General features: G+C 49.5%; 84 protein-coding genes across 84 annotated transcripts in view; 49 read left to right on the top strand and 35 right to left on the bottom strand.

Annotated features, from left to right (window-relative positions):
• Positions 1-181, top strand: part of Z519_12199 (uncharacterized protein) — a gene marked incomplete at both ends in the record, with an annotated part of 2,802 nt that extends 2,621 nt beyond the window's left edge. Inside the window, one exon of the mRNA XM_016769906.1 lies at positions 1-181. This exon is cut by the window's left edge and continues 2,621 nt beyond it. Coding sequence (XP_016613965.1) covers positions 1-181 — 181 coding nt within the window.
• A 1,506-nt stretch (positions 182-1,687) lies between these two features.
• Z519_12198 (uncharacterized protein) lies at positions 1,688-2,893 on the top strand (the record flags this gene model as incomplete). Its single annotated transcript, XM_016769905.1, has 1 exon — positions 1,688-2,893. The coding sequence occupies one exon, from the start codon at positions 1,688-1,690 to the stop codon at positions 2,891-2,893; it is 1,206 nt and encodes a 401-aa protein (XP_016613964.1).
• Positions 2,894-3,758: 865 nt separating this feature from the next.
• Positions 3,759-4,805, bottom strand: Z519_12197 (uncharacterized protein; the record flags this gene model as incomplete). The annotated part of the gene is made up of 1 exon (XM_016769904.1): positions 3,759-4,805. The coding sequence occupies one exon, from the start codon at positions 4,803-4,805 to the stop codon at positions 3,759-3,761; it is 1,047 nt and encodes a 348-aa protein (XP_016613963.1).
• A 1,176-nt stretch (positions 4,806-5,981) lies between these two features.
• Positions 5,982-7,173, top strand: Z519_12196 (uncharacterized protein; the record flags this gene model as incomplete). Its single annotated transcript, XM_016769903.1, has 2 exons — positions 5,982-6,801; positions 6,851-7,173. The coding sequence occupies 2 exons, from the start codon at positions 5,982-5,984 to the stop codon at positions 7,171-7,173; spliced, it is 1,143 nt and encodes a 380-aa protein (XP_016613962.1).
• A 303-nt stretch (positions 7,174-7,476) lies between these two features.
• On the top strand, positions 7,477-8,778 carry Z519_12195 (uncharacterized protein; the record flags this gene model as incomplete). The annotated part of the gene is made up of 1 exon (XM_016769902.1): positions 7,477-8,778. One exon carries the CDS (start codon positions 7,477-7,479, stop codon positions 8,776-8,778), a length of 1,302 nt encoding a protein of 433 aa, XP_016613961.1.
• Positions 8,779-10,288: 1,510 nt separating this feature from the next.
• On the bottom strand, positions 10,289-11,095 carry Z519_12194 (uncharacterized protein; the record flags this gene model as incomplete). Its single annotated transcript, XM_016769901.1, has 1 exon — positions 10,289-11,095. One exon carries the CDS (start codon positions 11,093-11,095, stop codon positions 10,289-10,291), a length of 807 nt encoding a protein of 268 aa, XP_016613960.1.
• A 1,337-nt stretch (positions 11,096-12,432) lies between these two features.
• Positions 12,433-14,526, top strand: Z519_12193 (uncharacterized protein; the record flags this gene model as incomplete). Its single annotated transcript, XM_016769900.1, has 1 exon — positions 12,433-14,526. The coding sequence occupies one exon, from the start codon at positions 12,433-12,435 to the stop codon at positions 14,524-14,526; it is 2,094 nt and encodes a 697-aa protein (XP_016613959.1).
• A 612-nt stretch (positions 14,527-15,138) lies between these two features.
• Positions 15,139-15,906, top strand: Z519_12192 (uncharacterized protein; the record flags this gene model as incomplete). The annotated part of the gene is made up of 1 exon (XM_016769899.1): positions 15,139-15,906. One exon carries the CDS (start codon positions 15,139-15,141, stop codon positions 15,904-15,906), a length of 768 nt encoding a protein of 255 aa, XP_016613958.1.
• Positions 15,907-16,505: 599 nt separating this feature from the next.
• Positions 16,506-17,247, bottom strand: Z519_12191 (uncharacterized protein; the record flags this gene model as incomplete). The annotated part of the gene is made up of 2 exons (XM_016769898.1): positions 16,506-17,039; positions 17,068-17,247. The coding sequence occupies 2 exons, from the start codon at positions 17,245-17,247 to the stop codon at positions 16,506-16,508; spliced, it is 714 nt and encodes a 237-aa protein (XP_016613957.1).
• A 20-nt stretch (positions 17,248-17,267) lies between these two features.
• Positions 17,268-18,015, bottom strand: Z519_12190 (uncharacterized protein; the record flags this gene model as incomplete). Its single annotated transcript, XM_016769897.1, has 3 exons — positions 17,268-17,452; positions 17,514-17,803; positions 17,855-18,015. The coding sequence occupies 3 exons, from the start codon at positions 18,013-18,015 to the stop codon at positions 17,268-17,270; spliced, it is 636 nt and encodes a 211-aa protein (XP_016613956.1).
• Positions 18,016-18,514: 499 nt separating this feature from the next.
• On the top strand, positions 18,515-19,496 carry Z519_12189 (uncharacterized protein; the record flags this gene model as incomplete). Its single annotated transcript, XM_016769896.1, has 2 exons — positions 18,515-18,639; positions 18,731-19,496. 2 exons carry the CDS (start codon positions 18,515-18,517, stop codon positions 19,494-19,496), a joined length of 891 nt encoding a protein of 296 aa, XP_016613955.1.
• Positions 19,497-20,006: 510 nt separating this feature from the next.
• Z519_12188 (chlorophyll synthesis pathway protein BchC) lies at positions 20,007-21,191 on the top strand (the record flags this gene model as incomplete). Its single annotated transcript, XM_016769895.1, has 2 exons — positions 20,007-20,074; positions 20,135-21,191. The coding sequence occupies 2 exons, from the start codon at positions 20,007-20,009 to the stop codon at positions 21,189-21,191; spliced, it is 1,125 nt and encodes a 374-aa protein (XP_016613954.1).
• A 780-nt stretch (positions 21,192-21,971) lies between these two features.
• On the top strand, positions 21,972-23,635 carry Z519_12187 (uncharacterized protein; the record flags this gene model as incomplete). Its single annotated transcript, XM_016769894.1, has 3 exons — positions 21,972-23,090; positions 23,147-23,282; positions 23,346-23,635. The coding sequence occupies 3 exons, from the start codon at positions 21,972-21,974 to the stop codon at positions 23,633-23,635; spliced, it is 1,545 nt and encodes a 514-aa protein (XP_016613953.1).
• Positions 23,636-24,937: 1,302 nt separating this feature from the next.
• Positions 24,938-25,456, top strand: Z519_12186 (uncharacterized protein; the record flags this gene model as incomplete). Its single annotated transcript, XM_016769893.1, has 1 exon — positions 24,938-25,456. One exon carries the CDS (start codon positions 24,938-24,940, stop codon positions 25,454-25,456), a length of 519 nt encoding a protein of 172 aa, XP_016613952.1.
• A 633-nt stretch (positions 25,457-26,089) lies between these two features.
• On the top strand, positions 26,090-27,250 carry Z519_12185 (uncharacterized protein; the record flags this gene model as incomplete). Its single annotated transcript, XM_016769892.1, has 4 exons — positions 26,090-26,163; positions 26,341-26,578; positions 26,638-27,010; positions 27,060-27,250. The coding sequence occupies 4 exons, from the start codon at positions 26,090-26,092 to the stop codon at positions 27,248-27,250; spliced, it is 876 nt and encodes a 291-aa protein (XP_016613951.1).
• Positions 27,251-28,044: 794 nt separating this feature from the next.
• Z519_12184 (uncharacterized protein) lies at positions 28,045-29,794 on the top strand (the record flags this gene model as incomplete). Its single annotated transcript, XM_016769891.1, has 2 exons — positions 28,045-28,208; positions 28,261-29,794. The coding sequence occupies 2 exons, from the start codon at positions 28,045-28,047 to the stop codon at positions 29,792-29,794; spliced, it is 1,698 nt and encodes a 565-aa protein (XP_016613950.1).
• Positions 29,795-30,496: 702 nt separating this feature from the next.
• Positions 30,497-31,510, top strand: Z519_12183 (uncharacterized protein; the record flags this gene model as incomplete). Its single annotated transcript, XM_016769890.1, has 1 exon — positions 30,497-31,510. One exon carries the CDS (start codon positions 30,497-30,499, stop codon positions 31,508-31,510), a length of 1,014 nt encoding a protein of 337 aa, XP_016613949.1.
• A 131-nt stretch (positions 31,511-31,641) lies between these two features.
• On the bottom strand, positions 31,642-33,642 carry Z519_12182 (uncharacterized protein; the record flags this gene model as incomplete). The annotated part of the gene is made up of 3 exons (XM_016769889.1): positions 31,642-31,993; positions 32,137-33,481; positions 33,540-33,642. The coding sequence occupies 3 exons, from the start codon at positions 33,640-33,642 to the stop codon at positions 31,642-31,644; spliced, it is 1,800 nt and encodes a 599-aa protein (XP_016613948.1).
• Positions 33,643-34,129: 487 nt separating this feature from the next.
• Positions 34,130-36,328, bottom strand: Z519_12181 (uncharacterized protein; the record flags this gene model as incomplete). Its single annotated transcript, XM_016769888.1, has 1 exon — positions 34,130-36,328. The coding sequence occupies one exon, from the start codon at positions 36,326-36,328 to the stop codon at positions 34,130-34,132; it is 2,199 nt and encodes a 732-aa protein (XP_016613947.1).
• Positions 36,329-69,780: 33,452 nt separating this feature from the next.
• Positions 69,781-72,429, top strand: Z519_12180 (uncharacterized protein; the record flags this gene model as incomplete). Its single annotated transcript, XM_016769887.1, has 1 exon — positions 69,781-72,429. One exon carries the CDS (start codon positions 69,781-69,783, stop codon positions 72,427-72,429), a length of 2,649 nt encoding a protein of 882 aa, XP_016613946.1.
• Positions 72,430-73,964: 1,535 nt separating this feature from the next.
• Z519_12179 (nitrite reductase [NAD(P)H], large subunit) lies at positions 73,965-77,425 on the top strand (the record flags this gene model as incomplete). The annotated part of the gene is made up of 2 exons (XM_016769886.1): positions 73,965-74,107; positions 74,191-77,425. 2 exons carry the CDS (start codon positions 73,965-73,967, stop codon positions 77,423-77,425), a joined length of 3,378 nt encoding a protein of 1,125 aa, XP_016613945.1.
• Positions 77,426-77,820: 395 nt separating this feature from the next.
• Z519_12178 (uncharacterized protein) lies at positions 77,821-79,269 on the top strand (the record flags this gene model as incomplete). The annotated part of the gene is made up of 2 exons (XM_016769885.1): positions 77,821-77,932; positions 78,038-79,269. The coding sequence occupies 2 exons, from the start codon at positions 77,821-77,823 to the stop codon at positions 79,267-79,269; spliced, it is 1,344 nt and encodes a 447-aa protein (XP_016613944.1).
• Positions 79,270-79,884: 615 nt separating this feature from the next.
• Positions 79,885-81,897, bottom strand: Z519_12177 (uncharacterized protein; the record flags this gene model as incomplete). Its single annotated transcript, XM_016769884.1, has 2 exons — positions 79,885-81,702; positions 81,841-81,897. The coding sequence occupies 2 exons, from the start codon at positions 81,895-81,897 to the stop codon at positions 79,885-79,887; spliced, it is 1,875 nt and encodes a 624-aa protein (XP_016613943.1).
• A 945-nt stretch (positions 81,898-82,842) lies between these two features.
• Z519_12176 (uncharacterized protein) lies at positions 82,843-84,114 on the top strand (the record flags this gene model as incomplete). Its single annotated transcript, XM_016769883.1, has 3 exons — positions 82,843-83,059; positions 83,136-83,238; positions 83,307-84,114. 3 exons carry the CDS (start codon positions 82,843-82,845, stop codon positions 84,112-84,114), a joined length of 1,128 nt encoding a protein of 375 aa, XP_016613942.1.
• Positions 84,115-85,860: 1,746 nt separating this feature from the next.
• Positions 85,861-89,896, bottom strand: Z519_12175 (uncharacterized protein; the record flags this gene model as incomplete). The annotated part of the gene is made up of 2 exons (XM_016769882.1): positions 85,861-89,824; positions 89,883-89,896. 2 exons carry the CDS (start codon positions 89,894-89,896, stop codon positions 85,861-85,863), a joined length of 3,978 nt encoding a protein of 1,325 aa, XP_016613941.1.
• Positions 89,897-91,579: 1,683 nt separating this feature from the next.
• Positions 91,580-93,156, bottom strand: Z519_12174 (uncharacterized protein; the record flags this gene model as incomplete). The annotated part of the gene is made up of 3 exons (XM_016769881.1): positions 91,580-91,746; positions 91,807-92,953; positions 93,019-93,156. The coding sequence occupies 3 exons, from the start codon at positions 93,154-93,156 to the stop codon at positions 91,580-91,582; spliced, it is 1,452 nt and encodes a 483-aa protein (XP_016613940.1).
• Positions 93,157-93,752: 596 nt separating this feature from the next.
• Positions 93,753-95,476, top strand: Z519_12173 (uncharacterized protein; the record flags this gene model as incomplete). The annotated part of the gene is made up of 4 exons (XM_016769880.1): positions 93,753-94,016; positions 94,082-94,401; positions 94,454-95,172; positions 95,241-95,476. 4 exons carry the CDS (start codon positions 93,753-93,755, stop codon positions 95,474-95,476), a joined length of 1,539 nt encoding a protein of 512 aa, XP_016613939.1.
• A 401-nt stretch (positions 95,477-95,877) lies between these two features.
• Z519_12172 (uncharacterized protein) lies at positions 95,878-96,619 on the bottom strand (the record flags this gene model as incomplete). Its single annotated transcript, XM_016769879.1, has 2 exons — positions 95,878-96,368; positions 96,433-96,619. 2 exons carry the CDS (start codon positions 96,617-96,619, stop codon positions 95,878-95,880), a joined length of 678 nt encoding a protein of 225 aa, XP_016613938.1.
• A 678-nt stretch (positions 96,620-97,297) lies between these two features.
• On the top strand, positions 97,298-98,258 carry Z519_12171 (uncharacterized protein; the record flags this gene model as incomplete). The annotated part of the gene is made up of 4 exons (XM_016769878.1): positions 97,298-97,314; positions 97,398-97,734; positions 97,799-98,024; positions 98,083-98,258. The coding sequence occupies 4 exons, from the start codon at positions 97,298-97,300 to the stop codon at positions 98,256-98,258; spliced, it is 756 nt and encodes a 251-aa protein (XP_016613937.1).
• Positions 98,259-99,135: 877 nt separating this feature from the next.
• On the top strand, positions 99,136-101,368 carry Z519_12170 (uncharacterized protein; the record flags this gene model as incomplete). The annotated part of the gene is made up of 4 exons (XM_016769877.1): positions 99,136-99,780; positions 99,835-99,996; positions 100,047-100,307; positions 100,364-101,368. 4 exons carry the CDS (start codon positions 99,136-99,138, stop codon positions 101,366-101,368), a joined length of 2,073 nt encoding a protein of 690 aa, XP_016613936.1.
• Positions 101,369-101,460: 92 nt separating this feature from the next.
• Z519_12169 (uncharacterized protein) lies at positions 101,461-102,715 on the bottom strand (the record flags this gene model as incomplete). The annotated part of the gene is made up of 3 exons (XM_016769876.1): positions 101,461-101,901; positions 101,997-102,081; positions 102,150-102,715. 3 exons carry the CDS (start codon positions 102,713-102,715, stop codon positions 101,461-101,463), a joined length of 1,092 nt encoding a protein of 363 aa, XP_016613935.1.
• A 750-nt stretch (positions 102,716-103,465) lies between these two features.
• Positions 103,466-106,205, bottom strand: Z519_12168 (uncharacterized protein; the record flags this gene model as incomplete). The annotated part of the gene is made up of 10 exons (XM_016769875.1): positions 103,466-103,620; positions 103,749-103,977; positions 104,062-104,312; positions 104,403-104,441; positions 104,527-104,595; positions 104,663-104,759; positions 104,840-105,016; positions 105,088-105,191; positions 105,246-105,266; positions 105,341-106,205. The coding sequence occupies 10 exons, from the start codon at positions 106,203-106,205 to the stop codon at positions 103,466-103,468; spliced, it is 2,007 nt and encodes a 668-aa protein (XP_016613934.1).
• A 577-nt stretch (positions 106,206-106,782) lies between these two features.
• On the top strand, positions 106,783-108,259 carry Z519_12167 (uncharacterized protein; the record flags this gene model as incomplete). The annotated part of the gene is made up of 2 exons (XM_016769874.1): positions 106,783-107,109; positions 107,165-108,259. The coding sequence occupies 2 exons, from the start codon at positions 106,783-106,785 to the stop codon at positions 108,257-108,259; spliced, it is 1,422 nt and encodes a 473-aa protein (XP_016613933.1).
• A 661-nt stretch (positions 108,260-108,920) lies between these two features.
• On the bottom strand, positions 108,921-109,853 carry Z519_12166 (uncharacterized protein; the record flags this gene model as incomplete). Its single annotated transcript, XM_016769873.1, has 1 exon — positions 108,921-109,853. One exon carries the CDS (start codon positions 109,851-109,853, stop codon positions 108,921-108,923), a length of 933 nt encoding a protein of 310 aa, XP_016613932.1.
• A 1,774-nt stretch (positions 109,854-111,627) lies between these two features.
• Z519_12165 (uncharacterized protein) lies at positions 111,628-112,491 on the top strand (the record flags this gene model as incomplete). The annotated part of the gene is made up of 3 exons (XM_016769872.1): positions 111,628-111,771; positions 111,880-112,302; positions 112,369-112,491. 3 exons carry the CDS (start codon positions 111,628-111,630, stop codon positions 112,489-112,491), a joined length of 690 nt encoding a protein of 229 aa, XP_016613931.1.
• A 2,315-nt stretch (positions 112,492-114,806) lies between these two features.
• On the top strand, positions 114,807-116,735 carry Z519_12164 (glutamine-tRNA ligase; the record flags this gene model as incomplete). The annotated part of the gene is made up of 1 exon (XM_016769871.1): positions 114,807-116,735. One exon carries the CDS (start codon positions 114,807-114,809, stop codon positions 116,733-116,735), a length of 1,929 nt encoding a protein of 642 aa, XP_016613930.1.
• A 740-nt stretch (positions 116,736-117,475) lies between these two features.
• Z519_12163 (uncharacterized protein) lies at positions 117,476-118,479 on the bottom strand (the record flags this gene model as incomplete). Its single annotated transcript, XM_016769870.1, has 2 exons — positions 117,476-118,327; positions 118,390-118,479. The coding sequence occupies 2 exons, from the start codon at positions 118,477-118,479 to the stop codon at positions 117,476-117,478; spliced, it is 942 nt and encodes a 313-aa protein (XP_016613929.1).
• Positions 118,480-119,142: 663 nt separating this feature from the next.
• On the top strand, positions 119,143-121,699 carry Z519_12162 (uncharacterized protein; the record flags this gene model as incomplete). The annotated part of the gene is made up of 2 exons (XM_016769869.1): positions 119,143-120,398; positions 120,445-121,699. The coding sequence occupies 2 exons, from the start codon at positions 119,143-119,145 to the stop codon at positions 121,697-121,699; spliced, it is 2,511 nt and encodes an 836-aa protein (XP_016613928.1).
• Positions 121,700-122,738: 1,039 nt separating this feature from the next.
• On the top strand, positions 122,739-123,575 carry Z519_12161 (uncharacterized protein; the record flags this gene model as incomplete). Its single annotated transcript, XM_016769868.1, has 2 exons — positions 122,739-123,080; positions 123,135-123,575. 2 exons carry the CDS (start codon positions 122,739-122,741, stop codon positions 123,573-123,575), a joined length of 783 nt encoding a protein of 260 aa, XP_016613927.1.
• Positions 123,576-123,727: 152 nt separating this feature from the next.
• On the bottom strand, positions 123,728-124,827 carry Z519_12160 (uncharacterized protein; the record flags this gene model as incomplete). Its single annotated transcript, XM_016769867.1, has 5 exons — positions 123,728-123,875; positions 123,975-124,119; positions 124,239-124,386; positions 124,496-124,656; positions 124,812-124,827. The coding sequence occupies 5 exons, from the start codon at positions 124,825-124,827 to the stop codon at positions 123,728-123,730; spliced, it is 618 nt and encodes a 205-aa protein (XP_016613926.1).
• A 1,488-nt stretch (positions 124,828-126,315) lies between these two features.
• Positions 126,316-127,225, top strand: Z519_12159 (uncharacterized protein; the record flags this gene model as incomplete). Its single annotated transcript, XM_016769866.1, has 2 exons — positions 126,316-126,544; positions 126,600-127,225. 2 exons carry the CDS (start codon positions 126,316-126,318, stop codon positions 127,223-127,225), a joined length of 855 nt encoding a protein of 284 aa, XP_016613925.1.
• A 3,713-nt stretch (positions 127,226-130,938) lies between these two features.
• Z519_12158 (uncharacterized protein) lies at positions 130,939-131,277 on the bottom strand (the record flags this gene model as incomplete). Its single annotated transcript, XM_016769865.1, has 1 exon — positions 130,939-131,277. The coding sequence occupies one exon, from the start codon at positions 131,275-131,277 to the stop codon at positions 130,939-130,941; it is 339 nt and encodes a 112-aa protein (XP_016613924.1).
• Positions 131,278-132,978: 1,701 nt separating this feature from the next.
• Z519_12157 (uncharacterized protein) lies at positions 132,979-133,251 on the top strand (the record flags this gene model as incomplete). Its single annotated transcript, XM_016769864.1, has 1 exon — positions 132,979-133,251. One exon carries the CDS (start codon positions 132,979-132,981, stop codon positions 133,249-133,251), a length of 273 nt encoding a protein of 90 aa, XP_016613923.1.
• A 330-nt stretch (positions 133,252-133,581) lies between these two features.
• Positions 133,582-134,721, bottom strand: Z519_12156 (uncharacterized protein; the record flags this gene model as incomplete). The annotated part of the gene is made up of 2 exons (XM_016769863.1): positions 133,582-134,418; positions 134,473-134,721. The coding sequence occupies 2 exons, from the start codon at positions 134,719-134,721 to the stop codon at positions 133,582-133,584; spliced, it is 1,086 nt and encodes a 361-aa protein (XP_016613922.1).
• Positions 134,722-137,026: 2,305 nt separating this feature from the next.
• On the top strand, positions 137,027-137,221 carry Z519_12155 (uncharacterized protein; the record flags this gene model as incomplete). The annotated part of the gene is made up of 1 exon (XM_016769862.1): positions 137,027-137,221. The coding sequence occupies one exon, from the start codon at positions 137,027-137,029 to the stop codon at positions 137,219-137,221; it is 195 nt and encodes a 64-aa protein (XP_016613921.1).
• Positions 137,222-138,384: 1,163 nt separating this feature from the next.
• On the top strand, positions 138,385-139,170 carry Z519_12154 (ribosome biogenesis protein NSA2; the record flags this gene model as incomplete). Its single annotated transcript, XM_016769861.1, has 1 exon — positions 138,385-139,170. One exon carries the CDS (start codon positions 138,385-138,387, stop codon positions 139,168-139,170), a length of 786 nt encoding a protein of 261 aa, XP_016613920.1.
• Positions 139,171-139,226: 56 nt separating this feature from the next.
• Z519_12153 (uncharacterized protein) lies at positions 139,227-140,991 on the bottom strand (the record flags this gene model as incomplete). Its single annotated transcript, XM_016769860.1, has 6 exons — positions 139,227-139,339; positions 139,429-139,856; positions 139,976-140,031; positions 140,242-140,337; positions 140,489-140,626; positions 140,878-140,991. The coding sequence occupies 6 exons, from the start codon at positions 140,989-140,991 to the stop codon at positions 139,227-139,229; spliced, it is 945 nt and encodes a 314-aa protein (XP_016613919.1).
• Positions 140,992-141,441: 450 nt separating this feature from the next.
• Positions 141,442-143,367, bottom strand: Z519_12152 (uncharacterized protein; the record flags this gene model as incomplete). Its single annotated transcript, XM_016769859.1, has 2 exons — positions 141,442-143,240; positions 143,292-143,367. The coding sequence occupies 2 exons, from the start codon at positions 143,365-143,367 to the stop codon at positions 141,442-141,444; spliced, it is 1,875 nt and encodes a 624-aa protein (XP_016613918.1).
• A 4,024-nt stretch (positions 143,368-147,391) lies between these two features.
• On the top strand, positions 147,392-149,619 carry Z519_12151 (uncharacterized protein; the record flags this gene model as incomplete). Its single annotated transcript, XM_016769858.1, has 2 exons — positions 147,392-148,610; positions 148,670-149,619. 2 exons carry the CDS (start codon positions 147,392-147,394, stop codon positions 149,617-149,619), a joined length of 2,169 nt encoding a protein of 722 aa, XP_016613917.1.
• A 1,784-nt stretch (positions 149,620-151,403) lies between these two features.
• Z519_12150 (uncharacterized protein) lies at positions 151,404-154,507 on the bottom strand (the record flags this gene model as incomplete). The annotated part of the gene is made up of 2 exons (XM_016769857.1): positions 151,404-151,534; positions 151,558-154,507. 2 exons carry the CDS (start codon positions 154,505-154,507, stop codon positions 151,404-151,406), a joined length of 3,081 nt encoding a protein of 1,026 aa, XP_016613916.1.
• A 1,242-nt stretch (positions 154,508-155,749) lies between these two features.
• On the top strand, positions 155,750-159,725 carry Z519_12149 (uncharacterized protein; the record flags this gene model as incomplete). Its single annotated transcript, XM_016769856.1, has 4 exons — positions 155,750-158,395; positions 158,447-158,707; positions 158,795-159,231; positions 159,284-159,725. 4 exons carry the CDS (start codon positions 155,750-155,752, stop codon positions 159,723-159,725), a joined length of 3,786 nt encoding a protein of 1,261 aa, XP_016613915.1.
• A 771-nt stretch (positions 159,726-160,496) lies between these two features.
• On the top strand, positions 160,497-161,579 carry Z519_12148 (uncharacterized protein; the record flags this gene model as incomplete). Its single annotated transcript, XM_016769855.1, has 1 exon — positions 160,497-161,579. One exon carries the CDS (start codon positions 160,497-160,499, stop codon positions 161,577-161,579), a length of 1,083 nt encoding a protein of 360 aa, XP_016613914.1.
• Positions 161,580-161,679: 100 nt separating this feature from the next.
• On the bottom strand, positions 161,680-162,624 carry Z519_12147 (uncharacterized protein; the record flags this gene model as incomplete). Its single annotated transcript, XM_016769854.1, has 1 exon — positions 161,680-162,624. The coding sequence occupies one exon, from the start codon at positions 162,622-162,624 to the stop codon at positions 161,680-161,682; it is 945 nt and encodes a 314-aa protein (XP_016613913.1).
• Positions 162,625-164,757: 2,133 nt separating this feature from the next.
• On the top strand, positions 164,758-166,328 carry Z519_12146 (uncharacterized protein; the record flags this gene model as incomplete). Its single annotated transcript, XM_016769853.1, has 7 exons — positions 164,758-164,964; positions 165,030-165,081; positions 165,173-165,258; positions 165,355-165,755; positions 165,820-166,032; positions 166,094-166,118; positions 166,212-166,328. The coding sequence occupies 7 exons, from the start codon at positions 164,758-164,760 to the stop codon at positions 166,326-166,328; spliced, it is 1,101 nt and encodes a 366-aa protein (XP_016613912.1).
• An 857-nt stretch (positions 166,329-167,185) lies between these two features.
• Positions 167,186-168,448, top strand: Z519_12145 (uncharacterized protein; the record flags this gene model as incomplete). The annotated part of the gene is made up of 3 exons (XM_016769852.1): positions 167,186-167,559; positions 167,628-168,087; positions 168,143-168,448. 3 exons carry the CDS (start codon positions 167,186-167,188, stop codon positions 168,446-168,448), a joined length of 1,140 nt encoding a protein of 379 aa, XP_016613911.1.
• Positions 168,449-169,621: 1,173 nt separating this feature from the next.
• Z519_12144 (uncharacterized protein) lies at positions 169,622-171,392 on the bottom strand (the record flags this gene model as incomplete). Its single annotated transcript, XM_016769851.1, has 3 exons — positions 169,622-170,780; positions 170,836-170,945; positions 171,006-171,392. 3 exons carry the CDS (start codon positions 171,390-171,392, stop codon positions 169,622-169,624), a joined length of 1,656 nt encoding a protein of 551 aa, XP_016613910.1.
• Positions 171,393-172,705: 1,313 nt separating this feature from the next.
• Z519_12143 (uncharacterized protein) lies at positions 172,706-173,138 on the bottom strand (the record flags this gene model as incomplete). Its single annotated transcript, XM_016769850.1, has 2 exons — positions 172,706-173,010; positions 173,075-173,138. The coding sequence occupies 2 exons, from the start codon at positions 173,136-173,138 to the stop codon at positions 172,706-172,708; spliced, it is 369 nt and encodes a 122-aa protein (XP_016613909.1).
• A 547-nt stretch (positions 173,139-173,685) lies between these two features.
• Z519_12142 (uncharacterized protein) lies at positions 173,686-174,277 on the top strand (the record flags this gene model as incomplete). The annotated part of the gene is made up of 2 exons (XM_016769849.1): positions 173,686-174,056; positions 174,109-174,277. The coding sequence occupies 2 exons, from the start codon at positions 173,686-173,688 to the stop codon at positions 174,275-174,277; spliced, it is 540 nt and encodes a 179-aa protein (XP_016613908.1).
• Positions 174,278-175,744: 1,467 nt separating this feature from the next.
• Z519_12141 (uncharacterized protein) lies at positions 175,745-176,599 on the bottom strand (the record flags this gene model as incomplete). Its single annotated transcript, XM_016769848.1, has 1 exon — positions 175,745-176,599. One exon carries the CDS (start codon positions 176,597-176,599, stop codon positions 175,745-175,747), a length of 855 nt encoding a protein of 284 aa, XP_016613907.1.
• Positions 176,600-198,063: 21,464 nt separating this feature from the next.
• Z519_12140 (uncharacterized protein) lies at positions 198,064-198,684 on the bottom strand (the record flags this gene model as incomplete). Its single annotated transcript, XM_016769847.1, has 1 exon — positions 198,064-198,684. One exon carries the CDS (start codon positions 198,682-198,684, stop codon positions 198,064-198,066), a length of 621 nt encoding a protein of 206 aa, XP_016613906.1.
• Positions 198,685-200,848: 2,164 nt separating this feature from the next.
• On the bottom strand, positions 200,849-201,906 carry Z519_12139 (uncharacterized protein; the record flags this gene model as incomplete). The annotated part of the gene is made up of 2 exons (XM_016769846.1): positions 200,849-201,307; positions 201,367-201,906. 2 exons carry the CDS (start codon positions 201,904-201,906, stop codon positions 200,849-200,851), a joined length of 999 nt encoding a protein of 332 aa, XP_016613905.1.
• A 239-nt stretch (positions 201,907-202,145) lies between these two features.
• On the bottom strand, positions 202,146-203,800 carry Z519_12138 (uncharacterized protein; the record flags this gene model as incomplete). The annotated part of the gene is made up of 2 exons (XM_016769845.1): positions 202,146-203,267; positions 203,342-203,800. 2 exons carry the CDS (start codon positions 203,798-203,800, stop codon positions 202,146-202,148), a joined length of 1,581 nt encoding a protein of 526 aa, XP_016613904.1.
• Positions 203,801-206,884: 3,084 nt separating this feature from the next.
• Positions 206,885-207,568, bottom strand: Z519_12137 (uncharacterized protein; the record flags this gene model as incomplete). The annotated part of the gene is made up of 2 exons (XM_016769844.1): positions 206,885-207,002; positions 207,072-207,568. The coding sequence occupies 2 exons, from the start codon at positions 207,566-207,568 to the stop codon at positions 206,885-206,887; spliced, it is 615 nt and encodes a 204-aa protein (XP_016613903.1).
• A 1,364-nt stretch (positions 207,569-208,932) lies between these two features.
• Positions 208,933-210,292, top strand: Z519_12136 (uncharacterized protein; the record flags this gene model as incomplete). Its single annotated transcript, XM_016769843.1, has 2 exons — positions 208,933-209,610; positions 209,663-210,292. The coding sequence occupies 2 exons, from the start codon at positions 208,933-208,935 to the stop codon at positions 210,290-210,292; spliced, it is 1,308 nt and encodes a 435-aa protein (XP_016613902.1).
• A 2,070-nt stretch (positions 210,293-212,362) lies between these two features.
• On the top strand, positions 212,363-213,007 carry Z519_12135 (uncharacterized protein; the record flags this gene model as incomplete). Its single annotated transcript, XM_016769842.1, has 1 exon — positions 212,363-213,007. One exon carries the CDS (start codon positions 212,363-212,365, stop codon positions 213,005-213,007), a length of 645 nt encoding a protein of 214 aa, XP_016613901.1.
• A 2,939-nt stretch (positions 213,008-215,946) lies between these two features.
• Z519_12134 (uncharacterized protein) lies at positions 215,947-216,780 on the top strand (the record flags this gene model as incomplete). Its single annotated transcript, XM_016769841.1, has 1 exon — positions 215,947-216,780. One exon carries the CDS (start codon positions 215,947-215,949, stop codon positions 216,778-216,780), a length of 834 nt encoding a protein of 277 aa, XP_016613900.1.
• A 507-nt stretch (positions 216,781-217,287) lies between these two features.
• Z519_12133 (uncharacterized protein) lies at positions 217,288-219,003 on the top strand (the record flags this gene model as incomplete). Its single annotated transcript, XM_016769840.1, has 1 exon — positions 217,288-219,003. The coding sequence occupies one exon, from the start codon at positions 217,288-217,290 to the stop codon at positions 219,001-219,003; it is 1,716 nt and encodes a 571-aa protein (XP_016613899.1).
• An 860-nt stretch (positions 219,004-219,863) lies between these two features.
• Z519_12132 (uncharacterized protein) lies at positions 219,864-221,605 on the bottom strand (the record flags this gene model as incomplete). Its single annotated transcript, XM_016769839.1, has 2 exons — positions 219,864-221,553; positions 221,589-221,605. 2 exons carry the CDS (start codon positions 221,603-221,605, stop codon positions 219,864-219,866), a joined length of 1,707 nt encoding a protein of 568 aa, XP_016613898.1.
• Positions 221,606-222,118: 513 nt separating this feature from the next.
• On the top strand, positions 222,119-229,828 carry Z519_12131 (uncharacterized protein; the record flags this gene model as incomplete). The annotated part of the gene is made up of 1 exon (XM_016769838.1): positions 222,119-229,828. The coding sequence occupies one exon, from the start codon at positions 222,119-222,121 to the stop codon at positions 229,826-229,828; it is 7,710 nt and encodes a 2,569-aa protein (XP_016613897.1).
• Positions 229,829-230,057: 229 nt separating this feature from the next.
• Positions 230,058-230,933, bottom strand: Z519_12130 (uncharacterized protein; the record flags this gene model as incomplete). The annotated part of the gene is made up of 1 exon (XM_016769837.1): positions 230,058-230,933. One exon carries the CDS (start codon positions 230,931-230,933, stop codon positions 230,058-230,060), a length of 876 nt encoding a protein of 291 aa, XP_016613896.1.
• A 685-nt stretch (positions 230,934-231,618) lies between these two features.
• On the top strand, positions 231,619-232,671 carry Z519_12129 (signal peptidase I; the record flags this gene model as incomplete). Its single annotated transcript, XM_016769836.1, has 1 exon — positions 231,619-232,671. The coding sequence occupies one exon, from the start codon at positions 231,619-231,621 to the stop codon at positions 232,669-232,671; it is 1,053 nt and encodes a 350-aa protein (XP_016613895.1).
• A 324-nt stretch (positions 232,672-232,995) lies between these two features.
• Z519_12128 (uncharacterized protein) lies at positions 232,996-233,649 on the bottom strand (the record flags this gene model as incomplete). Its single annotated transcript, XM_016769835.1, has 1 exon — positions 232,996-233,649. The coding sequence occupies one exon, from the start codon at positions 233,647-233,649 to the stop codon at positions 232,996-232,998; it is 654 nt and encodes a 217-aa protein (XP_016613894.1).
• A 343-nt stretch (positions 233,650-233,992) lies between these two features.
• Z519_12127 (uncharacterized protein) lies at positions 233,993-237,259 on the top strand (the record flags this gene model as incomplete). Its single annotated transcript, XM_016769834.1, has 1 exon — positions 233,993-237,259. One exon carries the CDS (start codon positions 233,993-233,995, stop codon positions 237,257-237,259), a length of 3,267 nt encoding a protein of 1,088 aa, XP_016613893.1.
• Positions 237,260-237,403: 144 nt separating this feature from the next.
• Z519_12126 (uncharacterized protein) lies at positions 237,404-238,465 on the bottom strand (the record flags this gene model as incomplete). The annotated part of the gene is made up of 1 exon (XM_016769833.1): positions 237,404-238,465. One exon carries the CDS (start codon positions 238,463-238,465, stop codon positions 237,404-237,406), a length of 1,062 nt encoding a protein of 353 aa, XP_016613892.1.
• A 513-nt stretch (positions 238,466-238,978) lies between these two features.
• On the top strand, positions 238,979-239,539 carry Z519_12125 (uncharacterized protein; the record flags this gene model as incomplete). The annotated part of the gene is made up of 1 exon (XM_016769832.1): positions 238,979-239,539. The coding sequence occupies one exon, from the start codon at positions 238,979-238,981 to the stop codon at positions 239,537-239,539; it is 561 nt and encodes a 186-aa protein (XP_016613891.1).
• Positions 239,540-240,011: 472 nt separating this feature from the next.
• Z519_12124 (tartrate dehydrogenase) lies at positions 240,012-241,279 on the top strand (the record flags this gene model as incomplete). Its single annotated transcript, XM_016769831.1, has 2 exons — positions 240,012-240,413; positions 240,563-241,279. The coding sequence occupies 2 exons, from the start codon at positions 240,012-240,014 to the stop codon at positions 241,277-241,279; spliced, it is 1,119 nt and encodes a 372-aa protein (XP_016613890.1).
• Positions 241,280-243,954: 2,675 nt separating this feature from the next.
• Z519_12123 (uncharacterized protein) lies at positions 243,955-244,590 on the bottom strand (the record flags this gene model as incomplete). The annotated part of the gene is made up of 1 exon (XM_016769830.1): positions 243,955-244,590. One exon carries the CDS (start codon positions 244,588-244,590, stop codon positions 243,955-243,957), a length of 636 nt encoding a protein of 211 aa, XP_016613889.1.
• Positions 244,591-244,880: 290 nt separating this feature from the next.
• Positions 244,881-245,432, top strand: Z519_12122 (uncharacterized protein; the record flags this gene model as incomplete). The annotated part of the gene is made up of 1 exon (XM_016769829.1): positions 244,881-245,432. The coding sequence occupies one exon, from the start codon at positions 244,881-244,883 to the stop codon at positions 245,430-245,432; it is 552 nt and encodes a 183-aa protein (XP_016613888.1).
• Positions 245,433-246,620: 1,188 nt separating this feature from the next.
• Positions 246,621-249,332, top strand: Z519_12121 (uncharacterized protein; the record flags this gene model as incomplete). Its single annotated transcript, XM_016769828.1, has 1 exon — positions 246,621-249,332. One exon carries the CDS (start codon positions 246,621-246,623, stop codon positions 249,330-249,332), a length of 2,712 nt encoding a protein of 903 aa, XP_016613887.1.
• A 799-nt stretch (positions 249,333-250,131) lies between these two features.
• Positions 250,132-251,346, top strand: Z519_12120 (uncharacterized protein; the record flags this gene model as incomplete). Its single annotated transcript, XM_016769827.1, has 1 exon — positions 250,132-251,346. One exon carries the CDS (start codon positions 250,132-250,134, stop codon positions 251,344-251,346), a length of 1,215 nt encoding a protein of 404 aa, XP_016613886.1.
• A 675-nt stretch (positions 251,347-252,021) lies between these two features.
• Z519_12119 (uncharacterized protein) lies at positions 252,022-253,468 on the top strand (the record flags this gene model as incomplete). The annotated part of the gene is made up of 10 exons (XM_016769826.1): positions 252,022-252,108; positions 252,184-252,252; positions 252,309-252,416; positions 252,496-252,576; positions 252,660-252,699; positions 252,763-252,833; positions 252,929-253,024; positions 253,091-253,097; positions 253,163-253,191; positions 253,265-253,468. The coding sequence occupies 10 exons, from the start codon at positions 252,022-252,024 to the stop codon at positions 253,466-253,468; spliced, it is 792 nt and encodes a 263-aa protein (XP_016613885.1).
• A 467-nt stretch (positions 253,469-253,935) lies between these two features.
• Positions 253,936-255,238, bottom strand: Z519_12118 (uncharacterized protein; the record flags this gene model as incomplete). Its single annotated transcript, XM_016769825.1, has 2 exons — positions 253,936-254,950; positions 255,003-255,238. The coding sequence occupies 2 exons, from the start codon at positions 255,236-255,238 to the stop codon at positions 253,936-253,938; spliced, it is 1,251 nt and encodes a 416-aa protein (XP_016613884.1).
• A 1,475-nt stretch (positions 255,239-256,713) lies between these two features.
• Z519_12117 (uncharacterized protein) lies at positions 256,714-257,736 on the bottom strand (the record flags this gene model as incomplete). The annotated part of the gene is made up of 1 exon (XM_016769824.1): positions 256,714-257,736. One exon carries the CDS (start codon positions 257,734-257,736, stop codon positions 256,714-256,716), a length of 1,023 nt encoding a protein of 340 aa, XP_016613883.1.
• Positions 257,737-259,060: 1,324 nt separating this feature from the next.
• Z519_12116 (uncharacterized protein) lies at positions 259,061-262,375 on the top strand (the record flags this gene model as incomplete). The annotated part of the gene is made up of 3 exons (XM_016769823.1): positions 259,061-259,257; positions 259,317-262,212; positions 262,289-262,375. 3 exons carry the CDS (start codon positions 259,061-259,063, stop codon positions 262,373-262,375), a joined length of 3,180 nt encoding a protein of 1,059 aa, XP_016613882.1.
• Positions 262,376-271,936: the final 9,561 nt, after the last annotated feature.

The following is a 271,936-nucleotide window of genomic DNA, read 5'->3' as shown; positions in this document are numbered from 1 at the left end:
GAGAGCGGCTGTGACCATACAGAGAAGATGGCGGTCGTATTGGGCACGAGCGGTCGACTCTCGCAAGTCGCAATTGCGAGAGGTTGCGGAGAGCTGTGCGAGAGTGGCACTCGAAAAGGCGACAGGGGCGAGAGAAGGTGAGAAGGCACAGGAAGAGGAAGACATCTGGTTGAGTTTGTAATGGAAGAAGCCGACGCAACGGTGTTTGCTCGCACGGGACTGGTTAGTTTGATGTCGAGTCGTACGAACCAAATCGAAGCCCAAAGTTTGCTGTTTGAAGGGCGCCCAGAAGAGGCAGCCGGCGGCTGAATCATTGTTACACCAGGCTCTGAGTCTAATGAGTGAGTCTACTGTAGGAGTTGAGCGGGAAATTCCAGGAAGTCAAATTATGCAAAAGGGATGATATGAATATCTGGGACAGTGGCTGTCGCGCCACCTGTGCTTGCGCTCAGTGGCCGGACGTGGCAGGGTTAATGTTGTTCCGGCCTCGGCGCTAAACCACTACGAGGTAATACTCGGTACATCAAACTTTACTTTCTCGTATTGCTCCCTGCGTCTGCTCTCCCTTACTGCTCACACCCTAGTTAGATCCCCAGGCCGCCAGCGCCCTCAAGCCCACTAGGCCGATCATCCACAGCCGACCACACACCCATCTCTTGCTCTTCTCTAGCCATTCTCTCAATTGACTTTGAGATCACGACCGTCATCACCCTCGACCCTGCAGCTACCCTCGTTTGCTGCTTCCAGCACGAGCCCCTAATACTTTGGTTCTCCTATCACGCCCGCCGAGCCACCTGTCCTCGAGCTCCTTGCTATATCTTGCTGCCAGTTCCGAAGATAGTGTAACTGGCTCATGAATGCATATTTGCCGAGACTCGGTCGGCCTCCGTCACCAAAGGAGACCTGCTACAGCTGTCAACGGGACCGAAAATATCAAATTGAACTAATGCTTGCGAGCTCCCGCATCATGGTTTGTCGTCTGATTCGCAAACCAATTTCTTCATCTCCTGTTCGTTAGGTTGACTCCTGGCACTCGCGGGAAGATTGCCAAAAGAACCAGAAGTTGAAAATGTGAAGGAAAAGCGGTCCTATGCCGCTAGTCATCATGGGCTGGGCTGGTCTACGAGTAGGTCAGATCCTTCGCGAGGTACTGGCGTCCATCTTTGTCGCGATACAGAAATCAAGCCGTCATCAAACTTTGGGGAACATACACGGTATGAACATCAGGCCTATCCCCCTCTTTCTCGTTTCCTCCACTTCGTCCAACTCATTGGAGTTTCCAACCATTGGGCTAGACACCTCTCAATGCCAATTGCCATTTTGTTGTAGGGTGATCATGCCTCTGTCGGCGTACGGGCATGTCGAAGCTTCTTTTACCATTCGCTTCCCGGAATTTGTGATCGTTTGCGGTTTGGCTGTTCAGTCCTTATTGGCATCATTCGGCGTACTCAAGTGTCGATTAGCATGTGCAATTGGCACGACTCCCCTCGCTCCTCGCGATTTGTACATAGTGATTGCTCGCCCTCGCTCTTCAAGCTCTTGTACATTCTCTATCGCATGGCCGGGCATGGCTACTCCCATATACAGGCTTCCACCAGAAGCCCTTCAGAAAATCCTTAGTTACTTTTCCCTAGCAACCATTGTCCAATTTGGTCTGACTTCCAGGCGCCACTATATAGCAGCAATCATGGCGGCGCACCACCTACAGCTCGCTGTCTTCTCTAGCCGCCTCTATGGCGTCATGGCGTTTATCTCCTCGCGACGATCAGGAGAAAGCCATCTTGGCGACACAAAACTAGAGGATTACTATGATTATGACGATGACGATAAAGACCCACGCTTCAATCAGCAGATAGTCGAGGCATCACTGCCACGGCCAATATTCCCCATGAGAAGAAGACCCTGTTCAAAAGCCATCGAGGACCGAATCCATGCCCTCGCGCTGCGACATGTGGGAAGGCTCATCCGCCTTCAAAACAGTATGGCCTGTTCAGTTCTATCGACACCCACCTTAGCCAACCTGCAGACTCTGACCCTCTACATGTACGACCTCATGTCACCCAATTTGACCAGCATCCTGGCCACCTTTTTCCCCAATCTCCAAGAACTCCATCTCGGCTTCTGTCATCCCTATATTCACGACAGTTGTCTGCCCCCAAAATATTGGACCCATCCAAACTTCCTCGAGCCGACCACCTTATGGGATGCCTTTGGCGGCATTGGCGTGGAGCACGCGGCCAATTTGCGCTTGGTGAGGTTGAAGAAGTTGACCTTGGAACGATCTGGCATCAACCGCACCCAGTTGCTGAAATGGATTCAGTGCAACCCAGACTTGACCGAGTTGAGGCTCCGACATGTAGCCGGAGTTGATGCCGAGTTTGTCCAGTGGCTAAGCACATATTACCATTCCGACATCAGTGACTACCGTGACCCGGATGCTGCAAGGCCGGCCGACTTAAAGGTCCTGGCTCTGGAGAACTGTGCCATGTTGTCCCTTCAATCGTTGGACGACATGAAATGGCTCGATCCGCTTTTCAATATACCTGGAAGAAGAGGCCAAGACCATGACAAGACTACTGCATTCCAAATCTTGTCTTTTCGAGAGTCGACGTCCGTCTTGGCCTCGCCTTTGATGCAGTATCTGACTATCATGCGTCCCAACATACGCCAAATCACTCTTCCCGATGGGCGGGTTCTTATTGAGCACACCAACGACGGTGCCAATGCTGCCGCATCCTCCGGGGTGATCTATGGCCCTCGAACCGAGTCCACAGACTTGGCCGCCGACACTGCCAAGGATGGCTCACCAGTCCCATATCTTCACTTCAGAGCCCCCGAGCCATTGACTCCTCCTCACGACGGAATTATCGAGCCAGATCCGAGACATATGTGAGCTTAGGTAATTCACCAGTTATGTCATTCTCTGTCTCTGCTCTCACTTGACCTCTTGTGATTGGTGTTGATAATGTTATTGACTGTATCTTGTAAAACTGCTGACAGGATCTTCCTTGATATTCCACCTTCTCTCTTCTCTTCAATTTCATTTTTCTCTTGACTAAGCCGCGGTTGAAAGTTGTGGGTCAAAAGCAACAAAATGGAGGAGAGGTAATGGGATCAGCCTTTCGGCATTACCACTGTCTTTTCAGGATTCTTGTTTTGCTTTGAATGTTATGACAAAATTTCGTATTCAGCCCATCCGGTGGCAATGAGCTCTGATGAAGAGGGGGAAAAGGGAAATGAGGAGCCATTTTTTGGGATCGGAGGCACATACGCACCCATGTACGTACGTACGCCCTTGAATTTCGGTTATCTCCTCTTCTTCTCAGACTACTTCGATTATTAGGCAGTTGCTAAGTCCGTACTATGTGTACAGGTGCAACTTCAAGTGGTCAGCACCCATCAGCAGTAGCGATACCTTCCTTGGGTACGCCACGCTGCTGACGGTGCTAAAAGTTTTGGACAAACTACTTAGTTGAATGCCAGCAAATGAGAAATTCCACTCTCCCTTTTCGCCGGTGTAGTGGTTTTGTACTCTCGGGCGCTCTTGCGAAGCACTTCGGGGGTTGTCAGAGCATCGCGTGGGGTACGTTTTACTGTAACGTTCTGCATGTACCTGTCCCATCACCCTCAGAAGTCAAGTGCCCAGGTACAAAGTCCATATCTACTGGCTACGGGACTTGACATGTATATGGGAGCTAAGTCTGTGCTTTTTGGTCACCTCATTCCAGGCTGATGCCATCGATACATATTTTATTCAATTAAACCTCCAGAACAAGTTTCTGACAACTGACCCCTCTCTTCAACACGTCCAACGCATCGTTCAGTCCGGCAAGCCCGCCAGGCATGACCCTCGCTTCAGGCGCCGGAGTGAAGGCGCCGTTCGCCAGTCGCGGGGCCAACCACTCCTGGATCACGAACTCAAAGTGCCGACCGCCAGCGCCGGAGCCTTCGGGGGCCATGACGAACTTGGTTTCGACGTTGGGGTGTGTGGGCGTGGCCTCGTTGACGGGGATGGCGCTGGCGAGCTTACCCTTTTCGTCCGCGGTACTGGACGCGGCGAGGACGTCCAGACACGGCTGGATGTCGCCGATGGCGCGGTACGCCGTCTTCAACGCCACGCCGTCCTCCTTGGCCGCGGCCAGGATGTCCGGCACCACGGTGGCCGAATGGTAGTCGAAGACTCGCTCAGCGCCGAGGGAGCGCAGATACCCGTGGTGTTTGGGGCTGCATGTCGCGTAGACGGTGAAGCCGAGCGCTTTGGCCGTCTGCACGGCGCACACGCCCACGGAGCTGGCCGCGCCCCAGACCAAAACGCCCTGCTTGTCCGAGGCGCTAAAGTGGGTGTCGTAGCGCAGCCCGATGCTGGTCCATCCGCTCCAGGCGGTGACAACGCCCATGGGCAGTGTGGCGGCGCCGACGAAGCTCAGCGTGTCCGGGATCACGCAGGCGTTCTCGACGGGGACGACGACTTTCTTCTGGAACCCGCCGTAGGGTGGTTCCCCTTGGTAAAAGAATGCTGGGGCAAAGGCCAACACACGGGTGCCGGGCTTGAACTGTGTCGCCGCAGAAGGCGGGATCGAAGACCCTAGAGCCTCAACGGTGCCGGCGATGTCAGAACCAATGATTGCCGGGTAGCCCTTGACGAAGGCTCCCATGTCTCGCATGTAGTAGTCGACCGGGTTCAACGCGATGGCGTTGACCGAAACGAGCAGTTCCTTGGGACCGGGCTGGGGCGTTTCGAGCGTTTGCAGAGTGAGCCGCTCGCCCTTGTGGAGGAGGACGGCGGCTTGGTGGCTGGCGGACATGGTGGCTGAAAGAGATATGATTACTCTATGCGTGTGTAGATGCAGTATATCTGTGTGCTGTAATTCAGTCTTCTAGTAGGAGATAGGACATTTGAACCCATTTTATATTCTATGCCACCCCCCCCTCCCCCCAAATGATGAGTCGCTGATTTACCTTACCTCACCTCGAGCTAGCTATCTCTCGTTTTCAGTCCCGGAAATGCTCGGTTCTGGCCCGATCACGCCACGGGTGTGTGCTTGCTAGATGCTGTGCTACCAATAAGAAGGCCAGAAGAAGTTCCAGTCGGCCTCCCGGTTCCAGAATCTCGATGTACTTTGTATCGAACTTGCTTGAAAAATAACACGAATCGAGGATCCCGCAGGGCAACAGAGACCACAGACAGCCAATGAAGCAGACTGAATTCGGTCCTGGCAGTCTGCTTACCTATACAAAACTCGCCGAAGCCAGGGGCGATGAAGGCGCAATGTTGCGCCGGATGGTCGTCGGCGACGGTCGAGAGAGCAGATTTATCTCCGAGAATTGTGCGTAAATCCGAGATCATGGAGATTGGGTTGTGGGATTGTGACAGGACTTGATCGACGCTACGTAAGATGTATAAAGGGATGGGGCGACTTATGAAAGTCCCGTACTCTTCTCTCTGGATTGGGACAGAGGCTGACGTAGAAGTTGATACTGAGGCTGATGCCCACAAAACCCTGTGTGAATCAATGTGACAAGTCACAAGGGGAATGTCCACACCCTCTCTACTGGGTAAAGGCAGGGTCATCGGCGTTATCACTGTTGAGAGTTCCTTTAGTTCTTGCAAGCGATAGGTCAAGCCGCCGCCGCCAAGCTGTTGATGTTTGTTGTAGCACCACCGGCACCAATGGCACGAGGCTGGCACAAGGCTATGTTACACAAGGCTGGCAAGGGGCAAGAAGGGGTCTTGGGGGCTGCAAGATGCCCCCTCTTCTCCGTCTTCCCCTTTCACCCTCCCGCACTTCGGATTCCTTCTCCTCCCCACGATTAAACCCCAGAAACCCGATCTTGATCATCATGAAATGCTGTCACCACGGCAGTGGCGACAAAATCTAGCTCAATAACTCCACACCCCTACCCAGTAGCGAATACTCTGCTTGTTCTGTACTGCTACACCTTCTCTCATCCTCTGCCATCACAGATACCTCTTATTCGCCATGGCTGACGGGACTAACCCCTCGACACGAAGGCGAAAAGCGACTTCGCCCGCCACTGACGTCCATCGACCTGAAATCCCACCTTCACCAGGCTCATCCATTTCTGAAGACTCTTCCACTTCCGCCACTGGGCGCTGGCTCCGAGGTCACCCGGATCACATGGAGCACTGGCTCAGAGGGCTCCCAGATCCTCTGGACGGGTACGCGTTCGACGACGAAGAGTCTCCGCACCGACCTCTATCTGTCGACAACTGTGATATCAACAGAGAGAAATATTCCTGGTATTGCACCTCGTCCTACTTGGATGCGTTAGCAGCCTCGCACAGCTTTACGACCTCGTCGCCGGCTGGACTTACATACTACGACGAAACATATTGCTGCGCAGTGCTTTTGAGACCTCGCACCAATCCCGATCTTCTTTTGTTCCACGCAGACGTGTGCGACAGCCTCGCGGACCAATCTGAATACACGATCATGATGAGTCTACACATCTTTGTCGCGCCATCGGCCGAGTACCAATATATGCTTGACAAGGAGCCCGAATTCAAGGGCCTCGCAGAATATTATGACCACCCTTGGATCAAGACAATGGCGTTCGACGGACCACCTCCACAGCCAGATCACACCTATGGATTTCACCCCTCCAAATTCACAAAATTCCAGCGGAGGAAACTCAACATGAATCTATCCGACGAATGCTACCACGTCGCAAAGCACGACCTCTGGTTCCCCTTCCTGACTAGCCACTGCAAATGCGGCAGGAGAGCGCGCGAAATAGGCGAGCGAGCTGCCCTCCATTCCATGACTGTCGCCATGCAAGGTATTGTTAAACTCTATCGGAGAGCGAATCGTGCCTGGGAGTTACACAGGACGATCCGCGGATTTTCCATCATCTACGATGAGAAGAGTGCCGTTATCTTTGGTCATTATGCCGAAATTGACGGCCAACGGACGTCCTTCTACCGGGACCGTCATCAAGAAAGTTGACCTCTCCGACGAGGCCGAGAAATGGACTTGTTGGCGGTTTGTGTTGAATGTTTGTCAAAATTATTCGTCGAGCTTTCTCCAGCAGCTTCAGGAGGTGATTGAAGAGCTGCCTGATCCCGCCGAAGCTGCAGAAGTCCGCCCTGGACCTGGCGGCGGCGGCGGGGATTCGACGGATGCGACGCCGAGTATTGAGATCTTGGACTAAAAGTTGGTTTCCTTTACAACGGTTTGTTACTTGTGTTTGCAAGCAGTAGTTTCTACGCCCCTTGGTTATTATGACGAACTGTGTCAAAATCGAGTATCATCAGGCGTCTCTTGACACCCTTTTAGCTCCCGAGTAATTACCCTTTACAGTATCTCACGGGCTCGGTCGCGTGTGTGCCTTGTCTCTGCGTCACGATCACGTGTTTTCGCGTTTCCCCATTGATGTGCCCCACCCATAATTGAACTATGTTGATGTCACCAGTGCCGGTTCCAATTGTGTCGGTGCTAGGTCAACCTCAAAAATATGGAGGAGGCTCTCTACGACGCTCTCACGCCTGTCCTCTGCATCCCCGTCCTCACTGCCGAGTTGTCTGTCCTACTTTCGAAACCAACCGCAGCCGCAGGGAGGCAGGAAGAACCCGAAAATCAACAAGAACAACTCTTGTCACATGCCGAAGCGTTCTGCAGTGCTCTAGGCCGAGATCACCCGCAGCACGAGGACGAAGAAGAGAGGGACAAGCTCGGAGGCTTGAGACAATGTACCTGGAAGAGGCTGGACAATGTCGGCGATGGTGATAACGAGCGGCACTCCGCAGTTCAAGTTGGAACGAGGAGCAAGAGGAACACGCAGGATGATCATAATGGTGATGATGATGATGATGATGATGATGATGATGATGATGATGATGATCACGGACACACACAAATTAGAGGGCTTTCCGTATCCCTTCTCTACGAGAAAGACGCGTTCCATTTCGTGATATACACGGCCTCTCCAAGATCTGGCCTCTCAAGGCGCAGTCGGATTGCTGCTGCCACAGATCAACGCTCCACAGAGTCAAGAGAAGAGCCTGCGATTGTCCTGTCAAAGTCGTCACCTGCCGCCCTGAAATCCTTTACCAAATACATCCTCGAGACCTTTGCGCTCACCGGTATCTATCCCTTTAACCCCTGGCCGAGTTTGATGCAGTCCGCACTTGAAAATTACCTGACAATAGTCTGCACTGGTCTCCCCATTGCCGGCGGCAGCGGCCTGCAAGCCCTTCAAGACCACTTCAGGAACATCATCGGCAAAATCGAACTCACCATCGGCATCTCCCATCCTATAGCCAAAGCTCTGAAAAAGGTGCAGGTCACCATTCCCGCTAGCGCATTCCTTGCATGGTACCAACCCGTCGAGCCCTCGGGAGGAGAAAGCCGTAGGCCAACGAATACATTCTTGGGATGGGTGGCTGATTTGGTCAAAGCTAAGTCGGGCCTTGGCCTACCTGTGTTCTTCGAGAACGACGGCTTGAGCACCCAACAACATGACCATTCCAAGAGTGACGATGACAACGAGGACAACGATTCGCCAAACGCCCTTGCTGCCTCGAGAGACCAGGATGGGTCTCTGACGATGAAGATATTACGGATATCAACTGAAGCATATGTCATGTCAGCTGCGGGCTTGAAATTCAAGTCCCGCGCCGTCCATGCCGCGGCGATGGCTAGCTCGGATGTGGGCAAAGATGGAGAAAACTGCGTCCGTCGTGCGAACAGAGATCTATTGCTGGCCATTATCGACACCGCGCGACACGACCAGCAGGGGTGGGCTGGTGTGACGTGACGTTACACGACATGAAGCGGCAGTGAGGATGATCAGCCAAGTGATAAGAGTTATATGCTTGTATGGTAGATTCAAAGCCGCGTCCATTTTCAGGATGCAACTTGGGATGGTGTGCTACAGCAAAGCAAGCGGGCAAGCAGGACAGGCGATAACGATGTTTATGAATGGAATGAAGGTTTATCATGTTGGCAAAGGATCAAATCCAAGACCCATGATCCAAGATCCAAGATGTCCTATTCTCTCGCCTCCTTTCTTTTCTCTTCCGCGGGACGAGACGAGACCAGAAAGTTCATGAGTTCTACCGGGATCCAAGGAAGGAAGGCAGAAAGCGAGGACATTGATGTCCTGGATGTCGCCAGTACATCAACATCCACCCAGTAGTATTCAGACATCCGGGTGCGCAGGTAGCCGGTTTCGGTGCCAGTAAAAAATATGCCAAGGCGCCAGGAATTATGGCTATAAACGTGGCTTATAGATTTAGCTAGTTCTAAAACACGTTTACAAGTACATCTTATTCTATACACCTAAGCTGTTAGCTAAATTTTCCGCCGAATTTAGAGGTTGGTCTCGCCGCTTTGAGAGGGCTTCTTCCTCCGATTTTTAAGATCACTCCCCTGGTCACATCTTATGTTAGCCTCCACCCTCCTTTTAGTCTTCTTGCATTCGTAGTCTTGAATATCGACCAACCTTCTTATACACTACGTAACCAGTATTTCTGCCATGGTCCACACAGAGAGAAAGAAAAAATATTTACTTTCGAAAGTGCTAAATGTTTCAAGGTTTTGAAAGCTTTTTCACCAACCGGGCGTTCTTTCGAGAACATCACAAGCCCACCAGGAACACGGAGACCTTAGACACACGTTAGCTGTTACGCTTCCATATTCCCGCGCCAACAAAAATTTCATCAACCCTCACCCTTCTGTAGGTAGTCGGCCACCACGGTTTAGAGACCGTGTGAGCTCAGGGTTGATTGTGGTAGCCGAGCACTATAATCTGACCATGCAGGAAAGAGTCCACGTGTTTGCTTGGACAAACAGGTGGTATGTCTAATTTCCAGCTTTATGCCTTTGCATTGCCAGATGGTTTCGATTGGTGTATACTGCATACCATCGCAGTTCGTTGCAGCTGACTGGAGTGACGGCGTCGTCGTAGCATCAGGGAATATATCCGATACATCCAGCAGATACATGTACTTTCCTGGTGAATTATTTTCTTGCGCTTTTACTCGTGCGGTCGAGCCTAACTATCTCCCATATCTTGAACTTTGTGAGATCGATTCTCGAGATCATAGCAAAAATAGTTGGTGGCTTTGGATCAGTAAGTATGTGACAATGAATAAATACAGCGTAGCACTGAAACCAATGATATGATTAAGCGGTAACGACAGTCAAGCTTTGGCTGGTGATGTTTCTCTCTCTTTCAGAGGTGATATAGGTGAGACTTCCTTCGTGAACGAGACCATTCTCTCCCAGATCAACCAAATCGATCTTCTCCGCCAAACAGAGTGCCATCAATTGTCAGGTTCATATGTGTAGAGTGGTTGATTGCCAATCTTGTCACCGTCGAATTCGATGAAGGTTTTCGTGTCAGTAACATCCGAATCCTGAATCTCAGGCGCAATCCCATCCCTGTAGGTCATAACCGAGATGGGGTTTCTACGACCCCATAGCACAGCGCCGGTGTCTCTCTCCAATTCAGGGGCAAACTCATGTCTCAGTCCCAGCACATGTCCCAGTTCATGCAGAAAGAATTTGTGCAGCTCGGGCTTCGTGTCGGCGTCAAAGCCTCGTTTGTACACATAGACTATGTTGAGATCCTTTTGATTGGGGAAATAGGCCTCCGCGACAACATCACCCAAATTTCCCCCGTATGCAAGGACAAAATTTGCATCTTCCAATTTGTCGACCCATTTGAACGTGACGCCTACCGATTTCCTATTCCACTCCTCGGCCGCCTCATTCAGCGCATTTGCAGCGTAGATTGCATCATCTTCACCTCCAGGATATCCATTCACATATGTTGCAAAGTTAACGGTGCTGTTCTTCTTCCAGCGAGTGACGGAGACGAACAATCCGACGAAGATTCGAAGGAGAGAAGAATCCGTATCAAGCTGAACGGGGACAGGTTTCTGCGTCGAGCATCCAAATGTTGTTCCCGGCTTCAAAGCACTTCCTTCTTTATGCCCTGACTTCATTGATTTTGCCTTTTTAGGATTGAGTATCGCTAAGGCTTCCCCTGCAGGACCTTCTGTGAAGCCACGGATCCTGTCCTTTCTGCCCTGTCTGGTTCCGGGCGTGAGTACTTTTGGTTCAGACATCTTGGGCCGGTGTGCAATAGTGTACCACACCAATCTCCAATGTTGGGATCTGGATTTGTTAGGCTGTAGGGGCAAAAAAAGATGAGAGGTTAGGTCAGGCTGGGTGAAAGGCCTGGGACAGCGGCAACCACCATTATGTGTTTGTGTCTGCTCAGCTTCACAGTAGGGCTGAGAGTTATTACGTGCTGCCATTGATTAAAACGCGAGAAGGTCGCGTGAGTCTCAGACGGCCACATGATGCGGTTACGAGCGACACCCGATTTTCGACCGCGAATGAGTCGACATCTTTCAGCTGCCAAGTTGTGCAGCCTTCAGCTGCCACGGCACTCACCTTCACCCATGTGATTTTTCTCCGGGAGGATCTGCAACTGACAAGGCTGGTCGGGGCGGGCCAAGGCTCTGCGCTTCCAGGGCGGAACGTTTTGGATCGGTCAAATTTTACTTCAATAGACTTGGGATAACCTAATGCCTACTTTCGAACTCGACTTCTCCCTTGAGTATATTTTGAATCGCTTCTCCACACACGAGGAATCCGAGACAATGCACACGATAAGCGGTGGACGTACAGCAAATCCCACGAAAGCTCCAACCATTCATTCTTACGTGGCTAAATCTTGTGGCGACATTTCAAGGCCCAGGGGAGCATCTCAATTAAGGTTAGAAGTCTGCTCAAAGCCCGAGTACATCTCCTCGCATTCACCGGACTATGGGTAAGTCGCACAAGTAAACTCAGCTGAACTTGGCAACCATGCTCAAATGCTCTGTTGAGGATTGAACTACTCCAGAGACTGCTCGCAATGGTGCATCAGCCATCACCAATCCATTTTCGGTGGCCGGGCCCTAGCATGGAGGCCACCACCTTCAAGCCAACTGTAGTACCTCCTCTACATCACAGCTCGACAAACACGATGTAGGGTACGGAAGAGCTAGAACTGCTTTTTGGAGGGTTGCCCCGGGCATTCTTCAGCCGCACTTTGACCGTCTCGTGTTCCCTGCCTGGGCAACATCGCAACTTACGAGCAACCCTCGGCGGATTTCGATACGCGAGTATCACGGTCCGATGGTTGTGGTGCTGATACCACCCAAATATAGGCAGCAGGACAAACATGATGGCTCTTGAACCGATTACGAGATTCGTCATGCCTTGAAGCCAGGAGAAGGTCTCTCGGCTCACGATCACGTTCCTGCCAGAAGCTTGAAGAAAATGGGGCATAAAAGCTGGTGATCCATCTTTTCATTCCATGATTGTCCATTTCGACCGGATTCTCCTCATATTATTAGTCCCCACAAGTGAGTATCATTTTACGTCTTTGCCTAACTATTATCCCTCCCCAAATATGAGCGTCCCTCCACTACCTCCGCAATTGCCTATGATACTGCCCTCCGGCCTGCCCCCAGATGTGGATACTGAGCAGCCCCAAAATGATCTACCACATATTCCACCATTCCACCATCCCCCTTTCCCTATCCCTCACCCTACGCTCCCCGGAGGACCCCCTTTCCCCATTCCTTTCCGGACTATCCGTGGAGGCTGTTGGTTAGTCAATTATGAACCGTCGGGAATTGGGCTTGTCGCTTATGATGGTACGCTCCGTGTTGAACATAATGCCGGTGGTACAACGGCCAGTGGTGACCTGTATCAACGTCCTGTCATTCTCCTACCGAGCTTTCCCCCGCATCCACCACGCAGAATCATGCTGCCGCCGCCAAACCCTGCGAATGGTATCCCTATCCAGCCTCGAGGAAGTTACCACTACTATCTACGCATCACCAGTATTCCCGAGATATTTGTGTTCGGAAATTCCTTCAACCTCGGATTTGAATTGTGGCGCTTCGATGTTACCACACGCAGCTGGATGGCTACGCCTGAGGCTACCCTCACCGCAAAAATGTCCTGGACCACCGCCCCAGTCGGCTACCCCAGTGAATATCTCGAAGGGGATGCTAAGAATGCTGCTGGCGCCACAACTGGGCGTCTCAAGCTGGGCTGGATTTCCGAATTCTATCGAAAAGTGACGGTCGAAATTGATACCGTTGCCGGATCCGAGCGCCCATTAGGCAATGATGTGGGGGAAACATGGGCTACCGTCTTCTCAAAGGTCGGCTTTCTGGCGGACGTGAAGCTTAGCGATACCGACGTCACCAAGGCTGGTGATCCCGCCGATGATAGCTACAGTGATGCTGAAATGCATGCAGCTCTATTGGCCAGACGCGACCCTGTTGATCTGGACGCTGAATGGCATTACCACATCCTTGCCGTTCGTCACATCGAATCTACGGAGAGAGGCATCATGTATGATTGGCGGGCCACCGACTCAAACAACGTTCCCCGTGAAGGACTTGGTATAGCCTCCCACTGGCTGGTGCACGACATCCCCTTATGGGGTGATGTGCGCAATACTAGATGGGGTGCGTCCGCTTCTGCGTATTTCCGGACTGCTGTCCACGAATTAGGGCATGCATTCGGTCTTCAACACAACGAAATTGACAACGGCTATATGCGCACCAGTCCCGACATCGCGGCACAACCTGGAGGGCCTTTCCCGAGGCAGATAAAGTGGGCATTCGCAGACGACGACCTGAAGCGTCTTCGCCACTGGGCCGACGTTTTTGTCCGTCCCGGAGGTTTGGAATTCACTGCAGGCTACACCACGATTCTACCAATCACCCCTACGGATCTTAACCTCGAAATACCCAACCTGAAGCTCAAAGTCAAGCCTGTACCCAGCGAGGTTCCACTCGGAGCCCCTGTTCGCGTCGAACTCGAGTTGGTGAATGATGGTGACACGCCGATCGAAGTCCCCGAGAATATTAGTCTCAAGTCTCCCTTCATCTCCGGAACCGTCACCTCTGCCGGAGTCCCACCCCGCACATTCAAGCCTCTGCTCTATTGCACAGATTCTTGCCGTATGACAATATTAAACCCGGCACGGTCTAACCAGACGAACTCACTAATGTCTTCACTCACGCTTCTGCGTGGCGCCGAGGGCCCTTTGTTCCCTGTGTCCGGGGTATTCGAAATCACAGTCACGCTGACCTGGCCATTGGAAGGAGGCCAGAGCAAGGCTATTGTCATCGGAAGCGCGACTGTCTTTATAACTCCCACCGCAGATCCGTCTCATGCTGCTGCGGCCCATAAGATTCTCACCACGCCAGATGTGCATATCCTCCTCATTCTCGGTGGCGATTGCAACAAGCTCAAGAGCGGGAAGGAAGCCATCACCGCGGCAATTGAAGACAGGACCCTGAAGCCTTACTACGCGTCAATCGAAGCGAAGAGATTGGCTACCAAGTTCCAAGGAAAGCGGAATCAGCAACTGAAAGCTGCTGTGAAGCTGATGGCAGAAACAGAGGGTGCTTTTATGACTTCTGGTGAGAGGGCAAAGCTCCAGAAATTAGAGGTGATTGATGTGACGGCATCTCAGGATTAAGGGAAAGAACTATACGAATAATAAGGCCCTTTGAAGAGCTATTTCCGGCGTGGAAAAGTTCGGTATCATTGAAGTTATACTACTATTGTAACAAGGCAAAGTGGCTGTGCTGTAATGGGCTGTGCTGGGCTGGTAGGGCGGTAGCAGGGAGGAAATTTTGTGTAGTCACATGTCAAACCAAAATGGGCTGGCAGAAAGGGGGTGCGGAACAGTTTACGGTGCTGGCAGAGTGCCATTCCTTACAGTTTGAGCAGAGCAGCAAGAATTCCATGGTTTTTGGCACCGAATACCTAATTCCTGAGTGTTTTTGTCAGCTCTGTCCTGCTCCTCGATGCCGCCCCCGTGCTAGGCGTACCTATCCTAGCCGCCGCCTCTATGGTGTTCGTGGTGGTGGTGTTGCCCTGTCAGCGCCAACCAGAATCGCGTTCTCGATTCTCGACCTGCTGGACAGGGCCTCCGTGCGTTGTTGCACGTGCACGCCGAACTCTGAAGTGCTCTGTTACAATATAAGGCTCATTATTGCTTCCGCCGAAAATTAGCATCAAATTCCATACACTCTAGCTATTCCTCAGGGAGACTGCAAACATTGTCTAACGTGTCAGAGCTGCAGCTATGGTGATCAGTGGCAGACGACTTGAAGGGAAAGTGGCTGTGGTCACGGGCGGTGGAGGTGGAATTGGATCTGCTGTTGGTCAGACTTTCAGCGAAAAGAGAGCAAAGGTTGCGCTCGTCGACCGGGACCCGGAGTTGCTTCAGGAGGCGATTGATGAAATCAAGGGTCATAACCCGCAGACTCAAGTAGCCTCGTTCGTTGTGAATCCCGGGGAAGAGAGCGAGGCGGCAAGAGTCGTCAAGGAAACTGGCAAGACTTTTGAAGGGATAGATGTCCTCGTGAACAATGTCGGAATCCGCTCTTATATACCTATTGACGGCACCCCTTGGGACAAATGGCACGATATTATCAATGTCAACATGCGCTTCGTCTCCATGACCAGGGCCTGCTGGCCTACTCTGCGCAAGAGTGGTCGTGGCAGTATCGTCAATATCTCGTCAATGAACGGGGTCTACGGCGGCAGGGGCATGGGAGCGTACGATAGCATGAAGTCGGCGGTCCTGACATTCAGTCGCACTCTGGCTCATGAGGAACACGAGCACAACGTTCGTGTCAACAGCTTCTGTCCAGGATTCACCCGCACCAAGTTTCAACTCAAGCGGCTCGGGCAGGATACTGTGGATGACTATGTGCCCTCGTGTAACATACGCCGTTGGGCTGATCCGGTTGAGTTGGTGTATCCGATACTGTGGCTAGCCTCGGAAGAAGCCTCGTACGTAACCGTTGGTACCTTTATGATTGATGGAGGATACGGTCACGTTGAATAGAAAGGCAAGAACGCCAAACGGCACCAGTTGGGACGGTGGAGTCTAGAGGCCTCAATTGAAGAGATCTCTTCCGTATGAGCTTTAAGGGAAGCCGAAGACAATTTTTTTTTAGTTAGAACTGTCGAGATTTGTTGGCTCCGTGTCCTTCGGACGAAACCTCTGTCTACGAGTCGAATTCCCGTGGTTTGAGGCGCCGCACCTTGTCTGCATATATTTCTGTATATTGACCTGGAAGGAGGACACTCTTGCGCAAATGGATCAGATCACGTATTAGTCTAGGAAATCGTGTAATGTGACCTTCGGCGCTGTGTACACAGCCGCAAACGTTGAATCTCTCAATTTCTGTGTTGATGTTACTACTGTAATCGCAAATCCCTTCAATAGCGTAACATCTCAGATAGAGGACGCTCAACTTGTCCACTGTAAGACCTAGGTTCCCGCTGTCCCTATCCCTGGCCACTTATCCCTGAAAGTCTTTCACCCTGGGCGGGATCAGTTTTCTCCGCTGTCTTTTCAGTACGCCTAGACTCGGACAGAACCAGTTGAGTCTAAAACTTGTCTCTTGTTCATTCTGCCATACTGAATTCTCAAGCCCAATGTCAATGCCGCGGTAACAAAATGAAAACAGCACAGATAATGTTACCAGTAGGGTATCCCCGCTCGGCCTCGGAAGCCTTCCAGATCCATACCGCAACAGTAGAAGAAGCCCCTACAGTCATGTTATTCATGGCTGCAGCCAGTCCCATAGCTCTTGGGCTGGGGACATTGCATATAACCCAGGCGGTCAACGCGGCAGTATTCGGGAAACAACCGCAGCAAGCGATAATTAGGCGAGCGAAGCGGCCGGAATACTGATGGACAGGCAAGACATTGATGACGACAAAAGAGATGCCGGAAATGGTCGAAGCAACGGTAATGAACCAGCCGCGGTCGTTAAAATGGTCGACACCCCAGGCAAAGATTAGGAAGACGACGTATCCAAGGGTCAAAGGAACAACTGTCATAAGTCGAGCTTGAATAGAGCTATAGCCGAGCCCTACAACGATAGTAGTACAGAAGTAAACGATCGAGCTAACGATCACGACTTTAGTAAAGTAAATTGAGGAATCGGTAAGCTCTCCAAACCTATATCCCTATTATGAAGAGAATTATAAAACTTACATAGGCCAGGTAGTGAGTCAGCATGCGAAAGCCAACACAAGTATCCAGGATCTCTCTCCGACTAGCAGGCTCCCTCATGAAGCCGCTTCTTTGCTCAGCAATTCGATCAATAGAGAATGTCGTTTCATCTTGAGATAACCATTTGACTTCCGAGGGATAGTTAGGGAGGAAAAACACCATGAGTCCAGAGCAAAGGATGGTTAGGAAGCCCTCAATGACAAAGAGCCAACGCCAACCCTCGAGCCCCCTCTTTGGTTGAGGGAGCCGACGCCGTGAGCTATACAGCCTCCGAATGCCTCTGCTAGCGAAGATGACGCGGACACTAGAGCAATTCGCAATGATCTTTGTTGCTGTCGATACCAGAAAGTGATGATGTAGACGATACCTAGTTCCCAGATATTGTCAGTAGACGATGATAAACTCGGAAGGGGCTATCTTCAACGAACCTGGGTAGAAACCTGCTTCAAATGCGCTGATGAAGATGCGTAGCGCCGCGGCGCCGCCAAAGGAGTTCAAAAAAAGAAATCCTAGAGTCAGGGCGCCCCAGTCGAAGCAGAGAAACCCTAACCAGTAGGACGGGCGAGCAGAGCGCTTCAAAACCCAGTTGGAGGGAACGTCCAAAGCGCTATACATGATGACGAATAGCGTAATGACAATGGAGTTGGAGTACTGATATGCACTCATTTTCAACTTTTCAAGGAGAGAATCTCCGGTCTCGACGTTGAGAATCTTGCCACTGCCAATGTTGGAGCGATCAAGATAATTCAAGAGGTAGAGCTATGCGCACAGAGGGATCATATGAAGATCGATCTTGTGCCGAAGTCTGCGGTGAGCCTTTTGGTCGTGCGACTGCTGAAACACATCCTTGTGGATGCCCTGTTGCCCTCTATCGGATACTTCGAGGTGAGTAGCATCTGTCTTTGGGGGTATGCCATTCTCGTGGGCCATTGTGTCGAGGCGTTCTTGAATGTTTCCAATCGAAATTCGGAGAATGATGAAGTATTCTTTAGGCAAGAGGTCTGTGGTGATTGGGCTCTGGCATAAACGGCGTCTCCTATCAATTTGTACGAATATGGCGTTGTAGGGGGTCTGGCCCCCTAGGTTGGCGCCCCAGATGAGCGCCCCGGATAAGACCCCAGAAGTTCGCCAAGCTAACCCGCCGAGGTCATATACCCGCGGCAATTTACGGTCCGTCAGGGGCTGGCCAAACGGAGCCGCTGAATGGAAGCGCCAAGAACTTGTCATACGGGAAAATCACATTTTCTGGACACCTCCGGGCCGGGATACTCCATGCCAAGAAGTCTCCTTCATGCGGGAGTATCGATGCGGGGACTGATGTTATCGTGGGGATCCACAGCTCTAGATGACCTCCCACCTTTAAAGCACTGTTGTCAAATGAGCTTTTCCAAGCCAATCAATACGCGATTCTGACCACAGGTGGCCGGTCATGGCGGCAACGGTACGCACCTTGACGGCGATCTGCAGGAATCCGATGGCGGCAGTCTTCAAAAGGATGATGGGAAGCGCAACACCCAGGAGAACAGCAATAGTGACGGGATCTAGCCGGGGAATGTAAGGTCATCAATCTCTCTTTGGACCGTTGAAACACCATGCATCGTTGTTATTGATGACTAGACCATGGGCTGACATTATGAGCGCAAAGAGGTAAAGCAATCGCCCAACGTCTCGCGGCCGACGGCTATGCGGTGACCGTCAACGATGTCGCGCTCAACAAGCAAGGTATTGACACTCTAGTCAGCGACATCAACAAGTCATATGGTGCCGGCTCGGCCATTGGTGTAGTCGCCGATGTCAGTTCATCATCCGAGCTTCATTCAATGGTTGAGGAGTCTGTGTCCAAACTGGGGCCTCTAACTGTCATGGTGGCCAATGCTGGGATCGCCCAAGTGGCAACGGTTCTCGAGACAACCGACGCAGATGTCGACAGAATTATGAATGTGAACTTCAAAGGCGTGTGGAATTGCTATACTTCTGCAGCGAAACAAATGATTGCCCAGGGTCCTGTTCCGGAAGGGAGTACCGGGTACAAGATACTCGGGTGCTCTTCTATAGCTGCGTTTAAGCCTTTCCCGCTGTTGGCGACGTACTGCGCATCGAAATGGGCTGTAAGAGGCCTTACGCACACCTTTGCGATGGAGCTAGCAAAACATGGTATCAGTGTCAATTGTTACGCCCCAGGAATCGTGGGCACGGCGATGTGGGAAGAGATAGATGAAAAGTTAGGCGCGATCGACGGAAGAGCGAAAGGAGAGACACTGAACAAATACGTTAAGGAGTTGACAGCTATGGGACGAGTCAGTGTTCCAGAAGACGTGGCAAAGGTGGTTGCAGGTTTTCTCTGTGGTCCGAATTCTATGTTTGTGACCGGACAGACTGTGGTTGTTGACGGCGGGATCGTCTTCACATGAGAACAGTCACAGATCCTAGACTGACAATATCCATTCTATACACTCGGCCGTGTCAAGAGAGACACGGCATATATTGGTAGTGCAAGTAGTTCCTCTTCCAGTGTCACCAGAGTATGCGTGTGTTACCATGTTAGACTGGCTGAGAAGGGTGGCGTCTTAATGCCAGTCCCAGCCAAAACGAGCTATCAGGTGATTCTATCGGTTATAGCGCAGAAAAATTCGACTTCGATTGTGCTAAGCGACAATGATTTCTCCTGGTGATTACCGCGGAACAGAGACGCCGCGGACTTCACTCCAGATCCTAAGGAACTGAACAAATATCAGCTCGTTTGTCCCCACTCGACGAAATGGCTCATTTCCGGTGAGAAAATTTGTCATATATTCGAAGGCTCCATGGCACTCAGATTTGCGAACTGTTGATCTCTTACCAAGGACGATCTCGAAACTCACCACTGGTTGGCCAGTGGTAAGTTGGGCCGAGCGTAATAAGATTCTAGCCACGTCGCACTAATGACCATGATCAAAGCCGTTCGTTTCCACGGCAAGGGAGATGTCAGGTTGGACACCATCCCTGCACTGTAAGTTGCAGACTTCCAAGGCGGTTCTTGAGCTTGAGAATCGTAACTGATCCCGCCCAGAGAATGTGGCCCAGACGAGCTACGGGTCGAGGTCGCATATTGCGGGATTTGTGGCACTGATGTGCACGAATACCTGGGAGGTCCAATATTTCCTCCTCAACACGGTTGCAAAAACCCCCACACAGGAGTTTCTCTCCCAGTCGTTCTCGGACATGAGTTTTCTGGTACTATCATTGAGATTGGCTCTAAGGTTACTGGGTTCCAACTGGGTCAGCATGTCGCCGTCAACCCTTCACTCGATGATGTGACGTATGGTTTGGAGCTCTGCACTGCTTGTCGGGCCGGTCGGCCAAACATCTGCAAGCGATGGGCCTGTCTGGGACTCAGCGGACCTGGAGGTGGCTTCTCTGATGAAGTCGTGGTCAATTCCCACTGTTGCATCCCTTTGCCTGAGGGCGTGAGTCTGAAAGCGGGGGCACTCGCCGAGCCACTTGCCGTGGCTTCCCATATGATCAGGCTCTCAGGCTTCAAGAAGGGTGACTGTGTTGCCGTGCTAGGCGCTGGTCCTATCGGACTTGCCCTTCTACTCCTATTGAAAGCCCTGGGCGCGTCTGCCGTTGTCATCAGTGAAATTGCTGAATCGAGAATCCTACAAGCGCAGAAATTCGGCGCGGACGAGGTGGTCGATCCGCGACAGGCGTCTCTCTCGCGTATCGACCCGCTGCTGGAAGCAATTCAAAAATTCTCACCTGATGGAGCTGATATCTCGTTCGATACTACGGGCCTTCAAGCCACTCTCGACTCAGCCGTTGTTGCGGTTAAGCCGGGAGGTGTGGTTTTCAATGTTGCTATCCATGAGAAGCCCTTGTCATTCAATCCTAACGATTTCGCTTTTCAGGAGAAGAAGTTCATGGGTGGTATCTGCTACACAAATGAAGACTTTGTGATAGCTCTGGAGGCCATCAGATCTGGGGCTGTCCCAGCCGATGACTTTGTTACCTCAGTGGTACCATTGGAGGACATTGTGCAAGGCGGATTCATGGAATTGATTCAGAACAAGGAACATCATGTCAAGATCCTGATCCAGCCATCCTTAGATGGCGTGAAAAACCAGTGAACTCCATTCGATCCTCTGAAGTTCCCTTGTGATCCTTGTAACGCCTTCAAGCTATGCTTTTCGTGTTCTGTTCTTCTCACTTGTAGACACTGCTGGAAGGGAAGGTTCGACTGCTAGCCTGGGAATTGGGAAGGTGTACTGAGGGCTATTTGATCTTCTCTAAACCCAGTCTCCCCCCTCGTTCTCCTTTCGCTCCTCAGAGATAACCCACCAACAAATAGATAGCTATACTAGCCAGTCATTGATTGAGCTATTACAGTCAATCCCTTGCCATTGCCGCGTCCCATTCTTGCTTGTTTCTTTCACCTGAGATAAGACAGTTCTTAGCACAAGGAGATGCTCGTAAGGCGTTCGCAGCCTCAATTTGGCATCAATGCCACGATCAGGCACCTGGCTATCTCGCCGATCCATCACTAGAACCACTCGTGGTTCGATAGCCTTGCTCACTACGTTTCGGGGTAATTCAGTTCACTCCTGGTCCCTCGTGGACGTAACTTTTCCGGCCGGCTATATGTCTTTTCCGAGCCGAAAAAGTTCATTCGCAGTTTGGTACCTGCAAGCGAGCCCTTTGTGGAGACTCCGCTCGAGAAGCGAGACATCAAAGCAGCGGTTGTTCATCGACACCTTGGGTCTATATAAAGCGATCCGTGAGTCAACTCTGTATTGTTTTAATCCGAAGTCCAGCAGCACCTGTTTCAAATATTCTCCCTTTAATTATCAGCCTACTTGCGTACCCACTAATTCATCCTCCTTTTGTCGTACCAGCGTACTTTAGGCACCATGTGGCTGGGCTCACTCAAGGGCAAGTGGCTCACCGCCGGTATCACTCTGAACAGTGGAATTGCTTTTCTCCTTTTCGGCTACGATCAAGGTGTCTTTGGCGGTCTTCTGGGCAATCCCTTGTTCTTGAAGACCTTCAAGTATCCTAACGCGACCATCCAGGGACAGATCGTGTCGACGTACGACATAGGATGTATCCTCGGAGCCATGGCGACCATTTTCATTGGCGACAAACTGGGGCGACGAAAGATGATCGGGTTATCTTGTCTCACGGTCATCATTGGAGGCACCATTCAAGCATCGTCCTATTCTCTCGGCCAGATGATCGTCGGCCGCATTATCGCAGGCTTAGGTATCGGCTCAAACTCCGGCGTCATTCCTATGTGGCAAAGTGAGACCTGCGAAGCAAAGCAGCGAGGCAAATTGATCGCCCTCCAGCTCGCGATCGTCATCTCTGGCATCTCCCTGACCAACTGGATGAACCTAGGCTTCTCCTATGTGCAGGACAACCCGGTCAGCTGGCGGGGCCCACTGGCATTCCAAGCCTTCTTTGCCGTCGTTGCGATCGCCATGCTCTTTTTTATGCCAGAATCCCCCCGCTGGCTATGTATGAAGGACCGTCACGAAGAGGCTCGTTATGTCATCAGTCGTCTTCAGGCCAGAGACATCAGCAGCCCCGAAGTCTCAAAGGCTTTCCAATTGATTGTCGACACGGTAGCCCACGAGAAATCAGCATCCAAAGTCAGCTGGAGGGAGGTCTTCTCGAATGGAGAACAGCAAACCTTCCGCCGCATTAGCCTCGGTGCCGGATGCAGTTTAATGCAACAGATGGGAGGAATCAATGTCGTGGTGTACTACATGCCGGTTGTCTTGACCCAGTCCTTTGGTTTCTCGGACCGCACAGCGTTGATCATGTCAGCTTGCGATTTCATCTCTCTCGTGATCTGGGGACTCCTCATGTGTTTCTTCATCGACCGCGCGGGACGGAAGAAAATGATGCTCTTTGGCGCTTTCGGCCAAGGGGTTTGTTTCTCCATCACTGCGGCAGGCTTGGGCGTGGGCTCCAAGGCATCAAGTGGTGTTGCCGTGGCTTTCATCTTCCTCTACCACCTTTTTTTTGTGAGTTCTGAAAGTCCAAATGCGCGTACAGAGTTCTCATCACTTACGTGGAATAGGGGCTGTCATTCTTGTCGATCCCGTTCATGTATCCCTCCGAAGTGAACAGCAACCGAATGCGTAATACAGGCACCTCTATCGCTATGATGGTCCAATGGTTGTTCGTTTATGTCGTGGTCTTGATCACTCCCACGGGTAAGCCACGACGCCTACGCTTCTCGCTGTTAGCACAACCTTTCTCTGACCTATGATTCTTAGGGATTGCAAATATTGGCTGGAGATTCTACATTATCTTTGGCGCACTCAATCTCGCGTGGGTGCCATTTATTTGGTACTTCTACGTCGAGACCGCGGGATTGACCCTGGAGGAGATTGACAAGATGTTCGAAAACAAATATCATGGAGGCAAGAACATGTCGTGGAAAGAGGCGACATGCCTTGCTCGTGAGGAAATCGCTGCCCAGCGCACCCAAATCTCAGTTAAGGTCGCCGGTGGTGACAATAAGGTTGTCATCCAGCACGAAGAGTATACAAAAAGTGGGCTCTGAACGAAAGACGTGAAACCCTGTGGCTCTGGCTAGGACATAGTATACAGCTAGTGAACTGGGGCGAGGCTACTAGCCATGGGCATCAACTCGTACGGCGGTAGGCATCGCCTCTTCCCAACACGCACCCTCAACCAAAGGAAGTCCTCTCTGTTGGTAACTTGGTTAATTGTTAAATCTATGAAATGATAGTCCCCGAGGACTATATAAGAAGAACCCTAGTCTAGGGTCGACGCCCCAGCCAATCATAACGCTATCCACCACTTCAAACTTCTCCCATTACACTACGAAGACTTATTTCATCGTGAAAGCGAGGTCAATCCCCTCAACGACCTCACCATCGACCCGTATCCCAAGAGCAATACGTTATTTAGGAACGAGAAGCCAGATATTTCGAGCAAACTGTAGATTGTAGTCTAGGTAGAGCAACTATCAGTCCGATCTGTTGAGGGTGCCACCTCGGCACCCCAGTCAGGGCCTCAGCGAACACTGTTTGAGCCTGTTTCACGGCCCTCAGGAGGCCCTCTTCAGTGTTTCAAGGGATTTGCAGGATTACTCCTGATCACAGGCCAATTTGTTTATAGATGGGAAGCGGCTTGCTGAAGTGCAAGACAGAAGAGGGAATACGACACAGAATATGAATCAATGCAATTGCACAGAACCTACTTTTCACAACACGATAAGGTAGGGAAATCTTGCTTGTTACACCATCACTTTCTCCGTGTTTAGATCGAGAATAGAGATAGCAGTAACATTGGTGCTTTGACTCACACACAAGCTACCCGCGAATCAATCGAGCGCCAATCTATTTCTTCAGAGTCAGCAGAGGGAGCACCTAGAGTGCTGGACTCAACGCCCATTGCCAGGCGCTCTCGCTTTTCGTAATTCGACTCCGACACTCGGTTCGGGACCTTGTATTGTCACTCAATCCGAACCCCTTTTCGTTCCTCGAAAGTTTCCCGCAACGCGCCGACGGGTAGATACTAAAACTTCCTTCTGTCAAAGCTCAAATTAGGGCAACCAAATAGTCAACACGCACAATCGGGATGTTGTCTTCTCCCTGTGCCCCGCGGCCCGCAATGGAAGTGTCTCTTCCCGAAAGATCGGTAAGCTAGAGCGGCAACCTCTTGTCCGTCAAGCTTGGATTAGTTGATCTCAGGCAACGACGACTTGAGAACAAATCTCGATCGGCATCCTGACATACTCAGTCAACCAGCGATCAAAGGAAATCGAAGACCTGGTAATAAATTTTGCAGTCTAACTCAAGGTCCGCCTTTAACAATATTGTCCATAATCGCTTCCATCATGGCGTCGAACCGCAGGATCTTCCTCGTTGGACCCGGCTTCATCGGAGGTGAAGTATTGGATCTTCTCGTTGCAGAAAACTACGGTGTCACGACAATGGTGGGTCGCGAGTCTGCCGCTCTGTCCCTCAAAAAGGCCGGTTCCAAGGTGATTCTGGCCTCATTGGGCGGCAAGGACAAAATCCGCGAGCAGGTCGAACAAGTCGGCATCGTCTTCCACACCGCAACTGCTGACGATTTGCCATCAGTCGGGGCGGTACTCGAAGGCATCGAAGCACGATCCAAGGCGAGCAAATCTACCATCTACGCCCACACCAGCGGAGCAAGTCTCCTTGGAGACGATTCATCTGCCAACTTTAAAAGCGATACGATCTACTGTGACGACAAACCCGAAGATATCGATGCGCTGTCAGATATTGCTCCGCACCGTCTCGTTGATCTGGCGATTTTGGAGGCAAAACAGCAGTTGGGCAAGATGGCAAAGATAGCCATCATGATCCGCCACTTATCTACGGTGTGAGTGTCCAGGAGAATCGTCTTTCCATCCAATTACCGACGATGGTTTGCTATTCAATTAAGCATGGATATGCCGTGCACATAGGCAAGGGTCTTTCGGTGTGGTCTCAGGTCCACGTAGCTGACCTTGCACGGGCCTATGTTCTTTTGTTACACTGGCTCGAAGGCGACGACAGCGACGAGATATGTCAAAACTCTTACTTCTTTTGTGAGAACGGCGAGGAGCTGTCATGACAGGCATGTGCGGCTGAGATTGGCGAGAATCTGTACCGTGCGGGGAAACTCCAATCGCCGGACACCAGGACCATTCCTGAGAGCCTGTATGATAATCTTTTTGGCCAGCAGTTCTCGCACACTGTAGCAGGGTCCAACTCGAGGAACAGGGCCAGACGCCTTAGAAACTTGGGGTGGCGGCCCCGCGAGAAGGACACTCTGACCTCTTTACGCGAGGATGAGATTCCTATAATCCTCGAAGAGACTGGGTCGTTTAGAGGGTATATCAAGGCAGTCACGTCGTAGGCAAAAGCGGAGTGAATCACGTCTGGGGTCCCTTCGATCCCGAGGGCAATTGACCTGGTCTGCCTGGCTGAACTTCAAATCCCCGTGTACGACCAAGCCGGCAACAAACGTCGCGAACATGGAGGCTCAAGACTTCAAAGACGCCGTGCGTTATGCCGAGTTGGAATTCAGCACTTTCTCTCGGACGAAGGAGTACGTGTGAGCCCAGACACTTCGAGACTGGGCCACGCTCATTCGGAAGCGCTCTGGTGACTTGAGCAAATTACTTACGTTCGGGAACGGGAAGACTCTGCCGGAGGCGGAGGCAGATCTTGCCTCCGGTACAGCTATAGTGGCTTAGTTCGCAGAAGAAGCAATCCGCTCTCATAGCGATGTGATTCCATCTCCGTTCCCCGACACCACAACGATCGTGACCAAGCAAACTATTGGAGTTTGCGGTATCGTCGCACCTTGGAACTTCTCCATTGCCATGATCACCAGAAAGATTGCTCCCGCTATCGCCGCCGGCTGCACTGTAGTGGTCAAACCCCCCAGCGAGACTCTATTATGCGCTCTCGCTTTGGCGAAGCTGGCGTTAGAAGCTGGCCTTCCCCCCAACGTTATGCAGGTAGTCCCCGCTAGGAATCGAGCTGCAGTTGAGATCTAACCAATCCTGCCGTGAAAAAGGTGAGCTTCATCGGTTCTACCAAGGTTGGAAAAGCCATCACGGAGAAGGTGACCATGACCATGAAGAAGATTTCCATGGAACTTGGTGGCAGCGCTCCGTTCATCGTGTTCGAGGATGCCGATATCAAAAAGGCCATTGCGGCCCTCATGGGTTGCAAGTTCCGTTGCTCCGGTCAGACCTGTATCTGTGCAAACCGTGTCTTTGTCCAACGGCCCATCTCCGACACCTTCATCTTCAAATTAAAGGGTCGCATGCAAAGCCTTAAGGCGGGATCGCCATTCGACCCCACGATGACCAACGGCCCATTGATGAATAAGGCGGCTGTGGCGACCACGCTGCGACTTATTGGTCTCCAAAGGTACCACACTGGTCGTGGGGGGCAAGATCCGTGATGACCTCTCTGGGAATTTCATTGAGCCAGCCTTGATTACCGGCATTAAGCCAGGCATGGCACTCGCGCATGAAGAAATCTTTGGCACCATTGCACCCGTTATCACTTTCGACAAGGAGGAAGAAGTCGTCGAAATATCCAACAACACCGAATTCGGGCTGGCTGGCTATTTCGTCTCCTACGACTATCGCCGCATATGGAGCGTGGCCAAGGCCCTATAGGTTGACATAGTGAGGGTAAATACGGCGAGGATTGCGGAGGCTGGGTGCCCATTTGGAGGCGTCAAGGAGTCAGGCTACGGCAAGGAGGGTAGCAAGTATGGACTGGCCGAGTATCAAGTCGTAAAGAGTGTAACTATGGGTGACCTATAGCCACTGTTTTCGAGGTCAAATTTTGAATCATCCTGACGGCAAGGAAGCATTACGACGCGTTCAGGACCCACCGCTTCACATCTTGTCAGAAACCATCGAATTAGCCACTAAAGGCTAACTCCTAAACTTTCTAGAAGGAACGTTGCCACCGCGTCCTGGTTGGATAGGAAATACCCGCTGGGAAGATCGAGATATACCCCTAGGCCTCAAAAACACCCGGGGTCATCTTTCCCTTACCCGTGGTGGACATGAGGTACATGCATATAGCCGGAGCCGCCCCATAACCTCTCCACGGAGTATTACCAGAAAGCCATCTTCATCTCGGATCCCGTTCGGCGCGTCGTCTGGAGGACCCCCGAGACACGACATCTAGTGACACACCCGTTGGGGGGAAAAAGACTTTCACCCGCAAACAAAGCGAAGGATCAGCAGATGGCCTGGTATTTGGACTCGGGTGGAGTGATCACGGGCAAGATCGAACTACATAGGTATGTAGAAAGGGACACCCTTTGGGCTGCTATAAATTCAGATTCAAGACTTCGAAGTTATCTTGTCGGCTCTTTTGACAAGGCTGCGTCTGTTCGGATCCGACCCACTTCATCGCAGTGTTCCATTCTCCAATCGCAGTTGGTGTCAAAGGCATGATGAACATCCATTACCTTGATGCGCTCGTCGTGGGAGCCGGGTTCGGGGGCATTTATCAGCTGAAGAAGCTGTTGGATCAAAATCTTACCGTCAAAGTGATTGACATTGCTGATGATGTCGGCGGAACATGGTATTGGAATCGATACCCCGGGGCTATGTCAGAGTGCGTCTACAAACTTGACCCGGAACTATAGAGATCTGACTACTAATGGTAGCACCGAATCCTTCCTCTACCGTTATTCTTGGGATCTCGAAGACCTGAGGGCCTACCCATGGCAGCGCCACTACGTTCAAGGGTTGGAGGTACTGATGTATCTACGGCACGTCGTCGAACGCCACAATCTGCGACAATACTTCCAATTCCAAACGGAACTCACCAAGGCGCAGTGGGATGAGTCTGAGCGGCGATGGGTGGTCGAGGTGTCGACCGGTCAGGTCTTTAAGTGCAAATACTTGGTGACTGCGCTAGGTCTGTTATCGCGACAAAATCTCCCGGATATCCCAGGCATTAAGGCCTTCAAGGGAGAAATCCATCACACCGCTCGGTGGCCCGAGGGGCTCGACTTAACCGACAAACGAGTGGGCGTGATTGGGAACGGATCTACGGGCGTGCAAGTGATCACTGCTGTTGCGCAGGTTGCTAAACAGCTGATTAGCTTCCAGAGGACGCCGCAGTACAGTGTTCCCAGTGGAGACCGTGAGGTGCATCCTGATTATCGCAAGGATGTCAACGACAGATATGAGCAGATCTGGGAAAAGGCCAAGAACAGTATGTTTGCGTTTGGCTTTGAAGAGAGCAAGCGGCCTATGTCTAGTGTCACCGAAAAGGAGCGGGAGCGCATCTTCGAACAGGCCTGGCAGATGGGCGGCGGTTTTAAGTTCATGTTCTGGACATTCTGCGACATCTCGTACGATGAAGCCGCTAACCACGCTGCGGCCGACTTCATTCGGCGTAAGATCCATGCTATTGTCAAGGATCCCGAGACCGCGCGCAAGCTGACGCCATACGACTACTACGCTCGCCGGCCCCTCTGCGATTCGGGCTACTACGAGACCTTCAATCGAGATAACGTGGAGCTAGTCTCCCTCAAGGAAACGCCTATCACCGGGATCACTCAGACGGGGATTAAGACCAGCGATGGTAAGATCCACGAACTTGATGTCATCATCTTCGCCACTGGGTTTGACGCCGTGGACGGCAACTACACTCGCATAATAATCCGAGGTCGCGACGGTACCAACCTCAAAGACCATTGGAGCGAAGCCGGGCCAACTTCATACCTGGGCGTCTCAGTACCGAATTTCCCCAATATGTTTATGATCCTGGGTCCCAACGGGCCTTTCACGAATCTGCCTCCCACGATCGAGACTCAGGTCGAGTTCATCTCTGATCTGATCCAGACAGCCGAGAAAATGGTTGCAAGACAGCCTGGAGGAGCTACGTCGGACCGTCACGTCAACGGCAATAATCATGCCGCACCGACACAGACTAATGGCAACAACAATTCGAGTCGTCTCGTCCCTATCGCCATTGAGGCCACAACTGAAGCTGAGGATGAATGGACCGATTTATGTGACAAATTGAGTACGTCCAGTCTCTTCCGCAAGACAGACTCTTGGATCTTTGGCGCAAACGTGCCGGGTAAGAAGCCTGCCGTCATGTTCTACTTTGGTGGTCTAGCGAATTACAGGCAAACGCTTCGAGATGTCATGGATCATGGTTTGAAAGGCTTCAAGAATCTTGCCTAGGTCGGTTTTCGTGTTCGGTCAGGAGGACGGTTCTCCTGACCGTCACTCTCAGCTAGGTTACATCTACATGTTTTAACATTGAATTTTTTTTTCATTCCTTCGAGTTTGTATTGAGTCTGCTTGGGGTAATCATCCTGCCCTGGCAAAGGGTCGGACATTGATGGGTGGCACGAATCAGAACCGCAACTTTGCTACATCATTGAATCAAATTGTACTTATTCCCCGAAACTTTGATGTCTCGATCTAGAAAATGAGACATCCTCTCTTTTCTCGAGCAGAGGTTCTCATCGGCGGCGGCATGTAAGCGGTAATAGCATAAAGCCGCGGGAAGGTGTGCGTGAAGAATATCCGAGCCGCCTCTTTTCGGCATAGAGAGCAACGCAAATAAACCACGACGATTCTTGGCACGAGACTCGCCTGATTCGGTAGCCTCGACTAGAGTTCGGAATCTTGCTCGGACGTAGAGTGATAAAAACCACGCCATTAACCTTGATCGACTCCGCCATCAAAGGAGTAAACAGTATCCTGCCCACATGGCATAGGGGTGAAAAAAGGCCGTACACTGAAGACAGGGACTCCTGATTCCAATATATTATAGAGACCGCCGCAGAGACGCTTCCTTGAATAGGACCATTACGACCAAAAAAACATCCTGGTGGTTCCCCAACGGGGGATCCTTTGGCCCAGATTGTCCTTCAAGCGATGGAAACAGAGTTCCGAGAAGAGTTACAACAATCAGAAACGTTCCTGGTACAGGAAGAGCAGCAGGAGGAGCAGCAGCAGCAGCAACACCCAAACAAGAACAAAATAAGTGCATCGCCCTCGCCCACCTGGGCCATACAGTGCGTCAGACGATCCCCAATCACCAAACTCACAGGAGAATTCATGTCCATTCATGACAGACCACTGTGCAGACCCGACAAAAAGTTACTACGATGTCGAAGCCATATAGTAGACAATGGCTTTCCACGGCATCGGACAGGACATGTAAGAGCAGACATGTTCGAGAGGCTCGCCTCTGGGCCACAGTTGCGTGTTGGTCCATTGGGGATGGACACATCTGACCATCAGCGTTGTCCAGACTGGCTCAAGCGACTCTCCGCGGAGCACTATAGCTCCTGGGAGAAGTTCTGTGCCCACGACGTGGCACGGCATGGAACAATGACGATGCCACCCACATCGGACAGGACCGATAATGACGACGACGGCGCCAACAATACCCGGGAGCTCCGAGACAGTGTCGGCAGTCGGAGTTCAGACTGGAGTTCCGGCTCTAATCACCGATCGACGCTAGAAGAGGCCGCGCACGAGCAGGAGTCCGTCGTCGTCCCTGTGTGTGCGTTGCCAGGCTTGAATATGGCCGTCAACATGGCTACGCTGACCTCGAATGAGCGCGAGCTCTTCTTATCCTTGGCCCCGACGATCCTTCAAGATCCATACGTGCTCATGGATGAAGTGGTCAAGCGCAGAGGCAAGATGATGGATGGTCGGTCTCAAGATGGGACTCAGCAATTACAGGAACGTCTGACGTCGCATGCTACCAAAGACGAGACCGTGGTGGAATTGCAGCCTGAGGGTTTGACTCGAGCAGCGCTTGGGAGTCCAATGTCAGGGAGACAAGAGGTCAAAACAATTCTCGAAGGAGAATATGATCACGATTTTCATGTGCTCTTCCAGTCCGAATTATGTGATAATAACCTATCGGGAGGTGAATAGCCAGGACTCAAGGGTGCCCGAAATTCCTCAGCTCTCGTTCTGAAATGCACCTTTACTAATCAACTTTGCCCGCTGCCATGAAACTTCGTTGAATCTGCAACAAAGCCAAGTTGTTTCCGTCTCCCACTCTATCAAATCTTAGAACGAGGGGCTCCGACGCTGGAGCACGGCTCGTTTATGACCTCGTCCCTGACCCATTCTTTCATGATTCGACGTAATATCTTGCCGCTGGCATTCTTGGGAATCTCCGCTACGAATTTGACGCCACCCCTCAACTTTTTGTGGTTGGCCACCCGCCCGTTGAGCCAAGTCACAATTGCCTGTGCTTGGGCTCGTTCTCGGTCTGCTCCACCAGCAGCCAGTGAGGTGAGTCTCCCTTTTGGCACGATGTATGCCCTGGGCACTTCGGTTCCTAGAGCTGTACTTGGGACGCCCACAACGCCACAGTCCTCGACGAAAGGATGCTCCTGGAGATAACTTTCCCTGTACACGCACGAAATTAGCCTGTCGTAAAAGTATGAAAGAACAACAACTCAGGGTGACTCTTGAGAAATAGCCTCTTGAGAGGTGTTGTTGCGGGCAAGGTCGATAGCTTCTTTGGGGACATTAAATTCCAAGGAACTTACAGCTCGGCGGGCGCAACTTGGAAGCCCTTGTACTTGATCAACTCCTTGACACGGTCCGTAATGAACAAGTTCCCTTTGGGATCCAGGAAACCAACATCACCAGTTCGGAACCATCCAGTAGGTGAAAGGCACCCAGCGGTTGCGTCGGGCATATTGTGGTAGCCCATGAAGATGTTGGGCCCACGGACATGAAGTTCACCGATCGTGCCAAACGGCAACGGAGCTGCATCTTGGTGATGGTCGCTTGACGCGGACGAGCTGGCGCACTCGTCGCTGCTGAGGTCGACAGGGACACAGATTTTAGCTTCCATGTTAGACAGCACCTGACCTACACTGCCAATTGTGACGTTCCAGTCATCCCAGGGCTGATTGAACGCCGTCGGACTCGTCTCAGACAGTCCGTAACCTTGCTTGACTCGAATCCCAGTTCTCTTGAAGCAGGATTCAACCATTTCGCGCGACAGTGGTGCCGCTCCGGAGTTGGTCATGCGGATGCTGGAGAGATCGTAGGAGGAGACGGCCGGGTGTTTACAAAGGAGCAACACTATGGGTGGAACGATGTATGAGAACGTGATGGAGTGCTTCTGCACCAGCGAGCACCACTTTTCGATTTCGAATTTCGATAGAACTATCGTAGTCGTCCCGGTATAGAGCGGATTGTGAATCGTGGTAGTCAACCCGTAAATATGAAAGAAAGGAAGACATGCCAGGATCTTGTCACCTCCTGCGCCTGCCCGCGGAAGGGGTATATCGGCGGTCGTCCTCGAGCCATCCCATGTGAGATTATATTGTTCGCCAGGTTGGAGCTGGCAGACGTTGGAGATCAAGTTGTAATGTGAAAGTCGAACCCCCTTTGGTTTGCCGGTGGTTCCAGAGGAATAGACGAGAAAGGCAATGTCGGTCTTGGGCAATATTTTATTCCGTCTGTATCTAGTTGCACCGCTGGTATTGCGGATAGAGGTATAATGTTGCACTCGTCCAGTTGGATCACGCTGCTGGCCCAGAAGCACGATGCAATCCTCGGAGATGCCAACGGTCTTGCAGGCCTCCCGGGCCGTCTGCAAACAGTGGTACTGGGTAGCGACGACGCGTGCTCCACTATCCTTGAGTTGGTACGCAAGTTCTCGAGCAGTATACCCAGCATTTGCAGGAGTAACTACACCGCCCGCCCACAGAGTGCCAAGTATTACACCTGGAGAGTCGATGTCGTTGGCAGCAAAAAGGGTGATAACATCTCCTTTCTTCCAGTCAAATCGGGCCTTTAATCCTGCTCCGAAATCCAGAGCCATACGCTTGATGTCAGCGTAAGTATAGATTTTATCAGTGTCTGCATCTTGGAAGATCGCTGTGAATAGTTGAAACCATTAGATTTTCTGCGCAGCTCATGCTAGATTCATACTTACGGTGTTGCTCAGGGAACGGTCGATCCTCCCTTTGGAAGAGGAACGAGAAAATGTCCTTCTCTGGTATGTTGAGCCGAGGGAAGGGGCTTTTTGCGATGGCCATAGTCACGTCTCGAACTGGCACAATCAAAATCGGCAAGACGAGGACTCTGAGGGAGGAAGAATTCGCAGATTCGAATAGGTAAGAAGCTTTGGTTCGAGTGAGTAGGGGTATGCGGTTCTGTCGCGTCCCCTATAGCGTCGGCTCTCAGTAGACCCACATCGGCTCGGGGAAATCGAGACCCTGCCACGGGTTGTCCGCCGTTCCTCGATTACCGGGGCTTCTCACTTTGAAAGAGCCGGGATGAAGGAGCGCGTCTACGAAGCGTCCCTTCTTCCGTGTGGTACGTACGACTAGAAAAGACGTATTACCATCTTACCGGGTGCTACTTTGATCTCTCTCAGGTGTGCTTATGTCAAATTGCTTGCACAGAATGTTTTTGCATACTTCAGTACCAATGAATAGACAGACTTGGTCTTTTCTTTACTTTCGGATTCCGCATTTCCACCCTCTTCTGCCGTATTGCGTTGCAAGCCTGCTTGACCGCGCTTCACCAAACGTCTGGTGTAGAGTCAAAATAACTGGGAATCAGGAAGAAGTCATCGAGAGTCCTGTTCATATCTTCGTATTGTGGTGACTCTAAGTCGATCGAGTGCAAGACATTCTTGTCAGGTACGCCTATGGTTGAGCCGTCGTTCGGGTCTTCCTGCGTAGTCTCTGATTGTACAGGCCCCACACCGGCGGGAGGATTCTGCAAGGCCCAAGACGAGGGCGTTTTGGTAAAGCCGTTGGCGCCTGACAGAAGAAAGTCGAATATTTTCATGGCCCATAACGCCGGATCCCAGCGTTCGCGGGCTTCGTTCATTACCATCTGACAGTTGTCCAGGGCTGCACGGCCTAGCTGAGCGTAGACAGACTGTTGCGACTGTCGAAACTGCCGATAAAACACAATTCCGGCAATAAAGAAGCCCGGAAAGACCTCGTGTGGCATTAACCCTACTATAGAGTTTGTCATCAAAGACAATGCAGTGGATGATATCATCTGCGCGGCAGACTCGGCGATGTGGAATACACTGTTGTCGTGTTGCTGATCCGTGCTGAGATTGTCCGCAGAATGGGGCTTATTCAGGTGAATAAATATGAGGTGATGATTGAAGATGACGCGTAGATATGTGGCATAGGGGTTATTTGGGGTACTGTGGAGCGACCAGTCAACCTCCCGAGGCAAGTCGGCTTGCCATCGGTTTGACAATTCATGAAGGTCTTGAAGGGTGATGGAATGGTTAGGGGGGCCGAATCGCACTTCGACGATTTTTCGGAGGACGAGTGAAAGCTTCGCAACCTGAATCTGATACGTATAGTGAGTGTGACAATTACTGTCTCTATTCGTGATTGCACAATCGGTGTCGTGATCAAAATCGGCCAGATCGAGCATTTCTGTGTCGCATTGAGAGATATTGATGCGGAAAGGCCGGCCTAGAAGTGCAGCGCAATATGCATCGCGTACAGCAAGAGTCCACCATAGCCTCCGTAAAAGACTCTTTGACTTGGGATCGATCCGCGTCGACTGGTTGCGTCGGTTGATGCCCAGAGACTCGGCAATAGTTGAACCAAACCCAATCCAAGAGCAAGGGTTCCAGAAGCTCTTCATCTGAGGACCCCAGAAGGAAAGCATGATGACCGTCTGTAGCAAGACCACTTTGTTCGTCTCATAGCCCACATCAAACAAAACCTTGGCCTTGTCGTAGAAGAAGCGTCTCGCATGCCATCTGCCTTCAAAGCCCGCTTGATGTACGGCACTGATGTCGCAGAATGTGGCCCCAATAAAACACACTGTGTGTAGGAGAATCCACGGAAGGCCTTGTTGCTCGTGTAGTTCCATAAATTGATCCTTATTTATGATAGAATAAAGAGGATAAAACCTGTCGAGGAACGCGGCGACCAGAGTGGCCGAGATCCGAGCACTAGGACTTTCAAACGCGCCCTTGGATTGGAGATAGGCGATATCCTGTGGAGACATGTGGGACGGATGTGTGTTACGCTGCACAACTCCCCCCTCATTGATATGCGAGACCGGGTCGTAAAGGCTTCGTTGCTCCGACCGTTGAAGCTCTTCGAGAGCAAAGGTCAAGGGGGAGCTCTCGCTAAAGAAGATCACTCCTAGTTTGGGGACCGATCCTTCATGGGTATGGCCTTGGTTGTCGAGGAAGTCTTCGAACATTCCAGCCAACGAGTTTCGGTTTTTCGCTTGTGCAGCAGTTCTATTTTCATCCGAGGTGACTGAGGAAGAGCAAGCTGAATCCAGGACTGAATGCCTCTCAACTGGAGACTGGGATACCGCGGGCATACCGTGGGATATCGTAATTGGATCACCGCTGACAACGTTTGTCTGGGGTCCAGATAGGCCATCAGACATCGCGATCTGGTTCGTTTTCATTCCCTGAATCAACGTCGGTTGGCTGCAGGACTTTGATGGGGTCAGCGCACCAGAACCAAGCTCGGGGTTGCCTACTGAAACACTTCGCATTGATGTCTCGTCTCTCGGCCTGCGCCGAAACATCTGCGTTCTCTGGTAGGTGCCTCTTCGCGAGAGAGACAAGGAACAATCTGGTATGGCGTCAAGACGGCATCGACTACAAGGGACGCCCGACTCGGCGACATCGCATCGTACTTTCCGCTGACTGCACCTCTGGCATGCCCGCGAAGCTCGCGATCGACTCTTTGGAGGTTTCGTGAACAAGTCCGACATGATCAAAGGCCCACGCGACGGAGAACAGTTGGGTGTGCTTAACGTTGGCCGAATGAGGATAGCAGAAAAGCGAGAGGAAGCACTTGGGCTTGACCTGAAATCAGAGAGAATTCGGGACTTGCCCCCAAAAGCCGGTTTTCAAACCCGAGTTGCAGCCAGAGCTGGAAGGGCAGGAAGGGAAAGGAGGAGGGGGGTAGAGGGGGGAATGGTGGGTGGGGGTGGGGGTCCGGAGAAGATGAGCTACTTAGTCCATAGGGCTTTTATGCTAGTTGCAGTAGAACTATTACCTGTGCGTCTGCGGCCCACTAGTGTTGCAATATGTTCCTCGCAATCAGAAAAGTTGGTTAGGATGGCTCGATGGATGTACCAGCTCAAAGGGATTTCTGTTCCTTTGGTTTACCATCTCACCATTTCAACTGCACACCTAGAAGGTAGCCGATTATTACGAGCTTTCAAGTCTCGCCACAGATTCAAGTCAAGATCGCTCTTGGCAGTGAGCAAGATGCACAATGAAGGTGATGGTACTATCCTAGACCTTTCAGTCCTACTAGCAATTTTCCTATTGGTAGTGGTGGGATGAACACCTTGAATGTTTACCAAAGTTCTCTCCCGCCCCAATATAATCCAGGCAAGCCGGTGAGTTCGGCTATATGCCACACCCGAGCCCGCGGGAAGGACGAGAGAGATTCGTCACTTTTGGCACAAAACCTTAGTAGGTTAAAAATCTGGGTCGCAGTTGACATCGAAACTCGTGCTCCAAATCCTCACTCCGGGTGTCATTGCTGTCAATAACGCTGAAGGGACCCATTGGAAGGATATTGCCCGAAGGATGCGGGAGGTGATCAGTGAAGAGAGTTCACAAGACGTGGGTGGACAAGGCTAAGTACTCATTCCCGATTCAAATACCGGCGACGGGCTTCGATAACGACCCGTGAGGGGCGAGACTCCGAGGCTTGCCGAACTGAACCTTGCTGGTGCCAACTGAACTGGCCGTTTTGCTCAAAGCTAAACCTTTGCTTGCTCGAAGTCGCGCCGTTTCTTGAAATCACAGCGTGTTTGTCTGCTGTATATCGGGATTCAAGATATAGCAGATTGACATGACAGGCTGAAGCTCGGAATTGGGGGAAATAGATAATGGCTTGTCAGCAGGCGAGGCCGCCGAGTTTCTCCATTGACTTTGAGGCTGCGTGGAGGAAGGTTTCGCATGCACCTCGGCAGCTTTCTGCTCAACTGTGCCTGTCCGGTGATTTCTGTGTGGTGATTTTGATGCTTCGTCAGAGTATCCTGCTTGCCGATGATCTTCTAGCGGTTAGTATGTTCGCATTTAAAGATTGCTGTCCTGAATGAATTCGTTGATAGCGGGCTATCGTACCTTGGGTGTTGGACAACGGCATTCATTTGCGGCCTCAGGGCTACCTGTGTTGGGCAGGTCAACCGAAGAAAGCAGCCTCGCGGGCAAGGCTTCGTCTCAGTTCCCAGACCCGTCGGCTCAGTTACCTTAACTGGCAGTTTTGTGGAGCGAAATATCTTCGCGAGAAGGGTCGAAGCTCTATGTTAGACACAGCCTTGCGGGAGACCGATTGCGAGTCGCACGAGCACGACTCATCACGCTCATTGGACACCTGGAAGGATCCACGGAGGAACAAGGCTGGATCACGTGACAGGCTCTGTTGGCCCTGTTGGCCCTGTTGGCTCTGTCAACAGAGCGCACAGAGCGCACAGAGCGCATAGAGCACAAGCATTATATATACACCCTCATTACCCCAGATAGTTACACTCTCTCCGTAGCCAACTCATGTTATCTACTAAACTATATAGTTCTTAGTAATAGAGAACCCTACTCATATCTTATGTCTTCCCCAATTAGCTCATGCTATCCTAGGATTGTTGCTAAGAACCCTAACCTAGTTAGGATCAGTAGGAATCCTTAACACTTTAGCTACTACCCCCGTTATGGAAGACAACTCCTATGAGTAGACCGAACCGACCCGCCTCACCCATAGACGAACCCACACAACGTACTGCACGACTATCACTCAACGATAACACGATGTCGATAACCTCGAGCACACTAAGACCAACACTAAGCACCCCAAGGACTACGGCCAGTGCACCACCACCGGCGTATAAGACGAGTGTAGTAAGTTCATCGAGAGACGTACCATTGACAGTTAGTAAGGGAAAAATTAGTAACCCACCTAAGCCCTTCAACGGCGTAGAGTCTAAGCTTATACCCTTCATTCACTATATAAATATATATATCCTAATGAACCCCACTAATTTCCAGAATAATCTATAGAAGATTCTCTTTATAGGAAGCTATTTTAAAGGAGACGCTAAGATATAGCTTAGACTCTTCATTAAGAACTATATGAAAAACGAAGAAGACGATAGAGAAGACGAAACTATTAATCTATTCGAAACCTTTATAGAGTTTAAAGAAACGGTGAAGCTAGTGTTTAGAGTAAAGAATAAGAAAAAGGAAGTCTAAAAGAAGATAGTGAGCCTTCGATAAATAGAGTTAGTTTAGAAGTACGCGATAAAATTTAGAACACTAAATATAACTCTAGAATAGTAGAATAACATCACTATTTCGATCTTCCGAGAAGAGTTAAAACTAAAGATTAAGTAGGAACTACGGCACCTTAAAAAGATTACCCTAGAAGACTAGATCGCTACCGCTATTAAAGAAGATAACGATATTAAAGAATATCGATAATAAGAACCCCACAATCCTAGAAAGATATAAGCTATAAAGACTTAATAGATAAACATCTAGAAAAGACGTAAGCTATACTACGGACCCTAACCTATAAACTTAAGTTAGGCGTAAAAACGACGGAACAATCCTAAGAAGAATAAAAAGAATCCTTCTAGAAAGAGAAAAGAGATCACCTACTATAGCTACGAGAAGCTAGAACATTACGCGAAAGAATATAAATAAAAGAAGAAGTAGATTACCGCCGTAGAAAAATAACTAAAGTAGGAGAAAATCGCCAAAATAACCTCAGAAGCTAATATAGCTAAAGGAGGATATATACGCCTAGGTAACTCTATAAACTAAGGAAAGATAATCATTACGGGGATCACTACTAATAAGATCTATATTCGAACTAAGTATTGAACTAGAAAGCTATACTCCGACCCCTACTACCCACGGCGAACTACAGAATATAATTACACGGTATACGAACTAGACGGATTATCAGTAGATATAGAAATAACTTTTAGAATCTATATATACCGAAGTTAAGAATATTTATAGGTCAACACTCATCCGAATTTTATACACGCGCACCAAGGAGGAAATCCATAGAGATAACCGCTAACCTAGATTTCTTCTAATAATACGACGCCACTTAAATATAATATAACTAACTCTAAATACGACTTAGACCCCGATTACACTAGAGAAAGCTAAACGTAGGAACCTAGAGAATTCTTCATAGAGAAGAAAATTAGATAGCTAATTTAAGAAGCTACCGAACGAGTCATAGTAACGGCAGCGTAAATAGAATAAATTACCCGCGAAGTAAGGGAGGCTACGGACTAAGAAGAGATCTTCTTACGATCTCTCACCGAAAGGAATATCCTAAATATTACTAGAATAGCGAGACTCCTAGAAGAAGAGGTTCGCGAACGAATTAATTACATAAGAATCATGGATCGAGCGGAAGCCGGGGTATAGGCAACTATACGCGCTTACCGAGAACGAGGAGTCCTAGTCCCGCGATACATTAAGACCTTACTTAATGTGCTCATCTCTGGACTATTTCCTTATAACCGCGTTTATAGTTATCCTCTCCGACTAATCCCACACCTCCACGAGCAATATCTCGACTATCTATAACTCGAGAAGCTAGATATAACGGCTATCGAAGCGCAATAAGCCCATACTAAGTTAATTTAACGTTGTGACGACTACAACTACGACGTATCATAACCCTAAGGTAGGAAAATGAACTACCTTCACTAGCTAAAAAACTAAGTTAATGAGAGAACTAGAGGCACCTACACCACCGAAAGTATACCCCTAGAAGACGTCAGCGCTAGAAGATCGACAGTAGAGGCGTACACCTAGTTAGAACTAGGGAAGAAAGGCGAAAGTTAAAACTCGAAGTGAACGCAGCCATAAGGTCTAACGCTAGAGCTATATTTCTTAGAGAGACACTTAAAGATTAAGAAGTCAATATCCTAATAGATTCAGGATATATAGGGAACCTCGTATATACGAGGGTAGTAGAGAAGCTACAAGGCTAGAAAGTTCCAAGACCGGAATCCGACTTAATTACTGAATTCGACGGAATAATCATAACATAACTTACGCACGAGCTAAAAGCGATGCAGCTAATGATTAACGATCACCAGGAAAGACTAGATCTTAACATCATAGACATAAAATACGATATAATTCTTAGAATGCCATGGCTAAAATACCATAACTCTATTATCGACTGAGCCAAATCCTAGGTACGGTTCGATAACTACGACTACGATAATAAAACCCTAGAAATAGAGATGGGGGCGGCATAAACCCACGTAAAGAAAACGATCTAGGTACGACCGGCATAGGTTTTTAATAATGCGACTATAGAATGTCCACCATAATATACACACTTAAAATTAGTGTTCGAGAAAAGAGTAGGAACTAATACACTACCGAAATATAAGTTATAGAATTACGAGATTCACTTATAGAAGGGAAAATAGCCTATATTCGAATTTCTCTACTCTCTATCGGAAAAGAAGTAAATAGTCTTACGAGAATATCTCGAAGAAAATATAGCTAAAGACTATATCCGATCATCGAAATTAGAAGTAGAATATCCGATTCTATTTACTCTAAAGAAAGATGGAAAACTTCGATTATATGTGGACTACCGAAAGCTTAACGATATTACCATTAAAAATGTCTACCCGCTACCACGAATCGATGAGCTATAAGATCGGCTAAGAGGCGCTAGATATTTTACGGTACTCGATATTCGGAACGCGTATTACCGCATACGCATAAAAGAAGGCGAAGAATGGAAGATAGTCTTTAGGACCCGATACGGACTATTTAAGTATTGTGTGATGCCATTTAGGCTCACCAATGCCCCAGCGACGTTCCAGGCACTAATTAACAATGTGTTGAGAAAATATCTCGATATATTCTGTGTCGTATACTGTAATGGGAGAAGTTGGAAGTGGTGAACAGAGTTATAATTAACTAGGGCGCCGACCCTAGACTATAGTTCTTCTTATATAGTTCTGAGGAACTATCTTTCATATACAATATAAGCAACAAAGTTACTAATAGAGAGGACTTCCCTAGTTGAGCGTGCGCGTTAAGAAGAGGTTATACCCACCGCCGTACGAGTTAATACCCATGGCTAGTAGCCTCGCCCCAGTTCAGTGATACCACCAATAAGATCTTCGACGAATACTTATAGATAAGTGTCTCTCTACGAGCGGTGAGAGAAAATTACGAAAAATAACTAAACTAAACTACTTACTAGACCAACAGAACTAAAGAATTACCTACCTATCTATCTAACTGAATCTAGAGAAACTAGCCATACATATAGAACCGCTGCGCAGGGTGTATCATTTAAATCACTAGCTAAGTAAGTCTATCCCGCTGTACGGAGCGGTTTACGCTGGCTATTCATAGAGACCGCTGCTCGGGGTGCCTTTTAGGATTACTGACTGTGTATATTTACTGCTACTATATGGGGTGGAGACCAACGACTTAACGACTATTTAGACTATCTAGAAGAAATAGAAGAGAAGTATCTCCTAGGAATGTAGGAATGCGTTTAACCCTAAAAACTTCTAACTTAAGAAGCTTAGGAGGAGTCGAAGAACGCGGATCTACTTAAGAAATGATAAAAATAAGCGATTAGACTAAACTCGCTAAAATAAGCGAAGTTAAAGCGCTACTAACCGAGAAGTGAATCTAAGATTTTAATGAAAATTACTAGTGAAGATAAGAAAGAAGCTCGACGAGAAAGTTAGTGAAGAGATAAAGAGAAGAAGAGGAGAAACAATAATAAAATAATAATAAAATAATAATAAAACAATAATAAAAGTACTAAAAATAATAAAATATCTAGATCTTTTAGTTTCGTTATTAAGATTTTACACTATTTCGATTATAAGAGAAGAAGTAAGAACGATTTAATAAAGAAAAATATCGTCTACGGAAGGATCGAATGATAAAGGAAAGCTAGGGCCTTCTACGATGTCGAGTATTAGCTTATAAGATCTATCGACGTTAAATTCGACGATACTATCGTTATACGTCTCTTCTACCGTAATATTAATGAGAGAAATATCTTAGAGCTTAAACGAAAGTAATAATCTTCTATACTTTAATGGGAAGAACGCTATCTCTTTCTTCGAGGAGTTTAAAGAACTATATAAATATAATTAGATTATATTAAGCGAAGAACGTATCCGTAGATCTATTCGCTTTATATTTAAAGTAGAGAAAGAACGCTATAAAGAGCTCGCTAAGTATAACGTAATAGAGTGAGAAAAGTTTAAAGAGAAGATCTTAGATAAATATAAAGATCGGAACGAAGTATAGCGAATGATGAGTGTTTAATATCTTTAGGCACTCGCGAAGCATCGACGAAAGAAGTCTTAAAGTCTAGAGCTATATCTCCGTTAATTTCGTAAGACTATAACTTACCTAATTAAAATCGAAGCCGAGACTAACTATACTTACTATCGTCTTCTTTTATTAGAATTACTAAAGACTTATATAGATAAGATTCGAAAGAAATAGGATTTAATGGATCGAAAGCTAGAGAATTCGAACTTTTAGAAATACTAGAATTAGATAAAAGAACTATGAGATATTAATAATAAAAATAAGAAATTTACGTAAGGAGTGCTCGACGAGGAGTTCTAAGAACTAGCGTACGAAAGGGAGACTCGACCCTTAGCCGTTCGAAAGAAAGAATCGTAAGAATAACGTCGTCGTAACGACCGTACGAATAGTAAAACGAAGTCCGATAAGAATGCTCCGTCGCTAGTAAATCGACCTTCTACCCTTAAGAGAAATAATTAATCGGTGAAGAAATTATTCCGTTTAATGGGAGCACTAACACTACCGATTTAGACGCGAGACGCTATTACTCTAGACTTTATAACTCGACTAATTAAGGCATTAAAAGGTGTTCCTTAGGAAGCGATCTAGCCCTCGCGCGAACAGTAGTTCTAGAATCGTTCGGTTCGATTCGAAGAAACGCCGCAGTACTACGGTAGATAGCTAAGTCGATGAAATTCGAACTTAAGTAATTCTAAAGAGAATTACTTTCTTTATAATTAGTCGAAATACGTACTACGAGATAATCCTTAGTGAATATACTAGAAAGTAATGAGAGCGTTATATCTTAATTCGAAATATAGAATCGCTCTTAGAAAGTTTCGAGATTAAGATCGTTCTTCATCTACTCTACTAATTTCTACGAGAGAGATAAAGATAAAAAGATTAGAATAAGTTACGCGAGAGATCGATAAGAATTCGGGAGTTACGTCCGAATGATCTTATAATATACGAGACCTTAATTCTACGTCACTAGAAGCGAGATTAAGTATCGTATACGTAGCCGAATCGAGATCTAATTACGCTACCCTAGATAACTCTAAAGATAATTTTTGTATCTTAAATACTATAGATCTAAAAGGAATTCGTGTAAACCAGCCCTAGAGTGAAGCTTACGTAGATGCCCTAGGAAAGCGCTTAGCTCTCTAATAAGACGGATATACGTAAGCGAAATACTCTCGGATTAGAGCTTACGAATCTTCGGTAGAAGAATCGAGACGATATATAACGCGACGAACGAGATCCAATGAAGAAATTATATATAACGAGATCATAGATAATTCGCTAGATTCGATTAGCTCGACTAATTAAAGACCGAGAATTTCTCTATATAATATATAAAATGAGCGGTTACGTAACTTAACCTTCTAGAATACTGCGATGAGAGATTCACTAGGGTCCTCCTAGCCTCGTTAGATGTTATTACGTCCCCGAATTATAAAAGAGACTACGTACGGACTATCTAGGCCTAGATCTCTTCGAAAGGTATTATTATAGAATCTAAATAATGCCGGAAAGATCGTAAACTATCTATTAAACTAAGAGATCTCAATTCGAATAGAAAACTTACTATCGATAAAGAAGGTTCGGGACGAGTAGTTCTTCCGTAAACATTAGTATTACGACGAAGATAAGTAAGAGCCCGTTCATTAGGGCCATACCCCGAGAGGTAGCGGCGTAAGACTTACGTAAGCGAAAGAGAAACCTACTACCAAAGTCGGTACGATGTAAATAAACTCATTAGTGGATCGTCCGATTCGCCTAAGACTATACTATAGTGAGTGCCCCTACCTATCTATGAAGATAAGAGGCCGATATAAAGACTCCTTACTAAATACTAAAGTCGAGATTAATTTAATAACTCTCGCCCTAGTTAAAGAGATGAGATTGTCTTAATATATACGAAAAGCTAAGTTCATTCACGACGCCGTAGGCTTCAACGGCGACCGAGAAAAGTTTATGAGAATGATTAAAGATTTTATAGTTAGCATCGCTAAGATCGAGGTCTTAATAAATGTCTATATGACGAATACTATGGACCTAACGTATCGTTTTATCTTAGGAAGACTATTTTAGAAGGTAGCTTAAGAATTAGTCTAGGAAAAGAACGAGAATACTTATATTGTGAGTTTAACGAATAGCTACGTCGACAAGAGAGTATAAATAGTCGCACAGATTACTCCTAACTTCGATGAAGATCGAGATATATTTACGATGTTCGAGCTTATATACTTAGCCTCTTTAAAAGGCTAGACGAGTATAAGACGATGAAGAAGCCCGTACTCGCGTTAATAAGAGCTCAGAAGAAACCTAGAACGCTAGTTCTCGACTTTAAGATAGACTAGAACGGTAATCTAATCTCGGTAACGAATTCTTTCGTAATGAACGACGACGACCTCTAGGAGCTATAGTTCTTAGCTAGATCTTTCGACGTATAGAATAATAAGTAATTTATAAGATCGTCGAGGCTAGTTAACGACGAAGCCTTAAGATAAGACCTAGAAAATAAATAGCGATATAAACGTCTTAGATTTAAGCGGTCGTTAAAAGCTCGAATTAATACCCTCTATAAGAGGAAAGCTAATAAGATGAAGCCTATAAATATCGATCGATAGAATGGCTTAACACCCGGAGAATTACTAAACTAGAGAGTAAAGGCTATTACGAAGAAATAAGCTACGTTTAACGGACGACCGTACCGATTCTCTAAATGAATACATTCTAGACTTACAATATTTTCTCACGGGAAACGTCTAACACCGGAGCGCCTAGAAAAGCTAATTATCGAACCTAACTTAACACTTCTTAAGAAGAAAGTCTTAGTGGAAATCTTATATAACTAAGAAGACGCTTTAGCCTAGAATATCGAAGAGATTAGAAGGATTTATTACGATGTGACGTCGCCTTAGGTAATCCGAATTATACCGTATGTTCCATAGTAGGCGAAGAGTTTTCTAGTTCTTAAGGTACTCGAGCCGATCGTGATTAAGCTAATTAAGAATAAGATTTAGTCGCGTCTCTTCGAGTTTAGTTATAGCTCGTATAGAAACTCCTTCTTTCTAGTTAAAAAGAAAAAGTCTAGGGAATATCGACTAGTGATTACTACTTAGAATATTAATTCGGTGATAATAAGGAACGCTAACTTATCTTCTTCTTCGGACGACTTTACTAAAGAATTCTTAGAGATATAGATGACTTCCCTTCTAAACTAGCTTTCCGAATACGATTAAATAGAGCTCGTAATGAAGAGCCGAGATCTCACGGACATTTATATACTCATTAGGTTAGTTCGATGCGTAATATTATCTTAAGGAGCGATTAATTCTATAGCCTAGTTCGTACGTATTACGAATCGTATCTTACACGAATAAATTCCGGAACGTATACGACCATTCTTAGATAATATCGCGATAAAAGAACTAAAGATCGATTACGGATAGAAAGAAGTAGTTTTAGAAATACGCCGCTTTATATTAGAGTATTTAACGAATCTCGACGAAGTACTAACTAACCTTAAAAGAGCCGGCGCTACGATTATATATTAGAAGCTATAGCTCTATATAAATAAAATCGAAGTAGTTAGGTACGTCTACGATCGAGATAAACGATATTCTTAAGAATCGAAAATCGATAAGATTCGAAACTAGTCTATTCTAACGAACTAACTAGAGCTCCGTGGCTTTCTTAGAATCTACGTATATTATCGTGTCTAAATCTTCTATTTCGTAATTATTGCTAAACCGTTATACGCCTTACTTCGGAAGAATATAGTTTAGATTTAAAAAAGAGTTTACGATGAAAGTATAAGCGCCTTAAAACTTATCTTATCGTCGCCTCCTACTCTAGTTAGCTTAGATTATAGTGAGAATGACGAATAGATTATTCTTATAGTTAACGCGAGCGACCGAGGATAGAGAGACGTAATTATATAAGTTAACTTAATTATCGGAATGCGCCGAGCTATAAGGTACGAGAGCGGGGTGTAAATAAAAGCCGAGCTAGAATACGATACTCTTAAGAAAGAAGCTCGGGGATTACTAAAAGCTCTTAAGAAGTTTAAAAGATGATTATATATCGTACGCTTTATCGTGGAAACTAACGTAATGACTCTCGCTACTTAACTTAATCGATAATCGATAGATTTACTAGAAGTAGTGATTAATTAATGATTAGCCTAGATTCGTAAATTTAACTTTAATATATAATATATATCTAGTAAGAAAAATATAGTTACGAATATCCTATCTCGCCGTCCTCCGACCGAGAAAGATCTTAAAGAGGCGGAGAGAGAAGAAGAGATTAACGATTAAATCGAGGCTAGAATACTAATCGTTCGCGAGAATATTCGTTCGATTAAATAGAACGCTACTTACCGAGATTTCGCAATGGTGCGACCGATAGTAGTACGCGCGAGGGATCGATTCGTGAGCTTAGTAGTACCGCGCGTAGTCTAACTCTTCGAAGATAAATACTTAGAAGGTTCGAAGTAGCTTATGAAGTATCTTTAAGATTAATAGCGTCCTTACGGAATAAGTAATAAGGATTTCCGATAGTTATAAAAGAATTTAATGAACTTCTTCGTTCGCGGGGGCCATCTATTTAGAAAACTAATAGTGAATAGACTAAGTAGACGGGTGATTAATAATAATGTCGAGAAGAAGAGAATTCTCGAAGTAATATATAATGATACTAAATACTTTAGACGTAAAGTCATATATTAGCGAGTGGCCGATCGTTATTTCTAGGAAGATTAGTATCGGAACGTTAAGAAATTTATTAAGATCTACTCGGAATGTTAGTTCCGCGAAAGTAGAAGATTATATAACGAGATGTTTCTAATATTAGTCGATATACGCTAGGAGTAGATTAGTGTCGATTACACTCTAATACCGATGTCTTAAGAAAAAAGATACCTTATAAAAGCGCGAAGTAATATAAGCGACTAAGTTAAATTTAGAGACATTATATCTATTAATAGTGTAATAGTGACGAAGTTTCTATACGAAGAGATTATCTATCGTTATAACTTATTTAGAAGATTAATGTATAACGGCGAATCTAAGAATAAGAAATGAGTGAAAGAACTCGCCGAAAAATATAGAATTAAACGCGTAATTACTTCGGCCTACTACTCTTAGATAAATGAATAAGTAAAGATAGAATATAGAGATGTCACGAATACTCTTTTAAAAATATACTAAACGAATGAGGGAGGTATATAGATGCACCATCTTTATACTATTCTTTAGATAGACCGAATAATTATTAAAGTCGGCACCGAAATAACACTATACGAGATTAAATTCTTAGATAGACCGATTCTATCGATCGAGCTTAAGATTACGATCTAGAATATTATAAATTAGAATAAGATTATCGACACTATAGACTTAATTACTATAAGGGCCCGGGCCCTTAAAAAGCGAAGTAAAGATCTAGAAGAGGTAGCAGCTTATCTAAATAGAATACGAAGGCTCGGGAAGGAATATTTCGATAAGCGATATAGTTTATATCCCGGACTCTTTAAAGTGAGTATATTAATTCTTAGTTATAACACCGTAGAATTAATGAATATATCTATAGAAAAGAAATTAGCCTTTCGATGGTTTAGATCGTTTAAAATTATGGAAGCGAATTAAGAGAAGGGTACGTATACGTTGGCGGAGCTTAATAAGGTCTAGCTAAGTAGTACGTATACTACTAGTCGTCTAAAGAGGTTCTATTCGAGATTAGCGAACTTCCTAGCCGATATACCTTCATCACTAGAAGACTTCGCCGACGATAAAGAGTAACAACGAATAATAACTCCGGATCCGCCGTACTTAGCGAAGACGAAAGATTCTATAGACGTAGAGTTCTCTTTCTCGAAGCGAGAAGAAATCTACTTACGCCGTAGCTATAGACTTCGAAATAGAGCGACGAGGCCGCCACCCTTAATAATGGTAGTCGAAATTCCCTCTATAATCGACTAAATATAGAGAGAGTATAATAATTTAAATATTCTAGAAGAATCTTTTAAGAAATGAACTACGTAGAGTTCGTTACTATTTCTTTCGCTCTACTATTACGAAGCGATAGAGAAGATAACGCTCTAAATTTAAAGGCTTACGGAAAGTTTATACGAAAGAGAACGACGGTGAATATAGTCTTACGCTCGAACCGAACTACGATGCGTTTAAATCTACGACTCTATTAGCTTCGGAACCTCGCTAATAAAAAGAAGAAGAAAGGAAATGAAGTATCGTAAATCGTTGAGCCGTAAAGAAAACACTATAAACGTAAGGAAGTAAGCGCGTACTCTAATTAACTAAATTTATCTAAACACTATATAAAGAAAAATAAAGTACGCTAATTAGCTAAAATTTTACGACTATCGGGGTAGTCGTTCTCCGCTCAAAACGTTAAAAGATAAAGCGAATATTATAGCCCGAAGTATACTCCCACCGAAAAGTAATGACGCTAGGGAACGAGAGCTTTAAGAATCCTCGCTCACTAAGTAAGAATATCGTAAGGCCTTTATAGATAACTAAAAGATTAGTCATAGATAAGATAAATTAGGTAGCCGTATAGACTAAAGATAACGAGGAAGATATATATTAGTAACACTATTAGTAACGATACTATCACTAGAAGATTAAGTCTAGCACGGGATTAATTCGAAGAGATAATCTAAAACGTAAAATATCGAGGTTTTATTATAGAGACGCCGGGATATATATACTTCTACTAAAGGTAGATATAAGTATTTAGTTCTTATCTTTCTATTAATCTTTCTTTCGATTACGATTTTACGACTTAATTCTCCGTTAATTATATCATTTCGAATTATTCTAGACTCTCTCGACTTATTCTTTACTCTTAAAATCATCTTTCTAAGTAAGATTCTAAAAGCGTAAGCCTAGAAATCTTTACATAACTTCATCATTAAGTTTAGTATTTCGACGACGATAGTTCGGACCGAATTATCTTTTTCTTTTCTTTCTTTCTTCTTAGGTTCCTAGCTTAATAATTCACTACGCTATTAAGATATCCGAAAATTCTAGGTCACTTTTACCGAGATTTCTAATAATTTATCTAAATTCTACTTCTATAGCCGCTGTTAGTAAGGATACTAAATATTAAGTATCTAATATCGGAATCGTCGAAAACTAGCCTATCCTCACTATTAAACATCTAGACTATATTAGAGAAGTTACGCTCGAAGAAGCTATAGCTACTATAGATTAGAATAACGCGAATCGGGTTAAAGACTTCTATAGCTCTCTTAAATTAAAATATCGGTAAATAGGCGAGATCCGCGACTTTATAGCTTAATGAGTCTACGACCTCACTAAAGATCTTTTAAATGCCCGTGTAGAGTTTTAAAAATACTCTAGTCTATGCGCTAGAAAGAAAGAGTTTAATAATAGACGAAATCGTCGCGTAGAGATACGTAATAAGCTACTCTCTAAATACGGCCGAATAAATAATATAAGTCTCTTTAATTATAAGTGTAGAGAGAGAGGCGTTCTTATCTCGCGCGAAGAATTCGTGAAGCTTTCTACTTAGACGTTAGTAAAATTCTTTAATGAATTAATTATTCTATATAGAGGGAATATAACTATACTCTTAAACTAATATTAATTCGCTCGGAAACATCTACTCTAGTATAACGTAATCTCTCTTCGGCTATTATAAGTCGTCTCGTATAAAATGATAGTTCGTCTAGCCCGAATTCGATAGAATCGACACTATAATGCTTCGCCGTATCTAGTTACGGGGGACATTTAGATTATTCTCGACGGTAAAATATCTAACGATAATGGGCGAATCGCTAAGCGTAATCGTTCTGAGTAGTTAGAGGTACTTAGTCGATACGAATTTATAGAAGCGGCTGGGCTATACTAAGTAGGCGTTCTTTCTATAAACTATAATAATCTAATTACATTCGAAGAAAAATCTAGGCTAATGGCACTACTTACTACGTAAGATTTAATTACTAGGAACGTTTTAGGCTTAGAAGTTCACCGACTCATCACTTATTCTAGTACTAGTAATCTCCCTATACCTCGAACTACGAATTTCGCCGGCCTTATCGATTCTTCTAATACTCCCGTAAGACGTTCGAATACGCGGACTACCCGAGGCGATCGAACTTCTATTTCTACGGTCTCTACTACGTCTACTCTCATTACTCTAATTTCTATACGACTATAGTAAAGCGCCCTTTCGATACGATCTAGTTTAATGAGTGTAGAACGGGGAAGCTTAATATAGCTCACGAAACCGGAAGAAGAACGCTCTATTCTTAGGAGTCGCGAATAGATAAATTAAATAAGAAATAATTCGATTAATATCTTAGACGTTATAAAGAGACCGCGACTATAGACGATAACTCCTAGTCTAGGCTTCGTAGCTCTAAGTTCCGGCTATAATCTAAGTGTAAAGAAGCTAAGAATTTTAGAACTCTTCTACGGAATCGAGATTAAATAGTAACTTATAAACTAGGGAATACGTGTTACTAGTCCTTCCGGAGCCGTCCCATCACTATACTCTCTCGGAAGAGATACGCCCGATAACTTACCGAATTCGATTCCGAATTCTAGAAGCCCTATCGTATTCGCGTAATTAATAATTTAGAAGTATATAAGATAGACGAATTACGGAAGAGATGTATCCTTAGTTAGTCGTAAAGATATACAACGATACTACGAATTTAGAGCTAAAAAGATAATTAACGCATTAAGCTTACTTACTAGATATATATCTAGACGATATACATTCGCCTATTTATATATAGCCGAGAAAGGAATCGCCTTATATCTAGAAGAATTAGAAAGAATCGCTGCGCCTCATAAAGATTCTATAAAGAATCTCGAATAATTAATAAAGTAGTGAGAAGAAAGGTTCGGAACGATAAATTACTAGGTTCTATCTAGCTATTCCGACTATAAGACTATTAATATCTCGAGTAGTGCTCTTCGAAGCGCCCTACTAGATTCTAGATATAATAAATAAATTAATTAGTCTTTCATCGATACGGGAATTATAGTAAGCTGGAAAGAATCACATATAAGATATATCATTATCTTAGGCGCCGCGTTTCTTTTCTAGATTAACTAATGTAGAAACGTAAATGCACCGATGAAATTTAAAGCCTAGGGAAACGTCGACGATGGTATAAGACGACTCATTATCTTTAACGACGACTTAATAGATAAAGAGCACTATTAGCTAATCTTTATAGCCGATGAGACAACGTAGTCGTACTCGATTATTAATTCGATATAAGGTAGATTAGATACGACTAAGATAATACTCGATTTCTTCGTTCGATAGTTAAAGAATAGCGTTTTCAGTATTTCACCCCGGGAAATACGCCTTAAATCTAATCTTTAGTAGAACACTAGTAGTTATGAGCTTTAGATGATTAAGAATTCTCTGGCGATCATTAATACGGAAACTTACGAGACGACTCGCTTATAAATGGCCTTATCTAATACTTAAGTCGATATCGAGGATCGTTTTACTATCGCCCTAGAGATCTATAAGATAATTATGCGTAAACCGAAGCGTAGTAAAGATCTAGGGGCGTTAAAGGGCTCGAGTCCGAAGGGATTAGATGAGAGATAATTAGATAACTTCGTAGAGCGTTTAAAGAATATAAAGAAGAATTAATGTTTCCGAGAAGAATAGACGAAGATTATAGTTAAGTCTTAAGCGAGGTCGTTAAGAAAGCGAGCAATAATAGGAGAAATATAATGAGAGAAGTTAGAAGTAATAAATAGAGTTATGATTAGCTAGGGCGCCGACCCTAGACTATAGTTCTTCTTATATAGTTCTAGGAAACTATCTTTTATATACAATATAAGCAATAAAGTTACTAATAGAGAGGACTTCCCTAGTTAAGCGTGCGCGTTAAGAAGAGATTATACCCACCGCCGTACGAGTTAATACTTATAGCTAGTAGCCTCGCCCTAGTTCAATACTTAAATAATATATTAATCTACTCTAAGACTTATAAGAAATATATAGAATACGTTACGAAGGTACTAAAGGCCCTTTAGAAATACTAGTTACCGGTTAAGCTGGAAAAATGTGAATTCCATAAAGATAGTGTTAAATTCTTAGAATATATAGTCACCCGAGAAGAACTTAAGATGAACTCTAATAAGATTAAAAGTGTATTGGAATAGCTAGAACTAACTACACTAAAGAAACTATAAACGTTTCTAGAATTTATAAACTTTTATCGAAAGTTCATATGGAACTACTCGCGAATCACTGCACCCCTAATAAACCTAACAAAGAAAGGAGTCGCGACCTTTACTTTAATAGAGCTTACTAGATAAGCGATTAAGGATCTTAAGAAAGCGTTCTCCGAGGTCCCGATCCTCACGATCTTCGACCCGGACCTATAGACACTCCTTAAGACGAATGCATTAGACGGCGCGATCGCTGCGATCCTTACATAGATGAAATAAGACGAGAAGATTAGACTAGTCGTCTACTTCTCACGAAAAATAATAGAACTAGAGCTTTACTACGATATTTACGATAAAGAATTACTCGCTATAGTGGAAGTATTTAGATACTAGAGAGTATATTTAGAAGGATCTAAATACCCGGTGAAAGTTTACTCGAATTATAAAAATCTTCTATATTAGAATATAACTAAGACGCTTAATAAAAGATAAATGCGATGAGTAGAAATACTTACCATATATAATTTTAGAATCTACTACGTTAAGAGAAAGGAAAACGGCTAAGTAGATGCCCTTAGTCGACGACTAGACTATATAAAGGATATAAAGCTAACCTTACTAACCTTACTACGATAAGAAGGAGAATACCTTATATATATATAACTAGTGCTTATAGTAGTAGAAGTAGTCTTAGAAGAAGATGACTACCGATTTAATCTGAAAACCAATATAATAGAATATCACTTCGTAGATAGGGTGCATAATGAGGTTATACGTCTAAAAGTTATGAAGCACTACCATAACGATCTATTAATGAGACACTTAGGAGCCGATAAAATGATTAAGCTCATCACCCGATACTACGACCCCTAGAAGTATATAAGATAAGAAATCTAAGAATTTATTAACTAATGCGAAGTATGCGCGTAGACTAAGTACGTAAGATATAGACCCTACGGACTACTAAAATCGTTATAAGTTCCCGACGAAGCCTGAACGTCTATTACGTTCGACTTCATTACAAAATTATCTAAGTCACGAGAATCTCTCACGGAAGTAATCTACGATAGTATATTAATAATATATAATAGACTAACGAAGTTTTTATACTTTAGACTATACCTCGAGAAATTAATAGTAGAAGAATTCGTATACGAATTTCTATAAATAGTCTTTACTAATTATAGGATGCCTAAAGAGATCATCATAGATAGAGATAAGCTCTTTATATTTAAATTTTAGAAGGCACTAATAGAATTACTAATGACGAAGCATAAATTATCGACGTTATTTTATTCGTAGATAGACGAATAGACGAAAAGAACTAACTAAATCTTAAAATAATATCTAAGAATATACGTCGATTATAGTTAAATAAACTAGGTAAGACTATTATTAGTTACTTAATTTTATTTTAATAACTATAAATTAGCGATAGAAATGAGCCTATTCTTTATAAACTACGGGTTTCATCCACGACTCGAGGAAATTATAGATAAAAGTCTAAACCTAAGGGCTAAGAATATAGTATTAACTATAAAGAAACTACACGAATAACTTAAGTTAGATCTACGATTTCTTATAGAAAGAATAGTAAACTACGTAAATAAGAAACGAATCGAGGGATCGCTCCTAGAGAAGGGGGACCCCGTTTACCTTTTACGAAAAAACATTAAAACGAAGAGACTAAGCGCGAAGCTAAACTACACGAAACTCGAACTATTTAGGATTAAAGATAAGCTTGGGGATGTCACTTATCGACTGAAATTACTAAAGAACATAAAAATTTATAACGTATTTTATAAAGCACTTCTTAAACTAGCACCGCGGAACGCTAAAATCATCTAAACACTTCCGCTAGATGAGGAGATAGCACCCGAGAAATATAATGTTAAGGAAGTCCTCAGAAAACGCATTAAGCGCGGCCAGTCCTAATATCTAATTAAATGGTTAGGATACGACGAGTGCGAGAACAGCTAAGAACCAGAAACTAACCTTTTGAAGAAACTTCTAAGGAAAATAAGGAAGAATTACCCTAAGTGATTCCTAACGCTAGTAAAGCATCTAGCTGTCCATCGTCGAAGGCGAACTTATGAGCTATCGGTAGCTTAGGTTCATTCGGCGTATACCTCTCTTTCCGATTAAGGGCATCTAATACCTAGGATTACCGAACCACTATATCGCTTTAAGTACTGAACTGGGGCGAGGCTACTAGCTATGAGCATCAACTCGTACGGCGGTGGGTATGGTCTCTTCTTAACGCGCACACTTAACTAGAGGAAGTCCTCTCTATTAGTAACTTAGTTGCTTATGTATTATATATAAAAGATAGTCCCCTAGAACTATATAAGAAGAACCATAGTCTAGGGTCGGCGCCCCAGCTAATCATAACTCTATTCATCACTTCCAACTTCTCTCATTACATTCCTCCCATTATCGCTCGCTTCCTTAACGACCTCGCTTAAGACTTAACTATAATCTTCGTCTATCCTTCTCGGAAATATTAATTCTTCTTTATATTCTTTAAACGCTCTACGAAGTTATCTAATTATCTCCCATCTAACCCCTTCGGACTCGAGCCCTTTAACGCCCCTAGATCTCCACTACGCTTCGGTTTACGCATAATCATCTTATAGATCTCTAGGGCGATAGTGAAACGATCCTCGATATCGACTTAAGTATTAAATAAGGCCATTTATAAGCGAGCCGTCTCGTAAGTTTCCGCATTAATAATCGCTAGAGAATTCTTAATTATCTAGAGTCTATAACTACTAGTGTTCTACTGAAGATTAGATTTAAGGCGTATTTCCCGGGGTGAAATACTAAAAACGCTATTCTTTAATCATCGAACGAAGAAATCGAGTGTTATCTTAGTCGTATCTAATCTACCTTATGTCGAATTAATGACCGAGTACGACTACGTTGTCCCATCGGCTATGAAGATTAGCTAATGGTGCTCTTTATCTATTAAGTCGTCGTTGAAGATAATGAGTCGTCTTATATTATCGTCGACGTTTTCCTAGGCTTTAAATTCTACCGGTGCGTTTACGTTCCTATATTAGTTAATTTAGAAAAGGAACGCGGCGCCTAAGATAATGGTATATCTTACATATGATTCTTTCCGACTTACTATAATTCCCGCATCGATGAAAGACTAATTAACTTATCCGTTATATTTAGGATCTAGTAGGGCGCTCCGAAGAGCACTACTCGAGACATCGATAGTCTTATAGTCGGAATAGCTAGATAAAACCTAGTAATTTATCGTTCCGAACCTTTCTTTTCACTGCTTTATTAATTATTTAAGGTTCTTTATAGAATCTTCATAAGGCGCAGCGATTCTTTCTAATCCTTCTAGATATAAAGCGATTTCTTTCTCGGCTATATATAGGTAGGCGGATATATATCGTCTAGATATATATCTAGTAAATAAGCTTAATGCGTTAATCATCTTTTTAGCTCCGAATTCGTAGTATCGTTATATATCTTCACGGCTAACTAAGGGTATATTTCTTTTATAGTTCGTCTATCTTATATACTTCTAAATTATTAACTACGCGAACACGATAGAGCTTCTAGAATTCGAAATCGAATTCGATAAGTTATCGAGCGTATCTCTTCCGAGGAAGTATAGTAATAGAACGGCTTCGGAAGAACTAGCAATATATATTCTCTAGTTTATAAGTTACTATTCGATCTCGATTCCGTAGAAGAGTTCTAAAATTCTCGGTTTCTTTACACTTAGATTATAGTCGAGACTTAGAGCTACGAAGCCTAGACTAGGGGTTATCGTCTATGGTCGCGGTCTCTTTGTAACGCCTAAGATATTAATCGAATTATTTCTTATTTAATTTACTTATTCGCGACTCCTAAGAATAGGGCGTTCTTCTCCCGGTTTCGTAAGCTATATTAAGCTTCCCCGTTCTACACCCGTTAAACTAGGTCGTATCGGAAGGGCGCTTTACTATAGTCGTATAGAAATTAGGGTAATGAAAGTAGGCGTAGTAGAGGCCGTAGAAATAGAAGTTCGATCGCCTCGGGTAGTCCGCGTATTCGGACGTCTTACGGAAGTATTAGAAGAACTAATAAGGCCGGCGAAATTCGTAGTTCGAGGTGTAAGGAGATTACTAGTGCTAGAACGAGTGACGAATCGATAAACTTCCGAGCCTAAAATATTTCTAGTAATTAAATCTTACGTAGTAAGTAGTGCCACTAACCTAGATTTTCCTTCGGATGTAATTAGATTATTATAGTTTATAGGAAGAACGTCTACCCAGTATAGTCTAGCCGCTTCTATGAATCCGTACTAACTAAGTATCTTTAACTACTCGGGACGGTTGCGCTTAGCGATTCGCTTATTATCGTTAGATATTTTGCCATTGAGGACGATCTAAATATCCCCCGTAACTAGATGCGGCGAAGTATTATAGTGTCGATTTTATCGAATTCGGGCTAGACGGGCTATTATTTTATGTAAGGCGACTTATAGTAGCCGAAGAGAGGTTACGTTATACTAAAGTGAGTGTTTCTAAGCGAATTAATACTAGTCTAAGAGTATAGTTATATTCTCTCCGTATAGAATAATTAATTTATTAAAGAATTCTACTAACGTCTAAGTAGAAAGCTTTACGAATTCTCCGCGCGAGATGAGAACGTCTCTCTCTCTACACTTATAATTAAAGAGACTTATATCATTTATTCGGCCGTATTTAGAGAGTAGCTTATTACGTACCTCTACGCGACGATTTCGTCTATTATTAAACTCTTTCTTTTTAGCGTATAGATTAGAGTATTTTTGAAACTCTACACGAATATTTAGAAGGTCTTTAGTAAGATCGTAGACTCGTTAGGCTATAAAGTCGCGGATCTCGTCTATTTATCGATATTTTAATTTAAGAGAGCCATAGAAGTCTTTAATTCGATTCGCGTTATCCTAATTTATAGTAGCTATAGCTTCTTCGAGCGTAACTTCTCTAATATAATCTAGATATTTAATAGTGAGAATAGACTAATTTTCGACGGTTCCGGCATTAGGTGCTTAATATCTAGTATCTCTATTAATAGCGGCTATAGAAGTAGAATTTAGATGAATCATTAAAAGTCTCGGTAAAAGTGGCCTAGAATTTCCGAATATCTTAATAGCGTAGTGAATTATTAAGCTAGAAACCTAAGGAGAAAGGAAGAAAAGAAAAAGATGATTCGGTCCGAACTATCGTCGTCGAAATATTAAATTTAATAATGAAGTTATATAAAGATTTCTAGGCTTACGCTTTTAGAATCTCACTTAGAAAGATGATTTTAAAAGTAAAGAACGAGTTAAGAGAGTCTAGAATAATTCGAAATAGTATAATTAACGAAGAATTAAGTCGTAGAATCGTAATCGAAAGAAAGATTAATAGAAAGATAAGAACTAGATACTTATATCTATCTCTAGTAGAAGTATATATATCCCGGCGTCTCTATAGTAAAATCTCGATATTTTACGTTTTAAATTATCTCTCCGAACTAATTCTATATTAGACTCGATCTCTTAGTAGTAGTATCGTCACTAGTAGTATTACTAGTATATATCTTTCTCGTTATCTTTAGTCTATACGGCTATTTAATTTATCTTATCTATAACTAATTTTTTAGTTATCTATGAAGGCCTTACGATATTCTTACTTAGTAAGCGAGAATTCTTAAAGCTCTTATTCTCTAGCGTCATTACTTTCCGGTGAGAGTATACTTCGGGCTATGATATTCGCTTTATCTTTTAACGTTTTAGGCGGGGACGGCTACCTCGATAACCGTAAAATTTTAGCTAATTAGTGTACTTTATTTTTTCTTATATAGTATTTAGATAAATTTAGTTAATTAAAGTACGCGCTCACTTCCTTACGTTCGTAGTATTTTCTTTACGGCTTAACGATTTACGATACTTTATTCTCTCTCTTCTTCTTTTTATTAGCGAGGTTCCGGAGCTAATAGGGTCGTAGATTTAAACGCATCGTAGTTCGGTCCGAGCGTAAGACTATACTCACCGTCGTTCTCTTCCGTATAAACTTTCCGTAAGTCTTTAAATTTAGAGCGTTATCTTCCCTATCGCTTCGTAATAGTAGAGCGAAAGAGATAGTAACGAACCCTACGTAGTTTCTTCCTTAAAAGATTCTTCTAGAATATTTAAATTATTATACTCTCTCCGTATTTAGTCGGTTATAGAGGAAATTTTAACTACTATTATTAAGGGTGGCGGCCTCGTCGCCCTATTTCGAAGTCTACGGCTACGGCGTAAGTAGGTTTCTCCTCGCTCCGAGAAAGAGAACTCTGCGTCTATAGAATCTTTCGTCTCCGCTAAGTACGGCGAATCCGGAGTTATTATTCATTATTACTCTTCGTCGTCGGCGAAGTCTTCTAGTGATGAAGGTACATCGGCTAGAAAGTTCGCTAGTTTCGAATAGAATCTCTTTAGGCGACTAGTAGTATACGTACTACTTAGCCGGGCTCTATTGAGCTCCGCCAACGTATACGTACCCTTCTCTTAATTCGCTTCTATAATTTTAAACGACCTAAATTATTAAAAGACTAATTTCTTTTCTATAGATATATTCATTAATTCTACGATGTTATAACTAAGAATTAGTATATCTACTTTAAATAGTTCGGAATGTAAACTATATCGCTTATCGAAATATTTCTTTCCGAGCCTTCGCATTCTATTTAGATAAGCTACTATCTCTTCTAGGTCTTTACTTCGTCTTTCGAGGGCCCGGGCCCTCATAGTAATTAAGTCTATAGTGTCGATAATCTCATCTTAATTTATGATATTTTAGATCGTAATCTTAAGCTCGATCGATAGAATCGATTTATCTAAGAATTCGATCTTATATAGTGTTATTTCGGTGTCGGCTTTAATAGTTATTTAGTCTATCTAAAGAATAGTATAAAGATAATATATTTATGTGCCTCCCTCATTCGTTTAGTATATTTTTAAAAGAGTATTCGTGATATCTCTATATTCTATCTTTATTTATCTATTTATTTAAGGATGGTAGGCCGAAGTAATTACGCGTTTAATTTCATATTTTTCGGCGAGTTCTTTCATCTATCCCTTATTCTTAGGTTCGCCGTTATATACTAATCTTCTAAATAAGCTATAACGATAGATAATCTCTTCGTATAGAAACTTCGCCACTATTACACTATTAATAGATATAATGTCTCTAAATTTAATCTAGCCGCTTATATTACTTCGCGCTTCCATAAGGTATCTTTTCTCTTAAGATATCGGTATTAGGGTGTAATCGACACTAATCTACTCTCAGCGTATATCGACTAATGTTAGGAACATCTCGTTATATAATCTTCTACTTTCGCGGAACTAATATTCCGGGTAGATCTTAACGAATTTCTTAACGTCCCGATACTAATCTTCCTAGAAATAACGATCGGCTACTCGCTAATGTATGGCTTTACGTTTAAAGTGTTCAGTATCATTATATATTACTTCGAGGATTCTCTTTTTCTCGACATTATTATTAATTACCCGTCTACTTAGTCTATTTATTGTTAGTTTTCTAAATAAATAGTCCTCGCGGACGAAGAAGTTCATTAAATTCTTTTATAACTATTAGAAATTCTTATTACTTATTCCGTGAGGACGCTATTAATCTTAAAGATACTTCGTAAGCTACTTCGAACCTTTCGAGTATTTATCTTCGAAGAGCTAGACTACGCGCGATGCTACTGGGCTCGCGGATCGATCTCTCGCGCGTACTACTACCGGTCGCATTATTACGAAATCCCGGTGAGTAGCGTTCTATTTAATCGAACGAATATTTTCGCGAACGATTAGTATTCTAGCCTCGATTTAATCGTTAATCTCTTCTTCTCTCTTCGTCTCTTTAAGATCTTCCTTAGTCGAAGAACGGCGAGATAGAGTATCCGTAACTATATTTTTCTTACTAGGTATATATTATATATTAAAGTCGAATTTACGAATTTAGACTAATCATTAATTAACCACTACTTCTAGTAAATCTATCGATTATCGATTAAGTTAAGTAGCGAGAGTTATTACGTTAGTTTCTACGATAAAGCGTACGGTATATAACTATCTTTTAAACTTCTTAAGGGCTTTTAGTAATTCCCGAGCTTCTTTCTTAAGGGTATCGTATTCTAGCTCGGCTTTTATCTATACTTCGCTCTCATACCTTATAGCTCGGCGTATTCCGGTGATCGGGTTAACTTATATAATTACGTCTCCTTATTCTCGGTCGCTCGCGTTAACTATAAGGATGATCTATCCGTCATCCTCACTATAATCTAAGCTAACTAGAGTAGAAGGCGACGATAAGATAAGTTTTAAGGCGCTTATACTTTCATCGTAAACTCTTTTCTAGATCTAAACTATATTCTTTCGGAGTAAGACGTATAACGATTTAGCAATGATTACGAAATAGAAGATCTAGATACGATAATATACGTAGATTCTAAGAAAGCTACGGAGCTCTAGTTAGTTCGTCGAGATAGGCTAGTTTCGAATCTTATCGGTTTTCGATTCTTAAGGATGTCGTTTATCTCGATCGTAGACGTACCTAACTACTTCGATTTCATTTATATAGAGCTGTAGCTTCTAATCTATAATCGTAGCGCCGGCCCTTTCGAGATTAGTTAGTACTTCGTCGAGATTCGTTAAATACTTCAATATAAAGCGGCGCATTCTTAGAACTACTTCTTTCTATCCGTAATCGATCTTTAGTTCTTTTATCGCGATATTATTCAAGAATGGTCGTATACGTTTCGGAATTTATTCGTGTAAGATACGATTCGTAATACGTACGAACTGAGCTATAGAATTAGTCGCTCCTTAAGATAATGTCACGCATCGAACTAACCTAATGAGTGTATAAATGCCCGTGAGATCTCGGCTCTCCTTTACGAGCTCTATTTAATTGTATCCGAAAAGCTAGTCTAGGAGGGAAGTCATCTATATCTCTAAGAATTCTTTAGTAAAGTCGTCCGAAGAAGAAGATAAGTTAACGTTCCTTATTATCACCGAATTAATGTTCTAAGTAGTAATCACTAGTCGATATTCCCTAGACTTTTTCTTTTTAATTAGAAAGAAGAGGTTCCTATACGAGCCATAACTAAACTCGAAGAGACGCGACTAAATCTTATTCTTAACTAGCTTAATTACGATCGGCTTAAGTATCTTAGAGACTAAGAAACTCTTCGCCTACTATGGGATATACGGTATAGTTCGAATTATCTAAGACGACGCTATATCGTAATGAATCCTTCTAATCTCTTCGATGTTCTAGACTAAAGCGCCTTCCCGGTTATATAGAATTTCCACTAAGACTTCCTTCTTAAGGGGTGTTAAGTTAGATCCGATAATTAGCTTTTCTAGGCGCTTCGGTGTTAGACGTTCCCTATGAGAAAATATTGTAAGTCTAGAGTATATTCATTTAGAGAATCGATACGGTCGTCCGTTAAACGTAGCTTATTTCTTTGTAATGGCCTTTACTCTCTAGTTTAGTGATTCTCCGGGTATTGAGCCGTTCTATCGATCGGTATTTATAGACTTCACCTTATTAGCTTTTCTCTTATAGAGGGTATTGATCCGAGCTTCCAACGGCCGCTTAGATCTAAGACGTTTATGTCGCTATTTATTTTCTAGGTCTTATCTTAAGGCTTCGTGATTAACTAGCCTCGACGATCTCACGAATTACTCATCATTCCATACGTCGAAAGATCTAGCTAAGAACTATAGCTCCTAGAGGTCGTCGTCGTTCATTACGAAAGAATTTATTACCGAGATTAGATTATCGTCCTAGTCTATCTTAAAGTCGAGAGCTAGCGTCCTAGGTTTCTTCTAAGCTCTTATTAACGCGAGTACGGGCTTCTTTATCGTCTTATACTCGTCTAGCTTTTTAAAGAGGCTAAGTGTGTAAGCTCGAACATCGTGAATATATCTCGATCTTTATCGAAGTTAGGAGTAGTCTATATAACTATTTATACTCTCTTATCGACGTAGCTATCCGTTAAATCTATAATATAAGTATTCTCGTTCTTTTCCTAGATTAATTCTTAAGCTACCTTCTAAAATAGTCTTCCTAAGATGAAACGATACGTTGGGTCTATAGCATTTATTATATAGACATTTATTAAGACCTCGATTCTAGCGATGCTAATCACAAAATCTTTAATCATCCTCATAAACTTTTCTCGGTCGCCGTTGAAGCCTACGGCGTCGTGAATAAACTTAGCTTTTCGTATATATTGAGATAGTCTTATCTCTTTAACTAGAGCGAGGATCATTAGATTAATCTCGGCTCTAGTATCTAGTAAGGAGTCTTTATATCGGTCTCTTATCTTTATAGATAGGTAGAGACACCCACTATAGTATAGCCTTAGACGGATCGGGCGATTCACTAATGAGTTTATTTACACCGTACCGACTTTAGTAGTAGGTTTCTCTTTCGCTTACGTGAGTCTTACGCCGCTACCTCTCGAAGTATGGCTCTAATGGACGAGCTCTTACTTATCTTCGTCGTAATACTAATGTTTACGGAAGAATCACTCGTCCCGAACCTTCTTTATCGATAGTAAGTCCCCCATTCGAATTAAGATCTCTTAGTTCAATAGATGGTTTACGATCTTTCCGACACTATTTAGATTCTATAATAATATCTTTCGAAGAGGCCTAGGCCTAGATAGTCCGTACGTAGCCTCTTTTATAGTCCGGGGACGTAATAATATCTAACGAGGCTAGGAGAACTCTAGTGAATCTCCCATCATAGTATTCTAGGAGATCGGATTACGTGACCGCTTATTCTATATATTGTATAGGGAAATTCTCGGCCTCTAATTAATTAAGCTAATCGAACCTAGCGATTTATCTACGATCCCGTTATATACGATTTCTTTATTAGATCTCGTTCGTCGCGTTGTATATCGTCTCGGTTCTTCTACCGAGGGTTCGTAAGCTCTAATCCGAGGGTGTTTCGCTTACGTATATCCGTCTTATTAGAAAGCTAGGCGCTTTTCTAGGGTATCTACGTAAGCTTCACTCTAGAACTAATTTATACGAATTCCTTTTAGACCTATAGTATTCGAGATACGGAAATTATCTTTAGAGTCGTTTAGAGTAGCGTAATTAGATCTCGATCCGGCTACGTAGACGATACTTAATCTCGCTTTTAGTGACGTAGAATTAGAGTCTCGTATACTATAAGGTTATTCAGACGTAACTCTCGAATTCTTATCGATCTCTCGCGCAATCTATTCTAATCTTTCTATCTTTATCTCTCTCGTAGGAATTAGTAGGGTAGATGAAGAACGATCTTAATCTCGGAACTTTCTAAGAGCGATTCTATATTTCGAATTAAGATATAACGCTCTTATTACTTTCTAGTATACTCACTAAGGGTTATCTCGTAGTATATATTCCGGCTAATTATAAAGAAAGTAATTCTCTCTAGAATTACTTAAGTTCGAATCTCGTCGACCTAGCTATCTACCGTAGTACTGCGGCGTTTCTTCGAATCGAACCGAACGATCCTAGGACTACTGTTCGCGCGAGGGCTAGATCGCTTTCTAAGGAACGCTCTTTAATATCTTAATTAGTTAAGTTATAAAGTCTAGAGTAATAGCGTCCCGCGTCTAGATCGATAGTGTTAGTGCTCCCATTAAACGAAATAATTTCTTCATCGATTAATTATTTCTCTTAGGGGTAGAAGGTCGATTTACTAGCGATGGAGCATTTCTATCGGACTTCGTTTTACTATTCGTATGATCCTCACGACGACGTTATTCTTACGATTCTTTCTTTCGAACGGCTGAGAGTTAAGTCTCTCTTTCGTACGCTAGTTCTTAGAACTCCTCGTTGAGCACTCCTTACGTAAATTTCTTATTTTCATTGTTAATATTCTATAGTTCTTTTATCTAATTTCAGTATTTCTAAAAGTTCGAATTCTTCGACTTTCGATTCATTAAATTCTATTTCTTTCGAATCTTATCTACATAAGTCTTTAGTAATTCTAATAAAAGAAGGCGATAGTAAGTATAGTTAGTCTCGGCTTCGATTTTAATTAGATAAGTTGTAGCCTTACGAAATTAACGGAGATATAGCTCTAGGCTTTAAGACTTCTCTCGTCGATGCTTCGCGAGTGCCTAAAGATATTAAACACTCATCATTCGCTACACTTCGTTCCGATCTTTATATTTATCTAAGATCTTCTCTTTAAACTTTTCTCACTTCATTACGTTATACTTAGTGAGCTCTTTATAGCGTTCTTTCTCTGCTTTAGATATGAAGTGAATAGATCTACGAATACGTTCTCCGCTTAATATAATCTAGTTATATTTATATAGTTCTTTAAACTCCTCGAAGAAAGAGATAGCGTTCTTTCTATTAAAGTATAGAAGGTTATTACTTCCGTTCGAGCTCTAAGATATTTCCCTCATTAATATTACGGTAGAAGGGACGTATAACGGTTGTATCGTCGAATTTAGCGTCGATAGATCTTATAAGCTAATACTCGACATCGTAGAAGACCCTAGCTTTTCTTTATTATTCGATCCTCCCGTAGACGATATTTTCCTTTATTAAATCGTTCTCACTTCTTCTCTTATAATCGAAATAGTGTAAAATCTTAATGACGAAACTAAAAGATCTAGATATTTTATTGTTTTTAGCACTTTTATTATTGTTTTATTGTTGTTTTATTATTATTTTGTTATTATTTCTTCTCTTCTTCTCTTTATCTCTTCATCGACTTTCTCGTTAAGCTTCTTTCTTATCTTCACTAATAATTTCCATTAAAATCTTAGATCTACTTCCCGGTTAGTAGCGCTCTAACTTCGCTTATTTCAGTGAGTCTAGTCCAACCGCTCATTTTTATCATTTCTTAAGTAGATTCGCGTTCTTCGACTCCTCCTGAGCTTCTTAAGTTAGGAGTTTTCAGGGTTAAACGCATTCCCACATTCCTAGGAGATACTTCTCTCTCATTTCTTCTAGGTAGTCTAAATAGTCGTTAAGTCGTTGGTCTTCACCTCATATAGTGGTAGTAAACATACATAGCTAGTAATCCTAAAAGGCACCCCGAGTAGCGGTCTCCATGAATAGTCAGCGTAAACCGCTCTATATAGCGAGATAGACTTACTCAGCTAGTGATCTAAATGATACACCCTACGCAGCGGTTCTACATGTATGACCAGTTTCTCTAGATTTAGTCAGATAGGTAGGTAGACAATTCTTCAGTTCTGTTGATCTAGTAAGCAGTTTAGTTCAGTTATTTTTCGTAATTTTCTCTCACCGCTCGTAGAGAGACATTCATCTATAAGTATTCGCCGAAGATCTTGTTGGTGGCACCATTGAACTAGGGCGAGGCTACTAGCCATGGGCATTAACTCGTACGGCGGTGGGTATGGTCTCTTCTCAACGCGCACACTCAACTAGAGGAAGTCCTCTCTATTGGTAACTTAGTTGCTTATATATTGTATATGAAAGATAGTCCCCTAGAACTATATAAGAAGAACCATAGTCTAGGGTCGGCGCCCCAGCTAATCATAACTCTGTCCACCACTTCTAACTTCTCCCATTATAGTACGAGTATATCTCTCTATTTATCGCTAATAGCCAGCCAGCCGACGTTCTAACTTAGCTAATTCGACTACGAACTTAGTAGTCTTAGCACGTACCTAGGCCATACGGTCGTATAGTCTCTAGACTCATTCTATTATTCCCTCTCGCGCCTCACGGCAACGACTTTCTAACTCTTCCTTCTTCTTCTCTAGAGACTGGAACTCCTCCTCGGAATATTAATCATTATATTTTATATTTTTCTAAGTACACTCACTATAGCGAGAATTATCTTTTAGGAGAAAGTAGATAGAGAACGACCTAGCGTAATTCGAATAAGGGGCTATAGTTAAAGAACCTAGGCGTTTTATCTTTTTAGTAAGAAGGCGACGCTTAGAGGAACGTTAACGAAAAGCTTTACGAATATCTAAGGAAGAAAGAAGGGAAGATATCTTTAGACTTAGATAAAATTAAGCTGAGTAGCGTTCCGCTTTTATATCATCGTTAAGACGGACTCTTGGGATAAGAGTCTAACCGGAGAGAGAATAGTGTTAGACACAGTCTTACGGGAGACCGATTACGAGTCGCACGAGCACGACTCATTACGCTCATTGGACACCTAGAAGGATCTACGGAGGAATAAGGCTAAATTACGTAATAGGCCCTATTGGCCCTGTTGGCCCTGTTGGCTCTATTAACAGAGCGCACAGAGCGCATAGAGCGCACAGAGCACAAGCATTATATATACACCCTCATTACCCTAGATAGTTATACTCTCTCCGTAGCTAACTCATATTATCTACTGAACTATATAGTTCTTAGTAACAGAGAACCCTGCTCATACCTTGTGTCTTCCCCAACCAGCTCATGCTATCCTAGGATTGTTGCTGAGAACCCTAACCTAGTTAGGATTAGTAGGGATCCTTAACACTCTAATACCGGGACGCGCACTAAGCGCGACCAAAGGTTCTGTCCAGGCTAGTTTTTAGCGTCTAGACTAGCAGGCCGATCTAGCCACTGTAGGACGAGGTTTTCGTTTCACAGCTAAATTATATTGTAAACAGAAGTCTGCTCCCACGCCTTCCTGCATGTTGCTGAGCAGTCACACCGCCTCTTACGCCATTTCCTTCCCTATGTACTCAATGTTAGGGATTTCTTGGCAAGTAGGCAGAATCCAACGATAAACGTATATATAAGATATCCCTATAGTATATGGTCGATACTGTACACGACTCAAAGCATGAGAGGAGGAAAGGGTGCGCCTCTCCTGCGGGAAGTATGCTAGTAATATGGATGCACTCCTTGAGTCGTGCTTCTTGGCTGGTGGCCTGATTACTCTCCGATGTATCAGACGTCCGTCCTTCCGATGTTTAACCGAATCCGTAACACTCTACGTGCTTCCGTGCGTGCGCCTAAAGCTGTGTCTAATACTACACCATAGTGAAGAGATAACGCCAGTTATTTTAGAAATAGCCTAATAAGTAGATGCGCCTAGATGCGCCTTGGCACCCCTCTCTTCTTTCCTTTTAGCTAGTTAGTAGAGCCCTTCCGACTCGCTTTTTTTATACGTTTAGATAGACATAAGATACAAAATTTAAGAGGCATTTCGCCACTAACCGGCCATTACGGCCTTCTATTAGGATACCTATAATTACCACGGAGCCCTACAGAATAAACACAGCAAAGAGGCCAAGATGCTAAACGGGGGAGGAACGTATTGTAACAAGGCAAAGTAGCTGTGCTATGATGGGCTGTGCTGGGCTGGTGGTGAGCTGGCAGGGCAGAGGTCTGTCAGGTCACATGTCAAACCTAATTAGATCGCTGGGAGCGGGACAGTTTACTTGTTACAGTGCTGGCAGAGTGCCATCCTTTATAGTTGGGGGGAGTATCATGAATTCAATTAGGTTTTGGTGCCGTCAATCTATTCTTGAGTGTTTTATCAGTCCTACCCTATTCCTCGATGCTGCCGCTGTGCTAGGTGCTCGTAGCCCTAGCCCTGCCCCTTTGGGTGGTGTTGGTGGTGGTGTTGTCTTGTCAGTATCAACCAGAAACGCGTTCTCGATTCCCGATCTGCTGGACAGGCCTCTGTGCGTTGTTGCACGTGCACGCCGAACCCTAAAGTGCTCTGTTACAGTATAAGAGCCGCACACTCTCCCCTTTTCTCCTCAAAGCCTTCAAGAGGCTTTGAATCTCTGTAGATACGCTGAGTATACGAAGGATATTACTGCTAAATGCTTCCATCGATTCGTCTATCCCTAAATCGCCTTCCCCTACATCTTCCTCCTTTCCTGGTACGCTACACTAAATCTAACAGCACCGTTGTGATTGTCTGGCACGGCGAACTCATACGGGATTCCCGGTCTAGTGCCAGGCGCAAAAGCCATTGTTTAAGGATCGAGGGCGAGTGAGGGTGACCGAGGGGAGTGTGGGGCTGAGCGTGAGGATGATTGGATAAAAGCAGCAAGGCCTTGGCAGGCTTGGTCAGTCGCACGTGAGCTTCGAGTTGGTTTTTTACTCATCACCTTGCTGCCAAGGATGGTCAGTAAGCGTACACTCGCGGTAAAGTCCGAATATTCGAGCCACGTTTGATCCTCTCGCTTGACTTTCCACTCTCTCATTGAACGCCGTCAAGAAAATAACCTCGTTGCTAGACTGATTAAGTACTTGTGTAAGGGCATTACAACCTCAAACCAGTCTAACCAGACAGAGCAAGACCCATAGATAAGCGGAAGGTACAACATCTCCTCGCAATACCACAACCAGCGATTTCAACACTGTCCCGCGGATCTTGATCCATTCCTGCAGATTTGCTCTGTCCCTTTCTACACGGATTGGAGACAGTAGACGAACAAATGATGAACCTCGAACACCCCATCGCCGCCGCAGGTTGCCCTGGGTGGGCCTTATCAGGCACTGGAGACTCTACGACGCTCCTGATTCTAAGGTAAATGCCATTATGCGTTTGGTCATCTGGGAACGGCCGCTTCCTGTTTCTTTTTCATCCTTTTCAACCTTCTCCTGAGAGTTGTTTTTACGATTCTCATCGGCTACGGAAAGGTTGCGTCCTAGGATAGCTTCGTCATCATATTCTCTCGTCGAGAAGATGAAAGATCCAAAGACAGACAGCCAGGATAATCCCGAGAAGATCGAAGGGTTGCACACTCAGCCGGCTAAAGATGTTCTTCCCCCGTCGCCGCCACCCACTGACGGGAGCATCTCAGATTTGGATGATGAGAAAGTGGAAATACCGCTTCCCCCACCCACTGTTGCCCCCAGCCAAGTGCTAGACGTGGATTTGAAGACACCGGACAGTCATGTCCCGCGTGACCCCAGGCTGATCAGGCTAACTGGAGTCCATCCATTCAATGTTGAAGCGCCACTGACGGAACTCTTCAACGAAGGCTTCCTGACAAGTCCAGAGTTGTTTTATGTCCGGAACCATGGCGCTGTGCCGCAGGTGAAGGATGAAGAAATCATTGACTGGCAATTTACCGTGGAAGGACTGGTAGACGAACCAATGACAATATCGCTGAAACAGTTGATGACCCAATATGAGCAAGTGACCTATCCAATCACCTTGGTGTGTGCCGGAAACCGGAGGAAAGAGCAGAACATGGTCCGGAAAAGCAAAGGATTCTCCTGGGGCGCCGCTGGGCTCTCGACGGCTCTCTTCACCGGCGTTGTCATGTCCGATGTCATCAAAAGAGTCAAACCAAAGAGGAAGGCCAAGTACGTGTGCATGGAAGGCGCTGACAAACTCCCAAATGGATTCTATGGTACGTCAGTGAAGTTGAGCTGGGCAATGGACCCCAATCGCGGCTTCATGCTCGCCTACAAAATGAACGGCGAGGCGCTCCGACCTGATCACGGCAAACCTCTGCGGGCTGTCATTCCTGGCCAGATTGGTGGCCGATCTGTCAAATGGCTGCGGAAACTAATCGTCACAGACGCACCCAGCGACAACTGGTATCACATCTACGACAACCGGGTCCTGCCAACCATGGTCTCTCCAGAAGAGTCGGCAAGCAATCCAAAGTGGTGGACGGATGAGAGATATGCCATCTACGACCTTAGCCCCAACTCAGCTATTTGCTATCCCCAGCATGACGAGCAGCTGTGCCTCACGGACGCCCCTAGGACCTACCGAGCTAGAGGATATGCGTACAGTGGAGGTGGGCGACGCATCACCCGGGTCGAGATCTCACTGGACAAGGGCAAGACGTGGCGGCTTGCAGAGATTGACTACGTCGAAGACCGATATCGACAAGTGAAGAAAGATCTGTTTGGTGGCCGGCTTGACATGTCGTGGCGCGAAACTTGCTTCTGCTGGTGCTTCTGGTCAATCAACCTGCCCACCGAAGAACTCGCCAGAGCCAAAGATATCTTGGTACGATCTATGGACGAAAGCATGAATGTTCAGCCTCGCGACATGTACTGGTCTGTGCTAGGTATGATGAACAATCCCTGGTTCCGCGTGACCATCACCCTCGAGGGCGACTATCTTCGCTTTGAACACCCAACCCAGCCTGCACTCATGCCCGGGGGCTGGATGGAGAGGGTCAAGAAGGCCGGCGGAAATCTCGCTAATGGGTTTTGGGGAGAGAAACTTGAGGGTGAAGAGGCGGTGGTCCCGAGCGAAGAGCAAGCGACCAAGGAAATATCTATGGTGAAGGAAGGTTTGAAGAACGTTATCACGATCGATGAGCTTCGGAAACACGACACAGAGCAGCAGCCGTGGTTCGTGGTCAATGGCGAAGTATATGACGGTACAGCATTCCTGAAGGAGCATCCTGGTGGTGCGCAAAGCATCGTTTCGGCGGCGGGTCTCGACAGCACCGAGGAATTTCTCGCAATTCATAGCGAAACAGCCAAGGCGATGATGCCCAAATACCACATCGGCTCGCTTGACGATGCTGCCAAAACTGCTTTGACCGCGGGCGAGACCCAGACCGACCAGTCTGCAAATCCTCCCGAGACCTTCCTCAACCACAAAGCATGGAAGAAAGCTATCCTTCACGGCAAGCGGATCGTGTCCTGGGACACACGCATCTTTACGTACAAGTTAGAGCACCCGGAACAACGCCTCGGCCTGCCCGTCGGACAACATCTAATGGTGAGACTGCGCGATCCCGCCACCCGCGAGGCGATCATCCGCAGCTATACTCCAATCTCGGAGATCAACGATCAGGGCTTCATGGAGATGCTCGTCAAAGTATACTTCGCCAACGCCACAAACAAAGGGGGAAAGATGTCTCAGGCGATGGATGCTCTTCCCATTGGGCATTTTATCGAGATGAAGGGCCCGATTGGCAAGTTCGAATACGTTGGAAATGGCAAGTGTCTCGTATCGGGGAACGAGAGACTGGTCAAGTCGTTTGTGATGATCTGCGGAGGAAGCGGGATCACGCCAATCTACCAGGTGTTCCGGGCAGTCGTGCGAGATCCCAACGACAAGACGCAGTGCATCATCTTTGACGGGAACCGACTGTTCGAGGATATCCTGTGCCGGGAAGAGCTCGACGCTCTGCTGGTGGGCAACGAGCACAGGTGCAGAGTCCTGCACACCCTCACGAAAGCACCGGAAGACTGGACGGGGCTTCGAGGACGCATCACCGGCCAACTGGTCCAAGACCACTACACCAGGACGGACGATACGCTAATTCTGATTTGTGGCCCGGAGTCGATGGAAAAGACCATGCATGAAGCGCTGCTGGAGCAGGGGTGGAGTGACAACCAACTCGTCTTCTTCTGAGACATTGCATTGTCAGCGATGGGTAAAAAATGGAAGGAAAGGCATCATGGTGCAAGGCAGAGGACACGGAAGTCAGGGTCAGCCGTATACTCCATACATCCAGAATCTTGTTCATTGTATGATCTTATCTTCCCAGGCACCGGCGAAACCGCCAGCCCCGAGGAGAAAACAGACTTGATGGCACGATCCGAGCGAGTCTGGGTTCCTTGACGAGCGAAAGACAAGACACCCAAGTCGCCGTATACCTAACGTACGAGTCGACCTCAGAGGGGGAGGGATGGGGCAAGTGAAAGCTACTTTTACCTGACCACTCGACTCGAGTGACCATCTAGTTAAACACCAACGAGGACTCACGGTCTTAAACACTCAAAGTCCATAAATTTGTCCGCAGAGCTCGGTAGGTACGAACAGTGGCGGGCGCCTTGCAGCCTTGGGGGGTTTCAGCTCAGCCTCGAGTTCTGTGAGAGTTGAGGCCGCGGGGAGTTCGTCGTGAAAAGATGGGGTTAGGGAAGAAGAGGCAAAGCACAAACAAATAAGAAATGTTCGCAAGTCCAGAGCGTTCAGCTTACGACATTCTTGCATTGCGACCTCAACTCGTTCCGCTAGCATTCCTTGTCGAGGAGCTTTTCGTGAATGAATTGATTTGCCTCTTTGAGCCAGCAAAGAGCTGAGATACGTAGAGACCGGATGGATAAGCGGAACCTGTGGACAGTTCTTTGATATCCAGGCAAAAGGAGCAGCGCGGCAACAACACACAAACCATCGAAGGGTATTGGGTACTCGGTATAAGTGTACGGAATATGTAGGGAGTACAGGGAGTCCTCGGCACGTGCAACAGTTTCCCCCTGTCAATGTCATGACAAGCTTTTAGGGATTATTAGCATTTAGCACAAGCCTGTTACAGCAAGTTACAATACGCCAATGCGCTAAGTGGTGCTAGGACTCGCTAGATCGATCGAGATGCGCTAGCGAACTTGTTATCGCACGCGTCTCGTAGCCAGTCAAGACTGACCTTTTATCCACTCAGCCCTGGACTCTTATCTCTGTGCTCCACGTCCCGTCGAATCTCCAGAGCCCGTGGAGAAAGAGATCTTCAGTCTCTTCCGCGATCACTTTCCCTATGTCTAGGCTTTCTGTGTGAAGATTGATGGACGATAGACGATGACAGTGCGATATTCGCCATTGGCTCTGTAGATCACCAAGGATGGACTGGAGCAATCAGAGCCTGAATCGGCTGACGGCGAGCCTCGCTGATAGGCGAATTTGTTCGTCTCGTTGGTCGACTGTCGCCGTGCTACATCCCCGCGGAAATCGGGCCTTGCGTGCGTGGCGTCAGCGATTTTTACATGGCACCCAGAAATCCAGCCTGCCGTCATGAGGGCAATTTTTCCTCTTTTTCTGACATCCTTCCGGCTTTTGATGGGATCTCCTTACTCGGAGCAGATCGGTTGTACCCTACCAATGCATCAGCATTGAAGTATACGGCAGAATAATCTAAAAGGCGTCAACAGGCGAGGCTCACAAAGGCCAACACCATGTCTTGGTCAACGTCGTCGCCGGGCGTGGCCATCAGCCGTGTTCCGGAGGGTGTGGAAGTCAACGGTGACAAAAAGCCGGCACAAACGCAAAGGAAGAAGGTGGTGGTAGTTGGCTTGGGGATGGTCGGTATCGCTTTTGTGTAAGTCTGTCTCAATTTCTTACTCGACAGTGTGACCGAACTTGAAACCACACGAAGACACTCAGCTAATAGGAGCTTCACAGGGAGAAGCTATTGAAACTCGACGCCAAGAGGAGAGAATACGATGTCGTAGTCATTGGCGAGGAGCCCCATCTCGCGTACAATCGTGTCGGATTGACAAGCTTCTTTCAGCACAGGCAAGTCGAGTCGCTCTACCTCAACCCGGAGTCATGGTACAAGGGCCACCCATCGGGCTCTTTCAGCTACCATCTGAATACGTTGGCCACCGAAATCAAGCCGCGAGACAAAGTGATCGTAACAGCTCAAGGCGACACAATACCTTATGACATTTTGGTGCTGGCCACCGGGTCCGATGCTGTTCTCCCTCGGCATACTCCAGGCCATGACGCCAAAGGTGTATTTGTTTACCGAACTATCGAAGATCTCCAGAAACTTATCGCATTCTCTGCAACCGTCAAGGGTACAACAGGATGTGTCGTGGGCGGCGGACTCCTAGGGCTTGAAGCGGCCAAGGCCATGATGGATCTGGAGGAATTCCAGCAGGTCAAGCTCGTTGAAAGAAACAGATGGGTTCTGTCGCGGCAGCTGGACGGGGATGCTGGTGCCATGGTCGTCGAGCTCGTCCGCAGCCTCGGACTCGACGTTATGCTCGGCAAAAGGGTTGGCAGAATCTTGACCGACGCGGACAACGCCGTGAGAGGTCTTGTCTTCGAAGACGGTGAGGAAATGGAGTGTTCTTGCATCATGTTCGCGATTGGGATCAAAGCGAGAGATGAGTTGGCCAGGGCTGCGGGGCTAAAATGCGCCGATCGAGGAGGAGGTGTCGTAATCGACAACGACCTCAGAACAAGCGACCCTCACATTTACGCCATTGGTGAATGTGCCAGCTGGGAAAATCAAACTTTTGGTCTTATTGCACCAGGTGTCGAACAAGCTGACGTTCTGTCATTCAATCTCACACAAGCTAAGGTCCACAGCCCTCGGACATTCAAACGACCGGATCTGAGCACGAAATTGAAATTGCTGGGCGTCGAAGTCGCCAGTTTTGGGGATTTCTTTGCGGATCGAGATGGACCGAAGGACCTCCCATGGAGGCACGTCAAACGGGAGGACAAGAAAGGCATTAGAAGTCAAGACAAGGTCAAGAATCTCACTGATGGCCCGCCGCCTCCGGCCGTCAAAGCACTCACCTACAGAGATCCATTTGCAGCTGTATACAAGAAATATTTGTTCACCATGGATGGCAAGTACCTGCTAGGTGGCATGATGATCGGCGACACAAAAGATTATGTCAAGCTGGTGCCCATGGTTAAGAACAAGAAGCAACTAGAAGTTCCTCCATCTCAGTTAATCATTGGTGCATCGAAGGATGGCGACGAGAACGCCGACGACCTGACGGACGATACACAAATCTGCTCTTGCCATAACGTGACCAAGGGCGACGTTGCCAGCGTGGTCAAAGATGGCTCGTGCAAATCGATTGGCGACGTCAAATCTTGCACCAAGGCCGGCACAGGTTGCGGTGGTTGCATGCCTCTAGTCCAGTCCATATTCAACAAGGCCATGAAAGAAATGGGTCAGGAGGTCTTGAACCATTTGTGTCCTCACTTCAAGTTCTCCCGAGCTGATCTCTACAACATCATCTACGTCAAGAAACTGAAAGACTTTGGCGCGGTCATGAGGGACAGTGGCAACGAGCCAAACAGTCTTGGGTGTGAGGTCTGCAAGCCCGCTATTGCGTCGATCCTCTCCAGCATGTTCAACAAGCATGTGATGGAACGACCACTCCACGGACTCCAGGATACGAACGATAAGTACCTTGGAAATATTCAGCGCAACGGGACATTCTCTGTCGTTCCTCGAGTCGCTGGTGGTGAGATCAGTCCCGACAAACTTATTGTCATCGCCCAAGTTGCCAAGAAATATAGTCTCTACACCAAGATCACTGGTGGCCAACGCATTGACATGTTTGGTGCGAAGAAGCAGGACTTGCTCGACATCTGGTCGGAGCTGGTCGCAGGTGGACTCGAATCAGGTCACGCCTATGCCAAATCCCTCCGCACTGTCAAGTCGTGCGTGGGCACCACGTGGTGTCGGTTCGGCATCGGAGACTCTGTTGGTCTCGCCATCAGGCTCGAAGAAAGATACAAGTCAATTCGAGCCCCGCACAAGATAAAAGGAGGTGTGTCTGGATGCGTTCGGGAGTGTGCGGAAGCCCAAAACAAAGACTTCGGCTGCATTGCGACGGAAAAAGGTTTCAATATCTTCGTCGGAGGAAATGGCGGAGCCACGCCGAGACACTCGGAAATGCTGGCCAAAGATGTCCCTCCTGACGATGTGATCCCCATCCTTGACCGATACCTGATGTTCTACATCCGCACTGCTGATAGACTCCAGAGAACGGCCAGATGGGTAGAGAACCTGCCCGGCGGTATCCGATATCTGCGGGAAGTTATTCTGGAGGACAAGCTCGGTATCTGTGCAGAGCTTGAGAAGCAAATGCAGGAGCTTGTTGGTACGTTCTTCTGCGAGTGGACGGAAGTCCTGAACGATCCCGAGAAGCGCAGAGCATTCCAGCAATTCGCGAACACCGAAGATCACAGAGAGCCCGCCGTGGAGAAGGTCGAGGAGAGAGGACAGTCGAGACCAGCATACTGGGCCAGGGATCCCGTCCACGAAGACTTTAAAGGGACGAGATGGAGCAGTTTGACATGGCAACCTATTGTTGAGGCGAACAAGTTCCAAGACCTGGACACAGGCTCCTCACAAACCGTCATACGAGGTGACACTCAACTGGCGATATTCAAACTTAAGGGCAAGTACTATGCGAGTCAGCAAATGTGCCCTCACCGACGAACATTTGGACTTTCCGACGGCCTTGTGGGTGAAGTGACGTCGCCCGATTGTAAGGAGAGCAAATTCTACGTCAGTTGTCCATATCACAAGAGGAACTTTCAGTTGAATGGTGAAGTCGAATTTGACAAGAAGGATACCGGTGCCGGCTCTTGTTCGAACGACAATACCATGTCGATTGCCACGTTCCCGGCCGAAGAGCGGGAAGATGGTTGGGTATACCTCAAGCTGCCGCCTGTGCAAGAGATGGACAATGTGCTTGGGACCAGCAAGTGGACCGTCAAGAAGGACGAAGCACCAAATCCGTTCGCAAGTCTTGACAAGAAGCTTGGGTACGACAAAGGTCTGCGGCCGCAAAAGACTGTGGGCCCGATGCCTAGAACAGGAAATGTGAGAGCTGGGAGAGAAATCGGTGTTGTGGCACAGAAGAGGATTGACTGGTAGTGATACAACAATATGGAATGCAAATACATACATGTCTGGATGTACTCTCTCTCCTCTCTCTTTCGTCAGTCATCGCCACCTCGGCACTATGGGCGAAGCATGAAAATCTTCGACGCTGCGGAAGCCCAAAAACCGCGCAAGGCTGAGCAAGGCTGAGAGTAATTGACCAATTACATCGAGGCACTCCGGTACTTCTCGGCTACTAGCGTGTTTCGCATTGATATCACAACTTCGATGCTGACAATTGCCGCATGCATCAGCTTCATCATCCTCTCCCTCTTCTCAGACCGGGAGATAGGCGCCTTCACTAATATGCGCGTGCTTCGACCACTTTCTTGATTCCAAAGCAACAAGTCCCGTGGAGAGCGAGCGTACGAGGGGGAGGCGGCTTCGTTATGAGCGGGGCGTTGAACCCGCGGCGACATGAGCATCTCACCTTTTTGGCGTTTTGCAAGCTTCTCCAGCTCGTCTCTTCATACACGATCCCGCAATATGTAATCGACTATGGTGAGTAGAAGGCCAGTGACAGGGTGGAGTTGACTCTCGTTGCTACAATTTCTGGGGGCTTGCCAAATTGAAAGCTGCGGCATACACGGGCTAACCATCCGTCAGCCCCAATCGTCTGGCTACATTCCGATGACCGGTATATGCCAAGTGACATTTTGAGCCATGTCTTACACACGGCGCCGAGGGTCGGCTTTGAGCCCATAACGAACGCGATGCCACTGAGAAATCTGGAGAATCTGTCCCTGTTGAACCGATACGGCAAGGACGGGACCGATGTCTATTTGACGGCGGTCGAAGACGTGTCCGTCTTTCCGGACTGGGTCCTCGGCGAGACACCTGATGCGACGGGATCTCTTCGAAATTCCACTGCATGCGCCGTCGTCGTTGTGGATAAGAAGGGTGAGGATGTCAACCGACAGGAGCAGCTGGTATTGGACGCCTTCTACTTCTATTTCTACTCTTGGAACGAAGGAGCCGACATCTTGCAGGTGGTGCCACCATTGAACAAGCTGTTCCCGGACAGCAAGCCCGGCGATCATTACGGCAACCATTTGGGTGACTGGGAACACAACATGATCCGGTTCGAGAATGGGAACCCGACAGGGATATACTTCAGCCACCACACCGGTGGCGAAGCCTGCGCTTGGGAGGACGAGGCCTGTCTGTCGAAGCAAGGAGAAAGGCCGGTTGTCTTCAGCGCTCGCGGATCCCACGCAAACTACCCCTCGGAAGGAAGCCACGTCCACGACGAAGCACTCATCGACATCGCAGACAAGGGCCGGCTGTGGGACCCGGTCAAACGAGCCTACTTCTACCATTACGACCAGCACAGCGAGACCTTCACCGCGGCAGACCCAGGGGGCACAGACCCAACCGACTGGCTGGCCTTCAACGGAAGCTGGGGCGACAAACAGTATCCCGACTCGGATCCTCGACAAGAGACGGTCCCCTACTTCGGGCTCAGGAAATACAACAACGGGCCCAACGGGCCCAAGTTCAAGCACCTCGTGAGGCAAGGGCTGATGCCCGATGGGAAAGAGAAGGCCAATCTCATGAAGACGCTGGTCCACTGGTACATGGCCATGTACGGGTGCTGCTTGAAGGGCATCAACCCGTGGGTGGTCATCGTCGGCCTCTTGGTTGCTTTGGCCGCGACGATCGGCCTGTGCGTCTTCACGTTCAGGAGAGTGCGGCCGCGATTAAAGGCCTGGGTCCTGGAGTGGAAGGAGAAGAAGAGGAGGATGAGGAAGACGGACGAATCTAAAGACACGGCAGAAGTTGAACTTCGGCTACTCGACCCCGACAGGGCAGAAGCCGAGGACGACGCGGAGGTATAGAAACAGTTCCCGCCGCTTGCTTTGGCGCATTTGCCGCCCTCACCGGCGGTCTATATCGGTGTCAACGAGGTCAAATACTGCTGATTTATGTTACTGTGGTCCGGTTGTGGCGTCGGAACCCCGTGCCAACTGGCCGTCCATGCTATTACAGCGGGCTGTGCCTAGCGAAAAAGCAATGCAGCCTGAATAGCCAGACCTCTCTTCCCGCGTTGGGGGAAGAAGCGGAGGTGATTTTGATTTTGTTTTTTTGGATGCTTTCATTTTCAGTTTATGGTGGAGGGCTATATATCCCTTCCCTAGCAACTGCTGCTGCTCCTCTGCTGCTCTAGTCGAGAAACAATAGTATCCGAGTTGTCACAAAGGAGGTAACTGAGATGCTTATTGCAATCATAGTGAATAGTTTTGCTTTGCTGCTACAATATCACAAAGGATCCCATGGTCCAATCGGATAGACTCGACATCTCCGAGTCTGCCATGCCCTTGAACTCATCGACGGGCGAGAGTATCGCCACGTACTGGGAGGCGGGGTTTGACAATGCCCCCACCCATTCTCCCTGTCTTGATCCGCTTTTGTTTTGTATATCTATCACGGTCCGAGGGCTCCTCGCTCTTGAGTTACAGGTCAAAAATCTCACCGTATCCAACACCAACACCGGCCCGTCTGGCCTCCACCAGATCCAGTCGCCAACCCACCCACTGCTTCAGCCCTCTTTTGACCTCCCTCACATGCTCCACCATCTTCCTGGCCTCTTCCTCCTTCTGCGCCCGCGCAAAGGCGTGCTCGTCAAAAGCATCGTCATCGCCGTCGAATTCCTGGAGCAGGGAATCGTTCCGGGGCCGATTCTGCTGGCTGACTGGAGAGGTGGTGCTCGCGCGGAATGCTGCAAGACCCGAATTCAGCACCTGCGCGAAGTTGGAGTGACGAGTCTGCTGCTGCTGGTTCGCGAAACTTCTTCGTCGACTGCTGCCGGCTCCGGGGCCTGAAAGGTCCACCTCGTCGAAATCCTCGGCACCTGGATCCAGAGAAGTTCGCGATCCGACATCGTCTCCGCGAGGCTGCATCTGTACCCTCTTGTCTCTCCACACCCCGCGCTGGAGATCAAAGACTTGCCCTTCCAGTTCCCGGATTCGTCTTTCGAGCTTCTGCCTCTCTTCGTCTTCCAGTTCATCCAAGCCCTCTCCGCCTCCATCGCCGCTCATCACACGCTTATGCCTTTCTCGCAACTGTGCATTTTCGTTCTCGGCCTTTTCGATCTTGATGCGCAGAGCAGGGACTTCGCGGGCGCTGGCCTCAGCTGCGGCCAACTTGGTCGCATGCCTTGCTTCGGCCTCGCGGTGGAGCTTGTTCATCACTTCAATCTTCTTTTCCAGCTGTTCTGCTTTCTTCACGGCCTCGTCCCGCTGGGCCACGGTTTCTTGCAATTCTCTTTCCAGAGTCTGAATCTTCATTTCCTTGCTCGTGCGCTCTGTCGAATCCAACACAGCTTTCTCACTAGCCTTAGACAATGCCTTCCTCGCATCTGCCAAATCACTCTCAAATGACTTCAACTTTTTCTCTGTCGACGACAACGAAGCTTGTAGTCCAGCAATTTGCTCTCCGTGCGCCTCGCAACCTTGGGCCTGACTCGATAACTGGCCCCTCAGTCTCGAAATCTCGAGCTGCATATCCGCAATGGTGGAATCTTTCCTCTCGAGTTCGGCCCTTACCATGACCACGTCCTCACTCGCAGCACTCTCTCTCCTGCTGAGCGTAGTGGTCGTCAAACTTGTCCGTCTCCTGAGTGCCTCGATCTCAGCTCTTAAGCGCCGAATCTCCTCCTCGGCCTCCGAATTTGGAAGCTTCTCTGCATTCTCCTCTCGCAGGTCCTCTAACTCTTCTTCTACCTTGCGCCACCTCCTCTCGTGGGCCTCGGCTTCCTTTGCCAGCCGTCTATTCTCTCTCTCCAGCTCTTCAATCTTCAACAAGGAGTTTCCTGTGAGCAGGGCGGGGCTTAATGGGCCACTATCCCGAAAACTTGTGCTGCGCATTTTGCTTTGCAGGCTGATGCTTGGTTGGCGGGCAGTATGGCGAGCAATAGACTCTCTTGTGGATGAGGACTGGTCTTGGTCGGCAGAGGGGGGCGAGATCGTTGCAGGAGAAAGGACTGTTTCCGGTGCGGGAGCATTAGCACTGGCTGCTTGAATTGCGGCATTGGAGGCTTCTTCATCTGCGTCTGCATCTGCAATGCTGGTGGCTGCACCCTTATCGCCGTGTTGTTCTTCTGCCGCAGCCTCGATTGCATCGGCCTCCGGGACATCGTCGACCTGAGCTATGCTCTTCTCTTGGCTATGGCCAGCAGTTTCTCCTTCCGTTCCATCAGCAGCCCGCTCGTCCTCCTTTTTCACATTGTCTTTGGCAGCGGCGGCTTTCTTCTTCTTCTGCAACTGGGCTACCTATGTCCGCCGTGGGAAGTCAGTAATGGGCTCAACTGCATCGACACCGGGCCCCAAGGAACAGTGTAGCGGACCACTTGGCCTGCTTTGCCAGCTTGGGTATCCATATCCCGATAACAACAAGTGGAGGACTCTTACCCTCTTTTTTGCGGCAGCCAGTTTCTCGGCTTTCTCCTTGTCTTCTTTCTCGCCCATAGTGGATGGATTCAGAAACCGCCGCTGCTCTTTGGAAACCTCGGGTTGATTCGCGTGGAACGGTGATCGTCGACCGGTGATGTGGGGAAAATCAAATAAAGAAAGCGCCGCGAGTCCTCGTCTAGATCAGGAACGGGAAAAGTGAGATCTGTTGGTTGTCGTGCTCCTTACAATGAGAATGGATAGAGGTGGGGAGACGTGGTTTGTACGAGATCCAGGAGAGGCGGCACAGACTGCGCGTATTGGTGTTTTGCAGGAATCAGACTCGGGTCAATGATACACCGGCACCGCAGTGTCACGAGTAGCACAAGTACATAACTCGCACCGTACCTGTGCTTCTTACTCCGCCGTATAAAATGTGCACCAACTGCTCTACGCTTCACCGTATATTCTGTTTGAGGATGGTTCCGTCGAGCGTGGAGACAATTCTAGTTAGGTTAATGGGAAGTGAGCCCTCGCCGAACTCAAATTCGAGCTTACCAGAAGCGAAAGAGGACAAAGGGAGCTGAATTTGGTATTCACTGGTAGAGGAGCGCCCAAATCTGCGGTGCGATGATGGTGGTGACAGAGGGAATGGGCCTTCCGTTACGCTTGCCTCCACCGGGCACTGGGGCTCGAGAGGACGTATCAGACGTATCTTAATTGGAAGGCTTGGCACTCTACTGGGTATTTCTACTTGCGGCTATACTTGCACGTGACCGGCCCTCCCCCTGAGTAAGAGGTGAGCGGTGGAACCTGTACTGGGTTCGAGTACGTGAGTGTTGGGGCGCGCTTGGCGTCGATTGACCCTGTGTTATGGCGCCTACACATCATCATCACTGAACAGAGCATACCACCCTTTCGGTGAGCCTTGGCCACCCTCTGTCTTCCTCCCGGTTCCCATAACAACCACCTTGACACCGCATTCAACACCCCTTCGTCTCTCCCACCATCCCCAAAACAACAATGACCGACTGGCCTCCGACTCGTCCGTGGGCCAGCGGGCGCATTCTCACCCCCGCACAGCGTGAGCGAAAGAGGGCCGCGAATCGACTCTCGCACCGCACCAAGAGATCTCAAGCCCAGGCCCGCACCGCCAGCCTCGAGTCGCACATCGAGCTCCTCAAGGCCGAGATCGAGCCCCTGAGACGGCGAGAAGCAGCCCCGGGATGCCCATGTTCTTGTCAGAATCACGACTCGTCCACGGATCAGAACAGCACCGACGCTAACCTCATGGCGTTCGATTCCATTTCTCCCAGTTGTCTGCTGGACTCTGGACCCATGGCCTTCGCTAAATATTGCGGGCGACATCTTCGGCGGTCTCCGGTCGCAGAATACCCATGACAGTTACGGTGCGACCGGGTCATCAGAACCGCCTCAAAGTCTGGCAACGAGTTGTCAAGAGATTTTTAACCACATCGTTTCCCAAGCGCGCCGCTTATCCAAATTCCAAGTGTGTCGAGAAACGATGCCCTGAACCAGGATGTGTTGGTTCGCGCCCTCGCCAACGGATGGTCCGACGTCTCGATGCGGTATGGCAGGACCAGCGTCTTCTGCCCGCTGTGGAATCTCGTCCGCTACCTTGACCGACGTGTCTTCTGCATGAGGGGCTTCCTTACACGGCTGTGCGCGCTGCGTATGATCCACACCATGCTGCTGTGCTTTGTCGGAGTCGCCTCTTTCAATGATCTGCCGGCGTGGTATAAGCCGCGCCCTTCACAGCATACCATTCGGCATGCCCTTGCAGTCGACGTGCTCCCGTGGCCAGGCGTGCGTGAGAGGGCGGTGTATTCCCAGGGTCTGACCCAAGACAACAAGTTCTGGACGGGCATGGTCCACCATTTTCGTTTCCACTGGCCGTCCAGTCCAAGCGACGTTGTCGATTTCGACGCGAATGCCGGTCTCTTTGCTCTGACCGGCCTGTTTCTCAACCAAGTACATAATATCCACATGTGGAAGATGAACTTGAGCTTCATCAACTTGTTCCCGGATCTGTACGGCGACATCATGCTGTCCCTGGATGACATTGAGAGGCCGATTTCTTGCATCCTTCCAGCCGCCACCGCCGCCAATTCCATTTTTGGCTTTCCACCACAGATCCCTGTTGGCTCCGTCAACATTAACACTGATCATATACCTGCGCTACCGCTACCGGAGTCTTCAGGTGAAGTTGGGTCTGAGCTCGGGGAGAGGCACTCTCCGCTGGTGGCATTCGCACCCTTGCCGCTACCTCAATAGGAGCCCGTCAGTGTGGATTTCGATCTCTCTGTAGCATGTGTCGCGTCTGACCCGACCATGGAGAGGAGTTCATGTCCTGTGGGAGGTGACGGAACCCTGATGTAACAATAGAATGGCCCCGATGTTGTGGCCCATGTACAAACTGTGCAATCATGGTTTGACGAGGCGTCTTCCTCAGGCTGCAATTAGGAGACGTTGATTGTTAGGACTGGATTGATTCTGGTGGTCGATGTCCACCATTGTGCTCCGAAACAGAGTCATCGCCCTCAGCAAAACAAGAACTCGGAGTAAAATGAGCAAAGCAAGTCCAAGAGGAAAAGGGTATTGTAATGATTGTCATGTCGTCGTGACATGATTACATACATTCTGCCCCTCCTCTTCTTTGGCCATCACGCCCCGAATGTTCAAATCGTACCACCTCCAAAAATCAAGAAACCCGAAACGTTAGCCTCCGCAAGATCACTACCATGGCTTCCGACAGTGGCTGTTTGTGGCCCCGCTCGTCCGAAGACATTCTATCCTCGATCACGTTGTACCCCTTGGCATTGTGGGCGCCCGGTTGTCTGGCGCACTGCGGACCGCCAGCTCCGTTGCCCTCGGCGGAATGTGTAACTCCTCCAACTCGGTCAATGTCTCATCCAACGCGGTCCGCGTGTCCGCGTATCCAGTCCAACCAAGCTTGCTCACCTTCCCCACGCGGACCAAGCACAGGAAGTTCCTCTCCAGCAAATGGCACAGCTCCCTCCACTGCGCATTGTCCCAGGCGGACGGATCCAGCCCGAATCGATGGCGCAACTCAACTCATTTGTCCTGAACTGCCGGTCTCTCTGACTACTCGACGTGCGTGATCTTGGTGTCGACGAAGCACGAATCTTGAGCGTTAGGGACGGTGATGATGCGCATCCATCTGTCTTCGGGCAGAATATGCTGGACAGTGGCACGGCCAGTGCTGCAGTAGCTCGCGCGACTGGAGCTGTCGGCATGGTTGGCGAGTCGCAGCTTGGAACAAGCTTAGAGTATAGGAAGAGGGAGAGACAGACAGTGGGTGAGTTGGTGTGTGTGTGAGAGAGAGAGAGACAGCTGGAAGAAGAAATCTGTGAGAAAAGCCGGGGGGGAGAGAGCAATGGCAACAGGGAGGACCGGCATATCATAGCTTGATAGAAGAAGTCGAGGAGAACCAGGCAGAAAGAGAGACAGGATCTAAATTCAGATCAGACTTGTTCCTTCCCCTCCCTCGACAACCGCACTCGTATCCAGACCGGATGTATTGAATCAAGCTTGACGCAGACGGCTCATAGAGATAGCGCCAACCATTGAGCTGGAGAACCACCGCCGTCCATCTGGGCGACGCCTGCGCACCGCGTTTGGCGTAATCATGATGACGGCTTTTCGCATCGCAACCAGGCTGGGAGCGCTTTCGGGGTTAGTGCCTGTCGCAGCCAAGGCTGTGATAGCCAGAGGGGACAAATGATGACAACAGGAAGCAAGAGAAGCAAGAGAAGAGACGCTGGAATAGCAACCGGAGCAGGGAAGCGGGATGAATCGCGCAAGAGCTCTACTAACTACCTAAATACCAGTCGTGTCTATTTCTACCGAGTGTCAATGAAGCACACGACATACCTTGTACCAGCACTTGGTTTCTCCGATTCGACCGCCCTGTACAAGCATAAATGATCCCCGGTCGATGCGCCGAAACATTCTCTCTATTCTATACCGCCCCTGAGACAAGACAGGCATGCCACATTCCTATTTGCGCACCTTGGCTGTCGCTGGCGGGCCCGTGTTATTGGCCACACCGCGCTTCCTCTCAATCTCCTCGATCCTCTCCTGCTCAGCCTTGTCCGCCAGTTCCTTCTTGCGCTTTTCGTCCCGCTCAACCTGATCGGGTCTCTTGATGGCAATATCCTTGGGTCGGAAATCGCTAAACAAGTACTTGAAGATTTGTTCCACAATCCAACATCCCACAAAGTCGGCGATCATCAGTGTTGTCAGTGACCACTTGAACTCGCTTGTGAACGGCACCAGGCGTAACTTCTCATTGAGCTCCGGCAAGAACTCGGTGCTTCCCGCAAACGCCACAAACGAACACGCCAGGAGTCCCCAGTACATACCTCGGTTCTCCCGGATGCTTTCCCGGAATGGGCGCCCTTGGTAGTTGATCGCAAAGGTGGACACCTGTTGGATGAGTTGCATGAGATAGACGGCACTGTTGAGTAACGAAGGCTCGAACTCGCCCTCTAGGTCGATCTCCTCAGCCGGCGGGACGATCGAGTAGACCACGTTCGAAAGATAGATGAGCGTTGCGCAGTGGATTGCAAATTGTCCCAGCACTGATCCGAGGATATAGGCATTCAAGATGTTCGGCTGAGGTCGTTCTCGCGACAGAGCTTCCACAGGTTTCGCCCGAGAGATAGAAAGAAAGCAGACCGACATCAACATCCCGCTGATTGTCACCTGGCCATCGCCAAACTTGATGCCTGCCAGGTAGATGACCGACAAACTGTATGCGCTGATCAAACAGTTAAGAGCTAGAATCTTGTACATCTGAATGGTCGCCACAAGCGTGCACCGTCCCTGCCGGATAATGTTGGGGATCGCTATAACGTTTGCCAGCTTGCTCGTAAACGGAGCGGCGACGGAGGCGTCTCCCAATTTGATCGTGGGTGGCTCGCCGTCGTCGAGTTCATTTTCCATCATGCTGGAGGTAAACTTGTCCGCCCAGCTTGCTGCTTTCTGTTGCGCCTCTTGCTGGCGTCGTTGTTGAGGTGTCAAATTGGCGTGCGACTGTTGGATCGCTTGCGCGCCAGGTGACGTGATGGTTTCGACGGTGCCGTTTTCCGCGTCGCCATTCTCCAGATTGATACCTTTCTGCTCGGCAATCCTCTTGATCGCCTTCTCATGGTGGGGGTTGCGCGGACCAGGTGGATAAAGATGCGCAATCCCTGGTGGCACGGGCGGCGGCGGTTGATTGAATCTTTGCATCAGCTGCACCTGCTTTTCATAAATTTCCTTCATTTTGGTAGTTCGGAAGTGTTCGCCGATTTTGTTGAGGGCTTCTTGAGAGCCATTGAGCAGAGCAACCCCAATGTGAGCTTGCTTCAGCGCACCCACGTCATTTGTTCCATCGCCACACATTAAAGTGGTGTAGCCTTGATCTTTGAGTCCGATTAGGATTTCTTCCTTCTGCTTCGGCGACACTCGAGCATAAACCCAGGTATGCCTCAGCAACGACATAAATGCTTTCTGCCCACTGAATTTGCCAAGAGCATAGCCAGTAACGCACAGGTCCTTGGTTTCCAGAATCTTCGGATCCAGATCTGCTGTAGGATCGACAGGGATGATGGTTTCCTCATCAACACTGCGCCAAACAAGTTTGGTACCTGAATCATCGTGCTCTGGAGCATCCAGAATCAAACAGTCTCGGTCGACGATCTCGACTTCTCTGGCAACATGAACGGCAGTAAGTGGGTTATCTCCAGTGATCATCACCACACGGTGGCTGCTTTCATTCAGCATCTGAATTGCCCTGACAGCATCTTCCTTTAGAGGAGTCTGGAGCACCAAGAAACCCGCAAAGTGCAGATCACACTCGACCTCTTCGCGTTTGAGATCGTTGATGCGTTTCTGGCCGATCTCAGCCTCAGTCGAAAGGTATTTGTAGCCGAGAGACAGAACCCGAGCACCATTCCGCGTGAAGTATTTGAAAGTCTCCTCATATTTGGACGGGGTCTCAACCAACATCTTCTGGATGGTTTCCGGAGCGCCCTTGACACCGACAAAGGTCCCTTTCGCCCTCCGTCCAGAATTGGGGTCGGTCATCAACACCGTAGCCACCGAACTCATCCGCTTGAGAGCGGACGAGAATTGAAAACGACGTTTGATTTGGACTATATGCGAAGCACCGGCTGTCGAGAATGGCTTTGCTTTCTTCGATTTAGGTGGAGGCGTGCTGGTCAAAGTGTCATTGTGGCCAAGAGTCCAGTTCAGAGCGTTTAGTGTGGCCTTCTCCATGGGATCGCCAACGATGTCTCCTTCTTCAAGTTTGACCAAGGCGTGAGCGGTCGCCAAAACTAATGTGGTATGAATGCCACAGTCCGGGACTTTGGTAATTGCTGACTGCGCACCGTCTGGTTCTGTTTGGGCACTCTTCTTCCCCAAGCTCAGACCGGCAATACCGTCAACAACAAGATCTTCGCCGGTCAACGTGCCAGTCTTGTCGAAACAGGCGACATCCACGCGTCCGGCGAACGGGATCCGGAAGGGTTCTGTACAGAAGATGGCAAACTTGCTGAGCGCTGCCAGACTAGTATTGACCGCCAGGGACAACTCCATAGGCAACTCTGGCGGTACGACACTTGTAACAATTAGAATGCAGTCGAGGAGGAGCTTGGACCGTTTTCTGTTGTTTTTGACACCTTCTTGCCACACGTACCACGAGGCGGCAAGTGCAAAGATCAGCAAGAAGAGAATGAAGATCAATGCTTCAGCGTTGTTGGCAGAGACACGCTCCGTTGAGTAGATCATGGTTCGCACGAGACTACCTTGGCTCGTCTCAAATCCGGTCTTGAGCACCACAGCCATGGCACCGTTATCAGGCGGCACAGGGACACCGGACCGCAACCGTGGAACAGTTTCCAGAGCATCCTCGCTGGCGGCAGGATGGGTTATCTGAAGGACTTTCGTGCCTCCCCAGAGGAAAGCGTTCTTGTCCAAACCCTCCGGTTCGATCGTTGCGTCTCCGGGACGAAGAAGGATTGACTCTTTGAGGAGCGGGGTACTTTCTCCAGAGAGCATAGCCTCATTCACAATGGCTGTTCCCTCAATAAGAAGCATGTCACAGGCAACTCCGGAATCTTCTTGAGTCCGTCCCACGGATACGAGGTCGCCGGGTAACAGTTTGTCACTCTTGATCTCGACCCACTTGTTGACGCGGTACACCCAGATGTCGTACGGTTTGATGCTCATTCCTCGGAATTCGTTCAATGTTCGTTGTCTCTGCCAGACCACTGTACTTTCGAAAGCCACCAGCATGAACAAGGTAAACAAAGAGTAGTACCAGTAATCGTCGAGCAACCAAAGACCGACGCAGAATACCTGGAAGATGAAGAATGGTGCAACAGCGTGCTCCTTCCACAGCTCCGTGAATGTGGGGACAGGTATGTCAAAGGTATTATCGCCATAATGTGTGTGGGTTGTCTCGATTTCGGCTTCAGAGGTGAGACCCCGCGACAGTTGGAACTCGCGAAGGAGGGGCTTCTTCTCAGCATCGAGGGCGTAAGATAATGGCGCGAATGTTCCCTTCTCTGGGGAATAGAGAAACCGTCTCTTTTGAAATAGGAACGATGTTCTTCCGTCCGGTTCCCTCTCCAATTTACAGATCGCTGATGCTCCCGAGTTGACCACGGGGATGACTTTAATCAGTTGAGAGTCTTCAACCTTTGTGGCCTTGGTCATGGTGAATGCGGTCTTCAGGTGGACACTCCATTTTGTGGAGAGCCAGGTCAAAGACTGAAGGGTGACGATCGTCGCAATGTAAACGAATGTCCATTCTGAACCATCAATGTAATCGTCGTAGAGGTCTTCGTTCAGGTAGAAAGCAAGGAAAATTGGCCACAAGATGGTGAATGGCCACACGTAGGCCTTGAGGAAAACTGGTAAGGGATTGTGAAGGCTTGCCGTCTGAATTTGATCATTGTCCACAAGTTTCGATCTGAAATGCGTCAGAGATAGAGTTGCGACTGAATGGCCGAGCGTGGTCTAGTACATACAATTTTGGCGCCATGGCGAGCATCAGTCAAGAGCTCGACTGTAAGGAAGAATATCGCAGAGAGACTATCTCTCTGGGAGTTGGCGGGGGGAGACCTTGGACACGGTGTCCTCGAGAAAAACGTGGTCGCAGTCAAGAAAGATGCGACCTTTCGAAGGCAAGCCGGAGCCGGCCCTCAATCCGCCACCAGGGGCGTGAGCGGCGAACGGAAATTGTTTGGCTTGTTTGCTGTGTTTGCTGCATTTCTTGGCACCTGAACGTGACTCGGGTCAAGCTCGGTCTAACGAGTAGGTAAAAGCTACTTTGGAACTCATGTGCGACTCCGAACATCACGACGCTGCCCGACATCCACCATCTTCACCATCAAAGCCTCGTCAATCTTCCACCTCCACACCAGCAACGCCGACAACTCAGATCCCTCCTTTTGAGACCCGACGTCCAGTACCGCCCACTACCAGAGCCTCTTTCCGAAAGGCACCCACTCACGCGGCCCCTGAAACCGGAGCGGATCCGATTACATCAACAACCACACCAAGAAGGCGCCGATCATCACTCTCATTATTACAGGTTCTCTCTATTTACGACCTCGAATGCCGATTCCAGAAACAAATCCAGCCCCATAAAGCAGCCACTAGATTTTAAAAGTTTACTTGTAGGTAGTTCTCCAACTAAGCTTTTTTTTCAGCCGCACAACCCCCTACTACGCATTTTCGCAAAAGTTCATTTCTGCCCATTCACCCAAATACGAACCACGACATGGCGAACACCACATAAAAGGTAGACATCATTGCGTGTAATGTAACTCTTTCCAATATCGCCCTCAGCGACGTTTCATCTACGACCATGTCTCGAGTCTCTGCAGACTCTCCTGAAAATGTCCATTAAGCCGAGGCTACTTAGGATGTGGCTTGTATGGAAACCCTGTGCCATTTGGTTAGTGTAGGAAGCTAGCCGCCCGATTACCACCCTCACTTCAGATATATTTTGAAATTCCAGAGAAAATAGAAGATTTATATAGTACTGTAACAAGGCGAGGTGGCTGTGCAGTGCTGGGGTGGTGGTGAACTGGCAGGGCAGAGGTCTGTTAGGTCACATGTCAAACCTAATTAGATCGCTGGGAGCAGGACAGTTTATAGTCGTTGCAGGCGGCCATTCTTTACAGGAAGATAGAGTATTCCAGGATTTTGATGTCGTCTACCTATTCTTGAGGCTTTCATCCGCGCTTTCCTCCTTCTCAATGCCGTCGCCGTGCTAGGCGCTCGCTGCCCTAGCCGCTACCTCTCTGGGGTAGTGTTGGTGATTGTGTTGCCCTGTCAGTGTCAACCAGAAACGCGTTCTCGATTCCCGATCTGCTGGACAGGCGTCTGTGCGTTGTTGCACGTACACGCCGAACCCTGAAGAGCTCCGTTACAGTACTTAGATCCTAGATGACCCTATTAGATCTAACCCTCACCCTAGATAGGCTAGAAGAAAAGAAAGAAATAGGTCTCTATCTATCTATTTACAATATAAGTATGTATATTTACAATATAAATAGTTGACCTTGACTATTTAAATAGTAAATAAGGCCCAAAAGTATTTCAATTATTTAAATAAAACCACACTGCCAGTGATGAGAGCAGGCTGAGCCACTCAGACTGATGTACTGAGGGAAGCGAAGTTGAGCCTGGTCACATGGTGCTTGAGTAAAGCGGCAGACTATGGTTTCGATTGAGTGCCTAGGCCAGGCGCTTCGTCATCGCCGAAGAGAGGAAATTTACCGGCACCCTTGAAAAACACATTCTTGGGGTCGTACTGTTTCTTCAGCGCCAGAACCCTTTCAAAGTTGACGCCAAAGATGTCTTTGGCTGATGCAGAGGCAATGCCTGGGCCATAGAATCAGTACAAGGCACACAAAGACAGACTTGAACTGCAGTGGTACTCACCGTCGTAGTTCCCATATTGTCCAACACCATCTCCCGACCTCCTGGCCTGTTCTGCATCGGTCACTCTGCGAGCCGCATTCCGGGTCCATTCTCTACACGCGGCATCATTCAGTTCTCCAACCCATCTTACGCTGAAAAGAATGTTGTAGTGCTCGCCACGGTTGGCGAAGGACATTGCAGTCTGAGACACTTGGTTGACCACCTTTTGGGAAAAGAACTCGAATAAGATGATGGTCTTGATGGCATCGGGGATCTTGGCGATGAAGTCGAGATAATCGTCCAAGATCTGCTGTGCCAGGTCGGTCGACAATGGCACCGTGAATGCGGTTCCTTTTTGGGTCTTGCGGTCACCGTGAGTCGAGACCGTGTTGAGCATGGCATTGACCTCCTCATATGGCATCTCGCGTGTCTTGTCCACGATTGGTTTGAGATCAAACAATGGGGCATAGTATCGCAGGCCTTCGTCCTTTGTGCCGTTGTAGAAGAGCACCGTCAGAACGGCAGGTTGGCGTGCCGGGGCTGGAGCCCCGATGCCAACCACCATTCCACTCTGACCCTCTGTCGTAGTTACCACGTGATTCGCGAACTCAACCACTTTTGCAAGGCTTGACGTTGGGAACACGAGCAAACCACCCCAGACTGCGTTCTCCTGCTTGTATCCGCGGAAAGTGAAGCTGGTAGCAACTCCGAAACTTTGACCGGCACCTCGCAATGCCCAGAACAAGTCAGAGTTCTCCTTCTCCGACGCCTGCAGGATGCGCCCATCGGCCAAGACAACTTCGGCTTCGAGCAGGTTGTCGATGGTCAACCCATACTTGCCGGTCAGCCATCCGTAGCCGCCACCAAGGGTCAGTCCACCGACTCCCGTGTGGTTCACAGTGCCTCCAACGGTGGCGAGACCGTATTTGGCGGCGGCATGATCGACATCCTCCCAGATGGTGCCTCCCTGTGCCTTGATCGTCTGTCTCTCAGGGTCGACAGTCACCTGGCGCATCTTGGTCAGATCAACCACGAGACCCCCTTCTGTGGACGAAGACCCAGAAGTGGAATGCCCTCCGCCCACAACAGCAACCTCAAGACCCTGGGCTTGGGCATACAGCAGAGCCTTAGAGACATCCTCCGCGCAAGTCGCTTGTACTACGACAGCCTGTGCACGAAACAATCAGTGTCAGTGCTGCCTCGTTCTAGGCGAGGGAGATGCCCTTCACTCACGGCTCGCTTCTCTGCCGCTTCTGACCATCGATGAAGAGATTCGTCATAGCCTTCAGAGTCAGCCGTCAACACTTTCGAGGCCTTCAATGACGCTCTGAAATCCTCGATGGCCGGGGGTGCTGTCCGAACAGAACCCATGTCTGGCAATGTGTGTATGCTGCGTCTAGGCTGGATATGAGAAGTTGATTTGACACTTGCGACCTTTGTCACCCGCCTCACATCTTTGCGGTTAAATCGACGTCCTTATACGGCTGACACTTTCTACCTGCTCTTCGACGCGATAGTCGTCGAGGCGCTTGGGGAACGAGACTTGATGTGTGCTGATTCATGCACACCTCGGCGGTCGAACAGCTAGGCGTAGAATGAGCTTCTGGCAAATACCTCCGACACGGCGTGGGTGTGATCGGACCCGGGGTTCGTGTGGTGGCTTGCATAATCCCCACAAAGCTTCTGTTCCAATCACCTCCGAACCACCCAGGGTCCCTTGTTTCAAGGCTTTCTCCGCGAGTCGGGTAACGCACCCCGCAGAAGCCTTGGGGCTCCTTGCTGGGGCACCCCTGGCCCTTTCCATTTCTGTAGCCCGCTGGCCCACCTTTACTAGAAGCTGGACCACGGCCCAGTCTTTGCATCAGAACAAAGCCTGCGCAACTATAAGAACTTGGAACCCAGGACATCCAATATTGAGCACTGCACGTAGACTCAAGCTGTACGGAGACTATCCTCACTGTGTCAATATGGCTCAGCCAAACGAGAAGACCAGTGACATTCTCTATGAGGTAGCAGGCGCCCCCAACCTCGACCACATTGAAAATCTGGAAAAGATCGACACACTTCACAACGACGAGGCTCTCGTTGTCCTCGGCCAGTATCAAGGTGACACGTCTTGGTCACCGCAAGAAGAAAAGCGTGTCTTGAGGAAGATTGACAAACGATTGCTTCCCATCCTTGTGGTAACATTTGGAATGACGTTCTACGACAAGGTCTTGCTTGCTCACGCGGTAAGTCGATGGAATATTCCCAACTTCACTTGGCCCTTCACAGTGATTGACGAGAAACACCCAAGGCAATCTTCGGCTTGAGGACCGACCTCGAGCTCACCATTGGGAATCGCTATTCCTTCTCTGCTTCAATCTTCTACCTCGGTTACATTTGCGGCAGCTATCCAGCCGTTCTACTGGCACAACGATATCCCATCCACCGTGTGATCTTCTGCATCACGTTTGTATGGGGTCTCTGTGTCACTTCCGCGGCTGGCTGTGTTAGTTACAGAGGCCTTTACGCCCAGAGGTTCTTCTTAGGAGTCCTTGAGTCCGGGATATCGCCAATTTGGATGATGGTTGTCGGTGGATGGTACAATAAAGCAGAGCAAACCCTACGCATGGGGTAGATTGATCCTCTCTGGTTATCTTTTTTTATTTGCTAACCTATTCGTCAGTGTGTGGTATTCGGCAGCTGCCATGATTTCGATGATTGCTCCCTTGATCAATTACGGACTTGGACATATTAAAGGCGCGCTGGCCCCGTGGCGATATATGTTCATCGTAGCAGGTGTCATAACCTCACTCTGGGCATTTGTGATCCTCTTCGTGATGGAGTCGGACCCGATCCACGCGAAAAGTCTGAACGAGAGAGAGAAATTTATTGCCGTGTCTCGCCTCAGAGAAAACAATGCCGGCGTTCGAAATACTCACTTCAAAGCCTCGCAGCTGTGGGAATTGCTTACGAGCGCTCACTTCTGGCTAATCGTCAGCATGAGTCTGACAATAAATGTGTCTAATGCGGTGCCAACAACGTTCAATCCAATCATCATCGCATCCATGGGGTTCAGCGGATTCAACGCGCTCCTACTCACCATTCCGGTTGGAGCTTCGGGCGTCATCTTCACGATCGGTACAGCCTGGCTCATGCAAAAATTCTCGCAAAAAAATTGGCGATCGTTCACCGTCTGTTTTGAGGTACTCGTGATTTTGTTGGTTTGCGTGTTGTTTTGGCAATGCCCCGAGATGCCCGTCGGTGGCAAGCTGGTCTTGATCTACCTTTTGTCTGTCTATCCTGCGGCATATGCAATTATGATGAATCTTGCCGTCGCAAACACTGCCGGATACACCAAGAGAGCTTTAACCTCGTCTGGGATGTTCGTCGGATACTGTCTTGGTAAGCCTCCCCTGATCTGCTGTTCACAAAGCCATTCTTCTACTCAGACACTAACATGGTCTTCCCAGGAAATCTCATTGGGCCGTTCACCTTCCTCCAATCTGAGACACCGCGATACCCCACTGGCTGGGCGGTTACCACTGCGATGAGTGCCGTATGTGCAGTACTTGTAGTGGTTTACAGGTTTGTCTGCAGCACGGAGAACAGTCGTCGTGACAAGGCGGGTACCACCGAGGCTTTTGAGCATGCTTATGAGGATGATTTGACCGACCGAAAGAACAAGCAGTTCAGGTACATCTACTAAATCCGACGGGCCAGGCCCAGGTTCTGAAGGAATCTTTCAAGTGCCACCTCAGGTAGCACGTGGTAGTTACAACTTACAATGCATTCCATCTCCGTCTCGTGAATATCAAAATAGGTTGAGGCCTACAGCTTCGTCGGTGCCCTTCCACATCTTGAAAGGGACTTGAAACTTTTAATTTAATACGATCTATAATCATTGGCAACCTGAACTATCCTATTCCTCCAATAACGTGGGACCGCGCTTCTTCACCCTTTTTCGATAACTGTATATTCATTCAGACTTGGATGCTGATGTTTTGGCAAATACGATTGCGTTCAGATTGTCCTCTAGCTCGAGAACTTCAATGCGAAGATCATGTGAGTTGCACTTTCTGTCGGAAGACCTCTGATTGTGGGATTTTCTCAGACGAGATTGAAAGTAGTGTGCTTCATCCCAACCCCCGGCGGATATGGCAGCAGCCGTTCCCTGACCGATGGAATCAAGGCTTTGAATTCCTCTGTCTTCCACATGTCATAGTGCTGTTGCCTGGAAGTCCAGCCCACGACAGCCACACATAGATCTGCTTTCCCACTGGGGCTCTCACTAGAAGCGACTTCGGGAAATGTGTCAGGCCTGCTCAAGCAGTAAAATCTCGGCTGGACGTCGGTGGCTACATCTTGAGTGACGCATCGCTTCATCCGCTGGACAGCCACCAAATCTGTTGCTCTCTCCTGTTCGGTGCTATTACCCTTGAACGTCAAAGTGGTAACATCGATACACGGGGTGGCCTGCAATCCTCCCACTTCCGATAAAGAGGGTTGCAGAACTGTCCTGATCTTGACCATCTCCGGAGATCTCTTCGTCAGGGACGCCAGGCCCTCAACATTCATCGTAGCATTGTCGATGGACCATTCTGTCTCGTGAGATCAACAGGTGGCTCTTTCACCGGACTGGGCTAATCACCAGTATGTACGTACCAGTGATCCATATCATGGCATTGATGTCCTCTTCGGTCCTGCCCCAACCCGACAATACATATCCATCTTGACCCTTCACGGCCTGGAACACTTTCAACAATTCCTGACCTCGTTCGTTGCTCGGATCTTCTGGTTTGACATCGTCCGACACCACAAAGAACACAAACTCGGTTGTGGCATGTTGCATTGTCACTGCTGTCGCTGTGGCAGACTGTCGAGCTGTTCTCGTAGCCAGCGATGATGGTAGTTCTAGTATCGAGATGCTGTGACAACCAAAGTTTCCCCCGGTTGGTAACGAATTTTTTCAACGGGATTAGTATGTTACACCTGGGCCCAGATTCTCAGCTCTGCAGACCAACGGGACTTCCATGTATCGTATCCATCAAACGTGCTGCTACGGCACCTACACAGCAATTTCGCCAAATATTCAGAAGTGCGAAATCGGCTGCCGTCAAAGTCCTGTTCGTGAAAACCTCTCGCCAGGGTTCCTACCGGGGTTTGTGACTACCCATTTAGTGTCTCCACATCACCGTAGATATTCGAGGAGTCTGGGAAGAGCGGTAGTTTGCTCCGGACTCGCGTTTGTGCCCTGGCGCTCGGAGGTTCGGGTGGTGGTGGTGGTTGTCCGGCGGCGCTAACGCTTACCGTTAGCCCAGCGTTGGAGAAATTTCCCTCGGGTTCATGGGGTCTGGTTGTCTGGGTCACTTGATGAACAGCGGTCTAGCTCATTGTGGAAGCATTTCTAGGGTTGGCGTCGATTGATCTCCACGTGGCTGTAATACGACGATAGTACATCTATAGGTTCATACAGCTCGAACCCAGCTATCTCTGCAGTGCCATTGCAAACAAACGGCTGCGGAAAAACATGGCTGATCAGGTAGTGTACGTCGATCCCAGGACCCCCTCGGCGGTTCCCCACGCCCACTGTGTAACTTGTAGATTGGCTAGGACTGACTCTTGTCAAGCATCGTCACCGGTGCTGGAAATGGCATTGGATTGGCCATGGTCAAGCAGCTGGTGGCGTCTCAGAAGGTCTCTCACGTGGTAGCCGTGGACCTCAACGTGGAAAACCTGGAGAAGTTGCGTCAAGACCATGCACAGAAACTCTTCCTTGTGTCTGGAGATGTGTCGCAAAGTTCGACCAGTGCGCTAGCAGTCCAGACCGCACTCGACAAAGCCGGTCGGATCAACACCTTGATATTGAATGCGGCCATTGTGAAGCCTATAGGGCCTTTCCCGCAGCTTGCTCTTGCCGACTGGAAAAAGGCATTTGATGTGAACTTCTTTGCCTTGATCGATATGGTGCGTGGTGGTGGACCGGATGTTCCTTCACCCCAAAGTCGCTGATGGAGATCGGGCATTTTAGATCCAACACGCCTGGCCCTATTTGCTGAAAACCGAAGGAAACGTCCTCCTAACCTCGACCAGGGTGTGCCTGAAACCGACCGAATCATGGACGTGTTATGCTTGCACAAAGTCAGTGTTGAATTACCTCTGCTCCTGTCTTCCCCTGGAAGAACCTCGCATTAAGGTGCTGGCCATTTCGCCTGGCGCCGTGGACACCAATTCCATGGCTGGGGCACGCAACGACGGTAAGAATCCTCCCGCATGCTCTGCCAACACTTGAAGTCACTGAGAAGTGGGGGGCAGCGAATTTGTCTCCAGCAATGCAGAAATTCCTCGACGAGATACACGCAGGTGGGAAATTGCTAAGGCCGGAACAGCCAGCTTCGGCGTTTGTCAGGATCGTCGAGACTGGTATCCCTCAAGAACTGACGGGAAGCACGATCAATTGGGACAAGGTTCCTGGTGCAATGCTATCGTAGAGGATCGCCCACAAGCTGCTCAGTGGATTTGGGCATCAGTGAAACCGGTGTGGCCGCCAGCGATGGACACACTTGTTCCTGTACCTGGCTTGGGGTACATTAGTTGGTACCTCGTACTCCATAGGCTTTCTCAAGCACCTGGAACCCCGCGGGTTGCGGGGCTCCAACCCCAAGTCGCCCTTGTCCCCCCACGATTTACGCCTAAGAAGGGCACTAGGCTACATGTATCTAGGTTAGTGGCGCGGCCAGTGAGGCTTGTAGACCCGGGGCTCCGGGCTAGGATTCGCAGGATGCTGAGCCTTCAGAAAAATTGTCCGTTGAGTGCCCTCGGTCTGGTAGGCGATTGGATCGGCTTAGTTGACAATTATAGAGGTCCCTAGGGAAGGAACATCCACCTCTTCGTCCCGGTTATTAGCGGTCATCCATCGACCGCTTCGTGCCTTCAAAATTCATCCCCAATCCCTCTTCCACCAGGATCTGGCTCAACATCCGCATCCTGAGAGGTATCATGCATTCGTGTCCGGTCTGCTTCAAGACTTTCTCCCGCAAGTATGCGCCGATCTCGGTCGAATCATCTGGCCCTTCTAACGAGCACCTAAGGGACAGCTACAACCGTCATGTGAAGGTACATGAGGCAGGTCGAAGTGTGAGGAAGTGGTCCTGCGAACGTTGTCAACGGTACTCTGATCTGAATCTGAGATGGGTCGCCATCCTACTTACTGGTGCAAGATCCAAGATCAAGTGTTCCGGCGATCGACCAAAATGCACCGCCTGTCTTCGCAGTTCCGCCTGCTGCACATATCCAGCAGGCTCGGTTCCCGACCGCGACGCGAAAGGTCCGGCACCCAGGTCAAGATTGACCCCCTCGAGAAGTGCGATGCAATCTGCTTCAGCAGCGGAATTATGGGAGACTTCCATTGCGCAGGTCATGCCAAATCCACCAGGCTTCACACCCCAATCGTTGAATTGGGCATCTGGCACACGTCAGCTGACCTCCGACCCATCCCCCCAGCACACGGCAGATCCCTTTGGAAATCTCGGTGTTCCCGGAGTCTTTTCTGACGATGTGTTCAATTCCTGCGAGGAGCATGACCTCGATTGGATCTTTCAAAACATCACCGAAGACGACGAGATGAATTTCAACGGTGTAACAGCAGATCGATCCGTTCATGAGTGCTTCGATCCTGCTCTGAAGTTTGGAGAAACGCCTCTGAACGCCCAGCAGCCCGCGTCAACTTACCAAGAGAACGACGCCAACAAGGAAAGCTGGCTATTGGACGGTGCAACACCCCCTGAACGTCCGTTGGCGTTTCCTAGGCTGGGAGGAGAGCGTGTCGACCAACTATCCCTAGGCTCTCACTGTCAACTCGAACGCCTGACCGAGGCCGATCGTAAACAAGTCCAGCAGTTTATCAAGTTATCCCTCGAACGGCCTCTATGGAAATCGATCACAATGGAATGCTTTCCCTCCAAGGAGAAACTCGATCATTGTATCGACCTATTCTTCATCAATTGGCGTCCGGTATGTCGATGACCGCGAGTCTTTACTGTTCGATTGACTTTTTCATTTCTCAAGGCTGTCAACTTTATTCACCGTCCCACCTTCAATCCCAATAGCACCCCCGAGATTCTTGTGCTTGCGATAGCAAGTATTGGCGCCCGATTTACGAGATTGAGTGGCGCAGCACAATTCGCCACTACTCTCGCCGAGGTCGTTCGCCGCCTGTCACTATCAGCGGTACGTCCGCACACTTCCTCGGCTTCATCATCTCTAACTTTCTTCTCAAGGTCGAGCGTGACCCTGATATTACTAAGACGGAACCATATCTAACAGCCCAGCTGTTGCTGGGGGTGTACGGCTATTGCAGTGGTGATAAAACCCTCTTCAACTATAGTGAGTCGCTCCGAAGTTCTCTAGTCCGACACGCCAGGAATATCGGGCTCTTCTCCCCACACAGGGCAACGCGGCCCATCGAAAACAATACACAAGCTCAATGGGCTGCATGGATTAATGCCGAGCGACGCAAACGGCTTGGCTGGGCAATATATGTGCGTTCCCATGGCCCATTACCCACACAGTGGTCAAGGCTAAAAGTGATGAACAGGAATTCGACGCTTCCGTTTCATTCCTTCACAATCGACGGCCAACGATGAGTGTAGGTGATATCCTCCTGAGCCTGCCTGAAGATGCAGCTCGCTGGGAGGCTACCTCCGCCCATGCCTGGATGGCCCTTGTGCCGCAGCGGTCGACCTTGGATGATGCAATCAATTTTCGCATAGCTGCGCGTAGCTGCTTTGACACAAAGCTTGCCATCACCATCGAGCTCCAGGATCCTCAGCATCTTCATTTGATTGTAATCACGTTGGCTCGATTCCTCTGGTCAGTCAAGGAGCTTCAAGCTTCCCCTCTCATGGATGTCGTGCCCGAACAATGGCCGCTTGTGGCACATAAAATCAATCTCCTGCACGCATTAGACCACTACTCGGTGCCACTGAGCACCCTCCGAGGTATAAGCGATGACAAAGAGCTGGCTCGGCAAGTTGAACGTACGTCAATCATTCATATATGTCACCTTTACGGCGCAAACGATCTCATGGACTGGCTTCCCGCCCTACTACGGACCTCAGGGTTAAACAAAGCAGCTAAGGAGCGGATGAAAATTTGGGGCGAAGAAGACCCTGTCAGGCTGCGGAAAGTCGCATATCATAGTGCTCAAGTCATGGCGATCAGTCGCGACTTCCCCTTCAATGGCCCGTACGAACCATTTCATGTTTTTTACGCAGGCGCGGCACTCTGGTGCGTAGCGTCATTACTGGCCGAGCCACAGGAAGACGAAGTGCATCACGACGATCAGCGGCCGATATTTCTAGACCGCCATGCCACAGCTGGAGATGTCCATCACCTGAGAATGCTGAAATGGATTCAAGAAGGAGGGAATAACGCTGTGGTCGGCATCTATGGAGTCCCTGTGCTTGGCAGTCGGTCAAGCCGGATGCAAGCGCTGGAAGAAACTATACGAATTCTTCAAAACATGCGAAGCTGGGACCTGTCCACGGCCTTTGTCAATGTTTTACGGCAACTACTCAATGCAGAATCAGCATATGAGTAAACAGCTCGTCATCGGCAACCGGACCACCCTGCAGACGCAACATGGATGAGGCTTGCATGATCAGGACATCCCGGTCTTTTCGCGGACGACTCTCATTGAAGAGCATAAACCAATCTCCGTCCGCGAACTCGTCCAGCTTTCAGCTCTTCTAAGCCTGACACAATGTTAGTCAATCCCCCTTCTCGCTCTTCTGAACGAAGAGGCTTGAGCTTTCCACCTCTCAGCAGCAGTTCAAGCCTATCGGCGAATTTCCCGCCAAATGCAGCATCGTCCTCAATAACTGGGAATATCGGGCCCTTAGCGCGGAAGGAGAATACCCGCCCCAAGACCGTGAACGAGACGATTTTGACAGACTTGACATTCGGGAGTCCAATCTCGGGCCCATTTGCGGTAAAGCTGATGTAGGTTCCTGGTTCTGCGCCCATGGCTCTCGAACATATGGCTGCAGACTGGACATCAGAGATACAGTCGACAGTGTACCTCACGAGACCTCTTGTGAAGTCCTGTAGGGATTTCTCGCAACCTGCGTCACGCTGTGAACCGAGAACGAGATACATGTGAGTGATTCTTGCCAAGCGAAATTCAGGCGCCGGTTCGACTCAGGTCCTGGAGGGGAAATTGTACTCACGTAGTCGAAGACAACATCGGCGCCGTACCTTCGCACCAGGTCGAAGCTCTCCTTCGAGCAGACAGCCAGCACTTGCATCCCAGCTCTGTCGGACGAGAAGTTAGTGACCGACCCGGGAAAGTACTACAGTCGAGGGCCACTCTCATGACGTACAACTTTCCCATCTGGACCAGCATCAACCCTGTCGACGACGCCCCTCCATAGACAAGCAGCATCGATTCCTCGCGTGCAGCCTCCTTGATCGCAGCTTGTCCATTCACTGTTGACACTGGTCCATCCACAGGCACTGACATGCTCATGATATGCTCGAGACAAAACCCCGCCGTGAACGCTGGGGTCGGTACAGTTACGCCATCCTCGAACGATGTAGATTCTGGTAGATGGAGCAGCACATGTGCTGGTGCGATGATGTACTCGGCAAATGCACCGTCGTCAGGTCTCAGAATGTTTCCTCCTTGTACCATTCCCGCAACACGCTCGTCTGGTTGCACTCTCGTGACATTCTCGCCAACTGTCTCGACGAAGCCTGCGAAGTCGCAACCCAAGCCTGTCGGCACCGGGGGTACGCGACCGTAGAGCATTTTCCAATCGTAGGGATTCAAGGCCACCGCGTAGACCTTGACGAGAACTTCATCTTTGCCTGGCAATGGAATGGGCACTTGTTCAATGACGGCTGTACCTGGCGCCGTTTGGCGAAGGACCTTGGTGCGTCTAGACATCACCACTGTTTGCTTGCTCCGCTCCGCTTCTAATCAGACCAGATGTCGATCAAAGTCTTTTCTTTTACCAGGTCGTCGAATGGTCCCTTCGAGTTGATCACCAGACGTGGTCGCGCTGGATTTCTTTCCAGAAGCCGGTCCCTACAACTCCCTCTATAGTAGTAGGCGATGCTCCTTCTTTGGCTGGAGCCTACTAACCGGAGCGTTTCCCTCGTGGCGGACAGGTTCACGTTCTTTGTACGAGTGTAAACGTAAGCAATAATCCCCAAGGTCGAATCAGGATGAGCTGGGGCTGGTAGGCTTCCTTGGGGCAGCATACTAAGCCGAGGTGCGAAGGAGGAGGAGGCAGATGACCAGAACCACTGACGCTCCGAAAGAAAGAAAATGAGATCGCCACACACAACCACAAACATTCCGACCGATTCGCGGGCGCTGGGCTCTGCGGACGGCCTCCGAGCTCGAGGAACCTTGTCGCTTTATATCGGAAAAAGGCTTGGGCGCGTGCAAACGAGCATCTTCATCGTGAGGTCGATGCTAGTGGCGCGCAGACTAAAGACGCCACTAGGCTCGACGGATTTGCGGTCATAGTTACCAATTTGAACGTTTGGCCTGAAGCGGTTAAAGGTTGAGTATCAGTACCAAACGTCGCCGAGAGTGTGCTCTGATGTTGATGCTGGAATGTCACCAAATATACTTTCTCTAGCTATCGCCCTTCATCCTTTCTCTATCGATCATGGCAGCCGGGACATATTACACCTCACACCATTCATCCACCAATCTATGCTTGCAGTCCTCATACACGGGCAACGGCGTGCCCAGCTGGTCGGCCTTGATGGAAAGGGCCAAAAACCTAGAGTACCATCTCGCATGCCCGAGTGCGCCTCCGATGTACCAAAGACCGCGTTCTAGGATCGAGAAGAGAGATGTTGTTAGCTCCTGGCCTGCTGGATTGAGATTGACTTTGCCGCCCCTTTGGGCCAAGCTGAGCGATTGCAGATTGGCCGGCAAATGAGGGACAAAAGAGTAAACTTACGCTGCACTGGCTTGAAAGCTCCCAAGATTTCTCCTTCCTCATTGAGACCGAAGCAATCACCAGCCCGATCCCCGACTTCTTTGCCGAAGATCTGCTCGACATGGTTACGTAGGTTGCCGACAAATCCCGTGGCGAAGACGACGACGTCGGCTCTCATTCGAGTGCCGTCCGCAAACTCGAGGCCGTCTTCATAAAACGACACGGCTAGTGCGTCTGATTTGACTTTGATCTGAGTTGTAGAATTGGCTACGTCAGTTTTTATGATCCGTCGACCAAGAGAAGTCAGAAAATGGCTAATTGAGGTGTTACTCACCCATCCTTTGGCGATTTTCGCCGATGTGCCTACGTCGATATAATGTCCACCCAAGCGGACGTTGATCGCGTCCTGGATGTCACCGTACGGGTCGACCTTGAAACCGACGCGTTCCAGGGCTTCCCATCTCTCGGGCTGAGCTCGAGCCATCGCGTGAAATGCATTGGCCGAAGTCAGGCGAGCAATCGACACGGGGTTCGTGAACATGATGCGATCGCTGGTCTCGGTGGACAGCTTGCTGTTGTACAACTCTGAACACCACAATGTCAGTTGCTGGCCACCTCGTGAAGCGTGAGCGGCTTTGGGTCCGGTGTCATGCTGTGCCGGAACAGAATCCTTACTGTGGTATCTATCCTGGATGTACTCCACTGGTAGCACGACTGCGCGTAGCGAGCACGTATTAGTGTGAAGTTCTCTTGTGTTTTTCTCTCAATCATGATGAGGGGCCATGAGCACAACACTCACAAGTCCGGCTTCTCTGTACCATGGTCACGGACATGCCTGCTTCGTACATGTCGTCGGCTACATCGTGGGCTGAAAAAGTCCTTTGATTAGTCATTCCGGTGGCCACAGGAGGAGGGAACCGATTTCTCGAGCCCACCGGTGTTTGCTGTGCCCAAGACAATACCAGCCTTGTGTCTCCACTGTTCAGCCGATTTATAATCTGCAGAATGCAACACCTGTCCTCGGAATTTGTCCTGTGCAAAAACCCTTAGATCGTGGACTTTCTTTTTTTTATTTTCATTTTTGGCAAACGTCGGGAGTTTGTCCACCTTACCCTGTTCGCGAGAAGCGGCATTATTGGGGTTTGTGAGCCTGCCCCTGTTGCGATTACAACGTGTTTTGCCGTGATGACCGTGGGAGTAGAAGTGCCTTTCCGGCGGACAGTCAAGGTGTAGAGACCTGTTTCTTGATCCCAATCACCTGATGTGACAGTTGATGAGAGCCAGATATTCTATCGAGCCCAGGGTCAATTAGTCACTTTACCTTGTCGCAGAGCTGTGGCTTCACACAAGGCCGACTTACAATACCAAACTTTCGCGCCCATTCCAGGTGACCTTTCGCTAGATCCTCCTTGCCCAGGTATTCCGGATAAGAAGGTCCAAACGTACGGTCAAAGGGTAAGTGTGCTGTGACGTACGTCAGCTTCGGTTGCATGCTACAAGTCGGGCCGGAGGACCAACAGTATTCGCGGACTGTGTGAACTGCGAAGCCAGAAAGTTAGGATCCATAGGTCGATTTTGTCGAGGTGTTTAGCCATCCTAAGATGCGAACTTACGTCTCGCAGATTCGTACCTCAGCCTCCACGCATCTCCGACTTGCTCATTCTTCTCGATGACGACGTACGAGACACCGAGTGCTCGCAACCGTCCCCCGGTGCTAAGACCGGCTTGGCCACCACCGATGATGACAGCTTGAAAGTGGTGGATACTTTGTTGTTCAGCCATGTCATTGATGGATTCCACATGCTCGACTGTAGTGCCGTTGGTCTGCTGAGAAGTGTGGCCATTGACGTAAACATCTTCTAGTCCCGTCGCGTGTGCATCGGAGCCGTTGCCGTTGACGAAGGTTGAGCTTCCATTGGAACCTCGATCGCTGAGGAGTTCAGACGAGGCCCCATTGTCTGCGAGCAATGGAGTTCGGGGCTCCAGGACATCAACGTTTCCGTGACCAGGCAGTTGTTCAAGCACCGTCCTCAAGATCCAGATCTTCCAACCGCCATCCATCGTAGGAGATGGTACCATGGAGAAAAAGGCTGAGCATTCTGTGACTGGGTTCGAAGTGGTGAACTTTAGCTGGCATTCCAAATACGCCGATTCCGGACCAAATGGAATGATTTTGCTGGATCCAGGGATGTATTCCCTGGACGTGATCTGTCGCTGCTCGCGCAACAACAACCACTGTTGCGCGACAGTGGCATTGAAGTAGAACGTTCGGAAAGTGCCAGTCATTGCATAGCTATCTCGCCACATAGCATCATCCGTGAAGCAATCTTTGGTCAGCGCAGGAAACCTGTCCACCATTGATTTCGCCACGAACTCCACATCTACGTTCGCAGGGATTGACGAAGTTGGGAGTTTGCCGGGCAGCCGCTCCAGAATGGACTTCTTTGGCGGCATAGGAATGGCCGGAGAGATAGCCATTGCGACTGTTGCTGAGATGACAGCGATTGTGGATGAAACGATGCAAAGGGAGGAGGAAAATGTAAATCCATTCGTGAATCCGGTTTATCAACGCCAGGGGGTTGACATGCGACTTGAAGCCAGGGCAAATTCTCGAAAGCCCGGTAGGGCTAAGTCCGACAATCAGGCCATGGGTAGGCTGGAATGCGCCATGCGGCATTTTGCCGTTTTCTCCTTTGGTGGTTCCGTACCAAGGTACCTGAGGTACATCAAGGAGGGAGCCGGCCCTAGAAGCTGATCTCGGAGATGTGGTGGCCGCTCACAACCACCCGACGCTCCGTGGATGCTTTACACCACTAAGCCGTCAATGCTGAAACTTTGTCGAAAGTTGGGGTAGGGACCGGGTCATGATACTAGCTAGAGAGCAATGAGGCCCGGTGAGCTCCAGTATTTGTGAAAAGCTAGGGATCTCGTGCTTCCATCTAAAGGGTGAAACAAGTGGCAGGCGGACGACCCACAGCTACCTAGGTGTCGATCATAGGATTATAAAGATACTTTAACAATAACGACAACAAGAGGAAGAAGGATGTAAGGCGAGATGGTGGAAGCTTCCTTCTCGCGCTTCACCGGCTCCTCCGCGGTGTTTGGATCGTTGATCCTTGGGCTTGCTCTATTTGCATGGGCGTTGTTTTCGACTATTCAGAACTTCTACCGCCTCCGACATATTCCCGGGCCCTTTGTGAGCAAGTTCAGCAGTTTCTGGATTACTTGGAAATTTAACCGCCGATCTGAGAATTTTCTCGACCTCTGCTGCCGACTCGACGGAGAATATGGGCCCATTGTCCGATGGGCGCCAAACAATGTGCTTTTCAGTGATCCCTCAGTCATTCCTGTGATCTACGGTACGCATAATGTTTGGAGGAAGGTTTGCCTCTCGAAATGAAATAATTGATCGCCTTCTGTTGACCTGTCCTACCTAGGCGGTATCGTACGAGCCTGCAACTCCAGTGGTCAATGGGGTACTTCAAGATTCTCTCACCACGACGCGGAACGAGGCGCAAGTTTCGGTAATCAAGAGACACATCAACGCTGCATTTACTCCCCGGGCGATCGGGGCCTATGAGGCACATGTGAACGAAGCCATCAATCTTCTCAGTTCACGCCTTCGGTCTCAGACGCCTAACGTCGACCTCGTCCGGTGGATCAAGCTATTTGCTTTCGAAACAATCTGCCGAATCGCCTTCAGCGATGTAGATCTGACCGAACAAGAAGTTGAAACCATACTCACTGGCGCCAGAGAGCGCTTTGGTCATTGGTTCCGATGGTATGCCAGTCCCGGCCTCGAGAGGCTAGTCTACAAGAATGCTTTTGTTCGAGGCAGAAGAGGCACCAGTCTACTTGGTCAGCAAGCCTTGAAAAGGATCAATGAGCGAAATTCCAAGGGTGACTTCGAAGGGATGTCCGATCTTCTACAATGGTACCTTGAAAGCCACGCAAAGTCCCCTGAACTTATCGAGAGAGGCACCGTCGTAGGGTTGGTCATATCCACAATCAATGCCGGTGCTGAAACAACAGCATCCACCATGGTGGAGGTGCTCCTGCGCCTGTTGAAAAATCCACCGTGTCTGGCCACGCTGCGAGAAGAGTTGAAAGCAGCCGGACTCGCCTCTCCCCCGACACTCGAGTCGGTGAATAGACTTCCATATCTTGAAGCGGTCATCAAAGAGGCCATGAGACTGAACCCGGTCAATCAGGCTCCATTGGAGCGAGAAGTTCCTGCAGGCGGTGCGCACATTGCGGGCGTCTACCTCCCCGGCGGAACATCTGTCGCCTTGAATTTTTCCGCGCTCAGATTTCGCGAAGATGTCTGGGGATCGAAGCCTGAGGAGTTCCGGCCTGAACGATGGACGGAAGTCGACCCCGCTCAAAAGGCGAGAATGGAACGCGCGTTCTACGGCTTTGGCCACGGAAAACGAATGTGCATTGGCCAACACATTGCCTGGATAGAAATGAAGAAAGTGATACCGGAATTGTTATTGAATTACGACGTAAGCCTCGACCCGGCCTATATATGAAATGATCTACGTGCGTCGAGTACGGCTAACGTTTGTCACAGATGAGCTTACTAGAGCCGGAGAGGCCAATAAAATACTACACGTCCATAGTTTCGCTTCCACTCGACCTTTGGGTGTCTGTCAAACCACGCCCGAGGTAGCAAGGGCCCGTCGTCAGTGACCAAGATACACGGCCACGAACGCCGGTTGGCAGATGGAGCAAATTTGATTGGAATTCGAGTTCTTGATGGAATTCAAACGACCTGCACACCATTGGAACGAGGAGATCTAATTCAGACCTGACTACCTGATGCGAGGTGTTGACAGCAGAACGCCACTGTGGCAAACCAACCAATCCACCAATGTTTCAACCGAGGCCTCTTTATAACAGCCCAGGTGCCACCATTGGCCGATAAGAAGGCCTGGACAGATCTGGCCAGGCCCAGATCTATTCAGCGACCCCTTGTTGCCACAGTGCAAATGATATATAGATGGCCAGAGTCTCTCTGAAGTAGGCAGGGGCGGAGACACAATCAATCAGATAGATCCACTCCCATTCTCTGTTGAACACGAGGAGCCCGTACCAGAGGTAGAATTTGTGACGGCTAAGGAACACAAAATGATAGGCGGCAACTTACTCCTTGATAGAATCTCGTGCTAGGCTTTTTTCAAAGCAACAGCATCACTTCCTGATCCAAGATACGACCTCATGACCCCATTCCTCCTCCGCCGCAATGTCCGATCCCAGTGCCAAAGGCGGACTGATATGGTTATGTCCCTTGATGTTCAGATAATCAACCTCGACGCTCCCCGCAGCCCGCAGTCTCTCGATGAATTCTGGAGTAGACTTGAGGATATCCTGCGGATCCAGTGCGCAATCGCCGATCAACAAGCGCGGCCAAGGCCCAGAAGAGAATTCTCCCGTCTCTGCGCATCGCGTGAGCGACTCGACCGGCGCAGCGCTGTCCAAATCATCCCCCAGGTACGCTGCCAGATTCTGCCGCAGAACCGGAGATGAAGATTTGAAATCGAACAGTGCTCCCACCACAATGACGCCCGATAATTTCACTCCTCCACAACCTGCGATAATCTTTCGCCTAAAGTCGTGGAAGGCAGGCTCAAGGAGCCAATGGGCCACGTGGATCCCTCCGGCCGAGTTTCCAAAGAGATAGACGTCTCGTTGCTGGCCTTGGTACCTCTCCGCGATCCATTTGAGCGCGGTTTCGAGATCTTCGGCGCCGCTGGGGAATTTCGCGCCGTGTGTGATCAGTCTGTAGTTCATGCAGATGGTCTCCAACCCGGCTCCGTCGGCGAAAAAGTGGCCCAAGTTCTTGTAGAACAGCGGTCGGGCTTCGTTGACTTTGTCTCCGTTGGCGAACCCACCACCGTGAAGGAAGACCAGTAGAGGCCTAGGACTGGTATCGTGTGCTGGATTTGTTGTTGCTGACGGTTGATAGATGTCGAGTTCTTGACGAGGGTGTGCCCCGTACTTGAACGTCTCTCGTTTTGTCAGTTCGATCTTTGAAGCGTTTCCGGCAATCAGCGGTGCGTAGACAGCATAAGTAGGTCCCACCACTTGACCGATAATTCTTCCCAGGGTCGGTAGTTTGTCCATGGCACAACAACTTGAAGTGGATTGTTGTGGCGCAAAGACTGATATCCGTAGTAAAAGGATAACCTAAACGAGGGACGATGGATGTCAATATGTGCACAATTACCGGGGCCTACGTTTGACAGTTCAGGCTCTGGTTCTGACTCTGTTGCCAATGCCGATCCTGATGCCGTCCAATATAAAGGAAGGATTTGCAGTGTCTCCTAGATTGGGGATAGTCTTTTCGCAATGCAGAGGTTGTAGTGCAATTAGCACCCTGGCGGATATCGGAGCTAGGACCGGCGTGGACCCAGAGGCAAACCTGAATGGTCGAACGTTAGTCAGAATCGGATGCGAGAACCACCACATCTCCGAGCCACTTTCAGCCGGGACACAGCAAAGTTGCTCTAAGCGTCGTAAGGAAGTTGACTTCGGCCAGAAACACCCACTGTTACCGAATCAATGGGACATGAGCAAGTTGATGGCCGCGTTGGTCAGCCTGTACCCGTGACCGGCCACATCTACACCGAATGGACCAGCGAGGTGGGCAGAAGCCAGCAAAGTATAGTAATCGCTATTCCGGCCGGCTGGCTATCGACTATCCCACTTGAGGAAGCATGCCAAAATGCCTAGTACGCATTGATTGGCATGTGATTACCATGTCGATCCATGTGAATGGTCAAGTGATTGATCATATATTCAATGCGAAGCAATTCCTCAATGCATACGGTACGTGTATGATGGTCACGCAAAGTCCAGATAGAATTCCGGAAGGCGGCCGAGCAAGGTTAGGAGGCTCGTAGTCGTTGAATCGGTTGATTCTGTCAAGCAAAAGCGCTGTATGGTATTGTGGGACGTGTCAAGCTGGGAGTGTCTGACGGTCAGAGAGAAAAAGGGGCTGAAATGCCCACACCAATAGTTTTCCTATTTTGCTATGTTGGGTTAACAGCAATAATCCGAGAGAGCTGTATTCAAAATTTTTATACATGACCTATAAAAATAATTAGAGGTGTTCAAACCTCTCAAATTATTAAAAAGTATTAGGTGCTAAAAGGCACAACTTCAGGGCTTTGGCATTGGGCAGCGCGGATACGAATACGCGCCAGGAAATTTCACACTTCAGGAGGATTTTCGCGTAAACCACCTCATAACCAGAGTGTAATATACCGCATTCTTCCCGATCTCCTGGAGGCAAATGTGGGAGTCAGCCACTTAGGACTCGTGACCATCGACACACTTTCCTCAGCATCGACAAAGGGCTCGAACTGGACAGCTTTCTCTTAGTTCCAGACGATGTTGCGGCCGCAATCCGAAAGGTCCAAGGATAGTGACCGTAAGAGCCGCAGGTCGCATAAGAAATCTCGGAACGGGTGCCAGCCGTGCAGAATCCGGAGAATAGAGGTAACTGATCCCCCTGCTTATGACTTGATTCCTGGCACCTGCTTCTTATTCCTCTACTATGACCGTCTTGAGCTTGTCCCAACGATCCTGCCGTCCCGCCAAACGCATTTTACTAGAGCGGTCTCGTTCTGGCGAAGGATCTCTCGGGCAACTCTCCTGCCGTTCTGTCGGCGCTTGCGTTCGTATGCCGCATTTTCCACATATGTATTGCTGATTGTTGAGATGGCGGTGCGATAAACATGGCCCTCCGTGCGCATGTTGTGCGATCCGAGGCCTTAAATGCAGTTATCCCAGACGTCCATCGACGTCAGTCGGTTCGAGACATGATCACGGCGGCGATTCTTTACTGGCCTATGAAAGCCCAACCTCCTACTCCGGCATTTCGCCATCCAGCCTCATGACTGTGACAATGACTGCAGATACTTTACCGATTCCACGACCGCAGGATCTCGAATTAATGCAGCACTTCGCAGCTCATACGTACAACCGCTTGTCCGTGGCGGGACTGACCGACGAACTCTGGCAAACACTATTCCGCGGTGTGCGCTCAAGCAGGACTACCTGATGGACGGAATATTGGGAATACCTGTGCTAGATCTTTCCACCCGCACGCCTGTGGAGGCCGATCGAGAACGACTCCAATAGCTAGGATCCCGCTATTAAAAACCGCACCTTCACATCCTTCCGCAGCGCTCTTGACGGCATCAACCAAGACAACTGTCATGCCGTGTTTGCATTCGCCGTGCTTGCTATGGTGTATGCTGTCGCGTCGCCGAGTGCTGGTGCCATTCGGCCCAGGTCTAAGATCTTGGATGGCGCGGCTGTGCCCGCAACTTCCTCCAGGGAGTTACCCACAATCGCTGTCGAAGGATGGGACTGGATTATTGAGGGCCCTTTTGGCGATTTTCTTGACATGGACCAATGCATCAAGCTGGCGGATGTCCGGGATGGTGATGAAGCCTTGTTCACTCGGTTGAACAATCTGAACAACAGCCTGCTTTCTGGCGTAGATCCATTAGGCCACGCAACCATCACGACAGTTATTGAGCTGATGGGACGAGTCTTCCGAGGGGTGAGCTCATGGCCCTTGCGTGGTTGTCCATGTGTAGGTCACATTATGTTACTATGCTTCGCCAAGGACATCGACTTGCTCTTTGGTCTTCGTGCATTGGGCTATATCTTTGAAACGCCTCAGCCGGTTATGGAGGGTGGACAACATGGCAGAGACACTGGTTGCCGAGATGACCAAAGAACTACATGATGTGCAGGGTTTATGGAGAGATGCGTTGGAAGCAGTGAAGGTACGAGTTGGTACGGGCCAAGAGTTTTCTTGAAACTGCCACTCGATGTCTCCGGCTCCTGGACCTGTTTGCCCGTTCTCATCATCGTTTCAAGTCATGATAACCTTCCGACCAGGAAAGCGGATGGCTTTTTGCTCCGACCCTGTCATTCTCTCCCCATCGGTCACTCAGTGGCTGACAGCGAAGAACGCAAAGAGATCTGTTAGTAAGCGCGCTGGGCAAATAAGACACAGCTGGGTGATGTATGGAGCGTGTAGAGACGTGGCATCTAATTTGACTCCGGGATGTAGGAATAGTGACACTTAGACTCTCGAGCCCTGCTACAATGATCGCGGCATAATCATTCGAAGACAAGCTAAGGTGGTCTTGTTCGAACCCTCAGAACGGAGTACGTATCGCGAAGATCACGCATGAGAATTTGTTCTAGCCGAGATCCACCCTTCTTTCCCTTGATACAGTGGCGCCCGGACGTCAAGCTCGACTGGATCATTGTGGCGACCAAGTGCCGGTCGTGACCTACGTACTGGGTACATCCCAACTTCCTACGTGTTGTACAGAGACTGAGAGTGGATCTATCTGCTTGATTGTGTTCTCTTCTGCTGGCTATTCAGAGAGACTCTGCCTGTCTATATACTATTTGCACTGTGGCAATAATCCGTCTGCCGAACAGGTCTGGACCTGGCCAAATCTATCCAGGCCTTGTTATCAACCAACGGTGGCACAGAGGCTGCTACAGAGAGGCCTGGGTCGCAGCATTGGTGGATGATTTGCTACAGTGGCGTTCTGCTGTCAACACGTACAATTATAAGGCCAGGTCTATATCCCACGTCCCTTGCTGTATCAAGTTTTGGGTGCGTGCAATGTATTAGAGCTAATCCGATAAGTGATGGCAGCAAAGCTGTAGCCCACTTCGATGTCCGGTATTTTGAAGCCCAAATGCCTGATTGCCAGCCATGTGGGACCAAGTCGTTGCTCGTTGATACGCCAATATGAATTGATGTCAGCAGCTGGTAATCTATTGACCATACAATAGATCAGGGATCTTTTAATACGAAAGCGCGAACACTTCGGCACCTTCTGATGATGTAACAATGTTGACGTGAAGGATATTGTCCCTTGCAAGTCGAGCAACGGTATTTTGCACAGCTGCAACAATAGCACTATTTTATTTCGAAATCCAGAAACTGAGGTACTTTATATGTACCGTCTGGAGAAGGTGTCTTCAAGTATTCCTATTGTTCACAAATGTCCAATATGATCCTGACATCGAGGTTGTCGACACATATGCCATCGCTAGTATAGTTCCCTGAGAGGCCAGTCCCCACAGGATGAGAATGACTACCCTACTAATGATTCGCAACATATATTGGTGGAAGATATTTTGTCAAGCTATATTTATGGTTCAACAGTATCGCTGACTGGATTATATATCCTGAGCACTTGACTCGTTTTATATTAGAGCCAGTTGGGCAGCCCAAGATTTGTTGATATGCATTTTGTGTGTTTCGCTCCTCAATGTGAACCATGCTGTTGTACGAAAGGTTGAGTTGTGGACCTGTCTGGTTGATTGTGTTCTGTCCCCCTGGCTATTCAGAGAGACTCTGCCTGTTTATATATACATTGGCCTGTAACCACAAGAGCATTCCTGAAATCTCCTATTCCGTTGCCATCCTGTCGCAGATCTGCAGGAACAACGAGGTTGAGGCAATTTGCGTAGTTGGTGAAGCGTCTAGCGTCTCAGGTGGTTTGCCCCAATGGTGCTCTCGCGACCCTGTCAACACATGCCTTCGTACGATCTGTGGTGACAGTCTGATGCAAATTTATTGATTACAGTAGTCAACATCCAGGTCCTGCGAACCGGCGACTGCGAACAGGGGGAGCAGGGTGCGAGCACGTGAGCACAGAGCGGCATCACCCTCATCCTAATCCGGGATGAGTTGCAAACAGGGTTTGACTCAAGCTTGGCATATTTGTTCTCCTCGATAAATTCGATCTTGGCATATTTGCTCCTCGATAAGTTTGACTCATCCCGCTGCCAGCCTCGCTTGCAACAATGCACCGACACTGATGTTCAACTGGAAGATTCCAGATCATTCTCGATAACAACATATATCATCGTCGTCAGTGAAGACGTCGTTGCTTTTCGCCGGACTTGGTGGGACTGTCGCTTCTTCAAATCACCCTCATCTCATCTCACGTGCCTTTATCCCCGGTCATCAAGGGTTTTCACTGAAAGACTGTGGCAATATTTGAAACCCGCTCGTTTCCTGGCCTTATGGCTGAATCTACGGAGGCAAGCATGAGCTTGCCTGAGCGCGTCAAGGAGAAAATCGAGAATGCGATAACGGACAAGAAGTCCAAGAAAGAAAAGGCGCCGAAGCAGCCCAAGCCATCCAGGGAGGCAAAGCCACGAGCGGAGAGACCTGTGAACCCTGCAAAACCCGCCAATGTGGCGCCGTCGGCACCGGCTGACCCAGATGCTATGTTCAAAGAAGGCTGGCTGGCGGCAGTCCGGAAGGAACGACCAGCCGATGAACCGGTAGTCACACGATTTCCTCCAGAACCGAATGGCTATCTCCACATCGGCCACAGCAAAGCCATTGCAATCAATTTTGGGTTTGCCAGATTCTACGGTGGAAAATGCAACTTGCGATACGACGACACAAACCCGGAAGCAGAAGAAGAAGTCTATTTTATCGCCATTGAGGATATTGTGCGCTGGCTGGGTTTTAATCCTGCTTTGATCACCTACTCCAGCGACTTCTTTGATCAGTTGTACGAGTTGGCCGAGAAGCTTATCACCTTGGACGGCGCTTATGTATGCCACTGTACCGACGAGGAGCTTAAAGATCAGCGAGGCGGGACAGATCCAAAGAATAAGCATGAGAGATACGCTTGCCCTCACCGAAACCGACCGATTGAAGAATCCCTTGCCGAGTTTCGAGCCATGAGAGATGGCAAGTATAAGCCCAAAGAAGCGTTTTTGCGGATGAAGCAGGATCTTTCGGATGGCAACCCTCAGATGTGGGATTTGGTTGCCTACCGCGTCCTCGAGAAACCACATCATCGCACAGGTAACAAATGGAGAATCTACCCTACCTACGACTTCACCCACTGCCTGTGTGATAGCTTCGAGGGCATAACTCATTCGTTGTGCACGACTGAATTCATCCTGTCCAGAGTATCATACGAGTGGCTCAACAACAAGGTCGACGTCCCTCACAAACCGATGCAGAGAGAATACGGTCGATTAAACGTCACCGGCACTGTCTTATCGAAACGAAAAATCAAAAAGTTGGTGGACGAGAAGATTGTCGCCGGTTGGGACGACCCCAGGTTGTACACTCTTGTTGCTTTGCGGAGGAGGGGTGTTCCGCCCGGTGCTATCCTGTCGTTTGTCAGCGAGCTTGGAGTCACCACGGCGACTATCAATATTCAGATTGTGCGATTTGAACAGTCAATCCGCAAATATCTGGAAATGACCGTGCCTCGTCTCATGCTTGTGCTAGATCCCGTACCTGTCATCATCGACGATCTGCCCGACGATTACTACGAGGAACTGGAAAATGCGTTCGGTCCGAAAGACGTCGATATGGGCTCTCACAAACTGCCCTTCACAAAGAAGGTCTATATCGAGCGCGACGACTTCAGAGAGGTGGACAGCAAAGACTTCTTCCGCATGGCGCCCGGAAAGCCTGTTGGCCTGTTGAAAGTCCCTTATCCCGTTATTGCGACCAGCTTCAAGAAGGATGAGGCTACTGGACTGGTCACTGAGATCCATGCGAAGTACGACAAGCCAGCAGAAGGCGAGAAAATCAAGAAGCCCAAAGCTTACATCCACTGGGTTGCTGATGCTCCGGAGCGTGGTTCACCAATCAAATGCGAGGTCCGCGTCTTCAACCCTCTCTTCAAGTCCGACAATCCAGACTCGGTGGAGCCGAGTTTCATGGCAGACATACGGGAAGACAGTCTCAAGGTGTATCCGAATGCTATGGCAGAGGTCGGGTTGAAAGAGATCCGGGGACGAGCTCCATGGCCAGAGGAAGCTGGCGAAAAGAAGGGTAAATGCGGTTTTGAGTCGGTTAGGTTTCAGGCGATGCGTATGGGCTATTTCTGCATGGACAAGGATACAGACGAGGCGGCGGGGAAGATTGTGCTCAATCGAATCGTCAGTCTGAAGGAGGACGCTGGAAAGAGTGCATGATTGACTTGAGGGATGATTTCAAGGTCCGCCGTTAGGGAAATCTAGAGGCATGGAAGGACGACTCCGATACTTCCAAATAGATCACGCTGTAACGCAGATATTAAACGACGGCAAGGGTGATGGAGACAACGAAGTCCATCGCGGTTGTTTTTGAATCGAGTCAACTCCTGCCCAAATTAAAGCAAACTCCTTCGCAGGAGGTCACCGCTATGCTGCCGGCGACGAAGTGCATGGAGCGCAATGAATTGCACGTATGTAATGACCAAAGACTCAAAAATCCGTGCTACGCGCGAGGTGAAATATGCTATCGAGGCTGTTGTATTATTTGGAGCAAAGCGCGGGCACGAGGTGGGCTGATTTCCCCCTAGTGAGCCTGCGAGCAGCATTTTACAAGGCTATTCCGGCATGACTAGTGAGTTTGGGCCGTGGTGCGCTGCAATATCAGCCTCGTGCTTGCCGCGGCCCTCTTATACAGAGGCTGGTGCAGCTCAGGGCCCTCAGTCTCAGGGTCATCATGTCGCCCTGGCGACGAAGTCGTAGCCTCCACAAACCGGGTCAACGCCGATGACAGCGCTGATACGGAAACCACCCACTGCTGGGACAAAGTCTCGTCAGGTATGATGCCTCCATTTCGACCTCGTATTCGATGGCCGACAACGACCTGCCAAAGCCCTTTTGGATATGTGCCCCACGGCATCAAGGCACGCCGTCTTCAGCTCCGTAGACAGACCGGAACCCTTTTAGGCAACCTCTGGCCCCTCATCGCTTTCGCTCACGTCTTCATCACCGCTGACCTCCTCGTTCTCCCGCGCTCTCTTGTCCATCAGTGCCTGCAATTCGGCATCATCATGCTCTGTCACGGCCTTAGGTGCCATCTTTACCACACAAGCACCCCCTGCCTCCTTGATGTTGTCATCGATATCCTTGATTGCTTGCTCGAGCAATTGAATGCCCATCCCTTTGTCCAAGCACTGGCTGGTCAGGACATAGTGTGGCGGAGACACCAGCTTGACCTTGACTTGTGTTTCCGCAGAATTCCTTGCCTCGGCTTGTCTCAGTGCTTCCTTGACAGCGTCGATGCCGTCGTACTTGAAACATGTCACCTCCACGTCGGCTCGTACTTTTGTCGGATGCGGCGTCAGTTTCTTGCCGATGTACGACAGAAACTCCTCCTTGACGACATCGTTGGGGAATTTCACGTCATTCCACACATCGGGGTTTGTGATGGAGAGCTTGAAAGCATCGTTGGCGTGGCCGTATTTCCGGTTCAGCGGCCAGCCAATATCCTCATATAGCTTCAGGATGGGCGTTTTCGTCTTTTCGGCAACGTGTCGCATGATGGAGTGGACTGACTTGCTCTTGTTGTACCGTTCCTCACAGCGCACAATGTCTTCCGCGGAGACTCTTCGTTTGGACAGGTCGATATAACCCTTCTCTTTATCTACTCGCAAGACCACCACAACTTCATTGCGGCCAATACGGATGAGTTTCTGTATGGATCTGATACGTCTTCGAGAGAGTTCGGAGAGGAGAATCATGCCGTCGATGTTATCGTATTCTAGAAGCTTGACATAGGCGCCCATTTCTGCGATCTGTTGCGAGGGTTGTTAGAGTCACCGTCAACATGGAGAGCATATACCAACCCGCCACCTACCTGTTTGACATTCACCATGACAAAACTCTCGATTTCCGGGTATTTTTCTTCGTAGAAGCGACAATTCGTCAACGAGTTTGGGTCCGACATTTTCACTGCGTCTGTCCGACAGACGCTGGGCTCAGATGTGCGATATTTTGTCTCAGGTGTCTTCAAATAGGTATGGAACCTCTGTTTGAATAGAAAGAGAGAAAATAAGAGTTGTGACTCGATGGCGTGTTTGATCGCATGTGCGGGCAACTTGAAGGCTGATTTCACCTCTGCGGGCGGGCACCTCAACTTTTGTGCCAAGCCAAGTGCCCGCATTCCTTTTTCGATCTAGCGTTGGGCTGCCTGTTGCAACGTGGAGAAAAGATAATCCGAATCACGTGCCTCAAGAGACAGGCCTTCTACTGGGAAGCGGCATACCCCACGTCATTTGAAAAAAACAACCGAGCAACCCACGTCAAGTCAACTTCCATGGCAATTTGGTTCCGGCTGATTGGAGTTGCGAGGCAAAAATGACCTGCTGATTCAACTTCAACCGTCGTTGGTGGCCACCGCGTTCACACGCTCCCAGCCAGACATTCTATTCGCTTGGACAAACCCCGTCTCTATCCATCTTATAAGTTGCCTCACTCCGTGCCTTGTCCGCTCAACCTGCGGGAGATTCAACCTTTTGAGTCCTGGGTTCCTCTCAGAACCTGTTGACTCAGAAATGACCACATTGGCACCCTCATCGGGCTCCTGAACGGCTCTCTGATCTCCCCAGCCATGGCTGACCAGAAGTCATCGAGCCTTCGTGCCAACGATCCCTCGACTCCCCCGCGACGGGTTTCTCAACAAAGCGTCCGATTTGCAGACGCAGACCAGTATGCTCCTCTGATTCCCAGCCGACTGCGGGAGACCACACTTCTCTCCCCCGAAGACAAGATGGCAAGATCGAAGTCAGATAAAGATACAAGTGAAGAGGAAAATCCGCGCCTTCCTCCGCCGAGTTTGACCGTCGACGAAAATACACCTCTCATCACTGAGCCTGAGCCTCTCGTGAATGAGGAAGGGGCCGATGTCCAAGCAGAATTACAAGAACCTTCGAGAAAGTCGCTTAATGAGCGGGATGCCTTGCTGGGAAATTATCACCACAGTCGTATTTGCGGTCTCAGAGACTGCAACCACGGAACCTTCTCTCCAAGGGCTCCTTCGATCGACAGCGACGGGAGCGCCAACCTCTCCTTTGGTGGTCGGTACGCTGGCGAGATTGCCGAGGACGGCAACTCACAGGATCAAGTTCGGGGGATCCTGGGCGAGGTTGTTTCCGACACTCTCGCACCAAGCAAAAGTCTTAGCACAACCAGATGGCTGGCCGAAAGACATGGCATTAAGAGTCACCGGTTCATGTACTTTTCCTACTATTTTCCTTTCGTCAAGTGGATCGGCCAGTACCGATTGAGTTGGTTACAGGGGGATTTGGTCGCTGCTATCACAGTTGCGTCCGTTTACATCCCGATGTCGCTGTCGTACGCTGCGAACCTTGCTCATGTATCTCCCATTAATGGGCTTTATTCCTTTGTCTTCAGCCCCCTGATCTATGCATTGCTGGGTACTTGCATGCAGATGGTTGTTGGACCTGAAGCAGCGGGGTCATTACTGGTTGGCCAGGTGGTCAAGACATGCATTGAGAGGGGGGAGTCTCAAGATGACGATTCTAAGCTCAACGCCGAAATCGGCGGCGTGGCAACTGCCATAGCTGGAGCTATTATCTTCAGCGCTGGCTTGGCTCGACTTGGATTTCTCGACAGTGTTCTCAGCCGACCCTTTCTTCGAGGCTTTATCAGCGCCATCGGATTCGTCATTATTGTCGACCAATTGATTCCCGAGCTGGGCCTCGCCGAAATTGCTAAGCAAATGGATGGTGTGTCGCACGGAAGCTGTGCTCAAAAGCTGGTATTCCTGGCGAGGAACATAGGGAACACTCACGCTTTGACAGCCGCTGTTTCTTTTGGAGCTTTTGCCGTCATTATGGTTTTCAGGTAAGTTGTGACTGGGCGAAGGATCTACAAGGTTCTGACATCACAGATATCTCAAGCAGACTCTACAGCCAAGGTATCACTGGGTGGCATACTTCCCCGACCGCTTCATTGTCGTCACTCTCTCGGCGGTTCTGACTTGGGCCTATGCCTGGGACAAGCATGGTCTCGATGTTCTTGGTGAAGTCAAATCGTCGGGTGGAACAGCCATCCCATTCCACTGGCCCTTCCAGTTTCGGCACATGAAACATATCGACACCGCATTGAGCACGTCTTTCTTGATTGCATTACTAGGGTTTTTTGAATCTTCGGTGGCCGCAAAAAGCCTAGGAGAAGGGCGTCAAGTGAAGCACATGACGCTAAGCGCCAACCGAGAAATGATTGCCCTGGGTGCTGCCAACATTGTAGGTGGTGTCTTCATGGCGCTGCCTGCATTCGGGGGTTATGGAAGAAGCAAAGTGAACGCTTCGACCGGAGGCACCACGCCGATGAGTAGCATTTTCCTCAGTTTCATCACCTTGATGTGTGTCCTGTTTGCTGTTCCCTATTTCTACTACCTGCCTAAGGGCGTCCTTTCGGCCATGATCTCGGTCGTTGCATATTCCCTGATCGAAGAATGTCCTCACGACATCAAATTTTTCTTCAAGATCCGAGGCTGGACAGAGCTGTCGCTGATGACGATTATCTTTGTGGCTACGGTGTTCTATTCTTTGTCGGTCGGAATGGCACTCGGCATCGGCCTGTCCCTGCTGGCATTGATCCGTCACGCAACAAAGCCTAGGATACAGATCCTCGGCAAAGTGCCTGGGACCTCAAATCAATTTGAAAATGCGGAACTTACACCAGAGAATATTGAGTATATTGAAGGTTGTCTGATCGTCAAGATCCCCGAACCGCTCACCTTCGCAAACACCGGAGAGTTGAAAAATCGTCTGAGGCGGTTGGAGCAGTACGGCACTACCGCTGCTCATCCGTCTCTACCACGAGTGCGCCACGAGGATAACAACCGCAATATCATATTTGACGTGCACGGCGTCACCACGATCGATGGATCTGGAACCCAAGTGTTTGCTGAAATCGTGGAAGATTACGTGAAGCGCGGTATTCGTGTTATCATCTGCAGGTTACCCCAAAGACGCAGTCAAGTTTACAAAAGCTTTGAGAGAAGCGGCATTGTCGACATGGTTGGCGGGACGAGACACTTTGTGGGCAGTGTTGAGGAAGCATTAAGGCTGAGCGAGGCGGAGGATCTGGAGGAGTACTTTGAAGACAGGTTGAATGGACATCACGAGCATCAACATTAGAGCAAGGCAGAGGATACGGAGGAGTGCGTCGATCAGAGTTTGAACGATATACCAGCATGAGCATCAGCGTCAGCATCAGCATCACTAGAGCAAAAGCGGGTGGTTTCAAGGTTGCGGTTACGGAAACATTGTTATACCCCTAAAAGCATGGCATGGCACGGCATGGTCGGGATGTGAAAACAAGCGCTTTCAAGTTTGTCATGGAGACTTTGGTTGTCTCCTTTTCGCTGCAGACGCGTTTCAGGCCTGTACACTCTGTGAGAACTGAGCAAGTACATAAATCAAAAATGTCTTTTCTCAGCAGCCTTGTCATTGTCAGCTTGACCTTGTTCTTCGCTTGCTCTGTGCAGTCCGCCCATTCCGCCATCCACTTGCCCCTGCACAGAAGGGGAGGCCGCTTCTCGTACCGCGAGTCGGCGAACCTCACATATCTCACATCAGTCCTTCATGACGCCGAGGCAAGGTATGCACGCAGCTCCCGTGCAATCGAAGGGAACCGCCTTGTGCGTAAATGGCGGGCAAGCGAGTGCAAGGATGAGAATGATCCGGAGGTGATTGCTATCGTCGGAGGGCCAAATCAATGGTACGAATGAACACCTTGGTTCCCAATCATGCCCTTGAGAGGGAACTAGGATCGCTGATTTCGAAGGTGAGGGGCGCAGGTACGCGACATTTGAAGTGGGCAATCCACGACAAAGATTGGAGGTCGACGTGAACATGTTGAGTCCAGATTTCTATACGATCACGACTGCGAGTAGCAAGGGGTCCAGGTACAACACGTCTGGCTCACAAAGTCACCGTAGGTAAAGGAGACAACGCAGCATTCGCTTTGCCCTGACCGAAACCTCCACCAGATTTCAGTGAAGACAGACTCCATCCGGTCTGCAGGCGCCCCAGTGAAGAGTTCCACTTCCCTCCCAGCCTGCCACCAATTCGACTCGATTTTCCAACATGCACACCATCGAAGTCATCTCGACAGAGCCTTGCACATTCCGGTACGTTTCTGGGTCTTGCGCCACACAGCGGGTCTCTCGCTCGAATGCCCTCTTCTCCGCTGTTGACCCAGTTGAAAGAGGGAGACATCATCAAAGAAAAGGTATGGTCAGTAACGCTGCTGGACGCGGAGACTGGCATCCTCAGCCTCGGTGGCACCATCGCAAAAGAGGTCGAGGAAGTGAAGATACGGGGAGAAGTTGAGTTGAAGTACTTTGGTGATCCTGCTGTGACCGCGGAATGGGTGAGCGAGCAGGTGATGGCTCAATTACAGGGGGCCATGCCGGCCGACATACCTTGGAAACAACACTTCAAGTGGACGGAGGTGAAAGGCGCTGCGGGATGGTGGACGGCGTTGATGAAGGGCGTGTGGGTTAATGGAGCAAAGGTATAATCGACTCTACTCGGTACGGAGAGCGAACATCTTCTAACCCGTGTCCAGGTCCTGAAGAACCAACCTATCCTCTTCGACATCAACGTCCCTTTCATCCTGGCTCCACCGCTTGCCGCCCAGCGGTTCTACGACTCCATCGGCGGTACGAAACGGCTGCCTCGGCCCTACGACTTCTTCTTCGCCTTCCCATGCTTTAACGAAGTTCACGTCGCCTTTGAAATTGCTGGACAGAATTTTCCCACAATGCAGGGTCAGGGTACTTGGGCGGATGGGCTGCATGGCCCCGCAGGAGGAAGATTAAGCCTGGGGAAACTGGGCGATGGATCGGGGTACTGCGTAGGAAGCGTGGTGGAGACGAGGATGGGGCAGAAAAGAGAATGGCTAGAAAGTGGCATGAAAGACGTATGGGTGCTTGGAGAGCCTTTCTTCCGAGGACTGGGGGTGGCATTTGATATAGACAAAGAGAGGGTAGGGGTGAGGATGTATTGAGAGGCAAGGCATCAACCGGGACAGATCCAAGGCGAACACATTCCAACACCCCAACACATCCCTTCCTCCATTCCACGGTCCCACCATTCATCGTCGGCGGAGCCTTTGTCTCCATGCATAGCTCCATCATGTCTGCACTCCAGGCTCAAAACCTACTTGCTCTCTTTGACAATCTGCTTCAACGCCTTTTCATATTCCTCGACCTCCTTCGCGCCTACGAGTGTGATGTCCCTCCTCTTCCCCTCGATCATAATCGTCGGTACGGAATCCACTCCGTTGCCCGCCTGCTGACGAACCATGCTGCAACCACATGTCAGCTCATTGCAATCCTGACAGTCTGTCCGCAATGACTCCCTTGCTCTCGCATGAAACAACTCGCAAAGACCGGGAGAGACTCACTTCTTGACATCCATCATGCCATCGTTCTTGTCTTGTATGAATGGACGAGCCTCGGATTCGGGAATGCCGGCGTCGGTGGTTGCTTTGAGCAATGTCTCGTCTGAAGAAGGGTGTTTCTCGTTCTCGAAATACTGGAAGTAGAGCGCTGTGATGGTCGCACCGGAGAAGAGAAGAGGTAAGTGAGCGAGCTTGTTTCTCTCGAAATGGAAAACGGGGGGCAAAGGATGTGTTCTACACCATCTCTCTGGTTTCTGTGACACCTACAATTGATGATTTTGTCGGCAGTTTCGGAGCCCTTTTCTTCTTGAAAGTGTTGGATCACGCGATGTGCATCCAGTGTATTCGCAACCGTGCCGCCGAACTTGAAATTGATGCCGGCAGAGACACCATACGCGGACATCAATGTCATATACTAGAAGTGCCAAGCGATACGCATTAGCATGGAAGAGTCGTGGTAGAAGAGAGAGACCGCCGGCAAGGGGAGACGGCAACATTGACATGGCTCTTTCAAAGGTCCCTACCATCTTCATCTTCTCCTCCGAGTCGCCATAACGAGATTTCTTATACCAGTCATACTTGCTTTCGCCCTCCCTGGTCGCATCGGGATGCAGCTGGTAGGGAAAATACTTGACGACAAAATTCACGTCCTTTGCATCGTCACTCTGTCGGAATCGACGAAGAGCTGTCAACCGTCAGGTGGAAGCTCGGTTGGGTCGCACATCGAGCAACAGACCAAGGATTGATGCACATCATTGCGGGAAGAACAGACCTTCGTCAAGCCTGCCAACTCAGATTATGCGAGTCAATCATCTAGCCCAGCCGATTCCCTTCACCCACCAGACGAGGGCGTCATGGGCAAACATTACCGTCTTTTGGCCAGGTACGTCCTGTGCGACAGATCAGCCCGGATACCAACATAAATGACCAATGAATAGTGGATGCGCCAGAGATTCCAGGATCACGGTTGACGGATGTCTCACCAAGGGCAAATCGTGTCCAAGGTAAAAGATATCTGTGCTTCGTATGTCATGGTCCCGGGTTTCTGCCTGTCTCGGGCGCCTTTGCGCAACAATGGCCGGTTGAAGATCCAACAGCGAGCAACAAACAGACTACAGACAGGTTCAATCCGAAGAGTTCCCAGCTCCACGGGTTGCTGCCTTGAATTTCAATCTGATGCGGAGGGCGCGAATTAATGATCAATCATGGCCTTGCCACCATCACCAGAAGGCCTGACGGGCATCGGGAGCGCCTTGCTGAGCTCTTCCCCTCTTCCTCCTCGCGACCCCGCGATCAGCCCAGATGGTCACCTGACCAGTCCATGTTGGGCTTCTTGGAGCGGAGCGGCAAGGGAGAATTGCTGTGGTCAAAGAAAACAAGGGGTTGCAGGAGGAATCGCTGTCCAAGTCCTGCAATCAAAGGCCATCCAGCGAACCAGTCTTTGAGTCTCGAACACGCCCTGAGTTGCCGTCGTCGACCCGAGGAAAGGATTTTGGTCCCAGAGAAAAGGGGAGTGTCTCTATGGAGACGCCGGTCAGCCTCTCGGCCCGCCACAAGCCGCCAAGCCGCCGAGCCACCAAGCCACCAAGCCCACCAAGCCTCCCCTGCCTCTAAGCGAGAATTCTGCCTGCTCGGGTTCGCTCGCTCTGCTTGTGGCTGCCCCTTGCGCCTGTTCTAACCACGTCCAGCCTTCCAAAACATGCTTGGCTGAGGGTTGCCTAGTGCGGTTTCATCTTGAATCCAGCCTCTTCCCATTGACACATGTTCCGCCAACGTCTTCCCTTACCGTGTCTTCTACGTTCCTTGTTGGGAACTCCCCCTGAACAGCAGACCGTACAAGTATACGGGGTATACAAGTGTGGGCCAAAACTCAGCAGCATCCCACTCGCCGATTCCGCCCCAGCCCAGTCTGTTCTCCTTTTCTATACTCCACTTGCTGGTGACGCTGCCCACGATGGCGCCCATTTGGACTTGCGGTGTTTGTTGATGCGGACCAAGATGGACTTTTTTCCATCCAACCACATTGACCCTGCCTCCTGAATAGAGCCACCGAGTCGGCTGGATGCTCAATTAGGGTTTCCCAGTCACACTGTATGGAGCACGCCGCCTGAGCTGTCAACCTCCCTGGTTGTGCATGACGTGAGTCTCCCTTTTCCAAAGTATTAGTATTTGAATGCCTTTCCTGACCTTTGCATTGTGTTCTCTATTCATCCTCACAATCAATCATTCTCTCCTCCCACAAGCATAGTCCTTCGTTCAAAGGCCAATCGTTCACGCGAGATTCAATACTCATACAACCTCAAACGTTACTTGTCAATACACTAATATCATACCCAACCACACCATGAGATCGACACTTGTCCTCGCACTCGCCACACTTGCTGTCGCAGCACCTGGCGGCGGTGATGGTCAGTGGGGAGGTCAAGGCGGCAAAGGCGGCCAAGGAGGCCAAGGCGGCGGTGACAGTGGTCAATGGGGAGGTCAAGGCGGCAGGGGTGGCCAGGGAGGCCAAGGCGGTGACAGTGGTCAATGGGGAGACTGGTCGAGTCAAGGCGGAAAGGGAGGAAACGGAGGTCAGTGGAATCATGTCCCAGTTACTTCTACTCCTCAGTACTAATGTCTTTTCAGGCGCCGAGACTTCAAAATGGCAAGCTTGGTCTTCAGCACCGCCAGCTCCTGTTGAGACAACGTCCTGGGCCGATTGGACGTCTTCCCCTCCAGCGCCAGCAGTGACTTCATCTCACTGGCAAGACTGGACGTCTTCTGTTGTGGTTTCTGTTCCGACAACCTCCTGGCAAGATTGGTCGTCTTCAATCGTGGTTTCTGTGCCGACCTCCTCCTGGCAAGATTGGTCCTCATCTCCAGCCCCAGTTGAGACCTGGACTTCTTCTGTTGCCCCTGTTCCAGTTCCAACGACGACATGGCAAGATTGGACAAGTTCTACGCCCGTGGTACCCGTTCCCGCTACAAGCTCAAGCACATGGGCCGATTGGTCGTCCAGCGTCCCCGCGGCCCCGGCTCCTGCGCCCTCGAGCAGCCAGTGGAACGATTGGTCTTCATCTCCGCCGGTTGTGACCCCGACGCCAACGCCTGTTGCTCCATCGACTTCGGTATGGACGACATCGGTTGCCCCTTCGACAACACCAGCTGCTCCTGTTGTCAGCCAGTTCACCGGGGCCGCTGCGCCGGTAGCTACCGGGGGATTCAAGATTGCTGGTGCAGCTGCTGCCATGATGGTTGCTGCCTTGCTTTGAACAGCGAGATGAACATCGGCACCAAGATTGTCTTTTGCTCCCGATCCACCTAACACGCCTTTCGACTCATCTTGTTCCCCAACAACAACCAGGGAGACAAAAGCGTCGCAATCACGATATTCAGAATTTGGTTCTTTCTTTTTGACAGCAGCATACTTGCGCAACTTCACACTAATGACCGTAATGCGGAAAAGAGAAACCCTTCGAGGCCACGAGACTCATGATCACTCGTTTACCATGAGATCCACCGGATTGGAATCAGGATATGGGAAACGGACACGAGAAAAAGATTTTACCTATTGGACAGCATGTCACACCCGGACATTAGATGTGCCCTGGGGTGTTGTACGATCATAGATTTTCCTGGACAGCATTTAGTTATATCGTCCTCCGGTCGCAACGTCCGACCTGGATGGAGGTGCTAATGCATATCAGGTATAGAGTAGCTATAGTTATAGCTCAGCATAGCATAGCCACCTCGGGCAATATGCAGCATATTAGGGCGGCCTGCCCGGAAGAAGAAAATAAAAAAATTGTTTCATTGTACCTCGTACTGGATATTTGAAACGAAATCCGTCTTGTTGCCGTTTCTTTTGCCCCATGCCTATCATGAGAAGACACCACGAACATGCGTTGCGAAACCAACACGTTGGCTATGATATAAATTGGGCCGACAATTGTCGAACAGACTGCCACAGCCTTCCCCCCTTCCGAGTTGAAAAAAATAACCAACGCCCCTGAAATCCCGCCCGCCGGCCGGTGAAAGCGCCTGATCAGCCTATCGGTAGGCGGCTGGTAGCTCGGTCGGTCGGTTGGTCGGTCTATCGATCGGGGACCGACGGACTGAGTGACTGGCAGTGTCTCAGTTGGGGTAGGACAACAGCCCTGCTCATCCCGCCGGAGGGCCGGTCAGTCTAGGAGGTAGCGATTCTCTCACTTCGCTGAGGGGGAAGAAAAGACTTTGTGGCCCAAGCTCCATGGTTAGGAGAGTGCGTCTTTCTGGAGGTTGTGGGGGGAATGGAGCCAATGTCTTTGCATAGTTGTTTGTCATCACTCTTATCATTTCTTCTTCGGCACCTGCGAAAAAAAGGTGTGTCGTCTCGACGAGGTCTTTTGCGACGCTGAATCTGTACGAGGTATCTGGCCAACTCATCGGATTCGCGGGCGGGATGTGAGATACGGAGAAGCGCATACACTCACCACTGACGGCCTCCATTTTCGGTCATGGTATATCGATGGCTGTTCTCTGTGCGTTGGAGATCTTCCACTGCCCTCACGGTCATTTGACCGCCGGGGTGGCTGGCAGCGAAGTGGAAATGTTTCGCAGCGTTCTGGGTGAGGAGATACCCTAGCAAATCGATGCGCAAGGTCCCGTTCTTGGGGCCTTCAGGTCCGAGATCGAGGCGAACCGAGCCGGAGAATGCCTGCGCCGTTACATCTCGAGAAGTCGCAGCCACCAACAAGGAAACGGCCTGGTGATTTTAAGTAACTGATGTGCGCTCCGGATTTTATGGCCTAGCCTATGAATCGCTTCCGTGACAACTCAGACGATCCAGGACTCCTAAGGGGCGAGCGTGAACGCAGGCAGATCCATATTCAGATTCAAAATGGAGCAGTTTCCCTTAGTCAAGCCAGAAGATTTTGGCGCATTATTGAAGTCTATAGCACGTGATTTTGTGTCTTGGCATATGTGACACGGCAGGACTGCCAAGAGATGGACTTGTAAAGACCGCCTATTAGTACTCGGCCGAAGGCCTCGGACGAGTGTCGATACCTACCAGTGTAAATTACTCGATAGTATATAGTCAGACAGGTCCTCTGGCTCTGTTACAATCAATCATGTCCTCGATTGAGTCACAGTTCCGCAACCCCTCGGTTATTGCTGCCAGGAGTCACTCTTGAGGTCTCTAACCAGGTTATCACAGGTTGTACCTTTTAGTTATGCACATATGTTAAGGATCCCTACTGATCCTAACTGGGTTAGGGTTCTCAGCAACAATCCTATTATAGCATGAGCTGGTTGTGGATCACGCGCGGTATGAGCAGTCCTATGTTACTAAGAACTGTATAGTCCAGTAGATAACATGAGTTGGCTACGAAGAGAGTGTAACTATCTAAGGGGGTGAGGGTGTATATATAATGCTTACGCTCTGTGCGCTCTGTGCGCTCTGTTGACAGGGCCGGCAGGGCCAACAGAGCCAACAGGGCGTACCACGTGACTTGTCCTTGTCCATCTGCAAGGCTTCCTTTCACGTGTCCAATGAGTGTGCTATACCGTGTCTCTCATAGCTCGTGACCAGCCTCCCTTAAGGCTGCGTCTAACAACATAGCCATAGGTTCTAACTATATAGATCATCAGCGTAGTGCGAAATCTTGCCAAACTCTCGGATATCTCATGCCTTCTCCATCCATTACACTATGAACATAACATTCACCCTTAAACAGGTGGTAACTCCCGTCTTGTCGCAAAACAAAAGGGACTTGTCCACCATGCAGTATACAGATTTTGTCCCCTTCCGTCACGCCACAACGAGCTAAGCTCATATAACCTTTCTTCAGGAGGCAGAGCCCTCTATCATTCAACGCGTGAATGATATTGGTGTGGGAAACAAAGGAATTTACGTCGTCTTTATTATGTTGAATAGGCCAAGGCGCGGCAGAACCACGCAGACATCGTCCCTTTGCCTTACGTATGTCGGCCACGAGCATACGTAGGAAAGCTTCATGTGTAGTTTCATTTTCGTCATCCATTCTTCCAAGTTCTGCTTCAGTCCAGGAATGCCACCGGTTTGCTATTGATGGTGTGAATAGACAATCAAAGGTTTCACCGAATTTTGAGACTGTATCGATTACCGCGCCTCGTATAAACAGGGTTCGGAGATCTTCCGCCAGCTGAATCGACGGAGGGTAGTTATCACATGCTTTGTATACCTTGTTGGAGAAAATCTCATTAGGTATTTCATTCTTGATGAATGGCGTGGCGTCCAGCTCCAAGGTCCAGTCGGGGGTCCCGGAAGGTAGAGTTCGCTTAGGGATCAAAGACGAAGGAAGAAAGTTGAAGCTCGACCAAGACTACGGCGCTCGTACGTCTGCCTGACAATGTCCCAGTACATCCAAAGTCCGCTGTGATTTGATCAGAGTATATGTGAATCTTGTGTACAACTCATCAATTGACATATTGTAGTCTGGGTTTCCAGCCTCTCTCTGAGTGTCAAGAACCAATCCAGATGATGCAAAAATCTTGTCCCTTGGATCTGATATTTTTGCACATTCTCGACCTATGTTCGGAACGTGTTCGAGCGAGCCTGACTTGGTCTAGGGCGATGTATCTTTCCAGATGTGTAAGATCGAGCGGCTGAAAACCTTGTTGGAAGATTGTTGAATTATGTGCTGTCCTAGAAAGTTTACTGTCGCCACAACCGCCCAAAATGGGGTTTGATCTTTGCCGCATCTTAAATAGGTGTCGTTAGGACAAGTAGCTTCCTGGATGATCCACACACGACGCCACCAAGGGCGAGAAAGAAGTTGGGTTATCACTCGAAACGCTCTCTCATTAATGGCAGGTGCTGGTATACCGCGTTTAGCCGCTGGCTGTGAGCTTCGCATTTCCCAGCGTCTGCCGATATTATTCAGAACTTTTATCGCGTAGCTGCTGTCATCGGATTCTACTCCTAGCCAAATGATGACCTTTTTCGCCTTCTCATAAATTCTCTTCATTTGTCGCACTTGGGCTTACCACTCTGCGTTGTCTTCTTGGTTTGTACATACCGCATCAACCCAGATTGTAGTGGGGCTTCCATCTTCACGAAATATTGAAGACCTATTGCAAGATTTGTAGTGATTTTGAAAGTGTGACCGTTGAGCTTGATCAGGGGAGTATCAGACGGTTCTCCCCAGGTGTAAGAAAGAGCATCGTAGATCGAGTCTTCCTCCAAAGAAGCTGGCTCAAGACAACACTCAACCTCAGTCAAGCTGGACTTCTTCATGGAGAGAATCCTGATTGCTTGCGACATTGACGTCAATGGCGTGTACTGGAATTCATTGTCCGCCATCCACGCTGATTCCAGCACTTGGTAATGATATTAGGGTAAGAGGAAAATAAAGATTAAAGTGTGCTTGCCCCTTGAAATATAATGTTCGTAAACTGATCGCAGATGGATATAGATTGTATAAAACTGGTAGGTTCAGTAGCAAAATTTCTTATTGGCGTATCGCAAGAGATGTACCAACTGCGAGTAGGGCCGTGCGAGGCTGGAGTTCAGGCAGCAGCCTTGGCGCAAATGTGAATTCCGCGCTTAGAATGGGTGCCAGGAAAAGCGGCAGTCTCGCATCGATGACGCTGAGGTCTTTCATGGGTGCGTTCACCTGCCCGAGCTTGGGGACAGCCACGATGCTGGGTTGAGGCTGCTATTGGCGACGCTCCCTTAATTATGGCCGCACACGATGACTATTGAGAAGCGACTTTCTTGGGGCGGGAGGGTTGTGGCAGCTTTTGGTAAAGACACGATGGAGAATGCCGGGCAAAGAAGGCAGCTCCATAAGTCAGGTAGACGGCACCGTCCAGGTCAATGTGATTCTCATCCACTGTGCCAATTATGTAACCGGAGATTGGAGATCGGTGCGGCATAAAGTTGCTGAAGTCGCGACATGGTAGAGAGCTCGAGTATTTTCGCCCGTATCCAATAACCGCGGGGCCCAGAAACAGGACTAAGGACAGATAATAAGAAGGACGAGGAGGTTGAGCAGCGGCCTGAGCAGGGTCGGCAGCTCACGCGGAGGCTGAGAGGAAGTTGAGCTAGGCTACATAATCCCGGGGTCAAGCGACAGGCCACGGTCCCAAACCGATGCCTCGGCAAGCCGCTTTGTCGCCGCTGAATACCATCTCTAATGACGGACGCAAGAGGCTTTCTCGTTGCAGACGAGGTTGCTACGATGGACATTCTTGGGAAACAGGGCCGGTCGATTCTTGGGTATTCAGCGGCGACAGAGCACCCGGTCTTGGCACCCGTTTGGGACCGTGACCTGCCACTCTACTCAGCCTGCTCAGGCCGCCGCTCACCCTCCTTATCCTTCTCATTAGCCGTGCTCAGTCCTGTTTCTGGGGCCCGCTATCATTAGATGCTTATGCCGTACTTTGTAAGTATTTCTCTTCGAGGATGTGGAAAGTTTACACGACCATCCGCAAGGGTATAGTTTTGGGAACTAAGGGTTCGAAACTGGGATCCTAGTAAAGATGGTGGATGCAATCTCTCGTGACCCACGCCCTCCGTGTATAATGAAGTATATCCTCTATGTTGCGTCCGCTCTGGTGATCTTTGCTCCTGATAGCGGCTCGCTACACTGTACACGTCGCGCCTTTCCTATTATTCCGCCTGTCCTTTATCTCGGATATACCTTCTTCTGCCCGTCACCGAGTTCCTCCTTTTTATTTCCACTTCACTTAAGCCCGGGGACTCTTCCCTCTTTTCTCTAAGTCCTCGTCTACTCTAAGCCTGTCCTAATCGCCTATTTTAGTTCTATATAATAGGGAAAAGGCAGACTCCCGAACATCACGCGTCTCACTGATCTCGAATGGGCCTTCTCCTGTCCCATTGAGATGATCCACCCCCCCGCGCTGGCTGTCGAACCAGGTAATCGACCAGCTGGACAAGGAGACATACGAGCCCCTTTGTCCCGAGTTCATGGCCGTCTTGGAGAAGACCCAGTAGAAGCTTCAAGTTTCCAGCCTACCGCACTAGAGACTTTCTGCTGTCATGAAACAGGCGTCGGAAACGGGGACGGTCTGGTACACGTTGGCGCTTCGCAGCCCGATGGAGCTCGTTCGCGTCTTCTACGACCACATCCAGCCGATCCTTGCCGACGGGCACGAAGACAACGACGAATTCTACACAGTCATGGTGGACAATTGGACCGCGAAGGCGGTTCCGTTCATCAACAAGGAGCTGGCGGATAAGGAGGACTATGATAGGCGACTCCGTCAAGCGTTTGAGGACGAAGCCGGTGAGAGTGTGGAAAATTCCCTCTAAAATAAAAGTCCTTTCGCGTTCGTGTCTACTCTTGCTTATGATCCTGCTCCTGCTTCATACCCGCTTCTTCAGGCTCTTTCCTTGCCGCTTCCACGGACTTTCGTGCTTGCTCTTGCCCACGATCCTACTTCTGACCAGCTTCTTCCTTCCTCGCCCCTTCTGCGGCCTTCCGCGCCGCCTTGTCGAGCGCCTTCAGGCCCTTCTCATTTCTCTTCTTTCTCTTCTTTTCCACGAACATCCGAAGGAGGGAGGGAAGCTCGTCGACTTGTTCCCCGTCCGGCTGTTGATGCTTTACACGATTCTCTGAAGCTGTCCCGCTGTTATCCTTAACTATCCTTCAACGTCTCCTTCCATGTTTAGGCGTCGGGTGGACCCCAACACTCTTGGTGCTTCTTCACAGAGAGCATCATACACAGTTTCATGGATAACTGGTGCTGCCGCACTCATAGCCGGCGCTGCGGTGCCGAACCAGACCGGAATGGCCACCAACGCTCCCAATCCTGTGAGAGTACCTAAGCCAAGACCGACAGCGAGACAGGCACCGTTGATACCCCAGCCCACCACCGGTAGTGTTGTTGCGGTCGAAACTCCTGCTGCTACCTTGTTCAAGCCTTTGGGGTCGAGAACGTTCGCCACACCGCCCAAAAGACCAGCAGGCGGTGCTGGAAGGTTGAACTCAACGTACTCCTTGAGCTTGTGCTTCCGCCCCTCAACTTTGAATGGCTGAAGGCAATCGGGAAAATGTAAGGGCTGCTTGAAGGAGATGGAGTACCATGAGGGGATGAGTAGGTGGAAAATAATGTCTTCTCCACGCCCCGACTCACTTTTGAATTGCGCCCTAACCTCTTGCATGTACTGACATAACTTGTCCAGGTCATCTGACTTAGTACAAAACGTAGGCGGGAGAGGTGTCTCCGTGATCAGTCGATAAAATGCTGGATACCAGTTTGTGTCAGGATGGTAGACAAAGAAACGATGATTGTCCCTTTCCGCCTCCTGGATCACACCAATTTTCTCTTTGATGAAGTCGTAGACGTGTTTCGCAAAGCCGTCGGGGCCTCCGCTTCCCGACACGGTGAAACTATTGGTCTCGCCAAGATGCTCTCCAATGTCAGCCAGGGCCCGGATGACCTGGTACCCCTGAGCAATTTGGATGGCTGAGACCTTCTACGTCCAACGTCCGTAGTAATTGATATGATCGACAAGCGAATTTCCAATGACATAGACGCCATGGACATTCCTGACCACCTGGTCTGCTGAATTGGCCACTCTTTCCATGCTCTCAGCTGCAACTTGGGCACTTGCGGCCACAGCCTCGGCGCCATGAGAAACTGTATCAAGGGCCGCTCTTCCAAATGCGTCCGTAGCCAGCATGGTCGCCAAATCCAAGGGTTCACTGGAATTTGCGGTGGCATTGCCGGCTCTGGGTGTCGAGGCGCCTGCAGCGATGTTCATGCCTATGCGGAGCATCTTGCTGGCAAAATCAACCTTCGGATGACCTAAGAGGGTGGCGATTGCCCCCAATAGCTCAGGCAAGTGTGGCGCACCATGTCGTAGGATAAGTTTGATCGCTTTCGCCACTTCCTCGGGGAGCTTGTGGAAGGTGTCATTGAAATATTCGACATAGGCTTCTTGGAGAGGTAAGCTCGGATTTCTTGGAGAGGTAAGTTCGGATAGCGCGCCCGCACGAGCGGTTCCAACTCCGTGAAAGTCGTATCAGCCCACTCCATCGAGCTATTCAAAAGGAATTTATCGAACTGTTGAGCAGCAGGATTTCGGCTCTCAAACTGAAATGAGAGCCTCAGGCAACTGGTAGGTCTCCGTTGTCGCCGTTGACCCGCGTTGGAATGTCCGTCAACGGTTGATAGTATTGAAGATGGCTAACCACGCGTCGGTGGCTTCGGCTTCAACAGGAGGAATCCCTTGAGAGACTCGGCTTTTTTTGGGCTGTGTTGGTCAGCATTGTGGATGACAACGTCCATCACGTAGTCTTACTGACTTTTCCTCAAAGTTTTGAAGGTTTTTTGTCCAGCCCAAAGGCGATCTTCTGTCGGTGTGATTCGTTGTTATTTAAAAATCACGTCCTCGAAATTGTAGGCTCCTACGAGGGACTCTGTTCACGACGTAGTAACGTGGTCTGTCGACTATAGACATTCAGCGACGTTAGCAATGGGCAGTCACAACCAGGGCGCCATGAAAGAACTCGCCTGTATTCTTGGGATTTTGGATCTGAACCTAGCTGAGTCTTCATCGTTTATAGCATGGCACCGCTTCCTTGTATACATTCAGTTGACTATTTAAGGCTTGAGAAGATTTAGAAAGAGTGCTCATGGGTTGGCTGATTTGGGCCGACGTCCTGATCGGGTTTGATTCGGCCGCTTCATGGTCTTTGTCTCTTGCTCCGAACCGCCAGCCATTTCCAGCTTTCGTGCGACGAGTTCTCAAGAAGCGAGGTCCGCGGCGGTCGGGGAAGATGCATCATCAGTCGAGAACCAACCGTCTGCCAGGGCCACGGTCATGTGTAAACGCACAGCTCGTTTTGACCCCAACCTCAAGTCTCTTTTGGAGTTTGGAGGACATGAGCGTTGCAGACAAAAGTGTGCCGAGAGCCCTTCAAGGAGACGTTAAACCGGAGTGGCCGCCCCCACCTTAAGCGCTGTTGGGCCTTGGGGCAACTTGCCTATTTTACCTGTCTGCCAGACACTCTGTAACTTGACCTTGGCGTGCTTGGATACCACCTACAACCACATGCCAACGCATTACAACATGAAAAAGCAATCAACATATTTCTCAACTTGTGGAACTCGAGAAAAAGGTAGCCTTATTGCAGTCCCCTGCGAGTGGCAGCCTTTGTTATGATACAGACCTTCCTTCCAACTTTATTTGTGTGTCAGTGTCCACAGTTGGCAGAATCAGTGAAGATCGCTTCTGGTGTTGGCCCTGAGACGAGATTGGAAATGTGGTATGCGAGAAGAAAGGGTCTTGACGTTAATCGTGGGCCATGTAAGTACCGGATGAAGCCAAGGCTCTGGTGGGAATTTTTCACAACCATTTATTGACGCCTTATCGATCGAGAGGTGGTTTCTGTCCTTGCGGTAGGAGCGAAGAAAGAAATTGCTTACTGGAAAACGCATGGAAAGCCAATTCTGCCTGTCCAGTGTTACCGTCGCGAGACACACAATCATCAGACGCTATCGCACTCAGACCAGCTGAATAGCCTCGAGACGTACTTGCGATTAGTGCCCTCTCTCGCCCCTAACAAGACTCCAGACCTCCTTCGTCCTGGCATAAAGCATCCGGATCTTCAGCCCCACAGCATCTTCATCTCCGACGGCCTCGAGAGCACGGGATCGCGCGGTTCTACCACGGTTTCTACGCATACCCAAGCCCGAAAGCATTCAGAATTACGCCGATAGTGTCTCAGAGTCAATGCCGGAACCTCAAATACCACGAAAATTTAAAAACTTGAATCCAAGCAGAGCAAGGCCAAAGAGTTCGAACGTCGACGGAAACGTCAACTCCATCACCTCTATCTCACGACCACCACAAGGTTAAGTCCATCGCGCTACACTATTCGCACAAAGAAGACAAACATTTGACGCGAAAACACTTTCACCGTGCAGCAGCCCCTTGGGAGGACGATAATGCCACTTTGATGATAGATTTGATTCAGCTGACAAAGGACTAGTCGAAGATAAGAACTTCAAGGTTGATTGTGTGTGAGTGCCCACTTACCTTTTCAGAAACAGAAGAGCATGAGTGCTTGCGGCTGAACATGGCATTTGCTGAGGCAGATAAACTACGGAAGACGTGTGAAGATCTAATCAGAGTTAAACCGGAGGGCTGGGTGCCTCTCGAAGAGTATGAGGAAGCTAAGAAAATTGAACAAGCTTTGAAACGCGACACGTTCTATGCAGCCGAGTCGCCGGAGGACGAAGAGAGGATACGTGAACACTGGCTCTTTGAGTGACTTCGACGAGAAGGATCTATGATAAGGCGCCGCCTGGCAGACATGTCACAGTTAGATTGGTTCACCTCACAGAAGGCAGGTAGCTATGGACGGCTCGTTCATCCTCCGTCTGGTCGCCCATGCAGAATCCACTTCAAGCGTGGAAGACACTTTTTGGCAAGTCGACAGAATATTATATATTCAAAAGCTCCCAAGAATCAAATGCAGGAAGCGATATGTCACCCACAAGCTATATCAGCGAATGTGGACCCGAATCACATCATCGTGCGTTGCTCGCATCAACCGTCTCTTTTTCTTCTGCGTGCTCATCGCAATATCTAGCCATAAACTTATCTTTGACCGAGATGCCACGGGGCTTATGTGTCGTCTAGTAGAACGTCAACGAGCTTCTTACCATATCCTTGGTGACGGGATTGGAATGGTATGCAGTCCGAATCTCGATCTGCCCTTCATCGAGACCCCAACTGTTTTCACCCAGAGCCGTGACTTTTGCTGTCACCTTATTTTCGTCTTGGCCTTCGGAAAGCTTTAGTTGCATAGTAGAAGGGTCTTAACCTCTTTTCGCAAGTACAAACTCGGCTGTGTATTTACTTGATTAGGACTAGCCGATCGTGGATAATTCCGTACAATGTCTTAGTAATGGACGAGCAATGTGCAGAGTGCTCGGTACTTGTATGGTCATGCTTAGGTAGGTAGGCTTCGTTGGTTGCTGGAGACATAAGGATGGGGGTTTAGTCTAGATATGGCACTGGGTACTGTAGCTATCAAGAATGATAGAGATGACAGCTGAGTACCCACCGAGCCTGTTACATAGGTATTCGAGTGCCAAGACGCTAAAATGCCTTACAACGCTAGTTTATTTCACCTTTTCCAATACCTACCGAGCCTCGCCGGGTACCTGCTGGGTAGAAGCGGCTAACTCGAATACTCCGTGTTCCGATTGACGAACGACTGTGCCCAGTATTTACCCAGGAGGTCAAAGCCTTCCACGTGACTCGCCAGCTGCGTTAGCCTTGTCTTGGCACAAGCACAGCACGTGACAGGCATCTCCCTCACGAAAATTTTGGCGGCTAGGTTGCGATCGAACTTGTTTGCGAGGTTTGCACAGGATCCGACCCCATACTGTGAGTGACCAAGACCACTCCGTTACCGAGTACGTCGCCATGCCTCAGAATGAGTACATCGAGCGCTGGCAGAAACAGCATGGCAAGCGTCTGGACCACGAAGAACGGGTGCGCAAGAGGGAAGCAAGAGAAGGCCACACCCAATCGGACAAGGCACAGAACCTGCGTGGCCTGCGGGCGAAACTGCACCAGAAGAAGCGACATGCGGAGAAGATCCAAATGAAGAAGGCCATCAGAGCCCAAGAAGAACGGGACGTCAAGTCGGCGGCGCCCAGCGAACCATCTTCCACCCCTTTGCCCAGCTACCTGCTCGACCGGTCGCAGGCCAACAATGCGAAGGCCCTGTCGAGCGCGATCAAGAACAAGCGGGCCGAGAAGGCGGCTAAATTCTCCGTCCCGCTGCCCAAGGTGAAGGGGATCAGCGAGGAGGAGATGTTCAAGGTGGTCAAGACGGGAAAGAAGACGGCCAAGAAGAGCTGGAAGAGAATGATTACACAGCCGACCTTTGTCGGACCCGACTTCACGAGGCGGCCCGTCAAGTACGAGCGATTTATACGGCCCATGGGTCTTCGGTACAAAAAGGCAAACGTCACACATCCAGAGTTGGGCGTCACGGTGCAATTGCCCATCATCAGCGTCAAGAAGAATCCACAAAATCCACTCTACACGCAGCTGGGTGTATTGACCAAGGGCACGGTCATCGAGGTCAACGTATCAGAGCTTGGTCTTGTCACGACTGGCGGAAAAGTGGTCTGGGGAAAGTACGCGCAGGTCACGAACGACCCGAGTCGAGATGGATGTTTAAACGCAGTTCTCTTGGTTTGAAGCAGCCCATGCCAACTCGGGTACATCCAGCATTGTGTGACGACGACTCTCATAAATCACAACTGTTCGACGAAGATGCTGTGGTCAGAATACCCCATCGCTTTGACGGCGATTTTTGCGCTCTGAAGCACCCGAGCTTTCAGACTCAGACTCTGGCCAGGTCTCTCAACTATTGATGTCGAAATCCAACACCATCAGCATTCTACGTCACAAGTCCCAAATCTACAATTCGAGGAGGGAGCAGATGATGATACTTACAGACATTGGTGATCTTGGCCATAACCCCGTACGTCGCTTTAAACTCCAACGGTTTGAGGGCCTTCCAGATCTTGAGCACCTCGTCCGGCGGCAAGGGGATGAAATTGGGAATGCTCCACAGAAACTGGTACGAAATGGTATCGCCCCGCTTCCCCGGGTCGGGATTATGGCTCGACTGCACCGCGAAGATGGTGTCGGCCACGAAGAGCGTCGGGATCGGCGTGTTTGGTGGGAGGGAGTGCAGCACCTGACTACCGGGGAAATGACCTCCGCAGATCACCGACGTGAGGCCCGGGAGGAGCTCGGTGCTGGGTTCTTTCAGCAACTTCAGGGTGGCCGAGGGTGTGTCTTTCCTATTGGCCCAGACGGAGTCGACCTCGGTCATGTAGACGGGGCAGTTGAATGTAGAAGACCAGTCCGCCCAGGTTCTAAGGTCGTGCACGTGTTTGTCAGTCAGTACCACGAACATCTATGAAGCAAACTGCCCCGTCGGGAGGCTTGACAGAATGGGGAGCCAAAAAGCAAACAAACGAGGAAGGCGTCTTACGTGTAAAAATGCGGATGTGAAATGATGATAAACTTCAACCCGCCCAGTTCTGTGATCTGATTCGCAACCATGTCAACCCCATTCGTGCGCGGGTGACCAAGCAACATCAAAATTTTGTTTTCTTCCCCTAAAGAGATGGGAGAGGGAGACAATAACGAAAGCATACAAGCTCACGCGAGAAATAGAGAGGTGTCCCATTGCTTCCCATCACCATCTCTCCTCTGCTTCCCGCGGTATGCCACGCGTATTGCATATGCTGTACATACCTTGTCGACAGTGTCCTGGTCTAAATACGCAATCAAGTCCCAAAGCACATTCCCGTTCGGCGTGCGGATGAGGCGGGCCCCCTGGCCGATTCCGAACTACAAAGGGGATCTTAGCTTGAGCCTTGGGGGGAAGAGCCATGAATAAGAAGAAGTGTCGTGTCGTGTCGTGTCCACGGCTATGCACCCCCCATCCGTGTGTCACTGACTAAAGCCGGCTCTGTGGCGACGAACGAATGGTTCTTCTCACCTTGGGCTCCGTGTGGATCTCGACGACCGTGTCGTTGTGCGGGCACGGCTCGAACACGTTCCTGTACGTGCCCTGCTCTCGGAGTCTGCGCAGGGTCGTGAACTCCTGGCCTGAGGGCGGAACGAATTGTCTGGGATCCTAATGGATGTCGATATCGGGTCAGGTAGGGGGTCCCATCATTGCGTGCTGCGTCGATGGGGGGACAGAAAACGAAAAATGCTCCAAATAAAAAAGGGGGGAATTGGGTATTGGATGCGTGGATGTGTGTTTGTTTCGACAAGAGGGATGAAATACTTGATTCTTGATTGACAAGTGGCAAGGATGGGGTGGAGAGAGGTGGTGTCTGTGCAAATGCACAAGGGGAAAGAAAAGGAGAATATGCTCCGCACCTCGCAGATGCGACACTCGTCTTTGCCGGTCTTTTCGTCGACGTCGTACTGCGCGCCGCACGCACAGCAGATCAGCAGGTCGTCCGAAGTCACCAGCTTCAACGGCGCAGCCATGGCTTGAACGGATTGGAAATTGAGCTGGGCGTGATGCTTCCGTCCTAGTTTTCTTGTAGAGAAACCCTTTGCGGTACGGCGAGGATCACAGTTCGAGATGCTGAGATGGGTGATTGACTCCAGGTGTTGAGGTGTTGAAGTCTCGTGATGGGAAAGGTAGAACCAAATGTGACGGACTTGTCCGTATATATGGGAGAAATCTATAAGGAATTTCACATATGTGTATCGGAACTTCTACCTTTTCGTGGTTGTTGAGCTGTTTAGAATTATGCTCAAGGTGTTTGACCCTTCGTCTAGCATTCTGGTCCTTTCGTATCTGGTAGTCGTGATGCATATTACAATTTAGAATCACTTGGTAGCCAACTTGGCAATATGGCAACTTGGTCAAACAGACAACCGCCAGGGGGGATTATTAGCCATTTTCCCGTCATTCCATTTGACAAACCAACCTCAGCGACTCCCCTCGCCGTCAGCTCCAGGACTCAACGCCCTTACCATCCGTTGCAATTCATCAACCTGCTCCTTCAGCTGTCTTATCTCGACGACATCGGCATCGACCTCGACCACGGGTCTTGAGGACTGAACCTTTTTGTCCCATCCTTCGGATTCGAAATTCAATTCACCCGCAAGTTCTTCCCACTCTTCAACCGTGTCGTCATCCTCCTCTCCTCGGCTCCTATTACTTCGCACGCTGCGGGCATCCACAGCTTCCAGACCAGCCGTGATCAATAAAAGCGGCGAATAGATGACGCCCATGACATAGTTATTCAATCGCTCATAGTGATATGGGGACATCCACCATTCAAACGGAATTACCAGAAAGAACAACTCAATTAGGTTGAAAGGCGCGATGAAGACATTTTCATCTGGGGCACGGACGAATTGTAATGTCTTTTGCGCAAACATGGCCATGTACTCGTCGATCGCGTTCTGCGTGATATCTTCATATGCACTGTTGTATAACGCGATCAGGATATTGAGCAGGATCACCATGACGACAAATGTGAATATGTAATATAGTATGAGGCCGAAGGGATGAGCATAGTTGTCAAAGCCCTCGAAATCAGGTGATTGCATGACGGAGTTGGCCATGGCGGTGATGATGAAGCTGGTGATGCTGGCGTTTCCCTCGACTTGGTTGAGACCGATGAAAGCCTGAAGAAAGCCTACGCAAACAACCAGGAGGAGGGCGAAGAAGATGATCGATTCCCGCATCATGACTTTCAGGACGACCAGCATGGCACCAAAGAAGCGGAACGTGTCCAGGTACAAGAGGAGGCGGCCCCAGAACATGGGCGCGGCAACACAGAATATGTGATAGCCCAATCGGTTGAGTTGGCGACGCTTGTCGTCATTCTCGTCTGGGGAATGGCCGAGCGCAATCATGCGGATGATAAAGGAGGCAGTAAGCAGGGCATAGAGGCAATTGTTGAAGGCATTCCAAAAACCGAAATACCAGATGCCGACTTTCCAGAATTTGCCAATTTCATCGCAGATGAAGCCCAACGTCATGACATAGAGGATGCCTTCGACGACGTCCAGGTCGCCGTCTTCGTTCACGGTGTTGACTGCACCGGTATACAGGGCTAGATAGAGAACGGATATCGAGATTTGCAGGGCGTTCTGGTACAAGGGCGTGCGCATGCGGTCGGGGTTCAGATGGACCCAGTAATTGGTGTTGTCCCGGTCCTTGTAAAAGACGAACCTGCCGGGGTCCTTGTCGTCCTGGTGAATCCAACCTCTCCAAAGGTACTTGACGCACTTCTGGTAGCCAGATGACCCAATGACGATCAGGCAGTGGAGGTCGACGGCTCTCTCAATGACATTTTGCGGAACAGTCTCTTCCTCTTTGCGGAGGACCGAGTATCGCTTGAGGAGGATGTCTTGCATCAGATACTCTTGGTCATCCTCGGCCTCGATGATGCGTTTGGCGATCATTTCACAGGCCTTTGCACGAACGTGGTGCAAGTCTGCATCCCAAAGCTCCAGATTGGCTTGTCTGGTGAACCATCTCTTGCACACAAGTAGACAATATACCACACATGCCGCATAGTCAGTACCGCCCGCTTCCTTGGCGGTTTGCACCACCTTCTGGGTTATCACAGAGCTGTTGGCGGCTATGACTTTCTCCTCAGGGAGCTCGATGGGGATGACTTCCTCGATCTGATACTTCAATCGGAGCGCAACTTTGGTGACTTCTTTGGCGGGAAAGGCAGATGGCGGGAGGTCGGAGCTGTGCGCGGGAAGTACTAGTTCAATTCAATATCCTGGTTTTAACAGAGTGCAGAGCTGTAACTTACATCTCCGTGTCTCGCCATGGTGATGTGGTGAGTCCCTTTCGCGAGCTCCGAAGAGAAGAGTTGCCCATTTCACCATCGCGTCTCGATGCTATGACGTAGTGAGCGGTTTTGGGGTTTGAGAGCTTCTCAAGGACACTGGGCAGCGTTCCTGGAGAATCAACGAGGGGTTGACGAGGTCTCGTCCTGTCAACCACGAAAAGGGGTCAACAGAAGCTGAAAACACAAGGATCGAGGTTTCCACCGCAATAGTGATTGAGCAGGTGGTGTCTCTCAGTTAAAGCCCCCGCTTCGACAGCTCTCGCCAAGAATAAGTAAAAACTGCTCGCGGCTCACCCCAGATCGGGACGGGGGTGACGCCGCCCTAAACCCGCATTCGGCAAGTAGGTTTGCTCGACGTGCCAAGCTTCCACCCCCGCGTGACCGTAAACAATGAACGTAAACAACGCGTTTCCCCCCTCTGCGAGCTTCTACCATTTATTGCCCCGAACCATCTCATCCGCAGAGACAAACGCATCCTACCGATGTTGAGCCTATTAGGGTAAGACATCCATATTATCAGGATGATTTCCGGAACGTCCTCCTCAAATGTGGCTCACCTGCGCACTACGAAACGGCACGGATTGGATGTGCAATTGTTGCAAACAACGCATGGGAAGGGTATCTTTCTACTGACAGAGATGGAAACAAGCCGGTGGTTGGCAAATCTGAGAGCAATCTGGGGAGCAAGTCATATTATTTTCACGTGGCGCAGCCTGTCAACGATATGCTCACGTTTTCTGATGCAAGCTTGCAAATTTCTAACGGTAAGTAGGATAGGTCGTGGACTACCCCGTTGTTCCCACCTTCGATCACTGGCGATTTCCGGCCACTCTTCCTCTCCCCTGGAGAGATTTTCCGAATCTCCTCCGGAGATCACACGCACCACCCAAGTGGAACTGTAGGCTCACACAGTGTGGCTATGCTGTGGAAAACGCTCACTTGATTCCCACGGCGGAAAGAGGGTGGTTTAACGGGAATCTCATGTATGATTACGCACCTTCTATCGCAATCGACAAGATGAAGCATCCAGATAACACCACCCGCTTGAGGAGCGACATTCACACCATCTTTGATTCCAAGCGCTTTGTAATCGTCCCACCCACCGCCGGACGACTTTGTTGCTTACTGCTTCAACACTCGTCCAGGGTCACACATCGGGCAAATTTGTCATGGAGTTGAACTTCATCAGCTCAACAACCCACCCCAACCCCTCTTCGCCCGGTTAGGGTACACAGTTTTTTGAAAACTTACGAGACTTTCTCGATGCACAAGGAGCAAGAAAGCTTCTCGTCGGGACCGAAGATACAGGGGCGACGGAGATTTGTGAATTTGAGAGGTATCAGCAATTTTCAAGAGCAACAGCATCTCAAAGGAAATCCAGGAGTGTCAGTCAGCGATTGAGGGTGGAGGAGCCATAAGAGTTGGAAGAATCTGGCGTGGAGTGGTCGGATGAAGAAGAGTGGAGAGGCCGCAAAAGACAGCCCACCAACGAGTCCACCGAATCGCTCGTCTCGATTTCTTTTGGTGGTTGTGACATTCCCTGCCTCTCTGAGGACCGAATTCTGGTGATGCCCGAACAATCTTGACAAGGATGTCAGCGAAAAGACGGAGGTGTGCAGTCGATTCAGTCGCTCTAAGAAACCATCAAACGCTTTGATGATCGCAATGAAACTTTATGCAGCCATTGGGGTGAACTCAGGGATCTCAGTAAGCCAATGTCACACACTGTGGTACCTTGACTAGGCTCATCGAAGCAAAACCTCAACTGACTATGTCTTGGACCTAACTCATGCTGACCATCCAGGATGAGAGCATACTTATGGACTTTGAGGAGGCTGGGCGTAAAACCCTGCCCACGTAAAATTGTGAGCGTTGAACGAACAATCTAAGCATCTCGGTCTTTCCGGCATCCAAAGAACCACGCATGGGGTTCCTCTGTGCTGTGGAACTTCGGCGAGGCTCGGATCGGGGGTTCTTATCCATATGAAGAAATACAGCCAGAGTTCTACAAAGCGCCTGAGATGATGATGCAAAGAGGCTGGTCATATAGTGTAGATATCTGGAACACGGCATGGGTGGTAAGTTAGCCTATATCCGCTCTCCCCCGGTGACGTTATTGGGCTGCTCGTGGAGGGTCCCATCTCGAAGGCCTAGGATATATTGTAATGGGAGAAGTTTGAAGTGGTGGATAGCGTTATGATTGGCTGGGGCGCCGACCCTAGACTATGGTTCTTCTTATATAGTCCTGGGGGACTATCTTTCATAGAATGGACAATCAACCAAGTTACCAACAGAGAGGACTTCCCCTAGTTGAGTGTGCGCGTTGGGAAGAGGCTATACCCACCGCCGTACGAGTTGATACCCATGGCTAGTAGCCTCGCCCCAGTTCAATATATGATGGAGAATAAGCATCTCTTTGACGCTCGAGATGATGAAGGCTTGCATAATAACAGATACCATGTTGCAGAGATGATTGCATATCTGAGGACCCCACTAATGGAGTTCCAATGCCGAAGCTCGAAGACAACATAAGTATTCGATGAACAAGGCGAGTTGGAAATTGCTAGTGTTGTTGATCAGAATGTCTGACCCCCGTAGTAGGGGATTCGAAAGGCAATCCTCCGCTACCCTCACTCTCCCTTGAGAACTCCGAGGATTACCTTGGTGGGGTGGATAAGGTTGCATTCCTCAAATTCATGTGCTCAATGCTGACTTGGCTGCCAGAAGAGAGAAAAAGTGCTAGAGCCTTGCTGATGGACCCTTGGTTGCGTGTACAAGATTGATTGTCAGGAAGAGGGTGCTGCTCAACTGTGGGTTGTATAGCAGTTGTTGCAGAAGGGGTCGCAACAAACCACGCGCTGGTGCTGGAGCCATCGCCTTCAACAGTAACATGGACCCGATTCAGCGCAGCTTCAGAGCAAGGAGTTTCGACTGTGACGAACCACAGCTTTTCTTCTGTCACAATGGACCATCCATGACCTGTGTGAATTTTCACTGGTTGAAGGCTCATGCTGATGGTGGACACCATAGCTTTCACGTTGAGGGCTCGTTTAAACATCTGTTGTGCGACGAAAATGGCGTACGAGCAGTCACCAGAGCAGTCAACAACATCGTCAGTCATGATGCAGACACGAACACTTTGCAGGGCACTGGGTGCATCCCGGGAGACGCGACTGCTGAAACAGCTAAGTGGACAGATTAGAGAACTCATATTCAAACGATTATAATTGTTACGAGTCTGTATAGTAAGTGGAAGCAGGCTGGAGGACCGGGGAAGGGAGTCCGTTGAATTCCGTCCCTCAAAAAGGATAGATTCAACATTCTTTTCTACTCAAGCTGGCTTTCATCCTGCTGGCGCCGGGGTCGTCTCGGCTGTCATCTGAGTGTTCACAGTCTTCACTTGTTGATATTGATTCTTAATGTAGAGCCTCGTGCTCCGCCAGCCGCGGATAGCTTTGCTAGATATCGAGACATCGAAATGAACCGAGTCCGGGGATGCGATTACACCCTACTAGATTGGTGGCTCTCGACTATCTGGAGTGATACAAGCACATTGGCGGAAGGAGGACCAGCGCCGTCCTCATTGCAAGGCCATGGTGGACATCAAGACTCGATTTTGTAGGGCGGTTTAACGGTTGACTTAGAAGCGGGCATGGGTAAGGGAGGTCTTGGGGAGGTGGTGAAGATGACGTCACACCACGTGATCAAAATAAAGCGGCGTCTCTCCTCGCCTCCAAGCAGAATACCGGCTCGCAGTTTTGTCTTTCCGTGCCAAGCCACCAAACCACGGCAAAGGCTGGTGGCCATGGAAGGATAACAGCGGCCACCTCCATGTTTCGTCGTAAGTCCGTTCGACCAACAAAAGCCCTTGAGTTGTGGCTTCGTGCCTGCACGGCGGAACTGGGTGACCAAGCGGCCCTAGGTCGTGTTCTATCCCTCTGACTCTGGTGACTCTGCCTTTTCTGCCGCGCAGACACTCTTACCGTTTCCGCCCCTCTATCGAGCATCTATCCCTCCACCTCCCACTCAACCTCGCTTGATGGAAGCCAAACAACAGTACAATGTCCCGGCGTACCATCGGCGGCGGAAGGGTTCTGGGAAACAGTAGAACCCTGGGACCTCCTGCTCCTCCACCAAAGTCTACCTCGCCTCTGCCTGGCCATGTTCTGTCCCCTTCGGCCTCGACTCTGTCCTTGGATACCTCTGAGAGCGGGACTTCTACCCCTCCGTCCTCTGATCCTCAAGACATAGTATCACGAGTATCACTCGACCATGGGGCGCCGGACTTGTCTACGGCAGCCGCAGCCGCCGCCGCAACGGACCGTTTGGTCTGTCCCATATGTAGTGAGGAAATGGTCACCTTGCTGCAACTGAATAGGCACCTAGACGATGCACATAAAGAGATTGAAGAAGAACAACAAGATGAGGTGAAAGATTGGTTCAAACAACAAATGGTGAAGGCAAAGAAATTCCAGCCACTAGCGGTGTTGAACCAGAAACTCAAGGGCTTGGATGTCTTTGAGTCGAACCATGACAGTGTCCGAAGCACTACGCCTACACCGAGGAGTGAATCTGCCTCGAGAGGTCCCAGGGATCCTGCTGCTCCGCCTTTGCCCCCCAAGCCCTCCCAATCGATCATCGATCCAGACGACATTATCACAAAACAGCACTGGCAAAAGAGGACCGTGTACGACGTGTGTTCTGATCCAACATGTGAGAAGAGGCTTGGGTCTACGGCGGGAGTCGTCAATTGCCGACACTGCGGGAAGCTCTTTTGCGAGGAGCATACCATGTATCAAATGAAGCTATCGAGGTCTGCACAACATGAGCCCGTTCGAGGGCTCTGGTATCGGGTATGCGAGACATGTTACAAAAGCCGCGAGGGTTATACAGACCGACATGGTCTGGAAAGAGACAGAATGGCCGAGTTTGAGAGTGCGAGGCGAAACAAACTCAGCCATAGAGAGATGGAGGTCTCCAGGTTGGAGAAAAGGCTTTCACGGTTGACGCAGATAATTGCCAACCCACCGGACGAAATCCCACCACCGACTCATAACAAGAGATGGTCATTAACCTGGGCTCCAACAGACCCTCGAAAGGTGCTCGAGCAAAGCGTCGTGCCCTGGCAGACTGACGCCGACGTCCCCAGATGTCCGTACTGCCAGCAAGAGTTCAGCCAATACTCGTTCCGGCGACATCACTGCCGAACATGTGGGAAGGTGGTTTGTGGAGACGCTGCCACGGGATGTTCAACAGTCATCGGCCTCGATGTTGCTACTAGTACGCCTGCCTCTTTCTACCTTGCTCTTCTTTTGACATACTGATATCCAACTTGACAGCTAACACCCGCCTCACCATCACAGAAAAGCCAGCCCCCAATGACACTGTCGCGGTAGACATACGCCTCTGCAAAGAGTGCAATCAAGTGATTTTCGCCCGCAGGGACTTCCAAGCCTCCCTGACCTCACCGTCGATTGAGGCATTTAGCCGTTCATACAGTAATCTCCTTCAATTTGAACGGGGTATCCGGCTCCTGCTCCCCAAATTTCAGAAACTCCTCCAAGTCCTGCAAGACCCGGATCATCCTCCTTCATCAAGTCAAATCACCGACGCTTCACGTACGCGCAAACGACTCATGGATTCATTCACACAATATGACACCGCAGCACGACGTATACGGGACATGCCCAGCCAATCGCCGACACAGTTGAAACTCCAGAAAGCCATATACCAAAACGCCACCCAATTTCTACATCTCCATATGCTTCCCTTAAAGTCCCTTCCGAAAGTCCTCAAACACGCCACACCTCATGGCAACAGCACCAAACCAGCTGACTTGCATCACAACCCCAACCCGCGTTCTTCTTTGGCGATCTTGAATGGCTCGCACCACGCAAGGAAGGATTCCTCTTCTGCCCTCAGCGTAGCCTCTTTCGCCACCACCAACTCGGCCCGGATATCCGAACTCGAATCCGAGGAAAAGTCGCTCCGTGAGCGCCTGATTGTCCTCGAAGAACAGAGATTCCTGGTACAAGAGATGATCGCCGATGCGAATCGACGGAGGAAGTTCGAGGAGGTAGCGGCGCTGGCCGCGAATGTGGAGGATTTGTCAGCCGAGATTGATGTCGTGGGGAAACTGGTGGAAGGGGTCCGGGGAGAGTTTGAGGGGCTATACACCGGCAATGGGTTGGGGAGTGGCGTCAACAGTCCGCAGAGGAAGGACTCATCTTTGGGGCACGATGAGGGAATAACGGGCACGGGGAAGATGAAGAGCGTGGAGAATGGATGAAGTGAGAGGGGCAACTTGATTTGACTGAGCGATCTCTACTGGGTATGTAGTTCTGTCCACGACGCGACGTTACGACCATCTTTTTCCTTGTCCTAGATGCATGGTCATTCCCCTCCCCTCTTCCTTTCCTGCTTATCATTCCAGAGAAGAATGGGGCGGATGATACCCAGCACCCACAACACGGGAGGCATTTTCCGTACACATATGCATATACTATATACCAGCGCGCCTGGCACTGCGACGGAGGGCACATCCTTCCTTCCCTCCCCCGTTGGGCAAGAGAACACCTACACGATTGAGTCGGCAACCACGGGGGCCTTTCCGGAGACCATACAAACAGCCATCCAGCATTCTGGGGGTGGAAGTCCCAGTTTCCAGTTTGCAGGTGCCTCGTTTTTGGACCATGACATCAAGTTGTTGATTCGTGCGTGGGTGGCGGAGCTAAGCCTTGATTCTTGATTCCATCTTTCATTCATGGTGGATCTCGGCTACTCTTCTCTCCTCTACTCTGCTCCGCCCCGCGAGGGATGGATTACTGGGTCTTGCGCTAAGATACATGGTCAGCTCCGCCCAGGAAAGCTATTTCTTCCTTTTACGATGATCAGTGATCACCACTTCCACACGTGGGATACCGACCGTGTTGAGTGGACTCGAGGTTTCGCGAAAGGAGGCGCCTCTCGATGATTCCTAAATAGAAAGAGAGAGAGAGAGAGAGAGAGAGATCCTGGGACGGGAGCTGAGTTGATCCTGCGACGTTTTTATTTCCACAGCGGCAAAGTCCCCCTACTGCGCTCACCTCGCCGGTCTCCTTGCGTAGAAATGTCGGTGAGACCGTCTTGCCACGCTCCAAAACTGGCCCGTTGGGAATCGAGTCCCAAGTCCCACCGGTCGTGGTGGCCCTGTTTTTGTACTTGAGGCTCTTCTTGGGCTCTTCTACCCCATCCTTGGAAGTCGCGCGTGATAATGGGACTTGTGGATATGGTGAGGTATATACTGATGGAACTTGAACTTTGTTTTTGGTCACCACGCTCTGCCTGCTGCTTACCTTCCTGCTTGCCTCTCTGCTTTACCTGCCTCCTGCCTCCTGGACCTCACAGCGCGTGTGAGTCGCGAGGTGCGCTGACATAACTCCGCTACGGTGGCTACGTCTGGAGCTTACCGCTCGGCATCTCTCAACTACCCTTGCAGTGGCGTTCGCAGCGTGCCGGGCCCTCTTGTAGAGTGTCGCATCATCAGGGACACCTCAATAGCACCCTGCAATCTGATTGCTTGTACATATATATACGATTTCTGGTTCCTTGTATATTCTGTACGTAGTAATCGCTGCCCCCCTGACGGCAGGGGCTTGAAAAAAACCACTTCGCCTCTTTTGCGACCGCCTGCATCCTTCCTGGAGATACATCCGGGAAGAATGTTGCTCCTTGATGCTACAGGACGTGATTAGCTGGCTGGCTGGTTGGTTCAGGAGTCCATTCCCTCCTTGGGCAACCAAACTCCCTCGAATGACAGCTTTTCGGGGCATGATAGAATAGCCGAGCCATGATAGAAGGCCCTGCTCGCTGGGTTCTTGGCCGTGGTTGGGATGCTCACAGTAGTCAAATTGGAAATTTCCAAGACGGCAAGCCAGAGACAATCCAAGTATAGTGCCAGAAGACGTCCGTACATGCAGAATAAACCAACAACATGGCCGAACTCGGCAAGCGGAACTCACAGTCAAGAAGCTGTCAAACAATTGTAGAGCGCAAGGCCTTTGGCGGTCCGGTGTGCACTTCTCGCGGCCGCCTTTAGAGCTCTTCCTTCCTCAGAGACTTCGTCTTCCTTAGATTCTTCAGGGTCATTGTGAAGTTCTTCTTCTGAGTCCTCGTCGATTCCTCAGGGTCATCGTGAAGTTGTTCTTCCCACTCCTCTTCGAGTCCTGAAGGTCAGCTTCAGAGTCACCTTCAGATCCCTCATCCTCTTCAAAGTCCGTGGGGTCATCTTTCGAATTACCTTTAGCTTCCTCCAGGTCATCTTTAGAGTCCTGTTTAGATTCCTCGGAGTCTCCCCTAGAGTCTTCGTCTGACTTGTCTTCAAATCCTTCGTCTGAATCATCTTGGGATTCTTGTTCCCCGTCAGCATCGCGTACTTGCATGAACGACGCAAATTCTTCGAGGAGACGGTTGAGTGCTTTGTCATCTCCTTGAACTCGGTCAAGCATCCCTGACCTTATTTTGAAGGCCCTGTTCAATGCTTCGGTCTTGTCGTCCATCTTAACCTTTGGCAAATCAGGACGATGCAGCACAGCCAAGCCGCCCCAGCCATCTTCCTGGTTGAGGCAGGACTCTCCAACTGCTATGCACCACCTCCCGCAAGGGCTCCAATCCACTGCTCGCGCCACAAACGGGGCTCGCTTCTTGTATTGGAGCTTATGAACCACAACCCTCGCGTGTGATTTGAGAGGCATGTGGGGCTCGTCGACTGGATATTTTTCACGGTCGGGGGCGTGAAAAGGAGGATTTTCAGGGTCGTTGATGGAGACGTAGTCCTCGTCGTCTATGACCGAAAAGCGAACTAGTGTGGAGTCCGCGGCCGTCGAGGGTTTGTTGCCCTCCTCAGTAGAGTTGAATTGGGACCCTAGCAGGCTTGACTTCAGATCAGACATCCGTGATGTACGGGACTCTGGCGTGTCAACATCCATGGGGGCTTTTTTGATGTTCAGAGAACATTTGTCCATGTCCATAGAGTCGCCACACATTGACGCGAAGTCTAGAGCCAGAGGCCTTGCTCGCACAAACTCTACGCTGTAGGAAGCCTCTTTCTCGATAATCGAACTGGCAGACCCCTCTCGCTCGACCTCTAGAGTGCCAGAAGACTCTTCGTCGGCCTCTATACTTGCCAAGATCTCTACCTCACACTCTGGCGTCAGAGACTTCCGTCTCGCGTTTTCCAGAGAATGAGCAGACCCTTCCTGCCCTTGTGTTGTATTACGACTCTCTTCTCCGGGACCCGGAGAAGGCAAAAACCTTTTGGCGGGAATGGTATCTCCTGGGCCATCTACAGTTTCCGGAAATACATTCGAAGCCTTCCGTTTTAAACGAGTCGACCTTCTGACAAGATCTGCTTCTGGTGAAGTCTCTGGAGATGGGAGCGCGGTGCCTGATGCGCCTGCTTCGATAGACGGCGACCTGCTACGACTTCGATCTTCTGAGCCATCTGAAGCGGGCGGAGACGGTGGCTTCAAAAGACGACGCGATCTTCTGACAGGGTTTAGTTCTGTGGTGGCAGCTGGAGTGTCTGGAGATGGAGGGATGCCATTTGATTTTATCGCAGTCGATCTCCCGACAGAATTTGTCTCTCTTTTGGTGACTGGAGTTTCCTGAGAGGGTTGAGCGACGTCCGACACTAATTGACTCGGAATTCTTGTAACATTGACATGTCGAGCCGGAGGAGTCTGTGATATAGGACCTGGAGACTCCTGCCGAATCTCTACGGGCTCGATCTTGATCTGTGCAGACCCTTGCCTGATCCCTACAACCTCTTCCTTGGTCTCTATATTCCCAATCTCGGTAGCTGGAGGGTCTTGCTTGAGCCTCGAAGACCATCTTTCAGGGGCTAAGGGAGCGGTGTCGGGATTTCGAGGTCGTTTCTCTGGTTGTTCTGCTGTGGGTACGACTTCGGTTGCCGGCCTCTTTCTTTTTCTGCCAGCGCGACGAGGATGGGCGTCCGGATAGACTTCGCCAGCATGCCCCACAGACAACCGCTCGAGATCCCAGAAGCGAAGTTCAGAAGCGGCGTTGCCGAACGCTAGCACCGGATGTATGTCTGGATAGGCCTGCGAAGGCAATAGCAGGCCGAACCGCATGTAGAATACCTGGTCGTGGGGAGTCTCAAACTCCAGGAGCCTTCGGTAAGGAGGCTTGTTCTTGCAATCGCTTCGAATCCCCACACGTTCATAGCCATCCTTATCGGTGATAACGGTACGCATGAAGCCGTTGCGCGTGTCGAGGTGACCCTCGAGTTTGGGGGCTGTCGTTGCAGTTGGAGGGCATCTTCCTGAGTCGAAGCCGGTGATCTTCCAGAACACAATCTTGCCTTCAACGGCAGCCTTTGTCACAAGCAAATCGCCAAAGAACCTGGCACAGTCAATGTACTGGGTATGGACGGCCTGGGTGACGAAGTGAGGACAGTGTATGACAAATGTCTCGTTCGAGCGTCGCTCTACCAGCTCTGGACAAACTGTGTCCCAAAAGGGAGAGCCATCCTCAAGGTCGGGTATGGTCCACACACAGATGCGGTGATCGTGGCCGCCCGATACCAAGTAGCGGCCGGTCTGGTGCCATGCAAGTGACAAGACGCCGGCGCGGTGTCCTTCGGTTCCATCACCACAGAGGATGATGGATGGTGCGTGGTGGCGCAAGCGGTGTCGGCGTAGATCCCAGACTCGAAGCGCCCCATCCTGCGAAGCGGTGGCGACGATCCACGGATAGAGAGGATGAACAGCGATGTCATTGATGGCTGCCCGTCCATGGCCCAGCAGAGTGGCAACAGGTTGGGCGTGGAGAACGTCAACAACCTTGAGTTGGCCTGAACCGCCGCCGACTACCAACAAAGGTCTCTGCCGATCGATGTAGCACCAAGCGCACGAATTCAGATTCGGAGATGCGGCGTGATCATCTTGAAAATCCCAGAGATCTTGGAGGATGGTGACTACAGACTGGGATTTGTTGGACAAGCGACCCACAATGATCCCCCTCTGGGCAGCAACGGCGAAGATCGGTCCATCGCATGAGGCGGCGGCATACGGCCAGAATTTGACGTCGTAGAAGGTGAATCGACCGCGAGCGGGTCGTGAGTAAGTCGTCTTGAGCCTGGGGAGGTCAAAGGCGTGCTTACTCTTCCGCGGGTCCATATTTCCTCTACGAGGGGGATATGATGTTGTCGAGAGGTGTTTAGGGCTTCAGCTGGAGGGGACGGTGTACCTGCGATTTGCTGGAGCATTGGACCGCTGAAAAAGCTCAGTCATGTTGGTTGGCGGCAGAATCCCGCCATGGAGGGGCGAGGGCGAATGAATGAAGTGATAGTCTGGGTGATAGTCTGGGCGATTAGGAGCCAACTGTCCAGACGGCAGCCAGACCTAGATTAGACTACTGTTCCCTTGGGGGTGTTTGCCGCCGGTAGTTGGTAGTTGTTCGTAGAGCTGGTAGTTATAGAGGAAGAGAAACTACGGCCTGGGTCAAGAGGCAGAAGAAGAGCGGAAGAGGAGTGGAGTAGCCTGGGTACTGCAAAAGCAGGTAGAGGAGCCATCAGGGGCCATCGATAGGCCCACTTCAGCGTCACACGCTCTACGCACTGCACACTCATCTTACCTTCCTCACACCCCCTCACCCTCTGGTTAGTGGTTAGTTATTCCTGGGGGGAAGGCGGCCTCCCAGGAGCCAAAAACAGAAAGAAAAGTTGCACGAGCTGCCATGGGCCTGTGGGCCTCTGCCGGGCCGAAGGAGCTAGCCAGACTAAGAACGCCAGTAGTCAGACGAGGCCCCTGGTCAGCTAGCCGGCGCTAGTAGCCCTAGTGCATCCACTCCCGTCGGCTTTACGAATTAGGGAGCGGTGACTGGCCTCGCTCGCACCAGTAGGCGGCCTCGCCACTTCGGTGACGATGCTAGCGGCGGCACCCGCCAATCTTCACATCCTCGCAACCCATGTGGGGCGTTTAGAGAACGGCTTGGCACAACCTTGGCATGCTGAGGCGAGAACCTGGCGTCACGCACGTGACCTGGATGTAAGATTTCACGAATTTTCCGTGAAAGAAGAATGTCATGAACATCGAAACTTCGTGATTTTTTATCAAGATTGGTCTAATAAGTCGTTAAAAGGGTTATATAGTTCTTCCCTCCCGCACCTCGTGCAAGAATGGAGGAAGTGATAGTCGGCCGCCTAAAATAGCAAAAGTAGAGCTCCACTCGTGTGAAAAGCTTCTGACTTTTCCAATCGAACACATGGAACTTACTGGTTATTGAATCTTTCATGTAAGATTGGGATTTTATTCCGTCAACCCCGGCTGGTGACTCTGGTGCGACTGAGCGCGACTCCTATGGCCTCAACACCGGAAACCTCCTCGTCACCACAGCCAGCGCCCCTGCCCCTCGCGCCCATGGCTCGCCCATTGTACACGCCCAAGAGCGACGCCCCCGAGCAACACCTCAAACATGAGTTGCAAACCCAGTTTCTGTCGCCACCATCAACCTTCTCGCCAGAATGGCTGAACAAGCTGCAGGCACGATGGGATGGCCAATCCGCCCACTACGCAGAGCTGTGTCGATTGCCCCCTCCCCAGACAAGGACCATCACTCGCTTCACCCGACACGGCCTGGAAGGGAAAGTCGCCGCCTATCGACAGGTCACGCTGTCCGCTTCCGCATCCGGCGATACTGCCAAAAACTCCACCTCACTGCTGCGGAAACCAGCGAATCGAGCCGACTTTGTGCGAGGCGCCGCGGGCTTCTTCCCCTTCGCCCCTGGTGGCCTGGATGGAGTCGACACCATTCAAGCTTACGAAGACCAAGTCAGGCTGGAGGAAGGGAGAGAAAACTCCCGACCAATCCAAAAATCCAACGGGCTCGCTCGTGTCATCAACTTCGGAGTCGGTGGTGGCCTTCTCGAGGTGCCCCCGGGCTTTGCCAGGGGCATGAAACTTGCCGAAAAGGGACCAGGTGAGGCCCAAGCAGATGCCGAGGACGTGGAACAGACATTGAATGCTACCGGGGAAGCTGGCCCAGGCTCCTCAGCCCTTGACCACCACGGAGACAGTACGGCTGAGTCGGGAAATGGACCTTCAATCGTGCAAGATGACGAGGAAGAATATGCCGATCTCGACGATCTGCTTCCAGTCGAATTTCCATCTCTGGCGCCGCGTGGGAAATTACTACCCGCAACCACCAAGGGACCGGGTAAAAAATGGGCTCACGTGGTGGACATCAACAAGGCTATTCCAAACTTCCAAGAATTGGTCCCCGACATGGCGCGGACGTGGCCGTTCGAACTCGACACTTTTCAGAAAGAAGCAGTCTATCATCTTGAAAGCGGCGACTCAGTGTTTGTGGCGGCCCACACCTCGGCGGGAAAGACTGTGGTTGCAGAATATGCCATCGCCCTGGCTGCGAAGCATATGACCAAAGCCATCTACACGTCCCCTATCAAGGCCCTTTCCAATCAGAAGTTCCGGGATTTCAAGAACATCTTCGATGACGTGGGCATATTGACCGGCGATGTCCAGATCAATCCAGAAGCGAGCTGTCTCATCATGACAACGGAAATTTTGCGTAGTATGCTCTACCGCGGTGCCGACCTCATTCGGGATGTAGAGTTTGTCATCTTTGATGAAGTGCACTATGTCAATGACCTTGAGCGAGGAGTGGTCTGGGAGGAGGTCATTATCATGTTACCCGATCACGTCACACTTATCCTCCTCTCCGCCACCGTGCCCAACACCTACGAATTTGCGTCCTGGGTTGGGCGTACCAAGAAGAAGGATATCTACGTCATCTCCACGCCCAAGAGACCCGTACCGTTGGAGCATTACCTGTGGGCTGGCAAAGAGATGCACAAGATTGTAGATTCAGAGAAACGCTTCCTCCAGAGTGGATGGAGAGCTGCCAACGACATCTTATCAGGACTGGATAAAATCAAAGAGCAGAAAGCCATCGAGGCTCACACGGCTGCTCGGGAAGGCCAGGCACCTGGACAACGAGGAGGCGGTCGCGGCCAGCCTGCCCGCGGCCCGTCCACTCAAAGAGGGGGTGCACAGCAGCGAGGACGCGGGCCTGCCCCGAACCGCGGTCAGGGTAATATTGCGCGAACAGGACGTGGGGGCGGGAGGACGACGGCTGCTCAAGACAGGAACATCTGGGTGCATCTTGTCCAGTACTTGCGAAAAGAGAATCTCCTCCCAGCCTGTATCTTCGTCTTTTCAAAGAAGAGATGCGAAGAGAATGCCGATTCTCTCTCGAACCAAGACTTCTGCACCGCAACCGAGAAGAGCGCCATCCACATGGTTGTCGAAAGGTCGATCGCGAGACTCAAACCTGAGGACCGGGTGCTGCCTCAAATCAGACGCCTGCGAGAGATGCTGGGCCGCGGTGTCGCTGTCCACCACGGAGGCCTTTTGCCCATTGTGAAAGAAATCGTTGAGATTCTTTTCGCAAAAACGTTGGTGAAGGTGCTGTTTGCCACGGAGACATTTGCCATGGGCCTCAATCTGCCCACGCGTACCGTGGTCTTCTCAGGATACCGTAAGCACGATGGCCGCGAATTTCGAAACTTGCTCCCTGGAGAGTACACTCAAATGGCCGGCCGCGCCGGTCGTCGAGGCCTCGACACCGTTGGAACGGTCATCATCGTCACGCCAGGCAAGACCGAGGCACCCTCGGCCGCAGAATTGACTCAGATGATCACGGGTCCTGCCACCAAACTGCGCAGCCAGTTTAGACTGCATTACAACATGATTCTGAACCTCATGCGGGTCGAGGCTCTGAAAATTGAGGAAATGATAAAACGGAGCTTCTCCGAGAATGCTACGCAAGCATTATTACCTCAACACCAGGAGCAGGTCGCGCTATCCCAGGCAACTCTGGACAAGATCAAACGGGAACCTTGCGACACATGCGACATTGACGCGGAGATCTGTCACGAAGCCGCCATGCAATTCGAACGCATAACAAAGGAACTCTACATAGGCTTGTTGTCGTCTCCAGTCGGACGCCGTCTCTGGACTGCAAAGAGATTGATAGTTTTCAAGAAGGTGAGAACCCCCATTTTGTCTTTTTTCGTCATTCTTCTCAACTCGGTGTAGGACGCCATACGCACAGTTGGAATGCTCCTTGAAGATGGAGTTCGAGGCGGGCCAGATCGAGGCCTCAAAGTCCTTGAAATATCACACATTGACGCAAAGCGATCGACGCCAGATCTTTTGCCATACCTACCCTGTGTGCGCATGATGTTCTCAGCTCTTCCAGAAACGGCTTCCCAGGTCAAATGGCGCATTGCCCAAGTTTTGTTGGACGATGTGGAATGTGTTACCCAGACGGTTGTCAAGGTCAGTTGGCCCTCACAGGTTCATTAGGACGCCAAAATGTGATACTTACCCATTTTCTTACAATTTTTGGGAAACCAATAGGTCGATTTGCGGTCGCTGCTCCAGTCGGATGAGGCGCAACGGCAATTTGTTGAGGAAGAATTCGTCAACCTCTATTCTTCCTGGGCCTCAACAGCGTGGGACGAGCAAGACTGGAGCAAAGTGCACGAACTGCATCTTCGCGATTTGCTGGTCAAGAGGAGCCATGCTGCTCGGGTCTTCGAGAATAGTCAATGCTTGCTGTGTCCGCAGTTTTTAAAGCACTACGGCATGCAACATGACGAATGGCTAATCCAGGAAAATATCCAATCTTTGAAGATGCTGATGTCTGACCAGAATTTGTCTCTCTTGCCGGACTACCAGCAGAGGACTGCGGTGTTGAAGGATCTCGGGTTCATCGACGAACAGTCTCGCGTCCAGCTGAAGGGCAAAGTGGCTTGCGAGATCCACTCGGCCGACGAGCTTGTGCTGACTGAACTTATTCTGGAGAATGTTCTTGCGTCGTAAGTACTTTCTCCTCAAGACAACCCCCTGGTCATACTGACAGGGGCCTAGCTTTGAGCCCGAAGAAATCGTTGCCCTCCTTTCGTCCTTTGTCTTCCAAGAAAAGACGGATAGTGAACCCCAACTCAGCGGGAACCTCGAGCGTGGCAAAGAAGCCATCATTGCAGTCTCGGAAAGAGTGAACCACTACCAGATCCTGCATCAAGTGATCCTGTCCTCGGACGACGCCAATGATTTCGTCTCAAGACAACGCTTTGGGCTGGTCGAAGTGGTCTTTGAGTGGGCCAGAGGGATGTCGTTCAACCGCATCACCGATCTGACGGACGTAATGGAGGGCACTATTGTCAGAGTTATCACGAGGCTGGATGAGACGTGCAGGGAGGTGATGAGCGCGGCGAGGTTGATTGGAGATCCGTCTCTATATGGGAAGATGGACAAGGCCAGGGAGATGATCAGACGAGACGTGGTGTTTACGGCTAGCCTATACATGTGAGGCCCATATCACTCCTACCTCATATGCAGATTTTGAAAATTTAGTTGAAAATCGCAGGTTCTGTAGAAGCAACGTTTCCGCTTCCATCAAGCACGAAAGGAGCCGTATCAGGTGTGAGTCCTCTGTTGTGCCGTCATTGTTCGTATCGGACAAAAGCTCTCAGCCCTTGGCTGTTATCCACCAATACTGACCATGTTCGCAACAAAATATTCCCGCAGCGTCAACCGTTGTTGAAATCCAGTATTACAGAGAATGTTATAGGGACATTGGTTAATGTAGATGACGTTTCGCAAACAGGTTTGTAGATGTGGAGCTATCTAGAAAGATACCCACAGCATTTTAGAATATAAATTCCCATACAAAAATTTAAAATTTCGGATAGGAGCTATTCAGGTTGGCCGCCGTCGGGAATGATGAGCTCACTCGAAAAGATGCCACGGACCGTGACGATTTTCGAAGAGACATGTGCACCCATCAGCCTTGCGGATGCCAAGGTTAGTCAAGTGGCGGTGGCGAGGCTGCGCTAAGACCCCACACTCCAGCAAAGCGAACAAGACAAACTTGAGAGCTTTTGAGCGCACGCATACTATCAGCCACGTCTTTTCTGTCTATGTATTCCGTCTTTCCCTGTGCACACAGGTCCGTTCTGCACCGATCTCCCCTGAGATATTGATCAATCGATCTGCTTCTATATATCCCAGAGGCCCAAGGCGGCCGAACGTTGATCTCCCCCGCCAACCCGGCTAAACAACACCATCTCCCACCCTCACCATGGCGGAAACAAGCACAACCACAGACACGACGCACCCTCCACCCCCTGAGCCTCTCGTATCCCAGAGTCAGGAAAAACCACCCCTCCCTTCACCCTTCCACGCCACTGAACCCTCACCGACACTGATAACCCAAGGCGCCGAAGCCCTCCTTTACCGCACCCACTTCCTCCACCCAGCGCAGCCCGCAGCCTTGAAATTCCGGCCAAGCAAAGCATACAGACACCCGACACTCGATGCTCGGTTGACGAAGCAGAGGGTGCTGGCCGAAGCTCGCATCCTGGTCAAGTTGTCGGCGCTGGCTAGCTGCGCGGGGCACGAGGACGGGGTCAAAGTCCCCGCGGTGTTGAGTTTGGAGTGGGACATCGCGCGCAAGGTCCGCGGCGCGAGTGACTTGCGGAGAGGGGTGAATGAGACCACGAGCTCCGTTGCAGGACAAGGGGCGTGGCTCCTAATGGAGTGGATCGAAGGACGCAGCGTCAAGGACTTGCTGCGCGACTGGGACGTCTGGTACAAGTCTCTCGGCGTCAACGCGAGCCGGGATCATGCGCACTCGGACGGAGATCAGTCGCGTCGGGCGGACGAGATTGCCGGGCAAGAAGAGGCCGTGAAAATATTACTACGCCGCATCGGCCGCGCTGTGGGAGCGATGCATTCCAAAGGAGGTGTGGTCCATGGGGACTTGACGAGCAGCAACATCATGATCCGGCCATCCCCCACCACAGCGGACACTGATGGGCAGAAGATCGGAATCGTTCATGGCGAGCATGGGGTAAGAGAGCCGAGTCTACCGCTGGAGGCAGACAAGTCTGCGCCGCAGCAACCGCCGGATTTGACTGGCGACATCGTTCTCATCGACTTTGGCCTCGCGACACAATCAGTCCAGGATGAAGACAGGGCTGTGGATCTCTATGTGCTCGAGCGAGCATTTGGATCGACACACCCGCGACAGGAGGGGTGGTTCGATGCCGAAGTCCTACAGAGTCAAGAGGGCTACAGGGGCAGTTTCAAGGGATCCAACGTCGTGCTGAAGAGATTGGAGGAAGTGAGGCTGAGAGGGAGGAAGAGAAGTATGGTTGGATGAATGGAGGCGAAAGAAATCTTTGGGACATCTTTGACGAAAGCCGCACATCCCAACGCCATGCTAAAACTCAATGTTACTACCACTCCGAAGAATGCTGACCTCATGATGCTTCGCCCTCGACTGGTTTCTCCTCGATACAACATCCCAGCTGTGCGACGGCAAAATACCCTTTGTTTTCGATGACACCACGGTTTTTGACCACGGCGGTATACTTGATCACCCATTGCGGCTCGATGTCACCCTTCAATCCGGGTTCTTCAGGTCCGGCGTCCAGTTGCGCCGCGAGGATGCCGGCACCATCTTTACCGGGCCCTAACAGTTCCCTCGTCGTTCCGGGCGGGAGAATATCCATACAATCCGCATGCGTCAATAGCTCAATCTTGTTCTCCTTTGCGTACGTGATCAGCGACTTCGGCACGACACAGCAGTCCTTCACGTTGATCTGGTCAACGGTGGGACGGACTCGGACCTCTGGAAGAAATCTTGCAAGCCGTTCCGAACTAAACTCGGATACGCCCAGCTGGGAAATGACGCCCTCATCATACAACGATTCTAGCACCCGCCAGGTCTTGACCTGCGCATCCAAGTCTTGCGACTCGCCGCTGGCGTCGCTCTGATTTTCACGGGCGGAGGCCACCTCCGCCTCCTCAACGTCTTCTTCTTCTTCATCATCTGCGTCAAAGCTGACACCGGGATACGAAACGATCAACAGGTCAATGGTATGAATACCTAGCTCTTTCAGCACCATGCTAATAGCTTCTCGCGTGTGTCGGCACCGCCGAGTACTCGGTATGCCGGGAAGGAAGAATAGTTTGCATGTAACGTCGTACGAATCGCGGGGCTCGACGAGCGGGGTTGGCCGCCATGAAGGCACAAAGAGAGTGTCGCCGTCTTGCGTCGTCCATATGGGAGGAGCGACATTCCCAGCGGGGGAAGGAGGAGAGTAATGTTTGAAGGAATCAAAGTTTGCGCGCAGAGAATTGATGAGCTCGATGTTCGATTTCGAGAACAGTGGCCGCCGTACGACGGGATGTCCCGAGGACATTATATTACTGCATTATCGAGCATATGTCAGCGATGGAGGACTGCGCGTCATTTTCGGGGGGATGGGAAACCTTCCGCGCGGACATACGAGGTTGAGAGGATCAGCTTCATCTTGCTTGATCTTGACAGAGACTATGCACGTTGGGTTCGTCCCAAATGTCGGCACAGGACAGATATCCCTGAGGCACATGTATATCGCCGTTGGCGGCGGATTTGTGCAGGAAATCTTGTCGTGGCTTGGTGGCATTGAGGGGACGTTTGCCTATCGCATTCCGGCTTGGCAGCTCAGAGCCAAGCGAGTGAGGCTTCGGTCACCTGATGTCGGCACAGAAGCCGAGCACGCCTAGCCACAGTTGGTATTACTAAGCGCCAAGCCCACCTCAAAACGTTGAACTTCGCTGCCACTTGGCGATGCTTCCACCTAACTCTCCTCTACAATTTTTCACCTGGTGGGCACACAATACTGCAAATGGCACACTATTCGATTCGTCGCGGTCAGGGCGAGCTGACTTCCAAGCTGCTCCCGGTCGGCGAACATGTCCCACGACGACAACGTCTATTTTGGGGATGCTCTGGCGGCAACGAAACGAGTGGCCCAGATTGAGCGCGAGGCCACCAAGCAGTTTTGAGGTCGTCGGGCTGGAGATAGGACGTCATAATTCAAGAGATAACATCTCGGCCCCCACCCTATGGGACTCGATGCTCGATGAACTGTCTCCCTATCGCTCTCCAGATTACTCAGAATAAGTCTGAACGATGACTCCTCAAGAACATGCATTCGCACCGTTGTCCTGCACTAGAGCTTTTAGCACCTCGCGGACATGGAGAACTCAAAAGTCTTGGTAGGTCTCATCAAAGGATGTGGCGATATCTGGCTACGAGTTGTTTTCCGTCATACGGGAGATGCCCGCCACCGGATTCCACGATAGCCTTCAAGTGGCGAACGTCACGAGGGAACCTCTCGAAGTCGCTAATCGACAGGACGTGACATTCCTCTTCATGAGGCAGCTCAGCGTGGAAAGCTAGAAGTGGCCTGATTTCAACTGGAGAACGGCGCCGATCCAGATATCGTGGACTTTCTCGGAGAGGGGTTTTCGATACCTCGGGCATGGATGAGTATTAATACAATACTAGTTTTAGCCGGCGCGAGATGAATCGAAAGTATTATGATACTTCTTGGTATTTCTCTTGACGATAAAAGTAGGGGTAATGGTTAACTTTCGGACCGAACCCCGGGAGATCAATACACTCTAGCCCTAATACAGAAATCACGTGCTACCACTGAAAGTATCATTACAATACCGGTCTCATCTAATACAGTACTGGTATTGTATCGATAAGTCCGATACTGTATCGAAAAACCACTGCAACTGAGATACTTGACATTGAAATGCATCACAGCTGAGTCTTCGATTCTTGTGAGGTCGACAGCCTCGTCGTTAACGTCTAACACTGATCATTGACTCGCTTAGGAGGAGCTCAAACACACAAAACCCAGCACTTTTGACCGAATCTCGACTTCAAGAAACTGCCCGCATGCAGAAGCCGTAAACGAAGTCTTCATTAGACAGGCTAGTTTCTCGCTCGTCTTCAAGCCCCAATGGCGAGCGAAGATGTTCAAATAGCCGTGGCCGAAAGACTTGCAGCTCAATCTCCAGGGACTATCGTCCCTTTTTAAAGGGCTGAGAGCTACTGGCCACAGTCTCGTCTCCGCTGCATTTGATATCAAGTATCCGCGATGCATCGAGGGACTGCACGCATTTAAAGCCATATGTGCGTGGCGAAAGGCGACCGCCGAAGGTACGCGGACAGATTCATTCCAGCGCTTCACACATGCGCAAGTTCCGTCCATCTTCAGGATGAATGATGCCTTGCGTAACTCCTCTCTACTACCGTGACACCAGAAGTGAACTTCCCGAAGTGAAGCCCTCAGAGGTGAATTTCCACTTCTGGAGATCATTGCGGTTAAAGCAGAAAGAGATTCTGTCTCTGGAAGGCTCGATCTAACCGTGATGCCCTTCCTGCCTACGGAAACGGAACAGGATACATTGCACCGCGCGACACTGTTCTACCGTGACCTCCACTCGGACGTTGGTTCTCTCGCTATCTGGCGGGACACTACGACGCCGCCAAGATGATTTTGTCCTTACTCCTCCTCTCCTTTCTAAGCTTTGGATTCAGTCTTGCAAGCCTTCCGAAAGTCTGGTTTCCAGAGTACTTCGAAACCGACCCAAAATTCCAAGCTGACTATCCGACCTGGAAGGGTGTTGTAGACCAGGCTTTCCAAGACGCCGTCACTCTCGCGCGGGTGGTGGTCCTGACAGGGAATGCGTGTGATCCGGTAAGATATGCTGAGCGAAACATTTTGATTACTTGAGATTCTGACACTAACCGCGACGCCATAAGGCCTTTTTGCGATACTTCCAAGAACAAGATTACGGCTTTGTACAGGCTTTGTGTAAGTGTCTTGGATTTGGTGTACTCCATATTGCTGGAAAAACCATTGAAGTTCGCCTTCGCTGGTGGGGAACAAGCTGACAGAGCAATAGTCGCAAGGATTGCCAATGTTCGTCCGCCTAAGAACACAGATACTCCAGAGGAAGTCCTGGCTATGTTGCAAAACACAAATCCTGCCGTAAGTCTGAGGCATGTTCGATATCAAAATGGCGCAAAAGCCAAAAGTTGATTTCGACCACGCAAATACAGCATCGACGATGCTGAAACTTGATAGGACACTTTGAGCCCGGTGTGGGATAAATTGCTGCTCTCGTTTCTCGACTACCCCAAGAGTCCATGGGACATTCCCGCTGGTGGCAGTTGCAACATGCAGGGCGTAAATGGCTACCTCACATACGACGGCAAGGCACCGAGAGAGGAGAACGATCCGGCTCGGTCAGATTATCCCAATGTTTCGGGATACTTGGGGATGTGCCCAAAAGCCATAAATTGGCAGACTTGCGTCGACCTGGCCACCACCGAAAACCCTCCAGATTGGGCCAGGAAAGGCCCAGGGCAGGACTTTACGAGTGGGTGGAGCTGTGATGGTTTGGGAGACAGAGATACCGGAGACATGAGAACAATTGGGTCTTCTCTGTTGCACGAAATGTTACACGCAAGTTCCCTTGCCCTCCGGTGCCGTTTTTGACGTGGCTATTTCTAATCCCCCTACCGCGAGGGCATCCGCTAACAGAAATAGACAGTGGCCGGAGCTGTTCAAAAGTAACTCCGTGTACTCGCAGGTCATCGATGGCGGCGGCCAATTCGGACCGCAAATTGCTGATTACAAACTTGCCGGGTCGTTTCCGGACCCCTACGGTCCATTCAACGCTGCCAAACTGGCAAAGTTCGCCAAAAACTCTCGCACAGGGTATTCGCAAGCAATCCAAAACGCGGACAACTACGTCTGGTAGTGAGTCAAGTCTACTCTACCGTCTCTGTGCATTCCTGGTGTATACTGACAAAAGATTTAGCGCCAACTCGAAATATTGGTCGTGGGTAAGTGTCTTCAAGCTTACACGAGGATTTTGCTGTCATACCGCTCTCGTTGTCGCATTTCTTGCCTTCCCCTGTTCTAACAACGCCATTCAGAAATGTAAACGACCTTTCGGAGCCGCTGCCAGCGAGGCAGATAACCAGTTCAATGAGTTTCGAGCAAGAGGACCTCCGATGTATGGGCAGTGGAACCAACCACTTCCAGACAGCTAGTTGGTCTCCGTTGACCGATGAAGGGTGAGTTTTCTCGGTGCTCTTATGGGAATTGCTGTGATCTCACCCAAGTTAGGCAGGCTATCTCAATGAATCCCTCCCAATAAGCCGGCACCTATACCAACAGCAGGTTTTGCTCCGGCGTGGAAAGAATTCTATGCAAGTTCAGTAACAACAATATCTTGCTCTGTGGTACATCACCAGGTGATACCTCGACAGACAGCCGCGCTGAATGAGGAAACCTAAGCAGGGCATTTGTGGCTTCGCACCACGAAACAACACATTTCTGCAAAGTCATCTTGCAACCGGAGTCTGTACATCGAAGCCGGTTTCGGTGTCTAATTTTCACGTTGCCATCGACAGGTATACTGGGAATCGGGATGTTACCTGGAGACTGGGACTGCATCCAATATTTCGCGATTCCTCGAGTTCACGGTGTGAGCTTGTAGAAAGTCGTAGAAGATCTCTTCGCCATGCTCGCCATTCCTCCGCTCACCACCCGAGTCGGCCCTCAGGTCCGGAATCTTTTACCCAGTCTCCATCGTCTTCTGTAGAGTCAGTCACAACTAGAATCACCTCTTCCCCTGCAGCTCTGGCTCACCGCCTGATTCATCTTCTTGGGGTCTTGTCGAGCACTGCAGGCGGTGAGAGGGGATAGAGGCAAGTGCGATCATGTTTCTAGACTTGTTCTTTCCTTGTCTTAGTAAACAGCTTTTGTTTCCTGACTTCTTGCACAGACCAAGTCGTGCCGCCAAACAACCTCCGTGTCTCTGCTGCCTCACTCGACCTTCGCCTCTCTATTACCATTCGTCTGCCCCCAAGCCCATTTTCACAACGCACGAAGTTGGCCTTGAACCATGGACGGCCTCCCTCTTCGGCCCATGAACGGTCTCATCCCTCAATCATCAAACAGGCTCGCTCCTCAGCCCAGAGACAATCTCGTTCCTCAACTCACTGACAATCTCGCATCCCAGACCACGGACGATCCTAGCGCCTCAGATGAGCATGGTACGGTTGATGAACCAACCGTCAGAGAAGCATTAGGTGTAATTCTCGCACAGGAGAAAGCCGAGAGGGAAGTTAGACAAGAGGCGACTTCGATGTTTGAAGCTCTCACCACGCGCACCGCCCTGGCCGCACGTGATGCCTCCTGCTGGACCGAGTACCCTCTTGGTGGCCGTGCCTGGGATGCTCTCAACACATGCCTCGCCGAGTCGCGCGAGCAGATCCAGTATGTTAGAGGCGAAAAGAGGAAAGGGGGTTGTCTTCAACTTGATTACTGCTGACACCTGGAGATAGGTATGGCTATTTCTGCCACTCGGAGACCTTCGTTCACCAAATACCCTCTCTGGCTCACGAGCTCTTGCGACAATCCCTGGCACGGAACGTCCTCCAAAAGCTGACAAGGTTGTGCTCGGGAATGGGAGGTGAAGCAGAAGAATTTGGGGCCAGGATTGTGCATGCCACCCCCCCTGGCACGAAAGCAGCCTCCAACTCGAGCCGTGATCTACACCAGCCGGATATTTTTTTCTCACACGCCAACCTACCGAGGTGTGGTCTCCCTGTCGAAATCGCATATTCGCAGAAGCGGAACAGAATGCCAGAGCTGGCTGAGTTCCACATCCTCAAAAGCAACCGGAAGGCCCGATTGTTGATCGCCGTTGACTACGACCACAATCGCACATCCAAAGTTACACTGTGCACATGGAGACGAGACTACACTGACCCCGCCGGATTACGGCTTGGATGCCGAGTCCAAGTCAGTATCGGCCTTCCATATTGACTGTGAAGTATCTACTTACAATTACGCCTAGGAGCTCCGCACAGAAACTGGCACACTTGTCCCGGGACCGCCCTTGCGAATCACCGTGCTCGACTTTGCACCTCAAGAACTCATCCCGCCATTCTTACACGGTCGGAACATAGAGCTATCGGTAGAAGAACTTTGTTTCATTCTTCGACAAGCCGATTCCTTGGATGAGAGGGTTGAGGGGGATCCAGATACCGATGGCGAAAGTTCTCCGGATTTGACACCAGATGACCCACACGAGGCCGTGTCGGGGCAAGCGAATGAAGCGTGGCCTGTCCAGAGACCAGGGTTAATGCCGTTTCCGGGGTAAGCGCAGCAACGGGATGCGGGCAGATCGGTCTCTAATGAAGCCAGACCGGCAGACTCGAACAAGGATAGGTGAGAGGCCATGCATTCTTGTGCTCGAGACTTCAGAAGCATTGAATTAATTGGACGCGGCAAAAGATTGTCAATCATTTTACGTGCTGTATCGTTTGCATGGTCCAAGATTGCTGAAAACTCTGAAGAAAGAAGCAAAGAACAGATTTCATGAAGGAGTTGCAGCAGATGGCCTGTACATCTATTCATTTGTTACAAGATGCATGATATCCAGGACGTTAGCAATGAAAGATAGGGCGTGATCGGGCACTCACAGGGCCATGCCCTTTTATGTATGATTACAACGACGGAGACAAAGTCCAATGAACACCTAGGTAATTGTGTGCTAGCGCAGGTGTGATACTGTAATAGAGCACTTCAGAGTTCGGCGTGTACGTGCAACAACGCACAGAGGCCTGTCCAGCAGGTCGGGAATCGAGAACACGTTTTTGGTTGGGGCTGACAAGACAACACCACCACCATCTTCCCCCCCCCCGGGAGCGGCGGGGGCTAGGACAACGCACGCCTAGCACGGCGGCATCGAGGAGCCGGACAGGACTGACAAAACACTCAGGAACTAGGTAGACGGCACCAAAAGTCCATGGAATTCATGATACTCTGCTCAAACTGTAAAGAATAGCACTCTGCCAGCACTCTAAACTGTTCCGCACTCCCCCTACCAACCAATTTTGGGTTGACATGTGACTAGACAACTCTCGCCCTGCTACCACTCTACCAGCGCAGCATAGCATAGCCACTTTGCCTTGTTACAACACATGGACACATGAATTGGTGGTTCTGTTTTGGTTGTCGATGACAACAGTGGTGATGTAACAATGGAATGTGATAGGGACGATGACGATAGAAGAGGGAGGACAGCGCAAGACAAAGCAGCCATTACAGCTAGCTAGAACATCATCGGTCCCGGGGGGGGGGGCGGGGTATTAGAACGCCTGCTTAAACGAGAAGAGAGAAGGAGGAAAGAAGGGAAAGGAGGGGGGAGGAGAGAGGATAGCAGGATGGGAAGAGGAAGGGAAGACCGATGAACGAGCACAGTTAGTATACAGACTATGGATGGTGCCGAGAAAAAGCTTGCAGAGTCGGCATCGGCAGCAACGAGCCAAACCTAAATCCACGTCCCGCTCCAGTTGCCGCCAGCAGGGTATTCGTTCCATGAGGGGAGAATGTGAGCAACAATGGGGGGGACGGTCAGGTATATGCCGAATGAATTCAACTTCCAAAGGTCATGCAATCCAACGTCGACTGTTTTTTGATTGATATTGGTGTCGAACGTAATGCGAACCGTTGACGACGACTCGAATTGAACACCGGTGAGCCAAAGGTCGATGATGGTTGTCCCTTGCGCCGAGATGTCGCCGTGCTCATCGAAGCGAACGCGCATCTTTGATCCGACCTCGTTGAGTAACAGCAGGAACATCAGACGATACTGTGCAAAGCACTTGCGGTCCAGGCATTTGTCACACGCAACCTTTTGTTGGAAGTCGGTGATGTTCCTCTGCAGTTCGGCGTTGAAGATGTCGCGGAAGATGTCGTAGAGAGATGGTGTGCCGCGCATATATGGGTGCTCCAGAGGCCAGCTTTGAGCAAGTTGCATGAATTCGTCGGCAGTGCACTGCTCAGGTGGACAGATGACGGGCCATGGGGTGCGGTGACGGATGTCTTGAAGTTTGCATAATTCTCCAGGATCTTGCATGAGATAGAGGTAGCGCTGCTCCTCATGGCTATAGTGGAACGTGTGCCCGTCTTTTTGGACCATGGTTGTCGAGATGGTGCATGTGGACAACTTCTGTGCCTGTCTCTTTGAGTGTGCAACGACTTCCTCAATCGAGGAGCCACCAACGACGGCCAGCTTTTTTCCCTCGAGCTCCTCGATCGAGGAGCTGCCCACAGCGCTCTTACTTGGATTGGTGCTGTCCTCGAGTTGTTGTTCCATGTTGAACCTGGTCCGCCGCTTGGAGCGATTGTATCTCACAAATGTCTTGGGGGTCGGGACGAGGATGATGAGGTTCCCGCAGACAATGGCATATAGCGGCTGATGGTGCGATGAAAAGGCCGACAGCACCGCCAATGCGATGGACAGAGCGAGGACAAAGAAAGCCCTTCCCTGTCCCCACAGGCAGTGGTATCGTCCGAGCTCGGTGCTCTTGAGGAGAGGGTATCCGGCAATGAAGACGTGCTTGTAGAGGTAGCTCCAGATGACAATCTGTAGAATCTGGGACACGACGGAGCAGAGGCAAAATGGCGTCAACTGAAATCTCTGGGACCTGGAAAAGGAGTCAACGCTTTCGGAGCGAACGGACCAGCCTGGGTTCCACTCACAAGGGAGCAGCGATGCCAAAGGAAAGAGCCCACACCAAGGTGAAGAGCCAACAAATGGCCGTCTCCCTCCGGAAGAAGTGGTGTCGAAGCAAGAAGTACAGGCAAATGAGCTGCTCAACCTTTTAGAAGTGGCCACAACCCACCCATGGCAAAATAAGACGGGGACTTACCTCGGCGGATGCTTCACACAAGAGCATGGCTCCCACCAACATCAAGATGCTCACTTTCTCTGCATAACCTGAGATGAAGGTGGCCAATAGCACCATGATGGCAAGCGATGTCTGTATCTGGCGATAGCAGACAAAGAGGTTGAGGGGCGTTTGCCATGACGAGGTCTGCGTCTGCGGTGCTCGGTACGCGGCGGTGCCGAGAATGTCAACCGCCACATTTTGGGTCAGCAATATGATTGCTGTGATGGGGAGGATGGAAAGCATATTTTCCAATAAATAAGGCGTCTTCAAACCGGCGAGGCGACCGTGGAAAGGGAAAGAATCTAAGTCGTAGTTGTAGTTGGCTAGAGGAGAAGGAGGCAAGGGGCGAAGGAGGACTGTTGGCATCCTTTATGCCTGATTGGAAGCCCCTTGGTACTGCGTCACCTCCTGATCACGGTAGTTCGCCAGCTGGTTGGGAGGGGGGATAGAGAGGGATCCTCTACACAAAACCTGTTTCCTGAAACAACTTGACATATTTGACAGGTAGGGGGGGCGGGTTGGTGGTTGGGAGTGATTGAAAAGACGCTGGAGGCATTTTTGACAGGTCTCGGCGCCCATCATCCACACCGTTGCTGCACTGGCAAGCCAATCCGCCCGTCGACGGCGAAACACAGCATTGCAACAGCATTGCGACAGCGAGGAGAGGTCTGGCAAAGCATGACATAAATTACACTCTCTACGGGGAACTCACGTCGTTTGTGAGGATGTGAGGCAATCTTGACTGACCGGTTGACATCGTGATATGCCGCCGGTGGGACAAGGCCACAAGGCTGCGGCAACAGGTCCACATGGCTCCCATTACGTGTCGGATTGTGGAGAAGTGGTCCAAGTCTCCACACACGCGGGTCCACAACACACGATGCTGCCACAAATAACCCCGCCAAGTCCAGAGGTGTGTGCTGCTCCAATTCTGGACCAATGATAGTTTCTCAAGAGAAGCACCCATTAGCCTGTCAAAGCAGAGAGATGCATCGAGGATGATTGTCCCCCGGTGACTTGTTTATCCATTGCCGCAGCGGGGCTGCGTGGGACTGTGCACAACACTACACAACACTACACAACACTACGCCTCTGTCAGTTCATACGCCTTCGTGAGACATCTCAACGAGACACTGTCCCCTTTTACGTGAACAACCCTGTTGTTCTTTCTTATTGCAGATGAACCCGACTTTTCTTCCTGTAACAATCAATCCGTAAGTGCCTGAGGGAGGGAGGAAGAGATAGGTGGGATAACCCGTGAGCGCAGCCAAGGCTCTGGTTCTGTGAGTTCTCAAAGCAATAAGTTACTCTCCTGGTAACGTCTTTCTGATCCGTTCCAATGGCTGAAAGAGTCAATGCTAATAAGGATACATACAGAATCACCTGCAATCCTCCCTCTGCGACAATCTACAATCCGATCCGATCCCTCTCCCGCCATAATATAATCCTATCAATCGTCTGTCCACCTTATCAACAAGAGGACATACATACTTGTCGGGCTCGAGCTGGAGAAGTGGACGGAATGAGTTGCTCCAAATGAAGTAAGCAATTCCTCAAGCTGCCGCACTCATTAACACTAGGAACTGGCAAGTTGATTGTGTAAAATTTACATAGCATTGACGTCTCTGCCAAGTCATGTCTGTCTTCTAGCTGTCTCCTCAGCGAGAGGTGGCAGCATGCTACAGACCCAATGGGTTGTCTGCATTCTGCTCCTTGCCTCCAAACGGCTCTTTCATTCTTTGTCCCTCTGCCTCCTCTTGTTTGGCTGGGCCGCCCTCATAGTTCCCGTAGCCGACGCCGAGCTGTTCTCCCCAGCCCTTGCCCATCCTCATGATGCTTCCGACGGTGGGATCGACGATGCCTCCGACAGGCCTGGCGACCGTCTCCAGTCCTTTGCCGACGTGTTTGCCGACCGGGGAAAGGGTGCCCTCGATCTTCTCCCCTGCGCTGTCGCCTAGTCTTTGCGGCTTCGACGCCCAGCTATCTGCTCGTTTTTCAGTTAGCAAGAGACAATGAGGGCAGGCTCTCTGTGGCAAAGACCAACGCACCTTGCTTCTCCTGGACCTCGGTGTCCTGAGATGGGACGGTTTCCTTATTGTCTGGCACAGACATTGTCGGTTCTAACTGAGGGCCGGTGCTGTTGTCAACAAGTTGAATGCGGCTCTGATGGGTTTCACTCATAGCCTGCAAGTGAGGATGGGAGAGAAAGAACAAGCCGCCGGTAGGGCACTGCGACAAGAGTATGTCTACATCATAGCTGGACGGTGGGTATAGATGCTGGCAAGCTTCTGGCAGCGCAGGCTTAACGGGAGATATGACGTAGTTGACTCGCCACCTCTCCGCCTCCACCGCCCCTCCGGTTTCGGATCAACTATATTCCGCGGGCCGCAATACAATGGCAGCCTTGCAGCGATGTGCCTGCCTCTTTGGGATCTTTGTTGTGCAAAGCGTTCTCAAATGGCTGCGCGTCTCTTTGCGTTCAATTCAGTTCACTCGCCGTCCCGCTCACCACCCCCTCTTTCACTAACAAGTAATCACCCCAGAACAAGGCGTCCCGTCCTGCCTGTCCTGGTTTGCGCTGAACCAACCAGTGTAGAGAACTGAAACAACTCCAGTCAGCAAATCCAATGCTCTAATCAGCGCACCTCACTACTTCACCATGCCTCCATCTAGCGCTGATCGCTCACTCGCACCAGAGCAAGCTGTTGCAGACGCCTCACAGCCGCTGCTGTTGCGTCTTAACCCAGCTTCTCCCACACCTTCATACGCTTCGAACTCCAATCTCAGCAGTCTATCAAATCCGAACATCGCTAGCCAGGCAACTTCGATCAGCAACAGCAACTCGGTCTCTGAGTGGGACGAGCCGTATGCCAAAGCGTCCAAGTACCTCCTAGATTTCAGACATTGGGAATCCAGCCACCATGTGACCGTCTCCTTGGAGGATTATTCCCAGCCTTTCCGGTGCAATCTGTCTCGACCTGACTGGTTGAGACTGTGCAACGAGTTCACCGTCCATGACCCCGAAGATGGGTATGTTTCTCATCGCCCTCTGCAGAGGATAGCATATTAATTGCATTTGCAGGTTCCCCAGATTTTCCAACGATGCGTCCACATCGATTGCGACTATCCAATGCATCTCGTCCCCAATTGATGAGTTGGTCACGTCTTTCATCGGCAGCCACTTGGCTGATCTGCTTGGAGCCATGAATGAAGGTACAAGAAGTCGGCGACGACGGCAATCAAGAGTATAAATTGGTGGTTCTAATCAGCACATCTCTACCTTGCCAGCAAGTCGAACGAAACCTTAAACCTTGGTTGGAAGGCAGATATGGAAGGAACGTAGTCGTCGCTGTCAACATTACCGAAAGTCCTGCATACAAGTGTCCACTCGACTTGGATGTTACAAACTGCGACCTACCTGACATTCCTCGGGTAAGCATTGAGATCCGCAAAGAGTTCGACAATCAAGGATACTACGGGCCAGTCGAATATCAAAGTTGTCATTGGGCCGGCCAAATCTCGGAAGCGTACATGGAGGTGTGGACCCGGAACTGGACAACGAGAATGGCAGAGCAACTGTCACGAGCCCACCGTTGTCCCCAAGTACTCTACGCCCTCCACCCGAATCGGGTGGACGGTATAGAAAGAAAAGGAAAGGATAAGGCAAAGGACGGTTGAGGCACAAGGCTATCGGTTAACGCTGCCTTACCCTTTTCACGTGACAGAAAGAGGGGAAGCTATAAGAGTCTCCTCTCACCTGAATCGGCTGAGAGAGAACTCTTCCTTTTTCTCAAGCGTTGAGTCGTTGTCAATAGGGCTACGTGAATAGAACAAGGCATTCAGCTACTCCAATTCCTTTGTACCTACTGCGTTGCGTAGGTCCCTGATAGCAACAAAGGCCATCGAATGCCATTTCTCTCGCCAAATAGGTTTGACAGAGCGTTGTGGCAATGAAATTGTCCGGTACCGGCCAACGTACTCACCACAAATTGATCTCAACTGCTTTTTCGATCTCGGCCGTGCCGATCCACACGTGACTCGCTTCGACTAGGAAGAATTCCGCTACGCACTGCCAGATATCATCAAGCAGCTAGCTGTATTCCAATGCCGCAGCTGGCTAACTGACAGCAAGCTGCGCGTGGGCGAACAGACAGAGGAGAAGGGTTCTTCGTGAGCATAACCTTGGGCAAGTAAAGTGAGTATCTCTGAGGCAAACAACCGAGGGTGCTCTGACAGGCTGGCAGGTAGTGCATTTTACCACACCGGAGATCGAGAGACGCTCGCCGAGACGATCATGACTACAGCTGCGACGGCAGAGGGTCTATTAATAATTGTATTGAGAGGGGTATTGAAAACGCGGTCCCAGATGGAGAACAAGCATGGTTGACAGGCTAAGCTGCTTACGAGGTATTGAATGACGCCAACCGCGCGAATGACTTGAATTAATGTATTAACGGCGACGGTTGCCACCACAGAGAGTACGTACCAAGACGAATTCCTTACAAGCATGAAGACAGACTCCAACTCCAGCACTTTTCCATGACAATTTGTTTCCTTCCGTGACAACTTGTCCCATCCTATCAATCTCCCATGACAACATCCCACCCTGGTATTTTCCCGTGGCACTGTTCCGCCATTTTATCTCGCCAGTTGATCCTTGAATAACCTTGAACTTCCCGGTGCCGTGCCCGTCAGCGGCAATGGTATCGGCGATGACATCATGTGTCTGCTGAGAGCACTATGTCGACTGGTGGGAGCGGCGTTGGGTTCACCATCACATCTGATGGTATGTACACTGTGTCGTGTGGTGCGACTGTGTCGTGTTGTGGTGTGGCCACCTCGTCGCGCACCTCGGTCAACAAGTTCTGTATATCGTCCATCTTGTCTGTAGTGACGAGTGTGGTGTCAGGGTTGTCCACAGGCGGAACGTCCACCGTCTCTTCCATCGTGTCGTGGTTCGACGAGCCCTGTGTCACCGGGACGGCTACTGGAGTGGGGGGGCCCTGCCTTTGCCTGGGGAGCCAGTCCACTGTATTGGCCGGAATCACCGACTTGGCATGAGTAATGAGGACCGCGTTGATTGCAATTCGCTTCCCCGGTCTCACACGTTCCCGGACGCACTCGATGCTGATGATGTCGATATGAGAGGATACCGTAGGTGCCGTTACGTGAGCACCTATTGTGGCTGCGAACGCCGGCTCATAGAACCAGGCCACCATCAACAACGTCACAGGTTCCTTGCACAATTTCGGGACGCTCTTATGTTTCTTCCTTATGTTTCTATCCCACCTCACTTCTCTTATCTCGATGATCAGGGCCGCGCACGACTGCGGCGTGTCCTCGTCGTCCATCCAATATGCCTCGACTCGGTCACTTATCTTGAAGCGTGTTTCCCCCTGCGTCGATTCCTTCATCGGCAAGGTGTGCCAAGCGCGTAAACCCGACCCTGCACCTGACACTCGTATTGGGTCAGAGCGGCTGCGCGGATGGCGGGCCTTGTAATAGGTGCGTGCTAGGTCGAGCTTAAGGGGAGAGGAGGCGGCCGAGGCGGAGGATCTTGGGTGGGACGGCATGGTGCGATGGGTGGGCTAGGAGGCATTCAAAGTGGATGTTAGCGGCACATTCTCTCCACACAGAGCGGTCGGCTATCTTACCGTTAAGGTAAGCGAGCTTAGTCGCGACCCCACTTAAAGTGATCTGAGCTAGCCGGACTGGGTTACCTGCAGAAGCGCAGGTGCCGTCCAATTAGGCGAGCTGATCGAGAGACAGACTGAATTTAAGCGCACCGGGCGCTCTCGGAGGATTTGTGGGCTGAGAAATGCTGGATTATGACACAAGGGAACGAAATTGATTAGGAGGAGAGAGGGCTAGAGAGAGGACTGGGGAGAGGACTGCAGGAGAGAGGACAGACTTGGTTAGAAGGAGACGAGTGAGTTTAGGGGGCTCGGGGGGTTAGGATGTAAGGAATTTCAGGGGTAAGAAAATTGAGGGGCTAGAGCTTGGCGGCATGTGCTTAGCGACTTTTACAGCTTTGGCCTCTACCCCGCAGTTCCTCGTATGTTTTGGTTATTACATCGCGGCGCGCGTCATCTAGTGTTCCTGGACCACTGACTAAGCTAGTCCAGGCTCTAGGTGGCCTCGGTGGGTAGAATGCCAACTGGCGCACGGACGTCTGGCACTCCTAAATGGCGGCTGGGGCCTACGAGGTACAGGCCCTTCTACTTGTAGGCGCCCTCCCCCGCCCGTGGCTATGACCTAGTGAGGCGGCCTCTGGTTGCCCCAATGTCCAATGCACCGCGTAGTAAGGCCACCCACGCGCTCACCCACTCAACTCAAATACCACGACACTCGGCGGCGAATCTTGACCTCTCCAAAGTCCATTTCCGTTTCAGGACCTGAGCATCCCGCCATTTGACCTGAGTCATGACTAAACCATTCTTAGCTGTGGCTATGCAATCATGAGCCCGGCTGGGCGAGCCCAGAGCAGCATGAGCACAGCCCTGAGTCTTTAAAGGGTTCCCACAACGCGGCCCCTAGATTCCCAGTTTCCGGTGTTTCACATGTTCGGAAAGGCTAGTTCCGGGCCCACCAAGTTCGGTTATTGTTACTAGGAGCTCTCAAGGCCACTGTCTGATCTCTGCCAGGCTGGACGAACTTCAGGCTAAGGACACGCTTTACTATCAACTATTTGGTGTAAATGGCCTCCACTTGTTTGCTTCCACAACTGGCGAAAGATGTGCTGCAGCAGTGAACTCCCGAAGAACATGGAAGCTTAACGCACGGAGAACATGCCGTGTTTTTAGCACGCGACTGGATGGCCCCTTTGGGCCCGAGGGGCGCCCAACCCTAAGAGCGGTCTTCGGGGAGCCTCATGGATCTGAGCGTGCCTTAAGTAGCATGTAAATGAAGGGGTAGATCAATTACCTTTGATAGACTTTCGCAAGTGCTTCATCTGCTCTCTTGTCCCATGCCAGCCTTTGACAACCATATTTGTCTCAACAGGGGAATCCAGAGCCCCTTCGTACGTAAGTTGCGAGTACACGCGCATCGTCGTGCTCCCTTTGGTCTCTTGAGTTGCTCGGCAGCGGTTCGAACCTCATACCCATCCTGCCGTGTTAGATAATCGTGACAGTCCTCCGTTTTCGATCTGCAATCCAGAAATCGTAATCATTGATATCCCACATCCCTGCTCGTCTATAAGTCTGTTCGTTCCCTTGGTGTCCCTCGTCTTGGACACGCCTCAAAGCCAGACCCGTTGCCAGAGAACTCGAGTGATGTAAATTTCTTCATTGTCCAAGTTGTAGAAGAAGTAAACCAATACTCGGAAGGGTGGAAGGATCCGTATCGAAACACCATCCTGTCGGCGGTATAACTAAGGTCTGGGTGCAGCTGGTATCCCTTTGCTCCATCCCCCATTGCGATCAGATACCCAGGATGGTGCGCCGATTCGTCTATGGTCACTTCAATAGACCAGTTAGATAAGACATGCTCACCACCGCTTACTCTTCCGAAAGGGTTCCATCCTAGCACTTTTGTTGATACTGATAGAAAGTTCAAAGGGCAAGGCTTTGGCGAGTAGCCCTGTCCCACTTTCCAACGGGTCATAGGTACTTCATACGTCGGATCATACCAAGCCTCTCCAAAGTGAATGATAGGGCCATCGTACGCCGCCCACGTCCAGGACGGCATCCCGTAATACCGTGAACATGGTGGCCATACTGAATCACATTTGGGTAATCTTCTCATGATGTCGTTTGCGTCAGTGCTGGGGAACCACGCAAGACACCTGAACAGGTCACTCTTCCACAAACCAGCGATGTAATCGTCTTCTGGACTCAATCTATTCCATTCAGCGGCATATCATGATAATGCATCAAGCCTGACCTCGGGATGTGATAAGTTAACGGCGCGAATATTCTTCAACAATGACATACCATCGTCGATGGCGCTCATGGAAAGGTTTGTGGTCTGAAATGATGATGGCAGTTTTCCCAAGGGCTCCATTTCCTCCGTCTAGAAATCGGTCTTTGGGTGCGGCTTTCATTTCTTGCGAATCTTCAGATGCTCTGTTTTTTCTACATTCCCAAAGCATGCGTTTTCTGGTGTAATGCAGAACTCTGGGCGACAGATGTCGTTCCTGAAGCACCCAGGCGCGAGATTGTAATGGGCCTTTCAAGCCGTCATCCCAGCTCCCAAATCCTGGCCATATCACCACCTTTGTTTTCGGTTCTTCTGGATTGGCTTCAAAGACCCATTGCACCGGTCTAATTGTTCACGGCCGAAGAAAGCCATCTTGACAACTCTTTGCGTATCAGGGACCTACGCAACGCAGTAGGTACAAAGGAATTAGAGTAGCTGAATGCCTTGTTCTATTCACGTAGCCCTATTGACAACGACTCAACGCTTGAGAAAAAGGAAGAGTTCTCTCTCAGCCGATTTAGGTGAGAGGAGACTCTTATAGCTTCCTCTCTTTCTATCACGTGAAAAGGGTAAGGCAGCGTTAACCGATAGCCTTGTGCCTCAACCGTCCTTTACCTTATCCTTTCCTTTTCTTTCTATACCGTCCACCCGATTCGGGTGAAGGGCGTAGAGTACTTAGGGACAACGGTGGGTTCGTGACAGTTGCCCCCCCTCTAAAAAGCGGCTCGCCCTTGAGTCGCTGCGAGTATAAAGATAGCCTTAATTCATCGTATGGATAGGCCGTCTTAATTATTAATGACGAAGATAATAATATAGTAGTTAAATAGCCATTCACTGACAATAGTAAGTAATTAAATTCCCACTCGATTTAGATGAGACAGCCGTTTTGTATTATTGCAGTAATGCGGGTGAGGTTTAATTTACTTTAGCCTTTGCTTTGGTTCTTAAGCCCTTTACTATGGCCTTCTTCGTCTCTTTCTTTCTCGTTTAGATTAACTATAAGATATATAAGTATTACCTACCTCACTCGGGTGAGAGACGCTACTAATATATATATAGCCTCTTACGTACGAGGAAGTCCGGCTAAACACTTAGTCCTAGTTGGGCTATAGTGCTAGCCTTATTAGTAAGAATTATGAGTTCTATAATATTAGAATAATGATAGCGTACTAACGAAAGAAGCGCTTTCCGCGGTTTTACGGATTCTCCGTCTACTCCTAGCTCGGAGCCAGTTTTTTCTACCTTACCCTACGACTAAACTTAGTTTAAGTCGTGTAGATTTTACTCTCGTTCCCGGCCTAGCGCTAACTACGTTACCGTAAGTGAGAATTTAGCTAAGGTTAATGATATACTAAATAAATTAGATCCCCGTTAATCTGTAGATAAGTTATCGTATCCTCTAAGCTCTCATCGAGAGAGTAATTTTCGTTGCTAGCAGTAGTTCGACTATTCTAGCCGATTAGATATAGATGTTTCTTATCCGATTCGAATAATAAATCACTAACATCTATTTTAGGAAATGGCTTAAGTCCTAAGTATAGGGGCTTAAGCTTATATTTCGAAAAGCTAACCGTACTTATAAGGTTAGCGGCGATATCGACCTCTCTAATCTTAGGGAGGTTTAACATTTACTAGACGTTCTAATGGACGTTTTCACCTTTTATTAGTAATATTAAGAGATAGAGAAATAATACTAATTAGAATAGTGACTCCCTCTCTCCCGGCCCCTTCTACCTTCGTTAATGACGATGAGAAGGATTTTAGCTCGGGTTTCGATATACTTATTCTTCCCACCCGATTCGAGTGAGAAATTACTAATAATGAAATAAACTAAAGTGCTGATTATTCTAGTGACTCCTCCTCTCCTCTCTTCTCTTCTCCGGCTTCGCCGGTCTTAAAGAAGGCTATTGTCTCTTTCTTCTCTTTCGCTGCCGCCGTCCGCGCTCGCTAGAGAGTGCCGAACGTATAGTTAGCTACTCTTCGCGGCTCTAAAATGTAGGTCGAATATATGAATTAAGAACGTCTCTAGGTCTATAGCCGCTAAGACAACGATGTCTCTAGACGACGTCGTTCTTCTCGTTTATAGTACTAATATTAGAGCCATATAGAATATAAGTAAATAGTAGAGCAACATTATCCTTAGAAGATAGATCGGGACCTCCCTAAAATATAGAATATATATAGATAGTAGAGTAATACTTATTCTTAGAGGTAGGTCGGGACCTCTAAAACGACCTATAAGGGTATCGCCTTTACGTAGCGTAGATTGTAAGTAGCCCTTTATGGTGAAACTAAGTATACCTCTACTCGATTTAGATGAGAGATATTTCTTATTAAGTACGTACGCCGTACTTTTCGTCGAACTCTCTAATCATTTTTCGTATAAGGGCACCGATGAAGTGTTTCCTAGATTTCTATATATTATATTTATAGTCCTACTCTAGTTATTTAACTAACTAACGTCGTCTTACTTTCTTTCCTTAAGCGTCTAGAATTTATTCTATATCGAACTCTTCCTCTTTATCTACATTGATAGGTGAAGAAGGAAGAGTTTCTTAGCGTTAATAATAAGTCTAAAGAAGTGAAACGTAAAATATTAAATGAATTTATTTATAACGCTTAGGTAGAGTAAGTTAATAGATATTTTTATCTATTCATTATTTAACGTAAAAAGGCTCTATATACTTATTAGAGAGTTTCTTACTAGCTTTGCGTAACTTAATGTTTTTCGTTAAGAGTATAACTAGATCGTCCGCTATAAATTCTATATTCTTACGGTGCTAATTATAGTAGCTCTTAATCTTTTCTTACGTTCTTTACTAGAATTCTCGTAAGTGAGCTCGTATAGCTAAAACCTCCTTAGTATTTTATCTTACTCTCTTATAAATTAAGAGCGGTTCCTTTCCACCTAATTTAGGTGAATAAGAATCTTTAAGATTTCTTTTTATACTAAGTTTATAGTTATACACTATCTAGAACGGTATAGTATTGATCGTACTATTCCGGCTATTATTAATAGTCTATTCTATACTGCTAAGTAGTTTAGCTCAGTTACTTTATTCGTTATTTAGATAGTATCTTAAGTAGTATTTAAGCACTTAATTTAGCCGCTCTATTTATCCGTCTATCTATAAATGAAAAGCGGTTAATAGCTTTCTCTTAATCGTGAGATAATAGCATATCGTCTCCTAATACTTCGACGTAAATAGGGAGTCTCTATCACTCACAATTATTTTAGATATTCTATATCTCGAGAAGACTTCATTAATTAAGATCGTCTCTAATTTCTAGGCCGTTATATCTTACTTACATAAAATGAGACGCACTATTTTTAAGTGCCTATCTACTATTACTAGCACCGCGTCGTAGACGCTATTCCGATGCTTAGACGGTAGTAGCTCTACGATGAAGTCCATGGTAATACCTTACTAGGGCTCCATCGGCGGAGCTAGAGGGATTAGCTCTCTATAAGGCTTATACCTTAGAACCTTCATTCTTTAGTACACATCATAAGTATCTATATACTCGTAAACGTCCCTCTTTACCCTGGGCCACCAGTAATAACGCTGAATAACTTCGAGCGTTCTAGCTCGCCCAAAGTGACCCCCGTCCTAAGAATCATTATGATTAACCCTTAGAATCTCAGCCTTAATCGTTAGATCATTAGAAATATAAATAAGTCTATTTCGTCGAACTATTCCCGCTTAATCTAGTGTCTAATGCCCTCTATCTACGGAGGTTATCTACATTCGTGCGTCTACGAACCGATTAAGACTCTACGCCTCCCGAATCTAAGCTTCTAGATTTACTCTCCCACCCGATTCGGATGAGAAAGTCGGCGCTCTTTCTCTTTTAGGGGTCGCCTGGCTTACATTTACTAGGCGACCGTCCTCGATGAGTTCATTTAATCCATCGCTCTTCTACTCTAGCTCTACTTCACTAGCAGAAGATATTAGACTAAAAATAGTATTCTATTCACTGTCCCTTAGATACGGTTTTCGTAACGACTGCGCTCTTATTAATATCGTAATTCGAACAGCGCTAATCGATATCGGTACTTCACCGTCTTCACCCGATTCGGGTGGAGGCTCTAAGCGTAGGGCTATAAGTTTATACAGTATATTACTCTATTTATTAGTACTTAAAATTGCTCGCTCATAATTAGACCTTCTAGATAAGCCATTGAACTAGGGCGAGGCTACTAGCTATGGGCATCAACTCGTACGGCGGTGGGTATGGTCTCTTCTCAACGCGTACGCTCAACTAGAGGAAGTCCTCTCTGTTGGTAACTTAGTTGCTTATATTGTCTATGAAAGATAGTCCCCCAGAACTATATAAGAAGAACTATAGTCTAGGGTCGGCGCCCCAGCTAATCATAACTCTGTTCACTACTTCCAACTTCTCCCATTATATTCCTCCCATTGTCGCTCGCTTCCTTAACGACCTCGCTCAAGACTTAACTATAATCTTCGCCTATCCTTCTCGGAAACATTAATTCTTCTTTATATCCTTTAAACGCTCTGCGAAATTATCTAATTATCTCCCATCTAACCCCTTCGAACTCGAGTCCTTTAACGCCTCTGGATCTCCACTACGCTTCGGTTCACGTATAATCATCTTATAGATCTCTAGAGCGATAGTGAAACGATCCTCGATATCGACTTAAGTATTAGATAAGGCCATTTATAAGCGAGTCGTCTCGTAAGTTTCCGCATTAATGATCGCCAGAGAATTCTTAATCACCTAGAGCCTATAACTACTGGTGTCCTACTAAAGATTAGATTTAAGGCGTATTTCCCGGGGTGAAATACTAAAAACGCTATTCTTTAATCATCGAACGAAGAAATCGAGTGCCATCTTAGTCGTATCTAATCTACCTTATGTCGAATTAATGACCGAGTACGACTGCGTTGTCCCATCGGCTATGAAGATTAGCCAATAGTGCCCTTTACCTATTAAGTCGTCGTTAAAGATAATGAGTCGTCTTATACCATCGTCGACGTTTCCCTAGGCTTTGAATTCCACCGGTGCGTTTGCGTTCCTACATTGGTTGATCTAGAAAAGGAACGCGGCGCCTAAGATGATGGTACATCTTACATATGATTCTTTCCGGCTTACTATAATTCCCGCATCGATGAAAGACTAATTAACTTATCCGTTATGTTTAGGACCTAGTAGGGCGCTCCGAAGAGTACTACTCGAGATATCGATAGCCTTATAGTCGGGATGGCTAGGTAGAACCCAGTAATTTACCGTTCCGAATCTTTCTTCTCACTACTTTATTAATTATTCGAGGTTCTTCATAGAATCTTCATGAGGCGCAGCGATTCTTTCCAATCCTTCTAGGTGTAAGGCGATTCCTTTCTCGGCTATATATAGATAGGCGAATATATATCGTCTAGATATATACCTAGTAAGTAAGCTTAATGCGTTAATTATCTTTTTAGCTCCGAATTCGTGGTATCGTTGTATATCTTTACGACTAACTAAGGATACATTTCTTCCGTAGTTCGTCTATCTTATATACTTCTAAATCATTAACTACGTGAACACGACAGAGCTCCTAGAATTTAGAATCGAATTCGGTAAGTTATCGGACGTATCTCTTCTAAGGGAGTGTAGTGATGGGACGGCTCCGGAAGAACTAGTAATACGCATTCCTTAGTTTATAAGTTACTATCCGATCTCGATTCCGTAGAAGAGTTTTAAAATTCTCGGCTTCTTTACACTTAGGTTATAGCCGGGACTTAGAGCTACGAAGCCTAGACTAGGGGTTACCGTCTATAGTCGCGGTCTCTTTATAACGCCTAAGATATTAATCGAATTATTTCTTATTTAATTTATCTATTCGCGACTCCTAAGAATAGGGCGTTCTTCTCCCGGTTTCGTAAGCTATATTAAACTTCTCCGTCCTACACCCGTTAAACTAGATCGTATCGGAAGGGCGTTTTACTATAGTCGTATAGGAATTAGGGTAATAGGAGTAGGCGCAGTAGAGGCCGTAGGAATAAAAGTCCGATCGCCTCGGGTAGTCCGCGTATTCGGACGTCTTACGGAAGTATTAAAAGAATCGATAAGGTCGGCGAAATTCGTAGTTCGAGGTATAGGAAGATTACTAGTGCTAGAACGAGTGATGGGTCGGTGAACTCCTAAGTCTAAAACGTTCCTAGTAATTAAACCTTACGTAGTAAGTAGTGCCATTAACCTAGGTTTTCCTTCGGATGTAATTAGATTATTATAGTTTATAGGAAGAACGCCTACCTAGTATAGCCCAGCCGCTTCTATGAATCCGTACCGACTAAGTATCTCTAACTACTTAGGACGATTGCGCTCAGCGATTCGCCCATTATCGTTAGATATTTTGCCGTCGAGGACGATCTAAATGTCCCCCGTAACTAGATGCGGCGAAGTATTATAGTGTCGATTCTATCGAATTCGGGCTAGACGGGTTATCATTTCATGCGAGGCGACTTACAGTAGCCGAAGAGGGGTTACATTGTACTAGAGTAAGTGTTTCCGAGCGAATTAATACTAGTCTAAGAGTGTAGTTACATTCCCTCCGTATAAAATAATTAATTTATTAAAGAATTCTACTAACGTCTAAGTAGAAAGCTTCACGAATTCTTCGCGCGGAATGGGAACGCCTCTCTCTCTGCACTTATAATTAAAGAGACTTATATTATTTATTCGGCCGTATTTAGAGAGTAGCTTATTACGTATCTCTACGCGACGATTTCGTCTATTGTTAAACTCTTTCTTTTTAGCGCATAGACTAGAGCATTTTTAAAACTTTACACGGGTATTTAGAAGGTCTTTAGTGAGGTCGTAGACTCGTTAAGCTATAAAGTCGCGGATCTCGTTTATTTACCGATATTTTAATTTAAGAGAGCTATAGAAGTCTTTAACCCGATTCGCGTTGTCCTAATCTATAGCAGTTATAGCTTCTTCGAGCGTAACTTCTCTAATATAGTCTAGGTGTTTAATAGTGAGGATAGGTTAGTTTTCGATGGTTCCGGCATTAGGTGCTTAATATCTAGTATCTCTACTAATAGCGGCCATAGAAGTAGAATTTAGGTGAATCATTAGAAGTCTCGGTAAAAGTAGCCTAGGATTTCCGAATATCTTAATGGCGTGGTGGATTATTAAGCTAGGAACCCGAGGAGAAAGGAAGAAAAGAAAAAGGTGATTCGGTCCGAACTATCGTCGTCGAAATACTAAACTTAATGATGAAGTTATATAAAGGTTTCTAGGCTTACGCTTTTAGAATCTTACTTAGAAAGGTGATTTTAAGAGTAAAGAACGAGTCGAGAGAGTCTAGAATGATTCGAAATGGTATGATTAACGGAGAATTAAGTCGTAGGATCGTAATCGAAAGAAAGATTAATGGGAAGGTGAGAACTAGATACTTATATCTACCTTTAGTAGAAGTATATATATCCCGGCGTCTCTATAGTAAAACCTCGGCATTTTACGTTTTAAATTATCTCTCCGAACTAATTCCGTACTAGACTCGATCTTCTAGTGATAGTATCGTCACTAGTAGTATTACTAGTATATATCTTCTTCGCTATCTTTAGTCTACACGGCTACTTAATTTATCTTATCTATGACTAATCTTTTAGTTATCTATGAAGGTCTTACGATATCCTTACTTAGTAAGCGAGAATTCTTAAAGCTCTCGTTCCCTAGCGTCATTACTTTCCGATGGGAGTATACTTCGGGCTATAATATTCGCTTTATCTTTTAACGTTTTAGGCGGGGACGGCTACCCCGATAGCCGTAAAATTTTAGCTAATTAGCGTACTTTATTTTTCTCTATATAGTGTTTAGATAAATTTAGCTAATTAGAGTACGCGCTTACTTCCTTACGTTCGTAGTGTTTTCTTTACGGCTTAACGATTTACGATACTTCATTTCCTCTCTTCTTCTTTTTATTAGCGAGGTTCCGGAGCTAATAGGGTCGTAGATTTAGACGCATCGTAGTTCGGTTCGAGCGTAAGGCTATATCTATCGTCGTTCTCTTTCGTATAAACTTCCCGTAAGTCTTTAAATTTAGAGCGTTATCTTCTCTATCGCTTCGCAATAGTAGAGCGAAAGGGGTGGTAACGAACCTTACGTAGTTCATTTCTTAAAAGATTCTTCTAGAATATTTAAATCATTATACTCTCTTCGTATTTAGTCGGTTATAGGGGGAATTTCGACTACCACTATTAAGGGTGGCGGCCTCGTCGCCCTATTTCGAAGTCTACGGCTACGGCGTAAATAAGTTCCTCCCCGCTCCGAGAAAGAGGACTCTACGTCTATAGAATCTTTCGCCTTCGCTAAGTACGGCGAATCCGAAGTTATTATCCGTTATTACTCATCGTCGTCGGCGAAGTCTCCTAGTGATGAAGGTACATCGGCTAGGAAGTTCGCTGGTCTCGAATAGAACCTCTTTAGGCGACTGATAGTATACGTACTACTTAGCCGGGCCCCATCGAGCTTCGCTAACGTATACGTACCCTTCTCTTAATTCGCTTTCATGATTTTAAACGGCCTAAACCATCGAAAGGCTAATTTCTTTTCTATAGATATGTTCATTAATTCTGCGGTATTATAACTAAGAATTAGTATACCCACTTTAAATGGTCCGGAATGTAAACTATGCCGCTTATCGAAATATTCCTTCCCGAGTCTTCGCATTCTATTTAGATAAGCTGCTGCCTCTTCTAGGTCTTTGCTTCGCCTTTCGAGGGCCCGGGCCCTCATAGTAATTAAGTCTATAGTGTCGATAATCTTATTCTAATTTATGATATTCTAGGTCGTAATCTTAAGCTCGATCGATAGAATCGATCTATCTAAGAATTCGATCTCGTATAGTGTCATTCCGGTACCGGCTTTAATAGTTGTCCGGTCTATCTAAAGAATAGTATAAAGATGGTGCATCTATATACCTCCTCCATCCGTTTAGTACATTTTTAAAAGAGTATTCGTAACACCCCTATATTCTACCTTTACTTATTTATTTATCTAAGGGTAATAGGCCGAAGTAATTACGCGTTTAATTCTATATTTTTCGACGAGTTCTTTCACTCATTTCTTATTCTTAGGTCCGCCGTTATACACTAATCTTCTAAATAAGCTATAACGATAGATAATCTCTTCGTATAGAAACTTCGCCACTATTACACTATTAGTAGATATAATGTCTCTAAATTTAATCTAGCCGCTTATATTACTTCGCGCTTTTATAAGGTATCTTTTCCCTTAAGATATCGACATTAGAGTATAATCGATACTAATCTACTCCTAGCGTATATCGACTAATGTTGGGAACATCTCGTTATATAATCTTCTACTTTCGCGGAACTAATATTCCGAGCAGGTCTTAACGAATTTCTTAACGTCCCGATACTAATCTTCCTAGAAATAACGATCGGTCACTTACTAATGTGTGGCTTTACGTCTAAAGTGTCTAGCATTATTATATATTACTTCGAGGATTCTCTTCTTCTCGGCATCATTATTAATCACCCGTCTACTTAATCTATTCGCTATTAGTTTTCTAAATAGATAGCCCCCGCGGACGAAGAAGTTTATTGAATTCTTTTATAACTATCGGAAATTCTTATTACTTATTTCGTAAGAACGCTGTTAATCTTAAAGATATTTCGTAAGCTACTTCGAACCTTCTAAGTATTCGTCTTCGAAGAGCTAGACTACGCGCGGTGCTACTGGGCTCGCGGATCGATCCCTCGCGCGTACTACTACCGGTCGCACTATTGCGAAATCCCGGTGAGTAGCGTTCTATTTAATCGAACGAATATTCTCGCGAACGATTAGCATTCTAACCTCGATTCAATCGTTAATCTCTTCTTCCCTCTCTATCTCTTTAAGATCTTTCTCGGTCGAAGGACGGCGAGATAGGGCATCCGTAACTATATTTTTCTTACTAGATATATATTATATATTAAAGTCGAATTTACGAATCTAGACTAATTATTAATTAACTACTACTTCTAGTAAATCTATCGATTATCGATTAAGTTAAGTAGCGAGAGTCATTACGTTAGTTTCCACGATAAAGCGTACGGTATATAACTATCTTTTAAACTTCTTAAGGGCTTTCAGTAATTCCCGAGCTTCTTTCTTAAGAGTATCGTATTTTAGCTCGGCTTTTATTTATACTTCGCTCTCGTACCTTATAGCTTAACGTATTCCGATGATCGGGTTAACTTATATAATTACGCCTCTCTATTCTCGGCCGCTCGCGTTAACTATAAGAATAATCTATTCGCTATTCTCACTATAATCTAAGCTAACTAGAGTAGGAGGCGACGATAAGATAAGTTTTAAGGCGCTTATGCTTTCATCGTGAACTCTTTCCTAGATCTAAACTATATTCTTTCGGAGTAAGGCGTACAACGGTTTAGTAATGATTACGAAATGAAAGATCTAGATACGATAATACACGTAGATTCTAAGAAAGCCACGGAGCTTTAGTTAGTTCGTCGGGATAGGCTAGTTTCGAATCTTATCGGTTTTCGATTCTTAAGGATATCGTTTATCTCGATCGTAGACGTACTCGACTACTTCGATTCCATTTATATAGAGCTATAGCTTCTAGTCTATAATCGTAGCGCCGGCCCTTTCGAGGTCAGTCAGCACTTCGTCGAGATTCGTTAAATGCTCTAACATAAAGCGGCGCATTCCTAGAACTACTTCTTTCTATCCGTAATCGGTCTTTAATTCTTTTATCGCGATATTATTTAAGAATGGTCGTGTACGTTCCGGAATTTATTCGTGTAAGATGCGATTCGTAATACGTACGAACTGAGCTATAGAATTGGTCGCTCCTTAAGATAATGTTACGCATCGGACTAACCCAATGAGTGTATAAATATCCGTGAGATCTCGGCTCTTCTTTACGAGCTCTATTTAATCGTATTCGAAAAGTTAGTCTAGAAGGGAAGTCATTTATATCTCTAAGAATTCTTTAGTAAAGTCGTTCGAAGAAGGAGATAAGTTAGCGTCTCTTATTATTACCGAATTAATGTTCTAAGCAGTAATCATTAGTCGATATTCCCTAGGCTTTTTCTTTTTAACTAGAAAGAAGAGGTTCCTATACGAGCCATAACTAAACTCGAAGAGACGCGACTAAATCTTATTCTTAATTAGCTTAATTACGATCGGCTTAAGTGCCTTAGAGACTAGGAAACTCTTCGTCTACTATAGAATATACGGTATAGTTCGGATCATCTAAGGCGGCGCTATATCGTGATGGATCCTTCTAATCTCTTCGATGTCCTAGGCTAAAGCGCCTTCCCGGTTATATAGGATTTCCACTAAGACTTTCTTCTTAAGGGGTGTTAAGTTAGGTCCGATGATTAGCTTTTCTAGGCGCTCCGATATTAGACGTTCCCCGTGAGAAAATGTTGTAAGTCTAGAGTATATTTATTTAGAGAATCGATACGGTCGTCCGTTAAACGTAGCTTATTTCTCCGTAATAGCCTTTACTCTCCAGTTCAGTAATTCTCCGGGTGTTGAGCCGTTCTATCGATCGGTATTCATAGGCTTTACCTTATTAGCTTTTCTCTTATAGAGAGTATTAATCCGAGCTTCTAACGGCCGCTTAGATCTAAGACGTTTATGTCGCTATTCATTTTCTAGATCTTATCTTAAGGCTTCGTCGTTAACTAGTCTCGACGATCTTACGAATTACTCATCATTCTATACGTCGAAAGATCTAGCTAAGAACTGTAGCTCCTAAAGATCGTCGTCGCCTATTACGAAAGGATTCGTTGCCGAGATTAGATTACCGTTCTAGTCTACCTTAAAGTCGAGGGCTAGCGTTCTAGATTTCTTCTAAGCCCTTATTAACGCGAGTACGGGCTTCTTTATCGTCTTATACTCGCCTAGTCTTTTAAAGGGGCTAAGTGTGTAAGCTCGAACATCGTAGATATATCTCGATCTTCATCGAAGTTAGGAGTAATCTATGCGACTATTTATACTCTCTTGCCGACGTAGCTATTCGTTAAACTCACAATGTAAGTATCCTCGTTCTTTTCCTAGACTAATCCTTAAGCTACCTTCTAAAATAGTCTTCCTAAGATGAAACGGTACGTTAGGTTCATAGTATTCGTTATATAGATATTTATTAAGACCTCGATCTCAGCGATGCTAATTATAAAATCTTTAATCATCCTTATAAACTTTTCTCGGTCGCCGTTGAAGTCTACGACGTCGTGGATAAACTTAGCTTTTCGCATATATTAAGATAGTTCTATCTCTTTAACTAGGGCGAGGGTCATTAGGTTAATCTCGGCTCCAGTATTTAGTAAGGAGTCTTTATATCGGTCTCTTATCTTCATAGGTAGGTAGGGGCACCCACTATAGTATAGTCTTAGGCGAATCGGGCGATTCACTAATGAATTTATTTACATCGTACCGACTTTAGTAGTAGGTTTCCCTTTCGCTTATGTGAGTCTCACGCCGCTACCTCTCGGGGTATAGCCCTAATGGACGGGCTCTTACTTATCTTCGTCGTAATGCTAATGTTTACGGGAGAACCACTCGTCCCGAACCTCCTTTATCAATAGTAAGTTCTCTATTCGAATTAAGATCTCTTAGTTTAATAGGTGATTTACGATCTTTCCGGCACTATTTAGATTCTATAATAATATCTTTCGAAGAGGCCTAGGCCTAGGTAGTCCGTACGTAGTCTCTTTTATAGTCCGGGGACGTAATAATATCTAACGAGGCTGGGAGGGCCCTAGTGAATCTTTCATTATAGTATCCTAGAAGGTCGGGTTACGTAACCGCTCATCCTATACATTGTATAGAGAAATTCTCGGCCTCTAATTAGTCGAGCTAATCGAACCTAACGAATTATCTGCGATTCCGTTATATATGATTTCTTTATTAGATCTCGCTCGTCGCGTTGTATATCGTCTCGGTCCTTCTACCGAAGGTTCGTAAGCCTTAATTCGAGGGTATTTCGCTTACGTATATCCGTCTTATTAAGAAGCTAGGCGCTTTCCTAGGGTATCTACGTAAGCTTCACTCTAGGGCTGGTCTACACGAATTCCTTTTAGATCTATAGTATTTAAGATACGGGAATTATCTTTAGAGTCGTCTAGGGCAGCGTAATTAAATCTCGATCTAGCTACGTGGACGACACTTAATCTCGCTTCTAGTGGCGTAGGATTAGAGTCTCGTATACTATAAGGTTATCCGGACGTAACTTCCGAATTCTTATTGATCTCTCGCGTAACCCATTCTAATCTTTCTATCTTTGTCTCTCTCGTGGGAATTAGTAGGGTAGATAAAGAACGATCTTAATCTCGGAACTTTCTAAGAGCGATTCTATATTCCGAATTAAGATGTAACGCTTCCATTACTTTCCAGTATACCTACTAAGGGTTATCTCGCAGTACGTATCCCGGCTAATTATAAAGAAAGTAATTCTCTCTAGAATTACTTAAGTTCGAACCCCGTCGACTTAGCTATCTACCGTAGTACTGCGGCGTTTCTCCGAATCGAACCGAACGATTCTAGGACTACTGTTCGCGCGAGGGCTAGATCGCTTCCTAAGAAATATCTTTCAATGCCTTAATTAGTTGAGTTATAAAGTCTAGAGTAATAGCGTCTCGCGTCTAGATCGGCAGTGTTAGTGCTCCCATTAAACGGGATAATTCCTTCATCGATTAGTCATTCCTCTTAGAGGTAGGAGATCGATTTACCAGCGACGAAGTATTCTTGTCGGACTTCGTTTTACTATCCGTGCGGTCGTCACGACGACGTTATTCTTACGATTCTTTCTTTCGAACGGCTAAGGGTCGAGTCTCCCTTTCGTACGCTAGTTCTTAGAACTCCTCGTCGAGTACTCCTTACGTGAATTTCTTATTTTCATTATTAATATTCTATAGTTCTTTTATCTAATTCCAGTATTTCTAAAAGTTCGAATTCTCCGGCTTTCGATCTATTAAATTCTATTTCTTTCGAATCTTATCTATATAGATCTTTAGTAATTCTAATAAAAGAAGGCGATAGTAAGTATAGTTAGTCTCGGCTTCAGTTCTAATTAGGTGAGTCGCAGCCTTACGAAATTAACGGAGATATAGCTCTAGGCTTTAAGACTTCTTTCGTCGATACTTCGCGAGTACCTAAAGATATTAAACACTCATTATTCGCTACACTTCGTCCCGATCTTTATATTTATCTAAGACCTTCTCTTTAAACTTTTTCTACTTCATTACGTTATACTTAGTGAGCTCTTTACAGCGTTCTTTCTCTTCTTTAGATATAAAGCGAATAGATCTACGAATACGTTCTCCGCTTAATATAATCTAATTATATTTATATAGTTCTTTAAACTCCTCGAAGAAAGAGGTAGCGTTCTTCCTATTAAAGTATAGAAGGTTGTCACTTTCGTTTGAGCTCTAAGGTATTTCCCTCATTAATATCACGGTAGGAGGGACGTACAACGGTTATACCGTCGAATCCGGCGTCGATAGATCTTATGAGCTAATACTCGATATTATAGAAGGTCCTAGCTTTCCTTTACTATTCGATTCTTCCGTAGACGATATTTTTCTTTATTAAATTATTCTTACTCCTTCTCTTATAATCGAAATAGTGTAAAATCTTAATGGCGAAACTAAAAGATCTAGATATTTTATTGTTTTTAACACTTTTATTGTTATTTTTTCTCTTCTTCTCTTTATCTCTTCACCGACTTTCTCGTCGAGCTCCTTTCTTGTCTTCACTAGTAATTTTCATTAAAATTCTAGATTCACTTCCCGGTTAGTAGCGCTTTAACTTCGCACATTTCAGCGAGTCCAGTTCAACCGCTCATTTTTGTCATTTCTTAAGTAGATCCGCGTTCTTCGACTCCTCCTGAGCTTCTTAAGTTAGGAGTTTTTAGGGTTAAACGCATTCCCACATTCCTGGGAGATACTTCTCTTTCATTTCTTCTAGGCAGTTTAAATAGTCGTTAAGTCGTTGGTCTTCACCCTATATAGTGGCAGCAAACATACATAGCTAGTAATTCTAAAAGGCACCCCGAGCAGCGGTCTCTATGAACAGCCAGCGCAAACCACTCCGTACAGCGGGACAGACTTACTCAGCCAGTAATCTAAATAGTATACCCTGCGCAGCGGTTCTGCATGTATAGCTAGTTTCTCCAGATTTAGTTAGATAGGTAGGTAGGCAGTTCTTCAGTTTTATTAATTTAGTAAGTAGTTTAGTTTAGTTGTTTTTCGTAATTTTCTCTCACCGCTCGTAGAGAGACACCCATCTATAAGTATTCGCCGAAGATCTTGTTGGTGGCACCATTAAACTAGGGCGAGGCTACTAGCCATGGGCATCAACTCGTACGGCGGTGAGTATAGTCTCTTCTCAACGCGTACGCTCAACTAGAGAAAGTTCTCTCTATTGGTAACTTGGTTGCTTATGTTGTCTATGAAAGATAGTCCCCCAGAACTATATAAGAAGAACTATAGTCTAGGGTCGGCGCCCCAGCCAATCATAACTCTATCCACCACTTCCAACTTCTTCCATTATACCATCAGCGGGGTTTTTCTTATCTACTCTCCATTTAATACGAAAATTAAATGCTACTAGATCTTCTACCCAGTGTATTTATCTCTTTCGAGCTAATACCTTTATATCCATAAAGTAGGTTAGCGCTTCATAGTTAGTGACCATAGTCACTGTCTTAGAGAGGACTTTTAGATAATGCCTTTATTCCTTAAATACGTATATAATCGCTAGTATTTCCTAGTCACCCGTAGAGTACTAAATTTCCTTAGATTTATATTTACGGAAGTAGAAGACTATAGATTTCTAAACGAATAAAGATTCCTTATTCGTTTTAGGTGAGAGAATAGTGATCTTCTAGAATAATATATCTCTTAGTTCACTACTAAAGGCATCGATCTCTACTCTTACCTCTAGATCTAGATCGTAATGATGAAGTAGAGGGGCTCTTTTAAAGCGCTTCTTAAGCTCTTAAAAAGCCTCATCTACTTTTAGGGTTCATTCTAGAGGGCCCTTCTTTACGCCATACTTTATTCTCTTTAGTAGGTCTATAATTAGCGCTACCACTCTTAAGAAATTACGGATGAAGCCCCTATAGAAATTAGTAAACCCTAGGAATATCTAGATATCTCTAAATGTTTAGGGGGTAGGCTATTCTCGAATGGCTACCACTCTCTAAGAATTCATTAAAACTTCTTCCTCATTAACGATGAAGCCTAGGAATGTTACTTCTCTTACATAGAACTCGCATTTACTAAGTTTAATGAAAAGCCGTGATTTCCGGAGTCTTTCGAGCACTTATTTAACATAATCCTCGTGTTCCTTCTCTATTCTGCTAAAGATTAGAATATCGTCCATATATACAATGTAGAAAACGTCTAGTAAGCTCTTTAGGGACTCGTCCATATATACCTAGAAGATAGCTAGGGCATTCGTCAGCTCAAAAGGCATTACTAAGTACTCGAACTACCCATATCTAGTGCGGAATACTGTTTTTCACTGGTTCTCTACCTTAATGAGGATCCTATGGTAAGCATCTCGTAGATCTAGCTTTGTAAAGAGTTTTGCTCCTACTAGGCGATCAAGGATCTTAGATATTAAGGGCAATGAATAACGGTTCTTAATCGTGACCTTATTTAGTCCTCTATAGTCCATATAGAGGCGAAGTCCTCCGTCTTTCTTTAGGATAAATAGAATGGGAGCCTTAGTAAGTAAGATACTTCGTTAAATTTATTCTTTCATTAATGCATTGTCGAGATATTCTCTTAGAGCCTCGAGTTCTCTACTACTTAAAGGGTAGATAGGCCCATAGGGTGCTATTATACCTAGCGTAAGATTAATTATATACTCTACCTTCGACACTAGTGAAATTTAAGCCTCGCCCGGATCTAATACTACGTCGCTATAGCTAGTATAAAGAGAAGATATACCTCCGTCTTTACTTAATGTAAGAGTTCGGAGACGAGTGAAACACTACCCTACCCGATTCGAGTAAGAAACTCTTTAAGATTTCTCTAAAGATTAATACTATATAATGTAGATTTCATTCTTTTCTTAAATAAGCTCTTACGCTGTAATTATATTAATTCGGGTTTAGCGATCTAGATCTCTCACTACCTAGATACTATCTCTAAAATTAATGTCGGAATTAATTACTTCGAGCCAGCGTATACCGAGTATTATATCGAATCCCTCGATATTCATAGATAATAAATTAAGTCTAGTCTTAGTAGTTCTCCCCCGGTCATTAATGGCCTAAACCTCGAGGCTATAACGGCCGTAAATGGTGATCTACCGACCATCCATAGCCTTCCTAAATATATCTAGTGGAACGCCTTTTAAACTAAGCCTAACAATAGTTATCTATAAGATGAAGTCGTCCTATACCCTATAGTCCATAAGAGCCCGCAATTAATGCTTCTCGCCCTTTACTCGGACTATTACTTAAATACTTACACAGCGTTACTCTAATGCGCCGTATCTCGTAGACTAAATGTACCCCAATGCGGTAGCTACGTTTACCACATTGGTATCTATTTTTTTATACCCTTTTTAGGGCAATTCCGTACTAGATACCCTTTCTTATAATAATTATAGTACTTAGGAACAAACGAGGACGTTGATTTTTCTCTCTGCTTAGCTTTGGGCTCAGCTAATACGTTTAGCGAACTAGATATGTTTTTTCTCTCCCGATTCGGGTGGGAAGTTCTATTCTCACTTTCTATTATAGCCATCGATGTCTTTTACTTTAGGAGCTCATTTCTTTTCCCTAAAGCATTCTTCTTCTTAGCCTTACCCTTTTACTTATTCGCGAAACGTGTCTCATGGCGATAGGCGGCCGTAAGGATAGTATCTCTATTAAGACGTACCTTCTATAGCTCTACTATAACTACGTTATAAATATTAAGCTATAGACCGTAAAGAAAACGCTATATCTTTTGCTCGACTTCCGTAAGTCTTAATGTCTCTACCTCGGCCTCTACTTACTCTAGTTTATATAAGTACTAACGAACACTCTATTCTTTTCATTACTTTCTAAACTAAGTAGTATAAGTGGCCTTAAAAGTGCGAGTTTAAGGATCTTTAATAGTACCTCGAAGAAACGTAAGGAATTCCTCCTAACTAACGGATACGTTACGTTATCTATAATATACCTAACGAGGCTCTCTATCTAGCTAGATTACCGCCGTTTAAATGGTCCGCTTAGCTACCTTAGGGTCTATTAGATTCTAGTGATAGAACTCGAAATACATCTCGATATCTATAATAAACTCGGTTAAGGCCTAGTAACTACCCTCATTAAAATACTTCGGGAGGTCCGTCTTAAAGATTTTCGCGTAGCTAGCTAAATTATCTATGACTAGTCGCTTATTATTCTCACCCGATTTAGGTGAGAGACTTCGAGAATATACTATAGTCTCTTATATTAATCTCTATTCCACACTAAGAGTACCCCCTCTCCGTAGATAATGAATTCGATCTATTTATTCTCGCCGTGTCCTTTCTCTTTTAAGCCTAGATAGTTCGGCCTATAATTATTCATCATCCATTTCTTCGAGGTCACTCACGTCCGTAGACGTGAAAATAGGGTGTCGCGGGTCTATAGGGCCCACAGTAATCGTAGGGTCTTTATCGACGGTCCCCGACGAGACCTCGGGCGCCCCATTGTCTCGGGGCGATGGGGGATTCATTCTCACCTAATTTAGGTGAGAACTTACCCTAGTAAGGATGGTTTTTAAGGGTCTCCCTAGAATCGTATGTAGCTACTGCTAGCTCGATAGTGTCACTGCGTGATAGGTAAGCGTTGAGAATTATTAGGGACCTACGCAACGTAGTAGATATAAAGAAATTAAAGTAGCTAAATGTCTTATTCTATTCACGTAGCCCTATTAACAACGACTCAACGCTTGAGAAAAAGGAAGAGTTCTCTCTCAGCCGATTCAGGTGAGAGGAGACTCTTATAGCTTCCCCTCTTTCTGTCACGTGAAAAGGGTAAGGCAGCGTTAACCGATAGCCTTGTGCCTCAACCGTCCTTTGCCTTATCCTTTCCTTTTCTTTCTATACCGTCCACCCGATTCGGGTGGAGGGCGTAGAGTACTTAGGGACAACGGTGGGTTCGTGACATTGCGTCAGAGGCAGCTATTGTTAGGTCGGCGTTACTGTATATAGAGTTCTTGTTGGCACATTCTATTTCGAAATTCGTCCTGTCATCCTGGACGATACACAGTGAATCTATCCACAAATACCGAAAGCTGAGCGCTCTGGTTGTTCGGACCGCATCCAAAAAGGTAGGTGGAAGGTCCGAATCTGGAATACCTTGTTCAACTGTAGCCAAGGTCTTCATAGTAAGTTTTGGTGGAAGAATAGAGCCGGGTCCACCCCAATAGTGGCTTAGAGCGACGTAGTGCGCATCTTCTCCTAGACTATGAAGATTATTTGTTGGAACAATGCCAATCGGTTCTTGGCCGATGTTGATCAAGCTCCGAGGGAATCGAGTTCTCGGGGAGACTGCACATTCCGTATGATTATTGATGCACTCTGCAATCCATAAGAGCGCTAAGGCTAAAGAAGAGGATGTATCGGCGCTAGGTTCAATGAGATATGATCCAGGCTTTCCAAGCCAGCTGGGGAAGAGGATCTCGGGATCCTTTCCGTTGCGTTCGACCGAAATGCGAACATCAAGATCATAATGAGAGTAGAGTCCAAAGGTAAGGGCCATCGATTGAGGGTTGCCTCCTCAGCTGCGTCCATGGATCATGAATACATAGTGAGAGCGCGTCTTCCAATAGTGTACACAGCTCACAGCCAGCCTCTGCCGCTCGCTTCAGCTCATCGAGGGCACAAGGACCTTCAATAAGCTGATGCCTCGTTCGCGGCACGTAGAGCCATTCAGAACCAATATCAGATTTCTTCGAGCTGTAAAATGTTTCAGCAGGGATGTTGCGACATCTTCCACAAAGGTGTTTGGTTGATTGGGCAGCATCGCAGATTCTGCTGACCATGTTGATCAGTGAGGAAGAGTGTATCCCTTGTTAGCTAGATACCTATTAAATTTATCAAGTCTCCGTCTAGCTATCTGGGAGGAGCTATCAGCGATCCGTGTAACCAATCCATGCTGGTCCACGTAATACACGGAAAGAAGGGAAAACAATTATTCCGTGTACTCACATTAGTTCGTGTATCGGCCCTGATTCACGGTTAATGGCATCTGCGGAGTCTGAAGAGAGATTGAAGCTGAGGTTTCTTCACTTGCTAACCACCCAGATCCACTTATGCTCTAGACATGGACAACAGAGCCTGGGTCAGACTGCGCAATGTTAGCGAAAAGGTCAGGTCAATGCATAGCATTCTTTTTGCGAGGACAGCGTGCTTAGTTCGCACCATCGAGCCAACCTATCAGGACCTACGCCAGACAGGAGGCACTGATGGATTGGATTGCTGTATGCGATTAACTATCTGTAGTCCATATAGACGAAGACTCAACGCTTGGAGAAGAAAGAAGGATCGTTTCCCACCTGAATGAGTAGGGAAGAGACTCTTGTAGCTTCTCCTCTTTTGCTATCACGTGGTGTAAGCATGAGGCATGTATCCCGACAGCTTTTGTGCTCCTCAGCCTTGTCCCCTGACAGCCTTGTCTGCAACACCTATACCGCCTGCCCTAAGTAGCCCACCTGATTCAGGTGCAGATAATAGGGCTTGGGATAGCTATTCGTGACACAACCCCTTAGACTAGCACTGCTGCTGAGAACTTCGCCTTGAACTAGCACTGCTCAGCTTCTCCGGCCGCAGTTCAGCATCAACGACGCATGCTGCGTCATAGTCTTGGGCTCTTTGGGAATGGCTATTCATGCTTTGTTACTACATTTCTGAAAAAAAAAAAAAAAAAAAAACTTCCTCTGAGCAACGCGTCCTGCAGCAGGTTTGTAGCGATGCCACTCCCGTTTGCCCAGACCTTCCCCTTCCCCGGTCATCTGGCACTTTATATTTCACTACGATTTCCTGTTTCCCTAAAGTATTCGCACGGCCTTAAATTCTGTTTCCGGCGCTGTTTGTCTTTCGATACTTGCGGTCGGAAGTTGATCGCAGAAGATTGAGCACAGGTGATAAGAAGGGTGAGCATGTCACTCAAATCGGAGGACATTGGTTGATTTCGAAGGGATCTGGGGAGACGCCTGACTATATACTTTTGGAGGGCTTCGGACTTAGTACAAAGCCCTTACAACACGCTTCGAAGCCCTTCGGGCTGTCATTACATCTCTTGGCGTGCCCCAATCACCGCTTGACTTGAGACGTCAGGTGACCAGGCCCGACCTCGGCTCAGCCTCACCCGGTGTCTGCTCGGGCTAACTTAACGGCCTATCTGCTCAGGTTGTTCAGCTCCCTATGACTTATTCTCAAAGCTTCCCAGAGCGTCGCCTGCGGAGAAAGGAGGGCGGCGGATTAGCGTTCTAATGTAATACTGTGTTGCAATGCCTAGCGCATTTGTCCAGTCACGTGATGCAGCCTGACCTTTTATGTGACTCAATTGGAGGACATGATAGATTCTGCAGGACCACGAGGTCTGCCTGACTTTGTACTGTTTGGTAATTTACACTGTGGGTATCGGCGCTAGTCCGATGCCTTCGTCCGGATACTAGCGTCGACGGTCTTTACATGTCTTGGTAACCCTGGCTGTCACATTTATCCTGCCGTTGATGCAGTTTGCACTGTCCAGATAGCACTTCCATCAACAACATTAGATGACTTTCCCTGTTGGTTTACATACTGTATTGAATAAGCATCAATTCTCGAGACTACATCTAGTTCAAAATAAATGTGGCACGCTGCCTGTCAGTCCCGAGCCCCTTCCGACCTCATAGTCACACTTCGTCAATGTGCTTCGACTATGAACTCTCATGCTCTTGCCATGCCCAGTACTTTACAGTGAGAAAGAGTGGAACTACAGCCATAGCATAGGCACCGAAGCCGAATGCGGAAGCTGAGTCGTGTGTGAAGACAGCGTATAGTACATCAGCAACGCCGACTAGGATCGTAAGCACGAGCATATTGGAGAACAGGACGACCCAATCCCAGCCTTCGTGGATTGTCAAGCCCCATCCGATGACTGCCGGCTGGTACGTTAGCTTACCACGCAGTTTCTTTGGGAACGTCTTCAACCAGAAGTCGTAAGAGTGAATACCGGGCTTTAGGAGGTGCGAAAACTTAGGTATGCTCAAGACTTCAACTTCGGTTGGGCAGGGGTCGTAGTGATAGTTCTTCTCTACCTTAACTTGGTCTTCGGGTGGCAGCCTGAGTCTGACCTTATCAGGACAGATGCTTGCGTGGAACGGCACAAGTCGGAACTGAGGTGTTGTTAACAAGACGCAGCCATCTCACGAGAGATACTAAGGGAGAGACTAACCTCGATGAGTTCCGCGCTTCGAGGCACCCGCAAGTGCACAGTCCCCAACCAGTCTCTCCAAGTAGCAGACATTCGATCCGCCAGCCACTGAGGTGCAAGCAACCCATAGTGCCAGGAATCATGTCTGCTCGCCTCCCAATATCTGCGCCGGATGCCATCGAACAGGAGTTGGTCATTCTCAATGTAACTGAGATCCACATGGAGAAGCTTGGTCAGGTTTCGTGTATTTACGCAGAGCAATAGATAACGGGGAATTGCACCAACGTCGATGGTTTGAACATTTTGTTGTCGACCTGATCCCGTTCGAAGGTCTCCAGGCGACTCCTTAAAACCTGTTTGGTCAGGTACGGGAGGTGGATTTGACAACCCACCACTAGAACCGCCTGTAACATATGCTCGTTGGGGCATCTTGGGCAATCCTGAAGACGTTGCGCCAGACCCAGCAAGTATCTGCCCTTGGGACCGAGCTGATGATGCTGCGAGCTGCTTCTGGAATTTGTCAAGTCCCCCAGATCTCAGCTCTTTGACATCAACGAACATAGGCTCACCACAGCTCTACGACAAAAGTTAGCGATATGTCTTTGCAATATAAGTTACGAGAAATTCTCACGCAAGTGTACTGGATTCTATGGAGCCCTGCTTTGGGTCTCTCTATCCTCGTCAGCCAGCATGATAGCCTCTCGTAGACCCGCATCGAGAATGAATCCCTAGTTAACTCCAACTTCGGAAGAGTTGTAGAACTTCCTTCTCTTGAATACTTCTGCAACTTTGATGACGGCTCATGCGAGTGGATTGGTAGCCGTAGACTGGGATTGTACATGGTTCAGCACAGCCATTGAGGGCGATACGTCTTGAAACTTTGGACGCTTCAAGAACGATGTGAGAGTCTCTAGCAGACCTTTGAAAGCTTGACTGGACGGGATAAAATTCTCAATCTCGTCAAGCGAAGAGACCGTAGCTGCCTCTTCATCCAAGATGGTGTCTGAATCGTCCTCTGAATCGCTATTCCTCTCGGTCGTATCTCGAGATTGTTTGGCCGTCTCAGTGTCCGCTGAATTGAGCTGCTGAATAAAATTGTCGATTCGAGATCGCCTTTCAGTTACTGTCATGGATGCTACGTTGGAATCAATCAATTCTGAGCCGACAAACTCATAGCTCCGATCATACCGGACTCTGATTAACGCCGCCATACGGCGAGAACCCTCAAGGATCAGCAGCGCTATAAGCCGAGCACTGTAAGATTGAGCTTCAATTAGGAGTGCCCTGCCGAAGGTCTTCAACATGCGCCGTAAATTATCGGCGAATCTGGCCGGCTCTAGGTCCTTGCTATGAAAACCACTCTGACATAGATCAGCGAAGGCATCTTTGCTTAGCAGTATTTCCACCACGTGCCAAACAGAGATCTCAACATCCTCGGGCGTATACGAAGTGTTTGTCGAGGGCGCAGAGACGTCCGAAAATACTGATGTCGCTTCTGATGGAGTTGGGGAAGCTGATCTCTCCTGGCCAATTGCTTTGTGAAGAAGCTCAACCATCTCATTGCCTTTGGTCTTATTCCTGCTCGCAGCTTCAACAAGAAAGCGGTCAATTCTGATATAGTGCAATCCATGTCGAAGTAGGGACTCCAAATCGATTTCCTGTGACGACTCAAAAATCTTCTCCAGGACGCCATTATCGATCGGATCAAGGTTCGACAAGAATTCGTCGATCGTATTGTATGGAAGCTCAGGCACACTACTCCACTCACAGAAGCAGAGATTCGCGATAACTGCACGCATCAAATCTTGCTGAGACATGGAATAGTCCTTGAAGATCCTCATAATCGAATTCCCATCGTCGACCATGGCCAAAAGTGCATAGATCTTGTCTCGTGGGTCTGTCGCTTTTGCGTGCTGAAACCGCTGCAGAAGGTCATAGAGTTGTATTTAGAAGCCGCTCGGTCGTTTCTTCTAGGCCCGGACATTAGATCCAAGACCTGGTGTGATAGACCGTCTGGCTTGTCCAGCCATAATTTGGAGGCGCGGGCGAAGGTCATTGAAGACACAGCTTTGGAGCCGCAATGCACAACTGCGGCTTGGGCGTGGAAGACATCTTGGAGACACCATACCCTCTGAAACCAAGGTCTGGATAGAATATCTCGAAACCCTTCTTCAAGCCTTAAGTCGTCCTCTCTACCATTGACCTCAGAGAATTTAACCATCGGAGGGATTTGCGATATTCCCCTCTCCTCAATCTGCATCAAGTAGTCCATCGATTGGTCTGTTGCCTCTGTCGCTTCACCAAGATCAATCACGACACTCTTTGGCCTTAGCGTATATGTCGCCCATTCGTGCAACCTGGGTATTCTTTTCGTGTACATCGCTCTGATTGATGCAGATAGCATCGACCCACAAAAGCCGGATTGTTCGACTTTGTCGGAGACGACGTAGCGCATGGTATAGATTTCCCATTACTCGAAATGTCGAGCCTTGCAGTGAAATGACTTCGGTGGTGTGCGGGTCACCCCAATCGTAAGATAAAGCTTCATACGGAGGACTGCTGTCTAGCTCGTAACTGTAAAGCTCACATTCGATGGGGTCATCCTGATTGCTGCCTTGCCGCAGAGCCAGGAGCCGGACATGACCCTCTTCCAATGGCATGTAGTGAAAGTATTCGACAGACATCGCAAGCGACAATTCCAAGCCAGCTGCATATCCAGAGAAACCAGTCTGTTGACCGAAGCGATGTGCATTCGTGAAATAAATTCTCTGCGCAGGTGAGGACTGAGGTGGGCTGCGAAGTAAGTCCCTGCCCTTTTGCGATCGTGAGCACTGCCTTTGCACAGCTGCCGCCCAAATTACGGCTGTGCTCACGCTACGAGGCTGCTCAAGACTCGCCCCGCAGCTCGCCAAGACTTACCCTCGATTGTACGGGAACAACTCAAATTGCTTAGTCAGGATTCAGGATATATGGTTAGGGTGCTCGGTTCAGCAGAAATGGGCTTTATAGGGGTCAGGATTCGTATAGGGAATGCTCTGTCTAGGTGACATTCCTAGATGCAGCACCAGTTACCCGCGTTGAGGTCCGTAGCCTCGCCGTTTAACTCAGGTAACCTGGCTAAACTCCGGCTCGGCCTCACTCTGCTCAGGCTAACCGCACATCTGCTCGGGTTGCTCATGGCTCCATGTCGTCTTTAGTCCTAATTTTAGGCCCTGTCTCCCATTGGATCACCTGCATATCTGTATATATCTATCCTTATTGTAACAGAGCACTTCAGAGTTCGGCGTGCACGTGCAACAACGCACAGAGGCCTGTCCAGCAGATCAGGAATCGAGAACGCGTTTCCGGTTGATACTAACAAGAAAACAACACCACCATCAACACCACCTAGAGGGGCAGCGGCTAGGGTTACGAACACCTAGCACAGCGGCAGCATCGACGAACAGGACAGGACTAATAAAACACTCAGGAATTAGGTAGACGGCACCAAAAACCATGGAATTCGTGATACTCTGCTCAAACTGTAAAGAATGGCGGTCTGCCAGCACTGTAAACTGTTCCGCACCCCCTTTCTGCCAGCCCATTTTGGTTTGACATGTGACTAGACAACTTTTCCTCCCTGCCATCGCACTATCAGCCCAGCACAGCACAGCCACTTTGCCTTGTTACAATATATACGCTTATCGCTAGATTCTGCCTACTTGCCAAGGAAGCCTTAACAGTCTCAGTGTTCAGGAGAGGAATGAGTCTTGCGTCATTCGCAGTATTTCTCCATATATTGTTACCATCGGTTAAAGATTTGGCAATAATGCGCGCCAACAAGTTGAATGCTTAATCGAGACTGTTAATGAAGAATGTAAGTGTACGGCTTCTACAGTACTCTTGTCGGAGAGCAAAGCTTTGAATTGGAGAGCATGGAAGGGATCGGCAGTCGCTGAACAAGGCTCTTTCTTTGCAACCCAGTTCATCCGTCGGTACACCCAACGTGTGGTCATGTTACCAACATTGTTAGGCGTTATGTCCCGTGATAGAGCAATCCTTAAGTGTTAAGCCCACCTCCAAAAACATCCTTGGAAAAAGCCCATTGAGTTAACTGAAGCATTTATAAAGCTGTTTTACATCCTTGTTACGGATTCGGCTAAACATCGGAAGGAGGACGCCTGATACATCGAAGAATAATCAGGCTACTAGTGTAATGGGAGAAGTTTGAAGTGGTGGATAGCGTTATGATTGGCTGGGGCGCCGACCCTAGACTATGGTTCTTCTTATATAGTCCTGGGGGACTATCTTTCATAGAATGGACAATCAACCAAGTTACCAACAGAGAGGACTTCCCCTAGTTGAGTGTGCGCGTTGAGAAGAGGCTATACCCACCGCCGTACGAGTTGATGCCCATGGCTAGTAGCCTCGCCCCAGTTCACTAGCTAAGAGATGCGACTCGGGGGAAAATTACTAGCACGCTTCCCGCATAGGAGACGCATTCTCTCCTCTCTTATGCTTAGAGGTCGTGTACAGTATTGACCATATACTATAGGGGTACCTTACATACGCACTTATCGCTAGTTTCTGCCTACTTGCCAAGGAATCCCTAACAACCCTGGAATCTCCGAGGTTGACGTCTAAGTTATGGAAATGCTGCGTTGTGAAAATGTGTTAGACACAGCCTGGAGAGAGACCAGTCACGAGCCGCATAGGGGCAACTCACCACATTCATTGGACACATAGGAGAACCTACGGAGAGCAAGGCTAAGTCTCATAATATGCCCTGCTGGCCCTGTTGACCCTACTAGCAGAGCGCACAGAGCGCTAGCATTATATATACACCCTCATTATCTCTAGATAGCTTGCGCTCCCTTCGTCGCCAACTCATGTTATCTACTTGACTATACTGCTCTTAGTCACACGGCTCATATATCCTGCGCTTCCTTCATCCAGTTCAATACTAACAAAAGGATCTGTGACTGAGTAACCAAACCTTGTTGGGTCACGCAGCGGCACAGAGGAGGGGCAAGACGGATAAGCGGTATGTACTCCCGGCACCCAAGGCTGGCTATCTCGGAAGTGGGACCACAAATCCGCCAGCGTACCCGATGAGCTCCCTAGCACTCCCGCCTACAGCAGCGGGGTAAGCACCCCCTTCTAGCCTGAGCGGGCTAGGCGGTCCCCAGCCGAGCCACGTTCAGGCCCGCCGGGTAACCACTGACTTTGAATGACTAACAAGTAAATGGCCGATAAAATGGGCAAAACGGGCAAGAACGGGGAACCAAATGACACAGTAAATGAGTAAATGACGGAAAAAATTGCCCACTAACATCGCGAGATCGCCACAACAATAGCTTAACGTCAAACTAAATGACGGACTAAACGGCAGGCGAGATAACCGGCCCAACTACTCCGTAGTAAGCGACGAGTTATCTTGAACGACACTGTAATTGCAAGGTGTACACTCAGTCATCCTTTCCATTCCCTTCCATTCCCGTAGGACTTTTACGTGGGCATCCTGCAAAGTATTATTCCATTCCTCCTTTTTCGATTGCTCCTAGTGTTCTTGCGACTGCTCTTGTTGCTTGAACAGCTTGGAGAGCTTGCGCTGAATCAGATGGAGTTCACGCATGCGGCCAACAAAACCCTTCTTCTCCCGCTGCTTCCGTGGCAGACTGTTTGCCGAACAAGGCATTAGCAATGGCGGCTTGACGGAAGGAGGGAGAGGAAAAGAAGATACTCACAGCTCGGCTTCCTCTTTGGCTCGATACCTGGTAGCCTCGTCTTCGCACCGGGTGTAAAGCTCAACAGCCTCGTCCCACTGTCGCTGACTGTCCTCCAGAGGTTGATGCGAGAGGCGCAACGAAAAGTTGGAGAGCACCCCAAGGCCCTGGGGCACCAGTTTGTAGCGTCTCAGGTACGCCCAGACGTACAGCCTACGGAGCTGATGCTCCTCGTCGTTGGCCGCCGTGGCGAACCACACCATCACATGGATCATGCCCTGTGCGGTGCCGACGGAGCGTGATAACTCGCAGTGCATGGCCTCTTCGATACTCATGTCTTGGAACCGTGCCTGCACGCCGCGGCGTGCCCCTGTGAGAAGGAGGTTCAATTGTTTGTTGTGTGCCGCCAAAAGCCTGATGAAGAGGTCGTCATCGTTAGTGGTTCCCTCGTAGAACTTGTGCATCCGAGCCATTTCCTCGTGGAGATTCTTGCGCTCTTGATCAATGCTTGTGTTCATGATGAAGATGGCGATCAGAATGAAGCTGATGATGACCGAGATGAGAGAGGCAGGGACATGGGTGGGAGGACGGGAAGAGGACGGGATGATGAACTGATGGGCTGATGAGGGTGAAAATGATGACGATTAGAATGGCGCTGATTCCCAGCCTCCTCCCCTCTCCCCTTCATCGTTGGATCGGTCAGGGTTGTGGCATCCCCTACATCGACCATCGGCAACACCTGCACCTGACAAGGGCTGGAGGCTGGAATGCATACTCGCAAATACTCAGCCAAAGCGCCCAAAACGTCCAAAACGTGCTTTAGCCGCGCGAAAAAAGGGCAGCCGGACATTCCAACTTCTAAGCACAGACCACCGTGAAGTCCGATTGACATGTCCTCCCCCTAGAAAGGGTCCGACCATGGTTCAACCCGGGCAGTTTAGACTTCGTCGTAGCGCATTCTTGCCGGGAGAGGCGTGCCTGGTGCTTGCCAGTGGGTGCGTAGAAGGGCGCAAGGGGTTCGTCTGCCAATCCCAAAGAGCGCGGGAAATTCAAGGAGCCTGAAGTGCGCGAGTCCCAGCTCCCAGCTCCCGGCTCCGAGCTTCCAGCAAGGGGTTTTTGGTTGGCAAAGTGGCGGGCGAATAGCAGTTGGTAGAGCCCCGCACATGCCCAAACTTACCCAAGCATGCCCAAAGATACGCCCAAACATGACAAACATGCCCAGTCTGTTCAAGCCTGTTCAAGCCTGCCAAGGCTGGTCGCCGCAAAAGGCTATTCAACTGATGGGCGGGCTCGGTGGATAACTACTCAGGTGCATCCATGCCATGGATGGCCTTTGCAGCGTCCAGGGGAGTGGAAGCGGGTACCCTTTGTACTACATCCGACCCGCATCAACTTGGTGTACATGTACACACACCTCAAGAGAACAAGCATCCGGCTTCGAGATCCGTCGACCAGCTGATCCAGCGAACAGAGCACCCGGCAGGAGGAGTCCAAAATTATAGAGTGGTTCCTAGAGAGGGAGAGAGCGAGGGATGGCATGGCAAGGCAGGGTATATAGAGCTGGGCATTCCCCCTTCCTGAATTCCATCCCTTCTCCATCTCTCCCTTGGGATTCAGAAACGCCCAGCCTGACTTCATTGCATTCCTTCTGCCTCATCCACATACTTGCGACTTGGGTCCTTGATCGACCCTTGGCCCCTTTCCCTGAAATTCAAGAGACTTTGGCAAGGCAAATGCTTGTCACCGACATGAGAACTCGGTCTGCCCATTGTTTCTGTCGGCCGTCGCTGCCCCCTAGCCGGCCCATCGTGCCATCCCGCTAACAACCGTCCACAGGGTACCTCAAGCCCTCATCTCCAGGGTGGAGAGCCTCGAGCACCGAATGGAATCTCTCAGCAACCAGCTGGAGTCCCTTGAGGCGGGCCGGGTGCAGCTGGAGACTCGCGTCCAGGAACACGATCGGATCATTGGATGCCTATTCTACACCGTTAAAGAGCAGGACCGGATCTTCGATACCGTCTCGGTCGCATATGTGCGGGAGCTCCACGAGCTCCGCAGCCAGCTCAATACCCTTATTGGTGTAGGGCCACCGCCTGAACCGCCTCAGGCTGGTGAACCCCAGACCCCGGAATACATAGCCCCCCTTCCTTATCGTGTCCCCCCCGCAGTTTGGCTCCCGCCGGGACCTCCGCCCCAACTCTGCTACATTGGCCGGGCTGGTTCCCAGTCCGACCTGGAGGTCATTGCCGCGTGGTGCCGCCGTCTTGGACAACGCGTGACCCAAGGCCAGTACAGCGCTCTTGATTACCGACGCGATATCACAGGCCGAAACCGAGTTGAGGTCCGCAAGGCCATGCCGAATGGGTTCCTTCAGGGCTGGGTTTTGGACCACACGAATGACACCTTTGGCTACTTTGTGCCAGAGAAGCCGGGCCCGGGGTGGCCCAAACAACTCAAAGTTCACAACGACACTGAAAGGGGTATCTTCATCGCCGCTGTCGAGTGTGATGATGCCGGCCTGCGCCCAACTCAGGATTGCTACACGATGGCTTCCCTCTACGTGAGTCTCATTGACGTATGATTGATCTACCGGTTCCTAACCTGTCCAAAAGCCTGTCCAAATCACGTCCCTGATTCAGGTCATGTCAAATTACTGGGAGATGGTCCATACCCTCTCTCGCACTCATGACATTACGCCTAATGCGAAGGACTTTGCCGCAACCAGGGACCTCCTCCGCCTACACTGGCAGCGGGCGCGGGGCACCGTTAGCCGCGGGACTGAAGGTAAGCCGCAGCACCAGAAGGCGGTGGTTGACATCCAGGCCCACGAGTACCGCCTCAGCGAGGTGGCCAACACCATCCAGACCGTGCCCGACCACAACAAGTGGGAGCATCTGGAGACGCTCCTCGCGCAGTCCAAGGGGGCCTTTCAAAAGGCCGAGTGGGTGCTGAGGAACCTCGTCCACCACGACCAGTCAGGCCAAAACCCGGAAGAAGAGACCGACACGCCCAACCCCTTTGTCGAGGAGTACCTGCAAGCCTTTCAGCGTTTAGTCACCATCGACAACTCGGAACGCAGCGAGGTCGCCGCGGCAGCGCAGGCAGTTGCCGTGCAAGCCACGCAGACAGTGCAAGAAGCCGTGCAAGCTGCGGCTGGGGCGGAGTCCGACTCCGACATGATCTCCTTTTCCGACTCGGAAGATGAGCAAGGTGGGTTGTCTGAGGAGGATTGTTCCAAGTGAGGGGGAAGGGGGAGGGGCGCAGCAAATGAGGCAAACAAGCAACCGTGGATGGGGCGGGTGGACAAAAGCACTGCGAGACAACAAGGACGGCATGGCGGGTGGGCAACAAAAACTGGGCAAAAAAGCAACAAAACACGAACTAAGTAACGCCCTGACAGGACTGAGTAGGCGTCCCGAGGCTGCTAATGCGTTGGACCCAAACTTCTGTCCCCTCCCTTCCTTGCCTCCCTCTGCCTCTTTGGTCTTTGCTCGCTGCAGGGCTTTATCCCCGATGGCCCCACCAGCATCCTTTATATCCGAACAACTGAACCGCCAAAAGAAAAACTCGGTTTACGCAAGACTCAGCTAATCGATGGTTGCCCACGCGGACGCGTTGGCTCGTATCGAGTGGGAGCTATTGGCGAGCTATTGGCGAGCTATTTTAGGGGGGGCCAGGGGGAGCTCGGGTCATGTACCCCGCACTCAACATGTGGCCAGCTACCCCTCCTTTTCAGCCGCACCATTGGATAAGCCCGCATTGCGCTGAGTGGAGGAAATGGTTTGTCCGCAGAGCTACCAAAACAGCTGAACCTGTCACCAAAAGTCTCTCCCTCTCCTTGCACAGATCCCAGAAGCCTCCCTGCTCGAACGTTTGGTGGCGTTGTCCCATCCGGGCGAAGGCACAACTGTGTATTGCATGTCCGAGCCGTCACCGTTTTTTTCCCCGGGAAATTTTCAGCTCTGGCCCCATCGATGCCGCAAAGTTCAGTCCGGCGAGTGGGCCGGTGATCAAGCTGAGTTTGAGTTTGCGGGGATGTGTTCTCTGAAACTCTGTCTCACTTGCACAGACGCCCCTAGTCCCACCTTCTGGCCCTCTCCACACGCACTCACACCACTCCTTTACCCGCTCCTTCGCGCTCTAGATTTCTGTCACGTTCCTTTCCATGCGAGGAGAGCTCTGAGACATGGCGCCTGTCAACAGTCTGGGCACTGTGAGGGGGAATGTGCGCTATTGGACGCGCGTGGCGTGTCACTGGGCCGCTGTGGAATTGCCCCTGGGAGATGCAGCCATCAAGGGTTCACGGGCAATGAGGCTACAGATTGAGAGACAGCGCTAGACAATTTCTTGTCCGTTGGACGGATGAGCGAACCGGCCAAGTAGAATGACAGCCCCGAACAAGCCATGATATCATTGCCCTGTGGATCCAGATGTAGTAACATGATCAGGAAAGGAAAGGAGAATAGGTGATAGCTGCGATAATATCCCGATTATTGGGGGTGGTGGTCTCATATCTCATATAGAGGAGGGGGTGTGTGGGGGTGAGGGAATGAGTGACAGGATACACAGACACAGCGACAATCACAGCGAAGGAAAGAGATCTTTATACTAGCAGATCTAGGTTAAGTTAAACGGCCACTAGCTCACTAACTCAGTATTTGTTATACACCGCGGCAGGTATATACAGTAGCAATACTGCGAGTGAGCGAGATAGCACCTTGGCGAGTTCGGCATCTCGGGAAACCTTTTCATCCATTGTGGTCCTCCATTATTGCACTCACTTAATGACTAAGCCGCCAAGGTATATCGTGGAGAATCTCCCGTTAAAGATTCTTCCTTACCTGCAACGGTCTTACGAGGCTAGTAACATTCCATTTGCTTCGTCGAGATGGTTCAAATGATATGAATCTTTCACAATTATATACGAACTATTTGAGTTTTAACGGGGTGGGCGACTCTGCCAATCCCTATTTCCTTGGCGCTCAGCCTTACCGGCCGAGACAGACACAGGCATACGCGACCGTGATGACCTATACTCACTTGCGCCGCTCCTCTATCACCCCAATCTACCGTCACGCGTCTAAAATGCGGATTCCCTTCCCTTTGGGACCTGTCAACATTCCTCAGCCTCAATATGGCCATGATTCCGATGATCATGTCACAGACCTACCCATGATGTGCTAATGAAAAACGCTGGTACAGAGATATATTGCCCCTTAAACTCTCCCGTGCCCTGCGTAATGTCCATGACCGGCTTCTGCATACTGCATCTACTTCTCTGTCCATTCTCCTCCTACCCCCCCAAAAGTCTAATGTCGGCCCCCATCCGCAGCTTTGAATATCTTTGGGCCCCTGGAATCAGGGAGCAGTCATTGGCTGCCATAGTCGGCAACGAGCCATCGGCGGCTGTGGACAACACCCCAGTCCCCTTGCTTCCTCGCGGCTTCTTTCGAGTCCATAACGGGGAGGAGCCTGGCGTTCCAAAACCTCCTCATGCCATCACCGTCTACTCAGTCCTGTCTCCCACCAACGAATTGATCACCAAGGGTGGGCGGGTATTGGACTATGAGTGGCTTGAGCGCCTTACCCGACAGTGGCGCCCGAACGACCACCCTCTAGATGATGGATCTTGCTACGTTCCAGCGAGCGAGCCAAGGGAGCTTGGATCGCCATCCACATCCCTGTTCCAAGCAGACCAGAATCCTGCTCCTCCACTCGGCGAAGATCAACCCACCCACCACCCCGACACCGCCATTACTACCCTCTCGGAACCGGGACAGAAGCTGTCCTGGCCTCCTCCCACCCCTGGCCACACTCAAGATCAGAGCAGCCCCAACGAGACAACAAATGAGAGCATCAATCAGCAGGTCACCCGAATCCAGGACGAGGACAGCAGCCGGGTCTTCCCAACCCCCCCAACCAGAGCGAACGATTGGCGGAGCGTTTGTCTTGTCTAGTTAGTGGACACAGGAAAATGCCAAACAGCCATGACTATCCCATCTGTCCCGAGCCGCAGTTTATGATACCCCTAGTTAATTTCCCAGTGTAGCCGTGCAGCTTAAACAAACTAGACCTGTCACATGCTGCCTCTAAAGCTCACCTCTGTTCACTGAAAAGGCAGCTTTCCAGGGCATCTAGCATCAGGGCGATCAGCTTGATAGGCGGAGAAGACCCAAGACTCCCCGGAGGCACTGGGAAGGGATGGTGTCATAAATGCCACATAGGTGAACTGAGTGACAGGTCGAAAGGACCTCGAAACCCACAAACTTTGCAACCAGGTCCAAAATGATCTCTGTAGTCAATTGCCGACCTGCACACCTTGCCACCTCAAGTCAGGGAAGCCTGAGCCTCTTCAGCGTCAACGGCCGATCCATTTTCCCAGTCTCAAAACTCCTTTCTAGCTTTCTCTCTCTCTCCTTTTTTTTTTTTTTTTTTTTAATTTAGCTTTCACGGCAAGCCCCGACCCAGCAGCGGCCCAAACTGTTGTACGAAGGTTGAGTTGTGGACCTGTCTGATTGATTGTGTTCTGGTCGCCTAGCTATTCAGAGAGACTCTGCCAGTTTATATATACATTGGCCTGTAACCACAAGAGCATTCCTGAAACCTCCTATTCCGTCGCCATCCTGTCACAGATCTGCAGGAACAACGAGGTTGAGGCAGTTTGCGCAGTGGGTGAAGCGCCTAGCGTCTCAGGTGGTTTGCCCCAGTGGTGCTCTCGCGACCCTGTCAACACAAACCTTGGTGCCGAAGGGGTGCTCGTTCCTCGAATAGGACTCGAACCAGCTCGCACTATAGATCCCAACGAGGACATGTTTGGTGAGCATGGCGAACACAAGGAGGCGAGACTTCCTATGCCCAATGCCCTGATATCACCAAAGAGACCGCCAACAACGGCTGTTACGTTAGAAGCGGCAACGGGAGCAACAGCAGAAGGAGAAGAAATAGCGAGAGGAGCCGCGGAACGTGCGCCAGAGGAAGCAGCGAGAGTACTTGAAACGGCGACGACGATAACGACGACGACAACGGCTACAGAGGACGGGCAGTCGGCCTCCATACCACCGCCACGACGGCCCCCTCTGTCGCCAACGGCGACGAGACCATCGTCAAACGGGAGGCGGGTACGATTCGACCTTCTGGAAGCTTCCTCACCCATCAACATTCCAGTAAGGTGTTCTCGATACTCGAGTCCTCCGCCTTCTCTCGTCCCCCCATCTATCCAACAGTCGGGCTTTTCTGTCTCGCCATGTCAAGCCTGTCCTGACTGTTTTTCCCTTTTCTCTTTTGCGTAAAAATAGGTTCTTCGAGAGTGCGGACCTCGACAAGTCTCTGATCTTTTCCTCTAAGTCACGTGAGCGCCCACGGCCAACGCCGCTGGCGGACATCAGACGCCGTCACCCGGCGCGGCCGATCGGGAACTCGGTCCTCCGCTCGATCGACCGGGCCCACGCGGCGAGGAGGTGGAACCCTTGCGCACCTTGCCCGGTGAGGTTGGAAATGGATAGGGACTGGGATTTGAATAATTATATGTATACTGGCACTGGACGTGGTGTTGGTGGCCTTATCTAAAATTTGAGATAAACATGGAAAAAGGCTCACCTAACGGACGGTAGAGGAGATAGTTATACGGAACACAGCGCAGAAGAGGACAGAATACGTTGACATTGTACACTAGACCATGTTCGTTACGCAGCACTCTTGCATACACGCATCCGATATGCAGATAGCATAGACATGTGCATACATCCAATACGGAGATGCTGTACATACATACAAGCATGCATGCGTCGCCCTCCTTGCTCACAGGCCCGCTCGGTCGGTCGGTCGGGGCACTTGTGTACTCATCTACGTGCCATGACCCTTTCCAACTTCTCCTATTTTCCTGTCCATCAATCCATCTATGTGCATGGGCATCACTGTTGCCATTCCGTCCATCTGTGTATCGATCTAGTTGGTTGTGGTTTGCGAGGCCATAGACGACAAGGTCGAGTAACCCTCCATCTTCAGCCGTATTCATTCCAAAGCCTTCTCCTGGCCTTCCTTGTTTCAAAGCCGTCTCTTGTCTCCCCCCGTCTACCGTGGCTGTGATCGACGTGTTCCTGTTGCAAAGATCGTCTGAATCAGCAGCGTAGCAACGAGTGTTTTTACCGCTGCATTGTCGAGGGCGGCCACCACCTTCTTTTCCTTGGCCGTTTCGAATTTGTTTTACAGTTGTCCAGTCCACAACGAGAGCAAAAACCGACTAGGAAGAAGTAAAAGATGGGCTCGACGCGCAGTGCGCCTCGAGGCTGAACACACCCGAAGGGCCCAACAGTCACATGTTCACTGAGACCGCAAATAGCCGATTACGCACGTGATTCTGTTGAGGGGCCGGCGAGCCGGCATCACCAGCCACACCAGCCAGGCTAGCCTATACTTGTTCTGGCGAACGTGGCGGTATTGTGGGATAAGTTATCTGGGGCGACAAGCATCTTTGTCAAACTCAATCGACACAGACAAGGCTGCATTGCAATGCGTCGTCCTTTCAAGATCTTGCCTGATGAATCCTTGAGCTTGCATCAATTGAGGTGGGAGGACAATCGGGTTGGAGTGCTGTCTGGGTAAGACCAATCCAGCCACCCCTTCCGTGCCCCTGTGCAGGAGGCATCAAGCAAGGGATGTGCCGTGCGGCATCCTCTCAAGACTTCGGGGCTTCGCCAGATAATGGCCTGCCACCTTTTCTTTCTTGACGTCACATTCATAGCAGCATCCCTTGACAGGAGAGGGGCCGGACTGGTTCTGAGGGACATATAGTGAGAATGAACGCTGTTCAGCTTCGATTCCCTCGTCCTCGCTCCAACCCAACATCCTGTATTCTGCTTGAATCGTCCTGTCCCAGCGTCCCTTCACATCTTCAAACATGTCGAAAACTCAGGAGCCCCAAACCTTTCTAGATCTTCCCAAAGAAGTACAACTAGAAATCCTCGACAATGTTCTCGCGGGAGAGTACATCACCGTCGAACCGGATCCCAACCTTCCCTACCGGTCTTGCTGGCGTCTACCAGCGCAAGCATTGACGCTTGCAAACGTCTCTCGCGAATTTTGCAAGCCCTCCCCGACGTGCATCGAGACCCTCGTCTGTAAAGAGGGCGCACGTCCAACCGGCCTCGCAATCCCAGAGGGGATCCGGCGAAGCATTAAATCAATCATCTTGGAAAATACCTACATGCCAGCCGTCGACACAGCGGCGTTCCCCAATTTGCGAGCGATCCTCTGCTGCAGGGACGGGGACTTCAGCTATTTGGTAGTCAACTTGAATCATTACGGACACAATCTCACGGACATAATCGAGATAGACAAGCTCGTTCAACGGCAACGAGCCGAAATCCACAGCCAAATCATACCGCAGTTGCCATCATGGATGGAAGAGCTCGTCCTCGATCCTGCTAGCAAAGTCGAGCTGACGATCCGCGTCACAGTGCTTTTTCGCACGGACGAGGATGTCGCGGCTTCAGCAACCTTCCGCTTCGATGAAGATGGCATTGTCGAGGTAGAACCTCCCTCCTGGCGTATGCCAATGTCCTTCCTATATTCTTGGAAAGCAGGCCGTCCCTATAACGCGCTCTGCCCGTCTCGGACGAAAAAGAGTAACGAGAAGCGTAGCGGGGAACGAATGCGCAACGGAGAGAGGAAGTGGACGAAGATTGAAGGCGGGGGGTGGACGATCGAGGCAGACGAGGGGTTCCATGGATAAAAGCCACGTTGCACCGCAGGGAACATTCGAAAAAGGAACGACAGCATTGGCCATGAGATTGTCTGGCGTCTTGAATGATGGTTGTGCGATGCTCTTGCCGCCGTGGTGGCTTTTCTGTTTCCCATGCCCCTAATTCACCCAGCAAGCAACGACATCACCAAAACGTTTAGTTCGTCAATTGATAAGGAATATGATGGATATTGTGATCCTGCGTACCTCGTAAAATGACATCGTCCCGGTGAATTTTCTTCCAAGGGTCGCAAGTTAGATAACCAACCGAGCCCGCCAAGCCAATTTCTGCATAGCCAGGGTCCGTGCACGTGCGCCTATCAAACATGACCTTTCTGCCCCTTGGAGCTTGGCAGTCCGAAGCAGAAGGCCCCTCTCCCAAATATCAATGGCCTCCCTGCGGACTCCCTTTCGCGGCCTTTCGCACTGTCCTCTTCAATTCTCGACCTCGCCCTGCTTTCCTCGAGGTCGAGTGTCTCCTCCTTGGCCATGAGCAACATGCCCATGTCCCTTCCTCGAGCATTAGGGCCTGTACGGCTGCTCATTGTCTTCGTCGTCCTGCTCTCCCTGTTCCTCTTCCGATCCTACTATCTCCCCAGCCCTGACCCAGAGGGCGAGTATGGCCTGTCTTCTCCTGCATCTTTCTGGAAAGGCTCCAGCTCCACCTCCGCCGCTGTCGAAGATGTAACCGACGTCGACCTGGAAGACGGTTACTACGAGGTCGATGAAGACCCCGATCCAGTTCCACAGGTTGAAGACCATGCGGAAGCGGACACTGGCCATGAACCCGAGTCCGAACCCGAGTCCGAACCCGAGTCTGAACCTGACCTCGACCCTGACCTCGACCCTGAAATCGATCCTGAGCCTGAACCTGAGCCCGAAGTCGAATCCCCGTCAACGAGCCCTCTCGAACCTGCCCCCGTTTCTTCTCCTCCCCCGTACGTATCTGACTCTCGCATACCACCATGCCGCCGGCTTCCAGGCGCAGACAAAGTCGTGGTCATGGTCAAGACGGGTGCTACGGAAGTTTTCGCGCGCGTCCCTGAACAACTCGTCACCTTGGCTCAGTGCGTCCCTAATTTCATGGTCTTCTCCGACATGGAGCAACAAGTGGGAGAGTTCCAGATTCAAGACGCCTTGGATGGGATCGGACAAGAGTACAAAGAGAATCACGATGACTTTCGGTTCTATAATGAAATCCACGCCGCTCATGTTGCGCATGGTGATGTGAGTGTGCTTGGATCCGACAGGGCCTGGGCTCTGGATAAATGGAAGAACATTCCCATGCTCCACAAGGCTTACGTGGAGTATCCGGACGCGGAATGGTTTGTCACAATCGATGCCGACACTTATCTCAGCTGGGCCAACCTCCTCCTTCTCCTCGACCGCATGGATCCGGACGAACCGTTGTATGCAGGCTGCGTTTATTGGCATGGCCCTACTGCCTTTGCCCAAGGTGGCACTGGCTATCTGTTATCTCGCAATGCGGTGCAGAGATTTGAAGAGATCCGGACACCTGAAAAGATCGCCGATTGGGAGAAAGAGACTTCCACGATCTGCTGCGGGGATGTCATGCTAGGAGTTGCGATGAGCCAAGCGGGAGTCAGCGTCAGCGGTGCCTGGCCGATGTTTCAGGTGGATCCGCCATCTGGCTTCGTCTGGTCTGATACTGTGTGGTGCACCCCGGCCATCACCTGGCACCATGTGCACTCGTACGAGGTTGAAGGGCTTTGGCAGTTTGAGAAAGAATGGATAAACAAGACCTGGGACGATGAAGACCCCGGCGCAGTCCCCTACTTGTACAAGGACGTCTTTGAAGATTTCATCAGGCCGCACATCACCGAACAAAAGAAGGACTGGAACAATCTCTCTGGAGACAAAACGTTTACGCAACCTAGTGAGGGCCACGTCAAGGAAGACAACGACTGGGACTGGAAAAATGATGAAGAGAAGCAACAGATATGGGACGATCTTTCCGAGCTCGAGAAGAAATCCATCGAGTCCATCGAAGACTGCCGCTCGGTTTGTGAGAAGGATGTGCAATGTATGCAGTTTGCCTGGCATCCCGGCACCTGCAAACTGAGCCATTCCATCAAAATGGGTCGGCCGGTCGACTCGAAAGAAGAGTACACCTCTGGGTGGATGATCGACAGAGTCGAAAAATTCAGCTCAGTCAGATCAGAGTGTGGCGAGGTATCATGGAAAGTGGGCTGAATGGCAGTCCTAGTTTTTGGTACCATTATGTTTATGGCACGACGATAATTTCTTTGTCCCTCCACTGCTGGGTCCTTGACGCTACAAAGGAGTCGGATTCGACATTGCTATTGAGGGGTTTTCCCGGAATCATGACGCCGCCAAAAATGGGCCGGCTGTCATTGCATACGACGGCCCAGATATTCTATCAGTCAGGGGAGGACTGTCCATAGCTTGGATGTTCGGAATGATGGCAGACGCTGGGCGCTAGCCAGGTGGCCTCGAAGACGGAGTAGGTTGGCCCGTGACGAGCAGACCAGTGGGCCAGTGTTCGGAATTTTCATGCCTGGCCAAAAGGAGGAGATGAATTGAACACTCTGCGCCTCGGTGCAGTTCAGAAAGCACTGTACGCCGACGCAGTAACCGCGATCTGAAAGCAGTGGTATAGGATGAATGGCAAAGTACCACCATATTTCCAAAGATTCGCGATGTGAGGGAGGTGGGCCGCCTCATTAGTGACTTGGCGCTCCTGCTGGAGGGATGTAACAAGTACAGACCTTGATACGTTGATGATCATTACAGATGGAGTTCACATTACACACGAGATGTTGTAAGAAAACAAAGGCCGCAACTTCGATCTGGTAGTGAATCACTTTCCTCTCCTATTATCTCGCTGGCACTGCTATCATGTCAGACCGCGCCACCAGACCATGGCTCAATAAGGCCAACCGGTAAACTCCTCTCTCAGCCCTAGAAATGAAAGGGACGGGTAGATCTCGAAATGTGTAGGATAAATGTACAATGTCCCTCCCACCGCCCGGGCATCCAGACCAGCTCCAATTCCAATATGCAGGACCGTGTTCTACCTGGAAAGTTTGCTTTCACTTCATTGCAAAATCAAACTCCTCAAAGTCGGCTCGTAGGCCCGCCGCGTCGTCTTCCTCGGCCGCTTGGTCGCTCCCATCCTTCCACGAGATCGAGTCCATCCAGTTGACTCGGTTTTCCAGTTGCAGCAGACCCGCCATCACCTCTCTGCCGAACCAGATGTTGAACTTTTGACTCGTGGGCAGTGCAAAGAACATGGATGTTGCCACGCCCACGTCTTCGTCTCCGTCCACGTTGCCGTTAGCATGGTCGGCCATTTGGACAGGATCGGCGACCCAGGTCCACACTCGGAAATAATCTGATCGTTGGGGAAGCTGAGCGCCGGCCTCGCAGGATTGGAAGCTTGGATACCCGTACTCAGCCGCCTTCACCTTGAATGCTGCCTCAACAAGCCCCTTCTTTATGCGGTCGACTGGACATGCAATGAGTTGCCAGTGGAAATGCCGGATGCCGGTCCGATTGACTTCCCAGCAGACGGTGCCCAGCTGACCGTGGCTTTTTGAACCGACCATGACACTAAGAGCATTTCGGAACCTATTCATTTCCTTAAACTCGAATGCGATCTCGTCGGATGATCTCTTTCCAGAAGCCAGCTCGTCTGCAGCATGGTAGTATGGAATAATCATGACGTGGCCGGTGAAAGACAGCTGAGGGAATGTCGATGGCAACGGTAAAGGACCTCTCGTCACTGTGGCCATGCTTTCGTCCCCCAGAGACACGACAAGGTGGGTCTTGGCACCGGGCTTATTCAGGCACATGAAACAGTCATTGGGGTCATTGCGCGGACCTCTCCGAGCACGCTTGCGATTGCGTGGCCCATAACCCTCATCGGCCTCTCCCGGATACGGACCTTTGTCATCAATTGCCTGTCGCTTCCTTGGCGGTGTGGATCTGATGAACGGTGACTCGAGCGGAGCCTCTATCGTGGCTGGAGGACGGGAAGTATCCAATGTGAACGCCGACATCCACTCTCTCGTGGGCGCAGATACGCTCGCCAGACTTTTGAATCTGGTTACACTCGGTTCCTCAAACGAAGTGTAGTCGAGGACATGCTTGAAGGGCTCTCGCTCCCACAAGGCACGGGGACTGCTGGAGAAATGGTACCATGGCTTGAGTGCTTGACAGAGATTGGAAATCGACTGTGTGCCAGCTGTCCCATCGATCCCCTCGGGCAATGCGATCTTCGACCCATTGCTGATGTTTGCCGGCCACTGATTTGTGACGAGAATGTGTGCAAAGTGAGCGCCATCAAGTCCTCTTGATTCGCTGTCCAGGTGCAATGGGTCATATTTACCCAGCTTCTGAGTGAGCGACGATTCGTTTTGAACTAGCCGACCTCCAAGTGAGACGATTTTCACGCCATCCGTAGTGGTCATGGTCCCTTTGCGGCCCAGATAGAACAGGTTCGGACAAATGTCTCCTCCGTCTAGCTTTCCTCTGACCATTTCCGGGAGAGGCGAGTCGCCGACCGTGAAATATGTTGGGAGCGGTACATCGACCTGACCGTCGAGCAACGCCTCTACTTCACTAGAATTGCTCTCATCACCGGGAGGACTGAAAAGATCGCCAACGACGATGGCCAACGAGAAGTCGTGTTTGGCTTGCAGTTTTGATATCTTGCCAAAAGCCTTTTTCAGCTGTCCTTGGATACTTCCAACCACAAGGCTACCAGAGTCAGCGATGACGCTTATGCAGTTTCAATCAGGTCACCATCGACTCACATCTTAGCGGTTCCCATGTTGATGCTTGAGAGAAATGTGAGGTGAGAGATCCAACGGACAGGAGAACAACTAGACTCTGGTCTCCTGTCCGATTGTGCTTCGGCACTTTGCGAGATCAGTGGCTTTATTCGTTCCTTATGCTTTCACAAGAGTTCGAGACATGGAAGAGGTGGTGGGTATAGTGTACTTGTATACCGAGATCGACCCTTTAATGTGTGGCGAGATTGGCTCGCAAATAAAGTTGTCATGTGATCCAGGCCCCAACTTCACGAACAAGCGTTCGCGAAGTACCTTGTACCAAGTACCCCACCGGATCTCATACGGTGACGCATTTCCTCAGTCACGTGGAATATGGGGGAAATTTTCCATGTCCGCACTTTTGACGGTTTGGCTCAGTCACAGACAAACTTCGTCGCCGAAAAGCCAACTGTCAAACTGGTGTTTCTCTGCTCCAGACCCGGACACTGTTGATGGAGGCCTGTAAAGTACCGCTCTTCTTCCCCCCATGACCTCACCTCCTACGTTTCGCCATGGCTTCGACCCCGGCAAACCTGCATCGATTCGAACCCTTCACGAAGCGAATAGCACGGTTGAAGATTGACCCTGTACATACTGTGGAAAAAAGGAAGCCTGCGAACAATGAGAAGGACCCCCTGCAAAGCTTTTTCCATACCGCATTGGAAGAGTGGGTGGAATTGAACTTGTCTCGCACATTCACCGACTTCCTCAGCCAGGCGGGTCCGCTATGCGAAAGTCTGCCTCAGTTACTTCACCATGCAGACGCTGTCTTCGAGATCCTTGTTGAACACATCGGAAAAAGGGACGAACTTGCCCTCGAACCTCTCCTCAGTCTTCTCACCCACCTTGCACATGATCTTGGCCGAGGCTTCGAGCGATACTTCTCAAGAACTGTGCAACTGGTTGCGGAGATTGCTGCCACTCATGAGAAGGTTGAGGTTGTTGAATGGTGCTTCACCTGCCTTGCGTGGATATTCAAATACCTGTCTAAATTGCTCGTGCAAGATCTGAGGCCCCTGCTCGATATCATGACACCATACCTCTCCTCCAAAAAGAGTTACATTGTTCGCTTCAGTGCAGAATCGCTGGCCTTCCTGCTCAGAAAAGCCGCCGCGCAATTTGAAAAGAACCGCGCACACACACCCTTGTGCCTCGCAATCGAGCATCTTTTGGATGGACTCACACAAGAAGATGGTTGCACAACCCTCGGTTCATATCAAATGGGCGTCACGAGTCTTTGCGTTGAGAGTGCTCGTGGGATTGATGGACAGTTACATTCATGTGCTGTGCCCCTGTTACGGTGTCTTTTGCATCGCTTCTTCCACCCAAGTAATCATGAGCAAACTTGGCGGGCTGTGGAGGGTGTTCTGATTGCCCTCATGCATGAGACCAAAAGCGCCGCGTTTCGCCCAGTTCTGGTGGATGTCCTGGACGTCACAAGGCATTTTGCTGTGTCACAAGATGTCACTCAGTTGGCTCTCACTCTAAGGCTTCTGCTGGTTGTCCTAGCGACGCGAAGGGGTTCCAGGATTTCTGCTTGGGCGGATTTCATCGAGACCTTTCAAGCAGTAGTTGCAGCTGTACAGAGCCTCAATGAGGACGATTACGGCTTCCGTGTGGTCGTCGCCCTTTTTATCGCCAGCATTCTTCAATTTGCGCCAATGGACCAGTTGTTGCCCTTCTCGCAGAAGTTGTTGGACTTTACCGCGGAGCGTTTTTCCCCAAAGGAATTCTTCACCTTCTCTAAAATTTGTGCAGAGCTTGGAAAGGAGAGATTCACCGACCTTGTTCTTCCACGACTCCAACAATACATTTCAACGCATTGGTCTGAGGATGAGGTAAGTCTTTACTACATGCTGGAATGGTTGGGGCAAAGGCAGATCAACTTTGGTGGGTCGGGGAGCCCCGGCTCGATAACTTGTCCTGCGGATTTTGGAGATTTCATCCTCGGGCAGCTCTCTATGGAAGGACGAGTTGAGAATGGATCTACCATCGAACAGCTTGCTGGACGGCTTCGCTTCGTCAAAGGCGCTTGTGCTTTTGCGGACTCAGAAATTACAGCTAGGGTCCTTGACGCCTACCACAATCTGCTAGTAGGCGTCTTAGAAGACACCGGCAGCGACCTCGACCTTCGTCAACGCGCAATCCTAGGCTGGGGCTTTGACTCCTACCTCCAAATCACACCGTCTGCTGACCAACGGCTCAAGGAGCTTGCTTTACTTGTGCCGAAAACGTCCGCGGTTCGTTTTCACTTGCCAGCTTTTGTACACGCGGTCAGCCGTCTGTTCAAGAAAGTGTCTGCAGTAGAAGGCGTGGAGTCTCGACTCTTCAACAACATCCGCCATATCCTTCTCCGAAATCTATTGGCCACGACTCCGGATTTGAAGAAGAGATCTCTGGAGCTGCTCTCTGCGCTTGGCGGGCCGAATATCAAGCAGTGGCTCCTTGAAACTACGGATTTGATGCTTGATATTCTTAGTATCCCCTACACTCCCAGCGAATCTCGGAAAATCTCCATGCTGCTGAGACGGCTTCCGAGGCAACAAAAGAGTGTGCCTACAGACTCTGTGTTCCAAGATTTGATACCTTTTTTCTGCCTCGGCTTGTTGTCACGCTACTACGACCAAACGAGAATAGAAGTTTGCAATGTGCTCGCTCAGGTGGTACACTCGACACCAACCGAGGAATCCGCCGTCGACGTGGCCATGCAATGGCTCCAGTCTCCTGCCAATCTAACGCAATCGTCTCGACAAGACGCCCAGCCAGCAAAGTCTCCACCGTCCTCCCTTAAATGCTCAGACGTCGATCAACTCACATCATTGTGCCTATCAACCATGGACGATTTCCGAAATTCCAGTGAGAGATTTCGCACAGCTATTCAAGACACGCATCGGTTAGAAATACCCAGAACACCTCAGAATGGTCGATCATTAGCTCTCCAGGTGTTGGCAACAGTACCCAGTTCAGCTGAGCGCCGTTCTCGCTTACTAGTGCCTATCTTCCTTGCTGCACCATTCAGCCGCGTTCAAATGCACCCCGAGCCCAGGTCGGACGCTTCAACGTCGTCGCACACTTTAAGCCCCGATCCTGACGACCACGCGTGGTCCCTTGCAGACAGGAAGGCAATGTTGGCCTTGTTCGGAAAATTTGTCAACCCTCGTGTCCTCTACAGATCTTCCGAAGTCCATGAAAAGCTCGTCGATCTCTTGGGCAATGGAAATGAAGACGTTCGAAAGCTCGCGCTTCAGGCCATATTGAGGTGGAAAGATCCCGTGCTCAGCCGATACGAGGCTATGCTGCTCCCCCTCGCCGAAGGCAAGTCAACAACATCGGATATAGGTACACTTCTGGTTTCTGAGGAGGAAAATTCTATCAGACCAGCGGATCGGAGCAGTGTTCTTCCTGTAGTACTCAAGCTTATCTTTGGCATCATCGTGGGACGAGCAGGAACGTCAGGATCTCAAGACGCTCGGAGGAAATCGTTGCTGCGTGTTCTCTTGCGACTCTCCGAGGACGAAGTCTCAATCTTTCTTGACATTGCCCTTGGCAAATTAAGAGATACCAAGGTCAAAGAAGGCCATCCTACTCTCATGGCCCTCGAGCAAGTGCATGTCCCTGAAGACCAGCAATATGGATTTCTTCGATTGCTATTGTCAATGCTGGAGATATTCCAGAGTGGATTTGCCCAGTACGGTCAGCAAGTCGTCGACGCGGTTGTCTTTTGCGTCATCAAAGCTTCCCGTCAAAATCAGACGGCGGTCAAGCAAAACAATACAGCAGCGCTATCACGAAGTATCCGACGAACAGGTTTCCAATGTCTTGTTCTGCTCTTTGAACATTGTCCGGACGTGGACTGGCCTTTGTATCTTCGCGATCTCTTTGTCGATGCAATCAGTCCACGTCTCGACATATTTGCCTCGGAGACAACCCAGGGTATTTCTGGTCTGCTATGCCTGTTTGCAACTTGGGCTCATTCATCTCATCAGATTGGCTACCTTGGAGAGTATGACCGACGACTTCCGGGGGTTCTATGGCAGACTCTGGCTGCGCGTTCAACGCCAGATGAGGTGAAGCTGTTCATACTGAATGAAATTGTCCTTCCGTGGACTGGCGTGTCTGAAAATGAACCATCTGTGCCAAACAAGGCCCACGACCTCCTCAAAACCGAATCAGATGGCCTCTTGACCTCTCTCGCGGCCCTCCTCGAGCGGACACCTCCTAAGGCTATCCTTGCTGCAGTGACAATGGTCCTGCCCAAAATTGCCCCCTTTGCGGAATCTCCAGGATCCCGGCAGTCTATTCTCAAGTTATTGACGACTCTACTCTGTGATGATGGTCTTAAGTTATCCCCAAAGGTCAAAGGTCAACTGCTCCTCTCGGTCCATAGCTTTCTGGCTGTTGATGACACCTTGGAGCAAACTTCGCACTTGCAGCTTTTAGCACCCATTTCGTCGTTGTTCAACTACTTCAAGGACCATGCTAGTCGTCAAGTGCTATGCGAAGTCCTGGAACGATTGTCCACTTTTAATCAAGGTTTGGTTCACACCGCACGACTGTGCAAAGACTTGAATGCTATGTCCTCGCAGCGACTCGAAGAGATTGATTACGACAAGCGACTGCAAGCTTTTCAATCGATCCAAACTCTGGAGTTCAACGAGGTCGGGTCGATGTGCCAGCCCATTATTTACAACTTGCTGTTCTTCCTGAGAACAAGTCAGGATTTCACGATAAGATCAAATGCATTAGAATGCATTAAAAAGTTAATTATCAAAGCCCTCGAGGTAGGCAGCTCGGACTTGGACAATTTGATCTTGAGTTCTATCGTTCCAGTGGCAAAGAAGTGCATGAGACATGAATCGGAGCTTGCGAGGGCAGATTTCGTCACTCTACTTGGCCTTCTGGTGCAGCACGCACGCAACAACGAAGAATTGGCGAATATGACACCTCTTCTGGTTGGGAACGATGAGGAAGCGTCATTCTTCTCGAACATTCTGCATATCCAACAACACCGTCGTCTCCGCGCCATTCGACGGCTTGTCTCTGAGGTTGAGAAAGGGCAGATCAACACCACGAACATCGTGGAGATCTTTATCCCTCTGTTGGAGATGTTTGTCTATGACACAGGCACGGATGAATCGGCCCAGAGCGCGAAAGGCCAAAGTATCACTGCGATAGGCACTCTTCTTCAATGGATCGACTGGAAACACTTCAAGGTGCTGTTCCGCCGGTACAAGAATGACCTCGACGTAACCGGCAGTGAGCAAAAGGCAACCAATCGACTTCTTGCGCATGCCACTGATGCGTTGTTGTCCGCGAATAGCCCTCGTAGAGAAGACTCTGAACTAGAACAAGGTCAACTGATATTTCGGCTGGCAGAATCGCTTCCGGAGAAAGGTATTGTGGAGCAGGAGTTGAAGCTTCACTTCATACCCAAACTTGCAGAGCTTGTCCATTATAAAGACGAAGCTGAGATAAGTTTTCGTCTACCTATCGCGGTCATCGCGGTCAGGCTCATCACTCTGCTACCACCGCACGAGATTCCAGTTGCCGCTGCGCCGGTAACACTCGATATCGCCCAGATCCTCAGAAGCCGGGCTCAAGAGTCCCGCGACGCTGCGCGCAAGGCACTCTGCGAGGTTGTCCTTGTGCTCGGTCCCAGCAGTTTGCAATTCGTACTCAAAGAAATGCGCACAGCCCTCACAAGAGGGTATCAACTACACGTGGTTTCCTACACCCTCCATGCAATTCTGGTAGCTCTGGTTCCTCAAATCAAACACGGTGATCTGGACTATTGCGGCGAAGACCTTGTATCTGTCATTATGGATGACATTTTCGGGGCCGTGGGGGAAGAAAAGGACAACCAGGATTACACTAGCAGCATGAAGGAAGTCAAAAGTAGCAAGAGTTTCGATTCGATGGAACTCTTAGCACGATCGATAAGCGTACCCTCCGTGTCCAAGCTCGTCGCACCAGTTCAGACGCTGTTGTCGGGTACGCTGACGGCAAAGCAAGTGCGGCAGGTTGATGAACTTCTTCGGAGGATTGGCAGCGGTCTTTCACAGAACCCGTCTGCCAACAAGCGAGATGTCTTGACATTCGCATACCAGTTGATTCAATCACTGTACCGACAAGAAGAGAGCGGTCAGGTCCAAGTGTATACCAATGACGAGAAGAACCGGCAGAGATATCTCGTTCAATTATCATCAGCAAGTGAAACCACTCAGAGCCGCAGTTCGGCCTTGTTGCACAAGCTTGCTAAATTCGCACTAGACTTAGTGAGGTCTACGCTGCAAAGATTTGCTGAGGTTCTGACAGTCGAGAATCTACATGGCTTTCTTCCCATTGTTGGCGACGCTCTAGTCGAAGGTCAAGAGGATGTCAAGATTTCCGCATTGCGTTTGTTGTCTGCCATCATCAAACTCCCAATGCCTGAACTTGAACAAAACTTACCCCTGTATATTAGCGAGGCTGTCAAGGTCGTGAGAATCTCGCCAAGTACCAACGAAGAAGGGGCTCAGGCTGCGCTGAAACTGATGGCTGCTGTTCTCCGTGAGCGCAAGAGCATCAAGGTCAAAGAATCAGATATCGCCGAGCTTCTTCAACGTGTCGCCCCGGACATCGAAGCACCCGACAGGCAAGGGGTTACGTTCAACTTCATCCGGGCAGTCATGGGAAGGAAGATTCAGTTGCCCGAAGTCTACAACCTGGCGGACAAGATCGGTGTTATGATGGTCACGAATCAAACAAAAGAAGCACGAGATATTGCGAGAGGGGTCTTTGTCCATTTCTTGGTTGAGTATCCGCAAAGCTCTTCGAGATGGTCGAAACAACAGAAATTTCTGATGAAGAATCTCCAATATGAGTATCCTGACGGTAGACAATCTGTGATGGAAGCCATCAATATCTTGATTGGGAAGATCAAAGGGCAAATCGCACAGGAACTGATCTCGGCGTTCTTTCTCCCAATCCTCCTTCGAATTGTAAATGACGACAATGAAACCTGTCGACAGCTTGCTGGAGCTCTACTGGGCCGACTTTTCTCCCTAGCAGACCGGGGCCACCTGAACAATATGATTGAACCCCTCAACAACTTGATCGATCAAGAGGAAAACAGCGCATTAAAGAAACTGAGCATGCAGGCATACGCTATCCTCTTAGATACGGATGTGTCATTAACTGGAGAAGAAGTTAACAAAATTCGAAGCAACATTGCCACATGTCTCGAAGCAACAAGCGTGACCGACAAGGACGAATGGGAGCTTCACTTCCAGGCGCTGCTGCTCCTGTTGAAGTTGGCACAGTCGTATCCAGGCACAGTATTGACTCAGAAGCAGGCATCTTTGTGGTCGCATGTGTGGACATCATTGATCCACTCCAACCCATGGATACAAAGCACTTCAGCAGACTTGACTATTCAGTTCTTGGGCCAATGCATTTCGTCGAGGGGTTCGAGGCTTCCGCTAACCTGTGAGCATGGCCTTTCCATGGATTCAGAGGGACTGCTCGGGATCTTAAAAGCTAGCACTCGGATCTTGCGTCGTACAACCGGCAATGAGGACCTCAGCGCACAAATGGAGCAGATTCTTTTATTTCTGGGCCCATGCTTGGAGGAAAACTTGCTGTCGATTGAGGTTAACCAGAACCCCGGCGACGTGGGAGAGTTTGAAGGAGAGGATAGAGCCATCTCCGGAGGGAAGACTAGAAGAATTCCAGCCACCCAATATCTCCTTGATCAACTTGCACGCACTCTCCGCACGGAACCGGCAGCACTGACATCCCCGGCACTACTCCCCAAGAAGTCGTCGCTGCGGCTCCTCTCAAATCTCATCCCAATTCTCTCGGTAACCAATCTACCAAATTCGCAAATCAGAGCCATTATGGTGTCACTTCAGCATATGACTGACACTAACACAATCCGCCCTCGGTCGGCAGACCCGACTTTTGGTGCCGCGTATCAGAATCTCGTCGAGCTCGCCCATACTGTAATGGCAAGGCTGCAGAAGAAACTCGGAGATGTAGAGTACGTCAGGGCGGTGACAGAGGCAAGCAAGATCATGCGTCAGAGGAGGGAGGAGAGAAGAACCAAACGACGAGTTGATCGGGTAGCGGAGCCGGAAAAGGCGGCGAGAGACAAGAAGAGGAAGACCGACCGGAAAAAGGAGAGGCTGAGGGAAATAGGCAGAGCGCACCAGAAAAGAAGGAGGGAGACTGGCATGTCATGAAACAATGTCTTGCCCGTGCATGATGTGATTTTCAGCATCGCAAGGTCTGATTCTCGCAGCGGCATAGGGCCGGAGTTCATTGGAACATATTCATTTGAGAACAGGAACAAGAATCTTGGTCCCGGTGACGCCCTGTTCCATCTCCCTTCGCGGGGATCAATCCTTCCGTCCACCACTGACGGTTCATTATCCTTGTTGAGGCCTTTTGCACCCGATACATCCCTCCTTCTCAACCGTTGACGCTAGCTGACCGGGGAATATCTGTGCCTACAGCAGCGGTGGCGCCCGCATCGACAGGCAAAATCAAGCCGGTAATCCATCTCGCCTCGGGCCCTGCCAGGAATCGCACGGCACAGCCCACATCCCATCCATTGCCCTCGGTTTTGAGCAGGCTGCGGTTCTTGCGGGCCTCGCGGGCCTCGTCACTCATGCCTCCCCCGTACATCATCGGGGTGTACACCATGCCTGGGCAGACGCAATTGACTCGGATGCCCTGGGGGGCGTGGTGCGCCGCCATCGCGCGTGTCATGTTGACGACGGCGCCCTTGCTGGTCGGGTAGAGCAGGTGTGGTGTCCCGCCGCGGATCCCGGCCACGCTGCCCATGTTGATGATGCTGCCTCTGTAGCCCCAGTCGTTGTCGTTGTGGACCATGGCAGGGATCGCGTACTTGGCCATCATGACCATGCTCGACACGTTGATCTCCATCGACTTTGCCCACGCCGCCATGTCGACCTCGACCGCTGTCCCCGGAGCCCCGCCGACGCCCACGCAGTTGAACAGGATGTCTAGCCTGCCGAAGCTGTCCATCACCGCCTGCACGACGCCCCGGCATTGCGCCTCGTCGGTCACATCAGCCTGGAAGGCTCGCGCGGAGCCTGGGCACGCGCTGCCCCCATTCTCGCGGATCATTTCGACGGTGCGTTCCGCTAGCGCCAGGTCGCGGTCCACGCAGAGCACAGCGCAGCCTACGTCGGCGAGGAGGATCGCAGCCGCTCGTCCGTTACCGATGCCGTCGCCTTGGGCGCCCGCGCCCGTCACGATGGCCACTTTGCCCACGAGATCGCGCGGAGGTTTGGGGAAGATGTATGAGTCCATGGGTGTCATTTTCTACCTCTTGTTCTTGTTGTGCGTCTTCCCTCTCTTTAGTTGACACCTTGCGACCACATTCCCTCACGCTGCGCTGGTCCGCCGTCTCGGTGTTTCGCGGCTGGGTTGGGCTGTGTTGGGTTCGGGTGGGGGTGGGGTGCGATGAGATGTCTCAATGCAATGCAGTTGGGTGCGGATGCGTTGAAGTGGATTTGATCATGTAACATGTGAATGTATGTACTTGTATATGTAGAATACATCGGATGTCTCCAACAAGCGCTGCAGGCCTCGGCTCGGGGACGGAAGATGCGAGTCCGCAGCACGTGACCTATATCCGCCTCGGCGCCCAGTCGAATGTCTCCGGGTTGGAAAGATACATGCGCGCTTTGTTCATGTTGATTGCACAGCATCAATGATGGCTTAAGGAGACCCCGATCCCTATTCACCTAGTGAGAGGTGGGTCTCCCTCTCTCTGTGTGTGTCTCCTTCCGCCTCCCACTCCCTCGTCGTGTTGCAAATGCCTTCTGCGTCCTCAAGGTCGATCTCGAACTTCATCCGTCACGCACTCCTCCGCTGCAGTCACCGCAGCCCAAACCTCTGGCAACGTCATCCTGTATCCAAACTCACTCGCTTGATCTCTCTCCCCAGTCGAAGCGCGCTCAAGACGGCAATAGCCCAAAATGGTCAGAAAAATGAGAATATAATGGGCCTGGAGCTGGTTTCGAAGAAGAGTTGGAAGTCACACTTGCAACACACTTGCATCCCGGCATCTGCTCGGAATTGGATATGGCGGCTCTTCTTCATTGCCCCGCCGCTCGCAGTCTTCTTGATGTCGTTTCCATTCACAATCATGCGGGTGCAGGGCGCTTCTATGGCCCCCTTTTTCAATATCAACTCTGCTCCCGACCTCCCACCAACAGCACCAGATATCATTCTCGTGAAAAAGATCAAAGGCATTAAAGCCTTGTCAAATTTGACGGGGTATCGGCTTGACCGACTGAGACTTGAGAGGGGCCAGATCGTTGTCTTTTACGCGCCTCACGACCCCACGAAGTTAGCCGTCAAGCGAGTCATCGGCATCCCTGGAGACAGAATCAAACCTCTCCCCGGATACCCCGGTGGCGACGACCCTGTCATAATACCGTACAATCACGTCTGGGTTGAAGGTGACGCAAACAGCAGGGAAAGATCCATGGACTCAAATTACTTTGGTCCCATAAGTCAGAACATGGTGTTTGGATTGGTCATCGCAGTCCTCACACCATGGACCTCCCCAGTCGCTGTGAACTGGGACGAACACGATTACCCAGCCAAAACTAGTGGGAGGCTGGAAAAGGATGTTGTCCAGCAGGCCAAGTTGGATCCGGATGAGGAGGCTTCTCAAAAGGATAATCCTTTTGCGGATGGACGAGCTGCGATTGAATTGGCCATGATGCGAAAGAACCGAGACCAGCTGGTTACAATGATGAGAGACCGGTCAAAATTCAACCGGTTGAAGGGCATATACGAGCGAGCACAGACGGAGCTACGCAGGGGTAACAAGGAGTCGAGAGAGGTCGCGAGCGAGTTGGTCGAGGAGTTGCAGGTTCTCTTTGAGAGTGTGGGCTTAAACAAGGATGGAAGCCCGATCCCTCCGGCAATGGGGAGCTTGGGGCAGGGCGGAGAAAATGAGCAGCAGGATTTGGAAAGACAGAAAAGATTGAAGGTTTACCTGGCAAGGCAACACCAGCATTCGAACGAAGGCATCGAATCTTAGTGATGTCATATTGAGTATTTGAATATCACTTTGCGCATGTCTTGATCAGCTCCATCTCTTGGGACTTGGGAGCATTACAAGACATCAGGGCACTCGAAGGCAACAGGTGGCCGAGATGAATGAGGAAGGAATATATGTGTGCACCATCAGCGAGTCTGGCCAGTTGAAGCCTCTGCCCACAAACCTTGTGGTTCTGCTCTGCTGCGGATTGCCTTTCTCTGCTGCTGTCGCCCCTACTTTTTGGGAAGCTGGCCAGTTTCAGCGTTTTCTTGTCGTGGTTTTTTCTTTCCAATGTATCTGACAAAAGGTCCAGTGATTCCCCGTCTACCACTTCGCATCGTTGCTGGCCAAAAAGGCCTTCAAAATGGCCACTCTAGCCTCCAAAGCCGCCACCCACTTTTCGAGCGCCTCCCTGGTAGTCTCGGGATCTGTTCCCTCACCGCCCAATCGCACATAGAAATCTTTCCTGTAGGGCGTGGCACTCATGGCAGCACTGAAGATAGGTTTGATCATAAAGCCATGATATGGAGCCAAAGTGTTCTTGTAGCTCGCTCTAAATCCATCCGCGAGCTCCTTGTTCGGCTTTGGCTCCACAGCTTTCACAGAAGCGTTGGTGGTGAGATCGGCCCGGAGCGCTTGTGCTGTGAAATCCAACCCACGAGTCAGCCAAACCAGCCCTTCGGTGGCCTTGTGAGTCTTCGAGGCCAGCTCTGTCTTGACTAGCAGTTGGACTGTAGTTGAAACCTCTGGGGCAGCTCTATGTCGATCGCGGATTTTCGCGACGTTGCCCATCATATCGTTTTTGACGGGGGTAAAAGCTACCGAGCCTAGAAGGTCGAAGAGGGTGGTGGTGGCTTCAGAGGCATCGAGGAATTCAAGGGTGGAAATGCCGCCGTCGTCAGATATGGGGACGTCGTCAAAGTGCACTTTGTGTGTGTCGAACCAGGTTTTGCCCGGTGGGATTTGAGTGCCAGACATTGTTGAAAATCAAAGTATGATCCGATTCAACAGTGTCGGTATGAGGGAGGGCAAGGCAAGGACAATTTAAAAGGGGATGGAAGTGACGGTGAAGGCTTGTTTGAGGGGCGCATGCTGGAATTCGGGGGCCGCAGGAAGGTGCAAACAAGGCAAACACCCCAGACCGACTAAGAATACGTGTTAGCTACTGATCGTCATTGACGTCATTGGATCGCAATATTCAGCTGTGCCTGCACAAACAGCCCTCTGTCTCCTTTGGAGCTTGAGGACTAGATTTCCCGGAACGGCTTAATGAGTATGCCTACAAAGTTGTCATTGGAACCTGTATCATAGCACAAAGAAGATGTCAACCTCCCGAGTGATGCCAATTGGCACCGCTGCCAGCCCCTACGACTTCGATGCCCTCGACCCCGACTCGTACACCGCCCACCGACTCAAACACGCCTTTCCAGAGCATCTTCATCTCACTTCCCGCCGCTTCTTCATAGGTCCAATCCCCGAAGGATGGCTCAACAGCCACCGGAAGGAATGGTACAGGCGCAGAATCCAATTGAGCACGTATTCTTCCCGAAGAGTGAGCTTTCGCGCCGCCACAGACCAGGACCCCCATCATCGGACTTGGACTAGTCTTGAAGGTCCTTCGACCGCTGCCAGGGTGAGCTTCAGTTTTCCTCAGCCCGAAGATGTCTTGGATCGAGATTCAAGAGCAGACGAGACCACAGATGCCGAAGAAGAGGACCAAGAGGAAGATGAAGTGCTGGTTGAGCCAAGAGATATAGAGCCGGTGTCGACAAATGATGTGCCCCGTATCCGGAGGATCGATGGCGAAAATGAGCAGGGTGATAGAGTTCTCAAGTCTCCGCCAGTCCCTACGGACAGAGGCACGGACGGTGCCAGCGACAACGCCAAACCTCGGCCGAGCGCACTAAAGTCTCCAAAACCCGAATCATACACAACTGCCCATGAAAATCCGTTTGGAGATTCGGAAGCGGCCACACCTGTGGTCAATCCTCAATGCTCAGAACATGACACCGACCGTGCTGAAAGTGTCGAGCAACGCTTCAAGAGGAGCTCCGTGCAGCCATCAGCATCGACCGAAGACAATGTGGAAACTAACTCCAGGACGGCTCTCCTGGGGGGTGATCGTTCAAAACCGGACGCAAAATCTCTCCGGCGTCATGAACCTGCCCCTTTAGATGATGACCAGACTTATCACCTCGGACGGACGAGCACAGGTGTCAGGTTCAAAGTCTCGGAAGGAGTTCAACGAGGTCAACAGAAGATGGTCAACAAAGCTATTCGAGTGCAAGACCGTGTTGTCAACCGGAGATTAAGACGCAATACTCTCCGAGAGGGGACTGTCGTCAAAATGGAACGCATGTTGGTTCGAGTGGATACGAGCCTGCAACAAGTTCCGGAAGATTTTGATGAGAACGAGAGCATCAAGGTCGAGACAAGGATACTAGAGAAATGGCGAGAGTTCATGGTCGTGGCCAGAAAGAGCAAGAAGCAGGACGTCGACGATTACAGGCTTCAAATTTACAAAACTCGAGTTATCCCGGAGATTGACGACGAGTCAACCAAAAAGAAACCAAAACATGAGATCAGACTCGATCCCAAGACGACAAGAGTCAATTTGTACTCTTCCCTCGATAAAACCGTCGTTATCTGGCATCCATATAGAAAAGGGACGAGAATCATTGTGATGAGGCCACGTTCCCAGGCACATTCTGTGGAGTGGTACACTTTCCTTAGAGACGCTCTTGGCTGGGAACGGCCTTCGACGCTTCAAGTCAATGTCCCGGACCTGGATGTAACGTTGCGACTGGAGAGGCCGTTTGAAGGACTTGAAGCAGCTGGAGTAGATGCAGCAGACGAGGCGACGGCCCTGGCTCGAACGGTTGCCGCAGAGAAAGCCGTAGCCGGGAAGATCATATCCGAGTGCATCGCCATGTTGGAACGCGACCCTGAATGGTCGAACGTCTTGAATGTCTGGAGCGAGACAGCCAAGATGGGTCTCGCGTGGAAGAGGTACGACCGGCTTGAATGGGTATATGGGGCCAACGAGCAGAAGATGTATGGCTCCATGGCAATGGCCCGATCCCATGATTTGGAATTGCGACCGAAAGAGCACTACCCTACCTCGACATACGGCAGAAAGGGGAATCATCACGAGGAACCACCGCCAATTGAAGGGTTCTTGATTCGGTTGACGTCACAGAAAGGGGTACACAAAAGAATGGGTAAGGCATTCTTCAAGCGGTTATATTTCTCCACGCACAATCAGTTTTTGATGTTCAGCCGACCAGCAAAGGCTACTCCGCCTCATCCACCTCGACTCGCGACAAACGATGGGAGCACTGTTCCTTCGGCACAGGAAATCGTTGAAAAGACGCCACTGATGTACGGCATCGAGCCTTACAAATTAAGCAACGGCCATATTTCGTGGCTATCCTCGGGCAATCGGATGACTTTGCAGAGCCGTGACCGTGATGCTGTCGAAGAGGCTCGGCGGAATGTGGCAAACATCTTGGAAGCGGACGGGTATATCGACATGTGCAACATCCGACATGTGCGTACCATAAGATGGGGTGCCTCGCCCGTTGACGAGGTGCTTGAGACTGGATCCGGTTCGGACGTCGATTTCCACCAGGAGGTTGCTGATACCAGGCACGAGGACGGATCGACGCAGGAAATCGACGACGATCGAGTCTTTGAGCTTGTCCTCGGCAACGGATTGGTCGTTCGTCTGCAAGCATACTCGAAGCAGACACGCCACGAGTGGGTCCAGCGCATGAAAGATTTGGTGAAATACTGGAAACTTCGGACGGCCGCCGAGATGGACACCTTCAAAGCCATACGAAAAGCCAACCTCGAACAGCTCAACGTCGACGAAGAAATGGAAGCCATCATCGGTCAATTTGCGAAAAAGTGGGAAGTTAGCCGCAGCGAAGCAAGCCCCGAACTCTACAACATGTGCGCAATAGGCAGTTGTCGCAGCATCACAATTTCCGGCTCCTTGTACCTCAAAACGCGCCGACGAGCTACCTTTCATCGGTGTCAGGTCATTCTCACGGGCGGCAAATTGCTAATTTTCCAATCGGCCTTGCGAAAGAGAACTGGCGAACAAATCCGATTCATCCACCAAGAGAAGCAGCAAGACGTGGATCTGAAAGATTGCTATGTCTACAGTGGTCTGATTGTCGACGATGACCTGCTATACCAGAACCGCACTTTCGATGCGAACCACGCCGGTATGGCCAGCCTGCCTCGGGTGTACCTTGAGGACGGATGGACGAGCGCGGATGTCGATGTTATGACATGTTTCGTGGTGTGGATGAATAGGAGAAAGGGGTGGTTCAAGACATCTAGGAGCAGAGAGGCCGCCAACGACTCTGGTGAAGATAGCGGCCGACCCCGTGGCTGCACGCGAGCGAGGCTTCGTAGAGTGGGCCAGTTGGGCGTGCCGGGGCGAGGAATGGTCTTCAAGTGCCGCAGCCGAGCCGAAAGGGACCACTGGGTGCTGAACATTGCCAGCGAGATTGAGCGTGTTGTTGAGCATGAAGTCGAGGAATTGGGCGACGAGGGCGAATTCCGATTCGACAAATGAGGAGGGGATCTGCTTCAGGCAAGGAAGCATTTCTACGGTAAAAATGTATAGCCGTGGATACAGAGTACCCTGGTATGATGAAGAGAACACATTGTCAAAGCCGTGAGGGTGAGCAAGTCGGCGAGGAGCATATTAGCACCGTAGTTAGCCAATCCTCGCCTCCATCAGCTTCTGGGCGTTGACCAAGCCGTTCAGCTCCATGGTGCGCCACTGAACCGCCTTGCAAAGACCATATAGGCACTTGATCGTCGGCATTGCTATCCCTGCCCTCTCGCCCTCTCTCAGTGCTTCGCCCAGGATGTTCTCGTATTCAATAAACCTCCCCTTGCGCCGATCCTGCAACATGCTTGGGGCACAGAATATCTCCATTGGGTCACAGTCGACCATCGACTCGACCAATGATTCAGGCAGCTCGATATTGGCAGAACCCCTGGCCGCGGCACGGATCTCATTCATTGCCGGCCTCACGAGCAGGTCAAGGGGGTTGGCGGGGTCCCGCTCATCCGACGCCAGTCGAAACCGCGTCGTGTCCAGATTGGTCAGTGCACAAATTGGATTCCACACGGCGTTGTACATGAGCTTCCTCCAGCGGACAAACATCACGTCGGCCTGGTACGAACACTGAACCTTGCCCGAGGCCGAGTATATCCGTACAAACTCCTCCGCAGCCGCAATCTGCTTTTGTCGATCCAGCTTGTCCGACAGGAAGGGCCCGATGAAAAGCCTGTCGACGTCGTTCTCGAGGATGTGGCCCGGACTGAGTTCATCGGCACCCATCAACGACACCCCGGAAAGGCAGATGTTGTCCGGAAAGGCCTCCATCAACGGCTTCTCGATGTTGAGCCCGTTCTGGATGAGCACAATGACTGAATGTCCCGGCGTCACGGCCGGACGTATCAAGTCGGCCACGGTGGGGGGGATATCTGGGATGTTCTTGGTGGTAACGATCACGTAGTCGAATGGTTTGGCCGACCCCTCGTGGCCGCCCGTTACGTCCGGTACCCTGGGGAGGATTTCGGATGGTTTCCACCCAGCGAACTTGCCGTGATCACAAGAATCGATGGTGAAACCCCTCTCTTTGACCACGGCATAGTTCGATCTCAGCACAGCCGCTACCGCCGCCAACCCTCCCTGTTCCAGATTCAAGGCTGTCATGGTTCCTATGCCGCCACTTCCAACGAGCAGAACTCGGGCCTTCGCTGCCATGTCGATGGATGGGTTTTGCCCTTTTGTTCACGGTTGCAACGTTGGTAGAGAAAGAAGCGTGCAACTCGGCGGAACTGGCGCCATAAATACGTGTAAATCCTCAAGATGTGCTAGGGCGCAGCCTCGGCGATGTCGAACGGCGACTTCCGCATCCTGGAGATGCCCGCCTTTTCCAATGCGGTCCACGTGATCTGTGTTGTACAGCATCATGCACCGAAACGGACCGGCTCTACAGGCGCTACTCGCCGTGCCGGTACCGGCATGTCGTGAACCACTATCAGTCGACGAACCGGGCCGAAGGTACTCCGGGAGATGTCTCAGTGGCCCGTCCATACATTGGGATAAAACTCCTTGTCGGTGTGCGAGTTTTTGATTGTCTGTACCTGTCAAGATAACCAGGAGATTACACGCATTGGTTGCGACTTTCATCTGTGAGACTCTTCAATTGACCGAGGACCCTCGAAATCCGGGTTGGGAAGAAACGCATGCAAAGAAGAAAAAGGAATAGAGACAATGGCCACCACAGCTCTCCTGGTCTGCGACATCCAGAACGGCATCGTTGAGCGACTCAAAGACCAAGACACGGAATCGTTTCTCCTGCGTCTGTCCCAGACAATCGAAGCAGCACGCAAGATTGGCCTCAAAGTCATCTATGTGAGGGTGGCTTTCCGGCCTGAATTCCCCGAGGCTTCGCCACGAAACACGTCGCTTGCCCGGGTCAAAGCCCACGGCGGGTTCGTGGAAGGCGACGCGTCGACGCAAATTCACCCTGCCGTGGCGCCGCAGGAGGGCGACATCCTGGTCACCAAGCGGCGGGTGTCTGCTCTCCACGGCACAGATCTGGATCTAATCCTTCGCAGCCTGGATGTCGAGTCCCTGGTCATCAGCGGGCTGAGCACGAGCGGCGTGGTCATGTCGACGGTCCGGCAGGGCGCGGATATGGATTACAAGCTTGTGGTGTTGGAAGATCTTTGCCTGGACGCGGAGCAGGACATGCACGCTGCGGCATTGAAGGTGATTGCGAAGCAGGCCCAAGTTGTCCGGTCGGTGGACTGGATTGCGAAGCTGCAGTGAGCGCGGAACCGTGAGAGGACCGCGTTGGGGATGAATATGGCGGTGTTTTACGCAGTACATGGCGTTGACAGCATAGGTGACCAGATACAAGCAATGTTTCTGAGCCGAACGTCATTCCCTGAGGCCTTGATTCGGCCAAATACCCCGTCGTCTTTTCATGGCGAATGACAGACCACGATTTCGGTGGCAACGGCATTGGACGCCGTGGTGGAGAAATTGGCGCCAACCCCGCCCGGAGAATGGCCGACCAGGCCGATTCGTCTTCCTCTGCCTCGCATATAAATATATGTATATGTATAACTGCCTATTTTTCCAGTCCATCTCCATCATCCTGACAGATTGACTAGCTACCATGTTCAATTAACCCCTGGTCTTCTCCTTGAACGTCCTTCCACAACAAACGTGAGCTCCATCCCAGCGCCAGCGGCAACAGCATCCATCAACCGAGCGGCTCGCCCCGCCGCTCTCGACGATGGCATACAAGATCGCCTCGATCCCCGCCGACGGGATAGGGCCCGAAGTGATCTCGGCGGGGATACGGGTGCTGGAGACGCTTTCACAGGCGTTTTCGTCGCGGTTCACCTTCGTCTTCACGCACTTCGACTGGTCCAGCGATACATATCTAAAGACGGGGCGATACGTCCCCGAAGGCGGCCTCGACGAGCTACGGAAGTTCGACGCCATCCTTTTCGGCGCGGTCGGCGACCGCAGGGTCCCCGACCACATCTCCCTGTGGGGCCTGAGGCTCGCAATATGTCAGCCGTTGCAGCAGTACGCCAACGTGCGGCCGACTCGGATCCTGCGGGGCGTGACATCCCCCTTGGCATCATGCCAGGGGAGTCTTGAAAATGCGAAGAAGCTGGACTGGGTCATTGTGAGTTCTGTTTCTCGCCTCCTCTTCCCCTGCTGCATGGCCTGGTTTGCCTACACCGTTTGTCCCCTCCTTCATGTGGAAATGAACCACCCCATCTATCTCCTGTCTGTCTGTCCCCCCACATGACTAACACGGACCGAATGGCGTAGATCCGTGAAAACAGCGAAGGCGAATATGCCGGCCACGGGGGTCGCTCACACGTCAACCAGAAGTGGGAGGTTGGGACCGAAGTGAGCGTGTTCACACGGCACGGCTGCGAGCGACTGCTGCGGTTCGCGTACGAGACGGCTCGGTCGAGGCCGCGCAAGAAGCTGACGTTTGTGACAAAGTCCAACGCCCAACGCAACGGGATGGTGCTGTGGGACGAAGTCAACGAGGCCGTGGGCCGGGACTACCCGGACGTGAGCGTGGACAAGATGCTGGTGGACGCCATGACGTGCCGGATGGCGCTGCAGCCCGAGACGCTCGACACAGTGGTGGCGACCAATCTGCACGCCGACATCCTGTCGGACCTGGCGGCGGCGCTGGCGGGCTCGATTGGCATCGCGCCGACCAGCAACCTGGACCCGACCCGCCAGAACCCCAGCATGTTCGAGCCGATCCACGGGTCGGCGTGGGACATTGCAGGCATGGGCGTGGCGAACCCCGTGGGCACCTTCTGGACCTGTGCCGAAATGGTGCGCTGGCTAGGCCAGGGCGAGGCGGCCGATATGTTGATGGCTGCGGTCGAGGCCGTGCTGGAGACGGGCGTGAAAACCAGAGATTTGGGCGGGCAGGCCGGCACGGAAGAGGTGACGGACAAGGTATGCGAGGAGATTTTGAGACTGGGCAAGGAGAGGGGGTTCTTTGTCGCAGTCAAAGAATAGGAATGGGGTGAGTGGGGTGAGGAGGGTGAGTAGACAGCAATTCGCGGTATAGGGAGTAATCCTATCCCTCCAATAGTCATACTCACTCAGTTATGTGGGCCCCTAGATATCGCGAGGCTGGGCCACATGCACGCATGAAAGAATCTGTTAAACCTGTTGTGATTTAGAGGAAGAGCAGAGTAGAGCAACAGTATCACCAGAACATGGCATGAGAATCTCTCTGCGCGTGCATTAAAACCGTATCCAGAACCTATACATGGCTGGGCAGCACGGCCCGGAATTCAACCTCGTTCTCGTATGATACAAGGGACTGGATACGTTTCACTTGTACATTCTGCAGGATCAAAGGGCAGGCCGAGCTTCCTACTTCCATTTCATCTTTGTGGTGTCTCTGAGTTGGAGCTTCGAGTTTGTCACGTCAGTGAGACCCGCCAACTCGTTCTTTACAAACGATGAGAGGCAAGACACCCTTCGAGTGGGCACATTTGTTTGAAGAGGGCTTCTGAAGCCCATCAACGCCAGCGTCTGTGGATGCAAGGATGGCGTTCTGTCTCGGATCGATCGCACTTCCCCCATGAACAATAGATCAATTAGCTGCTTGAGTTCCCTTGGCGAGCGACCACAATACAGAATACAAGTACATAGTCCAATAGCTCGAGCCTTCCAAGAACCAGACTTCTGCTCGATCTTCAACACCATCCCTCCACTGGAGGTCCAGAAGCCAGGAATATTGTAGTTCCAAGCTTCCGTAAGCTTGCCATTTCCGCACAAATGCTCACAGATATGCGAGCTGTGGCCAGCCATGATCCTATCAAGCACAACGCATCGAGTGGTTTGGTAGAAACACCTTCGATGTTTGCCGCTTCCCCATTCATTTTCGGCGTGCAGGGAAGAATCGACCTACGTACATCCCGACTCTCACATAGATGATACACGACGAAGGAGTTCGTGGACAACATATCGCTACCAAGCGTTGATGGTTCCAAATGTTTAGGGTGGATGGAGTGGGAATGCTCGCTTCCGGTGGCTTGAGCATTCAAGATGAAGATGGCAACGTCTGTGGCTCGAGATAGGGTCAGGAATCGAGCCTAGTAGGCTGGGCCAAATTTTGAAAGTTTGTCCTGCGTGACGAATCCATCTGATCATCTAGGGCCTTACAATCATCGTCGGGATCCTCTGAATATCCTGCGGTGGCAACGTGTGCTTTGGCAAGAGTTGGATCATGCAACAGCTTCTCTGTCGCGTCCACATTCATATCGGGGCAAAATCTTTAGAAAGCGGCCTCAAGTCACAAACCTGCTCCCCTTTCGGCCAGAAACCTGGTAGTACCACTCCCGTATAGCTTAGCGAGCCAGTGTCATTGGTGTTGCAGCACACATCGCAATACAACTTGCCAGTAGTGAGCACGAATTGGCCGGCAGAGTTTGGAGCCTAGGGTGGCCAGCGTGTATTCTTGTTCTACGGAGCAGAACGCATGGTATAATACAGCATCAAGTTCTTGCCGACCGCCGGCTAGGTATTCCACACGTGTGTGAAATACGCCAAGACGCTAGTAATTATGGCTATAAAAGCAGCCTCCCCGACCACATAGATCTAGGATAGTCCAATACACTTTTACACTTCATTTCACACGTGCGAGATGAAAAGATGCAAATCGACGTCATCGCAGGCTGAGCCGAAGTTGAGCCGAAGTTGGCCCGAGCATGATTGAGCGTCTGTGAATTGAAGTATGATTATTGGATACACAGACATGTGTAGCGAACTGTGAGGGCTGCATATGCTGAACGACAGGATTTGCAATAACCAGCAGCACCATTCGCCCTTGAGACGACAACCACCCGAGACCGATTTTGTTGATAAAGCAGTCCATACTCCTCCCGTGAGGGAAGCGTGTTGTCGGGACTAATAAACATGTTTGCTGTACTTTCGCCATACCGTTTTCTCATTGACACCTGGGGTCTTACTATCGTGGTCTGCGTCACTTTTGCCGTTGCTCCTTCAATACCCACATGAACTCCGCTTCCTCCCTGTTCTCATGCTCAGATTCGACGAATGCGGCGGGGAGCAGGAGGATGAAGGTTCCTGCCACCGCTCTGCCTAATCATCCCGCATATTTGACATATTAACGCGCCGCATGGCCATAATCCGCGCGAAGAACCACCATCATGTTTTTCAAGACGTTGGTGGTCGCAATACGTGGCCTCGTTATCAGTCAGTAGCTCAGAAGTTGCAATCTAGGGCGGCTTTGGTGCTCACCTTGCCTCTTTTGCCCGTTGCCGTGGATGCTTCTCCTTCGCCACTCTCTTCGGTCTCAGTATCCCCCGGTTCACTGTAGGACAGATGATCTTCACGTGGCGGGGACATCTCAGGACGTGCAGAACATGAATGACGACGACTCGCTTCATCCACTTCAGCGCTGGTAACTCCCAGGGTGTGGGTGCGAGCGGCACCATGCTCGTCGACGGCGGGTTGTGACAATGCGGTCACAGCAGGTTCAGATTTTGCCCTCGAACGGGTCTGCATGTCGGTCGGCGACCTCCATGGGGATTTTATCGGTATGCAAATCATACTCACCTGTATGGGACAAGTCATCCTGGGTCGGCGGGAAAGCAAGACTAGATGAGACACAGTAAGCAAAGTACTAAAGGAGAGGAGATCGATGATCAAAGAGATCCTTACGGCAGATAACGAGAATAAGCATCCACGTCACTATCCGTGAAGTTGCAGAAGATGATTTTGTCCAGTTGAACTCCTTTTGGCTCCTTCACGAACGCATAGATCTCTGAGATGGCAGCTCGAGCTGCGGCACGGCTGGGATAACCGTAGACACCAGTGGATATGGCGGGAAACGCAATGGTCTTCAAGCCATGTTGGACAGCAAGATTGAGGGCACTGTGGTACGCAGCACGGAGAAGAGGTTCAGACGCCGATTCGCTTCTGAAGATGGGTCCAACCGCATGGATCACCTTTTGGCATGGAAGGTTGTATGCATCAGTTATTTTAGCAGAACCTGTTGGACATCCACCAAGCGCAGCACATTCTTGTAGCAATCTAGGGCCGGCAGCACGGTGAACCGCTCCATCAACCCCGCCTCCTCCACGGAGGGCAGGATTGGCCGCCGTGACAATGACGTCGACCGACAGCGTTGTGATGTCTGCTTGAATGGTGCAGATCTTGTTATTGATGGCCTGGTCCGGAACGGGGATTCCTTCCATGAATGAAGGACTGAGCAGGTTATTGCGATAGAGGAAAGAGAGGGTAGGAACGTCCGTGATGGGTAGGGGATTTGCAATCGAAAAGAGATTCTCCATGGCTCGTGTCTGAGTCAGTGGAAGTGTATACGAAAGGAGAAGCGCTGCGCAAAGGAGAGGATGAAGATATTGAGTGCACGAGGGGGCAAAAGCAAGAGAAAAAGCAGAAGCATGAAGTGAGACAAAGAGTGAAAGTGAGCGATGAGTGAAAGATCAAGAAAGTGAAGCTGCGCGACATGCGGGGGGAGACCATGCTCTGTCACGTGATATGACGTCACGTGCCGGACTAGTGCTTGAAGTTGCAACCCCGTTGCCTGCGCTCCACAGATACCATTACCGTTCTCACTTGCATGGCTTACAGGGGTGTTGGTGTTCGCTTAGCCACGGAGGGCGACCTGCTCCAGATCCAGCGGATCTTTGAACATTGGGTGCTGAAGACTTCCGTCTCCTGCCTGATTCAAAAGCCCCCGTTCAGGCTTATCGAATACCGCTACAAGGAATGCGTTGATCGGAAGCTTCCCTATATGGTAGCATGCGATCTCGATGACCACGACCATGTTGTCGGTTATGCATACGCGTCACCCTTCCGTGGGTCCAGCATGGGATACGGTCACACTGTTGAAATCAGCCTCTATGTTCATCCACAGCACACGAATAACGGTATTGGGAGCAGATTGATCGAGCGGCTTCTCGACGCACTCCGTTTCACTAGACACATTGCCTGGGAGTTAGGTCATGAGTTTGATGCGAAGGTGTATCCAGTGAGAAAGGTGATGGCTATCATGGCTGTTGACGAGACTGTTCCCGATCAGGGTATTCGGTTGCGAAACTGGTACCTGAAACGGGGTTTCGAGGAGGTGGGAAGACTCAAAGCTGTTGCTTTCAAGAGAGGCAGAATGTAAGAGAGCAAATCAAGAGGCGATCCGAATGCTAACAAGTTATGTTAACAGGCTTGACACCATATACCTCGAGTTCCACCTGCCTTGATAAAGATGGCCGAAGCTTCTTCCGAACCACGTCTTTCACCTCCCTCCCCCCCTGTATTAGCATCTAGCACTGTGGAGGCTTTGGTGCTATGACTCAAGAGATGGCGGCTATGTGGAAATAGATTCAATGTGCTCCAGGCACCAGTTTCCACCCACCTGCGGTTCTGAGAAGTGCCTTCGCCATGGCACGCACCGCCAACATCATTCGATATCGTGGAGAGAGGGCAATCGAGTGAGCCAGTCTTGACATTGTCGACGTCGTCCGACCCAAGCAACGAGACTGAAGTATCAATTGATGCAGTCTTTGCAACCGGAAATTATGACCCTGCCTCCGTTGCCGCTATTCTACAGCATGATAACACTTCCCGTTCAGGCTGTGAGACAAGATACGCCTTCACAAGCGCTCGTCTTCGATCCACACCCATAACCCTTCATCTTTCGCATCCCACGTCAAGCCAGGACAATGAAAAATACTTCGCTCTATCGCCTTTTTCTCCTTTTCGGCTTGTGAACTCTCCACCGTTACACATAGGCTATTTCGGGAAACATAGGCCTGATGATTGTTCTTGAATAGCCAGATCATATACATTTATCTGGAACAGCGCTACCTTCTTCCGCGTTCCCCTCAACTTGTGTCAACGTCCACATGAGAGTACCCGTGCTGCGATTCCCTCAGTGTTAACCACATGAGCTCTAACCGGAACGGAATAGCGTATTTCCGGCGTAGCCTCGTATCGGAACGGAATAGTGTACTTTTGGCACAGCCTCGCGTAGTAACACCTCGTGTTTCCCACTTCAAGCTCACCTTCATTGCAAACGCATTTGTCGACTTGTTCAGGCAGAATCAAATAATCCTCCCGTCCCCCGCTGCAGTGACGCGAATGGTGCGCCACGATTGACTGACCTGGCTCGCGGCTTTTGCCGTTGGTGAATACAGAAGTCTGCCTTGTCTGCCTCACCTGCTCAAAACTATCCAGCGCGGCTGCCTACTTCTCAGGTGACACTGAACTTAAATCACCCATTGTTCCTCTCCTTCTTCCTCCATCTCTTTATCTCTCCATCTCTTCCACCCTTTCAATCATTTGAAACACTGACTTCTCCATCATGTCCTCCTGGTACCATGACCAGCGCCGCCTGTGTGGGTGCTATGTCCCCGTTCAGAAGCCCGGAACCGAAAGAAAGTATCTTCCTCAAATTGAATTGTCCTCACACACAAAAATTCTGGCAACAACTTCGCGCACCACCTTGAAACAGAGCTTCGTCAACAACGGAGACCACAGTCTTGATCAAGTCCATTACACCTTCCCACTCTATGACGGAGTCAGTGTGGTTGGCTTTAAATGCACTATTGGCGCAAAGACCATCGTCGGTGCTGTCAAAGAGCGACAACAGGCGAAAGCAGAGTACCAGGCAGCGGTTGCGCAGGGCGAAGCAGCTGCTCTGCTCGAGCAGCTGCCCGAAGCCTCTGACGTCTTCACCACGTCAATCGGTAATGTTCCTGCTGCAGAGAAGGTCCATGTCGAACTGGTATACCTCGGTGAACTCAAACGCGATGCGGAAACCGATGGCTCACGCTTCACTATTCCAACCATCGTGGCGCCTCGCTATGGGCCACTATCGAGCGACTCTGCTGCCGCCGTCCAGAGCGCCGCGATTGGCAAAGGCCGTATCTCCATATGCGTCGATGTGACGCTTGAAGAAGGTTTGATCGTGCGCGGCCTACAGTCCCCAAGTCATCCAATCGCAGTTACCATGGGGCGTACATCTATCATGGCCGAGGACTCGTTCAACAACAATCACGCTTCGGCTACGCTAACTCTCGGTACTACCGAACTCGAGAAAGATTTCATTCTCGTTGTCCTTGCTGAAGGCACTGACACTCCTCGTGCCTTGCTCGAGACTCACTCTACAATCCCCAACCAACGCGCACTCATGGCCACGCTGGTTCCAAAATTCAATCTTCCCAACATCTCCCCTGAGATTGTGTTCATTGTGGATAGAAGTGGGAGTATGCATGGGAAGATCGGACTCCTGGTTGCCGCCATGAAGGTTTTTTTGAAATCGCTCCCAGTGGGTGTGAAATTCAACATCTGTTCCTTTGGAACGCGGCACTCCTTCCTCTTCAAGAGAAGTAAAACATACGATCAGTCAAGTCTCAAGGATGCTCTCAAGCACCTAGAGACATTCGCAGCAGACTATGGCGGCACGGAAATGCTCCAACCAGTGAAGGCGACGGTTGAGAACCGCTACAAAGACCTCTCCCTCGAAGTCATGCTTCTCACCGATGGTGAAATCTGGAATCAAGATGACGTGTTCGCGTTCGTGAAGCAGACGCCCAACGCCCGCTTCTTCACACTAGGTATCGGTGATGGCGCTTCGTCTGCACTTGTGGAGGGGGTCGCCCGCGCCGGCAATGGTTTCGCCCAGTTTGTCGGCACAGATGAAAAGCTGGACAATCGGGTGGTTCGCATGTTGAAGGGCGCCCTTACCCCCCATATCACTGACTACACACTCGAGGTCCAATTTGGGGAGGACGTGGAGGATTTCAAAGATGAAGACTTCGAGATGGTTGACCCAGAGGACAAAGAAGCTGAAGATGATGTCGTGCCTGATCTGAAGAAGCCAGAGGGGAGGACACCTATTTCCCTCTTCAATGCCAATGCGACCGAAGAACCAACCAACCCTCCTGTAGGTCGCTATGAAAGCTTGCCAACTATCTCAGTGCCAAGAATCCTCCAGGCACCCCATAAGATTCCGCCACTATTTCGGTTCAATCGCACCACTGTCTACCTCCTTTTCAGTCCCGAAGCGACCCGCAAAGTACCCAAATCAGTTGTGCTTCGCGGCACCAGTGCGCATGGTCCTCTCGAACTAAAAGTTCCTGTTCAAGATATCGGCATGGGCGAAACAATTCATCAACTGGCGGCCAAGAAGGCAATCCTCGAACTCGAAGAGGGCCGTGGCTGGATTACCGAAGCACGAAGTTCTGGGGGGCAACTTCTCGAGTCTGTCCACGAAGGAAAATGGGATCTCATTGTCGAACGAGAAGCTGTCCGCTTGGGTGTCCTTTTCCAAGTCGGGGGGAAATGGTGCTCATTCGTGGCTGTTGATAACCATGGCCAGCGAATTGATGAGAGGGTCTCCATGGGGTCGGCGCCTTCTGTGCAGACGAAGGGGTTAACAGGTCGCGTATCGCTCTATGCAGCGCCCGGTGGATCCTTCGCTGGAGGGGGGTTTGCTTGTAGAGCGGGTGCGACTAGCCCACGGGCCGACGGCCAAATTTTGCGCCCGTCGGCTGTCGCCGCCGCCGCACCCCCGCCAGCTGCCAGGGCACCGCACCGGGGGGGCCTCTTCGGAAGCGTCGCTTCTACACCAGCCACCACTACAAAGAAGACGAGGGCCCGATCTCTTAGAATGGGATTTGGGTTTGGCTCAACACGCAATGAAGAAGATATTGCAGGTGAGGCTGGCGAGCACGCGGCACCGGTTGACCTGACGACGCTCAGTAACACGGAAAAGATGCACCAGATTATAGGTTTGGAGGAGTTTGACGGGTCGTGGCTCCGTTCAAAGAATCTTCTCGCCCTCCTTGGGGTTACTGAAGAGCAATTTACCAGCGTTGACATCTTCACTGAAAAAGGCGAGGATGCTATCAAAGCCACAGTGCTGGCAGTTGCTTGGTTGAAGGTCAAGGTTTTGCCAGAGAAAGACGTCTGGGAGATGGTGGCTGACAAGGCGATGGGATGGTTAGCGACCAGACTTGGAGGTGAGGGAAATGCGAATAAGGCTGTTGAACAGGCCAAGGAATTGTTTTGAAGAGACATAAGGTATCCTTCTTGCCGTGCGTTGGAGGAAATAAGAAAATCATGTAGAGAAAACGAGATAGTTCCAATATTAGTCTCAGCCTCGGCCAAGAAATTGGTTGATATTATTGTCAACGGGACAATGTCATGGCTGAGTTTTCTTCAAGTTGTTGTCAGTTTCAACCGTAAGCATTCGCCACGATCTCTGCTCAACGCCATGATGTTGAGAGGACTTGCGGTGAGGATGTGACGCCTTCCTTTGTCCAAGCCTTTCGGCCGGGGTATCACTGATGGCTTCGGTGATGTTAGCGACCAACTGGGACACAACATGGAGCACGGCTAACATGTTTGTTTTGCATTGTTGGCTTTCACGGCCAGTGCCTGGGCTGGTGGACACTTCTGGCTGTGTAGATACATGTGTACGAGGTACTCGGTAGTAGCGAGGCCAGCGCCACCAGCACCAGCACCGGCACTGGCACCGGCACACTTCTATGCTCCCTCCTCCATCCTCTCTCCTTCTGTCCTTCTGTCCTTCTGTCCTCTGTCACTCTTTCCTTCTGTCGCTATTTCCTTCTCGCCCGCTCAATGCCGATCCTCATTCTGTCTCCTGCCTGCCGTCGGCTCTCAGGTTGCAAAGGCCACCCTGCCAAAGAACTTTCATTCCGCTGTCGTCCATTTCTTCCTTTGTAACTCGAAATATTCTCACTGGGACATGCTTTTTCATTTACATTTGAGTTTTCTTTTGTTTACACTTGACTTTGCGTTTGTATGCATACCACACAAACCTTCATATCCTCTTCGCGACCAAAGCCATGTCCAAGCTCTCTCCCCTCTTCAAAGGTTGCCTCCCCTCACGAGAGCGGCGTCAGGCTCACCGCTCCCGGCCCACTTCCAGGAACGGCGTCTTGACCTTGACCAGCTTGCCACCAGAACTTTTGCTGTGCGTCGCCGACTTCTTACCGCCGAGCTCTGTTGCATCCCTTGGGTTCGCTTCCAAATACTGCCGGGCAGTGCTTGACAAGCGACATGATATACGACTCGAACAAGATCCTGAAGAGAAGGCTCGGTTCGTTCAAATGCTGGAGAGAGATGTTCCACATATGGTGGCATGCTACAGCTGCAAAGTTCTGTTTGACTGGAGAAAGAAACCGAAAGGGGTTTGCCCAAACCACGACAACCATCCGAATCTCAATCGTGGCTCACTTTGGTGCTATGCCCATCGGCCCCCTTTCATTTCTCGGGAGACGGTGGATGCTTTCCTGAGGGGATATGAGAAAGGCCCCAAGTATGGTCCACAACTTGCCGAACTCGTACACGAGTGCAAGGGTGATGGTGGATGGTACCCGACCAAGGGTCAGAAGATCGCGAGGCGTCTCGACGCCCGTGTCCAGCTCGGAAAACTCTTACTTCATGGCGTGTATACACTACGTGTTACTCTTCCGTCACTTCCAATGGCTTTTGCCCCAGGATATGTCGATCGATCCTTTAGGCATATACTTCTACCTGAAATTATCAAGTTCAACGGCATCGGCTGCGTTCACCTGAGAAATTCCCTGCCGCTACTTCTTATTGACGCCGTCCATCACCTGGAAGGCGGCGTGCAAAGGCCAATATGCTATGATTTGATCAATTGCGGCTATTGCGCTACCGATCTGCGTGTCCGGACGGCGGTGGGAGAGGATGCATTCCTCACAATCGCGGTGGAGATGTGGCGATCTCTGGGAGGCAGAGATCCTGCCACGAGACATCCTCTTGAAGATGCTCACTTCCAACCGGCAGACACCAGACATGACCCCCTGGATATCAGCGAACCCCCAAGCCGGAACCTTGAAGACATGTTCAACGGAGAATGTGGGACACTACGTGAAGGGCCCCCAAATCGACAGACGTGGCTTCAGGTGTGGATGTCTGTTTTCGGCCAGGACGGTGCGGATTTTTGGGAAGATCTCGTCGACGACAGCGACTCTGCAGTGACAGTGCAAACCCGAGTACAACGTCGGTCGCGGTGGCAGTGTGCGGTACAGTGAGAGTCAAAGAACAGATGGTAATGCGCGGTCTTGAGCATGTTGATTCTCCTTTTTGGGAATCATGACTAACACACACTCAGATCTGACCGGCAGGGATAGGGGCATTAACTCTAGCGAATCCGCCTCCGCGGCAACACCTACGGGATTCCAAGCTCTCTTTTGACGGAGGGGATTAGTCTATCTTTTCAAAGCAGCTGGGTTACTTTGCGCCGGGAGAAGACGATGACATTGACATAGTAGCGAGAGTGATATTTCAGCCTTGCCGCAGAAGTCGATCAAGAAGAGGACCTGGTTACCCCATTACTACCTCGCTGCATGCGGCCTTCTTTTCATAGAACACACGAGTGTTAATATCATTCCCACTCCAAGTTGTCTCATTGATCAATCAGATCGCTCAATAACCTTTCTTTTCGCCATGTCCCAACACGGTTCGTAAGGCGGGGCCAAGGTCCGCGGTCTTCCTAGCGAATGCGTTGGAGAAGCCTAAAGTTGGAGCACGACACCTTTTTTGTTCCCCGCCTTGGGTCTCTACCGAATACCCGGAGCCCGGCTGACAGTTATATATGACGCCTCTACTCGAGATAACTTCAATATGGAATGCATGCGTTGATCTACGGGGCTTCAGCATAGTAGCTCCAGGAAAGAAAAACAGAAACAGAAGGCATCAAAGAAACAATGGTGGTTGCAATCGTCACGGGGTCATCGAGAGGAATAGGAAGAGCAATCGCCCTGCAGCTGGCGGACGATGGCATGGACATTGCTGTGAGGAATCTATCCCATCGGACAATTCTGTGCACTGCATGGTATTGCAACCTCGGGGCTAATTCGCACTGGCAGTTGAATGATATACAAGCTCAGTTTCCAGATCTCGAAGGCGTCAAAGCCGAGATTGAGAAAAAGGGTGAGGTGATGTGCTGTCTTCTCTTCCCCAGCGAATAAGAAATTCGGTTGTAACACCCCAGTTCTGTGCTCCAGGCCGTAAAGCCTCGACTTTCGTCGCCGATGTCAGTGTTGAGGAACAAGTCCAGAAGATGGTCGCCGACGTTGTGGCCGAGTTTGGAGAACTGAATGTAAAACTGGCCTCCTGCTTGTCACCGCCCTTGAACAACTCTCCCCAAAGTCCATTTTGTTGATCCTGGTTACCTACAGGTCATGGTCGCCAACGCCGGCATCCTCGTGCCAAAATCCATCCTGGAAGTCAGCGTCGCCGAATGGGACAGGGTGCAGTCCGTTAGTTAGCAAAATGCGGCCCCCTCCATCGCCTCCCTCGTCCAGGTCTCGTTGTTCCGATCCCAATCTAACAGCACTGCCAGATCAACGTGAGGGGAGTATTTCTGTGCTATCGAGAAGCGGGTAAGAGAGACTCATCAGCAATGATTGTGGAAGGGGGCCGGAGAGACTGAAAAATGGACCAAGCCAAGCAGATGATCAAACAGGGCAAAGGCGGAAAGATGGTGGCGGCTTGTTCAACAGCAGGATATCGACCGGTAAGAGCGAAGCTCGTCAGAACCTCCTGGTCCCATTGCCAAAAAAGAAAAAGGTTATCCCGCGTTTGTTGACTCGATTTCTCGGGGCCTATTAGTCCGCAAGCCACAGTGTCGCCTACTCCACCAGCAAATGGGCTGTTCGGGGCCTGACCCAGTCGGCCGCGCTGGAGTTTGCAAAATACGATATCAATGTGAGTGGAGTGCCTTATCCACTGGCGAAGAAGGGCGGCACAGAGTGCAACTGACATGGTAAATAGGTTAATGGTTTGTTTGTGCCAAAGTTCTAGCTTGCCTGTCCGTTTGCTGACAAGCCACCCCCTCTAAAACAGCATACTGCCCTGGGCCCGTTGACACGGATGTGAAAACCCCCCTCCCAAAAAAGGCTCACCTTGTCTCTCTCTTGTAGCTCTTGCTGACTGCCCATTTGCCAGATGTGGCGTCAAATCGATGCCAGCATCGCGGAGCGCGAAGGCCTTGAGAAAGGCGTGGCGTTTCAGAGATCCGTCGAGTCTCGAGCCGCTCTCAAGCGCGCTCAGGTAAGCCCAAGACCAAGCCCAAGACTGGCTGTCTCGACTCTTGAGCACACCCCATCCACCCTCCGGTGGCCGGCTTGTGTTTCTTCTTCTTTGGGTTGATGTGTGCTAATTGGCTCGCTCCAATGTGACCAGACACCCCAGGACATCGCGAACCTCGTCAGTTTCCTGGTCAGTTCCAAGGCAAGGAACATCACGGGGCAGAGCGTCTTGTGTGACGGAGGTGAGTGATACGATACCGATACACCAGTATTGTCATTACATTACTATACACTCTATCGTCATTACACCACAATACAACCCCCTTCCCCCAAAAATCGCCCGCCCAAGACTTGTGAGAGTTGACTTGTCTTTTTCTGTCCATCAAGGCATTTCCTTCTCTTGAGCCGGGATGCGGTGGTACGAAATGAATATCCACCTTGCGCTCGCGATTTATCACGCCCGCTCAATGGCCAAACACGGAGATGTGTTGACGATGAGGAGGGGAGAAGCTGAAGAAGAAGTTCGACCATCGCTACCACTGTACAAACTCACGCCCCGAGGTTGAGGTTGTTGGTGCAATGGCCGGGTCAAACAAAACCTGCAGTCTGCATAGGTCTATAGTTGCAGACAGCGGCGAGCAAGACTCTTTGATGACAACGCAATATATTATATGTCTGCGAACCATGCCAGCCTCCCGCCGTGGTCTTTTGTTCGGTTGTTCTCCGAAATGCGTCCAACAAATGAAACCCACAAACAAATAAACTTGCTAACTCCCCTCCCATCCTATATATATAGTCAAGCGCGGGGCGCCGTTGCCATTCCCATTCTCCCTCTCCTTCAAGTCTGGTCGCCCCCTCAAGGCTTGGCCTCCCCCCGGAAAAGTCCCAGTAGATCAGAAGCTGTGCAAAGGTGGGGTTGCCCGGTAAGGCGCTTGGGCTGTTGATCCTCCTGTTGGTGACCGCGGGGTTGCAGCGATGCGCCAGAAATTCTTTCAGCTCGACCAGTTGCTCCTCTAGCGGCCGCCGATTGCGCTGGAAGTATCGGTATAGGCTGGTCTGTTCTTCTGACCTCGTCCTCCTTTCCTGCTCGTCATCTATTGCGTCCTCCTGTCTTTCCCTCTCCCTCCGGCGTGTTATGATGTCTATCCCGGATTTGTCCTCCAGTGTCTTGAACCCCCGGATTCGCTGGCGTGCCGTCATCGGGGCCTGTTCTCTCGCGGCCCTACCAGCTCTCTCGGGGCGAACTCTCCCGCAGCCTTCGATAACGGCGACGCTTTGCCGCCCATCGCTCATAGCGGCAGGTTCTCGAGGCGTGTCTCTGGCAGCCTCGTCACCATTGTCAGGGTTGTCATTCTCGTTGCCATTGTCATTGCGGTTCTCACCATCACCTTCCTCGCTGTCACTCAGCACAATGATCAACCGTTCTTGTCCCCCCTCCGTGATGATGGTGTAACATTGCCCGTTGCGCTTGTTTGCGGTTTGGTCGTTGGCCTCGTGGTGGGAATTGGGGTCTTTATTCTCATTGCAATTGTCATGGCGGTTCGCACCATGATCCTCTTCGCGGTCACTCGGCACAATGATCGGCTGGGAAGTGATTTCGTTACTGCTCGTGGTCAACGCAGGCCCTGTTCAGGAATTCTTGGTAGGTGCTGTACCTAGCAGTTTCCACACTCCTCATCTGGACCGCGTCAGTGTTCGAGCTCGAAGCGTCATTGAGGCTTTGGAGCGCGAGGACCGCAAGCTCGGTCAGATTGTCGTTGATCTTTCCTCTCGTCCTGTCCGCGTGCTTGCCCATGCTCATTCCTAAGGCTGCGTCCGCGTCCTTGTCTACGCTCATTTCCGTGGTTGCACGCGTCTTCCTGTTTGCTGTTCCATCCGTGCTGCTGTCCATGATGCTGCCTGCAGTGCTATCCACGGTGCAATGCTGGCTGACAATGGTCCTGCACTTTTTTTCTCCCTGGAGCAGTATTTGGGGCTGCTCTGGTGTGGTTGCGTAGCGCTCTAAAATCCGCAAGTCAATGACTCGCCAAGTGCGTCACCGTTCGAACCCCGCACTTATACGAGATACGAGGGCTTCATGTCACATGACCTGTTCAAAACGCCGCACGTATCCTCGGTATTGAAGTCTTCATGGCCGTTGTTCTCAACGTGCTTCCGCGTCAGCTCATCTTTTGGAAGGGTATTTTGTTTTGCTTGTCGGGAGACATGGGACGACGACAGCTGGTGGAAATCGACAGCCCACAACGCGGGAGCAAGACAACGCACCCAACCTAGGCACGTTGACTGGCTGGCCCCCTCTTCTAGTGAGTTACTCTCTCACTCTGCCTTCGCTATCCCTTCTCAGTCTGCAGTGGTGTCTGCTGTCAGGTTTCCTATCGTATACTTGTAACTTGCTACGTCGGCAGCTCTCTGTGTCGGTGTCTTCTTCGTCAGAACCTCGTAGTGTCTGGGTCAGCAGTGCCTGTGTCAGGTCCCTTTGTTGTCGTTGTCAGTAGTTGTCCGTGTCAGTCTGCGTCAGTGTGTCCTTGTATCTGCGTGCATCCATGTCAGTATTAATCTGTGTCGTCTGCTGTTTATGTCAGTGTGATCCTATGTCAGCAGTCGGTTGCCGCTGTCGGTCGTTGCTGTGCTGCTGACAAAGAGATCCGCTCCTCACTTGCTCGGGCCACAAGGTTATACAGCAGATAGAGGGCTTACTTGGTTGTGGATTTTGTTTGCATGACCTATGGAGGAGGGGACACTACATGACTTTTTGGATCTGTGTGAGAGACAGGAGTCACACGGACGGCCAAATCAAGCAAGGAGGCTCTAGACATGATCATTGTCCAGGAACAATATAACGTTCCTCTTTCCCATCATCTTCCATACTCACTTTCCGTTCCATCAGTATTAATCCTTGTTTCTTCCGGTCCCATGCATGTTGCACCCAAGCAGGAGCAGTGATCATTCCCAAAAGCACCATTAGCTCGTCCCCACTCCATTGACGTTGATAAGAGATGAGCAAAAGACAACATGACAAAACCAGAAACAAGATTCGTTCCAGTGCAGGTGATGTGTTCCTCCTCCTGTCTTCCTTAAGCTCCGAAAATACCCTTAAATTTTGTCCCCTCCTTCCTTTCTCTCCTTTATATACCTTTTTGAAGATTGCGCAAGCAGCAACAACGCCAGCGGCGAAGGAAGACGGATGTCAAAACGCGGCCGATGGAAGAATGTGCGCCGTGAATACGGTATGGTATCGCCTTGCCTGGAGAGCTGTCATCTCGAGGGGGGTTACTGGAGCTTTCGAGTCAGCAATGAGACTGTCAATCTCATCTTGCCTAACATGGCTGAAGTCATCATTAACACATCACTTTATCAGCAACGGCGTCAACTCCTCCACCCCCTCACGCCGGCTTGCTTCAACAACATCTCCTGAAGCCTCCTAACTTCGTTTTCATCGTCATCATCCGACTCCTCTGCCTGATGTTCTTCACATTGTCCTTTCAATGCGCACATGATGGTCCGTCCGAGCGCCATGTCACCAGCGGCACGAGAGAGGAGTCTGCAACAAAGCCCTCCTAACGGGTCGCCGGTACATTCAGGCCATTGCACCATGCACCAGAGATCATTCTTGTCCTGGGCTGACTCGCTCTCTCTGCGTCTGTGCCTGTTGCACTGAACCCCATACCGTGGAAAGAATTGGATACGGGTGCTCTCACACCGCGCCAGCAGACGGCACGAGGTGGTGACACACATCTTGACATCACCCATTCCCGGGCCAGGACAGTTTGGAAATAGCCATATCTTCCACTCCTTCGGGGTTGTTGGGTCGAGGCAAGATCTCCAGTTTTCCAGTTCACACTGTTGGGCAAAACTCAAACCATCAGTAATCCTGTCGAAATCAAACTTCGACAGTTTTTTGTCATGGAGAATACGATCGGTGATTTGGCAAAGGGCATAGTCAAACTTCTGAGCTTCGGAAAGAACATCATTGCTGCAGGGTGAAGATGTAGAGCCGTTATTGCCAACATTCTCGGGGGTAGCATGATGGGTGGCGTGCGATCCAATCTCTTGGTTGGCATCGTCGTCGACGCTGCCATCGGACTTGCGACATCTTTCCCCGCGCAGAGACCGAAGGGTGATCTCAGAGGGAGGATTATCATCGAACACAGACGATGACGCTGAACCGTTGTCCGCAAATTGGGCCGATCTTGAGTCTTCATCAAAATCGTCACCTGCCCCATCATACGAGGTAACGTCATCATCGGTGGAATTGACGAAGGCAAAGTCGTCCTCGGTAGCATCCTCTGGAACAGGGTCGTCGTCATGAAGCTGCAAGACCGCGGGATCAATAAATGGAGCTGGTGGAAGAAGAGGGCTCAGAGAACTCAGAATTAGCTCCACGCACATGTTGGATCCGTGACCATGGGAGGGTGGGAGGGATGCTGGGGGTTGGGAGTGAAAGGAGGGAGAGAAAAGTGAAGTATAACGGACAAAGAAGTTGGAGGTAGAGGTTGAGAACGATGCAGAGAAAGAGGCAGGAGCAACCGGCAAAGAGGATGGAAATAGAGACTGCCACATCCATTCTCGCCTTCACTTAAATGAGGGACATTATAGACCTTGGAGCTCGCTAGGTATTGGAATCCCTTGATCGCGAGTTAGCGACTACTACCTCTTGCGGAAAGCGGGTTCCCTCCAGTTCGCGTGTATCGCCTCCCTCTTGATCTGCCTGCACTGAAATATTGACTGCGCTATGCCGAGGTGGCGTCTTGAACAGGCCTTTGATTTGTTATGTCTATCATCTTTAACGACTGGCGCAACAGTCACAGCCATAGTTTGGTTTTACCGCGCGGAAATTGCTCAAGCCAAGTGAGGGGTGCAGCAACGAGATGTTCGCAGGGGCCGCATCGAGGTAGAATGGTCTGAGCGCGTCTGTAAGGAGTTTCGGAGGGAGGAAGGGAGGTAGAGCTGTCTCATTCTTCTTCTCGCCCGGCTGGCCGGCCGGTCGGACTGATCTCAACTCAGGGTGACATGGGGCTGCTCAGCCCCAAGAGATCGACGCGACAAGAGACAACATGCAAGGAGGCTCAAAGCTGGTGGATGAAGAGAATTGCTGGAGCAAGAGCTGACGTCTGCGACTCTCTCATGTCACGTGCTCTGCCCTCCCCGCAGTCGCGGGCCGGTCCTTGAGGTATATCGACGCCCGCATCACCATCACAACCCATTTAATCTTGTTGTAATTTTCAGAGGACAGAAATATTACTGCTGTCATTAATTCCTCCCATTGTCACGCCAATCACAGCTGAATTCGTAGAGATGTACGTGGTAGACCCCAATGTTGTTGATCATTTGATGAAATGGCACAAGCTGAAGAGTTTGTCACGTGCTCTGGCCAAGGCGCCAATACCACAAACACACTAGCTGTTGGGCGTTGCCGCGCATGCCGGAAGGGAGCGTCGTGAACTGCGCCGAACCACGTACCACGTACACTGTAAGCAACTGCATCTTCTGCTTGAAATTCGTCTGCCTAACTAACGGCGATGTGATGCAACAGGCCCATTGATCTTCCCACTGTATCGTTTCTTCCATCTTTCCCTCGCATCCTTCCAAAGCAGTCAGACTGGCGTTCTTCGTGCCTCCAACCTACGACGCGGCCGGGAGACGGCGCTCAGGCGCAGGCGCAATTTACGACGGCTTCGGCAAGACTCAAGTCGTCGACGATCACTCTGCCCACATGGCCTATCCCGCTCTCGCAACCGGCACGGGTCGTAATATCGACATGGCCAAAACCGAGTCGGACCTCGCCATCAACATCCGCAAGGCAACGAACATCGAAGAGACGGCACCCAAGAGGAAACATGTTCGATCATGCATAGTGTACACGTGGGATCACCGATCCTCCTTGTCCTTCTGGGCTGGGATGAAGGTCCAGTATGTCTCCATGCTCCTCCTTGGCCGATGTACCTGGTCGGATGCTAACGATGAGGCAGGCCCGTCATGGCCGATGAGGTCCAGACCTTCAAAGCGCTGATAACCATCCACAAAGTCCTTCAGGAGGGTCACCCCGTGACGGTCAAAGAGGCGCAACAGAATATCAATTGGATCGAGAGTCTCGCTAGAGGCGTGACAGGAGAAGGACTGCGAGGATATGGTCCCCTGATCCGAGAATATGTCTTCTTCCTCTTGGCCAAGCTGGGCTTCCACCGCAACCACCCCGAGTTCAACGGGTTATTTGAGTATGAAGAGTACATCAGCCTCAAGTCGATAAACGATCCGAACGAGGGTTATGAGACTATCTCGGACTTGATGACCTTGCAGGATCAGATTGACACTTTCCAGAAGCTGATCTTCTCCCACTTTCGTGGCGGCTCCAACAACGAGTGTCGCATTGCAGCCCTGGTGCCACTGGTTCAAGAAAGCTATGGCATTTACAAGTTCATCACCAGCATGCTCCGGGCGATGCACACGACAACGGGCGATGATGATGCTCTGGAGCCTCTCCGCACTCGATACGACGGCCAGCATTATCGTCTCGTCAAGTTCTACTACGAATGCTCCAACCTGCGATATCTCACGTCCCTCATCACCGTCCCCAAGCTCCCTCAAGACCCTCCCAATCTCCTTGCCGACGACGAAGAAAAGCCCGCCCTCCCCAAGCGACCGGCGAAAGAAATCGAGAAACCTCCTACTCCCGTGACGAAGAATGGGACCCCGGACACACAAAAGGATATCGAGGACTTTTGGACAAGAGAAGCGCAGAGACAACAAGAAGAGTATGAAGCGGAGCAACGACGGCTGCAACAACAATGGGAAGAGCAGCAGAGGCAACAAATGCTGGCGCAGCAAGAAGCGCAGCGCCAGTTTGAAGAGCAACAGAGACTGCAGGCGGAGCAACAACGCCTTGCCCAAGAACAGCTTCTTCGAGACCAGTACGCTGCACAAACACAAGGTCGTCTGGCTGAGCTGGAGCGGGAAAACCTCAACGCCCGGGCACAGTATGAGCGGGACCAGTTGATGCTTCAACAGTACGACCAACGCATGAAGGCCCTCGAGGAACAGCTGCAACAGCTCAATGCCAACTTCCAGATGCAATCACAATCCAAGGACGACCAGATTGCTGCGCTGCAGGAGCAGGTCAACACGTGGCGATCCAAGTACGAGGCGTTGGCGAAATTGTACTCTCAACTCCGACAAGAGCATCTCGATCTTCTTCAAACCACAAAGTCCCTGAAGTTGAAAGCGGCATCAGCCCAAGAAGCCATTGACCGCCGAGAACGCCTCGAACGTGAGATGAAGACCAAGAATCTCGAACTGGCCGACATGATCCGCGAACGCGACCGCGCCTTGCACGAAAAGGACCGCGCCCAAGGTTCCAACCGTGAAGAAGTTGAGAAATTGAAGCGCGAACTGCGGCTTGCACTGGAGAGGGCCGAGGATGCCGAGAGGTCCAAAGGATCTGAACTGTCGTCCATGCTGGCCAAATACAATCGTGAAATGGCGGATCTTGAAGAAGCCGTCCGCGCCAAGACAAGACAGCTGGAGGAGATCCGCGCCAAGCAGGGCGAACGCAACTACGACCACGAAGCCGCTCTCCGCGAGAAGGATGACGAGATCGAGATTTACAAATCGGGAATGGAACAGGCGTTGGAGGAGCTCGAAGAACTCAAGTTGGGACACGGCGAATCAGACGGTGCGCTGGATGGCGCCATCGACGAGGTGATCAAGACGACCGTCGACAAGATCAACGATATTATCGACTCCGTCCTCCAGAGCGGCGTGCAAAGAGTGGATGACGCTATGTACGAACTCGACTCTCCCATGCAAGCCGGCAATCAAAACGCCACGGCCCCTTATGTCTTGTCCCAGATCGAAAAGGCCTCGGCCAGTGCGACCGAATTCTCCACCGCCTTCAATAACTTTGTCGCGGATGGACCCAACAGCCCACACGCCGACATCATCAAGACCGTCTCCATTTTTGCAGCGTCCATCGCCGATGTTCTGTCTAACACCAAGGGCCTGACCCGCCTCGCAACCGAGGAGAAGAAAGCCGACCAATTGATCGACTCAGCTCGGCAGTCAGCCATTTCCACGGTTCAGTTCTTCCGGAATCTCCAGTCGTTCCGCCTAGAAGGACTTGAACCCGTGCAGAAAACCGATGTGGTGATCAACAGCAACCACGATGTGCTCATGAAACTGCAAAAGCTGTCCAAACTCGCTGATGCCTTTGCACCAAAGGGCAGCAAGCTCAAGACTACCGGTGACTTGGGTGACCTGGTTGATTCGGAGTTGACCAAGGCCGCCAACGCAATCGATGCCGCCGCGCAACGGCTCGCGAAAATGAAGAGCAAGCCTCGCGAGGGTTATTCGACATACGAGTTGAAGATCAACGACTCAATCTTGGAAGCCGCCATCGCCGTCACCAGTGCCATTGCACAGCTGATCAAGGCTGCCACGGAATCGCAGAACGAGATCGTGCGTGAAGGAAGAGGATCCTCGTCTCGCACCGCGTTCTACAAGAAGAACAACCGATGGACGGAGGGATTGATTTCCGCTGCAAAGGCCGTTGCCACATCGACAAACACCCTCATTGAAACCGCCGACGGCGTCATCTCCGGCCGGAACTCCCCCGAGCAGTTGATCGTAGCGTCGAACGATGTCGCTGCCTCGACAGCACAACTAGTTGCCGCATCCCGGGTCAAGGCGAGTTTCATGTCTAAGACACAGGACCACTTGGAACAGGCCAGCAGGGCCGTGGGAGCGGCCTGTCGTGCATTGGTCAGGCAGGTACAGGATATAATCAAGCAGAAGGCGAAGGATGAAGGAGACTCCATGGACTATTCCAGGTTGAGCGGACATGAATTCAAGGTCAGGGAAATGGAGCAGCAGGTATGTGTTTGTCATCTTTCTTCTTCGCGATTCTGCCTCTGCAGGATTCATGTACTGACTTGTGGTTGTGTTACAGGTCGAGATCCTCCAGTTGCGGAATGCGCTGGATGCGGCGCAGGCGAGATTGGCGGAGATGCGGAAGCTCTCTTATCGCGAAGACTGAACTCCCGCCCTGCTGTCTTGCCTCCCTCCGATCCTGCCTCCCTCGCTCGCTCCCTCCACACCGCTGCTAGTAGGAGAAAGAAGCCCGGAGAACAAGCAATGTGGTTATGGCAAACGGGTACCGCATGGTCATGATGAGTGGACACGAATTAGGCTGATGATTATCAAGAGAAGGCCTGGGACTGATACACATACACACAAGCACAAGCAAGGTCGATTCAGCCCGGTTGGTTGGGACTGTTGGTAGCGGGCAGACTCGTCAAAAGGAGTATTTGATACTGGGTATATTGGTATAATACATTCAGTGTCGACGATCATGTTTCCCCGGCACTTGGGCATCTTTGCACTGAAGCCATTTCCCCCTTCACAGCTAAATGTTCACCCAAAATATCTCGATAGTCATTGTGAGAGAGCGCCTTTTGATATGATCCCGAGAGTCCGCAGTTTAGACGTAATTCCGAAGGTCAGGGAGCAGAACCCTTCGGATTCCGCCTCAAACCTCGGTGGACTAGACATGACAAATTGGAGCCAGAGATCGTGTCTGTTGTTCGAGCGCCCAGGCAATTTCTGTACCAACTGCACCAGCTGGCTACCGTCGACCTCTCCCATTCCGATGCCAGCGTCAAGGCTGGTTTGGGAGCACCTCATTTGGAAGAGCTCACGGGCAAAACAAACCCTGACTCGGCCCTCGAGAGTCTACTTCCGACGACGTCACTTGACCCGACTTGTTGAGTGTCTCCGCGCGAGATCACCCTCCAAAAAGCAAGGATAGACAATCCAGTTGTACTCACGCCCTTAGACGACCACCATCATGTTCGTCGTCCTCCATCCGGACGTCAACAAGTATACGGAGGACGATCGGTGCGTCGGTCCTCTTCGTCCTCATCCAACAGGACGCAGAAACGTAGTATACAGATGACGTTCGGTGCATCGACCCGGGTTTTTGACCGTGAACGCTCTCCCTTCCTACGTACGGTATCGGTATCTCGACCCAGAACAGACGTCCGCATGGCTGGAGATTGGATTGGAACGGACTGGGAGATTTCTTTCCGCTTCGCCGCCTTGAATGTCAACCGAGATGGAACCTGACATCGCGCATCAGAGAACTTTGTCCCACTTCATTTGAAAGAGAAAGGGGGCATTGTTTGGCCACCATCGCCGCGTTCTCTCCAAGGTCTCCAAGATTGGAACGTGAATCTCCGTTCAGTGTGTGCACTCTGTGAGCTACATGTCTCTCTTCCTCGCGGACACAAGGTTTCTCTTGGTACAGCGTCTCACAGACCATAAACTGGCTGAGTTCACTTTCGTTCAACGGCTCGACCTTCCTTTCCTTTACCCATTCAAAGTTTCTTTCCTTCAAGTGTTCGATATTTTTACCCTCCGGTCGTTCGAACTCTCTTTCTTTTGGCCGTTTAGGCTCCCTTTCCTGTACTGTTTAAACTCTTTTTCCTTTAGCTGTTCCGACTCCCTTTTCTTCCCTGTCCTCGGAAAACGCGAAAAGAGCCAAGCTGAGTTTGGTCTGAGCCAGGGTATAAGCGGAACACGTCTCCCTTCTGTTGAGACAAACGGTTGCGCGTGTGGCAGCGGGTTTCCTTTCCGCCATCACAACGCTCTGGATTCTCAATAAGAGGATTGCCTCTCCTCCGCTGCCTATTTTGAACTGGAGCACTCAAAAGTCTTGTCTCTTGCGGTCCATTCGTCCTAGTTTGGAGGGTTGGATCACCCGAGAGGTCAAGTATGGTCCACGTTTGTCCCGACTCTTCCTGTGGTACGCTGTGTATTGGAGAATCTTTGCAAGCGGCAAAACCTCTCCCCTTCCACTTATTTCAAGAAAAATGCCAGGACCGTAGCGAGGTTGAGGGGTAGACGTCTTACCCCATCTGCATAGATATATATATATATATATAATAAACTTAAGAGTCCTTGTCCAGACACAACGACTCTCGACCCGTTCGCGGGACAATATCAAAACAAGATGCAGTCTTCGATCGATATGACGAGGAAAGAGGTCATCGCGAGATCATACGAGCGGCCCTTGGAAAAAAGTTTGAAAACTCCCATGTTGAAGTGATAAAGCCGGACGTATCTGATTGTCCCAGTGTGCCGAATGATTCCGACTAACGGCAGGCTCGGGTGGAAAGTGCAACTGTTGAAGACATTTGCAAAGTCTAGGACATTTAGGGGAGGGACAACTTTGACGCAGGAACCACGACCCGTATGGGCTTGGTTCGGGTTTCGGAGGCTTATCGCCTTCGCTGAAGCGTCCGCGGTGTTCATCACTCGTCTCAGCTCGGTCAGCTGCTGAGTTTGAACCCATGCGATAACACTGTCGTTGAACACCCGCCATTATTGGCAGATGTGGACGTGCTGAGCCTAGCGACCCGACTCTTAATCGCTGTAGGCCCAAGGCTCCAAATTTTATCGACCGTACGGTATTCCCTCGAAGCGACTCCACCCCGCCAACTTTGGCGGATGTGGACGTGCTGAGCCTAGCGGCTCGATTTCAAGGGCTGTAGGCCCCCCAGTTTTTACCGACTCATACGGTATTCCCTCGAATCGAGTCCACCGCACCATTTTTGGGAGACTCGACCGCGGGGAGCCTAGCGGCTCGATTTTCAATGGCAGTAGATCTCCCAAATTTTGCCGACCGGACGGTGTTCCCCCGAAGCGAGTTCACCGCGCCGTTTTTGGCAAGAGTCTGCCTTGGGGAGCCTAGCTGCCCGATTTCCAATGGCCTTTGGGAAAGCCTTGGGCCTTCTTCCCGGAAGTCCTAGGAAGAGTCTTCAGATAAGGCTGAATCAAGCCAGCCCTTTCCACGAGAGAGAGAGTCTCGTGTCTCCAATAGGAAGAACGACGCAAGGGCCTTCACTTCTTGAAGAAATTCTGCCATTCTTGTGGGGAATACCGGCAACCGACAACAATGGCATATCCGCTAAATTGTTGACGGCGGTGACGCTGGTAGAGCAACAAGTTAGGTTGGTGTACACTCAATGCCGGGCCAACCAATATATATATATATATTGATATCGATGATGGTAAGGATGTCGGTTGTCCTTGGATCATCGAAGGAACATCTTGTCAGCGAGTGACTTGGCGCAACGATCCCGGGTTCATTGTTAGAATAGTTCTTTCGGTAGAATGTAAAATGCCACGCTGTTAAGGACTTTTGTTGCTCGGCTTCCAAAGTTCGGTGATAGAGTAACATATTACATTCCACCAAGAGTGCAAACTTTTGGTTGTCCGTAGAATTGAATGCAGGCAGTCCGTCATTCCTTGGGATGCGCGGCTGTTGTCGTCATCGTTGAAATGACAGGAGATCCTGTGAACGTGCGGGGGGTATTCTCGTTTTGTCACTCTTGATTCCAAATCTCCAAGAGTTGGTTTGTCTGAAGGAAAACCCATTGCGGACCAATCCCATATAGAAAAGTTAGAATAGAGCCGGGTTCTGTGAATGGTGAGGGCCTCGACGTTGCGGAACGAGGCCGTCAGCTATGTCCGGTGGCAAGGAACTGTACTGGTCCACCGGTCTCCCGAAATCTCTCAGATATTCGGAGTGAGGCGAGGTCGGGCGACAGGTTTCTTGGATTGGGTGGGCTGCAAACCGACTATCGAGCCACCGAAGAGGTTTCTGCAATGAGGCAACCTGTTCTCTTTCGAAACCGACATTTTTGGCCCCGAGTTGAGAAAGGGGAAATTGCCGATCATCTGTCGACATTAATCCTTTTGGGTGGTCAATACCCAATGGCGGCGCTCTCTTGAAAAGAGCCCCCTAGCCGGTTCGAGTGGTTGTCACCTGGCGTCTCAGTAGTAAGCGGAGCCTGGGCTTTATTAACCAAAACATTGTTGGAAGCGTGAGAGAAGGAACGGCGAGGGTAAGCGGCAGAGTTGTATCAATGGAACTCCGGTTCCCGGCCCTTGGGAGCCAGAACAGATGGCAACTATGCTGTGCTCAAGTTTGACGAACTTGAATGCATAGACTCATTCCATTAGAGAGTAGAAAAAGACCAGTGGGATGAATGAGAAAGCAAAGAAGAGAAAGGGGAGGTGGAAGTTGCTTTTTTGTTTGTGTTCGGCCCCCTTGCTTTGGGTCTAGCGGGTCTTGGCGCAGGTGGAAGCTCTGCGCACCACCTTCTCACTACTCACGCCGGCCGCAACCACATTGGTTCAATCACTGAATGGGGGCGATGTGTATCGACCTGTCTGCTTCCTTGCCTGCCTTTTTGCCTGTCTACCTGCCTGCGCCTCGCATCGTCGTAAACGGACACCGGAACCATTCTGTTAAGGCGGAGAAACACAAGACGGACACACACATCGGCAGGACGGAGAAAGTACACTACAGCGCGAATGCCAAAAGAGATCTGTTCATTCCAAAACATATAAACGATGGTTCCCGAGGAATTCTATACCCGAGCAAGTCCGTATCGTGAAACGATCGACCGTGGACCGAAGATTTGAATATGCAGCAGCAAAATAGCTGGAGCTGGGAGGTCTCGGCTTCCTCGCTGTGCCGGCGACACAGGAGTACTGACACCCTGAACCGCGTGAAGGTGCCTCCCATCGCAGGGCAGGGTTGAACATACGGTAACTACGCTGTGGTCAAAATCGGTGAACTTGGATGCATAGCTTCTTTGTTCTTCCAAAGTGAGATGAGCGGCTATTTTCTCTTTCAGTGTCTGAAAATTCTAGTCTACCTCGGTAGCCCACCTCCTTCAGACACTGAAAGGGAAAACAGCCATGGACCTCACTCTGGAAGAACAAAACTATATGTCCAAGTTCGCCAATTTTGAGCACAGCATAGTTACCATCCGTTCAAGCCTGGGTTAAACAAGTAGTGGTCGAAAGAGCTCATCCTGCGCCGCGTAGAGTATGTAGGTCTCGATCCATTTGTGGCACTTGAAACGGCCTGAACGTTTCTGTCTTCGAATCGCAATTTCTGCTTCTCGAACTTCCAGTCACTATCGGTCACTTATAGGGCCATTAGTCCTGTGTTGTTGTCAAAGACTCGGCCCATGTCGCGAATATCACTCATGGCCAGTTGAATAGATATTTGGTTGATAACTTCGGCGCCGCACAAGGCTGTTTTAGCTTCCTCCGGAGTGCCAATTGCTGTAGTTGTAGGGGGGTTTGCTTGACCACTTCACAAATTTTGATCGGCATCCTCGCCACAGGTTTGAAAGATTTTTCTAAGCTCGACTTTTCCCAGTTCGATAGGTCTCCGTGACACATGTTGTCGAGGTGCGTGTTGGGAAAGGATTTTCGTAAACGGGCCAACTAAGGCTACCATGCCTAGTTGCAAAGAAGGACGCAGCGATATACGTGCCCTATATAGTTGAAGTATGGCGACAGGTACTCAAGTTGATAATCATCCGCATCCTTTCCGCAAGATTGTAGAAGTTCGTGAGGCTCGAGTTTCAATAATTGGCGAACTTGAATACATAGGTTTTTCTGGAGATCGAGACTATGGCATGGAGGGAACAGGGGCGAGACTGGATAAGGTGGTGTTGCTGAGACGATATCGCTCTAGAATATGGTCAAGGGCAGTGTTTGCCGTAGCGATGGCGCCGATGTGAGAGGGGAGAGAGCGAAGTGAGCTTGACAAGGCAAAGGATTCAGCGATTGCAATTGAAAGATGGAAGACGAAGCGTAGGGAAGATTGTGCTGCCTTTTTACCCCTACTGTCGAGAATGCAAAACTCGCAACTCTTGGTGGACTCGAAGCGACCGGGGATGTTGTAATATTGGAGGGGCAGCGAGTAGCGCCGAGGAATAGAGGATGTGCCAATCCGTGTGTCGGTACCTCGTGAGTATGAGACCTTGACACGCCCCCGGAATGTTTTGGTAGTGTATTAGTGGGACGTGTCAGGCGGCCTCTTGGGGCCGCTCAACAAGTGGTCGACTTCAACGCGGTTCTTGATCGGGGGGTTAGCGAAGTGCGGTAAGTGGCCGAGTTCAACACGAACCCCAGGCTCTTGAACAGCTTGGTGGAAATTTGGCCAGGCTGTTGATACCTTGGGGGAAATTGAGCGACATATCACTCAAAAAATATTATGCCAACACCAAGGGACTGGTGCGCACAAAACGAGCCGAGACTCAACGACGAGTCGCCAAGAAACACGTGCTCTTTCCAGAAAACACAGTCCAAACGCTCCGCTGGTACCACTACAGAGGTTGACATGTCACAACAACAGAACGTCTCCCTTGGCAGATGCTATCGCCAATTCATCTTTCAGAAGCCAGGGATATTATGCAGCCACCCAGATTGAAATCCCAGGCTTGGTGAATGAGACGACCGCAGACGTCAAACGCGATATCTTCGCTGCCTCCGGGGTCTGCACCGAGTCAGTTGGTGGGCGACAACAAGAAGAACAACGACAATGGGTCGTCATGTCTTCCAATCAGGTAGTTCGTTGACCACTGCTGAATTAGAAATAGCTTTTCCGACGTGCCTGTACCCTCAGTACTTCTGGTCCCGCACCACGTAGACCAAGCAGCAAACGCGCAGGCCAACCTCAGTTCGGTTGTTGTATTCATTTTGATATATTGATGCTTTGGCTGTGAGCAGCTGACCGGCTGCAGGTCTGCACTAAGAGCATTCCGTTGTTCCTCCCCGCCCCATTTCCTTTGGGTTCAGGCTATATATTCGAGACCGCAAAACTCGCTGATGAAACCATTGGTTTGAGATGAAGTGGAGCGACAAGCACTGTCGAGCGGTTCTGCAGCCACTGGGGTCAGTCATTGGTAGTCAGATCGTCACCACAGTCGGTCTGCCTGAATGCAGCAAGAAGTGACAGCAACACAGAGACAAGGTCTGCACATTCCCCCTCCGTAGTCTTTGTCCTATCCCGGATCCGCGATGTCCAATATACCCTGTTTCATATTGAGAAGAACAAGAGATGGGAGACACGAAACAAGGGGCAAGAGGTAAGAGCCAAGCGGTAGACTTTGCTGCGGCCGAATCAGACGAGAGGCGCCACTGGCAGCGAAGCGAGATAGTGCCTGCGGTGGAAGTAGCTACGAAGCTCTCAGCGGACAGCAAGCAAATTCTCCAATTCCTTTCGTCCCCAAATGCAATGAGTCTGGGCCTCGTCATGTGGTTCTGGCTTTGGAAACTATATAGTGGGAGTGTCTGCCATCACTTTGTGACTTCGGTTTAGCCTTCAGCTGTACACTGAGCAAGTTGGCCGTCAATGAGTTGTAGACGATCAGCGCTGCAAATGTCAAGCTTATCATCCACCCTGTACTATTAGCTATGTTGAGACAGATGCCGACTTTGGTGTTGTGAGCATCCAACTATTTCGAGTGCGGCCTAGGGCGCCAAGTCAGCTTGGAAAACAGGTGGTCGAGGCAGGCAAGAGATCTCCAGAGCTATGAATGGAGCCTTTGAGGAACTCTTGGTCATACGAAACTGTCGTGTTTTGCTATGAAGGGAACATTTGGGGAACCTTCGGTCATATACTTGGTAAAACTATCGTGTCTAGCTACTGACAGTAACAAGTACACTCCAAGCCCCGTGGGGAAAGCCATGTATCAGGGACCTACGCAACGCAGTAGGTACAAAGGAATTGGAGTAGCTGAATGCCTTGTTCTATTCACGTAGCCCTATTGACAACGACTCAACGCTTGAGAAAAAGGAAGAGTTCTCTCTCAGCCGATTCAAGTGAGAGGAGACTCTTATAGCTTCCTCTCTTTCTATCACGTGAAAAGGGTAAGGCAGCGTTAACCGATAGCCTTGTGCCTTAACCGTTCTTTACCTTATCCTTTCCTTTTCTTTCTATACCGTCCACCCGATTCGGGTGGAGGGCGTAGAGTACTTAGGGACAACGGTGGGTTCGTGACAGTTGCCCCCCCTCTAAAAAGCGACTCGTCCTCGAGTCGCTACGAGTATAAAGATAGCCTTAATTCATCGTATAGATAGACCGTCTTAATTGTTAATGACGAAGATAATGATATGGTAGTTAAATAGTCATTTACTAACAATAGTAAGTAATTAAATTCCTACTCGATTTAGGTGAGACAGCCGTTTTATATTATTATAGTAATGCGAGTAAGATTTAATTCACTTCAGCCTTTACTTTAGTTCTTAAGCTCTTTACTATAGCCTTCTTCGTCTCTTTCTTCCTCGTTTAGATTAACTATAAGATATATAAGTATTACCCACCTCACTCGGGTGAGAGACGCTACTAATATGTATATAGTCTCTTACGTACGAGGAAGTCTAGCTAGATACTTAATTCTAGTTAAGCTATGGTGCCAGCCTTATTAGTAAGAATTATAAGTTCTATAATATTAGAATAATAATAGCGTACTAACGAAAGAAGCGCTTTCCGCGGTTTTACGAATTCTCCGTCTACTCCTAGCTTAGAGCTAGTTTTTTCTGCCTTACTCTACGACTAAACTTAGTCTAAGTTATGTAAGTTTTACTCTCGTTCCCGGTCTAGCGCTAACTGCGTTACCGTGAGTGAGAATTTAGCTAAGGTTAATGATATACTAAATAAATTAGGTCTCCGTTAATCTATAGATAGGTTATCGTGCCCTCTAAGCTCTCATTAAGAGAGTAATTTCCGTTACTAGCAGTAGTTCGACTATTCTAGCCGATTAGATGTAGATATTTCTCACCTAATTCGGGTGATGAATCACTAATACTTATTTTAGAGAATAACTTAAGTCCTAAGTATAGAGGCTTAAGCCTATGTTTCGAAAAGCTAACCGTACTTATAAGGTTAGCGACGATGCCGACCTCTCCGATCTTAGGGAGATTTAGTATTTACTAGACGTTCTAATGAACGTTTTCACCTTTTATTAGTGATATTAAGAGGTGAAGAAATAATACTAATTAGAATAGTGACTCCCTCTCTCCCGGCCTCTTCTATCTTCGTTAATAACGATGAGGAGAATTTTAGCTCGGGTTTCGATATACTTATTATTAGACACAGCCTTGCGGAAGACCGATTGCGAGTCGCACGAGCACGACTCATCACGCTCATTGGACACCTAGAAGGATCCACGGAGGAACAAGACTGGATTACGTGATAGGCCCTATTGGCCCTGTTGGCCCTGTTGGCTCTGTCAACAGAGCGCACAGAGCGCATAGAGCGCACAGAGCGCAAGCATTATATATACACCCTCACTACCCTAGATAGTTACACTCTCTTCGTAGTTAACTTATGTTATCTACTGAACTATATAGTTCTTAGTAATAGAGAACCCTGCTTATACCTTGTGTCTTCCCTAACTAGCTCATGCTATTCTAGGATTATTACTAAGAACCCTAACCTAGTTAGGATTAGTAGAGATCCTTAACACTTTGGCTATCACCCCGTTGTAGAAGATAACCTCTATAAGCAGACCGAACCGACCCGCCTCACCTATAGACGAACTTACATAACGTACTATACGACTATCACTCAACGATAATACGATGTCGATAACCTCGAGTACACTAAGACCAACACTAAGCACCCCAAGAACTACGGCCAGTGCACTACCACCGACGTATGGAATAGGTGTAGTAAGCTCATCGAGAGACGTACCATTAACAGTTAGCAAGGGAAAAATTAGTAACC

This window comes from Cladophialophora bantiana (assembly GCF_000835475.1).
Source record: "Cladophialophora bantiana CBS 173.52 unplaced genomic scaffold supercont1.26, whole genome shotgun sequence".
Classification (NCBI taxonomy): Eukaryota; Fungi; Ascomycota; class Eurotiomycetes; order Chaetothyriales; family Herpotrichiellaceae; genus Cladophialophora; species Cladophialophora bantiana.
The sequence above is the reverse complement of the archived record's forward strand: the minus strand, read 5'-3'. Positions and strand labels throughout refer to the sequence as shown.